The 288,358-nt window shown below is 42.6% G+C and overlaps 3 protein-coding genes across 6 annotated transcripts; 1 reads left to right on the forward strand and 2 right to left on the reverse strand.

Moving 5' to 3' along the window:
* Positions 1 to 9,869: 9,869 nt before the first annotated feature.
* On the reverse strand, positions 9,870 to 23,992 carry LOC132770171 (testican-2-like). The gene is made up of 2 exons (XM_067466258.1): positions 23,513 to 23,992; positions 9,870 to 10,013 (listed from the first exon to the last, which is right to left on the reverse strand). Exons 1-2 carry the CDS (start codon positions 23,705 to 23,707, stop codon positions 9,870 to 9,872), a joined length of 339 nt encoding a protein of 112 aa, XP_067322359.1. The 5' UTR covers positions 23,708 to 23,992.
* A 40,925-nt stretch (positions 23,993 to 64,917) lies between these two features.
* On the reverse strand, positions 64,918 to 186,857 carry ASCC1 (activating signal cointegrator 1 complex subunit 1). Of its 3 annotated transcripts, none has more exons than XM_060768827.2 (10): positions 186,707 to 186,857; positions 182,458 to 182,593; positions 175,936 to 176,035; positions 174,399 to 174,496; positions 171,759 to 171,937; positions 144,880 to 145,016; positions 141,851 to 141,970; positions 132,848 to 132,972; positions 130,985 to 131,061; positions 64,918 to 65,157 (listed from the first exon to the last, which is right to left on the reverse strand). In XM_060768827.2, the coding sequence occupies exons 2-10, from the start codon at positions 182,564 to 182,566 to the stop codon at positions 65,005 to 65,007; spliced, it is 1,098 nt and encodes a 365-aa protein (XP_060624810.2). In that variant the 5' UTR covers positions 182,567 to 182,593; positions 186,707 to 186,857; the 3' UTR covers positions 64,918 to 65,004. The 3 variants fall into 3 exon arrangements, with proteins under 3 accessions (XP_060624810.2, XP_060624809.2, XP_067321800.1); XM_060768826.2 differs by having other exon boundaries at positions 182,458 to 182,596; XM_067465699.1 differs by lacking the exon at positions 186,707 to 186,857 and adding an exon at positions 184,272 to 184,335 and having other exon boundaries at positions 182,458 to 182,596.
* ANAPC16 (anaphase promoting complex subunit 16) lies at positions 186,543 to 213,712 on the forward strand. 2 transcript variants are annotated; one of them, XM_060768828.2, is made up of 4 exons: positions 186,543 to 186,639; positions 197,424 to 197,581; positions 210,416 to 210,490; positions 212,928 to 213,712. In XM_060768828.2, the coding sequence occupies exons 2-4, from the start codon at positions 197,440 to 197,442 to the stop codon at positions 213,041 to 213,043; spliced, it is 333 nt and encodes a 110-aa protein (XP_060624811.1). In that variant the 5' UTR covers positions 186,543 to 186,639; positions 197,424 to 197,439; the 3' UTR covers positions 213,044 to 213,712. The 2 variants fall into 2 exon arrangements, with proteins under 2 accessions (XP_060624811.1, XP_060624812.1); XM_060768829.2 differs by lacking the exon at positions 186,543 to 186,639 and adding an exon at positions 186,667 to 186,762.
* The last annotated feature ends 74,646 nt before the right edge of the window (positions 213,713 to 288,358 follow it).

Here is a 288,358-nt window from a genome sequence, read left to right on the forward strand (position 1 = left end):
AAAATGCAATACAACTGTTTGGTTTGCTCCTGACACGATAAATAAATACGCAAGTCAGATGTTCCCATCTCAACATCTTTAAACTTAGTCGCCCAACAACGCATAATACTCACATCAACACAATCACCATAAACATCTTGCATTGTCTGATGAACCTCCTTTGAGCTGACACCTTCTGCTGTCAAGAATTCAATGATTTCACATTGCTTAAGTCACATTGGCCAAGCAAAAGGTTGACAAATTGATTTAGGACAATCGTCAAATCACTCAGAGAGAAATTTCAAGCATAATCGCCATTTCACAAGAATGTGTGGGTCACATTATTGCTTTGTTTGGCTATTGGAAGTTCTGTGCACGATGAGTGTCTGCACAGGGTTCCATACTTCACACTTTAACAACACAACCAATGCTAAGGCTTCCCTCCAAAATGGAACTGTAGAGGAGAGTCTACTGACTACTGACTTGTTAAACAAACAAACAAACAAAACACAAAGTTTGCAAGCTTGGTAGTTAATTAAATGTCCTTTGGCCAGTAGCTGGCCACTTGGAGTGCCTCTGGAGTTACTATAAGAAGGTCCTCCATTGTGCATGTAGCAGGCCTCAGGTTGCATTGCAGCAGGTGGTCTGTAGTTTGCTCTTCTCTACACTCGCATCTCGTGGATTCCACTTTGTACCCCATTTCTTAAGGTGACAACATCTGACTTGTGTGACAACAAAAAGTTGAATGTCCTGTGACAGCAACCACCAAGTTTCACAAGCAAAAGTTTGACAGATTGATTTAGGACAATTGTCATATCACTCAGAGAGAAATTCCAAGCATAATCGGCATTTCACAAGAACGTGTGGGTCACATTATTGCTTTGTTTGGCTATTGGAAGTTCTGTGCACGATGAGTGTCTGCATAGGGTTCCATACTTCACACTTTAACAACACAACCAATGCTAAGGCTTCCCTCCAAAATGGAACTGTAGAGGAGAGTCTACTGAACAAGCCAGTACCTGCCACATACCAGTACTGCCATCTGTTGACGAGTTACAAAGGTGGAGGCATTACTTTTCATTCAACCCTCGTACGTATGTGAGGCTTTTAATTTTGCCATTATTTGTTGTAATCTGCTTTGAGTTCCTCCAGGGTGAGAAAAGCGGTATATAATTACAGTAAATAAATAAATAAAATGATCAAAGGTCTGGAGACTATGCCCTATGAGGAGTGTCTTAAAGAACTGGGTAGTTTAGCCTGCAGAAGAGAAGGTTGAGCCATGTATACAGATGAGAACGGGTGTTACAAGAATAAGGGAGCAGGATTGTTTTCTGCTGCCCTGGAGACAAGGACTCGGAGCAATGGGTTCAAATCACAGGAAAGGAGATTCCATGTAAACATTAGGAAGAACTTCCTGACTATCAGAGCTATTCAGCAGTGAAACTCTCCAACTTGCAGTGTGGTGGAAGCTCCTTCCTTGGAAGCTTTTAAACCAGTGGTTCCCAACCTTTTTTCCCCTAAGGGACTACTTTAACTAGGGACCACTCTCCAACATTAGCTACGAATCGGTTTTTGGTCAACTTTAGATTTGGTTTGGTTACTTGGGGTGCTGATCCAGAAAATTGCAAAGTTTATGTTTTAAGCTACTTCAGCAGTGCTCAGTAGCTACAAATAGAAATGGCAACGAAGACCTGCATGATATGGACTCTGCTCTTTTCTGAGATTGGATTATTTGATTACAATCACAGAGGACAAATGCAGTGGTTCATAATGGCTTTGGAAGCCTTTCAAAAATCTGCTCAGGGGGGGTGTGGTAAGATTTCTTTAGAAATGTGGGCATTCTTTGGAGAACAAGGGTGGCCTTCAATGCAATGCCCCAAGGATGCCTCATAATATGGCTTGTCGGTACTCCATGGAAAGCACACTCATACACATTGAGATAAGCCTTGAAATTTGCGCCTTCACATGAAACTACTATGCCACCTTGAAGTGTTGTGAAGGATGATGCGATTCAATGAAAAATCAGCAAAAGAATGAAAACAGTCTGGAGTGTGAATTGCTGTAATGTAGATGCGACAATGCTCAATATGAATGGAAGCCCTGGAGTCCTTGAGCTATTTGAAAGCACTGGGAATTACCATTCTTCTAACTGGAACCAAGCTTATATATGAGACAAGTTTTAATCTTAGATATGTTTTCTTTGTGTATTATTCACAGGCACTTCTTTGTCTATTCTTGGAGGTGAGATAGTGGAAGGTGGAAGACTAGAGTGTTTTCATTTGTCCCAGTTTTGCAGGGTCCTGATTAATCCTGTGCCATTTCACTTTTTTTAAATGGCTAAGCTTCTCTCTCCCTCCTTCCCTTCCCCTTTTTCTCTTGATCTACTTCAGCTATTGCAAGTGGATGTCAAAATGGAAATGTACCATATATTCTAGTTTATAAGACTACTTTTTAACCCAAAAAATCTTCAGGGGTCATCTTATACACGGGAGTAGTCTTATACACGGGAGTGTTGTGGCTGAGATGTTCTCTGATGATGAGGATGATGAGATTCAGATTCCTGGCTCTTTTTCTGTGCCTCAGATCCCTGGGCCTGCTCCTAGGTCTTTTTCTGAGACTCCCACAGACAGTGCAGAGTCAACACAGCGGTTCTCAGAAGAAAGGAATGTTAACCAAGTAGATAGCGAACAGGTGGAGAGGCCTTTGCCTTCCCACGCTGATAGTGAAAGTGCAGAAAGCCTTGATAGTGACCTGACCCGGCAAGCCCGTCTTGATTTGTGGGTCAAGAGGAGTTCTCGCCTAGCCAGCAGACAAGAAGCCAGCTCGGGGAAAGGTCATCGCAATGCTTTCATGTTGGTGAGAACATAATGTTTTCATGTTCGAAAGGTATTTAGGCTTCTTGCAAATGAAGAGAAAGTGTCAGTGCAACGTAGCTTGTTAGCCTGAAAGCTTCATGGAATAACCTTAGCTGGAAAGCAGCACGCTTGGGGTTTATTGCATTGTGATTATTGGGGTAATTGTTTCACTGCTTGTACCATGGACTCTGTTTTGAACTTTGCCTATAGGATTGTGCCTCTTGTTTTTACCGGAAGATCTTTGGAACTATATTTTGCATTTAACCTAAATCTTTGGAACTTTGCAATGCTTATTCTTTATTTTGACTTGGACTTTTTTCTCAATAAACTATAAAACTACAGCTCTTGTGTGGGGGTGTTTGGAAGCAAGGCAAAGCTTACTCTGAGTTGCAACAGGGAGTTGTCTTATATGCTGGAGTAGCCTTATGCATGGGAGTCGTCTTATATGGCGGGAGTAGTCTTATACGCCAGGAGTCATCTTATACAGCAGGTACTGAAACTTCCAATCCGGATTGGAAAATCTGTAGTTGCTGCATATTGTGGGGGAGCTCAAAAATGGCAGTGGCCGTGTCCCTGCCGTATGCAGCGACTGTATGAAAGCATTAAGGACAACACTGTACAAGTATGGTAGAAGAAAATCCATTCATCAGGGTTCGTGGACTTAATGTGATTCTGATGGTGAGGTGAAGGGGCACCTCACTGGGAAGGTGTAAGTGAAGGGTGGAGTAAGCTGCAGGCGTTAGGGGTGCCTAGGGTATGGAAAAAAGAGATAGAGTGGCTCTGGGCCCAGAAAAACACATCTCTTTTACCTGTCTGGCCCGCCCTATTACCATACTCCCTCCTCTGCCTCTCAGATCTCGCTCCTGAAGACTGCAGTGAAATTGTGCAGGTGCGCATGTGCGAGATCTGAGAGGCAGAGAGGGAGGTACAGTAATAGAAAAATTACCATATTGAAAAATCTGATGCTTTAAAAAAAATATTTGGTGTGCGTTGGAAGAGGGGGTAGTCTTATACGGCGAGTATATCCCAAACTCTATATTTTAACTGGAAAAGTTGGGAGTCGTCTTATACGCCCAGTTGTCTTATATGCTGAAATATACAGTAGTTTGCATTCAATTAACTTGGCATGAGCAGAGACCAAGTGCAGGCGGAAACTTGCCCTTCCCTGCAGACTCAGGGAAAAGCAAACTGCTGAAGCCTGTCCTGTCTTCTGTGTTCTTCTCAATTCCGAGCTTTTTGCCATCTTAACTTTGGTTTTGCTTAGCTGCATCTTAGTTTCCACCACTGAAATGTCGGTTAAACAGCTTTCGAAATTAGAACTGCCGGGGAATAAATTAAGTTGCAGGAAGACTTTAAAGAGAGCCAATTTAAGTCACTGCAGAGACAAAAATGATCTGTAGAAATAACTTGGTAGGCTTTTCTGATTGCTCTCCTGGTACAAACATTAAAATGGATCAGCAGTCGGTTGTTTGAAAGAAGCTTTCGCCAATCCCAGATTTATCGACTCCATTTTTGTCTTCTTCCTTTTTTTCATATGTGGATTTATGCAATGGAATCTATATATGATGATAAATAATATGAGCCAAATAACTTCTCAGTAGTGTTGGTAAGACGAAGAAAGTCCTGCAAGCTTTTGGAGATCTGCCTCCTTTCATCTCCCCCTCTAGGTAAAATTTAGTGGAGATCCTAGCTCATTTTTTTAAAAAAAGAAAAGAGCAATTTGTTCACCCCTTTCAGATATTGCTGGATTATGCCATTCATCAGACCTAGCCAGCATGCCTGATGGGAGAACAATAGTTGGCTGAATTCTTATATTTAAAGTGGTTCATTTCCTCCGAGGGAGAGAGTGAAAAAGGGATTTGAAAGGTACCAACAATTATGGCAGAACGTGTTGTGGTTCAACCAGCTGATGATGAGACGGGATTGTTATTCCAGGATTAAACTCTTGTGCTGCTGAACTGTTGACCTGAAGGTTGGCAGTTCGAATCTGTGAGACGGGGTGAGCTCCTGCTGTTAGCCCTAGCTCCTGCCAACCTAGCTGTTTGAAAATATGCAAATAATAATAAATAATAAAACTTTATTTATACCCCGCTACCATCTCCGAAGGGACTCGGTGAGGCTTACATGAGGCCGAGCCCACAACACATCAATCACAAAACAGTAACAACAAATAATGCGAGTAGATCAATAGGTACCACCTTGGCAGGAAGATAACAGCGTTCCATGCAGTCATACCAGCCACATGAACAGGAGGTGTCTACAGACAATGCAGGATCCCTGGCTTCGAAATAGAAATAAGCACCTTTCCCAGAGCCAGAGAAGAAAATAATAATAATAATAATAATAATAATAATAATAATCCTTTATTTGTACCTCACTACCATCTCCCGGAGCCCCCGGTGGCGCAGTGGGTTGAAGCACTGAGCTGCTGAGCTTGTTGATCGAAAGGTCGCAGGTTCAATTCCGGGGAGTGGCGTGAGCTTCCGCTGTCAGCCCTAGCTTCTGCCAACCTAGCAGTTCGAAAACATGCAAATGTGAGTAGATCAATAGGTACCGCTCCGGTGGGAAGGTAACGGCGCTCCATGCAGTCATGCCGGCCACATGACCTTGGAGGTGTCTACGGACAACGCTGGCTCTTTGGCTTAGAAATGGAGATGAGCACCACACCCCAGAGTCAGACATGACTGGACTTAATGTCAGGGGACTACCTTTACCTTTTTACCATCTCCCGAAGGACTCGGTGCGGCTTACAAGAGGCTGAGCCCAAATACAATAGTAAAAACAACAACAACAGACAGCAAAATAACTCAGAATAGCTCAGATCACCGCCTCCAGAGCCAAAAATGAAAGGAGAAGCCTTTGCCTTTGTCTGTATTTGTGTGTTTCGTTGTATTTCACTATGGAACAAAATCTGGCTACCAATATTAAAAAAACTCTAAAATTACGACAGCAAAACAATGGAGAGTAAACAATCAGGCACATCTAATCACCTCTCAAAAAGATTCCCCCAGGCACTGCCAAACCATCAAATGCTAATTAAGGTGGTCAGTTGAAACATTCACACCTAGCTCCAGCAGACAAGAGTCCTTTGCCCCACCCTGGTCATTCCACAGACATATAAACCCATTTCCTAGTTCCAACAGACCTCACTACCTCTGAGGATGCTTGCCATAGATGCAGGCGAAACGTCAGGAGAAAATGCCTCTAGAACATGGCCATATAGCCCAGAAAAACCTACAACAACCCAGTGATTCTGGCCATGAAAACCTTCGACAATTATTATTATTATTATTATTATTATTATTGATATGCATTTGTTTGTTGCCAGATTAGTTTTTCATGTTTCATTTCAGATAATTGTATTGTTATTACATTTGCCTTGTTTTATAATATGACAAACAGCATCTTTGGCTTCTGTATGAAAAGTGGTCTATACAATTTAAAACAAAAATAAGTAAACAATGACAAAGATAATAAGAATGTTTCATTAAAACAAAACTGGATCCAGAAAAGGCTGGATTAAAGCATCAACTGCAAGGAGGAGCTGAGAGGTGAAATGGAGGAAGAGGCAAGGATGGAGAGAGAAAAGAAATGATCCACTGAACAGCAAAATATAATAAAAACTGCAGATTTAAGACAACCAACACTTAAATGTGGTAGCATGCACTCCAAGCAGGTGTCTTACATATTATGGTACCTTAAAATTGGCATTCAATCTAACAACAAGCATTTCTGGAATTGCAGTCCAATATATGGAAAGAGATTCTCAGCAACTCCAAAAATTTCTGCTGTTCTTAGACTGAATGTATAGCTCCTGAAGAAGGCTAATCTATAATGTATGGGCTGAAGCACTTCCGAGCTTTTTATAAAACATGAGAACAAAAAATCCCCCTGTTTATTTAATAAAATACTGTACAACCATCAATAAGCACATGACAACGATTTCTTCTTTTGTCTATATATGCAGGCACACAGAGACCCTGAACAGGAGACGTCAAGGATTTCGGACTTACGGCAACTCTAAAGCAACTCCATCACATTATTCTCTTGGCCAGATTTGTCCAGAGATTTGTTGTTATTGGGCACTGTTTTGAGCTTAATTTTGTTTTATATGCTATTGGTTTTGTCTTGTATTGTATTGTGTGTTTATTTTATGCATAGTTTTAGGCACATTGTGCCATATCTAAGCTGCCCTGAGTCCCTTCAGGGAGATGGAGGTGGGGTACAAAAATAAAGTTGTTGTTGTTGTTGTTGTTATTATTATTATTATTATTATTATTATTATTATTATTAGCCATCCCTCCCACGTGCTGCTGTGGCCCAGTCTGGTGATCTGGAAAATAAAGTAATGAGAAAGTGTTGGTTTCTAATATATGTAATGTCTTTATGCTTGTGGGTAAACAGCACTTCTTGCTGTTTCTTTGGCAGTGCTGATGTAAAGATTGTCAGGTTTGCCAACTCTGGAACATGCAACATATAATTGTCTTTCTTTAGGGGCCCCTTTCAAATCTATAATACTATATCTGTGTGTGTGTTAATCATATATTTCTTATCTATATCTATGGCTGGATGGCTCTTTGTCAGGAGGGCTTTGATTACGTTTTCTTGTCCGAACGTATCTCCTTCTACATCCCACCTCGGAGTTTAAGATCTGCTGAGGGGGCCCTGCTCTCGGCCCCACCTTTATCACAAGCGAGACTGGTGGGGTCGAGGGACAGGGCCTTCTGGGTGGTGGCCCCTCGCCTGTGGAATGCACTCCCGAGGGAGATTAGGTCATCAACATCCCTCCTCTCCTTCAGAAGGAAGCTAAAAAGCTGGATGTGGGACCAGGCCTTCAGGTAAGCTGGCAGATGGACAAAGACAACCAATGACGACCAGAGTAGGAAAGGACAATGACAATGCTAGATGGATTACGGATTATGAATTGGTGAACATTGACCACAAGATGATTTTATTGCTGCTAGTATACTGTTTGATTGTTTTAGTTAGTTATAACTGTTGACATTATATGGTAAATTTGTTTATTGTATATTGTATTGTATTTTGTGAATTGTTAGGCATCGAATTGTGCCTTTTGTAAGCCGCCCTGAGTCCCCCCTAGGGGGTTGAGAAGGGCGGGGTAGAAGCACCCCAAATAAAATAAATAAATAAATTGCTTTGGTGAAGGCAGTTGGCCTTAAGGTAGCATTTCTCAACCTGGAGGTCGGGACCCCTAGGAGTGGTCGTGGGGGGTGTCAGAAGGATCGCCAAAAACCACCAGAAAACACAGTATTTTCTGTTCTTTCTGGGGGTCCTGTGTGGGAAATCTGGCCCAATTCCATAGTTGGTGGGGTTCAGAATGCTCTTTGATTAGATTTGAACTATAAATCCCAGGAACTACAATTCCCAAATGTCAATGTATATTTTCCCCAAACTCCACCTGTGTTCGTATTTGTATTCGTATATAGATTATTCATGCCAAGTTTGGTCCAGATCCTTCATTGTTTGAGTCTACAGCACTCTCTGGATGTAGATGAACTACAACTCCAAAACTCAAGGCCAACTCCCACCAAGCCGTTCCAGTGTTTTCTGTTGTTCGTGTGAGTAATGTGCCAAGTATGGTTCAATTCCATTCTTGGTGGAGTTCAGAATGCTCTTTGATTGGAGGTGAACTATAAATCCCAGCAACTACAACTCCCAAATGACAAAATCAATTTTTGAGTGATGGTCGCTCCTTGGGTTAGTAGGTGTCTTGTGTCCAAATTTGGTGTCAATTAGTCCAGTGGTTTTTGAGTTCTGCTAATCCCACAAACAAACATGACATTTATATTTATATAGATTATTATTATTATTATTATTATTATTATTATTATTATTTATTGCCTTTTCTTGACTGAGGCTGAAAGAGTGTGACTTACCCAAGGCCACCCATTGGCTTTCCATAGCTAAGCAGAGATTCAAACCCTGGTCTCCAAAACACGGCACCATCCTGACTCTCTGGAAAGGTTGTGTTATTTATCCTATATACTAGCTCAGGAGACTAGCTCTGCATTATTTACTTAGGGGGAAAATGCGGACAGGAGGGGAATCAAAAGCCCACATTTTTAATCCTTTGCAAATGCATTGTTCCTAGCCTGAACCAATCTCCCCAGACTGCAGTACATGGGGCGGGCAGGGAACATTTCTCTTTTGCTTAATGCCTTTCAATAGTAAATCTTCCAAAAGGGGTGATGGAAAGAACTAAGTGCCTCTTCAGACGAAGTCAAGAGGGCAAAAGAGGGGGTTTATTGCTTAATCAAATTGCTTCTCTTATTAATGGATGAAGCAGCCATTAGATGAAACCATAGCTGATTCCAAATCTGCCTTCCCATCAGCTGACCAGACATCTTTCTGGCCTGCGCCTTTTCAGATGCACCAAACCAGATGTTGCGACTGGGTTTTTGCACGGGGACTTTTAAAATCAGCATACTGCTTTCTCCCCGTTCAGCACAAAATGGTCTAAATCTATTTGAAATAAACCCATTGAAATGAATTTATCTTGTTTATCACAATGTACCTGTGCTCCATAGATTATAGAAAATGAACTATTATTTATTTGTTCATTTGTTTATGACATTTATATGCCACCCTTCTCACCCCGAAGGGGACTCAGAGCAGCTTACTCTATATATATATATATATATATATATATATATATATATATATATGCTGTCACACCCTGGGCCTGTAGCAATTGTCTATTAACAGGACGTGCTCTCTATATGCCCAGCGGGATGCCCGGGGTGCCTCGGCTGAGAGGCCCTATGGATTTCCCTATACAAAGTCTTTAGAAGCTTAGAAAGTTTAATAAGGTTCTTTATTAATGCTTAAATCTTCAACAAATCAATCAAATACTTTAAAACTCTGGAAAACTGGTAGCTTTCTTAATCTGCCCACAAGGGACAGGCAACTTGCTTCAAGAACTGTTTCTTTCTTCTATAAAGGAAATCCTTGACCCTTCCCTGGGCAATCTGTTTTTAGGCTGGCATGGGGCCCTACTCTCAGTTCCAATTTGCTTTATGGGTAACCTGAGTAGACCTTACCAGCCAAGACTTTGTAGATTTTCCAGCTGGTGTCCTTTGCCTTCCCGCAAAGCTGGCTGTATTTCTTAGTAAAGCTGTGGAACTCCTTTCCCCCGAAGTTTGTGAGAAACAAAGCTTTCTACAGGTGGGAGAATCTCACACATCCTGTTGGAAAGGCTTCTCCGTGATAACTGAGCTAAAGGTCCCCCTTTTGCCTCCATAACCCAGAAAAAGGGGCGGAACTAAATAACACAATGATAATTGATAGGTCATTGGCCCTATTATTGCAAACCAAGGGAAGCCACCTTATTGCAAAATGCATGGAACTTTGGAATACATGCAAACATTCAATAGAAAGGAAAAGAAGTTGGAGCTCCTGGTACAGCCGTACCAGCACAATACACACACACACACAAACATACAATATATTATATTATTAGCATAGAACAATATCAGCACTACAAATCACTATACTGTACTACATCATCACATTGCAATATTATTAGTAATATTACAGGTAATATAAAACATATAATTATAATATAATATTATTATTAGTAGTATTATATTGTATTACATTATAATATTATAAATATTATATGTATATACAATATATTATATTATACTATTATATTATTAGCATAGCACAGGAGACAAGGTGGAACTGTCCCCTGGCTCCCTCTCTCTTCACTCTGGCCCTGAGTGGCAGTTGGTGCTGGGGGAGGGGTCCCCAACTGATGACATATGCAGGAGACAAGATGGAACCATCCCCTGGCCCCCTCTCTCTTCACTCTGGCCCTGAGTGGCAGTTGGTGCTGGTGGAGGGGTCCCCAACTGATGACATATGCAGGAGGCAAGATGGAACTGTCCCCTGGTGCCTCTCTCTTCACTCTGGCCCTGAGAAGCAGTTGGTGCTGGTGGAGGGGTCCCCAACTGATGACATATGCAGGAGACAAGATGGAACCATCCCCTGGCCCCCCCTCTCTTCACTCTGGCCCTGAGTGGCAGTTGGTGCTGGGGGAGGGGTCCCCAACTGATGACATATGCAGGAGACAAGATGGAACCATCCCCTGGCCCCCTCTCTCTTCACTCTGGCCCTGAGTGGCAGTTGGTGCTGGGGGAGGGGTCCCCAACTGATGACGTATGCAGGAGACAAGATGGAACCATCCCCTGGCCCCCTCTCTCTTCACTCTGGCCCTGAGTGGCAGTTGGTGCTGGTGGAGGGGTCCCCAACTGATGACATATGCAGGAGGCAAGATGGAACTGTCCCCTGGTGCCTCTCTCTTCACTCTGGCCCTGAGAAGCAGTTGGTGCTGGTGGAGGGGTCCCCAACTGATGACATATGCAGGAGACAAGATGGAACCATCCCCTGGCCCCCCCTCTCTTCACTCTGGCCCTGAGTGGCAGTTGGTGCTGGGGGAGGGGTCCCCAACTGATGACATATGCAGGAGACAAGATGGAACCATCCCCTGGCCCCCTCTCTCTTCACTCTGGACCTGAGTGGCAGTTGGTGCTGGGGGAGGGGTCCCCAACTGATGACATATGCAGGAGACAAGATGGAACCATCCCCTGGCCCCCTCTCTCTTCACTCTGGCCCTGAGTGGCAGTTGGTGCTGGGGGAGGGGCCCCCAACTGATGACATCTGCAGGAGACAAGATGGAACTGTCCCCTGGCCCCCTCTCTCTTCACTCTGGCCCAGAGTGGCTGTTGGTGCTGGGGGAGGAGTCCCCAACTGATGACATATGCAGGAGGCAAGATGGAACTGTCCCCTGGTGCCTCTCTCTTCACTCTGGCCCTGAGAAGCAGTTGGTGCTGGTGGAGGGGTCCCCAACTGATGACATATGCAGGAGACAAGATGGAACCATCCCCTGGCCCCCCCTCTCTTCACTCTGGCCCTGAGTGGCAGTTGGTGCTGGGGGAGGGGTCCCCAACTGATGACATATGCAGGAGACAAGATGGAACCATCCCCTGGCCCCCTCTCTCTTCACTCTGGCCCAGAACAGCAGTTGGTGCTGGGGGAGGGGTCCCCAACTGATGACATATGCAGGAGACAAGATGGAACCATCCCCTGGCCCCCTCTCTCTTCACTCTGGCCCTGAGTGGCAGTTGGTGCTGGGGGAGGGGCCCCCAACTGATGACATCTGCAGGAGACAAGATGGAACTGTCCCCTGGCCCCCTCTCTCTTCACTCTGGCCCAGAGTGGCTGTTGGTGCTGGGGGAGGAGTCCCCAACTGATGACATATGCAGGAGGCAAGATGGAACTGTCCTCTGGTGCCTCTCTCTTCACTCTGGCCCTGAGAAGCAGTTGGTGCTGGTGGAGGGGTCCCCAACTGATGACATATGCAGGAGACAAGATGGAACCATCCCCTGGCCCCCTTTCTCTTTACTCTGACCCTGAGTAGCAGTTGGTGCTGGGAGGAGGGGTCCCCAACTGATGACATATGCAGGAGACAAGATGGAACTGTCCTCTGGCCCCCTCTCTCTTCACTCTGGCCCAGAACAGCAGTTGGTGCTGGGGGAGGGGTCCCCAACTGATGATGTATGCAATAGACAAGATGGAACCATCCCCTGGCCCCCTTTCTCTTTACTCTGGCCCTGAGTGGCAGTTGGTGCTGGGTGAGGGGTCCCCAACTGATGACATATGCAGGAGACAAAATGGAACCGTCCTCTTGCCCCCTCTCTCTTCACTCTGGCCCAGAGAGGCAGTTGGTGCTGGGGGAGGGGTCCCCAACTGATGATGTATGCAAGAGACAAGATGGAACCATCCCCTGGCCCCCTTTCTCTTTACTCTGGCCCAGAGCAGCAGTTAGTGCTGAGGGGAGGGGTCTCCAACTGATAATATATGCAGGAGACAAGATGGAACTGTCCCCTGGCCCCGTTTCTTTTCACTCTGGCCCTGAGTGGCAGTTGGTGCTGGGGGAGGGGTTTAGGATACAGAGGACCCTTCCACACAGTCATATAATCGAGAATAGACTCACTAAACTATAAACCCTAGAATTCTGCAGGAGGCAGGAACCGGATTTTAAGTGTATTTTTCCCTAGTGTGATAAAGTAGCAACTCTGCTGGATAAAATCTCCATTAGACTCGGTGAAATTGACTTTCTGCATACAATTAAATAAACCCCCGGACCAGTGCATTTATTACAGCATATCTTCAGCTAGACTATGGCACGATCTACATTACCATACAGTGCAGTTTGAAACTGCACTACATAGCAGCATAGATGGTGCCTGTATGTCTGGGAACCTTCATTCCCTTGCTCAGAACAGAACATTATTTTCCTTTTGCACAACTGAATGTAACTCAGGTTTGTAAGGTCCAGTTCATAGCTGGCCTTAGGAGAAATGAAAAGGGCTTATAAAAAGTATTAAATGTTGGAGCAACAATTCCCCGAATGCCCCAAAGGACATGAGACAGGGCAGCTTTCCTGCTCAGACCAATGTAGTGTAATATAGTTGGCCCTTAATATTTTCTGGGGGGCCTTTCTGTAGATACCAAAATCGATGGATGCTTGAGTCCCATTATGTACAGTGATATAATAAAATGGAATCTCTTTTTTTTTTCCAAAATGGCAAAATCAAGCTTTAATTGTTGGATTAAAAAAACTGTCAAGTTGTATGTGGTTGAATCCATAGGTACAGAATTCATGGACTCAGAGGGGCAACTGTTGTTGCCCCAATGATGCACTTTCCCCCGTCCTATACTGAAAGCCTACCCCACTGTTTACTCTTTTCGGGCTCCCCTCAATTATATATTTTCTTTCCTATGTCATCAAGGGTTTTCTCATTTTACCTCGTCCATCTGGCCTGCCCATTTTGTTTGATTTTATAATGTGTTAATTTGCTTTATTTATTTTATTTTGCTATGTATTTTATTCTGATATAATTGTTTGTTGTCTGCATTCTGTATTTTATTTTGCTGTATTGTACTTTGGGCTTGGCCTCATGTTAGCCGCCCTGAGTCCCCTTTGGGGAGATAGTAGCGGGTTATAAATAAAGATTATTATTATTATTATTATTATTATTATTATTATTATTATTATCTGTACTGAAGAGCGGTAGGCTGTGACTTGCTTAATCCAAGTTTTAGTACCCACCTAGCCATGAAAACTCAGAGGTAGCTTTGGACTACTCACACAAGCAAGCAAAGTTTTTGGTTAGTTCACTATTAGATTACTGCAACGCACTCTACGTGGGGTTGCCTTTGAAGACTGTTCGGAAACTCCAACTAGTCCAGCGGGAGGCAACCAGAGTGCTTACAGGAGAGTCATACAGGGAGCATACCACCCCCCTGTTGTGTCAGCTCCACTGGCTGCCGATCCAATTCCGAGCACAATTCAAAGTGCTGGTTTTGACCTACAAAACCCTATACGGTTCCGGCCCAGTGTATCTGTCCGAACGGATCTCCCTCTACGTCCCACCACAGAGTCTAAGATCTTCTGGGGAGGCCCTGCTCTCGACCCCGCCTCTATCTCAAGTGAGATTAGCGGGGACAAGGAGCAGGGCCTTCTCGGTGGTGGCCCCTCACCTGTGGAATTCACTCCCCAGGGAAATTAGATCAGCGACATCCCTCTTTTCCTTTAGGAAAAAATTGAAAACATGGATTTGGGACCAGGCATTCAGACAATCTGGCAGATAAAGAAAGGACCTTGACGATGGACAGGAATTGACTAAGTGGAATGGAATTATGGAACTCTGAAAGACGAACGCTGAGCATGAGATTCGTTTTATTGATTGTGTTATATGCCGACTGTTTTAACTGTGATAATTGTTTTAACTGTTGTTTTGTACATATGTGTATTTTGTGTAGGCATCGAATTGTGCCTTTTTGTAAGCCGCCCTGAGTCCCCCCTTGGGGGTTGAGAAGGGCGGGGTAGAAGTACTCTAAATAAATAAATAAATAAAATTGACCGTATCAACATTAAAAGACTAGTCACACATTCTCTCTCTCTCTGGGCCCTTCCACACAGCCCTATATCCCAGAATATCAAAGCAGAAAATCCCACAATATCTGCTTTAAACTGGGTTATCTGAGTCCACACTCAGATAATGTTGGATTTTTTGCCTTGATATTCTGGGATATAGAGCTGCGTGGAAGAGCCATGAGACCACACTGACATATATTCCAGTTCAAAGCAGATAATGTAGGATTTTATTCAGCTGTGTAGAAGGAGCCTTTGGTTGACCTACCATACAGGGTTGCTGTGACTATAACAGGTTCACAGTTCCCTGAGCTCAGTAGAGGAATGTGGACTATATGGGCAAAATATATCCTTCACAGAGGTAAGAAAAGCTATCCCTGTCCACTGGGCTTTCTATATACAGTGTTCCCTTGCTGCTTTGCGGTTTGCTAACTGCGGACTCGCAGTTTCTCGGCTTTTCCAAAAACTTAATTTAAAATACAAGTAGCGAGGGAACACTGTATATAACAGACTTGAGAGCCCCATGCCAGTGGGGAAGCAGGGAGGAAGGGAGAAGGGTGGATCCAACAAGGGGTGGGAGGGAGGAAGGGAGGGGAAAGTAGAGAGGAAGAGAGAGAGAGAGGAGGCGAGAGAGGAGTAGGCAGAGCTATACTGTACATACAAGGGTTGAATGAAAAGTAATCCCTCCACCTTCATTACTTGGGTTTGGATTGGAATATTTTAATAAATCAAATGCAGGAATAATCCTTAGAATGTGCTCTTTAACTACCACCATTCACTTTCCCACATAATCACCAGGCAATTGGATACATTTCTGCCAACAATGAACAAGTTTTCTGAAGCCGTCACAGAAGAAGTCGACACTGTTTCCGCAACCAGCATCTCACAGTTCTCCCATTGTGCACAGACCTTCCAATAGCAAGGCAAAACAATAATGTGACCCACATGTTCTTGTGAAATGCCAATTATGTTTGAAATTTCTCTCTGAGTGATACGACGATTGTCCTGAATCAATCTGTAAACCTTTTGCTTGTGAAACTCGGTGGTTGCTGTCACAGGACGTCCAACCCTTTATTTGTTATGCAAGTCCCACCTTAACATCTCTAAACTTTCTCACCCAACGACGCACAGTACTCACATCAGCACAATCACCATAAACAGCTTGCATTCTCTGATGATTCTCCTTTGGGGGTGACCCCTTCTGCTGTCAAGAATTCAATGACTACACATTGCTTAAGTCGCATTGACCGACCGTCTGCACAGGGTTCCATACTTTGCACTTTAACAACACAACTGTTCAATGCTAAGGCTTCCCGCCAAAATGGAACTGTAGAGGGGAGTCTACTGAACAAGCCAGTACCTCCTGCATACCAGTACTGCCATCTGTTGAGGAGTTACGAAGGTGGAGGCATTACTTTTCATTCAACCTTCGTATACAATATAGTGGTTTTTCACTTATCGCGGGGGTTCCTGGAACAGAACCCCCGCGATAGGTGAGGGAACACTGTAACTGTGAAACATCATTACGCCTTGACTTCTACAACGAATGACTTGATGCATCAGAGTGACCCCCATTCATCCTTCAGCCAATAGGAGCCTCTGGTGGCACAGTGGGTTAAACCCCTGTGCTGGCAGGACTGAAGACCGACAGGTCGCAGGTTCGAATCCGGGAAGAGGCGGATGAGCTCCCTCTATCAGCTCCAGCTCTCATGCGGGGACATGAGAGAAGCCTCCCACAAGGATGATAAAAACATCAAATCATCCGGGCATCCCCTGGGCAACGTCCTTGCAGACAGCCAATTCTCTCACACCAGAAGCGACTTGCAGTTTCTCAAGTAGCTCCTGACATGACCAAATCCTTCAGCCAGCAAACAAAGACTCTTTGATTCAGGTGGACATTTTTAACAACCCATCCATTCCTAAAGGAGAGAGCTCTTAAGAGACGGGGGCTATCATTTCTTTCTCAATCCTGCTTCTCACCCACATTTCCATCTCTTTAGATGTGTTTGCATATTATAATTGGGCATTCCTTTCCATCTGTACCTTCCTTTTTTTAATCCCACCAGTTAATCTTGACAGGAGCAGTCTGGCATCTTAATTTTTTGGGGGGGAGAAAGACAGGATGTAAATCAAAACAAAATCAACTTGCAAATCTGAGCCCTGGAGTCTTTCGTTATACAGAAAGGAATTCGCTCCACCCACCATTTCCTTTCCAAACAGCCTTGTTTGCTTGTTTCTCATTTTTGGCTTGTCTGAATATCACCTTCAATACCTTCAGCAGCTTTTTCTAATCCCTGCTCGTCTGAGTCAGAAAGAGATACAGACTTACATTGGCCCATTTGGCTGCAAAGATGAAACCTCTCTCTGCTTAGGCTATCACTAGAGTCAAGGGCAGGGCTCCATTTATCTTCCCAAAATCCCATTTTAGTGATAGGCAGAATAAGATGGAAGTTGCTAATAAATGGCAATTTAGCTGTGAGCTAAAAGTACCAGATTTTTGTCTGATCTTGGAAGCTAAGCAGGGTCAGCCTGGGTTAGTACTCAGATTTTTTTTTTGTCTTGTCAGGAAAGACTTGAGAAACTGCAAGTCGCTTCTGGTGTGAGAGAATTGGCCGTCTGCAAGGACGTTGCCTAGGGGACGCCAAGATGTTTTGATGTTTTATCATGATTGTGGGAGGCTTTTCTCATGTCCTCACATGAGGAGCTGGAGCTGATAGAGGGAGCTCATCCGCACGCTCTCCGGATTCGAACCTGCGACCTGTCGATCTTCAGTCCTGCCAGCACAGGGGTTTAACCCACTATGCAAACGGGGCTCCATAATACTCAGATGGGACACTGCCATTGAACACCTGGTGGAGGAGGCTCAATTTCAGAAGGAACTGGCAAACCATCTCTGGGTATTCCTTGGATATTTAATAGGTATTTTATAGAAATATATTTTAATATGCATCTTTTGTAGAACTACATTTTAATATGTGTGTGTCTTTAAGATCAAGTCAGGAGGTGCTGTGGCTTTAAAATTATTATTATTATTATTATTATTATTATTATTATTATTATTGGGTTGTTGTAGGTTTTTTTGGGCTATATGGCCATGGTCTAGAGGCATTCTCTCCTGACGTTTCGCCTGCATCTATAGCAAGTATCCTCAGAGGTAGTGAGGTAAACCCAGTGATTTCGGCCATGAAAGCCTTCGACAATACATTATTATTATTATTATTATTATTATTATTATTATTATTATTGAAGAGAAACAACTGGAAAAGCTGACACGATATGAGGATTTAAAGATCAAACTGCAAAACTCTGGCACAAGCCAGTAAAGGTGGTCTCAGTGGTGATCGGCACACTGGGTGCAGTGCCTAAAGACCTTGGCCTGCACTTAAACAAAGTCGGCGCTGACAAAATTACCAGCTGCAGAAGGCCACCTTACAGGGATCTGCACACATTATTCGTCGATATATCACACAGTCCTAGACACTTGAGAAGTGTCCGATGTGTGATCCAATACAACATCCAGCAGAGTGTCTGCTGTAGACTCAACTTGTTGTGTTTCAAATAATAATAATAATAATAATAATAATAATAATAATAATAATAATAACAACAACAACAACAACAACAACAACAACATTTAAAGATCAAACTGCAAAGACTCTGGCACAAGCCAGTAAAGGTGATCCCAGTGGTGATAGGCACACTGGGTGCAGTGCCTAAAGACCTTAGCCTGCACTTAAACATAATCGGCACTGACAAAATTACCATCTGTAGGCTGCAAAAGGCCACCTTACTGGGATCTGCACACATTATTCGCCGATACATCACACAGTCCTAGACACTTGGGAAGTGTCCGATGTGTGATCCAATACAACAGCCAGCAGAGAGATCTTGTTTCCTGTGGACTCATCTTGTTGTGTTTCAAATAATAATAATAATAATAATAATAATAATAATAATAATAATAATAAGATCAAACTGCAAAGACTCTGGCACAAGCCAGTACAGGTGGTCCCAGTGGTGATCGCCACACTGGGTGCAGTGCCTAAAGACCTTGGACTGCACTTAAACACAATCGGCGCTAACAAAATTACCATCTGCCAGCTGCAAAAGGCTACCTCACTAAGATATGCACTCATTATTTGCTGATACATCACACAATCCTAGACACTTGGGAAGTGTCTGACGTGTGATCCAATACAACAGCCAGCAGAGTGTCTGCTGTGTACTCATCTTGTTGTGTTTAAATAACAATAATAATAATAATAATAATAATAATAATGATAATAATAATAGATCGAACTGCAAAGACTCTGGCACAAACCGGTAAAGGTGGTCCCAGTGGTGATCGGCACACTGGGTGCAGTGCCTAAAGACCTTGACCTGCACTTAAACACAATTGGTACTGACAAAATTACCATCTGCCAGCTGCAGAAGGCCACCTTACTGGGATCTGCAGGCATTATTCACCGATACATCACACAGTCCTAGACACTTGGGAAGTGTCTGATGTGTGATCCAATACAACAGCCAGCAGAGTGATCTTGTTTGCTGTGGACTCGTCTTGTTGTGTTTCAAATAATAACAACAATTTTTATATCCTGCCCCATCTCCCAAGAGGGAGCGGCAATACAAATAGCAGCAATACAACCAGGACAACATAAGATATAAACACAACAATAACCCATTTTTTGTTATCCTTTGGAAACAGCCCAAGCTTTTTGCGGAGAGAGGGTGGGTTATAAATAAAGTGTTGTTGTTGTTGTTGTTGTTGTTGTTGTATTTCTATTGGTGGAAGATGGTTGTTGTTGTTGTTGTATTTCTATTGGTCAAAGTTTGTTGTTGTTGTTGTTGTTGTTGTATTTCTATTGGTCGAACAGACAGATTACAGTGCCTGGTACAATTAGTCAGCGCCCTCCCACCCAAATACTAACCAAGGCAGTCCCTGCTTAGCCTCAGGTCTTTGAGGTAGGAACTCCCTGAGAAATTGCAGGTCTTTGCAATGAAAAAAAAGAGGATTTGGGGATGGGGTGGGTCAAAAAGTTTTGCCTCCTGTGTCATAAAAGCATTGTGAATGCACATATAACAGCAGAAGTTGCTACAGATCATAGCCTGAACTGTCCTCTACACAAAGGTACCATTCAACATAGTCACCATCAATTTGTATGCATTTGCATCATCGTTTAACCCAGGGACCAAAACCATTTTGGAAAAATGCAGGGTTTTGCTTTGTGGCCTATTAAAGCTGTTTTAATGCCATCGAATCTGAAACCAAGTAGGTTGTCTTTCAGTGGTCCAAACAGGTCAAAGTCAGAAGGGGCCAAATTGTAAACATTCTTCAAGCAATTATGGATTTCCTTAAGTGCACAACCTTCTTTGGCCAGAAATTACATGGCGACTCTTTCTTTTAGCTTCAGATTCATGGTTCCAATCAGTCAATTGGAAAAAGAAAACACTATATCAGTAGAGTAAGGCTACCTCTATTGTAGCCTTTCTCAACCTTGGAGTAAGGACCCCTGGGGGGGGGGGGGGGATCATCAGGGGGATCGCCAAAGACTATCGGAAAACACAGTATTTTCTGTTGGTCATGAGAGTTGTGTGTGTGAAGTTTGGCCCAATTCTATCATTGGTGGGGTTCACAGTGCTCTTTGATTGTAGGTGAACTATAAATCCCAGCAACTACAACTCCCAAACTCCACCAGTGTTCACATTTGGGCATATTGAGTATTTATGCCAAGTTTGGTCCAGATCCATCATTGTTTGAGTCCACACAGTGCTCTCTGGATGCAGGTGAACTACAACTCCAAAACTCAAGGTCAATGCCGACCAAAATCTTCCAGTATTTTCTGTTGGTCATAGGAGTTTTGTGTGCCGAGTTTGGTTCAATTCCATCGTTGGTGGAGTTCAGAATGCTCTTTGATTGGAGGTGAACTATAAATCCCAGGAACTACAACTCCCAAATGTCAATGTCTATTTTCCCCAAACTCCACCAGTGTTCACATTTGGGCATATTGAGTATTCATGCCAAGTTTGATCCAGATCCATCATTATTTGACTCCACACAGTGCTCTCTGGATGCAGATGAACTACAACTCCAAAACTCAAGGTCAAATGCCGACCAAAACCTTTCAGTATTTTCTGTTGGTCATGGAAATTCTGTATACCAAGTTTGGTTCAATTCCATCATCGGTGGAATTCAGAATGCTCTTTGATTGGAGGCAAACTACAAATCCCAGCAACTACAACTCCCAAATGACAAAATCAATCCCACCCTGAGCCCCACCAGCATTGAAATGTGGGCATATTGAGTATTTCTGCCAAATTTGACCCAGTGAATGAAAACACATCCTGCATATTAGATATTTACATGAAAATTCAGAACAGTTGCACAATTACTGTTACGAAGTAGCAACAAAAATAATGTTATGGTTGGGGGTCACTACAACATGAGGAACTGTATTAAGGGGTCGCGGCATTAGGAAGGTTGAGAAACACTGCTCTATCAGTAGAGTACAGTTACCTCTATCATATCATGCATAGATAGTCCTGTAGCTGTGAAAGAAATCAGAGTGGTGGAGGCATCACCCACTGTGGTGTGTGTGTGTGTGTGTATGCATATAGCTAGATAGATAGGAGGGGGGTTGGTGTAGATAGGTAGGCAGGTAGATGATAGATAGATAGATAGATAGATAGATAGATAGACAGACAGACAGACAGACAGATAGACAGATAGAGAGCTAGGTGGGTGGGTAGATAGATAGATAGAGAGATAGGTAGATAGGTAGGTAGATAAATAGAGAGAGAGAGCTAGGGAGCTAGAGAGATAGATATGTATGTATGTAGGTAGTTAGATAGATAGAGAGGTAGAAAGATAGGTAGGTAGATAGGCAGGTAGGTATGTAGATAGAGAGAGAGAGCTAGGGAGCTAGAGAGATAGATAGGTATATATGTAGGTAGGTAGGTAGGTAGATAGCTAGAGAGATAGAAAGATAGGTAGGTAGATAGGCAGGTAGGTATGTAGATAGATAGATAGAGAGAGAGAGAGAGAGAGAGAGATAGCTGGAGAGATAGGTAGGTAGGTAGGTAGAGAGCTAGGGAGCTAGAGAGATAGGTAGGTAGGTAGGTAGGTACGTAGGCAGGTAGATAGAGAGCTAGAGAGATAGGTAGGTAGATAAATAGATAGAGAGATAGGAAGGTAGGTAGAGAGAGAGCTAGAGAGATAGGTAGGTAGATAGAGAGAGAGGTAGAGAGATAGGTAGGTAGATATAGAGAGAGATAGGTAGGTAGGTTGGTAGATAGAGCTAGAGAAATAGGTAGATAGCTAGCTAGAGAGATAAAGAGCTAGCGGTAGGTAGGGAGGGAGGTAGAGAGATAGGTAGGTAGGTAGGTAGATAGATAGATAGAGAGATAGATAGATGGGTAGGTAGGTAGACAGAGAGAAATAGGTAGGTAGATAGATAGATAGCTAGAGAGATAAAGAGCTAGAGAGATAGGTAGGTAGGTAGAGAGATAGATAGAGAGATGGGTAGGTAGGTAGGTAGACAGATAGAGAGCTAGAGAGATAGGTAGCTAGCTAGCTAGCTAGAGAGATAGGTAGGTAGAGAGATGGGTAGGTAGGTAGCTAGCTAGAGAGATAGAGAGCTAGAGAGATGGGTAGGTAGGTAGCTAGAGAGATAGGTAGGTAGGTAGGTAGGTAGGCAGATAGATACATAGATAGATAGATAGATAGATAGATAGATAGAGAGATAGGTAGGCAGGTAGATAGCTAGCTAGAGAGGTAGGTAGCTAGCTAGCTAGCTAGAGAGATAGAGAGGTAGGTAGGTAGGTAAGTAGGTAGGTAGACAGAGAGATGGGTAGGTAGGTAGGTAGGTAGGTAGACAGACAGAGAGAGAGCTAGAGGGATAGGTAGGTAGGTAGGTAGGTAGCTAGCTAGAGAGATAGGTAGGTAGAGAGATGGGTAGGTAGGTAGCTAGCTAGAGAGATAGAGAGCTAGAGAGATGGGTAGGTAGGTAGCGAGATAGAGAGCAAGAGAGATAGGTAGGTAGGTAGACAGATAGAGAGAGAGCTAGAGAGATAGGTAGGTAGGTAGATAGATAGGTAGGTAGGTAGGTAGGCAGATAGATAGATAGATAGGTAGGCAGGTAGATAGCTAGCTAGAGAGGTAGGTAGGTAGGTAGCTAGAGAGCTAGAGAGGTAGGTAGGTAGGTAAGTAGGTAGGTAGGTAGAGAGATGGGTAGGTAGGTAGATAGAGAGAGCTAGAGGGATAGGTAGGTAGGTAGGAAGCTAGCTAGCTAGAGAGATAGAGAGATAGGTAGGTAGATAGATAGAGAGAGAGAGAGAGAGAGTCCTGTCCTTGACTCTTCTAGTGAAGCCGAGCACTGAGAGGCTTCATTGTAGCAGAGCCAGGTTTCTGACTCAGGATGGAGACGGGAATCCAACGGGATCGGGTGCCTTGAAGGGACCTGGCCTTGGCGACCCACTTTGGGAATCCAAAGGGCTCCAGATGGGCAGGTGAGAAGGGGAAACGGGGCGATCCTTCCGCAAAGAGACGTGACACCGGGGTTGCCAGCCTCCTCTTCCTCCTGCATTGCAACAAGGCGCCACCCGGCTCTCCCCGTCTCCACCCTTTTTCCTCCCCTGGAGATGCGTGTAGAGATCTGCATGTGTAAATTCTCACTCTCCCCCCCCTCCCTTGGAAGCCCTTGTTTGTGGGACTCACGTCTCGGAAGCGGTTCCAGTGCTTGATCTTGCCGCTGTACTGCGAGATGGAAGACAGCCATTGCTCGTCCTCCATGAAATTGCCGGGGCTCTCGCCTTCCTTGCCGGGTTTGCCTTCGCCGTCGGCCGAAGCCAGGCTGAGCAGGAGGAGCAGCGCCGGCACCAGGCAGGAGGAGCAGCAGCCCGGGGCTCGCATGGCTCTCACCGCGCCTTTGTCTCGGGTTAGAACCGCGGTTGGGGGGCCTCTCCGGCTTCTCTCTCTCTCTCTCTCTCTCTCTCGATCTGGATCTCTCCTTCGGTGTCTCCGGACTGGACCTGCCTCCGATGCGCTCCGTCTCTTGAAGCCCTGCCTTGGGAAGAGCCAGCCACGGAGCCTGCGCCAAAAGAGGCTTGGCTTACCGCGGCATCACGCTTGACATCATCATCATCATCATCGCCATCCTCCTCCTCCTCCTCCTCGACTCACCTGCGCGCAGTGGGCCCAGGAGGCAGCCTAGAACCATCCTGGAATCCTAGACTCATCCTAGAATCAGAGACCACAAGGGCCATCTAGTCCAACCCCTTGCCATACAGGAAAAGCACCATCCAAGTAATGTCTTGTCCAAGGCTTTCACAAATCACTGAGTTGCCATGAGTTTTCCAGAAGCATTCTCTCCTGACGTTTCACCCACATCTATGGCAGGCATCCTCAGGGGTTGAGAGGTCTGTTGGAAACTAAGAAAGTGGTGTTTATATATCTGTGGAATGTTCTGGATGGGGGAAAGAACTCTTACTTACTTAGGTGATCCCTCGTTGGACGAGTAAGATGGTCTTCCATGATGGGTTTCCTTGTGGATTCGTAGCTGGCTGTGGAGGCCTATTCTTGACCCGCATCTTCTCCCACAGTGAAGGCATTGGTTTCCAGGTGGAAGGTGGTCCACCTGATGCGCCTTCCTCCTGGCACGTTTCTTTCACCCTCCACTCGTGCCTCCTCGAATTCTGCAGCACTGCTGGTCACAGCTGACCTCCAGCTGGAGCGCTCAAGGCCAGGCAGGCATGTAGGGGGGGGCTCGGGGGGCTTCAGCCCCCCCCCCAAATTCTCATGGTGGTTCACGAAAAGGCCTTACTGGTGCATTACTTAAACTGTTATGTTTATTCATATCATGATCTGATCACCATACTCAATATATCCCACATGCATGGGGGTATTGGGGTAATGATACAAAAGGTTTGCTAGGCTAGACTCTATTTCACTCAGACTCAGCCCCCCCCCCCGAAACTCAGCCCCCCCTGAAACCCACCCTGAAAAAAATTCAGCCCCCCCCCCGAAATGAAATTCTGGCTACGGGCCTGATGGGTGGGGTTCAGAATGCTCTGTGGTTGAAGGTGAACTATAAATCCCAGCAACTACAACTCCCAAATGTCAAGATTCTATTTTCTCTAAACTCCACCAGTGTTCACTTTTGGGCATATTGAGCATTCGTGTAGAGTTTGGTCCAGATCCAACATTGTTTGAGTCCACAGTACTCTCTGGATGTAAGAGAACTACAACTCCCAAATTCAACGTCAATGCTCACCAAACTCTTGTAGTGTTTTCTGTTGATCATGGGAGTTCTGTGTCCCAAGATTGGTTGAATTCCATCATTGGTGGAGTTCAGAATGTTCTTTGATTGTAGATGAACTATAAATCCCAGCAACTACAACTCCCAAATGACAAAATCAATTTTTTGAGTGAAGGACATACATTGGCCTGATAGGTGTATTGTGTCCAAATTTTGTGTCTATTTGTCCAGTGCTTTTTGAGTTCTGTTAATCCCACAAACAAACATTACATTTTTATTTATATCAGGGGTCCTCAAACTAAGGCCCGGGGGCTGGATGCGGCCCTCCAAGGTCATTTGCCCGGCCCTCGCTCAGGGTCAACCTAAGTCTGAAACGACTTGAAAGTACACAACAACAACAACAACAACAACCCTATCTCTTCAGCCAAAAGCAGGCCCACTCTTCCCATTAAAATACTAATAAGTTTATATTTGTTCAAATTGTTCTTGATTTTAATTATTGTATTGTTTTAAGTGGGTTTTGCGCTACAAATAAGATATGTGCAGTGTGCATAGGAATTCATTCATTTTTTTTCAAATTATAATCCGGCCCTCCAACATTTTGAGGGACTGTGACCTGGCCCTCTGTTTAAAAAGTTTGAGGACAGCAAAGTAAAAAAGCACTTTATAGGAATAGGTAGATCCAATTAGGTAAGAAGATAAGCAGGAATGAATTAGTCCAAGGTAGAGTTCAGCAAAGTCCATAAAATAAAGTCATAGAATCATAGAGTTGGAAGAGACCTTATGGGCCATCCAGTCCAACCCCCTGCCAAGAAGCAGGAATATTGCATTCAAATCACCCCTGACAGATGGCCATCCAGCCTCTGTTTAAAAGCTTCCAAAGAAGGAGCCTCCACCACACTCTGGGGCAGAGAGTTCCACTGCTGAACGGCTCTCACAGTCAGGAAGCTCTTCCTCATGTTCAGATGAAATCTCCTCTCTTGTTCCGTGTCCTAGTCTCCAGGGAAGCAGAAAGCACACTTGCTCCCTCCTCCCTGTGACTTCCTCTCACATATTTATACATGGATATCATATCTCCTCTCAGCCTTCTCTTCTTCAGGCTAAACATGCCCAGGTCTTTAAGCTGCTCCTCATAGGGCTTGTTCTCCAGACCCTTGGTCATTTTAGTTGCCCTCCTCTGCACACATTCCAGCCTGTCAATATCTCCCTTCAATTGTGGTGCCCAGAATTGGACACAATATTCCAGGTGTGGTCTAACCAAGGCAGAATAGATGGGTAGCATGACTGCCCTAGATCTAGACACTATGGTCCTATTGATGCAGGCCAAAATCCCATTGGGGGGTTTTTTGCCATCATATCACATTGTTGGCTCATGTTTAACTTGTTGTCCACGAGGACTCCAAGATCTTTTTCACATGTACTGCTCTCGAGCCAAGCATTGTCCCCCATTCTGTATCTTTGCATTTCGTTTTTTCTGCCAAAGTGGAGTATCTTGCATTTGTCCCTATTGAACTTCATTTTGTTAGTTTTGGCCCATCTCTCTAATCTGTTAAGATCGTTCTGAATTCTGTTCCTGTCTTCTAGAGTATTGGCTATTTCTCCTAATTTGGTGTCATCTGCAAACTTGATGATCCTGCCTTCTAGCCCTTCATCTAAGTAATTAATAAAGATGTTGAACAGGACCGGGCCCAGGACGGAGCCCTGCGGCACTCCGCTCGTCACTTCTTTCCAGGATGAAGAGGAAGCATTGGTGAGCACCCCCTGGGTTCGTCCATTTAACCAATTACAGATCCACCTCACCGTAGTTTTGCCTAGCCCACATTGGACTAGTTTCCTTGCCAGAAGGTCATGGGGGACCTTGTCAAAAGCCTTACTGAAATCCAGGTAAGCTACATCCACGGCATTCCCCGCATCTACCCAGCTTGTAACTATCAAAAAAGAGATCAGATTAGTCTGGTATGACTTGTTTTTGATAAATCTGTGTTGACTATTAGCGATGACCCCATCCATTTCTAAGTGTTTGCAGACTACTTCCTTAACAATCTTTTCCAGAATCTTGCCTGGTATCGACATGAGGCTGACCGGACAGTAATTGTTTGGGTCATCCTTTTTTCCCTTCTTGAAGATTGGGACCACATTGGCCCTCCTCCAGTCTGCTGGAACTTCTCCCGTTCTCCAAGAACTCTCAAAGATGATTGCCAATGGTTCCGAAATTACTTCCGCTAGTTCCTCTTGGGTGTAATTGATCTGGCCCTGGGGACTTGAACTCGTTTAGAGCTGCCAGGTATTCCTGGACGACTTGTTTCCCAATTTCGGGTTGGATGTCCTCTAGTCCCTCATCCACTCCATCCTGCTGAGGTTGAAGTTTACTTTCTTTTTGTGAAAAAACTGAGACAAAGAAGGCATTAAGTAGTTCTGCCTTTTCCCTATCCCCTGTCAGCATTGCCCCATCTTCTCTTCGAGGAGGCCCTATCGCCTCCTTGTTCATCCTTTTTCTACTAACGTAAGAAAAGAAGCCCTTTTTATTGTTTTTAATGTCCCTGGCAAGCCTGAGCTCATTTTGTGCTTTAGCCTTGCAAAGGAGTTGGCTATTTGTTTGAATTCTTCTTTGGTGATTTCTCCCTTTTTCCACTTCTTGTCCATGTCTCTTTTGAGTCTCAGCACAGTGTTATCCAAAGCTTTCATGAATCACTGGGTTGCTCTGAGTTTTCCAGGCTGTATGTCCATGTTGGAACCCCGGTGGTGCAGCGAGTTAAAAGTGCTGAGCTACTGAATTTGCTGATTCCAGAATTTTACTTCTTGGCTCAGTATATAGTTAAAGGTAAAAGCTCTGGGGTGTGGTGCTCATCTCATTTTTTAAGCTGAAGAGCCAGTGTGGTCCATAGACACCTCCAAGGTCATGTGGCTGGCATGACTGCATGGAGCGCCATTACCTTCTCGCCTACCTATTGATCTACTCACATTTGCATGTTTTCAAACTGCTAGGTTGGCAGAAGCTGGGGCTGACAGCGGAAGCTCACGCTGCTCCCCGGATTCCAACCTGCAACCTTTCAGTCAACAAGCTCATATTTATATGTGAATGTGTACATCTGTACAGTCACACCATTTTCATTTATTTCTTGGGTGCATCCACACCAGTGATTCACAACCTTTTTTTGACCAGGGACCACTTGACCAGGGACCACTCTCCAACATTCATACCAAAAGGGTTATGAATCAGTTTTTGGTCAACTTTAGATTTAGATTGCTTTGGTTATTTGGAATGCTGATTCAGAAAATGGCATTGGATCGACCACATCAGCTCTAGATATAGAACATATGCCATCCAGTAGTCGCCATCTTCTTGCCCACAGAAAACCATTTTTAATAATCTAGAGCTGATGTGGTAGTAGTAATCTTTCGTGGGTAGTCAGCTTCTCCCTCCCAACATCTCCATTGCCTAGGCACTATAAGAGGGTTTCGCAAGACTAGTTGCTCTCGTTGCTGTATGGTTTTGAGGCAATGCTGTAGTTATGGTGAGGCTGTGGACCATGTTTTCATTCTTGCAGACCATTGTGGTCCACAGGTTGGGAACCACTGATCTACGCGGAAGCAATAATACAGTTCGACACCACTTTAGCTACCATGACTCAATGCTATGGAATTATTGGAGTTGTCATTTTACAAGAATCTTTAGGCTTCTTTGCCAGAGTGGAGGTGCCTCCCCAAACTCCACTGCGCTTAAAATTGTATCAAACTATTAATTCTACAGTGTAGATGCACCCTTGGTTACAAACTTCAACAGCCTTCCCTAGGGTACTTAGGTGTTACTGGGTGACACCTGTTCGGCCCCACAGCCGTTGTCATGTGGAGTCCCTCAGGGTTCAATTCTGTCCCCAATGTTGTTTAACATCTACAACCGCTGGGGGAGATCATTCGGAGTTTCGGACTGAGATGTTATCTCTACGCAGATGATGTCCAGATCTGTCACTCCTTCTCACCTGTCACCAAGGAGGCTGTCCAGACCTTGAATTGGTGTTTAGCTGCTGTGTCGGACTGGATGAGAGCTAACAAATTGAAACTGAATCCAGACAAGACAGAGGTCCTACTGGTCAGTCGCAAGGTCGAACAGGGTATAGGGTTACAGCCTGTGTTGGACGGGGTTACACTCCCCCTGAAGACTCAGGTTCACAGCTTGGGAGTGATCCTGAACTCATCGCTGAGCCTGGAACCCCAGGTCTCAGCGGTGGCCGGGAGAGCTTTTGCACAATTAAAACTTGTGCACCAGCTGCGCCCGTACCTTGGGAAGTCTGATCTGGCCACAGTGGTCCACGCTCTTGTTACATCCCGTATAGACTACTGCAACACACTCTACGTGGGGTTGCCCTTGAAGACTGTTCGGAAACTACCGGGGCAACATACAGGGAACACACCACCCCCCTGCTGTGTCAGCTCCACTGGCTGCCAGTTCAATTCCGAGCACAATTAAAGGTGCTAGTTTTGACCTACAAAACCCTTTACGGTTCCGGTCCAGTGTATCTGTCCGAACGTATCTCCCTCTACGTCTCACCCCGGAATTTGAGATCATCCGGGGAGGCCCTGCTCTCGACCCCACCGCTATCACAAGCGAGGCTGGTGGGGACGAGGAGCAGGGCCTTCTCGGTGGTGGTCCCTCACTTGTGGAACTCACTCCCGGGGGAAATCAGGACATCAACATCCCTCCTCACCTTCAGGAGGAAGGTAAAGATGTGGTTGTGGGACCAAGCCTTTGGGCAACCTGACAATTAGATATGGAAACCAGATGGATAGGACTGAAAGGACTGACAATTGCGGAATTGGAATTTAAACTATGAGATTGTGAAACGCTGACCATCAAGGAGGTTTGTATGGGTTTTTACTGCTTTTATTGGTTTTATGGTTGTTTTTGCCTGTAATAATTATTGTTTTTATGGTAATTGTTGTTATCGATAGAGTTGTTGTTTTGTTAAATGATGTTATTGTCTTTTGCTGTTATGTGATGCGGGCATCGAATTGTGCCTCGCTTTTGTAAGCTGCCCTGAGTCCCTCCCCCCCCCCCCCCCCAGGGTGAGAAGGGCGGGGTAGAAGCAACCGAAATAAATAAATAATATATAGGGTAGGAAACGTTTTGCACCCTGTTACAGAGCAAAGGCTAGAAATGCCAATTGGTATTTTGCACATTGTATGCCAATTGCTACAAATTTAGTCTCTCCGTGGGCCAGTCTTATTCTTTCCTCCTCATTATTTTTTAAAACTTACAAAGCTTCTGGAGGGATTTAAATGCAAATTAACTTGTCTGACGGTTCACAATGTTAAATGTCATATCTTAATCCCCTCTCCAAGACACGGCAAACCTCCTGTCTCACTTGTCTAGTTTGCATTTTCCCTTCTCACTTGGACCATGTGTGGGCAATTGCAGCAGGGTTGGTGGTCACATTCAGAAGCGTGGCATTATTTGGGAACACCATTTTCTTTTTAAAAATATATATTTTTAAATAAATTACTTGACTATTTGCAAGCATTTGGGAGCACCAACAAGTTTTTTGGTTGAAGAGTATTGAGTATAGAGGATTTCAGGCAGGTTTCTGTTGTAAAGCAAGGACAAAGAAGATTTAATGATTGCTTATGTATTGTTTTTAACTATGACTTATGTTCAATTGTGGTTTTATTATTGTAATTGCTATGTAGTGGCATCCTAACGATGCCCATTGTAAGCCAACCTGAGTTCCCCTTTGGGGGTTGAGAAGTGATGGGATAAAAATACAGTAAATAAATAAATAAAAGAGGTGTAAAATATGCAGCTGATATCATACTACCATGATATTTTACGGTGTTGTATTTGAAATGAAATACAACACCACCTGAGCTCTGCAAATGCAGCTTTTTTTTCCAAATGAAGCAGAGAGTGTTTGAAGACCGGGACATCCGCGCTGGAGGAAGATTGGGATGGGAGCTGAATCCATATCTTATCTGGGACCCACTGAACTGGCAAAACTCTATTTTTCTTAAAGTAGATCACAATGTGCAATCCTGTCCTGGTTTACAAGCTGTTCCGCTACCTTGGCAGCCACCTCTCCACAAAAGTCAACATTGACACTGAAATGAAACACCACCTGAGCTCTGTGAGTGCAGCTTTTTTCCGAATGAAGCTGAGAGTGTTTGAGGACTGGGACATCCATAGGGATACCAAGGTGCTTGTTTATAAAGTTATTGTCCCCCCAACCCTGCTATATGCCTGCAGAACGGGGACTGTCTACAGACGTCACATGCAACTCCTGGAATGATTCCTTCAGCGCTGCCTCCGGAAAATTCTGCAAATCTCTTGGGAAGACAAGCGGGCAAATAACAGCATGCTGGAAGAAGCAAAGACCGCCAGCATTGAAGCAATGGTCCTATGCCATCAACTCCGCTGGACCGGCCACATTGTCTGAATGTCCAGCCACCATCTCCCAAAGCAGTTGCTCTACTCCAAACTCAAGAATGGAAAACAGAATGTTGGTGGGGAGGAAAAGAGATTTAAAGATGGGCTCAAAGCCAACCTTCAAAACTCTGGCATAGACACCGAGAACTGGGAAGGCCTGGTCCTTGAGCGCTCCAGCTGGAGGTCAGCTGTGACCAGCAGTGCTGTGGAATTTGAAGAGGCACGAATGCAGGGCGAAAGAGAGAAATGTGCAAAGAGGAAGGCGCATCAAGCCAACCCTGACCGAGACCGCCTTCCACCTGGAAACCAATGCCCTCACTGTGGAAGAAGATGCAGATCAAGAATAGGGCTCCACAGTCATCTAGTGGAGCTCCTTGAACAAGAGGGTTCTCGGGTGCTGGACGAGTGCCTGGCCGCTGTGTCGATCTGGATGAGGAAGAACAAGCTGAAGATCAATCCCGACAAGACAGAGGTCCTCCTGGTCGATCGTAAACCGGATCGGGGTATAGGGTGGCAACCTGTGTTGGACGGGGTTACACTCCCCCTGAAGCCACAGGTCCGCAGTTTGGGTGTCCTCCTGGATTCTTCGCTTACACTTGAGGCTCAGGTGTCGGCGGTATCCGGGAGGGCCTTTGCACAACTGAGACTTGTGCGCCAGCTGCGACCGTACCTCGTGAAGGCAGATCTGACCAGGGTGGTCCACGCCTTGGTCACCTCTAGAATGGACTACTGCAATGCGCTCTACGTGGGGCTGCCCTTGAAGACGGCTCGGAAACTACAATTGGTCCAGCGGGCAGCAGCCAGGATGCTAACTGGAGCTCATTATCAAGAGAGGTCAACCCTCTTGTTCAAGGAGCTCCACTGGCTGCCATTTATTTTCCGAGCCCAATTCAAGGTGCAGGTGCTCACCTACAAAGCCCTGAACGGTTTGGGACCACCCTACCTGCGTGACCGCATTTCCATCTACGAACCCACACGCTCGCTCCGGTCATCTGGGGAGGCCCTGCTCGTGATCCCACCTACGTCGCAAGCGCGCTTGGTGGGGACGCGAGACAGGGCCTTCTCTGTGGCGGCCCCCCGACTTTGGAATGCCCTTCCAAAAGAGCTTCGTCAGGCCCCTACTCTGGCAGTTTTCAGAAGGAACCTAAAAACTTGGCTGTTCTGATGTGCCTTCGCAGATTAGGAATCCCCATCCCAAGTCCTAGATGCACTTTAGCACAACTAATGTTGCTGCACACCGCACTTAATCCCACGTTCCTCCTGCCATCTCAGCACTTTTAACCCTGTACCTCATTGCGCTGGCCGAACCAGTTTTAATAGTGTCTTGATGTATTGTCATTGTGGTTATTTTGCTTAATTGTTTGATTTGCTTGTTTATTGTTGTGTTATGTTTTCTATTGTATTGTGTTTTGTGGCTTCGGCCCGTGTAAGCCGCATCGAGTCCTGCGGGAGATGCTAGCGGGGTACAAATAAAGTTAATAATAATAAAGCAGAAAAACATAGATCTGATAGCCTTACAAGAGACTCATATAGCTGACAGACACACAAAACACATAGTACAAGACAAATTAGGGAAGACCTTCCACTCATCCTTCAGCGGAAAGAAGAGGGGAGTGGTAATATACGCCAAGGAGTGGTTAAACCCAGAACAAAAGTTTAAAGATTTGGAAGGAAGATACCTTGGAGTCACAATAGAACTAAAAAACCAAAAAATCTTATTATGCAATGCCTACTTTCCAAACGGCCCTAAAATCCAATTTATGAATGACTTATTTAAAAAAATAAAAAATGTGGAATTTGACGAATTAATCTTGTTGGGAGATTTTAATGGGGTGGTAGATGTAGCAATAGATAAGAGTCAGTCAAAAAGAAAGAAAAAAGGTAACAAAAACAAAAGTGGAGTACTACCCAAAAAAATTCTACACCTCCTAAAAGAACTAAATTTAAAAGATGCCTGGAGACATCACAATAATAACATAAGAGATTATACTTTTCACTCAGGGAGACACGATTCGTGGACACGAATCGACATGGCATGGATAACCAACGCCCTAAACACAAAAATTAAAAAAATCGAAATTGTGCCAAGGGTATTTTCCGACCATTGTGCACTGGAAATTGAAATCAAGGGGACCAATAGACAATATAGGTGGAGACTGAATGAGAACCTTCTAAGAAAGGAAGTGGATATAGAAAAGAATAAAGAACTACTGAAAGAATACTTGGAGATAAACAAAGGACCAGAGACCTCTATAGTTTCCCAATGGGAAGCTATGAAAGTAGTAATGAGAGGTTACCTTATTCAGCAAGAAGCCATAAAAAGGAGAGAAAGAAATAAACAACAGGAAGAGATAATGGAAAAGTTAAGTAAAATGGAAGACTCCCTTAAAAAAAAACCTAACAATAAGAAATTGATACAGGCCTCTAAAGTGCTTAGAAAACAATTGGACCTTTTGCAAACAGAGATCATAGAAAAACAAATGAAATTTGCCAAAGTCTACCACTTCCAAAACGCCAACAAGATTGGGAAATGGCTGGTAAGAAAAATTAAAAAGCGAAAACAAAGGCAGACAATAACCAAAATAATAGCGAAGGGGAAAACTTACACCACTGATACAACCATTACTGACCAATTCATCCAGTTCTACCAAAGCTTATATAAAAACACAAATATACCACCAGAAAATATTTCTAAACATCTGGGTAGATTAAAGTTAACGAAATTATCAGATACTCAAAGAGAAACGCTGAACGGGAAAGTCTCTACCTTTGAAATAGAAAATGCAATCCATAAACTTAAACTTAATAAATCACCTGGCCCAGACGGCTTTACAGCCTTATTTTACAAATTATTTAAAGACGAATTGGCCCCGTTACTAAAAGATCTTTTAAACAATATATTAGAAAACAAAACAATGCCCAAAACCTGGGAAAAAACAAATATTACGTTAATACCAAAAGAAGGAGCGGATCCTACAGAAGTCAAAAACTACAGGCCAATATCGCTCCTAAATACAGACTACAAGATTTTTGCAACAATCCTGGCGGAGAGATTGAAAACATTTCTAAAAAATTGGATTTCTAGAGATCAGGCCGGCTTTTTACCAAACAGGCAAATAAAGGATAATATTCGGATAATAATCGATACAATTGAATATTATGAATATCATAATGAAAAACAATTGGCCCTTATGTTTATCGACGCAGAGAAGGCGTTCGATAGGGTCAATTGGCAATATATTAAGTTACTTATAAAAGAATTAGATATGGGATTCCACTTTTCGAACGCCATTGATGCAATTTATTCTAATCAAGAAGCCACACTCATAGTAAACGGAATAGAATCCAACAGAACTATAAAGATAACGCAAGGTACACGTCAAGGTTGCCCGTTATCCCCGTTACTTTTCATATTAGTAATGGAAACGATGATTAGGGAAATAAATGAAGACGTATTGTTAAAAGGAATCAAAGTAGGGGGCCACCATTTTAAGTTAAAAGTCTATGCAGACGATGTAGTCTGTATTGTGGAGGACCCAGTTAATAATATTAAGAGATGGATTGATAAGATTGAGAATTTTGGAGAGGTGGCGGGTTTCAAATTGAATAAGCAAAAAACGAAATTATTAACAAAGAATATGAACCACAAAGAAAAAGAATTACTACAAAATCAGGCAGAACTGAAAATAGAAGACAAAATTAAATACTTAGGGATCATTATTACCAAAAGCAATATAAATTTGGTGAAAAATAATTACGAGGTAACATGGAATAAAATACAAAAGGACATGAATAGATGGAAACATCAAGATCTCTCGCTACTCGGAAGAATCGCATTACTAAAAATGTCGGTACTTCCTAAACTTCTATTTTTATTTCAAACCCTCCCGGTGTTGAGAACTGATTACCTATTTAAAAAATGGAAAAAAGAGATCACAAAATTCATTTGGAAAGATCGAAAACCGAGAGTAAGCTTTAAAATTCTGACGGATGACAAAAAGAGAGGAGGCTTAGGGCTACCGGATTTTAAACTTTACTATGAGGCGTGTAATCTGGTGGCGCTTAAGGATTGGGCCACCCTGGAAAATCGGCCATTGCTGGCATTAGAGGGCCACGAGCTCAGAACGGGATGGCACGGATATTTATGGCACAATAAGAGGAAGGTGGAAAAATCCTTCACCAATCACTATATCAGATCATCTCTTATAAAAACCTGGGAAAAATACAAGCCCAGAATGTATTCGAAGATTCCACTGTGGGTTTCACCCACTGAAGCAAAACATAAGAGAGAACTAGAAGAAAAGAAATGGTTAACTTACCAGCAATTACTAAAGAAAAATGGGGAGCCGGGAGGTGAGGAAATGATACTTAAATCATTAGAGGAAATTAAACAGGAGAATGAGAATATCACGTGGCTTAACTACCACCAAATTTACCAACAGTTCAAAGAGGATAAAAAAATAGGGTATAATAAAGAACAGGGAGTATGGGAGGTAGTCATGAAGAAAAAAACCAAACTAATAAGAATTATATATCAACAATTATTAAAGTGGAATACTGAAGAAGAGCAAATAAAAGAATGCCAAATTAAATGGGCCAGGGATTTGAAACACACAATATTAATAAAGCAATGGGAGGAGATATGGAAGGTAAAATTAAAATATACGGAAGCAAGTGACCTCCGCGAGAATTGGTACAAAATGTTTTTTAGGTGGTATTACACCCCCGTAAAAATTGCAAAATTTAATAAAAAAGGATCAGATTTATGCTGGAAATGCGGAAAAGAAAAAGGTACATTTTTTCACCAATGGTGGTCCTGTGATTTGGTCAAAAAATTTTGGAAAGAAGTTCATGAATTAACACAAAAAATATTAAAAATTAGATTTCCCCTATCCCCAGAAACATACCTCTTAGGTATCACAAACATAAAATTAGACAAAAATCAAGAAAAAATATGCTTCCTCCTCAGCACTGCAGCTAGGTTGTTACTCGCAAAGGTTTGGAAAAAAAAAGAGATTCCAACAACAGAAGAATGGACTATAAAAATATGGGATATCATCCAAATAGACAACCTCTCTCAAAGACTTAGAGGAAAACATAATGACATGATTTGGAATGGCTATACAGATTTTATTAAAGATATGGGCATCCCGCTCCAAACAAATCTGCCAAGCTGAAGAATTAGCCCAGGACAAAAAGCCGACGCTAGCAAGAAAGAAGAAAAATATAGCATAATAATGACAGACGAACCCAGAAGACTGGCGGGAAGTCAAAGAAGTAACCTCACCATATATTACATCTTTGGACCTTAACACATCCCCATACCTACACCGACCCTACCCCCCCCCCACCCCTTCTGACCCCTCCCTACTTTTCCTGCACTTTACCCTTTACCCTATCCTCCCCCTCCTCACAATACCAACCTCCACCCCTCTATCCCATCCCCTTTCCTTTAGTTATGAATTGATGTAATATGAAAACCCAATAAAGATTATTATTAAAAAAATAATAATAATAATAATAATAATAATAATAATCTACGCACCCACCGCCAGTACACTGATCCTGGAAGACTATCCTACTCGGACAACGTAGGATCGCCTAAGTAAGTTCGACCCATACAACTAGCCCTGCTTTCTTTATTACAATTTTGGGTTACCTGACAATTCTTCTAGAGTGATTAAAGTATATTCTGTGAGCCATACGTGGTTACCAAAGTTCTCCTTGGGGACCATTTTTCTTTGAGATCAGTCTGCTATGATTTTTGTCTCTCCCACCATGGACCAGTTTAAGCTCACGAGCAGATCCCCCCTCCCTGCCAACTAAGAAGTGGCCTGGAAGTTGGTTCTAAAGCATAGAATGGTTCTACACACACTAGCCTGGGGGATTGTAAGCTTCCCAAAAAGACAACATTTCCTGTCTGTATAGTAATCCACCTGGTATACCTGTCTTTTCTAATTCCCAACCTTGGTGATTTTAAACGCAAGTTTTCTCTGGGGAAAGTTTGCAGCGGACTCAAATTCAGAAAACAAGTACTCCATGCAGATGGAAACTTAGCCTTTCCCAACTCAGCATCCCCCAGGGTCCCCGGACAACAAGTCCTGTCATGCTGACTGAGGATGAAGTGGCTAATACTCTGTTTTCACCAGAGGGTGCAACGTTGGCAAACACTGCTATAGATTGTAACAGAATTAAAGAAACTAATGGAAAACGAAGGCCATCATAGGCTTAGTTTCTTATTTGGGATCTAAGCCTATGCTTAGCTTGTTTCACTTCAGACGGCAGATGAGAGTTCATGCACGATCAAATACTGCTCTGTTAGGGAAGAGATTATAGCAGAATGGTTTGAGTATATGCTCTGAATGCAAAAGTCCCTGATTTAATCCCTTGCATTGCCAAGTGGAGAAGTGGGAGATAGGGTAATATAAGTACAGGTTGAACTTTACTTATCTGGAATTCTGCATTCCAAAATACTCCAAAATCTGAAGTTGTCTGTGTGGGTGTCTGAGATAGTGACACTTTGGCTTTTTGATGGTTCAATGTACAAAAGTTTGGTTTCATGCACAAAATGATTAAAACATTGTATATAAAATTACCTTCAGGCAGAGGCGGCCCTAGGTAATTTTCAATGGTAAGCAAACAGTATTTTGGTGCCCCCTCCCCTCCCAACCAATCATTGATATATATTTTCTGTTCATCGTGGGAGTTCTGTGTGCCATATTTGGTTCAATTCCATCATTGGTGGAGTTCAGAATGCTCTTTGATTGTAAGTGAACTATACATCCCAGTAACTACACTTGCCGCACTTGCTCCCTTGCCTGACCCGCTTTGGGTCCGGAGGCGTGCCTGAAGACCCCAGCGTGTGCACCAAAAGTCACCTCTTCTCCTGACTTTCTCCTCAGCCATTGGGACCGAGAGAGAGAGAGAGAGAGACAGAGGTGGAGATGCCCACCTTTCCTGAAGGTAGGTGCAAAAACAAAGGAGGAAGCGGAGATGGGAGATACCTCCAGCCGGAGGGTCTCTCTCTCTCTCTCTCTCTCTCGGTCCCAATGGCTGAAGAGAAAGTCAGGAGAAGAGGCGACTTCTGGTGCGCACGCTGGGGTCTTCAGACATGCCTCCGGAACCGAAGCAGGCCAGGCGTGGCGGCTCCGCCCCTTGGCCCACCCACGGATTGGGGAGAGGAGAGGAGGCGGGTGGAGTGCCGGAGAATCGGGAAAGGGAGCCAGTCATGGGGAAGGGATCGAACGCGGAGAACGATTGAGTGCCAGTTCTGCTCGTGCACCCGGTGGCCAGGTGGAGCAGGAATGAGAGATGCTAGGTGAGGCTCAAGGGCCCGGCCCCTTTGGGAAGAGGATCGCCCGGCAGCGAGGCAAGAAAGCCGAGGCTCCCCCCGGACTGCTAGGGCTGTTGTGAGCTGAGGGGATGCTCCTCAAGTGGCAGTCTAGGGGCATTTACAGAGGCGCCTCTGCGCCCCTGGCAAAAAAAAAGTGTTCTGCGACCGCTTACTTCGCGTAATGGACGAGCCGCCCCTGCCTTCAGGTCATGTGTATATGAAATTAAACGAATTGTGGCTTTAGACTTGGGTTTTGTCTTCAATATATTTCATTATGTACGCATATGCAACAACAGATATACCAAAATGAAATAAAAAATAAAAATTCCAAAGCACTTCTGCTCCTGTGCATTTTGGATAAGGGATACTCAACATATACATTATGTGAATACTTTCTTTTATATCTTAGACCCCAGGCAGGCAGAGTAAAAATTGCTAGATTGTGTAGACACTACATGATGACTACGACGGTTTTAAATGGTGTATTTTAATATTTTGATAAATGTTTTTAATGTTTATGTATGTATATAAGAATTTGTGTCCTGGTATTTAATGGTTGTTCTGGTACGGCTGTACCAGGAGCTCCAACTTTATTTGCTTTGTATTAAATGTTTGTTTGCAGTCCTAGGTTTCAGGGACTCTGCAAATAGGTGGCTTTCTTTGGTTGCAGTCATAGGGCAAGTCTCCTGTCCATCATCATTAAGTTTTGGTTCCGCCCCTTGTTCAGGGCAATTGGGAAGGGAAGAGAGCCATAGTTAGTTAGTCTCAGCAAGGACAGCTAATGAACAGGACGTGTGCAAGCTTCCCCTGTACAAAAGCTTCAACCCTTAACACTTTCCGGGGGGAAACAGTCTTAAGAGCATCCAAAGATTCCCAGGGAAACAGCCCTAAAGCTCTGAGGAATTTCGGAGGGAAAAACAGCTTTGAATATCAAAGAACTCCAGCTGAAGAGACTACAGGCCTTGCTGGTAGGTCCACTCGGTGCTTTGAGACGCAATTCAACCCGGTAGTGGAGCCCACATCAGTTAGGTTTAGGTACACAGTCAGCCTGGGAGAAGTTAGAAAGGGATTTTCCTTTAAAGTAAAGTAACAGTTAGTAGCCACCAGTTGCACAAAAGCCTGGAAGCATTTGTTTAACCTTTTGAAGACAAGAGAAGTTTCTGTTTGATTGTTCCTCAATAAAAGACTTTGTTATATTTCACAAGCCCTCTAAAGACTGTTTGTGGTGGAAAATTCCTAAGAACTTCTCCTTGGGCCCCCTGGCTTCCCGCTGGGCAAAGCCCTGGACCTTGAGCGCTCCAGCTGGAGGTCAGCTGTGACCAGCAGTGCTGCAGAATTTGAAGAGGCACAAATGGAGGGTGAAAGAGAGAAACGTGCCAAGAGGAAGGTATGTCAAGCCAATCCCAACCGGGACTGCCTTCCACCTGGAAACCAATACCCTCACTGTGGGAGAAGATGCAGATCAAAAATAGGGCTCCACAGCCACCTACAGACCCACAAGAATTCTGATCCTGGAAGACTATCCTCCTCGGCCATCAAGGGATCGCATAAGTAAGTAAATAAGTATTATTATTATTTCAAAGATTGGATGGGCATCTGTTGGGGTGGTTTCACTGTGCTTTTCCTGTAGCAAGTTTCATCCCAATAGCTCTAAAATGAGGGAGAAAGGAGCTTTGGATGCTCCCCTCCTCTTGTGCAATTACTTAACAAAAAGTAACTAATAATTCATTATATCATATAATTACAACACAGACCCCAAACAATATTTTACTTAAGAAACGATTCTCCGTACCCCCCTCCCCACTAATTTAGCAATGAGCATTGAAACATTTTTTTCATCGATCGCACAGGCCTATTAAACACAAAAAATGTAAGATGCATTAATAAAATAAAATATTGAGACAGTGGAACATTACATGGAGGGGGGCAGAATTCATATTTGGGGAGCAATGTCTCCATTTTGCCCCCTCCCATGTTAAAAACAAGCTTGCTAGGTAGAACAGTCAGTGAGAAGTCCTTCCCCTGACATTGAGTTTTCTATGCCAAGAGGGATTTTAATATATGAAGGAGCAAGCTTCCATGAACTTCTGTCTGAAAGTGTAGGGACTAAACTGAAGTGTATCCTTTCAATGAGTAGTAGATCCATGCAATTAGTAAATGAAGCACAGAATTACTGCCTTAGCAAAGTCAGCCTTGGTTGCCTGATTTATGAATAAGCCACATGTGGCTATAAGTTTGCAGACAATGACGGTGTGGCACTATGTTCATTACAGAAATGCATCCGCCATCTGGCCCTTTGGCAAAGGAGGCATGATTAAGTGTCATGTGACACACTTCTAGCAGCGTAACTTGTGTGGTTTTAAGATGCTGCTATTTACATGGAGGAAATAGACAAGGACTTTCAAGTAGCCAAACCTTTGCATTATCATATGGTTAACATAACAGGATTTGTTACAGTGTAAATGACTTCATAGAATCATAGAATCAAAGAGTTGGAAGAGACCTCATGGGCCATCCAGTCTAACCCCCTGCCAAGAAGCAGGAATATTGCATTCAAACCACCCCTGACAGATGGCCATCCAGCCTCTGTTTAAAAGCTTCCAAAGAAGGAGCCTCCACCACACTCCGGGGCAGAGAGTTCCACTGCTGAACAGCTCTCACAGTCAGGAAGTTCTTCCTCGTGTTCAGACGGAATCTCCTCTCTTGTAGTTTGAAGCCATTGTTCCGCATCCTAGTCTCCAAGGAAGCAGAAAACAAGCTTGCTCCCTCCTCCCTGTAGCTTCCTCTCACATATTTATACATGGGTATCATATCTCCTCTCAGCCTTCTCTTCTTAAGCTCCTTAAGCCGCTCCTCATAGGGCTTGTTCTCCAGACCCTTGATCATTTTAGTCGCCCTCCTCTGGACACATTCCAGCTTGTCAATATCTCTCTTGAATTGTGGTGCCCAGAATTGGACACAATATTCCAGGTGTGGTCTAACCAAAGCGGAATAGAGGGGTAGCATGACTTCCCTAGATCTAGACACTATGCTCCTATTGATGCAGGCCAAAATCCCATTGGCTTTTTTTGCCGCCACATCACATTGTTGGCTCATGTTTAACTTGTTGTCCACGAGGACTCCAAGATCTTTTTCACACGTAGTGCTCTCGAGCCAGGCATTGTCCCCCATTCTGTATCTTTGCATTTCGTTTTTCCTGTCCCTGTTGAACTTCATTTTGTTAGTTTTGGCCCATCTCTCTAATCTGTCAGGATCGTTTTGAATTCTGCTCCTGTCCTCTGGAGTATTGGCTATCCCTCCCAATTTGGTGTCGTCTGCAAACTTGATGATCCTGCCTTTTAGCCCTTCATCTAAGTCATTAATAAAGATGTTGAACAGGACCGGGCCCAGGACGGAACCCTGCGGCACTCCACTCGTCACTTCTTTCCAAGATGATGAGGAAGCATTGGTGAGCACCCTCTGGGTTCGTCCATTTAACCAATTACTGATCCACCTCACTGTAGTTTTGCCTAGCCCACATTGGACTAGTTTGTTTGCCAGAAGGTCATGGGGGACCTTGTCGAAGGCTTTACTGAAATCCAGGTACGCCACATCCACGGCATTCCCTGCATCTATCCAGCTTCATCCTATCTGTTCATCAGAAGCAAAGCTAAAAGTTGTTTGCATGCAATATTTTCGTCACTCAGGGGAAGTGACAAAATGCATCTGTGCTCGATACACTTTCTGTGGCTGCTTTTTGGAAAAGCAATAAGACTGCAACTCTTTGGTGTAAACAGTATTTGACTCATTTTAATGCGTTGTCGAAGGCTTTCATGGCCAGAATCACTGGGTTGCTGTGAGTTTTCCGGGCTGTATGGCCATGTTCCAGAAGCATTCTCTCCTGACGTTTCACCCACATCTATGGCAGGCATCCTCAGAGGTGTGAGGTCAGTTGGGAACTAGGCAAGTGGGGTTTATATATCTGTGGAATGTCCGTGGTGGCAGAAAGAACGCTTGTCTGTTTGAGGCAAGTGTGAATGTTCCAGTTGGTCACTTTGATTAGCATTGAATGGCCTTGCAGCTTCTAAGCCTCACTGCTTCCTGCCTGAAAGAAGCCATTGAAATCCACAAGCATATGAACAATCTATATAAATAAAAATGTAATGTTGCCATAGATGCAGACTAAATGTCAGGAGAAATGCCTCTAGAACAGGGGTCCCCAAACTATGGCCCGCGGGCCATATGCGGCCCGCCAAGGGCATTTCTCCGGCCCGCGCGGCCTGGCCTGGCCACGCCCACCCGGCACTGCTCTGCCCATCACGGGAACCCTCTGCTCCGGCCCTTATGCTTGTGTGGGAGGGAGAAGCCTTTTTTAGTTTACCTGTCTCCTTGGAGACCAGAGCGGCCGGAGCAGAGGGTTCCTGCGAAGGCCAGAGTGGCGTCGGGTGGGCGTGGGCAGCGGCGCCGGGTGGGCGTGGCCAGGGACCGCTAGGAATGCCCACCAAACCCTTCCACTATTTTCAGTTGGTCATGGGAGAAATGTGTGCCAAGTTTGGTTCAATTCCATCGTTGGTGGGGTTCAGAATACTCTTTGATTGTAGGTGAACTATAAATCCCAGCAACTACAAGTCCCAAATGACAAAATCAATTTTTTTGAGTGAAGGACATACATTGGGTTGTTAGGTGTCTTGTGTCCAAATTTGGTGTCAATTCAAATTTGGTATTTAGGCACTGCACCCAGTGTACCGATCACCACTGGGACCACCTTTACTGGTTTGTGCCAGAGTCTTTGCAGTTCGATTTTTAAATCCTCATATTGTGTCAACTTTTCCAGTTGTTTCTCTGCAATCCTGTTGTCACCTGGGATTGCGACATCGATGATCTATACTTCTTCTTCTTCTTCTTCTTCTTCTTGTTTCCCCTAATCAGTGAGGAAATTGAGGTATAGGCAGTATAAGCATTTTATGTAGTATTATGGATATTCTGAAATACGAACGTGATAAAGAGGTAAAGGTTTCCCCTTGACATTAGGTCTAGTTGTGTCTGACTCTGGGGAGTGGTGCTTATTTGCATTTCAAAGCCAAAGAGCCTGTGTTGTCCATAGATGCCTCCAAGGTCATGTAGCCGGCTTGACTGCACGCTACTGTATCTATATTAGGTAGGTAAAGGTAAAGGTTTTCCCCTGACATTAAGTCCAGTCGTGTCTGACTCTGGGGTGTGGTGCTCATTTCCATTTCTAACCGGGATTGTGGCGCCGAGCACTGGGATTGTGGCGCAGCTGGCTGAGTGTCAGCTGCATTAAGATCACTCTAATCACTCTGACCAAAAGGTCATGAGTTCGAAGCCAGCCAGGGTTGGAGTGGGTTTCCAACCAATTGTGTGTAGCCTGTTGTCGACCTTTGCAACCCGAAAGACAGTTGCATATGTCAAGTAGGAAAATAAGATACCACCTTAAAGTGTGGGGAGGCTAAATTAACTGATTTATGAGGCCATAAAGAAGACTCCGGAGCCCCCGGTGGCGCAGTGGGTTAAAGCACTGAGCTGCTGAGCTTGTTGATCGAAAGGTCGCAGGTTCAATTCCGGGGAGCGGCGTGAGCTTCCGCTGTCAGCCCTAGCTTCTGCCAGCCTAACAATTCGAAAACATGCAAATGTGAGTAGATCAATAGGTACCGCTCCGGCGGGAAGGTAACGGCGCGCCATGCAGTCATGCCGGCCACATGACCTTGGAGGTGTCTATGGACAACGCTGGCTCTTTGGCTTAGAAATGGAGATGAGCACCACTCCCCAGAGTCAGACATGACTGGACTTAATGTCAGGGAACAAGCTTTACCTATATATATATATATGCATACAGATATATATATACACATGCCCCTATATATATATGGTTTGGGGGGGGGGGGGCAAAATACTGTTTGCTTACCATTGAAAATTACCTTAGAAATGGAGATGAGCACCACACCACCGAGTCAGACATGATTGGACTTAATGTCAGGGGACTACCTTTACCTTTAAAGAAGACTCCAGCAAAGCATTCCAGCGGGGAAGCATGCGGGGAATGCGGAAGTGCTTCATCAGCATCGCAGATGGACGATGAAAGCGACAGCTCCGCTGGCGGCTAGAAAAAAAAAGTTAAATAGCCTCTGTGTATGTCAGTATATGTTTGTATGTCAAAATTGGCGTTGAATGTTTGCCATATATGTGTAATTCACCCTGAGTCCCCTGCGGGGTGAGAAGGGCGGAATATCAAAGCTGTAAATAAATAAATAATAAATAAATAAGCCAAAGAGCCAGCGTTGTCCATAGACACCTCCAAGGTCATGTGGCTGGCTTGACTGCATGCTACTGTATCTATATTAGGTAGGTAAAGGTAAAGGTTTTCCCCTGACATTAAGTCCAGTCATGTCCATCTCTGGGGTGTGGTGCTCATTTCCATTTCTAAGCCGAAGAGCTGGTGTTGTCTGTAGACATCTCCAAGGTCATGTGGCTAGTATGACTGCATGGAGCGCCATTACCTTCCTGCCAGAACAGTGCCTATTGATCTACTCACATTTACATGTTTTCTGACTGCTAGGTTGGCAGAAGCTGGGGCTAACAGTGGAGCTCACCCCGCTCCCTGGATTCGAACCTATGATCTTTCAATCGACAAGTTCATCTGCTCAGTGGTTTAACCCACTGCGCCACCGAGGGGTCGTATCTATGTTACTTTTACTGAAATCTTAATAAAAATGTATTTTGAAATAAATTCCACTCAAACACGAAGCTTACTATGTCCTTCTTCAGCCACAAAGTGACCTTGGGCAGGTCAAATCAAATCGCTTTTCTTTAATAACTAGAAGAGACTCTTTCAAACACCCAAGACTAGTTTTTGTGCTTGAAAACTTGGCTGCCACAGGTCATGTTTTTAACATTTGCCAATCATATCTGTATTATACTGAGACACGCCGAAGCCTGATTTACTAAAAGCCACACATAATCTGATCAAACACAGCCCATCCTAAACGGCTTCATCCATCTTATTTATTGACTGTGTGCAGATGGCACATCACGTAACCTCCTTTTAAGCAACAGATATTATGGACAGGCACTCAGATGACAACTGGATTCAAATGGATCCTGGTCGGTGCAGCTTTTCTATTATCCCCCTCCCTTTTTGTTTGTTTGTTTGTTTCCCTGGTGCCAAAGCACTGAGAGATCAATCTAGAGAAAATCCAATACTTAAGGACTGTTTGATGTGGTCTTTATGCACGTAGCTGATTTCTGTGGAACTGAGCAAAAACTAAAAATCAACCAGGATCTATATCCAGCTCAAAGATTTAATGAGACTATCAATGTCAACGTGGGAAAGGAGAAGAAACAGAGAAGTAGACCACTTGTAGATATTACTCAAGCATGGGGCTGAATTCTGGGGGTCTCAGCTGCAGAAATCTGCAGTCTTCAGCACACACTATCATTTTCAAGTCAGGGAAGCAATTTCAGAGTGGCTATCAAGATGAAAGCCTTTACAGTAAGAATAACCCTGTAATTTCCAGCTTGAATCACAAGGGACGGATAACGCAGGGCAACACGAGCAGCAGAATCAATTCAGCTGTATTGCACTTTGCAAGATGGTGCTTTGTCAAATGGCGTGCCAAGCTGTCTATCGTGGAGAGAAAACAAAGGCTCCAGCCAAAATGCTACATTTGAAATTTGAAGCTGGAGTGAGTTGCAAGAAGAGGTAGATCTGCACTTGGTTGGCCTGTCTGGAGCAACTTGATAAATTCTGAGTATCTCAAGTGTTGAGCTTGCCTCTGAGCTAGTGCTCTCAACAGACTTACAAATCAATTCATTACAGACAGTGAATAAAACAGTAATCTATGTTCAGATTTAAAGATGGTTTATGAGCAATGAAACATTTTCAAAACTTCTTTCTTTCTTTCTTTCTTTTTGGTATCATCCATCCTATGGTACTTGTGTTGATTTACATGCTCCTTGAATAATATCTGTTCAGGGTCCTGTGCTATTGTTGTTCCTTTGTTCAGTCGTTTCCGACTCTTCATGACTCATGGACCAGCCCACACCAGAGCTCCCTGTCGGCCGTCACCACACCCAGCTCCTTCAAGGATCCTATATGCGAGGAGGTGATCAGAGTGGAGAGAAAGCACACGCTGCTGTCGTGTGACAGGAGAGTAGAGGGAGATTTATTGTTTATTTCTCTGAATTCTGCCACCAACTGGTATAGTGGAGGCCAATTGTTATATGTAATCTATGGTAACTGCCACCAACGCGAGATATGAGGTATTACTGTGAGATATGGCAATAGAGACGCAGAATGGATGGAGATGAGACTGTCTCCAACAAAAGATAACTGGTTTATTGAGTACAAAGCGTGTGGTTAGAAGTTGTAACTTAATTTATAGAACTTTGAGTAATACTTGGTTAGTTAAACATTTCACTCTTCCAGGTTACACAGTATCTTACTGAGGTGAAGCTCTTATTACTAAACAATGTTTCAGTACAGGAATATCTTCCCTATTTGATCTTTCCTTGATCAAATAAATTAACAAGCTTATCCTTTAGCCTTTCCCTTGACTAAAGAAAACTGGCTATGTTTCTCCTTTCAACCTCCTTAGACTGAGAAACCTCCAGTAGCTATTCAGGCTTCCCAAAGCCACAATTCTTTGCTTCACACTTCACTCTCCCACTCTACTCTTCACTTCCACTCTTTTACTCCTCTCAGATACAAAATCCACTCCTAACTGACTCTCAACTGTCTGTTTCTCAAAACTCTCTCCACTTGGCCCTTCCCACTTCTCCTTCTGCCAGCTTGCCTTGGTCTCCATGGTAATGCTGACTGAGGATCTCTGAAATAGGCTGCTCCAGTGTTACTGTAGCTAACCCAAACACACATATATACAGTTTAAAACATGCAAAGTATTAATAACTTCTGCACACTATAGAATACCCAATTTTCTGAAAGACTTCTATGTTCGTGTTCTTCTCTTCCTCCATATTTCTGTATCTACCCTGTATGCTTCAACTCATGCACTATGGTAATATTCATCACTCTGCTGGAATCATAGAATTATAGAGTTGGGAGAAACCTCATCCAGTCCAACCCCCTGCCAAGAAGCAGAAAAATCACATTCAAAGTACCCTGACAGATGGCCATTCAGCCTCTGCTTAAAAGCCTCCAAAGAAGGAGCCTCCACCATACTCTGGGGAAGAAAGTTCCACTGCTGAATAGTTCTCCCAGTTAGGAAGTTCTTCCTCATGTTCAGGTGGGATCAAACCAAAGGCCTAACATCTCCAGAATTAGGTTTTCACATCGGTCAACCAGTTGCCTATGGCAAAGGCACAAATGATTGAAACAGTAATAATAATAATAATAATGAAATAATAGACTTTATTTATACCCCGCCATCATCTCCCCAATGGGGACTTGGGGCGGCTTACATGGGGCCAAGCCCGGACAACATATTACAGTAAAATAAGACCAAAACAGAAACAACAAGCAACATCATCAAAATTACATTCAAAAAATATGAATACAGTAACAAAATAACAATACAATAAACACAATCACAGTAACAGTGGGCGGGCCACATGTACAGGATAAAATGCTAAAAAACTCGAATGAGATAAAAACAGGAGCAAGTTATTTGCAGGGAGCTCATAAAGACACACAGGGTTGTAAAACTAAACTTCCCATTTGGGAAGAGGGGGCATGTATTCCAGTAATAGAAGCATTGAGGGGAGCAATAGTGTCATGTTGTGCACCTACATACCAAAGGCACAGTGGAAGAGCCAGGTTTTAAGGTTCTTTTTAAATGTTTCTAGTGTAGGGGCTTTCATGATCTCTCCAAGTAATGAGTTCCAGGGAGCCATGGAGGAGAAGGCTCTCTCCCTTGTGCCCACAAGATGAGCTTGTGAGATTGGCAGGGGTGAAAGGAGGGCCTTCCCCAGAGATCAAAGGGCCCGGGTTGGTTCATGGAGAGAGATACAGTAGCACCTTGTTCCATCGCTATTGAGAAACACACTGTTTCTTGTATTTGACAGAATAGCATTATTATTAGCTATTGTCAACTTTTACAAGTCATCCCAGATTGGTGGTCATTAACACAGCTTCTAACATTTTGGTATAACCAACATGAATAGTACTGCACCAAATGTTGACATTTGGAGATCTAAGGACCGCGGATACTGAGTGTCTGTGCCCGGTGAGCCCAGCTAATCACCAAAGTTCCCGGATGAAGTATGACTCACCAGCATTAAAGACAAGGACAGAAGCTTTAATATTCAATCTGCAGAAGGGATGCAATGTACTGCAAAAAATGCCAAAATATACAAAGATAACCAATATGAGGCACACAGCTATTTTTATACAGTAGAAATCACATTCACTAACATTGTCGGTTTTTTAAAATCCCTTCCCTGTCTCTGATCGGTCAAGCACTAGGAACCCACTCGGACTGCCTCAGTTTCTAATTGGCCAGGAACCCCGTGGCCCGTGGGCTCAATCTGTGATATTATCTGGCCCCAATGACATGGCTGGGGATTCCCTCCTAGCCAAGCAGGAAAGACCTCAGATAGTGGAGGCATCTCTTGGGGCAGAGAGGGCTTCCAGGAAGCTGTACTCATGTCTGGAAGCTTAAAATGGAATTCAGGAGACAATGAACGTCTGGTTGCGAGAATGATGGAATTACGCAAATGTCAAGTCCAGGATAACAGGAATAATGGGTGATAATATCTCAGGTCCATTCCTAGACTGCACAAACAGAGTCTCCAGATGTCTATTGGAGTGACCGAGCAATCATATTTCCTTTCTCCATGGTTTTGTTTGACTGATGTATCAGGTTCAATCAGAGAAGAATAGAGTGAGGTTCTAGCTAAGGATAGAAAATGTCCAGGAAAGATACTTTTCCTAAGTTAAAAGATGCATTTCGTATGGGAGGTTTGATATTCAGTTGTAAGAGTATAGGGAAATGGTAAATATATTGCCTTGGAGAGCTATGCACTGATTCTAATCAGTGCATACCTCGGGGTATTGTATATAAATATTAAATAAACTTAATTTGTACCCCGCCTCAAGGAATTTGGGCCAGCTCACAACATGAATAAATCCAATAAGATACATACGTAAGAATAAAATAAACAAATAATCACACTTCAACTCAATATACAAACAAAATAAAAGAAAAATGAGTTATATGAGGGTTGAATGAAAAGTAATGCCTCCACCTTTGTTACTTGGGTTTGGATGGGAATATTTTAATAAATCAAATGCAGAAATAATCCTTAGAATGTGCTCTTTAACTACCATTATTCATTTTTCCACATAATCACCAGACAATTGGATACATTTCTGCCAATGATGAACAAGTTTTCTGAAACCGTCACGGAAGATGTGGACACTCTGTGTCTGCAACCAGCATCTCACAGTTCTCTCAGTATCTTCATCAGAAGCATAATTATGCCCCTGCTGAACTTCTTTCATTATCAGGAACAGATGGAAGTCAGATGGCACTAAATCTGGACTGTATGGAGGATGATCATCTTGAATCAATCTGTCAACCTTTTGCTTGTGAAACTCGGTGGTTGCTGTCACAGAGCGTCCAACTCTTTGTTTGTCACGTAAATCAGATATTCCCACCTCAACATCTTTAAACTTACTCAGACAACAATGCACAGTACTCACATCAACACAATCACCATAAACAGCTTGCATTCACTGATGAATCTCCTTTGGGGTGACACCTTCTGCTGTCAAGAATTCAATGACTGCACATTGCTTAAGTCGCATTGACCGACCGTCTGTGCAGCGTTCCATCGCACTTTAACAACACAACAATTCAATGCTAAGGCTCCCTGCCAAAATGGAACTGTAGAGGAGAGTCTACTGAACAAACCAGTACCTGCCACATACCCAGGCCCATAGCCAGGATTTTGATTCGGGGGGGGGGGGGGCTCAGTTTTGGGAGGGGCTGAATCTGAGTGAAAAAGGGTCTAGCCTAGCAAACCTTTTGTATCATTACCCCAATACCCCCATGCATATGGGATATATTGAGTATGGTGATCAGTTCATGATATGAATAAACATAACAGTGTAAATAATGCACCAGTAAGGCCTTTTCGCGAACCACCATGAGAATTTGCTGTTATTTTCAAAACCTGAGAGAGCACCTCTAAGAATTTCTAGCTGTTCCAGTATATTTCCATAGTAAACTTCTGCTGGAAGCTGAACACAGACTTGCACTGAAGGACCTAGACATTCCTAGAGAGGTTTTCTCTAGAAATATCTAGGATCTCCAGTATGACAGGAGCAAAATTAACCATAGATACTAGGGCTGGGCGGTTTCGTTTCGTTAATTCGTAATTCGTTAATAATTCGTTAATTTTTTTAATTACAAAACGATAACGAACCATTCTGGAGCAATTTTTTTAAAAAACGAATTTTTAAATACGTTTTGTAAATGCTTCGTATTTCGTTATTGTATTCATTTCGTTATTGTTTTGAGGTCATTTTGTTATTATTTCCGCATGTCTGGGGCAAGTTTTATGGTTGTTTTTTGTTTAATTAGTGAAAAAAATTATAATATCACACCAACAGTCAACAACAGAGGGAGAGGGAAGCTTCAGAAGTTTTTGGAGGTTTTTTAGCGTATTTCGCGGTCGCGTCCGCCATTAACGAATCGATTCGTTATTGTTTCGGAAATTGATTTGTTAATGTTTTGTAATTTTTTCACATTTACGAAATTTCGTAAATATCGAACTTTTTAAAAGGAAAATTTTGTAATTATTTTAAATAACGAAATGCAAAAACCCCCCCAAAAATGAATCGATTTTAGAAACAAATTTTTCCGTTGTTACCCAGGCCTAATAGATACCTCTAGAGGATCTAGAGCAGTGGTTCTCAACCTGGGGTCCCCAGATGTTTTTGGCCTTCGATTCCCAGAAATCCTAACAGCTGGTAAACTGGCTAGGATTTCTGGGAGTTTTAGGCCAAAAACTAGAGGATCTAGAGCAGTGGTTTTCAACCTGTGGCTCCCCAGATGTTTTGGCCTTCAACTCCCAGAAATCCTAACAGCTTGTTGCACTCCAGAACAGGAAAATCCTTCTGAATTTAAACACATTGAATAAGAAAATAACAATTTTATTAAAGTTAATTAAAAAGCAGCAAAGTAAAAAGCACTTTAAAGAAATAGGTAAATCCAATTAAGTAAGAAGATAAGCAGGAACAAAATAGTCCAGGGTAAAGTTCTGCAAAGTCCATGAAAACAAAGTCCACACTTCTCTAATATAATCCAGAAAAGCAAGAAACATTAATCCAAGGCATGAGTATGTAGTGATAAAATCCAAGAATCAAAACCATGAAACAAGAAATACTTAAGCATGAATCTTCCAAGCTAAGCTTCCATGAAACAAGGATGAGAACTTAACTTGATTCCAAACAATGCTTCATCTGGCTACATTTCCTGTAATTGGGACTTTTATCCCCTCATTAAGCTATCCCAAGCACTCAGAAATTGGTTTTGCTTTAATTGAGGTTCTCTTATATTTTTCTGTTGGAGCCTGGCAGAATGCCGAAGCCACTGTTCGGCTTGTCAATTTTGACTAATCTCCTGCCATTTATCTATTTGCTCATTAACTTCTGCAGGTGTTGAGTTGTTTTCAAGCCGCAAATCCTGGGAACTCTCTGGTAGCAATTCAGGGAGTACACCATCATCCCCAAACCCTTCCCATTCTCATGGAAATCTACACTTTGAACAGGGATCTCCTGTTCATTCTCTGCATCAATGTTGTTGTTCATTCGTTCAGTCGTTTCCGACTCTTCGTGACTTCATGGACCAGCCCAAGCCAGAGCTCCCTGTCAGCCATCACCACCCCCAGCTCCTTCAAGTTCAAACCAGTCACTTCAAGGATACCATCCATCCATCTTGCCCTTGGTCGGCCCCTCTTCCTTTTTCCTTCCATTTTCCCCAGCATAATTGTCTTCTCTAAGCTTTCCTGTCTTCTCATGATGTGACCAAAGTACTTCATCTTTGCCTCTAATATCCTTCTCTCCAATGAGCAGTCGGGCTTTATTTCTTGAAGTATGGACTGGTTGGATCTTTTCGTGGTCCAAGGCACTCTCAGCCCTTTCCTCCAACATCACAGTTTAAAAGCATCTATCTTCCTTCGCTCAGCCTTCCCTATGGTCCAGCTCTCACATCCGTAGGTTACTATGGGGAATACCATTGCTTTAACTATGCAGATCTTTGTTGCCAGTGTGATGTCTTTACTCTTCACTATTTCATTGAGATTAGTCATTGCTCTCCTCCCAAGAAGTAAGCGTCTTCTGATTTCCTGGCTACAGTCTGCGTTTGCAGTAATCTTTGCACCTAGAAATACAAAGTCTGTCACTGCCTCCACTTTTTCTCCCTCTATTTCCCAGTTGTCAATCATTCCTGTTGCCATAATCTTGGGGTTTTTTTTATGTTTAACTGCAACCCAGATTTTGTGCTTTCTTCTTTCACCTTGATTAGAAGGCTCCTCAGCTCCTCCTCGCTTTTGGCCATCAAAGTGGTGTCATCTGCATATCTAAAGTTGTTAATGTTTCTTCCAGCAATTTTCACCCTGGCCTTGCATTCCTCAAGCCCTGCACATCGCATGATGTGTTCTGCATACAAGTTGAATAGGTTGGGGGAGAGTATACAACCCTGCCGTACGCCTTTCCCAATCTTGAACCAGTCTGTTGTTCCGTGGTCAGTTCTTACTGTTGCTACTTGGTCCTTATACAGATTCCTCAGGAGAGAGACAAGGTGATTTGGTATGTCCATACCACCAAGAACTTGCCACAATTTATTATGATCCACACAGTCAAAGACTTTGGAATAGTCAATAAAACAGAAATAGATGTTTTTCTGAAACTCCCTGCCTTTCTCCATTATCCAGCGGATATTGGCAATCTGGTCTCTCGTTCCTCTGCCTTTTCTAAACCCAGCTTGAACATCTGGCAACTCTCACTCCATGTATTGCTGGAGTCTTCCTTGCAGGATCTTGAGCATAACCTTACTGGCATGAGAAATAAGGGCCACTGTATGGAAGTTTCAATATCATTGACCAAGCCGTTGCCGTCTTGAAACTCATTGACATCACTCCCCACATCCAAAGCACCCTGGTCCTGAAATACAATCACAGGATGAGCTCCCACAGAGCTGGCAAACTGCCTGGGATTTATGGTAGAGAGAACATTTTAAATCAAACCTCTGAATGATTTCAGAGATTTCAAAAATGCAAATATGGTGGGGCAGTTGTAGAAATCCTCCAACCTCTTGTTGTAGAGAAGCAGCAAGGTCACTTGGCCACATCAAAAATACCACTTTGGAAAGATTATGTTATGACCGACAACTCTCAGAATCCCCAGCCAGCGTAACTACTAACCGCCCTGACATGGAGTTAAGGGAATTGCTCTCATAAAGTAACTTTTTAAAGATCTCTGATGTGAACCAAACAAGACAGATGTGCCAGTACATTGCTCCTGACATGTTTTAAGACAGTGCTCTTCTCCAAGGGAATGTTTTCACTTGATTCTAGTGCTTCTTAAAAAGCTGCTGGAGACTCCTTCACTTCTGGAACATTTAAAAGCCAGAGTGAAAGCAATCCTCAGTAGGACTTTAGGAAGCATTAGAGCCAACTGAAATATTTCACTTCATCAAGAGACATATCTTCAAATCAGTCGTGTATTGCTGCAAAGACCTTTTGGTTGTCCTCTTTTTGCAGCTTTTATGAAATCCTCCTTTTTGCAAATATTTCCCAGTTGCTGAATCCACGGGCTTCTTTCTCCCATTTCCTTTGCAATACCTTTCCAGACCAAGTGCAACTACCGATGGAAGGTGAACAAGTTCAGATCCCATATTTCCAAGGAATTTAAATATAAGAAGCTGTTAATTTTTTTTGCATTGCCTCAGTTACATTCAGAGATCAATATTAACTAAAACAAGAGCCAGGAATATATTTGGAGACAGTGAATCTGAATGAGCCTTCATGTCACAGTTATGTTTTTTTTTCAAGGCTGCTTCACACATTAGATTATTGGAGACAGATCTTCACGTTTTGAAGGTCATCCACAACATCCGATGGTCATTCACATCGAAAAATATATTATCCCTCTGTTGTGATTGACAAAGAGTACTATAAATATATTTACAGTAGGTTTGAAAAATGTGAATATCCTTCGCTATTATAAAAAAGGAAGCCAGCCCAGGAATTTTGTGCACTATTTAGTCTAAATCAGTTCTCTTTTCATGACAATATGTTTATATACTATACTCACAGACAGATGTGTGCGTGCAAATCCTGATCAAATCTTGACAGATCTGTGTCAAATTAAACTGATTTTCTATAGTCAGCATGAGAAAATTGCCACCAATGCTAATCATCACAGTTTTATTTTTATCCACAGGATAGATTCTATGTTATTTATATATGGGAATAATAATAATAATAATAATAATAATAATAATAATAATAATAGTAATGCACTTTATTTATATTAAGGGAGAGGGCCAGGGGATGGTTCCACCTTGTCTACTGCATATGTCATCAGTTCGGGACCCCTTCCCCGCAGCACCAACTGCTGCTCTGGACCAGAGCTAGAGATGATAGCTGAGAGCTGTCCCTGACTTGCAGCTTCGAACTGCTAACCCTCTGGTCAGCAAATTTCCTGCAGCTAGCGGTTTAACCCACTGCACCACAAATGAAATTCATCAATCCTTTTCTATCACTTTCAGCAGGATGTAACCAAAGGATGCAGGTATTTGCTCATTAACGTTTTAATGTGCCAAATTCCAATATAGGTACTAGCACAATAGGTCCTACAAAAAGCTGCCATGAAAGTGGAAAACTGCAAATCTTTTGTTACTAGCTGTACCCAGCCACGCGTTGCTGTGGCCCATTGTGGAGAAATGGGAAAGAAAGAAAAGAGGAAGAGCTGGTTTCTAAGCTATCAATGCACAACTGAAGTAGCAAAGTATCAACCTAAGAGAGGCCCCTTTTCAGTCTCCCCGAGGCCAAAGAGTGATAGTGTGGAAGGCCCATGGGTTACCTGAGTCCACACTGCCATATAACCCAGTTCAAAGATATTATATAGGTATTATTATTGTTGTTGTTGTTATAGACATATAGATATTATTATAGGCATATAGATATTATTATTATATACACAAATATTATTATTAAAGGTATATAAGTATTAGTATTATAGATGTTATTTTTATTTCATATCAAATTATTATTATTATTATTATTATTATTATTATTATTATTATTTATAGTATTTATATACCGCCTTTCTCACCCTGGGAGGGGGGGGTACTCAAAGCATTGCATGAATTAGTATAAAATTAGGTTCTTGTGGGTTTTTTCGGGCTATAGGGCCATGTTCTAGAGGCATTTCTCCTGACGTTTCGCCTGCATCAGGTACCTCTGAGGATGCTTGCCACAGATGCAGGCGAAACGTCTGGAGAAATGCCTCTAGAACATGGCCCTATAGCCCAAAAAACCCCACAAGAACCTAGTGATTCCAGCCATGAAAGCCTTCGACATTAGTATAAAACTGATAAAAAAAAAATAGGAGCACAGGGCTAAACATCTTTTGAGCAAAAACGGGCAACAGATGTATGGATATTATATTGTTGTTATAGACATATAGATATTATTATAGGCATATAGATATTATTATTATAGATATATACCGTATATACTCGACTATAAGCCGGGTTTTTTGCCCTTTTTTCAGGCTGAAAAACCTCCCCAGTTTATATTCGGGTCAGGGAGGAGGAGGGAAAGGCAAGCCTTCTTCGGCAGCCTCGGCAGTGGCAGAGGAGAAGGAAGCCCTTGCGGCAGGCTTTCTCTCCTTCTTCCTTGTCCCATGCGCGGCCGCGGTGGCGGAGGCAGCGGCAGAAGGAAGCAGAAAAGCCGTGCATGGGGTGAGAGGGGAGGGGAGAGGGGAAAGTGCATGCTGCTCCCCTTCCTCTCTTGCCGCGTGAGCACCTTCTTTGGCGGTGGAGGCAGGAAAGACATGCGAGGGAGAAGGGAAAGGTGCGTGCCTTTCTCTCCTCCCATGCCCTGTGTGCACCTTCCTCAGCAGTGGTGATAAAGGCACGCACAGGGCATGGGAGAGAAAGGCACGCACCTTTCCCTTCTCCCTCGCACGTCTTTCCTGCCTCTGCTGCCAAAGAAGGAGAGCGTGCGGCAAGAGAGGAAGGGGAGCGGTGCGCACTTTCCCCTCCCCCCTCACCCCATGCGCGGCTTTTCTGCTTCCTCCAGCTGCTGCCACCGCCACCGTGGCCGCGCATGGGACAAGGAAGAAGGAGAGCGCGCGGCAAGAGAGGAAGGGGAGCGGTGCGCACTTTCCCCTCCCCCCTCACCCCATGCGCGGCTTTTCTGCTTCCTCCAGCTGCTGCCACCGCCACCGTGGCCGCGCATGGGACAAGGAAGAAGGAGAGCGCGCGGCAAGAGAGGAAGGGGAGCGGTGCGCACTTTCCCCTCCCCCCTCACCCCATGCGCGGCTTTTCTGCTTCCTCCAGCTGCTGCCACCGCCACCGTGGCCGCGCATGGGACAAGGAAGAAGGAGAGCGCGCGGCAAGAGAGGAAGGGGAGCGGTGCGCACTTTCCCCTCCCCCCTCACCCCATGCGCGGCTTTTCTGCTTCCTCCAGCTGCTGCCACCGCCACCGTGGCCGCGCATGGGACAAGGAAGAAGGAGAGCGCGCGGCAAGAGAGGAAGGGGAGCGGTGCGCACTTTCCCCTCCCCCCTCACCCCATGCGCGGCTTTTCTGCTTCCTCCAGCTGCTGCCACCGCCACCGTGGCCGCGCATGGGACAAGGAAGAAGGAGAGCGCGCGGCAAGAGAGGAAGGGGAGCGGTGCGCACTTTCCCCTCCCCCCTCACAAGCCTACGGAAAAGCCTGCCGCAGGGGCTCCCCCCTCCTCTGCCACCGGTGAGAAAAGCTCGTGCTCCACGAGGTGGGGGGGGGGAGGAATGACAAAAAGACTGGGTGGCCATCTGTCAAATTCACCAGTAGCGGCTGCATTTCTCACCCTCGGCTTATACTTGAGTCAATAAGATTTCCCAGTTTTTTGTGGCAAAATTAGGTGCCTTGGCTTATATTCGGGTTGCTTATACTCGAGTATATACTGTAGATATTATTGACAGACAGATATTATAATTATAGGCATATGGATATTATTATAGACCTATAGATATTATTATAATCATATAGACATTATTTTTACAGACATACAGATATTATTATAGACATGTAGATATGATTGTTATAGACATATAGATATCATAGACATAGACATATTTTATATATATATATATATATATATATGAGACTTATAGATATTATTATGATAGATATATAGATATTATTGTAGATATATTATAGCTCAGGGCTGCTATAAAGAAAAAATGGATGGCCATCTTTTGGGAGTGTTTTGATTGTGCCTTCCTGGACAGCCTTTTCTAACTCACAGAGCGTGCCTTTTTGTCCTTTCTTTGAATATTGGATTTCATTTCCCAGAATTCCTTCCCATAACTCAGTATCGGTGAGCTTTCTGGGCAGAGAGAGAGAGAGAATCCCTCCTGTGTGAGTTTGCAGCGGAGGCACCTCCATGCTGCCCATAGTGGGAAAGGAAAGGAAAGGGATCTGGAGGAGGATGTCCCCCCCCCTCTCTCTCTCCTTCCCTTCCTCTCTCTGAATCCTTTGGGAAGAGAGAGGCAGGGGGTAGCAAGAGGGATATACCGGCCACCTTTCCCTCCCTCTCTCAAGCTACCTCTCTCTCAGCTATTGGGTATTTTCCCCTCGTGCAGGAGGGAAAGGCCTGGAAGGATGTTCTTTTAATGCATGGTCTGTATAGTCATTTAGCTTTGTGGGGGGTTTAAGTTCTTTCGGTTAATTTTTTTTGAATGAAGGACATAGATTACTTTAGTTGGTGTCTTGTTCAAATCGAGTGTCAATTCATCCAGTGGTTTCTGAGTTCTGTTAATTCCACAAATGAACATTACACTTTTATTTATATAGATACCTGAGAGGACATATCTCTAGGAATCTCTAGGTCCTCGAGTATGAGTCTTTTTTTTACTGGCACAGCATTATTTGCCATAATATGTAATGATATACCTCAAATATCTATCACTCTGTGTGTTGATGAATGGTATGCTGCATTTGCAAGCTTCAACGCTCCATTCAGGATACCCTGTGAAAAAGAATATATCTAAAACAAGTTACTACAAAAGTAAATATCCATTTATTACACAGCTTGCCCTCAAAAATGTCCACATGAGAACACTGCTCAGCTTGATAGTAATTAATTTCAGATCTGTTTATCTCTGCTGTGAATTTTATTTAGCAACTTAATCCAGCAATGCTGAATTAATTATAGGACATACATTATAGACGACTGAACTTATGAAATATATATATATATTCAAAAAAAAAAAAGAGAGAGAGAGGAAAGCACATCCAATTAGAAGAAACCCTTTCCAACTTCATTAAAATAAATTCCACTCTGATGGTTGAGGCCACAACCTCATATAACACGACTGCGCGCCATTAGGCCTTCTAAAGACTTCAATACTGTACGGTCCTTTATTATGAAATCAGATAATAAATTGATAACAAAAATCTACAAAAAATATTAGAATGGGCTACAGAAACAGAACAGATAAAAGTGTTGCAACCCAGAGCAGGAAACTGGTCCCTAAGACAACAATCCACCACACTTGACTTCAGGAAAAACAATCCTTTTTATTGATGAAAGATGAGTACAAAAATAGAGGAAAATATGCAAGGTAAAAAGCCACAGTAAAAATCAGCAACAAGAAATGTCCATGAACAAGATCAAAAAACCCACAGTAACACTGCTAAATCCTGGAACCTGTTAGCAATCCACTAACCGTACTTGAAGCACTAGAAAAACTCCTTGGAACAAAGCCACTGGAAGCAGGAGAACTGCAGGAGTCTGCACATGAATCTGAAATGATGCCTAGTCTGAAGATGCATCCATGTGGGAGGCACTTAAAGCCGAGAAATCTATTCCATGACACGCCTGAAGGCTTTGAAGGCCTTGTTTGCATTTCTCTCAATCTAGCTGACCTTCGTAAACCTTGAGATTCTCCCCTGCTCTGCCAAATCTGCCCTCTCCTATCCTCATTAGAGAGCCCAGGTGTCAGATTCTCTGAAGAGCCAAAAAGGAATGAAAGTTCACCGCTTGGCTCTGAAATATTCTCATGGGAATTTGGACTTTCGCTTTCCAAGGCTGCAGGAGTTTCTTCTACATTGACCTCAGAATTAACATCCTCATTAGCATCAGGAAATACATTAGCATCAGGAAATACAATCAGAGAATCAGGTTCAGGTTCACACACAGGCTGAACCCCAACAAAAAGAATCAATGATCAAATGGGCACAAAACATAGAACACCAAATAGAACTAAATCAAGGGGAGAAAATCTGGAATAAAAAAAATCAAATATACCTATTCTTATGACCTTAAAGAGAACTTACTGAAAATGATACATAGGTGGTATATAACACCTCAGAAAATTTTAAAATGTTACAAAAATGCATCAAAGAAATGAGAAAAAATGTAACCAGCAAAAAGGCACATTTTTCCACATTTGGTGGACTTGTCCAAAAGCTAAAGACTTTTGGAATATTATTCAAAAAGACATACAAAAGATCCTGAAAATACAAATTTAAAAAGAGCCAGAATATTTTTTGGTAGGAATGCTCGACTTTGAAGGAGAGAAAAACAAAGAAGTACTATTTACCTACCTAACTATTGCAGCCAGAATTGTATTAGCGAAGAATTGGTGACTGAAAGAAACACCTCAAAGAGAAGAATGGCAAAATAAAATTTTGGAGATAATGAATATGGACGAACTAACCTATTGGTTATCATCAAATCGAGAAATCCCAAAGAAATGTACAAAGTAGGACCCGGTAAAAGACTACTTTAGACAATGGAAAATAGACATTATTGTCTAAAAAGAGTAAATTATGATTAAAGAAGATACAGAGGGGAAGCAAAGAACATTCATTGTAAGGGAAAAGAAATACCAACGACCACCAAAGACTAGATTGAAGTCAACATTGTTTCTTTTCTTTTTTTTCTTCAATTTTTTTCAATTTTTCAATTCAATTTTTCCTTTGCTCTTTTTTCTCCTTTTCCTCCTTATCTATAACAAATATGTTCTTCCACTTTCAATGTAAAAACTATTTTTCTTTTGAATATTTGTAAAACCTTTCAATAAAAAAAATCTTCAAAAAAATACTGTACAGTCCTGAAAAATTGGTAGGTCCTGAAAAAGATCCAGTGCTGATGTCAGGTTACAAATGAATCTCTTTGTTTTTTTGGCAGTCATATCCAGAAAGTAGGTAACTGCCTTCAAAAAGAAAGAAAGAAAGAGAGAGAGAGAGAGAGAGAGAGAGAGAAAGAACAGAAAGAAAAACAAATCACAGGATCTGGCTCCATGTAATGAAATCCACCCATATTAATGTCATCTTCAATGATGAACAAGCAGCTGGAGAAAAATCAATGCAAGGCGATAAAGGACAAAACTGGTCAGGAAGGAAAATTTATTGAAAATGCTTCTTTGAGGGAGTGGTAGATAAAGAATAAAAATAGCACTCATGTCCTTTTAGGGGATTCAATATTCAGCATGAAGTATATTGCTAAGCGCATAAGCAGCATCGTGGTTGCGGTAGTTAAAATATGTCAAGCAGCTTTTAGTTGGACTTCTCCGGTCTACTTTGAGAGAAGTCCGTGGGATGACAACAAAATCCTTTTACTCCTTGCTTGGGATAGAGGAAGAACCAAAAGAGCCAGTGTTTGGGAAGGCTGAGCAGTATTAAAAGGTCCTGAAAGCTACTATGGGAACAGAGCAATTCCTAGATCAGTGTTTCTCAACCTGGGGGTCAGGACCCCTGGGGGGAGGTCACAAGGGAGTGTCAGAGGAGTTGCCAAAGACCACCAGAAAACACAGTATTTTCTGCTGGTGATGGAGGTTCTGTGTGGGAAGTTTGGCCCAATTCTATCGTTGGTGGGGTTCAGAATGCTCTTTGATTGAAGGTGAACTATAAATCCCAGCAACTACAACTCCCAATTGTCAAGTCTATTTTCCCCAAACTCCACCAGTGTTCACATTTGGGCATATTGAGTATTCGTACCAAGTTTGGCTCAGATCCATAACTGTTTGAGTGCTCTCTGGATGTAGGTGAACTACAACTCCAAAACCCAAGGTCAATGCCCACCAAACTCTTCCAGTATTTTCTGTTAGTCAAGGGAGGTCTGCCAAATTTGGTTCGATTCCATCATTGGTGGTGTTCAGAATGTTCTTTGATTGAAGGTTAACTATAAATCCAAACAACTACAAGCTTGGGGAAATGGAAGGTAAAAGGAAGAGGGGCCAACCAAGGGCAAGATGGATGGATGGCATCCTTGAAGTGACTGCCTTGACTCTGAAGGAGCTGGAGGAGGTGACGGCAGACAGGGAGCTCTGGCGTGGGTGGTCCATGATGTCACAAAGAGTCGGAAATGACTGAACGAATGAACAACAACAACTCTCAAATGACAAAATCAACCCTTCCTCCCCTCCGCAATGCTACCAGTATTCAAATGTGGGTGTATCGGATATTTGTGCCATATTCGGTCCAGGGAATGAAAATAGGTCCTGCATATTAGATATTTACACGACGATTCATAACAGTAGAAAATTGCAGTTATGAAGTAGCAACACAAATAATTTTATGTTTAGGGGTCACCACAACATGAGGAACTGTAATAAGGGGTCAAGGCATTGGATTTCACAGGTGACCACTGGAGGAAACATGGTTACAAGTAAGCAACCCATACTTCCTCCGCGTGGTCCCTGTGAAATGCACACATTTAAGTGATTAGCATATTTGGGTGATTACCACAGAAAATACAGTAGTTCACATTGCCTACCAAGAGCAGAGGCTGAACATCCTCGTGTCTAACCCAAGAAGACAGGACTTGTTTGAGCAAATAAGGAAACCTTTCTGAAATATTAAGCTGCCAGCATAATTGTACAGACAATAAGGGCGCAGCTCCTGTCTTTTAACATTTGTAGATTTGTATATGCTGTCTTTACTAGAATTCCTAGCAATAAAACATACTAGTAACATTCACGGAATTAAGGGGAGATTAATGTGACCTATGGGCTGGGCTTTAGCACAGCAGGCTAACCACTAGCTACAGTACCACTACAGTAAATCTTGCCAACCAAAAGATTGACCGGGACATGGCACCGAGACGGTCTTGGTCGCCTTAGTGGATGATCTGCGCCGGGAGCTAGACAGGGGGAGTGTGTCCCTGTTGGTGCTCCTGGACCTCTCAGCGGCCTTCGATACCGTCGACCACGGTATTCTTCTGGGGCGCCTTGCGGAAATGGGTCTTGGGGGCACTGCTTTGCAGTGGCTCCAGTCATTTCTGGAGGGCCGTACCCAGAAGGTGTTATTGGGGGACTCCTGTTCAACCCCACAGCCTTTGACCTGTGGGGTTCCACAGGGCTCTATATTGTCCCCCATGCTGTTTAACATCTACATGAAGCCGCTGGGTGAGATCATCCGGAGTTTCGGGGTGCGGTGTCATCTGTACGCAGATGATGTCCAACTCTGTCACTCCTTCCCACTTGCTACTAAGGAGGCTGTTGAGGTCCTGAACCGGTGTCTGGCCGCTGTAATGGTCTGGATGAGGGCGAACAAACTGAAACTAAATCCTGACAAGACAGAGGTACTCCTGGTCAGTCGCAAGGCCGAGCAGGGTATAGGGTTACAGCCTGTGCTGGATGGGGTCGCACTCCCCTTGAAGGCGCAGGTTCGCAGCTTGGGTGTGATCCTGGATTCATCGTTGAGCCTGGATCCCCAGGTTTCAGCGGTGACCAGGGGAGCATTTGCACAGCTTAGGCTCGTGCGCCAGCTGCGCCCGTACCTTGGGAAGTCTGACTTGGCCACGGTGGTACACGCTCTGGTCACATCCCGCCTCGACTACTGCAACGCTCTCTACGTGGGGCTGCCCTTGAAGATGGCCCGGAAGCTTCAGCTAGTCCAGCGCGCGGCAGCCATGTTACTAACAGGAGCAGGACGCAGGGAGCATACAACGCCCTTGTTGTTCCAGCTCCACTGGCTGCCGATTTGCTACCGGGCCCAATTTAAGGTGCTGGTGTTATCCTACAAAGCCCTAAACGGTTCCGGCCCAAAATACCTTTCAGACCGCATCTCGGCCTATGAGCCCACGAGGACCTTGAGATCGTCTGGGGAGGCCCTTCTCTCGATCCTGCCTGCCTCACAGGCACGCCTGGCGGGGATGAGGGAGAGGGCCTTCTCAGTGGTGGCCCCCCGGCTGTGGAACACCCTCCCTGTTGACATCAGACAGGCGCCCTCCCTTATGTCCTTCCGGAAGAGCCTGAAGACGTGGCTATTCGAGAAGGCCTTTAACTAAATGCTATAGTAACTGGAAATGACAACTGGAACGGAATGTAGACTACGAGATTGGTTATGATTCTATGACGAGACGAAGCGGATTATTTTAGTGTAATTAGATGATAGTGTACTAGTGATAGGTTGTTTTTGTTGTTGTAGTTTATTGTGAAATGTGTTTTTTACATGTTGTACACCGCCGCGAGTCGCCCTAGGGCTGAGAGCGGCGGTTAACAAATGCAGCAAATAAATAAATAAATAAATAATTGACAGTTCAAAGCCCGGGTCAGGATGAGTGCCAAGAGGAATGCACGTCAACCCAACCCCGACCGGGACCGCCTTCCACCTGGAAACCAATGCCTTCACTGCAGGAGAACATGCAGATCAAGAATAGGGTTCCACAGTCACCTACGGACCCACCACCAGTACACCAATTTTGGAAGACAATCCTACTCGGACAATGAGGGATCGCCTAAGTAAGTAAGTAAGTAACTTTGGTACCATTTGGCAAATTTACACATGGTAATAACTGGTATGTGATGTGGAAATCTGCTTTTAAGAATTGTGTTTTCTGCAATTTTTTAAGATATAAGAATTGCAGAAAATATACTCATATACTCATAGGCCACCAGTCCCAAGTGAGAGTAAGAATCACTTCTATAGCAAATGAGGGAGGAATGCTTTAATGAATGTCATAGTAATAGGATCATTTAGATCATTATCATCTTGTGTGCATCATGCAGTCCTGATGTCATCATGCAAAATCTGTTGGGGCAGATGAATCTGCACTGCAGGAGAAAGTGATTTGCCCAGATGTTGCATAGTAACCGGAGCTGTCTGTGGAGAATCGCTGAGAGAGGAAGACTGAATTCAGCTGCACTTCACCAAAACAGAAGTTCTCAAAGAGCTGAAAGAAAGAAGACAGAAGTCAGGAGGAGGCCAAATATAGTCAACATCTATATGCTTGTGGTGCTTCTCTAGAGGTTGGATTTGTTGAGTAGTAAGTGATCAGACTCTTTTTAAACATAGCTCACAATTTTTCAACCTTCCTTAAAAAAACCTTTTCAAAATACAGGCTTTTCAAAATACAGTAGTAAAGGATGGAATTGGAAGTAAAAAATATCTTTAAGGTCAATGTTTCCCATTGCTTACACCAGGGTTTCTCAAGATGGGGGTCTGGGCCCCTAAGGGGGTCACGAGGGGGTGTCAGAGGGGTTGCCAAAGAACACCAGAAAACACAGTATTTTTTGTTGGTCACGAAGGGTTATGTGTGGAAAGTTTGGCCCAATTCTATCGTCGGTGGGGTTCAGAATGCTATTTGATTGTAGATTATATTTTTCTTTTTCATATCAGTGAGACTTCAGGCGCCATTTCTGAAATATTTTGATTTTGTAAAGGCCAGATTTAGTAATTTTGCAGATTATATCGGGGCTAGGGATTTTTTTCTCTCTCTCTCTACAAACCTGTTAGAAATCTACGATCATCTGGGGATGGTCTTCTCTCTGTCCCACCACCCCCTCAAGCACGTTTGGTGGGGAGAGAGCCTTTTCGGTGGCTGCTCTCGGACTTTGGAACTCCCTCCCAAGAGAAACCAGGATGGCCCCATCCCTGCTTGCCTTTCGCAGGCAGATCAAGACATATTTCTGCTGCCAGGCATTTGGGGATAAGGGGCAAGCTGCTGTGGATGTTGTGGATGGGATTTTGGGGGATGTAATTTTAATTGTATTTTATTGTATTTTAACTGGATTTTAAATTTTGTATAAATGTTGGAAATTACAATTTTTTTAAAAAAAAAATGTATTTGCCTTGTTCTAAATTTTTATTGGGTTTTGTCATGTTATAGTGAGCTGCCCTCAGTCCCTATGGGGAGAAAGGCGGGATAAATAATAATCATCATCATCATCATCATCATCATCTATATAAATAAAAATGTCATGTTCGTTTGTGGGATTCACAGAACTCAAAAACCACTGGTTGAATTGACACCAAATTTGGACACAAGATGCCTAACAACCCAATGTATGTCCTTCACTCATAAAAACACTGAAAAACACAGCAGAAGAGACTTAAAAAGCCCCCAAAACTAAATGATGAAAAGCTAAATGACAATACAGAAAAAAGGAAAGAAAGAAGGAGGGAAGGGGAGAAAAAAACAAAGAAAGAAAGAAAAGAAAGAGGGAAAGAAAGAAGGGATAAGGAAGCATGGAAGCAAAGAGAGAAGGAAGGAAGGAAAGAAGTAGAGAAGGAAGAAAGGAGAGAAAGAGGGAGGGAAAGAAAAAGGGAAGGAAGGAAAGTTAGAGAAGGAAGAAAGGAGAGAAAGGGGGAGGAAAAGAAAAAGGGAAGGAAGGAAAGTTAGAGAAGGAAGGAAGGAGAGAAGGAAAGAAAAAAAGGAAAGAAGGAAGGAAAGAAGGAAAGAGAGAAGGGAGAAAAGAGCAGAAGAGAAAGAAAAAGGGGGAAGGAAGGAAAGAGAGAAGGAAGGAAGAAGAGAAGGAAAGACAGGAAGGAAGGAAGGAAGGAAGGAAGGAAGGAAGGAAGGAAGGAAGGAAGGAAGGAAGGAAGGAAGGAAGGAGGGAGTGAAGGAAGGAAGGAGGGAAAGAAGGAGAGAAAGAGGGAAGGTTGGCTACAGCAACGCGTGGCGGGCACAGCTAGTAATCTATATAAATCTAAGTGCAATGTTCGTTTGTTGGATTAACATAACTCAACCACTGGACGAATGGACACCAAATTTGTACACAAGACACCGAACAGGCCAACGAGTGACCATCACTCATAAAAACACTGAAAAACACAGCATAAGCCAAAAAACAAAAATTACATTACAATGCATGCACAAAACCACATATATACACAAACACACATATATATACACATATACACAAACATACACACACTCATATATACACACACAAAACACATATACACAGACTGGGCCACAGAAACGCATGGCAGGGAACAGCTAGTAATAATAATAAAAACTTTATTTGTATACTGCCCTATCTCCCCTAGAGAACTCAGAGCAGTTTCCACATATGCAAAATAATACAAAAACATACAATATAAAACGAAAATATAGGCATAAACTGTTAACACAACATATACATTAAAATCAATTTAAAACTAGTTCTGCTCTCTTTTTCATACAAGGTAAGCTGCCAGCAGCAAAGATTTCAATAAGGGGCCTGGACTAGTTGGAACGGTCTGGGCCAAGGAGAAGGGAAAAATGGGGCTGGCTGAATACGGTAGTACAAGTATCGGTCTCAGCAATAGAAACAAAACATTAATTATAATAATGATAAGGCCCCCCAGTTGGCCATTTATGGGTCTCCCTTTTTACACTTCTTGTCTAGACATGCCACTAGAAAGTAGAAAGGAAAAATAGTAATAGTGGAATCAGCTGGAAGACTAGTGTTTGCCTCCTTCCCTGGGTCCCCACAGATTGGAATATGACTACAATCTCTCTTTCATCACACAACAGAAACTCAGAAGCTGTGATCCCAATAGATTTTAGGAACTAGGTCAGAGCCTCTCATTGTTGATATGTGGTGATATCAAAGAAGATATGGATTGTGGCATCGAGAAAAACAATGCTAAGTTTAACCCTGTGACTTCAAATCCATATAAATAAAAATGTAATGTTCGTTTGTGAGATTAACATAACTCAGAAACCACTGGATGAATTGACACCAAATTTTGATACAATACACCTAACAGTCCAACAAGTGTTCATCAACCCTAAAACACAACACCCCCCCCACCAGCAGAACGGACTTAAAACCCCAAAAATACACCATACACACACATACACACACACACACACACATATACACATACACTCATATACATATATACATGCACACATACATACACACACACACACATATATATCCAAGCACACACAAATATACACACACATACATATACAAACACACACAAGTTGCCTCCAGGCTGAGAGGAGCGATATACAAGTATAGTAAATAAATAAATATATACATCTACATATGCAAACAGAAATATATGTAAGCACACATACATGCACACAAATATGCATATTGACAAGCATACACATATAAACACAGATATATACACACATATAAACACATCGACATACACACACACATATACACCCATATATATGTGTGTGTGTGCACAAACACACATATATACACAGATACACAAATATATACACACATATCTATATAAATAAAAATGTAATGTTTGTTTGTGGTATTAACAGAACTCAAAAACCATTGGACGAATTGGCACCAAATTGGACACAAGACACCTAACAACCCAATGTATGTCCTTCGCTCAAAAAAATTGATTTTGTCATTTGGGAGTTGTAGTTGCTGGGATTTATAGTTCACCTACAATCAAAGAGCATTCTGAACCCCACCAACGATAGAATTGAACCAAACTTGGCACACAGTTCTCCCATGACCAACAGAAAATACTGGAAGGGTTTGGTGGGCAGTGTCCTTTGGTTTTGGAGTTGTAGTTCACCTACATCCAGAGATCACTGTGGAATCAAACAATGATGGATCTGGACCAAACTCTACACGAATACTCAATATGCCCAAATGTGAACACTGGTGGAGTTTGGGGAAAATAGCATCTTGACATTTGGGAGTTGTAGTTGCTGGGATTTATAGTTCACCTACAATCACAGAGCATTCTGAACCCCACCAATGATTGAATTGGGCCAAACCTCCCACACAGAATCCCCATGTGGGCCACAGCAATGCGTGGCAGGGGACGGCTAGTAAACACACATATATACACACAAAACACATACATACAGACTGGGCCACAGCAAAGCGTGGCAGGAGATGGCTAGTCTATATATAACAAATCTTTAACTTGGGGCAGCAGGGTTTTCTTTGGTGATAGGTACCGTACTTTGTGATTTCCATGAAAAATTAAAATGACTTCAGTTTATCTATGAACTGTACTCTTATATTATCCATGTTTGGCAGTTTTGTCCAAAATAACAGCAGGGAAATCAGACATGTTAAGTCTCTTGTCCCAGTTCCTTCAGTAAAGCCTTTCAAGGGCACTTACATGTGCGTACAAACACACACACACAGTTCAGGAGAAAGCAGCTCTAGTCATTAAAACTACACAAGAGACAGATGAAAGTATGACATCAGAATTCATTATACAAAGAGCTCAGGAGTATTGCTTAGGAGAAACTTCACATTCAATTGCTTTTCTTCCTTCCATTAAGAAGCAGGAAATTGCTTGGCCTTAAAATGCAAGTTATGTTTTTGGAAAACCTTTCAGCAAATATACTAATTTTAAACTCAGTTTAATGCTGTTGTGCCAAAGGTCAACAGTGCTGAGTAGTTTAGTTTCCCCAATACGGAGGCCTTAAAAACCACGCTCCTCCTGACTTGTTCGGCATTTTATGTCTGTCCCTACAGACCTCATCTCAAGATGGACGTGCTCAACTCTTCCTGCCATTAAGGACTCCCAATGGCTTTGAAAAATCTACAGCTTCATTAAGCTCTGCTCATCCATAGCTGATGACCCATTGATTCTTGTGTGCATAACCACTGACATTCAAATATCAAGTTGGCAGGCATAATGCTGTATCTCATTCTTTCCAGAAACGTATTGAAGAATCCCTGGCACAGATTATTCTCAACCACTTCTTCCTTGGCGTTGGCCATTTGTCTGATGTTCTGTGACCCTCTAATGTAAATCACAATTTTCCAAAGTGAGGCACCTGACGCCAGAAGGGTTGTTGAAGGGAAGCTGAGGAAGAGACTGAGATTACACAGAGATAGGGATGTTTTAAGGGAAATTTCAGCTGCCTGGTATAAAAAAAAAATACCACGCCGCTGCCACCAATATAACGTAAATATCGGGGCATGCTGAGGGACTTTCAACACAGTCAGGGGGTAAAACACCTAATCCCTCCTGCTGGTCACCCCTGTAAAGGCTGAAGAGGATCCTGAACTACTATTTCATTAAAAGATCCCCTCAGACACACACACACTCACACATGTTCCTTCAGCTGTTAAACCTCTCCCAGCTGAACACCACTTTGAAAGATCAGGGTACAGGATTTTACTTCATTAGGTTCTGGCTGAACACTAACACAATCCTGTCACAAAGCACTTCATTGTGTGTTGTGGAAACGTGAGTGTGTAATGGTAGGGTTGCTGCCACCACTCAAACTTTGGTTTGAGAAATTGTCTAGATGTTAAACTTGAGGTAAATCTTCTTATACACCAGCTCCTTCTTTTGTCTCCCTTCAAGTGACTTCTTATACACCAGCTCGTTATATTTGGCTCTCTTCAAGTGACTGAATATTAAAGATGTTGAGAATTACTGGAACTTATATAATGAATCAAGGCTGAGGCAGTTCAAACAGTGAACTAGAGAACAAGTTTATTAAGGTCTTTGAAACATACAACTGACTTCTAGGAGGTACACAAGCGTATTTTGTTACTGAAGCACAATCTTCTTACGAAATGGTTTCTTTAAACTGAGTGTCCTTTCTTTAACATGAGCTATTTCCCTCACTCTACTCTATACCTTGTAGCAGTGAGTCTCCTTGACAAGACTCTCTTGGCTGTCTCCCAGAGTATCTAAGTTTCCCCTAGACTGCTCTGTCCCTAAGAGAATATAACCACTTGTGTCCTAACTTAACACAAGAACACAGGTCTTCACTTTGACTCTCCTAGCCAAACTCTGTAGAAGCACCTGCCTTAAACTATTCTCTAACAGGCAAACTCTTAGCTCATTAAGAAAATCTACCCTCTTCTCCCTGTCAGAAATTCTTCTTCTTCTCTATTAGAAGCCCTTCTCCCTCTGTGTCAAAACTGTTTCTCCTCTTCTGTCAGAACTGACAGCCTTTTTACACTCTCTGCCTCCAACTCCTCCCCTTGGTCTTAACCAATCAGGAGATAACTGGGCTCCTCCCCTCTTCTTAGCTGTCTCTCCTAAGATGTCTGCTACACTGAGCTGCCTTACCAACATGGAGGCCGGCTCACTGACTTCTAGGCTGCGCCTACTAAAGGTATGAATCACCACACCTGGGCTCCCTGCTGTACCATCAATCCTACTACAGACATACAGAGGACACAGGGAGTGGCACCCGAGATATGGAAGATGCATTTCAGCTCAATGAACAAGATATGTTGCAAAATATGATGTGATTTATTTACTATTTGTTTATTTACTATACTTGTTGTAGTGAAATCTACCTTTAAGGCATCCAGGCCGAAGCCTGAGTGTCAGTAGCTGTCATCTTGAAAGACAGGCAGAAGCAGGAGGAGGAGTCAAGCCGACTCCTGATTTGGTAGAGCAATTAGGGGAGGAGTCGGTTGAGAGAGGGAAAGAGGCTGTCAGCTTTTGACAGAGAGAAGTGTCTTGACATCAGACACAGAAGGAAGGGATTTTTAGTAGAGGAAGCTAAATAGAGTTCTGACAGGGAAAGAAAGCTTTAAAGTGAGCCTTAAGGATAGGGAATAAGATTGAGACAAGAGCTAGGGTTTTACTGTGTTGAGAGGGCCAGTAAAAGAAAGACTTGTCTTCTTATACTTAGGGAAAGTATCAGAGAGCTTATTGCCCGGTGTGTGAGACAGACCGGAGTCTGTTCTCTAAGTGATACTGTTTCTAAGAATAGAGCAGTGTGTTTAAGGAAACTCACAGTTTTAAAACTTTATTGTCAGTAGCACTACTTGTTTAAATAACTAAGTCTCTACAACTAAATTACGTTTCTGTACCGCTCATTCTATGAGTCGATATTTGTTTAAAGTTCAATAAACCTTTCATAGTTCACTTTTAATTGGAGTCAGCTTCAGTCTGTCAAGTCCTTTTAAAGTCCAGTCAGCCAGTGAAGAAGCAATAGAAGAACCAAGGGCAAACACACCTTACCTACAACACATTCACACCTTTGGTTCCTCACACCAATAAAACTGAGGTGGTGGCAGTCATATCTACCAAAAACATCGGTCATTGATATATTTAAACTATGGTCAGCTGCTAATTATTTTACACGGGTGTCAGAGGTGGGATTCCTTGTTCCCCCCTGCCCCAGGTATCTTTGATCTTTCGTTATACTGGTGGCAGCGGTGGGATTGAAAAGTCTTCCCCCCTGCCAAAGTCAGAAAGGTCAACGCACACGCTTGATGATTTTTGTTATACTTGTATATCGCTTTTCTCAGCCTATCGGCGACTCACGGTAGTTCACAACAAGTCAGTACTCATAACATCAAAAACAAATTAAACATTAAAAACAATATAAAACCATCAGAGTAATTAATACAATAATTGGTAAAAGAGTGACTTGTATCTAAAGAAGAACCAAAACTCTGAGAAGGGAGTAGATAACTATTTTAGAATAAATAAAATCTTACCACCACATTTAAGCAACACTTTTTTACTTGTACTTGGTTCTTTTAAATCTAGCAATACTTAATTCTATTGGATGTTCCACTGTGATTTTGACTAGGCAGTTCACTAGAGAATTGGCCCGACCTTATCTAAGCTTCTGCACTTTAGTTTGGCCCTCTTTCCAGTAACCTCAACACTTTACAGCTAAGGGTATGACCCTTCTAGCCCAGCTCTTTTGAATTGTTGCACTTTCCCTAGGCTCTATTTAGGAATAGGTGCACTTACTTTGGGTCCGAACCCTGCCTCGATTTTGTCTCTGCCATGGTACTGTTTTTATTTATTTATTTTATTATTTATTTATTTCTTGCATTTATTAACCGCCGCTCTCAGCCCTAGGGCGACTCGTGGCGGTGTACAATACAAAAAAGACACTTTACAAAGCAATCAGGACAACAAACTAACATCACTAATACACAACATTTAAATTACACTAAAAATCCGCTGCGTCATATTATGGAATCATAATCAATCTCGTAGTCGTAGATTCATTCCGGTTGTCATTTCCAGTAACATAGCACTCAGTTGAAAGCCTGCTCGAAGAGCCACGTCTTCAGGCCCTTACGAAAGGCCATGAGGGAGGGCGCCTGTCTGATGTCAGCAGGGAGGGAGTTCCACAGCCGGGGGGCCACCACCGAGAAGGCCCTCTCTCTCGTCCCCGCCAGACGTGCCTGTGAGGCAGGCGGGATCGAGAGAAGGGCCTCCCCAGATGATCTCAAGGTCCTCGTGGGCTCGTAGGCCGAGATGCGGTCCGTAAGGTATTTTGGGCCGGAACCGTTTAGGGCTTTGTAGGATAACACCAGCACCTTAAATTGGGCCCGGTAGCAAATCGGCAGCCAGTGGAGCTGGAACAACAAGGGCGTTGTGTGCTCCCTGCGTCCTGCTCCTGTTAACAACATGGCTGCCGCGCGCTGGACGAGCTGAAGCTTCCGGGCCGTCTTTAAGGGCAGCCCCACGTAGAGAGCGTTGCAGTAGTCAAGGCGGGATGTGACCAGAGCGTGTACCACCGTGGCCAAGTCAGACTTCCCAAGGTACGGGCGCAGCTGGCGCACAAGCCGAAGCTGTGCAAATGCTCCCCTGGTCACCGCTGAAACCTGGGGATCCAGGCTCAACGATGAATCCAGGATCACACCCAAGCTGCGAACCTGCGCCTTCAAGGGGAGTGCGACCCCATCCAGCACAGGCTGTAACCCTATACCCTGCTCGGCCTTGCGACTGACCAGGAGTACCTCTGTCTTGTCTGGATTTAATTTCAGTTTGTTCGCCCTCATCCAGACCATTACAGCGGCCAGGCACCGGTTCAGGACTTCGACAGCCTCCTTAGTAGCAGGTGGAAAGGAGTGACAGAGCTGGACATCATCTGCGTACAGATGACACCGCACCCCGAAACTCCGGATGATCTCACCCAGCGGCTTCATGTAGATATTAAACAGCATGGGGGACAATATAGAGCCCTGTGGAACCCCACAGGTCAAAGGCTGTGGGGTTGAACAGGAGTCCCCCAATAACACCTTCTGGGTACGACCCTCCAGAAATGACTGGAGCCACCGCAAAGCAGTGCCCCCAAGACCCATTTCCGCAAGGCGCCCCAGAAGGATACCGTGGTCGACGGTATCGAAGGCCGCTGAGAGGTCCAGGAGCACCAACAGGGACACACTCCCCCTGTCTAGCTCCCGGCGCAGATCATCCACTAAGGCGACCAAGACCGTCTTGGTACCATGTCCCGGTCTGAAACCAGACTGTGCCGGATCCAGATAATCCGTGTCTCTCAAGAATACCTGGAGTTGTGAGGCCACCACGCTTTCCATGACTTTGCCCAAGAAGGGAAGATTGGAAACAGGCCGAAAGTTGTCAAATTTAGTGGGGTCCAGTGATGGTTTTTTCAACAGCGGCTTTATAATAGCCTGTTTTAGGCTCGCTGGAATCTTGCCTTCCCGAAGGGAGGCATTAACTACCACCGTTACCCACTCAGCCAATCCCCCTCTGGCCTCCTTCAGAAGCCAGGATGGGCAGGGGTCTAGGATGGACGTGGTGGGCCTCATTCCTCCAAGTATCTTGTCCACATCCTCGGGCTTCACAAGCTGAAAAGAATCCATCAAAACAGGACAAGCAGGTGCTCGTGTCACATCCACAGAGACTGCATTTAATATGGTGTCCAGCCCAGAACGGATCAAAGCGACTTTGTCTGCAAAGAACCGAGCAAATGCTTCACAGCGCGTGGCCGAATTGTCAGGGCTCCCGCCTGAGGTGGCGGGAGTCAAAAGACCTCTGACAATCCGAAACAACTCCGCCGGACGGTTTTTTGCAGATGCAATAGTGGCCGCAAAGAAAGTTTTCTTTGCGGCTTTTATTGCCGCGGCATATGCCCTTAGAAAGGACACAAACCGTGCTCGGTTTGGCTCGCTTGGGTCCGAGCGCCACACGCTCTCTAGTTCCCTCTTCCTTCGCTTCATCGCTGCCAGCTCCTCAGTGAACCAAGGAGCTGGTTTAGCTCGGTTACTTGAGAGGGGACGTTCCGGAGCGATCATGTCAATTGCCCTGGTCATCTCCCCATTCCAGAGAGCGACCAAGGCCTCGACATGATCACCTGCCGAGGTAGCGGGAAAGTCCCCAAGAGCCATCAGGAATCCATTCGGATCCATAAGCCTCCTTGGGCGGACCATCTTAATGGGTCCTCCACCTTTGCGGAGGTTAGGGGGCGCAGTGAGCCTAAATCTGATCAGGAAGTGGTCGGTCCATGGCAACGGAGAGATGAACAACTCCTCCACCCCGCCACCCTGCTCCCATCCCTGGCAGAAAACCAAGTCCAATGTATGTCCAGCACAGTGGGTGGGGCCAGTTATTCGTTGGGACAGCCCCATGGTTGCCATGGCGGACATGAAGTCCTGAGCCGCTCCTGTGAGGGTCGCCTCGGCATGGATGTTGAAGTCCCCCAGCACAAGAAGCCGTTGAGACTCCAACGCCAGGCTCGAGACCACCCCCGCTAGCTCAGGTAGGGAGACTGTAGTGCAGCGAGGTGGACGGTACACTAACAGAATCCCTATTCTGTCCCGGTCACCCACCCTCAGGTGGACGCATTCAAAATTTGTGGTCTGCGGGATGGGGCTCCTGGTCAGACGGATGGAATCTCTATAGACCACTGCGACCCCGCCTCCCCGTCCTCCGGATCTCGGTTGGTGCTGTACGGAGAAGCCTGGAGGACAAAGCTGGGTCAGATTTACGCCTCCAGCTTCATCCAACCAGGTCTCCGTAATGCACGCCAGATCTGCCCGCTCCTCCAGGATTAGGTCCTGGATCCAGGTCGTTTTTCCGTTGACAGATCTGGCGTTCAGCAGCACCACCTTCAATCCCGAGGGCCCGCTCACCTGGTTACACCAATTTACCTTAGGAGACCGGTTGGGAATTGTTAATGTAGATAAACGGTCCGAATTAGGCCAAATTCAAGGTCTCCTTTTTCCGCATCTCCTCCTCCCCACCACGACCTCTATGGGGGCCCCTCGGCTAGTGGAACACCTCCCCCCCTCCATGCCGCGATCTAATATCAAGGTCTTATTTCCTGCTTCATCAGTTGTTTGATTTGTTGGTCCCTGCCAACACCCTTGCTCCCCTTCCTCCCCCTTCCCCGCCCCATTTTTGTCCACAGGCTCCAGCCCGCCTCCTCCCCTGACCCTTCCGCTAGTCAGTAGCAACAGGGATAGTACCAACAGGGGTACTATCTGATGTTGCTTTGAGATTGTGATATGTTTTTATTTGATTGCTGTTGTTGATTTTATTTTAATGTGTTTGTTTTATTTGTAATACTTGGGCTTGTCCCTTTGTAAGCTGCCCCGAGTCCTCTTGGGGAGATGGTGGTCGGGTATAAAAATAAAGTTATTATTATTATTATTATTATTATTATTATTATTTGAAACACAACAAGATGAGTCCACAGCAGACAGTCTGCTGGCTGTTGTATTGCATCACACGTCGGAAACTTCCCAAGTGTCTAGGACTGTGTGATGTATCGCCGAATAATGCGTACAGATTCCAGTAAGGTGGCCTTCTGCAGCTGGCAGATGGTAAGTCTGTCAGCGTTGATTGTGTTTAAGTGCAGGCCAAGGACTTTAGGCACTGCACCCAGTGTGCCGATCACCACTGGGACCACCTTGACTGGCTTGTTGCAGAGTCCTTGCAGTTCGATCTTTAAATCCTCATATCGTGTCAGCTTTTCCAGTTGTTTCTCTTCAATTGTTACTGTTATCGTTATCATTATTGTTGTTGTTGTTGTTGTTATTATTATTATTACTATTACTATTATTATTATTTGAAACACAACAAGATGAGTCCACAGCAGACACTCTGCTGGCTGTTGTAGTGGATCACACATGTGATGTATCGGCGAATAATGCGTGCAAATCCCAGTAAGGTGGCTTTCTGCAGCTGGCAGATGGCAGTTTTGTCAACAGTGATTGTGTTTAAGTGCAGGCCAAGGTTTTTAGGCACTGCACTCAGTGTACCAATGACCAGTGGGACCACCTTTACTGGCTTGTTGCAGAGTCTTTGCAGTTCGATCTTTAAATCCTCATATTGTGTCGGCTTTTCCAGTTGTTTCTCTGCAATCCTGCTGTCACCTGGGATTGCAACATCAACGATCCATACTTTGTTTTTTAACATGATTGTGAGGTCAGGAGTATTATGCTCCAAAACTCTGTCTATCTGAATCTGGAAGTCCCAGAGGAATTTGGCGTGTTCATTCTCTGTAACTTTTTCCGGCTTGTGATCCCACCAGTTTTTTGTCGCAGAAAGATGGTATTTGTGGCACAAGTTCCAACGAATCATCTGAGCAACGGTGTTATGCCTCTCCTCGTATGTCTGCGCGACCTTATTGCAGCAGCTGAGGATGTGATCTATTATTTCATCTGCTTCCTTGCAGTCTACATTTGGGATCTGTTATTATTATTATTATTATTATTATTATTATTATTATTATTATTATTGTGTCAGGAGTACCCTGTTGTGAGAGAATTGGCCGTCTGCAAGGACGTTGCCCAGGGGACGCCCGGATGATTTTTGATGTTTTATCATCCTTGTGGGAGGCTTTTCTCATGTCCCCGCATGAGGAGTTGGAGCTGATAGAGGGAGCTCATCCACCTCTCCCTGGATTCGAACCTGTGACCTGTCGATCTTCAGTCCTGCCAGCGCAGGGCTTTAACCCACTGCGCCACCGGGGGCTCCTATTATTATTATTATTATTATTATTATTATTATTATTATTATTATTAAGGCTTTAAAAACACAATTGCTTATAATAGGAAGAAATAGTAGACAAAAGAATAAAAATTATGAAGATAGATATTTTTTACACAATTGCATAAATAGAAAATCAATCTGGAATGCAAAAGCTCACACAACCCACTTTCAAGATAAACATATCTCCTAGATAAACAACATATCTGTGTTTGTATGTGGATTTGTGCAGGTGCGTATATGTATACCAGGTTGCTTTTCAATGCAAAACCCACTTGGATGGAATGTAATATTTAGAATAATTTTCTGTAGACCACAGCAGTTTCATCAGGGCATTGCTTTGTATTCAGTGGCCAGAAATGAGATTTTAAGACAACTGTTTTTATTTTCCATATATTTTAAATAAGTAGCTCTCAGAGGTCCTCATAATCCTGCAGTTCTGCTTTCTCAGCAAACAGGATGTTCCCTGCATTGCCAACACAACAGGAAATTGTCACTGTCAGGTTGTTTGTGAGCCTAAAGATGTTTTTAAAGTAAGGCATATTGAAGCATTTATTTGCTGGGGAGGGGGCACACATTGCACTTTTAACTTCTAAAGGGATTATCTGCCTCCAGGCAAACTAGCACAGGAAGCAAAATGCACAGATAGGATATTGCAAATATATATTTGAGAAAACAAAAGCAAGCAATCTTTTCCAATAATGGCTGTTCCTCTTTGAAAAACCGATTCGGGCACACATATAAAATGCTTACGATATAACTTCTTTAAGCAAAACAAAACAACAGAAGGCAAAACTAGCTGCATTGTGTAGCTGTGTCTGCAAAGATGAGAGGGAAGTTGACAGCATGCCTACGAGGCCAAATGCCAGCAGGCACTTGTTTTTTTTGGGCAGCATTGAATGTGGCACACACTAGGGACAAGTCTAACCCTTGATGAACTGCTGGTAGAGATCTGAAGATGGCCATCTTTTATAGAATCACTAGCAGTCCCCTATCACACATTGTTGTGGCCCAGTCTGCTGATCTGGAAAATAAAGTAACGAGAAAGTGTTGGTTTCTAATATATGTAATGTCTTGATGCTTGTGGGTAAACAATATTTCTTGTTCACCCAAATCCACCAAGAGGAAAGGTGTTCCTGCCATACATCAAGGGAACCACTGGCCGCATATGGAAGCTGATGAGGAAACACAACATACAAACTATCTACAGACCCACCAAGAAAATCCAACAAATGCTACGTTCAGCAAAGGACAAGAGGGATCCTCTCACTTCTGCAGGAGTCTACCATATCCCATGTAGCTGTGGACAAGTCTACAAACACAGCATTGCCCAAACACAAATCAAGGAACATAAAAGGCACTGCAAACTACTTCAACCAAAGAAGTCAGCCATAGCAGAGCACCTGTTGAACCAACCTGGACACAGCATTTTATTTGAGAACACAGAAATGCTGGACCACTCTAACAACCACCATGTCAGACTACACAGAGAAGCCATTGAAATTCACAAGCATGTGGACAATCTCAACAGAAATGAGGAAACCATGAAGATGAACAAAATCTGGCTACCAGTATTAAAAAACTCTAAAATTAAAACAGCAAAACAGCAGAAGGAAAACAATCAGGGACATCTAATCACTTCTCAACAAAAGATTGCTCCAGGCAATGCTAATCAAGGTGGTCAGTTGAAACATTCACACCTAGTTCCAGCAGACAAGAGTTCTTTGCCCCACCCTGGTCTTTCCACAGATATATAAACCCATTTTCCTAGTTCCAGCAGACCTCTCTACCTCTGAGGATGCTTACCATAGATGCAGGCGAAACGTCAGGAGAGAATGCCTCTAGAACATGGCCAAATAGCCCGAAAAACCCACAACAACCCAGTGATTCTGGCCATGAAAGCCTTCGACAATATTTCTTGTTGTTTCTTTGTCAGTGTTGATATGGAGATTGTCTGATTTGCCTACTTGGAACATGCAACATATAATTGTCCTTCTTTAGGGGTGCCTTTCAGATCTATGATACTATATCTGTGTGTGTGAATCATATATATCTATCTATATCTATGGCTGGATGGCTCTTTGCCAGGAGGGCTTTGATTACGTTTTCTTGCCCTGGTGAAGGGTGTTGGACAGGATGGCCTTAAGTATTTTCTGTGGGTCTTGGTGGGTTCTGTGTGGGAAGTCTGCCCCAATTCTATCGTTGGGGTTCAGAATATTCTTTGATTGTACATGACCTATAAATCCCAGCAACTACAACTCCCAAATGTCAGGGTCTATTTTCCCCAAACTCTATCTGTGTTCATATTTGGGCATATGGAATATTCGTGCCAGGTTTGTTCCAGATCCATAATTGTTGGAGTCCACAGTGCTCTCTGGATGTAGGTGAACTTCAACTCCCAAACTTAAGGTCAGTGCCCACCAAACCCTTCTAGTGTTTTCTATTGGCCATGGGAGTCCTGTGTGCCAAGTTCGGTCCAATTCTATCATTGGTGGAGTTCAGAATGCTCTTTGATTGTAAGTTAACTATAAATCCCAATAACTACAACTCCCAAATGACAAAATAATTTTTTGAGTGATGGTCACTCCTTGGGTTAGTAGGTGTCATGTGGCCAAATTTGATGGCAATTCATCCAGTGATTTTTGAGTTATGTTAATCCCACAGCTGCCAAGCACTGATTCAGAACCTGAACAGTCTCCTTAGCAGCAGGTGGGAAAGTGATAGAGTTAGACATTATCCACGTACAGATGGCATCGAACTCTAAAACTCCAGATCATCTCTCCCAGTGTTGATGTTGAACAACATGGGGGATAGTATTGAGCCCTGCGGGACCCCACAGAACAATGGCTGTGGGTCCAAGCAGGTGTCCCTGAACATCACCTTCTGGGAACAGCCCTCCAGGAAGAATGGGAGCCACTGTGGAACAGTACCTCCAAGACCCATTTCCGTGAGGCGTCCCAGAAGGATACCATGATCTACGGTATCAAAGGCCTCTGAGAGGTCCAGCAGAACCAACAAAGACACACCCCCCCCTGTCTAGTTCCCAGCATAGATAATCTACTAAGGCAATCATGGTTGTTTTAGTTCTATGACCCAGCCTAAAGCTGGACTAGCTGAAGGAACCTTATTTCCCCATGGAATGAAATGAGATAGTTTTCTCCACCAGCTTAGAACTAGAATACACTTTGCCAATGTAAGTCGGCTCCGTGCAATAGGATAAACCATATACCTCCCCCTCATTACTCCAGTAGATAACAAAACCAGCAGATGGTACATCATGTATGGGAAAGAACCAGCACAGTATCAAGTAGGAGGTCCTCACTGTCTGTAGAGATATTGTTACAACCCCCCCCCCCCCAAAAAAAACCCAAAACAAAACAAAACAAAAAACGGTCCTTTGTTGGTGGAGAAATCCATATCTGAATGTTTTGTTACTGGGGTAAAAATGTAACTGATGATACAATTAATTCTAAGATTTTTTGCAAATAAATATAGGACTCCTCCAGAGGGGGCAAATGGCTCAGGAAGTTTTGGTATTGGCTGCTAAAATTGTCTCCTTTTTTCTTTTTCTTTTTTGAAAAATCAAATGACATTTTATTATTCTGTACTATTTTACATGATGGCAACAAGAATGATTGACAACTGGAAAATAGAGGGGAAAATTGTGGAGGCCGTGACAGACTTTGTATTTCTAGGTGCAAAGATTACTGCAGATGCAGACTGTGGCCAGGAAATCAGAAGACGCTTACTTCTTGGGAGGAGAGCAATGTCCAATCTCAATAAAATAGTAAAGAGTAGAGACATCAGACTGGCAACAAAGATCCGCCTAGTCAAAGCCATGGTATTCCCTGTAGTAACCTGCGGATGTGAGAGCTGGACCTTAGGGAAGGCTGAGCGAAGAAAGATAGATGCTTTTGAGCTGTGGTGTTGGAGGAAAGTTCTGAGAGTGCCTTGGACTGCGAGAAGATCCAACCAGTCCATCCTCCAGGAAATAAAGCCTGACTGCTCATTGGAGGGAAGGATACTAGAGACAAAGTTGAAGTACTTTGGCTACATCATGAGGAGACAGGAAAGCCTAGAGAAGACAATTATGCTGGGGAAAGTGGAAGGAAAAAGGAAGAGGGGCCGACCAAGGGCAAGATGGATGGATGGCATCCTTGAAGTGACTGGAGTGACCTTGAAGGAGCTGGGGGTGGTGACGGCCGACAGGGAGCTCTGGCGTGGGCTGGTCCATGAGGTCACGAAGAGTCGGAGACGACTGAACGAATGAACAACAACAACTATTTTACAACAAATCTCAGCACCATAGCAACATATTATTACCACTCCAAGTGAGTTTCCTTTTCATTCCAAGACATATAGTAACAAAAAGTGTTTCTTGGTTTTTTGTTTGTTTGTTTCGAAAACACTGATAGTACATCAGTGAAATGCACTATTGTATTATTACTCTAAAAACATTAAATAAAAATATTTGTCTTGGAAATTATGGGATCAGCTCAGTAAACCATGGCTTTTAAAAATGAACACACACACATTGTAGTGAAGATTCTAGAAATTGCTACAAACACTTTCAAAAGAACCAGAGTCAATAAGAACTTGAGAAATCCAAGGAACATTACTGCATGAAGACTAATATGGAAGAGTCTACAAACAGTTATTGTCTTCCTGGACTTAGGTGAGAGGTGTGTTTCATAACAAGGTTCCTTTTGTTTTCACTTATAAATGACAGTGGAATCAATTTTAGGATACAGAAATGATGGCGGTAACATTGTTTGAAGAAAAGAGGGCCTGCCATCTATTCAAAACAGATGTTCACCTTTCTGATAACAGTTTTTTGCTGAACTGTGGATGTTAGATGTTGTGAAATACACTTCATTCTCTAGAGTACAAACATTCCCTGTACTAAAAACAGGCCTTTTCCTACATCTCAAAATTCCCACAGGGACAGAAAATATCCCAAAAGGACTCAGTGAAAGGTTTTTATCAAATCCATCTTGATGTGGGCTAAAAATAAAAGAAAATGAAGTCACTCAAATATCTTTCCTACATACTAGATCTTTGGTAGAACAATTGATTTTTCCGAAAAGGTATCTAGCTATACATTAATCACAACCACACCACAAAGTTTAAGGGACAGCCACAGCCATTTTATTCGTGTCTTCTATTTTTACTACCTCATCTCCTCCTAGCCTCAAGCTGTAAGTAATACGAGCCACCAAGTACGACAAACTAGCAGATGAAGAGGGCAAGAGTATACTCAAAAGGAAAGGAGAACTCTCTCAAATGCAGATGTCCTTAGGAGTGCAAAGGCAGCAAATGGTCCCTGATATCCCAAAGTTAATGTCTTATTTAAAAAAATAGCTTCTGTCATCCTATCCTGTGTGCGTTTAACAGGATCACACTTCACTGTATATATTTGTTGTGACTCAGATGGAATCACAGACTATCTCTGATGAGGATGATGGGACTCCGGTTCACAGTTTGGTTCAAGATGTCCCTGTTATAGACGTGCAGTTTCCCACAGCAAGACATGAGAGTGTTGATACTGAAATTAGCCACATACAGATGGATTCAGAGAAGGAAGATAATTCTCAGCCTGATAATGAGCAAACAGGAAAACAGGCTGACACTAATGAACAGACTGACCTTGATGAAATGGGAACCTTAGATAGAGCTGATTGTTTGGAATTCCGAGTCCGAAGAAGTGAAAGGATAGCTATCAAGAGGGAGGTCAGGGGCCAAAGAAATGCCTTCACGTTTTGCAAAGGATATTAAGGCATGTGTGTGAGACCAAATCTTTGTCAAAGCAACTTTGCGTTCTACTAAGAAGTTTGCCTATGTTTGTCTGGATTTCAGGGCCTTGTCATGTTCTCTTGGGTTGATGCCTTTTTGATGCCTTTTTGGATTAAGCTTCAAGTGCTTTAAGATATTGATCTGTTGGAACATTAAGCTTTGCTGTTACGAACTTTTTACCTTTTATTTTTAATAAACTATAAAGACTTCTGGCTGTGTGTGGTTTGGTGTCTTCAGCAAGGTGAATCTACTCTGAGGTGCAACAATACTAGATTTGGGAAGAAATTGTTCGGCTTTCTTACTAGCCAGAAAAAGAAGGAAGTAGGAGGGTGATAAAGCTGCCAGATAGATACCTCTGTATATGAACCAATGGAAGCATCTGTTGAACCTATCAATGCATTTTCTTCCCTCTAATCCATCCCTCCTATAAAACAGGATGGAATTGATGAAGAATCTTTCCATATTAGCACCCTTTAGATGTTCTATGGGACTTTAGGTGCTGCTTGTGCCACAAGGAAGAAAAAGGAGACAGTAGGGCCTCTGCATGGAGAAGATGGTGACACAGGAGAGGGGAAAGAAAGGCAGAGCTGCTCAACACCTTCTTTGCCTCAGTCTTCTCCCAAAAAGAGATTGGTGTTCAACCTGAACAATATGGAGCAGATAAATGCACCCCAAAATAGGTAAAGAAGGAACTAGCAGAAGTCACTTCAGAAAATTCTTGAAGAACAGAAGTCCCAGCAGACTGGAGGAGGGCAAATGTTGTCCCTATCTTCAAGAAGGGGGGAAAAAAGAGGAGCCAAACAATTACCTTCCAGTCAGCCTGACATCAATACCAGGAAAGATTCTGGAGCAGATCATTAAGGAAGCTGTCTGCAATCACTTAGAAAAGAATGCTGTGATTGCTAAATGTCAGAATGGGTTTCTCAAAACAAGTCATATCAGACTAATCTTATCTCTTTTTTTGAAAGAGTTACAAGCATGGTAGATACAGGAAATGCTGTGGGTGTAGCATATCTTGATTTTACAAAGGCTTTCGACAAAGTCCCCCATGACCTTCTTGAAAATTTGGGCTAAGGAATGTTACTATTAAGGGGATCTGTAATTGGTGAAGCAACCGAACCCAAAGAATACTCACTAATGGATCCTCTTAATCCTGGAAGGAAGTGGCTAGTGGAATGTCGTAGGGTTCTGCCCTGGGCCCAATACTGCTCAACATCTTTATTAATGACTTGGATGAAGGTTTAGAGGGCATGATTATCAAGTTTGTGATGACACCAAATTAGGAGGGATAGCTGATACTCCAGAAGACAGTATCAGAATTTAAAATGACCTTAACAAATTAGAGAGCTGGGTCAAAACTAACAAAACGAGTTTCAACAAACACAAATGTAAGATACCACACTTAAGCAGAAAAAATTAAATGCAAAGATACAGGGCAGGTGATACCTGGTTCAACAACAGTCCATGTGAGAAATATCTTGGAGTCTTCATAGACAACAAGTTTGATGTGAGCCAACAGTGTGATGCAACAGCTAAAAAAGGCAATGGGATTTTGGGCTGCATCAAATGGAGTCTAGTGTCTAGATTGAGGGAAGTCCTGGTGCCTCTCTATTCTGCTTTGGTTAGACCTCCCCTGGAATACAGTGTCCAATTCTGGGCACCACAGTTTCTATTATTCTATTTTTTTCCGCAGTGAACTGGAAGCTGGGCTCTCACTGGTTTCACAAAGCATGGCAGTGTAGCATCCAATTCCTCATTACTGTCTTGGAATGCACATTGCCACAGCCCAAGAAAGCCACAAGTGACACATTACAAGGCCAGTCACAGCAATCACAAGCAAAAATGAATTTCACATCAGGTTACTAGTTTTCTTGTTATTGCACATGTACAAATATGAAACGAGTGGAAACAAATTAACAAAAAGACACATATTGGTGTGATTACTAAACATCAGAATGGGTTTCTCAAAAACAAGTCATGTCAGACAAATCTTATCTCTTTTTCTGATAGAGTTACAAGCTTGGTAGATACAAGGAATGCTGTGGGTGTAGCATATCTTGATTTTACGAAGGCTTTCGGCAAAGTCCCCCATGACCTTCTTGCAAATTTGGGCTACGCAATGCTAGATAAAGAGGGAAATAAACGATCTTGCTGGATATGGTACTAAGCTAATATAGTTTATGGTTTATGGTGACTCTGTTGTGGGATTTTTCTGCATCTGAAATTATGTGAATTGCCCAATGTCACCAAACAAGCAGCTAATTTACTCTATTATGTTTACATGGCTATCAGGAAAATTTTACATACTTACAGACATGGTGGCTATATGATGTTGACAGTCTTCTGGTTGCAGTAAAACTCTGTAAGTGCTCATCATTATCATGGAATTTAACCTTGTACTCAGGACAAATTGGAAACATGGTAATAAATGTGTATTTGTGGGGAATTCACTGTGCATCTCTTAGTTGATGGGCACATAGAGCACAGTGTCAGAAGGGACCTGATCTACATCAGTTATAACAGTAATACACTCAAAGGGTGCTGACTTATAATGAGTCAGAAGACAGGTACATTTACCTCAGTATTGTCAAATCTAAATAGCAGCAGCTTCCCCGGGTTTCTTTTCTATATCTTACTGGAGAAGTTCAAGATTGAATCAGGCAATTTCTGAATGTGAATCACATGTTTGATCAGTAATCTACATGTCGTGTCCAGTAATTGTGTGCTACAAGACCTACAAGCCACTCTAAACACCTTCGCAGAAGCATACGAGAAGCTCGGCCTGACATTGAACATCGAGAAAACCAAAGTGCTCTTCCAGCAGTCACCAGCCAATCCCTCTCCAATGCCAGAAATACAGCTTAATGGTGTAACATTAGAAAATGTTGACCATTTCTGCAGTCACCTCTCCACAAAAGTCAAAATTGACACTTAAATACAACATTGCCTGAGCTCTGCGAGTGCAGCATTTTTCCAAATGAAGTACAAAGTGTTTGAGGACCGGGACATCCGTAGGGATACCAAGTTGCTTGTTTATAAAGCTATTGTCCTCCCAACCCTGCTATACCCCTGCGAAATGTGGATTATCTACAGACGTCACATGCAACTCCTAGAACGATTCCATCAGCGCCGCCTCCATAAAATCCTGCAAATTTCTTAGGAAGACGAGCAGAAAAATGTCAGAGTGCTGGAAGAAGCAAAGACCACCAGCATTGAAGCGATAGTCCTCTGCCATCAATTCCGCCAGACTGGCCACATTGTCCGGATGCCCGACCACCGTCTCCCAAAGCAGTTGCTCTACTCCGAACTCAAGAACGGAAAACGGAATGTTGGTGGGCAGGAAAAGAGATTTAAAGATGGGCTCAAAACCAACTTTAAAAACTCTAGCATAGACACTGAGAACTGGGAAGCCCTGGCCCTTGAGCACTCCAGCTGGAGGTCAGCTGTGACCTGCAGTGCTGTGGAATTTGAAGAGGCACGAATGGAGGGTGAAAGAGAGAAACGTGCCAAGAGGAAGGCGTGTAAAGCTAACCCCAACCGATACCGCCTTCTACCTGGAAACCAATGCCCTCACTGCGGGAGAAGATGCAGATCAAGAATAGGATTCCACAGTCACTTACGGACCCTCCAGTCCACTGATCTTGGAAGACTATCCTATTCAGACAGTGAGGGATTGCCTAAGTAAACGTCTAGCAGAGAATAGCAAGAACTCAGAAGGATTTTTGAAGAAAGTCAAGGAAGGAAGTACAAAGAAAGGTTTCCAGTTATACATGAAAACAAACAAAAATAACCACACATCTACACTGTAGAATGAATGCAGTTTGACACTACTCAATACAATGGAATCATGGGAGTTGTAGCTCTTCAAGGTCTTTAGTCTTCTCTGCAAGAGTGCAGGTGCTTCACCATACCACAAATCCCTGGATTTGTAGTTTTCCAAGAGTAAGGAGCATCAAGCCAACCCCGACGAGGACAGCCTTCCACCTGGAAACGGATGCCCTCACTGCGGGAGAAGATGCAGATCAAGAATAGGGCTCCACAGTCACCTACAGACCCACCCTCAGGACACTGATCTTGGAAGACAATCCTACTCGGACAATGAGGGATCGCCTAAGTAAGTCAGAAGGGACATGATCTACATCAGTTATAACAGTGACACACTCAAAGGAAGCTGACTTAAAATGAGTCTTAGAAGACAGGTACATTTAGCTCAGTATTGTCAAATCTAAATAGCAGCAGCTTCCCTGGGTTTCTTTTCTATATCTTACTGGAGAAGTTCCAGATTAAATCAGGCAATTTCTGAATGCGAAGCACATGTTTGACCAGTAAGCTAGATGTCCTGCCCAGTAATCGTGTGCTTGACATCTCGATCTCACAAAGAAACCAGACCATTAGACTTTGCTGCAGCTTTTATATTAGTAAGTTTGCAGTATTAAGCCCCAGTCAAACACACATTTGCTAAAACATTTATGCACTTATGAATTCACAATAGTACATCACATTGCCCCTTGTTCCTTTTGTCATCTTGCAATTCTTTTATCTGAAAACTGGATACAATTGTTGGTAATTAATGCAGATTAATTCTTCTCTTTGGTATAAAATTTACTATTGTACAGGGTGCAGCAGCATAACTTTCTTTTTTAAAAAACTTAATAAGACCCATTGTATGAATCAGATTTTTTTAATAATGTAGGCACATACCTAAAGTTTTGTTTTACATAGTTTTGAAGATCAAATTAGGTAGGTGACGTCCCCCATTCTTCATACACTGAGTAAACTGATTTCTGGCGTTTGTCATGACTCTTTTCAGCATAGCAGGCGTTATGTTGGCAATTTCTTTCTGGATGTTGGTCTTCAAATCTTGTAGGGTCCTTGGACAGTTCACACAAACACGGGATTTAAAAAACCCCCATAGAAAAAAATCACAAGGGGCCAAATCTGGAGAGTGGGCCGGCCTCTCCAAATCCCCCCTAATTGAGATGAGGCGCTCTGGGAAGTGTTCCCTCAAAACAGCCATCGATGCTCTTGAAGTGTGTGCAGTTGCACTGTCTTGTTGGAACCAAATGTCCCCTAAGTCTAACCCATCTAGCCGTGAGAAAAAAAATTCCTGTAACATGTTTACATACCGGTCCGAATTCACTGTCGCTGCGACTTCATTTTCCTCAAAGAACCAGGGACCAATAATTCCAGCTGAGGAAATTGCACACCACGCTATGATTTTAGGTGAATACAAAGGCTTTTGATGCAATTCTCAAGGACTGTTGTCAGCCCAGTAGCGCATGTTTTGTTTGTTGACGGATCCACACAAATGAAAATGGGTTTCAACACTAAAAAAAAAAAATAGCGTCCTCAGGAACAACTTCAAGAAGAACCTCACACACGTTCCTCCAAGAACTGAAGTCATGTTCAGAAAATTCCTGCACAATCGCCATCTTGTAAGGATGGAAATGAAGATCATCATGAAGAATTCTCCTCACAGAACGAGCGGAAAGTCCAAGGGCAGACGCATGTTTGCGCGCAGAACGCCATGGTGATCGCAACATTGAAGTTCTCACTGCCTCAATGTTCTCAGGTGATTTAATGGGCAGTTCTTTGTCTTGCCGCACTTGCAGTTTGTCTGAATGTAGTTACCCACATCACAATTGATTTCCAGTCTGGGACAGGGGCCAATGGGGCTAAATTAAAGCGATTCCGAAAGGATTGCGATCACAGAACATCCGCTCGAAAAGTAGGCCTTAATGGAGTATCCATTAAAGCCTTGGCAGACCGTGCAAAAAGAATCTGCGAACCCCACCGCCTTCAAGATGAACTGAACCTCTCAACTGGGCTCTACAGGCCAATGGATACTCCAGCTCAGACATCAGAAGAGCTGCAAGACCGAGAACAAGCCACGAGAATAAAGACGAAGATCCACCCAGAGAAAAAGTGTTCTTGCCATACATCAAGGGAACCACTGACCACATAGGGAAGCTGATGAGGAAACACAACATACAAACTATCTACAGAGCCACCAAGAAAATCCAACAAATGCTACGTTCAGCAAAGGACAAAAGGGATCCTCTCACCTCTGCAGGAGTCTACCGTATACCATGCAGCTGTGGACAAGTCTACATAGGGACCACCAAACGCAGCATTGCCCAAACACGAATCAAGGAACATGAAAGGCACTGCAAATTACTTCAACCAGAGAAATCAGCCATAGCAGAGCACCTGATGAACCAACCTGGACACAGCATTTTATTTGAGAACACAGAAATGCTGGACCACTCTCATAACCACCATGTCAGACTACACTGAGAAGCCATTGAAATACACAAGCATGTGGACAATTTCAACAGAAAGGAGGAAACCATGAAAATGAACAAAATCTGGCTACCAGTATTAAAAAACTCTAAAATTGCAACAGCACAACAACAGAGAGGAAGCAGCAGGGACATCTAATTACCTCTCAACAAAAGTTTGTTCCAGGCACAGTCAGCCCATTGTATGCTAATCAAGGTGGTCAGTTGAAACATTCACACCTAGCTCCAGCAGACAAGAGTCCTTTGTCTCACCCTGGTCATTCCACAGATATATAAACCCCTTTTCCTAGTTCCAACAGACCTCACTACCTCTGAGGATGCTTGCCATAGATGCAGGCGAAATGTCAGGAGAGAATGCCTCTAGACCATGGCCATACAGCTCGAAAAAATCTACAACAACCAGTGATTCCGGCCATGAAAGCCTTCGACAATACAGTTGATAATAATCTGAAACCATAGTTCTATTTCCAGTCCCATTAAACAGAATGGGAACTTGCTCTGGAGTAGAAATATTTGTATTATAAATAAATAATGTCGGTTCCAAATAACTAATATGTAAGCATCCGAAGAAATACTCAGATCTCAATGCATTAGTCAAAGTACAATCAAAGAAATGAACCAATGAATTAGTCAGCTAGGAAAGCTCAAAAAACCCAACAACCAAACAATAGGCACTTCATACAGCAAAAGGTCCTGGAGCTGTTTAGATAATAAATAAAGCTTTGGAAAAAAATACTATAAATAAAAAGAGTTCAGTGGGAGTAAAGATCAATTCACAAACATTGATCTCCACTTTGGTTTTTGTTTGTTCATATGCATTCCCTGGATTTACAGAACCAAAATCATGCCATAATTTAAAAATATGCACACAAGACAAGAAATGCCCTTTAGCCTCCCTTAAGCTTCACAAAAATAATCTGAATTAGAGGTGAAGAATAAAGAATGTTCCAGGTTTAACAAATGTGTATACAATCCTTAGAGGCGTAGATACGTTTCTATATTTAATAATCAGCAGCTGCAGTCACAACATAAATTATACTAAATATGGCAACATGGGAATCAGAGCTATGATCTTCTTGAGGAAAGATGTGAAGACCTTCCAGTTTTATCTAGGTAACTTGGTAGCTATGAATATAAAGGCTCATGGGAAAGAGAAGTTTGAGAAAAACTCATTCTTCAACTCCATCGAGGATGTGATTCTAAGTTCAAGGAGAAAGAAAAATCCGTACAGCATCAAAAGAAGGAGGAAAACCAGACACTGTTCTGACTAATCGTAGTTTCTAAAGGAGTTCAGCAGTTAAGAAACAAAAAGCATTCCACATAGTACGTGGAGTGCATTATCTTCAGTGTAAGGAGAGAGAAGATATATACTTATGTTTAGTATACGAAGGGCAGAATGGGGGAAATTATCCCATCAAAAGGGATGCTGGCAGTAGGCAGGATGTCATGGAAATGGATGTTTACCACTGTCCATTCACCGGAGTCTGGAAAGGATAAATATAAATTTGGAGGAAGCTTGCTTTATATTTTGTCAAGTGTGATTTAACTAACCCACAAAACAGGATGGGGGTATACATTTATTTATTTATTGTGTCAGGGACGAACCAAACAGTTGTACTGCATTAAAAACAAACAAACAAAACACAAAGTTTGCAGACTTGGTATTCTATTAAATATCCTTTGACCAGTACCTGTCCACTTGGAGTGCCTCTGGTGTTGCTGCAAGGAGGTCCTCCATTGTGCATGTGGCAGGGCTCAGGTTGCATTGCAGCAGGTGGTCAGTGGTTTGCTCCTCTCCACACTCGCATGTCGTGGATTCCACTTTGTAGCCCCATTTCTTAAGGTTGGCTCTGCATCTTGTGGTGCCAGAGTGCAGTCTGTTCAGTGCCTTCCAAGTTGCCCAGTTTTCTGCATGCCCAGGAGGGAGTCTCTCATTTGGTATCAGCCATGGATTGAGGTTCTGGGTTTTAGCCTGCCACTTTTGGACTCTCGCTTGCTGAGGTGTTCCAACGAGTGTCTCTGTAGATCATCGAATCATAGAATCAAAGAGTTGGAAGAGACCTCATGGGCCATTCAGTCCAACCCCCTGGCAAGAAGCAGGAATACTGCATTCAAATCACCCCTGACAGATGGCCATCCAGCCTCTGTTTAAAAGCTTCCAAAGAAGGAGCCTCCACCACATTCCGGGGCAGAGATTTCCACTGCTGAACTCAGGAAGTTCTTCCTCATGTTCAGAGGGAATCTCCTTTCTTGTAGTTTGAAACCATTGTTCCACATCCTAGTCTCCAGGGAAGCAGAAAACAAGCTTGCTCCCTCCTCCCTGTGGCTTCCTCTCATGTAATTATACAGGGTTAGTCAAAATGCATAGGCCAAACATACATACAATTGTATGTATGTTTGGCCTATGCATTTTGACTAACCCTGTACATTGCTATCATATCTCCTCTCAGCCTTCTCTTCTTCAGGCTAAACATGCCCAGATCTTAGAAAACTATTTCTTGATTTAAGTCGTTGACGTGCTAGCTGATACCCATACAGGGGATGAGCTGGAGATGTTACTGCCTTGGTCCTTTCACTATTGGCTGCTACTTCCCGGCGGATGTCAGGTGGTACAATACCGGCTAAACAGTGTAATTTCTCCAGTGGTGTAGGGCGCAGACACCCCGTGATAATGAGGCTTTGTCTCATTAAGAGCCGCATCCACTGTTTTAGCATGGTGAGATGTGTTCCACACTGGGCAGGCATACTCAGTAACAGAGTAGCGTAGCGCAGGGCGGATGTCTTCACTGTATCTGGTTGTGATCCCCAGGTTGTGCCAGTCAGCTTTCGTATGATATTGTTTCTAGTGCCCACTTTTTGCTTGATATTTAGGCAGGGCTTCTTGTAGGTCAGAGCACAGTCCAGAGTGACTCCCAGATATCTGGGTGTGCTACAATGCTCCAGTGGGATTCCTTCCCAGATATTCCTCAGAGTTTGGGATGCTTGTCTGTTCTTAAGATGAAAAGCACATGTCTGTGTTTTAGATGGATTAGGAATCAGCTGGTTTTCCCTATAATAGGCAGTAAGAGTACCTAGAGCTTCTGTTCAACCATCTCAAAGCTCCCTGCTTGAGCGGTAATGGCATGATCATCAGCATAGATGAAACTCTTATGCAGAAGATTCCTCAGTCCATAATATTAAATGAAAATAAAAGATTCAACAATGGTTTCAATAATACTTTCAATGTTTATAAATTTTTCTTGGTGATGTTCTATTTTGACCTTCGAGAAACACGCGCTTCATTTTGCTTGGCTCCCACAGCTTCCTCTTCCCAAACTGCGAAGCACCACTTCTATTTTCAAACCTTGAAACAGCTACAATAAATCACAGGGCTCATATACACCAGGCTGCTGGCAGATCAGCACTGCACTTCATTTATGAAAGGCTGGACATGCCAGCAAAACGACTGCTTTCAAATCACCTGTCATGAGCGCAACAAGCATGACAAACTTAATAGATTTGCCTCGAAAGATGCTGGGCAGCAAGCAGTAGGGCAAACGCATCCAAAAAAAGGGGAAGGAGAAAAAGAGGTATTTAAAACTTCCTTCACGTAATCTTTCTGCTCTGCACTTTGAGCAGTCTGGCCTGGATTTCACAGCTACTGTCAGAGTATTGATCAAGCCTTGACTTTTGCCTAAAGTGGCAAGCCACCCCCCCCCCTCCCCGCCATATAAAGAGAAGCAGAAAGAAAGAAAGAAAAAGAAAGAAAGAAAGAAAGAAAGAAAGAAAGAAAGAAAGAAAGAAAGGGCAAACCCAGTAGTTCTGCTAAGAATCTCAATACTCCAGTATCAGAAAATAAGAATTCATTGCCATGCTTGGTAGTTATAATTTACTACTAAAGAGCAGCATTATCATAAGATCAAATGCAGACAATCACCTGCGCATAAACACACACACACGTTAATGGTCTGGAGGGAGGTATGTCTGCTGAAAGCACTGCCTTAGAATAAGAGTATGGAAGATTAATGGTACAAAACTCTCCCCTGCGAATTAGCACTGGAGGCTGGCAGAGATAGAAAGCATTGTTAGGCCACATCAGATTAGCTACTCTCAGTGCAGCAATGTGGGCTAAAGCCTGCAGATAATAATAGTTCAGACATTGGAAGATTAAAAAAAAAAAGAATATCGTGTCTTGTAGGTGATGGAAAGTGAAAACCCTGTTTTGCTCTGTCAACTCCAGATATAAATACATTCTTGTTAGATTTGGCAAGATGGGCAGACAAAACAGATTACAGTTGGCACTCTACTTTTGCAGGTTTTGATCATTTGTGAGCTTGAAACCCATCCCCTCCCCATATGAACATTCATCTATCTCCAGAATGTGAGCAATGGAACTGTTCAGAAGGGGTGCATGACATAAGTCTGGAATCCCAGGTCTCGGCGGTGGTCAGGGGAGCTTTTGCACAATTAAAACTTGTGCACCAGCTGCGCCCGTACCTTGGGAAGTCTGACTTGGCCACGGTGGTCCATGCTCTGGTTACATCCCGTATAGACTACTGCAACGCTCTCTACGTGGGGTTGCCTCTGAAGACTGACTGCAAGCTGCAATTAGTCCAACAAGCGGCAGCCAGATTACTAACAGGGAGCATACTACTCCTCTGCTGCGCCAGCTCCACTGGCTGCCAATTAGCTTCCGAACACAATTCAAAGTGCTGGTGTTGACCTATAAATCCCTAAACGACTCCAGCCCAGTTAACCTGTCCAAACGGATTCTCCTCTATGAACCATCAAGGTTGTTAAGATCTTCTGGAGGGGCCCTGCTCTTGGTCCCACCACCCTCGCAATCGCGTCTGGTGGGGACAAAGGACAGGGCCTTCTCGGTGGTGGCCCCTCGGCTCTGGAACTCTCTCCCATTGGAGATTAGAACTGCCCCTTCCCTCCTGACCTTTAAAAAGTTGGTGAAAACCTGGCTCTGGAACCTGGCATTTGATGAGTGAGTCAATAACCCTTCACCACATGGACGGATGGTGATGAATTATGATTTTATTCTGACAGCTTGGTCTTATGTAATTATATGATTGTATTTTGTGTTTTTATAGAGTTTTATAGGATGCAATGTTTTAACTATTGTGTATGAACTTCTCTGTTGTAAACCGGCCTGAGTCCCTCGTCGGAGGTGAGAAGACCGGTATATAAAAGTTCTAAAAAAAAAAGTCTCTGTTCTGACCACTATTTCCCTTCCTTTCCACCGTGAAACAGCAATTCACGTGTAAAGGTTTCCTCATCAAAATGTTGCAGGCCATCTGTCAGGGATGCTTTGAATGCAATATTCCTGCTTCTTGGCAGGGGGTTGGATTGGATGGCCCATGAGGTCTCTTCCAACTCTATGATTCTATGATTCTATGAAATAGAAAAGGCCACATCAAGCTGAATTTCTCATATTATGCAGCTTATTACCAGCACATGACTTTTTTTTCATGAAAGGTAATATGGAATAGTGTTTTGAGCACTGAACTTGGGAGTGTAGGGTTGCAATTTCCACTTATCCATGGAAACCCATTGGGTAACTTTGAGCAACTCACAATTTATCAGCCTCATAGGAAGGCAAAGACAAACCTTTCTTAGCAAATATTGCCAAGGAAAGCCTTATAGTCATCTTAGGCGCGCCAACAACTTGGAAACAGACAACAGCAGCAGCATCATGAACAACAACGCTTTCCTGGGACTTTATCACATTGACCTATGGATTTGCCATGCATCATGGCGAATCCATGGGGGGGGCAGCAGGGGGTGTGGAGAACCCATTGCCTCACATTTCGCATCACCCGACTTAACCTTGGCCCCATCCCATGGGGGGAAGCATCTGTTGCCCTGTTTCCCCTCATTGTTGCAAATGCAACACGGGAAGTCTCCCATTCAGCCGCTGTCTCCTCTTCCCTTATGACACAAAGCCACAAAGTAGATGTATGCCATGGGGTGGGCTCCATGGCAAAAGGGAAGAGGAATCGGCATATAGGAATCTTACCTCTAGTGTCATCAGTTAGGAGCCCCCCCCCCCCCCAGCACCAACTGCTGCTCTGAGATCAGAGTGAAGAGAGGGGCCAGGAAGGCAGTTCCATCTTGTCTCCTGCACTGTGTTTATAATATAATATAATATGTATACATATAATATTGATAATATTATAAAGTAATACAATATACTAATAATAATCATAATAATAAAATGATATTATAATTATATATTTCATATTAAATGTAATATTAGTAATAATATTACAGTACAATGTAATATATAATATTAATATCGTGCTATGATAATAATATAATATGTTGTATTTACTTTTTACTTGTAAGCCGCTCTTTCGGGGTGAGAAGGGCGGCATATAAATGTCATAAATAAATAATAAATAAATAATATGACAGGCAAATTAGCCCGTATGATGAGGTCATTAGTGTTTGGATTCAGCAAACCTAAAAGAGAAATGTGCAAAGTGGGTGTCGCACACAAGGGCTGGGAAGGCACCTTTAAACCAATCCCACACTCCATAACTCAGTTTATAAGCAAAGCAGTTTATTAAGGAATAAATGTACCTTCAGCAAAAAATGGTTAACATATCAAAAGTCAATGCAAAATATAATCCATGTAAAAAAGGCACTTGGAAAAACATGAAAGCAATAATCCATATGACCAGGATACAGGCAATATCTTCAAACTGGAGTCTTGACAAAACACAGCAATCCAGAAGATCAAAAGTACATGGCAGCTATAACAGAGATCCAAAAATACACAAGACCATGAAACCTCTTGATTCTTGGAGCAATACAGGAGACCAGGAAAAACACTTGATACTTAGAACATGAGTCCATGAATAAACACATAGGAAAACCTAAGACATGAGTCCATGAATCCAATAACATGAGAAAACAAGAGAGAGGGACATAATGCATGTTACTTCAATCCAGATGTTGACTCTTCTAAAGGATAGCCCAAATCAAACCTGCTTTATACCTAAAAAAAAACTATGCCTCTTCCCTTGAGAACTATCAACAGGGCCCCTTCTCATTAAGAGGCGCTGTGAAAGGCACCTCCCTTCAGCTGCTTGTCTTTGTTGACAAATTGCTCTTCTTCTATCTAACTCAGGAGAAACAGGGGAGTCAGGAGGCTCCACATCTGCAATTAATGCATTCCGGTCAGAGTCCGACCTTGGTTTGCTTGAGAAATCTAACTCAGCCTGTCAGCCTCTGAAGCTGTCTACAACTGGAAATCCACTGCTGGTCTAACGTTCTCAGAATCCCCAGCACCATCAGGTACAGAACCAGACTCTGTGAGTCTTCAGATGCTGGCTCAATGTCCTCTGAAACCTCAAGCAGTGAAACAATCACAGGCTGAACCACAACAGTGGGTTTGAAATGAGGTAATATGACTCAAGGAGCTAAATATACAGCAAACAGGGTGCAAAGGAGAAACTAGCCCTTCCCAAGTCATCACTTAACCAATAGATCCAGTTCCTCTTCCTCTCTTTCTGTTCCCTCTGTTCTATCTAAGGAAAGGAAGAGGTGTACCAGGGGGAAATGGGAACATGTAATACACATGAAGTGAAGAAGGAACTGTTAAGTTGATGGTTTGATGGGACTGGTTCCTCTTTTCATGCTGTTGCCATGAGTTTTTGTTCTACCCAGTATCTCCCTTTCTTTCTTGGACTCATGACACACAGGTAGAGGAAGAGCTGGCCCTGCACTTCTTCACCTATATCACAGATTGACTTCCTCTTCCTGGTTCCATGAAATCTCTGTTCTGCCTGGGCAAAGGACATGAGTACAGAGTGAACAGAATCAGACAGCATACAGGATGAGGAAGAGCCTGTTCTGTCAAGCGCTGGGCCTGTAAAGAATTTCCTTTAGAACAGGACGTGCAACCTTTGCCCAGCGGGAAGCCAGGGACCCCAAAGAGAAGTTCTCTGAGGTTTTCCACCACAAATGATCTTTAGATGGCTTATGAAGTATAACAAAGTCTTTTATTAATGAACAATCAAACAGAAACTTCTCTTGTCTTCAATAAAGAGAAACAAATTCTTCCAAGCTTTATGCAACTGGTGACTTCCTAATCTTGCCCACGAAGGACAGGCAACTGTCTTCAATATCTTCTTTACTTTTAAATGAAAACCCCCTTTTTAACTTCTCCCAGGCTGACTGTAATCTAACCCTTACTGATGTGGGCTCTGCTACCGGGTCGAACTGCGTCTCGAACGCCGCGTGGACCTACCAGTAAGGCTAGTAGATTTTTCAGCTGGAGTTCTTTGGTCTTTAGGGCTGTTTTCCTGGAAATCTTTGGGTGCTCTTAAGACTGTTCTCCCCCGGAAAGTCTTAAAGGTTGAAGCTTTTGTACAGGGGAAGCTTGCACACGTCTTGTACATTAGCTTTCCTTGCTGAGACTAACTAAAAATGGCTCCCTTCCCTTCCCAATTGCCCTGAGCAAGGGGCAGAACCAAAACTTAACGATGATGCAACCTATGACTGCAACCAAAGGATGCAACCACCTATCTGCAGAACCCTGAAACCTAGGACTGCAAGCAAACATTTAATACAAAGCAAATAAAGTTGGAGCCCCTGGTACAGCCGTACCAGCACAGAGGTCTGGCTCCTCTTCCTCTTCTGATCTGCCATGTGTAACCTCAACCCATATTGCCAATATAAGATTGGCAGCAATTCTCCAGTCCTTCCAAAAGTCATTCTGGGATAGTCTACATGCAAGTTACGTAATCTCCCATTGAGCTCCGAGCCTGGATGTGTTGCTTTTTGGATGACACTGTCTAAGATTCCCTAGCCATCATGGCATGTTGGTCATGTTGACCGGGGGATTTTGAGATTATTATCCAAAACAATAATTTCTCAGGTATAGTCTGTCCCTACTATGAAGCCTGAATGGTAGACGATCTCATTGTCCTTGCTAAGCAAACAAAGAAACAGAAAGTACAGCATTTCAAGTCTGACAACCCTGATTCTACTATAAGACATGACAGGTCCAAGAAGCTGAACCTATTTTGTGGGCAGGGCTTATCACCCCGGAAAGTTACATTGATGTTCTGATCAAAACCCAAAGCAGAAACCTCCAGCTGCTACCTCTTGCAATCCCTTCTTCTTTCCTTTGCCAAAAGAGAGGCTCATGTCATCAAGAAAGAGGAAAAAGAGTTGGGGTCTTCAGGCAAGTGGTGTGCAGGAGTGCAAGTCCTACTCCCGGAGTGCTTCTCCTACCCCAAGAGACCACAGTGGTGGTGTCCCACTCCTCCCCCAATTGAGATATTCTCTTTTTTTTTTCATTTTCATGGGGGAGCTGCACTCCTAACCCTGGAAAAGTAGAGGGATTTTGTAACCAAAGCTGGGGACATAGTAAGAAATCAGCTCTCTGATACTACTGGGGCAAAGAGATGGGCCCCATGCATATAAGCACACATATACACACAGAGCTTCTATCCACATCAAATAAATTCTGGTTTGTTTCCTCAAGAAAACCCTGAACAGTCCCCTAGAAAATTCCCTGCAGACCCAATCATCTCAGTTTCACTCCAAGGAGTGAAATTTCTTAGGTGCTCCGTCAAGAGAAAAGACTAATAGCAACATTCCTTCTCTCCCATCACATCTACAGTCCCTGGTTTCCCCACAAAAGAGATGTATCATTGGGAGCGTGCTCATCTCCACTCTCCTCCCTGAGGGCCAAATGTGCACATTTATTTCTTAGCAATGAAGTTCTCACATGACAACTCCACTACACCAATTTGACAGATTGCCAACAGTTTCTCTTCCCTCAGGCAGAGCTAGAATATGGAAGGCTAGTTTTAAAGCACCCTCCCTGTGCCGCTTCCATAATTTTCACCTAAATGGTTTTCATATGGAAGTAGATTGGCAGTATAATGTGAAATAAAGGGAAGGAAATAGGACTTGTATTCAGGGGGGGAATTGGACAGGTTTAGGGTTAATATTATACTCAAGATTATGTATTTGCACTATAGTGCACAGTCATAAAGAATAATAAGTACTCTGTAAAAGAATGCATCTAACAGGTGGATAATTATGAAGTAGCTTTACTCAACCTAGGAGGGACTGGGGTCGGGCCAGGCCATGGAGTAGGTGGTGTAGGGGACAGGGCCAGATCACCCACAGACTTTCCTCCCAGAATAAGGATGGCTTCTCTTTGTCCTAGCGCCAAGAGATGGGAGAGGCAAGAGGCAGGTATTTTTGTATTTATTTATTTTTATTTATTTATCGTGTCAGGCAACCGAATAGTTGTATTACATTTCTGACAGAACAAACAAACAAACATACAAAAGACAGAGTTTGCAAGCTTGGTAGTTGATTAAATGTCCTTTGACCAGTATCTGGCCACTTGGAGTGCTTCTGGTGTTGCTGCAAAAAGGTCCTCCATTGTGCATGTAGCAGGGCTCAGGGTGCATTGCAGCAGGTGGTCAGTGGTTTGCTCCTCTCCACACCCGCATGTCGAGGATTCCACTTTGTAGCCCCATTTCTGAAGGTTGGCTCTGCATCTCGTGGTGCCAGAGCGCAGTCTGTTCAGCGCCTTCCAAGTCGCCCAGTTTTCTGTGTGCCCAGGGGGGAATCTCTCTTTGGGTATCAGCCATTGATTGAAGCTCTGGATTTGAGCCTGCCACTTTTGGACTCTCACTTGCTGAGGTGTTCCAGCGAGTGTCTCTGTAGATCTTAGAAAACTATTTCTTGATTTAAGTCATTGACGTGCTTGCTGATGCCCAAACAAGGGATGAGCTGGAGATGTCTCTGCCTTGGTCCTTTCACTATTGGCTGCTACTTCCCGGCAGATGTCAGGTCGTACAATTCCAGCTAAGCAGTGTAATTTCTCCAGTGGTGTAGGGCGCAGACACCCTGTGATAATGAAGCATGTCTCATTAAGAGCCACATCCATTGTTTTAGTGCGGTGAGATGTGTTCCACACTGGGCATGCATACTCAGCAGCAGAGTAGCATAGCGCAAGGGCGGATGTCTTCACTGTGTCTGGTTGTGATCCCCAGGTTGTGCCAGTAAGTTTTCGTATGATATTGTTTCTAGCACCCACTTTTTGCTTGATATTCAGGCAGTGCTTCTTGTAGGTCAGGGCATGGTCCAGAGTGACTCCCAGGTATTTGGGTGTGCTGCAATGCTCCAGTGGGATTCCTTCCCAGGTGATCCTCAGAGCTCGGGATGCTTGTCTGTTCTTGAGATGAAAAGCACATGTCTGTGTTTTAGATGGATTAGGGATCAGCTGGTTTTCCCTGTAGTAGGCGGTAAGAGCACCTAGAGGTCTGGGGAGCTTCTGTTCAACCATCTCAATGCTCCTTGCTTGAGCAGTAATGGCACGATCATCAGCACAGATGAAGCTCTCTGTCCCTTCTGGCAGTGTCTGGTCATTTGTGTAGATGCTGAACATGGATGGGGCAAGCACGCTTCCCTGAGGCAGGCCGTTCTTCTGTTTCCGCCATCTGCTTCTCTGGCCCTGGAACTCAACAAAAAAGCTCCTGTTTTGTAGCAGGTTTCCTATGAGGCGGGTGAGGTGGTAGTCCTTTGTGATATTATACATTTTTCTCAGGAGGAGGCGGTGGTTCACAGTATCATAAGCTGTGGACAGGTCTATGAAGACAGCTCTTGTGATCTCCTGCCTTTCAAAGCCACCTTCTATGTGCTGGGTCAGGTTCAGCACTTGCGATGTGCAGCTTTTGCCGATGAGGTGAGGTGGCTTTGGAGGCAGGTGAGGTGGCTTTGGAGCCGCTTTGCCTGTCGCTTGCCTCTTTGCTTGGGCTGGGCTTCTCCTGGCATTGAGACAGGAGCACTCACCCTGTCCTTATGCCGGAAGGAGAGCCCAAGGAAGGCACATGGCAACTGAGAGTACTCTAGAGGGCTCCCAGCCGTTGCGTGCCTTCCTCCCTCAACCTTTCGGCATAAGGACGCGTGTCCACCCCGTGAGCCTTAGTTTGCCCATACCTGGAGTCATTGATGATCAATGACTCCTGTCACTCACACCACTAGTACTTATGAAAACTAGAAATCCAACAATACCTGAAGGATTGCAGATTCCAAGTGTTATTGTCTGTCTTCAGGTTGTTTCCCTAAAGCCACTCATGGTTTTCTTGACAAGATTTCATAGAGTTGGAAGAGACCTCATGGGCCATCCAGTCCAAGCCCCCACCAAGAAGCAGGAAAACTGCATTCAAAGCACCCCCGACAGATGGCCATCCAGCCTCTGTTTAAAAGTTTCCAAAGAAGGAACCTCCACCACACTCTGGGGCAGAGAGTTCCACTGCTGAATGGCTCTCACAGTCAGGAAGTTTTTCCAAATGTTCAGATGGAATCTCCTTTCTTGCAGTTTGAAGCCATTGTTCCGTGTCCTAGTCTCCAGGGCAGAAGAAAACAAGCTTGCTCCCTCCTCCCCATGACTTCCTCTCACATTCTGTGTCCAGGTTGGTTCATCAGGTGCTCTGCTATGGCTGATTTCTCTGGTTGGAGTAGTCTGCAGAATCATGTTCCTTGATTCTGAAGTAGGCACTGCAGACTACTTAAACCAGAGAAGTCAACTATAGCAGAGCACCTGACGAACCAACCTGGACACAGCATATTATTTGAGAACACAGAAATGCTGGACCACTCTAACAACCACCATGTCAGACTACACAGAGAAGCCACTGAAATCCACAAGAATGTGGACAATTTCAACAGAAAGGAAGAAACCATGAAAATGAACAAAATCTGGCTACCAGTATTAAAAATCTCTAAAATTACAACAGCAAAACAACAGAGAGGAAACAATCTGGGACATCTAATCACTTCTCAACAAAAGATTGCCCCAGGCACTGCCAGGCCATCAAATGCTAATCAAGGTGGTCAGTTGAAACATTCACACCTAGCTCCAACAGACAAGAGTCCTTTGTCTCACCCTGGTCATTCCAGAGATATATAAACCCTTTTCCCTAGTTTCAACAGACCTCACTACCTCTGAGGATGCTTGCCATAGATGCAGGCGAAATGTCAAGAGAGAATGCCTCTAGAATATGGCCATATAGCCCAAAAAAACCTACAACAACCCAGTGATTCCGGCCATGAAAGCCTTCAACAATACAATGTTTGTTGTATTGGCTAGGAACACTTCTTCAAGCTATTGCAGAATATATACTAGAGCAGCATTTCTCAACCTGGGGGTCGGGACCCCTGGGGGGGGGGTCATGAGAGGGTGTCAGAGGGGTCACCAAAGACCATCAGAAAACATAGTATTTTCTGTTGGTCATCTGGGTTCTGTGTAGAAAGTTAGGTCCAATTCTATTGTTGGTGGGGTTCAGAATGCTCTTTGATTGTAGGTGAACTATAAATCCCAGCAACTACAACTCCCAAATATCAAGGTCTATTTTCCCCAAACTCTACCAGTGTTCACATTTGGGCATATTGAGTATTTGTTCCAAGTTTGGTACAGATCCATCATTGTTTGAGTCCACAGTGCTCTCTGGATATAGGTGAACTAAAACTACAAAACTCAAGGTCAATGCCCACCAAACCCCTCCAGTATTTTCTGTTGGTCACTGGAGTTCTGTGTGCCAAGATTGGTTCACTCCCATCATTGGTGGAGTTCAGAACTTTGATTGTAGATGTACTATAAATCCCAGCTACTACAACTCTCAAATGACAAAAACAATCCCTCCCCCAACCCCACCAGTATTCAGATTTGGGTGCATCAGGTATTTGTGCCAAATTTGGTCCAGTGAATGAAAATACATCTAGCAAATCAGATATTTGCATTACGATTTGTAAGAGTAGCAAAATTACAGTTCTGAAGTGGCAACAAAAATAATGTTATGGTTAGGGGTCACCACAACATGAGAACTGTATTAAGGGGTCGGGGCATGAGGAAGTTTGAGAACCACTGCTCTAGAACATGGCCATATAGCCCGAAAAAACCTACAACAACCCAGTGATTCCTGCCATGAAAGCCTTCGACAATACAATGTTTGTTGTATTGGCAGAGGTGGCCCTAGGTAATTTTCAATGGTAAGCAAACAGTATTTTGCCCCCCCCCCCCCCGCCTCTACAACCAATCACTGATATATATTTTCTGTTCGTCATGGAAGTTCTGTGTGCCATATTTGATTCAATTCCATCATTGGTGGAGTTCAGAATGCTCTTTGATTGTAGGTGAACTCTACATCCCAGTAACTACAACTCGCATATGTCAAGGTCTATTTTCCTCCAAGAGCGCCTCAAGAGCGCCCCTGGCCAAAATGAACTATACTGCGATCACTTACTTTGCGTAATGGTTGAGCCGCCCCTGTGTATTGGCTAGGAACACTTCTTCAAGCTATTGCAGAATATATACTAAAGTCAACAGCATGGACAAGATTGTTTTAAAACAAAAAATGGTCAAGTAAGATTTAAAAAAAACCCTACTTCCTGCAATCTTTTGGGAACTGTATGGATTTGGAGACCCATTGTATTCTGAACAGCAGGTATTGATATTGTGTGAGAGGGAGAGAGAGGGAAAGGTAGAGAAAATAAATCAAAGTGATTGATAGGACAAAGAAGATTGATTGATACAAATGAGGTGAATTTCACAGTGCATGAATATGTGGAATTAATCTTGTTGTAGCAAGCAGATGGGAATGATGGACGAAGTATGCTTTCGCCATCTGTCCCACACAGTTCTGCTAATGAACCTCGATGGCTATGTGGAATAAGCTTCATATTTTAGTTCATAAGATCAGAAAGTTGGAAGGCATCTGAAAACCACCCACATTCAAATAAAGATCCTCTTTACACATTCATTCATGCACCTACGCACACACACACACACACACACCTTCCTGGAGACTGACTCACGCGAACCATGTTGAAATTCTTAACAAAGCAGAAAGAAGAGGGAATATGACACCCACGTATAATTAATGAATATTTAATAAAATGGTATTAAATTGGTGGAATGATTTTTTTGTTAAAGTTTTTATAATACTACATTTGGAGCTGAGCTAAAGAAAGTCTGAAAGGGCATGTTCTGACAACATGCAAAATGTGAAATCAATTGATCCAAAGGCCAGATACACATGCCAGGTAAAGGTTTGACCAATTTGCCATTACAACAGTTGTATGTCTAAGAATGCACATGTTGTGGAAATGAAATACTAAATAGCATTCGGTGTCTGAGGTAACAAAACCAGCAGAGCCCTGAAGCATTTGAAGGGGTAAGAAATTTATTACAACGTGAACTGTCATGGGCTCCAGCCTACCTTGTTATGTGGGTGAAATGTTATCCTGCAGCAGAAACAACAGCGAGAGCTTTGTGGTGCTTGGAAGACTAATGCATTTATTATGACATCAGCCCTCCACAGAAAACCACGCTATTGTAGAGTTGTTAGTCTTGTCAGGTGCCACACGACTCCTTGTTGTTTCTGTTGCGAGAGATTAGGACGGCTAACTCTGTGGAAAATTTTAGATAAAAATAATCAATAATTTCAAGTTCCAAGATCACCCAACTACACTTCCAAGCCATTAAATGCTCATCAAGGTGGTCAGTTGAAACATTCACACCTAGCACCAGCAGACAAAAGTCCTTTGTCCCACCCTGGTCTTTCCACAGATATTAGGGCTGGGCAGTTTCGTTTCGTTAATTCGTAATTCGTTAATAATTCGTTAATTTTTTAATTACAAAACGATAACGAACCATTCTGGAGCAATTTTTTAAAAAAACGATTTTTTAAATAGTTTTGTAAATGCTTCGTATTTCGTTATTGTATTCGTTTCATTATTGTTTTGAGGTCGTTTTGTTATTATTTCCGCATGTCTGGGGCAAGTTTTATGGTTGTTTTTTGTTTAATTAGTGGAAAAAAATTATAATATCACACCAACAGTCAACAACAGAGGGAGAGGGAAGCTTCAGAAGTTTTTGGAGGTTTTTTAGCGTATTTCGCGGTCGCGTCCGCCATTAACGACTCGATTCGTTATTGTTTCGGAAATCAATTCGTTAATGCTTTGTAATTTTTTTCACATTTACGAAATTTCGTAAATATCGAACTTTTTAAAAGGAAAATTTTGTAATTATTTTAAATAACGAAACGCAAAAACCCCCAAAAAACGAATCGATTTTAGAAACAAATTTTTCCGTTGTTACCCAGGCCTAACAGATATATAAACCCATTTTCCTACTTTCAACAGACCTAACTACCTCTGAGGATGCTTGCCATAGATGCAGGCGAAACGTCAGGAGAAAATGCCTCTAGAACATGGCCATATAGCCCGGAAAACCTATAACAACCCAGTGATTCCGGCCATGAAAGCCTTCGACAATACATCACCCAACTACAGAAAATGGAATAGCCCCTTGTGATTCTCAGCCATGTATCCAAAGCAAAGCACGCTTCAAGTGGCAGATTGTGATAGCTTTAAGCTAAAAGTCAGAATTATTAATTTTATTTGTCCTAAGATGAAATTCATATGTATCTTTCATCAAGTCAAATTCTCGTTCTGGCTAATAGAAGAGAAGGCCTATTTACTTCTTACTTAGGCAATCCCTCGTTGTCCGAGTAGGATCCCTAGGTAACTGTGGAACCCTATTCTTGATCTGCATGTTCTCCTGCAGTGAGGGCATTGGTTTCCATGTGGAAGGTGGTCCCAGTTGGCTTGATGCGCCTTCCTCTTGGCACGTTTCTCTCTTTTGCCCTCCATTCGTGCCTCTTCAAATTCTGCAGCACTGCTGGTCACAGCTGACCTCCAAGAGCCAGGGCTTCCCATTTCTCAGTGTCTATGCCATAGTTTTTAAGGTTGCTTTGAGCCTATCTTTAAATCTCTTTTTCTGCCCTCCGACATTCCGTTTTCCATTCTTGAGTTCGGCATAGAGCAACTGCTTTGGGAGACAGTGGTCGGGCATCCGGACAACGTAGCTGGTCCAGCAGAGTTGATGGTGGAGGACCATCGCTTCAGTGCTAGTGGTCTTTGCTTCTTTCAGCACGCTGACATTTGTCCGCTTGTCTTCCCAAGAGATTTGCAGGATTTTTTGGAGGCAACACTGATGGAATCGTTCTACGAGTTGCATGTGACGTCTGTAGATAGTCCACGTTTCGCAGGCATATAGAATCTCTTCCTACAAACCCACTAGGAATTTGAGATCATCAGAGGAGGCCCTGCTCTCGATCCCGCCTGCTTCGCAAGCACATTTGGCAGGGACGAGAGACAAGGCCTTCTCTGTGGTGGCCCCTTGCCTAGGGACATTAGATCAGCCCCCTCCCTCCTGACCTTTCAAAAAAGAGTAAAAACTTGGCTCTTCAAGCAAGCATTCGGAACCTCAGGATAAATAGACAATACTTGAATCGGAAATTGACCGAGGAACGGCAAAGACGATGGAATGGATGAGGATTTGAACGAGAGGACATCGTTTTTAACTTTTTATTATTCATTGTCTTTATGCTTAAATGTATTGTAATATTTCCTTTTGCTTTATCAATGTATGTATTTATAGCATCGAATTGTGCCGACTGCGTATGCCGCCCTGAGTCGCCTTCGGGCTGATATGGGCAGGATAGAAATAATGCAAATAATTGATTAAATTAATAAATAGCTGGGTTGGTAGGACACTTTATAAAAAAGCACCTACGGATGTCCCGGTCCTCAAACACTCTCTGCTTCATTCAGAAAAATGCTGCACTCGCAGAGCTCAGGCGGATAAAAATAATCAATAATTTCAAATTCCAAGATCACCCAACTACAGATGATGGAACGGCTCCTTATGATTCTCAGCCACATATCCAAAGCAAAGCATACTTCAAGTGGCAGATTGTGATAACATTAAGCTAAAAGTCCTAAGATGAAATTCATGTATATCTTTCATCAAGTCAAATTCTCCTTCTGGCTAATAGAACAGAAGGCCTAACTTTAGATGTGAACAACTTTATGGCAATGGAACACACACAAAGGCATTTGCTTCATTAACTGACTCTGATTTCTTGCTCCGTTTTGCAAATATGTTTTCAAGACCACTTCAATGCAACAAAAAAAGTGTATTCCTGACTCTGCAGGACTTCTGGCTTTACTGCTTTAATAGTTACCTGACATAATTTAATGGCATTTGGAAACTTTCCAAGAAAAACCATAAAAAGAACAAGGTAGGATGGTGTTGACATAGACTGTACGACCTTCAAAATGCACACTACCTTCTGTCAAAATGAGCATGCTGCTCCTTTCTAATGGCTTTTTAAAGGCACACTAGCCACATAACGAACAAAATCTTTAATTATAACGCAGGTATTTTGTGATTAAGATGTGCCGCAGAGTTCTACAAAAGCGCAAAGCACAAAATGAAAAGAACAAAAGTAAGGCATAGCATTCCATACTACGCACACCAGGGCTTCCAAAGCTGCAAAGTAAAACTAAACATTATCCAAAGCCTGTCCCTGCTCCCCCAGTATATAGTATCATTCCTATAATTTTGATAATGCTGCTGAAGTGGAGAATAATTCTGGTAATTTCGCCCTCAAATAGCCAAAAAATGACATCAAATCAGGCTGCAACTTTTTTTTTTTTTGCAAAATAATTTTATAGATTTGAATTTGATGTTTCACATAGAATTGAGTTCAGCTGCAAGTGTCATGTTAACTCATCCCAAAACCACTTTTTGTACTTTTCATACGTTTGCTGGAACCAAACACTAAGAAAGAGTTGTTGCTGTGTGTCTTCAAATTGTTTCCCACTGATGGCAACCCTAAGGATTTTCTTGGCAAGATTTGTTCAGTGGGGTTTGCCTTTCCTCTCCTTTGAGGCCGAGAGTGTATGACCTGCCCAATGACAGCCAGCGGTTTTCCATGGCTGAACAGGGATTTGAATTCTGTTCTCCAGAGTCATAGTCCAACATTTAAATCACTAATCCACGTTGACCCCCCATAAGAAAGCTCATGTGAAAGTACAGTATTGGAAATGCTGCTAGGTTGGCTTCTTTGCAACATTTTAATGGGAAAACTGTACATAGAATCCAACAACTGCTACGTTCAGCAAAGGACAAGAGGAATCCTCTCACTTCTGCAGGAGTTTACCGTATACCATGCAGCTGTGGACAAGTCGACATAGGGACCACGAAATGCAGCATTGCCCAAACACGAATCAAGGAACATGAAAGGCACTGCAGACTACTTCAACCAGAGATGTCAGCCATATAAGAGCACCTGATGAACCAACCTGGACACAGCATATTATTTGAGAACACAGAAATGCTGGACCACTCTCACAACCACCATGTCAGACTACACAGAAGCCATTGAAATACACAATCATGTGGACAATTTCAACAGAAAGGAGGAAACAATGAAAATGAAAAAAATCTGGCTACCAGTATTTAAAAAACTCTAAAATTACAACAGCAAAACAACGGAGAGTAAACAATCAGGCACATCAAATCACTCTCAACAAAAGATTCCCCCCAGGTACTTCCAAGCCATCAAATGCTAATCAAGGTGGTCAGTTGAAACATTCACACCTGGCTCCAACAGATAAAAGTCTTTTGTCCCACCCTGGTCATTCCACAGATATATAAACCCATTTTCCTAATTCCAACAGACCTCACTACCTCTGAGGATGCTTGCCATAGATGCAGGCGAAATGTCAGGAGAAAATGCCTCTAGAACATAGCCATATAGCCTGGAAAAACCTACAACAACCCAGTGATTCCGGCCATGAAAGCCTTCGACAATACATAATTCAGATTTATTGACTATTTTATTGACTGTTTTATTGACTATTCTAAAACCTTTGACTGTGTGGATCATAAAACATTGGTGGTATGGGCATACCAAATCACCTTGTCTTTCTCCTGAGGAATTTATGTAAGGACCAAGTAGCAACAGTAAGAACTGACCATGGAAGAACAGACTGGTTCAAGATTGGGAAAGGCGTATGGCAAGGTTGTATCCTCTCACCCAACGTATTCAACTTGTATGCAAAACACATCATGCGATGTGCGGGGATTGACGAATGCAAAGCTGGGGTTAAAATTGCTGGAAGAAACATTAACAACCTTAGGTATGCACATGATACCACTTTGATGACCAAAAGTGAGGAGGAGCTGAGGAGCCTTCTAATCATGCTGAGAGAAGAAAGTGCAAAAGCTGGGTTATAATTAAACATAAAAAACCAAGATTATGGCAACAAGACTGATTGATAACTGGCAAATAGAGGGAGAAAACTTGGATGCCATGACAGACTGTATTTCTAGGTGCCAAGATTACTGCAGATGCAGACTGCAGCCAGGAAATCAGAAGATGCTTACTTCTTGGGAGGAGAGCAATGTCCAATCTCGATAAAATAGTTAAGAGTAGAGACGAAGATCCGCATAGTTAAAGCAATTGTATCCTCTGTAGTAACCTACGGATGTGAGAGCTGGACCACAGAGAAGGCTGAGCAAAGGAAGATAGATGTTTTTGAACTGTGGTGTAGGAGAAAAATTCTGGGAGTGCCCTGGACCACGAGAAGATCCAACCAGTCCATACTTCAGGAAATAAAGCCCGACTGCTCAATCGAGGGAAGGATAGTAGAAGCAAAGATGAAGTATTTTGGCCACATCATGAGAAGACAGGAAAGCTTAGAGAAGACAATGATGCTGGGGAAAATGGAAGGAAAAGGAAGAGGGGCCAACCAAGGGCAAGATGGATGGTTGGTATCCTTGAAGTGACTGGCTTGTCCTTGAAGGAGCTGGGGATGGTGACGGCTGACAGGGAGCTCTGACGTGAGCTGGTCCATACGGTCACGAAGTGTCGGAAGCGACTGAATGAATGAACAATAATTCAGATTGCTTAGTGTGCTGTATATGTATGTATTGGTATGCAGTTTTCCTTAACTTTATGTTGTGGAAGTGACTGCAAACCATGTGATCAGATCTGAGATTGTTCAGACTCAGACTTCATTTTAGAAGTCATTTTAGAAAAGAGATTCTATTAGATTCTCAGACTGGAGAGATGCTTTAGACTTTGGACTGTTAAGATAATAAGAATGATGCCCTGTGTTATCTGCACAGAGAAACTACTGTAACTGGATTGATATGCAATGTACCTGTATGCTGAATACATGAAGCCGTCTCAATTGGAACAACCTATCTCTGGTTACAAAGGCTGTTTTCTCTACGTCCGCTGGATGCATTTCTACCTGCCAGTACCCTTTCGTTCGGTCTAAGGTTGAGATATATTGAGGTGCGCTTATTGTTTCGATTAGCTCGTCGATCCTAGGCATGGGATATACATCAGATGTTGTCAATTGATTTAATTTTCTATAATCCACACAAAACCTCACAGTATTGTCACAGGTTTGGGTACTAACACCACTGGTGATGACCATGGACTGTTGGATGGTTCTATCAAGCCTAATCTAAGCATCTCCTGGATCTCCTGGGTTATCAATTGCGCCTGCTCTCCTGTTACTCGATAAGGGGATGCTGAAACAGGGTTAGTGGTACCAGTATCAATCCTATGGCATGTCAAATTTGTCCTACCCGGTACATTAGAAAACACTCCCTTGAATCTACATAACACCTCCCCAAGGAGATAAGGCTGGCCCCATCCCTCACCTCCTTTTGTAAGAACTTGAAGACTTGGTGGTTTCATCAGGCCTTCGATAATGACTAGTCTCAAGCCCTTGTCCAACAGGTAGGACTTGGCCTTGTACCCCGTCCATTCCCCAGTTCCCTGTCATCTGAGGCCACCATTTCTTCTGTCCCACACCTTTTTTATAGTCCTTTAATTGGCCATGGAATTGAGTGGCCCCGGTCCCCTAGTAGGGCCATTGTAGAGACCGATCCTTGCTCTGTAGCCAGCCCCATTTTCCCCTTCTCCTTGCACTAGCCTTGGCCCAGTCCGTTCCAAATAGTCCAGCCCCCTTATTGAAATCTTTGCCCCTGGCAGCTTACTTTGCATGAAGAAGAGAGTGGTACTGGTTTTAAATTGTATTGTCGAAGGCCTGTGGACAAGCATGTGGACAATTTCAACAGAAAGGAGGAAACCATGAAAATGAACAAAATCTGGCTACCAATATTTAAAAAACTCTAAAATTATAACAGCAAAACAACAGAGAGTAAACAATCAGGCACATCTAATCACCTCTCAACAAAAGATTCCCCCAGGCACTGCCAAGCCATCAAATGCTAATTAAGGTGGTCAGTTGAAACATTCACACCTAGCTCCAGCAGACAAGAGTCCTTTGTCTCACCCTGGTCATTCCACAGATACATAAACCCATTTTCCTACTTCCAACATACCTCACTACCTCTGAGGATGCTTGCCATAGATGCAGGCGAAACGTCAGGAGAAAATGCCTCTAGAACATGGCCATATAACCTGGAAAAACCTACACAACCCACTGGTTTTAAATTGATTTTAATATATATGTTGTGTTAACTGTTTATGCCTATGTTTTTTTTATATTGTATGTTTTTGTATTATTTTGCATATGTGAAAATCACTCTGAGTCCCCTAGGGGAGATAAGGCAGTATATAAATAAAGTTTTATTATTAATTTATTATTATTATTATTATTATTATTATTATTATTATTATTATTATATCCCAGCGTACTCTGTGATGCATAGGGATTCCAGGAGGGACCTGTAAGGTTTCTTCTGTTGGTGAACTAATACAGAAATTGTTCTATGAAAGTTTGGAAACTATCCATTTGAATAAGCTCTTAGCTTCCGAGGGCTCAAACTATGAAGTAGTATTTATCTGATATTGATGTTATCTACATTGCCGTAGCCTTTTAAAGAACTATGCCTTAGAGCTACTAGATCTACATATTTTATTATAAGGGGTTTTTTTTCTTGTAAGTGATAATGGAATTTTACTGATGATTGCCAAATAAAGCTATCAAAAGATCCTAAACACTTTGACTTATGATATTAACTTTGTTTGGAATTATCAAGCAAAAGTTTCTTGTCAATTTTTATTTTTATGAACCGGTTTGTAATTAATGTTAATATAATCCAGATCAATTTTATTAAACCAACTCAAAATCAGAACATATTTTAAGAATAAAACCATTAATTCAACAATGATTACATCATCTTTGTCTCAGACTGCAAGGGAATAAATATGCAATCCAATATAATTACAAACTTATATTGACTTAATATGAATGGGTTATGTTGAGATTTGCTGAATGCAGAAATGGTGGGATCAAGTCTGTCCAACATAGTCTTTGTTCAAGAGTTAGCTGACCTGGAAATATCCTCTTGGATGCATTATGTTCTCCCTGCTCTATTATTTTCAGTGCTCACTGTTGCCATGCTCATTGCCATAACTATTGGGCAGCTAGGCCCTTCCCCTTCCTTTAATCCATGTTACAGATGAGTTAAGCAAGCATTAATGGCACCTGCTGAAAAAGACAAATTAAAGAAATATCTGCACAGAGCTCCCCAGCACATTTTAGTGATGCTCCATTAACTTTAATGCATTTTGAATGGAACCACTGAAGTCCCTCAATGGAAAGTAGTCTCATTGGTAGCTACTACTGTAACAGGCAGCATTATAAAGTACAATCAAACCAGCCACAAGAAGGCTACTTCAGAGAGGAAAAAAACATAATGCTATGCCTCCCTATATAACAAAGAATAGGTGCGTCATCATATCCTGCTTTCCCCTTCAAGCAGATACTGTGTTATCTTTGCCGGACTGATGTCTTGCTATTCTGGGGCTTCTGTCTGTCAGTTTGAATGTTTTTATTGCTATAGCTCTGTGTGTGTGTGTTTCCCTTGCACTTTTCTAGAAAATTTACTCCAGTTGATCAGAATAATCAAAGGTAGTAGGTGACATCAAAACATTACAGATATAATGTGAGAAACATATGTAGTTGTAGTTACCAAAGCAATCCCCAATAGAAGTAAAAGACACAGAAGTATGCAACTGGCTATGTTTGCCTGAACTGCCCATAGGGCAAATATCGTGTCTGTGCCAAAATTACAATCTGTGCATGTTTTCTTGGATATCAGTCCAACTGTTTTGAATAATACAGGGTGCGGCAGTATAACTTTCTTTTTAAAAATGTGCACCATTCGGTCGGTTGAAGATGTAGCGGAGAGCTAGTGGTCTCGTTCGAGAGGCGGGAGTGTAAAGTTTTGTCCTGACACAGTTTAGTCGCCATCATGCGTTGGAACAGTGAGGAGTGTGCTTTTGCTGTTGAGGTCTACTTTTCGAGCTGATGTTCTGTGACTGCAACCCTTTCGGAATCGCTTTAATTTAGCCCCATTGGCCCCTGTCCCGGACCGGAAATCAATTGTGACGTGGGTCACTACATTCAGACAAACTGCAAGTGCGATAAGACGAAGAACTGGAGTCCCTTGGCCCATGAGATCACCTGAGAACATTGAGGCAGTGAGAACTTCAATGTTGCGATCACCATGGCGTTCTGCGTGCAAACATGCATCTGCCCTTGGACTTTCCAATCGTTCTGTAAGGAGAATTCTTCATGATGATCTTCATTTCCATCCTTACAAGATAGCGATTGTGCAGGAACTTTCTGAACGTGACTTCAATTTTCGGAGGAACGCGTGTGAGGTTCTTCTCGATGTTGTTCCTGAGGACGCTATTGGTTTTTTCTTAAGTGATGAGGCCCATTTTCTTTTGTGTGGATCCGTCAACAAACAAAACATGCGCTCCTGGGCTGACAGCAATCCTTGAGAATTGCATCAAAGGCCTTTGCATTCACCTCAAATCACAGTGTGGTGTGCAATTTCCTCAGCTGGAATTATTGGTCCCTGGTTCTTTGAGGAAAATGAAGTCGCAGTGACAGTGAATTCGGACCGGTATGTAAACATGTTACAGGATTTTTTTTCCCCACGGCTAGATGGGTTGGACTTAGGGGACATTTGGTTCCAACAAGACGGTGCAACTGCACACACTTCAAGAGCAAGAACACTTCCCAGAGCGCCTCATCTCAATTAGGAGGGATTTGCCGTGGTTAGCCCACTCTCCAGATTTGGCCCCTTGTGATTTTTTTTCTATGGGGTTTTTTGAAATCCTGTGTTTATGTGAACCGTCCAAGGACCCTACAAGATTTGAAGACCAACATCCAGGAAGAAATTGCCAACATAACGCCTGTTATGCTGACAAGAGTCATGACAAACGCCAGAAATCGGTTGACTCAGTGTATGGAGAATGGGGGACGTCACCTACGTAATTTGATCTTCAAAACTACATAAAACAAAACTTTAGGTATGCGCCTACATTATTAAAAAAAATCTGATTCATACACCTATCTGTATGACCTACTTTGCACTCTGTAGGCCACACTCTGTAGGTAGAGCAAAGAGAGATGATCTTGGTTTTGAAAGTATATGAACACAGATATTCAAATCATTGCGACCAGAATCCACAAACTTGACATTTAATTCAGTGTAATCCCTCCTTAGCACTTATGTCTTTGTGGCTGTTATGTACCTTCAAGCCAGCTCTGACTCAGGGCAACCCTATCACAGAGTTTTAGGGACAAGACTGATTGAGAGGAGATTTGCCATTCTCCTCCTCTGAGGCAGAGAAAGTGTGGCCAGCAGGTTTTCCTAGCACTGGCATAAACTTCTTGAAAACTGAAGAAGGCACTGTCGCCTGCAAGGCTTATTACCATTAAGAGAGCTCAGCTGTCAGTTTTTTAATACGAATTGTTGTGGAACACCATAAAAACTCTAATCTGTCATGATGTGGTGCAATTAGTAATTAACTCTGCTCAGCATTATGGAGGCAGCTGGTACTGGAGGCTATTGTATTTTGATCCAGGCACTTTCCCCTCTATTTCACTTTAAATATACTGTTACATAGATAAATGTCCCACTAAAACCTGTGTCCTGCAACTAGGTTGTTTCTGTTTACCAAAGTGGAAATTACAGCCTGTAGGCTATTATAATCACAAGCCATGTCTCATTAGATCTTGTTAATCTTTTCCAGAAATAACCTTTGCCTTCCCCAAATAGAGATACAGCAGGCAGACCAAATGTCTTTTAAATTTTCTTCACCTGTTTGATTACAAGTGTTATTACTTCCAAGTGGTAGGCCTGAAACCTTTAGTGGATTGGAAGTGAGTTCCAGAGGTGTGAAATTTCAGGTGCATCTACACTATCGAATGAAGTTTGAAATCACTTTAACTGTCATGACTCAATGCTATGGAATCATAGGAGTTCTTCTTAGGCAATCCCTCATTGTCCAAGTAGGATTGTCTTCCAAGATCAGTGTATTGGTGGTGGGTCCGTAAGTGACTGTGGAGCCCTATTCTTGATCTGCATCTTCTTCCGCAGTGAGGGCATTAGTTTCCAGGTGGAAGGCGGTCCAGGTTGGCTTGACACACCTTCCTCTTGGCACGTTTCTCTCTTTCGCCCTCCATTAATGCCTCTTCAAATTCTACAGCAATGTTGGTCACAGCTGACCTCCAGCTGGAGCACTCAAGGGCCAGGGCTTCCCAGTTCTCAAAGTCTATGCCAGAGTTTTAAAGGTTGGCTTTGAGCCCATCTTGAAATCTCTTTTCCTGCCCACCACCATTCTGTTTTGTGTTCTTAAGTTCAGAGTAGAGCAACTGCTTTGGGACAGGACAACGTGGCCGGTCTAGTGGAGTTGATGGCAGAGGACCATCGCTTCAGTGTTGGTGGTCTTTGCTTCTTCTAGCACGCTAACATTTGTCCGCTTGTCTTCCCAAGAGATTTGCCGGATATTCCGGAGGCAATGGAATTGTTCCAGGAGTTGCATGTGACATCTGTAGACCACGTCTTGCAGGCGTATAGCAGGGTTGGGAGGACAATAGTTTTATAAACAAGCACCTTGGTATCCCTACGGATGTCTTGGTCCTCAAATACTCTCTGCTTCATTCGGAAAAATGCTGCACTCGCAGAGTTCAGGCGGTGTTGTATTTCAGTGTCAATGTTGACTTTTGTGGAGAGATGGCTGCCAAGATAGAGGAAGTGGTCAACATTTTCTAATATTACTCCATTAAGCTGTATTTCTGGCATTGGAGAAGGATTGGCTGGGGGAAATGGTGGTGGGGTATAAATAAATTTATTTATTTATTTCAAACATTTATTTATTTATTTATTTAGAAATTAAATAAATATATACAGATTATTATTATTATTATTATTATTATTATTATTACTGCATTATGCTCTAGTGATAATGGCACAAATAAAACTAGTATGTGGAGTTATCAAAATATGGAGAATGCTTTCTCCATAGGATTTTTAAAATTCAAATATTTTGGAAGAACAATTTCCTCCTTCGATTCAGTTAAAAGCAAGCAAAAATTCTCAGCTTCTAAATATATGTTTGTGCTAAGTCCTTTATGGGACTTAAATTGTCTTCTATGAAGACGTATTTATTTATCCATTTTGCTTTTCTCCCAGAATGTGCTGCAAAAAAATAACACAACAACATCTGTAGATGTTTTGAGACATCAATGTATATACACAAGCTGAGACAAATATGTTTAAGTGCCTTTAATATTTTTAACATTTAGCAGTTTAGGCAGAATTGCTCAAGTTCTGGAATAGTTGTGATTAATGATGATTTTTCCACTACTTTCTGGCTATACTTTTCCAGGTGAATATAAGCCAATTTTTCAGGGAAACTTCTGCTTGCTTTGATCAAAAACACAGTCAGCTACTTACAGTTAACAATGTTTGGATAGATTAAGAAGCATAATGTTCCTTAGTATCAAAATCCCTAAATAACCTAAGGTCAAGCTCTCAGTAAAGTGGCAAACTTGTGTTTGGGTCAGACCATTTCAGAAAATAGATGAGTATGTCACATCAATCAATCAATCAGTCACCACTGATATAGAAAACTAGATGTCAGAAAGGAGGATAAGCTTGAGTTCTTCCTGACATCTAGTTTTCTCTAGTTTTTTAAGTAGAAGGATTGGCTATCTTCTCTGTGTTATCTTAGTCCCTTTGGCGAGAGAGGGTGGGTTATAAATAATAATAATAATAATAATTATTATTATTATTATTATTATTATTTTACTGACACAAAAACACAGTCACAGCACCCTGTACTGGATTTCATATCACAAAATCACAAGTTGAACACTTCCCAAGCGTCTAGGACCGTGTGATGTATTTTCCAATGATGCATGTAGATCCAAATAAGGTGGCCTTTTGCAGTTGATAGATCGTGATTTTGTCAATGTTTATTGTTTCCAAATGCCAGGTGACATCTTTTGGCACAGCAACCAATGTGCCAATGACCACTGGGACCACCAGTACTGGTTTGTGCCAGAGTCATTATTATTATTATTATTATTATTATTATTATTATTATTAGTTGAAATACAACAAGAGTCCACAGAAGACAAGATCACTCTGCTGGCTGTTGTATTGGATCACACGTTGGACACTTCCCAACTGTGATGTATCGGCGAATGATGCGTGCAGATCCCAGTAAGGTGGCCTTCTGCAGCTGGCAGATGGTAACTTTGTCAGCGCTGATTGTACTTAAGTGCAGGCCAAGGTCTTTAGGCACTGCACCCAGTCTGCCAATCACCACTGGGACCACCTTGACTAGTTTGTGCCAGAGTCTTTGCAGTTCGATCTGTAAATCCTCATATCGTGTCAGCTTTTCCAGCTGTTTCTCTTCAATCCTGCTGTCACCTGGGATTGCGACATCGACAATTCATACTTTGTTTTTTAACATGATTGTGAGGTCAGGAGTATTGTCTCCAGAACTCTGTCTGTCTGAATTCAGAAGTCCCTGAGGAGTTTGAAGTTTTCTGTAACTTTTTCCGGCTTGTGATCCCACCAGTTCTTTGTTGCAGGCAGATGGTATTTGTGGCACAAGTTCCAATGAATCATCTGGGCAACGGTGTTATGCCTCTGCTTGTAGTCTGTTTGCGTGATCTTCTTGCAGCAGCTGAGGATGTGATTTATTGTTTCATCTGCTTCCTTACAGAGTCTACACTTGGGATCTGTTGTCGACTTTTCAATTCTGGCTTTGATGCATTGGTTCGAATGGCTATATTATTATTATTATTATTATTATTATTATTATTATTATTATTATCTGTCCCCTGCCATGCATTGCTGTGGCCCAGTCTGTGTATATGTGTTTTGTGTGTGTAATGTGTGTTTGTGTTTATATATGTGGTTTTGCGCCTGCGTTATAATGTAATTTTTGGTCTCTTCTCCTGTGTTTTCAAGTGTTTTTATGAGTGATGGTCACTTGTTGGCCTGCTAGGTGTATTGTGTCCAAATTTGGTATCAATTCGTCCAATGGTTTTTGAGTTATGCTAATCCCACAAACGAACATTACATTTTATTTATATAGATTATTATCTGCCACATACTATTTTTTCAACATATGAGGAAATCACATTTTCTGCCTTTTTGTTCCCAATATTACTAGAAATGGTTCCAGGGCAAGCCTGAAATCAGGTCAGTAGAGCTTCATTCAAACACCTGCAGATCTTTTATTCCAATTCAAGATCAAGCAGACATATAAAGAGACTTCTAACACCATGATTTTAAGAATTATGCTCACCCGCTAGAATTTGAAAGAAGGACGTGTCCTATTTTTAACTGAATTTTCTAATCATATGGTGACTTCATTCTAAACCAGAAAGACATTATGTATGACTTCTCTGTAGCACTGGGCCTTTCACACTTCATATGCCTGCTTATGCTCCAGAGAAAAGGAAGGGAGTGTATCAAAGTCAAGAAAGCATGAATCAAACCAGGCTCCTGAAATAGTGCAGCCCTCAGCTCAATTATACAACCCATCTGAGAGCCTGGGCTATATGTACACCTTAATTCTTTTGGCAACCATCCTTAGGTACAACGTCCTTCAATAGACATGGACAGACAAAGCCTTGGTTGCTCATTACATAACTGCTACAAAGTCATTGCCTGACAACAGGAAAGTAGCTGCCAAATAGTGCAATGGTTCTACTAGCTGCAAGATTTATTGCACTCCAAATTAAAGTTGAGTATATAGTACATCCGAATACATACACACACACGCACACACTTCTTAGATCAATGTCACAGGAGCACTGCAAAGTCTCTGCCAAAAAATATGAGACCACCTTCACTAGATTAACCAGTGAAGACTGTTTTTAATGTGCAGGAAGGCCAAGACCAAATAGGCTGTATTTTTATGTTATGGATAGTGAAGGTCTTTTAAATGGCCCCTTCTAATAATAAAGGCTTTTCACAAGTTATTACAGTTTCTCCAGTACAACAACACACCTAAGTTCCTTAACAATAAGTAAATATTATTTACCTTTGATAGATCAGAAGCCAAAGTAATAATAAAATAAGCTAAATAGTAAACCAATTCATACTTGGAATAAACCTATCTAGGGTTTACTTTTGAGTAAACATGTACAAGATTTCTTGTAATGACTCTTAGTTTAGAAAATATTTCAATGCAAAGAAGTCCAGAGTCTCATTTTCATGTTGCGCACTGATAAGAAATCAAATGCTCACTACCTCTGAGGATGCTTGCCATAGATGCAGGCGAAACGTCAGGAGAGAATGCCTCTAGAACATGACCATATAGCCCAAAAAAACCTATAACAACCCAGTGATTCCGGCCATGAAAGCCTTCGACAATACATCAAATGCTTACTCTTCACAACACAAATTTGCTACTGTACATTGTAATCACTGCAATATATATGTCTGCAATTTTTTAACTGTCGCAATTTAAACAACCCCCACACTCACACACACAGATGTTGGTAGGGACTATTTGTTGTAATGCAGTGATTTTTTGAGTTAAGAGTTTAATTCGTTTTGTGACTGAGCTCTTAACTCAATTCACTCCTATCTCAAAGCAAATTTCCCATTGAAGTGCTATTAATCTGTTCCAGTCCCCGAACCCCCCCCCCAATTTGTTTTGTTACATGTTTTTAAATAAGAAAATTTACTTTATAAATAACAAATAATGTATGACTGCACATTTGCATGGAACGATAAAAAAAAGAAATATCAGCTTTAAAATAGTAGTAGCACAAAGTTATGGCAAGGAAAAACATCTGATGCAACAAAATGTGTGTTGGCCAGTGTAACAGCAAGGCAAAACCTGCAAATTCACATGGAACAATAAAAAAATAAAATATTAACTTTAAACTGGTAGATACACAAAGCACAAAGCAAAGAGGAAGAAGCATCATTTTCTTAATATTGTACTCATTCCAGCCTCCTTCCCTCTCTTGCTCTCTCTCCTTCCCTGTCTTCATGAAGTCAAACATACCAGGAATAAAAATCACACAAAATCAACTAACCCAAAGTTCCTCGAAGTGGAGAAGAGAAAAGCGGACAGCAATCTCCCAAATCAGACAAGTGCACAAGGCATGAAGCATGGATGCACAAAGACTCCCTTGAAGCCCTAAAGCCTTGTACTCTCACGCTAGCACTCCCTCTCCTGCTAGCACGCCCTCTGGTACTTAACTCAAAACACTGCTCCTATGTCAAATCAAACCCCAGGCCGAACAACAGCTCTTAAGTTGGAATGCTCTTAAGTTGAGGTTTAACTATACATGTATATATTAGAATAACACCCTACTGATGTACTTGTACTTCAACTTGTCATTGGTTGAAGATGTTGTAGAATACCAGTACCATGATAGAATTAAAAACAAGAAGGAACATAAGCTTTTGTTGTTGTTGTTCATTTGTTCGGTCATTTCCGACTTTTCGTGACTTCATGGACCAGCCCACGCCAGAGCTCCCTGTCAGCTGTAACCACCCCCAGCTCCTTCAAGGTCAATCCAGTCACTTCAAGGATACCATCCATCCATCTTGCCCTTGGTTGGCCCCTCTTCCTTTTCCTTCCATTCCCCCCAGCATCATTGTCTTCTCTAAGCTTTCCTTTCTTCTCATGATGTGGCCAAAGTACTTCATCTTTGCCTCTACTATTCTTCCTTCCAATGAGCAGTTGGGCTTTATTTCCTGAAGTATGGACTGGTTGGATCTTCTCAATGTCCAGGGCTCTCTCAGAACTTTCCTCCAGCACCACAGTTCAAAAGCATCTCTCTTCCTTCGCTCAGCCTTCCCTATGGTCCAGCTCTCACATCCATAGGTGACTATGGGGAATACCATTGCTTTAACTATGCGGATCTTTGTTGCCAGTGTGATGTCTCTACTTTTCACTATTTTATCAAGATTTATTGTCGAAGGCTTTCATGGCCGGAATCAGTGGGTTGTTGTAGGTTTTTTCGGGCTATATGGCCATGTTCTAAAGGCATTTTCTCCTGACGTTTCGCCTGCATCTATGGCAAGCATTCTCAGAGGTATTGAGGTCTGTTGGAACTAGGAAGAAGGGAAAAGCCATTGAAATCCACAAGCATGTGGACAATTTCAACAGAAAGGAGGAAACCATGAAAATGAACAAAATCTGGCTACCAGTATTAAAAAACTCTAAAATTACAACAGCACAACAACAGAGAGGAAACAAACAAGGACATCTAATTACCTCTCAACAAAAGATTGCTTCAGGCACTCCCAGGCAATCAAATGCTAATCGAGATGATCATTTGAAACATTCACACCTAGCCCCAGTAGACAAGACTCCTTTGTCTCACCCTGGTCATTCCACAGATATATAAACCCTTTTTTCCTAGTTCCAACAGACTTCACTACCTCCGAGGATGCTTGCCATAGATGCAGGCGAAACGTCAGGAGAAAATGCCTTTAGAACATGGCCATATAGCCCGAAAAAACCTACAACAACCCAGTTTATCAAGATTGGTCATTGAACGTAGGTTATCGCTAACTTATGGCAAAAAAAAGTCCACCTGCTTGCATCCGAGATATGCATTTTTCTTTGCTTGTTTCCATTTGGAGTTTGCAAGTGTTCTTTAATTACTACATCCATATGGAATTTCTTTATTAGCAGGGCTGCTGCTTGACCTCTTTTGCTCATGCGGCTCCATAAGAGAGGCTTGTTCTTATTTGGAATGTCCTTCTTCTCAGTTATCAAACAGGACAGAAAGTGAGCCAACTGGGAGAATAAACCCAAGAACTAATAGGGTTGCGTAAGCCTACTCCAAGTAAATAACTAATCAACAAAATGTAATCTGCTCTGATTGCCAAAAATAAAAAAGCTATACCAGTAATTTAAGGGACAAGAGTGGGTGCATTTGTGCAGCACATTGTGCTGGGATGGAAGGATGCAGCTGACATACCCCTGACAGTAACCGTAGCTGTATTCATTACCAACCTGACTTTTTTTTTTCTCCAGGCCCATAGCACTGATTTTGCAAATGAGAGAAACATTTTCAGCAGAATGAACATACCCAACATGTACAATGTGAGCAGTGAGGGAGAGGCCATGGCTGTAAGCTTTGGCAGGAATGCCTCGCTGAGCAGTGGTCAAGCCTGAGCGGACTCCAGTGCCAGCGATGAGTCAGAATTAATGAGTGCCGGTGGGTGTTGCTCTGGGTGCCTGGCAAGCAGGAGGGAAATATCAAGTAGCTGGGGAATGAACGTGGGGGAGTTGGAGAACGATGGCATTTCTTACAGGAAGGCTGGCTTAGAGGCAATTATCAGCATTCTTTCATGCATCAAACAGCCAAAGGTTCTTTTGGCTGGAACCGCAGAAAATCAATTAAGGCTTCTAAAAACACACACACACATACACACAATACACAAAGTGCTCTGTCTCAGATTTCCCAGAGCAAAGGTATGCATAACAGACATGGGTGATAAGGTTTAATGCATTTCTCCACTTAGAAATACCATATATCAGAGTGCCAACTCAATCACCGAGGTACCACATTTTTCCAACAAAGAGAAAAATAGAAACTAGGTGCGATGAAGAGGTTTATATGTACTGTTTGAACGTACGCCTATTCTTGGGAATCTAAGAATGTCCAAAATACTCATAGAACGTAGGAAAAACAAGTAGCTTATACAAGCCTAATGAAATGCTGATGGAAACAACTATAGTGAAGAGAGGGGGGGACAGGGGACAGTTCCATCTTGTCTCCTGCATATGTCATCAGTTGGGGACCCCTTCCCTCAGCACCAACTGCTGCTCTGGGCCAGAGTGAAGAGAGAGGTGGCCAGAAGACAGTTCCACCTTGTCTCCTGTGTTATGTTTATTTATTTATTATTATTTATTTATTTCGAGCTTTTATAACCTGGTCTTCTTGACATCCGAAGCGGGACTCAGGCCGGCTAACAGCCGAGGGTTAAAATACAATAAGATAAACCACAGTAAACATCATAATACAATAGTATAAAAATACATTAAAATACAATTATACACTTACAAAAGGTCAGTTCGTCAGAATAAATCATAAATTCATCGCCATCCGCCCGTGTGGTCAGCAGTTATTGACTCAATCATCATTCTGCGAATGCAGTATTCCAAAGCCATGTTTTTAAGAGCTTTCTAAAAGTCAGGAGGGAAGGGGCAGATCTAATCTCCATCGGGAGGGAGTTCCAGAGCAGAGGGGCCACCACCGAGAAGGCCCTGTCCCTCGTTACCACCAATCGCGATTGCGAAGGAGGTGGGACCAAGAGCAGGGCCCCTCCAGAAGATCTCAATAACCTTGATGGTTCATAGGGGAGAATCCGTTCGGACAAGTAAATTGGGCCGGAGTCGTTTAGGGCTTTATAGGTCAACACCAGCACTTTGAATTGTGCTCGGAAGCTGATTGGCAGCCAGTGGAGATGACGCAACAGAGGAATAGTATGCTCCTGTTAGTAGTCTGGCTGCCGCTCATTGGACTAGTTGTAGCTTCTGGGCAGTCTTCAAAGGCAACTCCACGTAGAGAGCGTTGCAATAGTATATATGGGGTGTAACCAGAGCGTGGACCACCGTGGCCAGATCAGACTTCCCAGGTATGGGCGCAGCTGGTGCACAAGTTTTAATTGTGCAAATGCTACCCTGATCACTGCCGAGACCTGAAGTTCCAGGCTCAGCAATGAGTCCAGGATCACTCCCAAACTGCGAACCTGCACCTTCAGGGGGAGTGTAACCCCGTCAAGCACAGGCTGTATCCCTATGCCCTGTTCGGCCTTTTGACCGACCAGGAGGACCTCTGTCTTGTCTGGATTTAGTTTCAATCTGTTAGTCCTCATCCAGTCCGTTACAGCAGCCAAGCACCGATTCAGGACTTGAACGGCCTCCTTAGTAGTAGGTGGAAAGGAGTAACAGAGTTGGACATCATCTGTGTACAGATGACACCACACCCTGAAACTCCGGATGATCTCTCCCAACGGCTTCATGTATATGTTGAACAACATAGGGGACAGTACTGAGCCCTGCGGGACCCCACAGTACAATGGCCGCGAGGTCGAGCAGGAGTCCCCTAATAACACCTTCTGGGAGCGACCCTCGAGGAAGGACTGGAGCCACTGCAAAGCAGTCCCCCCAAGGCCCATTCCCGCGAGGCATCCCAGGAGGATACTGTGGTCGACGGTATTGAAGGCCAAGAGAGATCCAGCAGAACCAACAGGGACACACTCCCCCTGTCCAGTTCCCGGCGAAGATCATCCACTAAGGCGACCAAGTCAGACTGTGCCAGATCCAGATAATCAGTGTCTACCAGGAAATCCTGGAGTTGCGAGGCTACCACATGTTCCAGGACTTTGCCCAAGTAGGGGAGATTGGAAACTGGCCGATAGTTGACAAATTGAGTGGGGTCCAGTGATGGTTTTTTCAACAGAGGTTTTATAACAGCTTGTTTTAAGCTGGCTGGAATGTTGCCTTCTCGAAGGGAGGCAATAACCACCACCTTTAGCCACTCTGCCAAACCCTCTCTGGCTTCCTTTATAATATAATATATTGTACATACATGTAATATTTATAATATTATAATATAATAATAAATAATCATCATCATCATCATCTTTATTTATACCCCACCACCATCTTCCCAATGGGGACTCGGAGCAGCTTACATGAGGCCAAGCCCAAACAACAAATTACAACAGAGTAAAACCGAAAAAATTCAATCCAAAAACGCGAACAATAAATAACATCATAATTACATATTTACAGAAAGCAGGAAACCATGCAAATGAACAAAATCTGGCTACTAGTATTAAAAAACTCTAAAATTGCAACAGCACAACAACAGAGAGGAAACAAACAAGGACATCTAATCACCTCTCAACAAAAGTTTGCCCCAGGCGCAGTCAGGCCACTGTATGCTAATCAAGGTGGTCAGTTGAAACATTCACATCTAGCTCCAGCAGACAAGAGTCCTTTGCCTCACCCTGGTCATTCCACAGATATATAAAGCCTTTTTCTTAGTTCTAACAGACCTCACTACCTCTGAGGATGCTTGCCATAGATGCAGGCGAAACGTCAGGAGAGAATGCCTCTAGACCATGGCCATATGGTCCGAAAAAACCTACAACAACCCTATTATTATTATTATTATTATTATTATTATTATTATTAAGTACATTTATTATTATCATACACACATGGACTTCTAAATATTTTGTGGTTGTTTGTCAGGTCCCATGTAAACCGCTTAAACTGTTAAGTGATGTGCAAATATCAAAAAATAACAAGATACCACATTTCTAGAATCATCCTTGAACCCCACCCATTCTGAAACAGTACTTTACGTATTTTTCATGTCTTTTATGCTAACTTCCTTTTGTCAAACCACATCCTCTACTCTATATGTGAAATGGAACAGTATCAACAATAGAAAGAAAAGTATTAATCTCTTAACTTATACCGTCTTTATCCTCCAAGAGATGGTTCCAGTGCTTTAGAAGAACAGAAGAAAAGCTAGCTGAGTGGCCATAAAATGTTTTAGAATGAAACATTCGGCCCCTGCAGAGAAGGCTTTCTTCTCATGCTCATTTGTGATCCTAGTACTCACATTCAATATCTGTTGAGACCAGAATTTTCTAAGATATTTTTAGCAGATTTCAATCCAGAATCAAAGGACTTCTAATCTTCAGGGCCTAGCTTTTTCATCAGCCACAAATGATTTATCTATTTAGATTTGTTTCACGCAAAGCGTAATCAAAATTGGTTTTATTCCAGAAATTCAATGACTAAAGCAAAATGATGACTAAAGCAAAAATGGAGCAATTCATTCACTTTAGAACTGAGATGCTCAGCAGAAATGATACCACAACATGTTATGATAGTTTAAAAAGATGATAGACCTTTGTGAATTGAACTTAAATTATCCAGGTCTCCTGATTACATTAATTCAGTTGGTATAATCTCAAACAATGTAGATACCTAAGAGACTCACTGAAACCAAAAGAGCTGAGCCTTTCATACAGTTTATATTGGTTGTAATAAGACTCTCTGATGGACGTGGACAACAAATTGAAACAATTATGGAATATTTTGTGGAGTTTTGTTCATTGCACTTCTGATTACTGTCCTCTATGAAAAACAATTTAGTGTCACCAAAGGTAAAGGAGCTAAGGAGCTACTCCTTAAGTGATCAAGTGGCTAGAGTACCATATTTTCCAGCATATAAGACGAATGGGCGTATAGACCCCTAACCTTTCCAGTTAAAATATAGAGTTTGGGATATACTCGCCGTATAAGACTACCCCCTTCCAACGCACACCAAATAAAAAATTTAAAAGCATCAGATTTGATTTCAATATGGTAATTTTCCTATTACTGTACCTCCTTCTCTGCCTCTCAGATCTCGCACCTGCACATCTGCACCGTGTCACTGCAGTCTTCAGGAGTGAGATCTGAGGGGCAGAGGAGGGGGTACGGTAATAGGACAAAAGGGCGGGCCAGACAGGTAAAAGAGATGTGTCTTTCTGGGCCCAGAGCCACTCTATCTCTTTTTTCCATACCCCGGGCGCCCCAGACACCTGCAGCTTGCACCTTCCCAGTGAGGCGCCCCTTCACATCATCAGGACTGCATTGTCCACAAATCCTGATGAATGGATTTTCTTCTACCATACTTGTACAGCGTCGCCCTTAATGCTTTCATACAGTCCCTGCATATGGCAGGGACGTGGCCACTGCCATATTTGAGCTCCTCCCACCATATGTGGCAACCACACATTCTCCAATCTGGATTGGAAGTTTCAGCACACACTCCATAAGACAACTCCTGGCATATGAGACTACTCCCATGTATAAGACGACCCCTGACTTTTGAGAAGATTTTCTTGGGTTAAAAAGTAGTCTTATATGCCATAAAATACGGTAATCTCTTTATAAGGTAAGGTTACAGTGCTTCTGGGGTTTTTTCAAGCTTACAAAAAAAAGCAAGCAAGGGCAGAGATGCATAAAATTATATATGGTGTGGAAAAAGCGAAAGGAGCATGTTTCCCTCTCTCTCTTCTTCTTATAACATGAGAAGCTGGAGTCATCAGAGGATGCTAAGTAATGGGTGATTCAAGTAAGTGCTTTATCACATTATGGCATTTTCCTGGTGGCATCAATTTGAATAGATTTTAAAGGGAGTTCAGCAAATCTATGAAGCATGAAGCTCTCGTTGGGTAGTAGCCATGATGACCTTACACTTTTATAAGAGGCAGTATGACTTTCGTTACCAGTTGCTGAAGAATATGGCAGAAGAATGCTTTGGCACTTGTACTAAGTGTAGAATTCTTGCCAACTAATGCAAGAGCAGAATCAGGAGTAGAGATGTCTTTGTCTAATCCAGCAGGGCTGTTCTTATTATCTCCGTGTGTCACTGGATCTTCCAATCTGAAGCATAGATAGATCTGTGGAAGGGAGACTCATCTATTCCTATCACAGGCTTCCTCTTATTCCTACCCCCAGCCCCAGATCTCAGCCTTAGTAGATGTACTAATAATACACTTTGATGTACTAATGTATTATTAGTAGATGTTCTAATAATACATTTTGGACTCATTTCATCTCTGTCAGGATTGGGATGGTTACAAGGAAAATTTATTTATTTACCGACTTACTGTATTTGTATAACGCCTTTCTCAGCCCGTAGGCGACTCAAGGCAGTTAACAGCGTAAAATTCAATGATTACAATATCATAAATACAATTAAAACATAACATTTAATAAAAACTAAACATATCAATAAAATATAAAATCATAGTGTCTCCTTGTTAAAAATGTTGTCCGGTCTCATTGTCGTCGTTCCACTTACCTATGTGAGTTACACCGCATTTGGAAACGCTTGTTCAAAAAACCGTGTCTTGATTTTTTTTCCGGAATGTTAAAAGGGAGGTGGCTGATCTAATATCTATAGGGAGGGCGTTCCACAGCCGAGGGGCCACTGCCGAGAAGGCTCTGTCTCTCGTCTCCACCAAACTTACTTGTGGCAAAGTCGGTAACAAGAGCACGGCCTCCCCAGATGATCTTATGGTCCTAGATGGTTCATAAGGGGAGATGTGTTCAGATATGTAAGTAGGGCCAGACCCGTTTAGGGCTTTATAGGCTAAAGCCAGCACTTTGAATTGTGCCCGGTAGCAAACTGGCAGCCAATGGAGCTGGCGCAACAGAGGAGTTGTACGCTCCCTGAGTGCCGCTCCTGTTAGCAATCTGGCTGCCGTTCGTTGGACCATTTGAAGCTTCCGGACAGTCTTCAAAGGCAACCCCACGTAGAGCACATTGCAGTAGTCTATTCGGGATGTAATCAGAGTGTGGACTACCGTGGTCAAGTTAGACTTCCCAAGGTATGGGCGCAGCTAGCGCACAAGTATTAACTGTGCAAATGCTCCCCTGGTCACCGCTGAAACCTGGGGTTCCAGGCTCAGTGATGAATCCAGGATCACATCCAAGCTGTGAACCTGCGTCTTCAGGGGGAGTGTAACTCCATCTCACACAGGCTGTAACCCTATGCCCTGTTTGGCCTTATTACTGAGCAGAAGTACCTCTGCCTTGTCTGGATTCAGTTTCAATTTGTTTGCCCTCATCCAGATCGTCACCGAGAATGAGACATTGCTCTCCATCTTTCCAGGTGTCTGTCCCAATGAGACATCAGAGAATGTCCAAAAGATTCCTGCAATTATTTTCTTTTCTCGGACAACTGGGAACAAAGGCTAGAATCTAATTGACTGCCCTAACAAAAACAGACTCATTAAATTGTTAAATGTAGAGCCAAAACTTATGTACTACCAATAGGATGGTAGGTCCAAAATCAGGCTTTGAGGGTCAATTATTATTATTATTTATTTATTTATTTAAAACATTTATATTCTGCCCTTCTCACCCCTAATACAGGAGCGGCCGGTGGCGCAGTGGGTTAAACCCCTGTGCCGGCAGGACTGAAGACCGACAGGTCGCAGGTTCGAATCCGGGGAGAAGCGGATGAGCTCCCTCTGTCAGCTCCAGCTCCTCATGCGGGGACATGAGAGAAGCCTCCCACAAGGATGATAAACCATCAAAATCGTCTGGGCATCCTCTGGGCAACGTCCTTGCAGACGGCCAATTCTCTCACAACAGGAGCGACTTGCAGTTTCTCAGGTCGCTCCTAACACGACCAAAAAAACAAAAAAAACCCAAAACCCTAACACTTAATTAGAGCTATGTTTTAATCAAGTTACTACTGCTTATTAGATTGAAGCCCTATTCATAACTATAACTACTGATAGGAATGTCTGATTATGTGATTTATGAGAAAAATGAGCTGTATGTTCAAAATCTCAAACCATTTAAATATATTTATGCAAGAGCTATCCAAATGGCTTAGTCTTTCTTCTTCACCTGACTCCCTGTTTGGTTTCCTTCTGCTGTGATAGGAAATAGCTTGCAAAAAAGCCATGTTTTACTGAGTTCCCAAATGGGATGGAGGTTCAGCTTCTATCTCTTTGCCTCACCATTTTCACTGAACCTATGTTCATTTGTTCCCAGCACCCTTCTTCTCAATATTGGCATGTGAATGACATACAGAAAATTGTAAAGCCCACAGTAGTACTCATTTATTTTGGGGGCACAGGGACAGTTAGAAACTATAAAGGCAGTCCAGTTTGAATTTTTATTTTTAGCATGCACAATCATGTTCCCTATCAAGATGCCACATTCTGCACAGAGGTGGAGATCCAATTTTATAGTTTATTTTTAACTTGACTGTGAACTGTCGTCTAGCATAAGATAGGCTGGCCTGCTATTTCATACTGACCTTCAATATCTTTCGACCATCAAATGACTCCCTTTCCTTAGAAGCTCTGCCTGCAGTTCTGTTATTTTGCTCTTCAGCTGCAAAACAAATAAATGAGATCATAGTTCATATTGTATCAGTGCCCCTAATGTATATTTCAAGCAGGGAATGCAATTCTGTGTTCACTTTTTATGCAAGAAGTGGGGAGGAAGCCCAGCAAATTATTTTCAAAAGTACATTGTCAAAACTCCTAGAGTCATCAATATTGTTTCAAGGATTATTCAGGGCTGACAGCTCAGTGTAATAGAATCATCCAGGGGAAACCAGAATCTAATATTCAGTGTCCTCTCAAAGTACGGTTCAGCACTAAAGTCTTCTCTTAAATTCTTTTGAATTACCAGGTCCATTATCAAATACTTTTATCGGTCTGCAGAATATCTTTTAAAAATCATTGAGAAAAATCAAGTATCCATAAAATGCAATCTTATTCTCAAGATATCTTTAATTTCTTAATGTAGGAACAAAAAAAGGAGATGCTTATGTATCAGAATCACCTGCAGAAAAGGTAATAAAAGTAAAGGTAAAGGTTTCTGTAAATGGATTTAAGGAACGCGGGGTCCCTTAACGCATGGGTGACAGGGGGAAAACCTTTCTATCCCACCACTGCCACCAATGTAAACAAGAACGCGAGACGAGGTGTCTCTTAACGTATGTGTGACAGGGGGGAAACCGTTCTATCCCACCGCTGCCACCAATGCAACAAAAATGAAAGGCGAGGTGGTCTAGAACGGTTTCCCCCCTGTCACACATGCGTTAAGAGACACCTCGTCTCGCATTCTTGTTTACATTGGTGGCAGCGGTGGGATAGAAAGGTTTCCCCCTGTCACAGTTTCATCTGACATTAAATCTAGTTGCGCCCGACTCTGGGGGGTGGTGCTCATCTCCATTTCTAAGCTGGAGAGCCGGCGTTGTCCGTAGACAGCTCCTAGGACATGTGGCCAGCATGACTGTAGAGAGCGCCATTACCTTCCCAACAAAGCGGTACCTATTGATCTACTCAGATTTGCATGTTTTTGAACTGCTAGGTTGGCAGAAGCTGGGGCTAACACTGGGAGCTCACCGCATCCCACGGATTCAAACTGCCAACCTTCTGATCCGCAATTTCTGCAGCTTAACGGCTTAACCTGTTGTGCCACTTTTTTTTTGTCGTGTCAGGAGCGACTTGAGAAACTGCAAGTCGCTTCTTGTGTGAGAGAATTAGCCGTCTGCAAGGACGTTGCCCAGGGGACGCCCAGATGAATTGATGTTTTTATCATCCTTGTGGGAGGCTTCTTTCATGTCACCGCATGAGGAGGTGGAGCTGATAGAGGGAGCTCATCTGCCTCTCCCCGGATTTGAACCTGCGATCTGTCAGTCTTCAGTCCTGTTGGCACAGGGGTTTAACCCACTGCGCCACCCGGGGCTCCGTTGTGCCACTACAACCCCTATTTCCATGGTGAACTGAATACTGGTCTTTCATTGTCCTCCAAAACGTAAGTAAAATCTCAGAATACAGAGTATATTTTTGCATAAATGTAAAATTAAGGTTAAAAAAATATAGAGATGTTGAAGTAAGAAGTAACAGTTTTATTTAGCAAGCAATACAACATTCTTACTTTCTGCAGAAAGAGGAATAAGAAGGAATCAAAGAAGGAAATTGAACACAAAGGGTGCCTTCAACGTTTCAGCTAAAGCGTTCCATCAGTTGCCGTGAACCCATTATCTTTCACATAGAGGTCACACAACAATAATAAATGAGCAACAGCAAACCCAAGGATCATATAGCAATTGCAGGGATCAAAACAACCGCTATATTTTCTCAAGGAAACCTTAACAAATGCTCACCGCTAGGATCTTTCCGAAAGAGCGTATTCATGACCGTGGCATGGAGTTTCACCCTATCCCACTCTTTCATCATCAGCCCAGAGGTCACAAACTGCTCCATCAGTCTGTCTGCTATCAGCTGAAGCCTGAGGAAAAGAAAAGGAAGTACGAGAAAAATCAATTATGACACTGGCTTTCCATGTTTATCTATATAAATAAAAATGTAATGTTCGTTTGTGGGATTAACATAACTAAAAAACCACTGGACAAATTGCTGCCAATTTTGGCCACAAGACACCTACTAACCCAAGGAGTGACCATCACTCAAAAAAATGATTTTGTCATTTGGGAGTTGTAGTTGCTGGGATTTATAGTTCACCTACAATCAAAGAGCATTCTGAAATCCACCAATGATGGAATTGAACCAAACTTGGCACACAGGACTCCCATGACCAACATGGGCATTGGTGGGCATTGACCTTGAGTTTGGGAGTTGTAGTTCACCTACATCCAGAGAGCACTGTGGACTCAAACAATGACAGATCCGGACCAAACTTGGCACAAATATTCTATATGCTCAAATATGAACACATATGGACTTTGGGGTAAAATAGACCTTGACATTTGAGGGTTCACAATGTTCTTTGATTGTAGGTGAACTATACATCCCAGCAACTACAACTCCCAAATGACGAAATCAATTTTTTTGAGTGAAGGGCATACATTGGGATGTTAAGTGTATGCTGTCCAAATTTGGTGTCAAATCGTTCAGTGGTTTTTGAGTTCTGTTAACCCCACAAAGGAACATTACATTTTTATTTATATAGATTGAATCTATTTTGGCATTAAACCATAGAAATGCTCAAACATATACTCAACCTTAGCATGGAGCTTTACTTGGACAGATTTCTTTTCTGAGCACCCCTCCCCCCCCCCCCCCCCCCCACACACACACATACGCACACACACAAAAAGTATACGAATACGTAATTAGAGGCACTTCCTGCCTCAGGGAATGCATGACTTGTTTAATTTATATTTGACATAATGGAATCTCTTTGGCTAAATCTACAGCATACCTTGGATCTTTTTCATAGTTTGAAAAAAAAATGTTAGTGCTGTGGATAAATTATTCTGCCTTGCTCTTTTCAAAGTAGTATACTTTAGTAAGACTTCAAAAAGACTTCACAACATGAGGTCACTATATATATCATATCTCACCACCATTTCCGCTCGTCCTTGACATAATGGTTCTCTACTGAAGGAATGAAATGACCAAACATACTGAAATGTAGCAAAACAGCACTTCCAGCTTTCAGTGACTGATCAAAAATGGGCAACTGACGAAAGTAGAAAGGACGATACAGAGCTGCAGATAGCTGCCTCAAACAAGAATAAGCCATCAATCATAATGAACAATAGCAAGTTATTTATCCCAGACGTGAACCCATGAAGGATATTAACTTTTTCAGTCTAAGAGCTGCCACCAATGTATTTTCATACATATAAAGAGCCTGTAGAAAATATACAGTTTTTGCATCTTATAAAGGCATCAATAGGATTGCAGTTGTGACTATAGTTGACGTTATTAAATTAGGAGGTTTGTGATGTATATGGAATATACTGCTGGAATGTATAAGTAATTTTCCTCTCCCTCCAAAGTCAAAGACATGAGTGCAAACTATAAGTAAAATGTGAATACTAGAAGATGAACACACTTTCAAAACCCTGTAACTCTTTAATATTGTTTATTTTTTCAAAGTATGAAGCATAACCCTTAGCACCATGGACAGAGTTTTAGAAAAGCATGACCTTTTACATATCACAACCTTTTAGAAAACATAACCTTTTAGAGAACAGTCGAAAACTCATTTGAGTAGAATCTTCTCAACTGGTATACAACCAAATGTAATTATGCAAGGCAAATGGTTCATTTAATAGACTGAATAATCTATTGTCTCTGATCTGTTAGGAAACAGAGACTATGCCAGTGCATAAAAACAGCAGTTCTTCGGAGAGTGACCACCCAACCCTTTTTGTTAGTTTCCATCTACAGTTTGTTTACACAAGGCACTTTCCCCACCCCAAAGAAACCCAAAACCTCACTGCTCCCCCGTCTCGGGTTCCTCCTTTACAAATACACTTCCTCTACTTCCTACCATACCTAGGGTTTTAACACTTTTTAACATTTTATCTTACACATTTGGCCTGCCCTCTGTGATTGAATTTATTATGTTATTTTGCATTCTTTATTTAATTTTGTTGCATTATGTATTTTGTTGTGTTTAATTCTCTATTATTTCGTATATTATTCTGTCATATTATTTTTGGGCTCAGCCTCATGTAAGCTACCTCGAGTCCCCATTGGGGAGATGGTGGTGGGGTATAATTATTATTATTATTATTATTATTATTATTATTATTATTTTACTGACACAAAGCCACAGTATGTCACAGCAAACGAGATCTATATGCTGGATTTCGTATCACAAAATCACAGTCGAACACTTCCCAAGCGTCTAGGACTGTGTGATGTATTTTTGAATGATGAGCGTAGATTCAAGTAGGGTGGCCTTTTGCAGTTGACAGATCGTGGTTTTGTCGATGTTTATTGTTTCCAAATGCCGCCTGAGATCTTTTGGCATGGCACCCAGTACACCAATGACTGGGACCACCTGTACTGGTTTATGCCAGAGCCTTTGCAGTTCGATTTTGAGATCTTGATAGCGGCTGAGTTTTTCCTGTTGTTTTTCTTCAATGCGACTGTCACCCGGTATAGCAACATCAATAATCCAGACTTTTTTTCCCCACAATCATGATGTCTGGTATATCATGTTCCAAAACTTTTTCAGTCCAGATTCGAAAGTCCCACAGTATTTTTGCATGTTCATTTTCCACGATCTTTTGCAGGTTTATGATCCCACCAATTCTTTACTGCTGGTAGGTGGTACTTGTGAAATAAGTTCCAGTGAATCATCTGGGCCACAGAGTTGTGTCTTTCTTTGTAATCCATCTGTGCAATTTTCTTGCAACAGCTGAGGAGATGATCCATGGTTTCATCAGCTTCCTTGCACAGTCTGCATTTTGGGTCATCCCCTGATTTTTCAATCCTGGCCTTAATTGCATTGGTTCTGATGGCTTGCCACCTTGGCGTGGTGGGGGGCTTAACTGCTCCAAGGATGCTGAGAGCTGTGCTGGCGGTAGTGTAACTACAAGCAGGTCTAACCAAGCCAGAGAGGCCTCAGCTGATGAGTGGAACCAAGAGCTCCTAACCCATTAGCACTATGGAGAAGCAAACCAAAACAAAGTCTATACTGGCTCGGTCGACAGCCAGGATAAAAAGGACTGCGGTGCAGGGCTGTAGCCAGAAAAAAAATTCGGGGGGGGGGGGGGTGTTAGGGTCAAACTGAAGCAAAGAGCACAGCAGGGGGCAGACCAGCCTTCAATAACCTGCAGCTCCGCCCCTGTCAACCACCTCCACCAAGTTTGGCCTCCTTAATGAGAGCATTCAACACCCCCCCCCCCCCAACTTGATTGCTTCGCTACATCTGCCATTGGTGCAAGTAATGACAGTGTGAATAAATTGTCAATATTGGTTTGAGATAGTGCTTGCAGTTTTGGAGGGACTCTTAATTTTTTTTGTGTCTCATAGATTTAGCATGGGGATTAGGTTAACCAGTTAAAATTCATGAATAAACCAGGTTTTTTTTAACCTGAAAAATTTCCGGGGGGGGGGGGTTGAACCCCTAAACCCACCCCCCCTCCCGGGCTACAGGCCTGCCACGGTGGATGCTGCTGATTCTGGACATCCATCGACAAGTGTACTACAGAATCAAAATACAAATGAACCATCACAGAAGTGGCAGAAATATACAATGCCAGACAACAGCACAATTATTATTGTTGTTGATGTTGTTATTATTGTTATTTCAGTGCCCAAAAATATATCTACTCTCCAGTAAAACAACTTGTTTATATTATGCACTCAAGAGAGAAAATAAAGTAGAATTTGGTAAAAATAACGTATTTGGTTTAACTCACAACCTTCATGTGTTCAGCACACACAGGTACACAACTTATCAGTTAGTTACAGATATGTTTGTGAGAGTTTCTGTGCCATCCATTCAGAACATCTCTCTTATAATAAAGAGCAGCCAAATGTTTGCAAGTCTGCAATCTGAGGAGTCCCAAAGTCTAAAGAAGTCTGTGTTCTCAGATTGGATCATGTGTTTTGCAACCTGGGGATCACAGCCAGACACAGTGAAGACATCTGCCCTTGCACTTTGCTACTCTGCCGCTGAGTATGCATGCCCAGGGTGGAACACATCTCACCACACTAAAACAGTGGACGTGGCTCTTAATGAGACATGCCATATTATCATGGGGTGTCTGCGCCCTACACCACTGGAGAAATTACACTGTCTAGCCGGTATTGCACCACCTGACATCTGCTGGGAAATAGCAGCCAATAGTGAAAGGACCGAGGCAGTGACATCTCCAGCTCATCCCTTGTTTGGGAATCAGCCAGCATGTCAACGATTTAAATCAAGAAATACTTTCTGAGATCTATAGAGACACTCGCTGTAACACCCCAGCAAGCAAGAGTCCAAAAGTGGCAGGCTCAAACCCAGAACCTCAATCAATGGCTGATACCAAATGAGAGACTCCCCCCTGGGCACACAAAAAACTGGGAGACTTGGAAGGTGCTGAACAGACTGCGCTCTGGGACCACGAGATGCAGAGCCAATCTTAAGAAATGGGGCTACAAAGTGAAATCCATGACATGCGAGTGTGGAGAAGAGCAAACCACTGACCACATGCTGCAATGCAACCTGAGCCCTGCTACATGCGCAATGGAGGACCTCCTTGCGACAACACCAGAGGCACTCCAAGTGGCCAGATACAGGTCAAAGGACATTTAATCAACTACCAAGCTTGCAAACTTTGTGTTTTGTCTGTTTGTTTGTTTTGTTAAAAATGTAATACCACTGTCTGGTTGCTCCTGACACGATAAATAAATAAGGTTTGCAGCCCCTCCCACAACTTCTCAGGAAAAACATAGAGCAAGGAAAGGAAGCTGCATATCCAGAACACACAAACAATAGGTAAACAACAGGAATATAGATAAACAAGTTATAGAGGAGGCTTGGAGAAGGTTGTAATTTCCAACATAGAGAACCCTAATTAAAACCATATATTCTTGTCCATGAAGATTTATTTATTTGTCGTGTCAGGGCAACCAGTCAATTGTATTACATTTCTAACAGAACAAAACAAGCAAACAAACAGACAAAGAACAAAATTTGCAAGTTTGGTAGTTGATTAAATGTCCTTTGACCAGTATCTGGCCACTTGGAGTGCTTCTGGTGTTGCTGCAAGAAGGTCCTCCATTGTGCATGTGGCAGGGCTCAGGTTGCATTGCAGCAGGTGGTCAGTGGTTTGCTCCTCTCCACACTCGCATGTCGAGGATTCCACTTTGTGGCCTCATTTCTTGAGGTTGGCTCTGCATCTTGTGGTGCCAGTGCGCAGTCTGTTCAGCGCCTTCCAAGTCGCCCAGTCCTCTGTGTGCCAAGGGGGAAGTCTCTCATTTGGTATCAGCCATTGGTTGAGGTTCTGGGTTTGAGCCTGCCATTTTTGGACTCTCGCTTGCTGAGGTGTTCCAGCAAGTGTCTCTGTAGATCTTAGAAAACTATTTCTTGATTTAAGTCGTTGACGTGCTGGCTGATACCCAAACGGGATGAGCTGGAGATGTCTCTGCCTTGGTCCTTTCACTATTGGCTGCTACTTCCCAGCAGATGTCAGGTGGTGCAATACCGGCTAAGCAGTGTAATTTCTCCCGTGGTGTAGGGCGCAGACACCCCGTGATAATGTGGCATGTCTCATTAAGAGCAACATCCACTGTTTTAGTGTGGTGAGATATGTTCCACACTGGGCATGCATACTCAGCAGCAGAGTAGCATAGCGCAAGGGCAGATGTCTTCACTGTGTCTGGTTGTGATCCCAGGTTGTGCCAGTCAGCTTGCGTATGATATTGTTTCTAGCGCCCACGTTTTGCTTGATGTTCAGGCAGTGCTTCTTGTAGGTCAGAGCACAGTCCAGAGTGACTCCCAGGTATTTGGGTCTCATCCATTAAGATGAGATGTAATTATACACATGTGTTATTTTATGCAGTTTTTACATTAAGTCTGTTACAAACGTAATTTGCAGAACAGTTCATTCCTGCCAGCTATAAGAGGTGGAACAGTAGTATGGCTCTTTCTGCTCTGCTTTGGGTACCCATTTGCCTGACACTCCTTGATAAGCTAATACTATAGCCTATTGGCTTTCAATTGCTTCTCCGAGGCAGTTATTGACCAATTTCTAGTCTTACTGGGTGAACCTTATGCTTCTTCTCCCTCCCTCATAATTTGCTTTCTGGTGATACATCAGTGATTTTTAAAATTAGCACTGACAAATGAAAGAAAGAATATTATGGATGATACTAAAACAAATTAATAGAATGACTTCAAGTCAAAATGCTGCTCTATTATATTGTAAAATTAATCATAGAAATGAGGCAAATTAAAATGAATTATAATGAGAATCTGCTACACAGAATCCACCAGAGCATAACCTTATCTTGCTCTTTCTTTCCTTCCTCCCAGCCTCAATCATAAACAGAGAGGATCTCCAACATCACCAAGGCAATAAAAGGAAATGGGACACTTCTTCTTTATAGAGTCAGCAATTTAATAGCAAACAAAAATAACAGAGGACATTTGCCTCTCATCATTGTCCATGTACACAATGGATCAGTTAGCAGGAGATTTTCTTAAAAGGATAGAAAGAGAAAGTGTTGCTCTTTCATAATAAGTCATATTAGTTACGGTTGTGGTTTCAGCTATGTACATTAGCAGAGGCAAGGCTGTCCCAAGACATTTTTGCTGCCTGGGGCAAAGGGCATAGATACAAGCTGAACAAATTGTTGAGATTAAAAAGCAAGTTCAGAAGCCCAAAAGATTTTTGCCATATATAGCTTTGTCCCAAAATGGAAGGAAGCCGCCCAAATTCATAGGTATGTAAACAAAACACTTGCAGGATTGGTCTGTAGTAGTAGTAACTAACCCAAGTTCCAGATCTGTTATTGATCTTAAGAATAATTTGAAATGATTTCTTTAACCTGTATTAGAATCATAGAATCATAGAGTTGGAAGAGACCTCATGGGCCATCCAGTCCAACCCCATTCTGCCAAGAAGCAGGAATACTGCATTCAAAGCACCCCTGACAGATGGCCATCCAGCCTCTGTTTAAAAGCTTCCAAAGAAGGAGCCTCCACCACACTCCGGGGCAGAGAGTTCCACTGCTGAATGGCTCTCACAGTCAGGAAGTTCTTCCTAATGTTCAGATGGAATCTCCTCTGCGACCATACCTCGTGAAGTCTGACTTGACCATGGTGGTCCATACCTTAGGTACCACTAGACTGGACTATTGCAATGCTCTCTACGTGGGGCTACCCTTGAAGACGGCCCGGAAATTACAATTTGTCCAACGGTCGGCAGCCAGATTAATAACTGGGGCAGTGCTGTCGCACGCTGGGCCTGTGCATAAGACTGCCTCAGATTAAAGGCCTTTGGATTTCCTTAAAACAGAGTCTTTATGTTGCTTAAAGGTTCAACAATGTTCTTTATTAATGAAAACAAACAGGTGCTTTAAAGCTTTCTTAACAGTCTATAGGCTCTTTCAATCTTGTCCACAAGGAACAGGCACTATCTTCATGACTGGTTTTTTAACTAATGGGGAAATCCTTAACTTCTAATCTGGGCAGTCTTTCTTTGCCTCTGTTGGCGTGGAGCCCCTACACCTGGTACCAATTGCGTCTGGCTTCTGCGAGTGACCCTTACCAAGCAGAGCTTTGTAGACTTCCAGGGAAAAAGGAGGCCAGGTTTCAGTGATGGCTGACTGAAGTCCCTCAGCAAAGGAACTGTAAGGCTGTATGATCCTCGGCCAAGCTGTGGGCTGTATAACCCCGGCCAAGCTGTAGGGTGTATATCTCCCCGGCCAAGTCGTAGAAGACGAAGCTTTCTACAGGAGCTCTTGGTATTATGTCCTGCATGGAAAACTTAAGATCGTTTGGAATTCTGCTCCTGTCCTCTGGAGTATTGGCTATCCCTTCCAATTTGGTGTCATCTGCAAACTTGATGATCACGCCTTCTAACCCTTCGTCTAAGTCAGTGGTTCTCAACCTGGTATCCCCAGATGTTTTTGGCCTTCAACTCCCAGAAATCCTAACAGCTGGTAAACTGGCTGGGATTTCTGGGAGTTGTACGGCAAAAACATCTGGGGACCCTAGGTTGAGAACCACTGGTCTAAGTCATGAATAAAGATGTTGAACAGGACCGGGCCCAAGACGAAACCCTGCAGCACTCCACTCACCACTTCTTTCCAGGATGAGATAACAGTTAACAATTTGTTTTTTGATTTCTTAAAGGAAACAAAGGAGGAAAATAAAAAAATGAGATTGAAATACTCATTGTACACATGGAACAAATAAAACCCCAGTCTGTCTATGCTTAGTTTTTCGTTTTATGTGGAATACAATGTCAGAGTAATACATTAAGTTAACAAAGAAAACACCATTAGAGAATTGTGGTGTTTCTGTAAATTGAGTAGTCAATTGTAAAGACATTAAATAGCAGAGAATTTTCTTTTCCAATACAGCCTTGAAAACAAAGCTCTTGAGAGTAGAAATAGTTTCTGGTTCTTAGAAGCACTACAATTACGCAAAAGCTGCACAAGTGGATACTCTTGCATTACTTTTTACGTTAATACTACTCATTATCAACCTAAGGGCAAACTCATTACATCCCTCTATTTACAGAGAAATATTTCATCTCCTGACTGTCTGGTGTATGTTCTAAAGCAGAAACAATCAAACTCAGAGGTTGGGATGCTTCTCGAGAATCATAGATTGCTTTGCTAATTCAAGTGTGATTTGAAAGTTTTGGAGAATGGAAATGAACATAGGAAACAAAGAGGAAACTTACTTATTAGATCCATCCTTTGTGCGGACTTTTGCATAGAGGACATCGATCATAGCTGGATCATCATTCATGTACTCTATTCCTGTTACTTCTATAGTTATTGGTTTGCCTCCTGTAACTGAGCTTTATAAAGGGAAAAAAAGAAACTCTGTTTATGTTCAATGCTACATGCAACAAAACATTTCACTATTTCAAATGCACCAGACTAGGCAACATCACAAACTTCCTGTTGTTAAATAGAACTGTTTTAGTATTGTTGCAGTATTTTATGTATTGTTCTATATTTATGTAAATAATCTTGATTGCTTTAGTTCTTTGTAAGCCGATTTGGGTGGCATTGGCGCAGTGGGTTAAAGCGCCACTGCTCTAGATGCATCATTGGTGGGGTTCAGTGTGCTCTCTGGCTGTAGGGTAAACTACAACTTCCACTATGGTGAGTCAATCCCCTCAAACTTAACCAAGTGTGATCCAGGTCCATCATCAGTGGAGGTCACAGTTTCTCTGGTTACGGATGAACTATGACTCCCAGAAAGCAAGGTCAGTTTCCCACAAACCCCTCCAGTAATCAAATTTTGGCATATCATGTACGTTTGCCAAGTTTAGCCCAGATCCATCGGTGGTTGGGTTCACAGTGCTCTCTTGAAGTAGATGAACTACAACTCCTCCAACTCATTGTGACTTCTGTCGACTCTGGGGGGGGGGGGGCTCATCTCCATTTCTAAGTCGAAGAGCCGGCATTGTCCATAGACGCCTCCAAGGTCATGTGTCTGGCATGACTGCATGGAGCACTGTTACCTTCCTGCCGAAGTGGTATCTATTGATCTACTCACATTTGCATGTTTTCGAACTGCTAGGTTGGCAGAAGCTGGGGCTAACAACGGGAGCTCACCCCGCTCCCCAGATTCAAACCACCGACCTTTTGATCAGCAAGTTTAGCAGCTCAGTGGTTTAACTCGCTGCACCATCAGGGGCTCTAATCTTCTAATCAGACTACTAAAGACTGAACAAAAAAAATCTGGCTAATGTGTGAGTTTATCTATTACAGTAGCATTGCTCATACAGGGTCAATACAAGGATCCACATACAGAGAAGAAAATAAGAGTCTCACTGTCACTAATATAGATTGTAAGCCTTCTAGCTGGGTTACTTCTGCATAATCCACAGCACAGAGCTAGCACAAAAAAGATGTGAAATAATAAAAAGCAACTCTATTTTTCCTTTCACACAAAATGAAAAGCCAATACCTTCAAATACGGAAACAGAGACTGGAAATTGTATCCATTTGGAAACATGGATAAAGTAATGGCTCAATCCTTCCCGTTTATCTCCTAATAATGCAGATAGAACTGACCAGAGAATGAGTGGGAGTTTATAATAACTTTTTTTTTTTGCAAAAATATATAGGAAGACACCATTCTTAGTGCCCAGAATTGTAATTTCTTCCGTGCAAAAGAGAACATGAGGTCAAGGTCTTTGTAGAACAGAAAGAGAATGGATTTTACAGAATCAACAGAAGAAAATTGTGAAAGAAAATAAAGAGAGTAATGCGGAAGCATCCTGGAGGAGAATCATTGTCAGGATCAAACCATTCACATGGTATTCAGAAGCACTCCAAATAAGCAATCACTTCCTATATCTTCCTAAACCTAATGGTGGTGAAGATGCCCAACCAGGAGACCAGCAGTAAATGATACTACAGGCCAAGGAAGGAATCAATTTACTAGAAATGCAAATAATGCTGCTAAGAGGTTTGGCTGTTGGAACCATCATCTTCACTTCTTAGAGAAAGAACTACTGACTACCAATGGATTGCACCTCATGAAGACCAGGAAGAACATCTTTGACAGAAGAATGATGAATCTGATAAAGAAGTGGTAGAGTAGTTTAAGATCATAGCTCAAGGATTTGTAAAAAAAAAAAACCTCAAAACACAAAGATGTGAATGAAAGAGGTGAACCTGAGGTAGCAAAAGAATCTACAGAAAAACTCTTAGTAAAATAAAGGGTATAAATAGTCACCTCCAGGCTGAGAGGGATGGTATACAAGTATAGTAAATAAATAAATAAATAAATACAAATAGATGTCTATATGCCAATGCAGAGTGTTTGGGAAACAAGTCCTACTGCAATAAGGTAAACAGGCAGTCCCCAAGTTACAAACATCCGACTTACAAATGACTCATAGTTAAAAACAAGGGTGAGGCAGCAGGAAGTGAGAGAAAACTATTCCTCATGAGGGAAATTCACTCCTGAAAGAGATATCATGGGAAACAGGTGTTTCCACTGAAGCTTTATCACCAATCCTTGTTTCCGTAACAAGCCAAATTTTTCAAAATCCAAATGATCAAGGGACAGAAAGTGAGGCGAAATCTTCTGAACAGATAGCAAAACAAACACCACTGGAGTGTAAACCCTTCCCAATGTTATCCAAAGCCTATATATATATATATATATATATATATATATATATACACACACACACACACACACACACACACACATATATAGGCTTTGGATATGTATGTGTTTGTGTGTGCAGATTGTACGGGAGAAGGTGATCCTGAAGATAACCTGGACCCAAATCATGTAGGGCTTTAAATCATGTGGGGCTTTAAAGTCAAAACCAACACCTTGTACTTTGCCTGGAAATTAATTGGCAGCCAGTGGAGTGACATTATGATAGATGTAATGTGCTCACTCCTAGATGTTCTGGTTGCCATATTTTGAACCAACTGGAGTTTCTGAACTGGGTACAAAGCTAGCCCAATGTAACGCATATTGCAAAAGTACAACCGTGAGGTTACCAGCGCATGCACTACCATCTACAGGTCCTCCAACTCTAGGAAGGGGTGCAGCTGATGTATCAGCCAAAGCTGGTAGTAAGCACTTACTCTTAACAGTGTCACGTTTGTTGCAAAGTGGTACAGTTCTCTTCCCTCTGTGCTATCCAAGTTCTAGAGCCAGCTTTTTAAAAAATCGCTAGACGTAGCTATTTCACTTTATTCCATCTTATTATGGTGGTGTTTTACTCACTCAATAAAATCTTCTTTACATTTCTTCAGAAGTTCCTGGGCTTTTTGGATTTCTTGTTCATTCAAAAGTACCAGTGTCCCAATAGTTAGATGTAGCTTTGCTGGGTTCTGGAACAAAGTGCTGCTGATACCACAGTCCTGTAGAAAAATTTAGAAACTTTTCAGGTGACAAAAGCACATGAAAGCACTCCCCCTGAAGACGCAGGTTCGCAGCTTGGGAGTGATCCTGGACTCATCGCTGAGCCTGGAACCCCAGGTCTCAGCGGTGGCCAGGAGAGCTTTCGCACAATTAAAACTTGTGCGCCAGCTGCGCCCGTACCTTGGGAAGTCGGATCTGGCCACAGTGGTCCACGCTCTTGTCACATCCCGGTTGGATTACTGCAACGCACTCTACGTGGGGTTGCCTTTGAAGACTGCTCGGAAACTTCAACTAGTCCAGCGAGAAGCAGCCAGATTGCTCACCGGAGCGGCGTACAGGGAGCACACCACCCCCCTGTTGCGTCAGCTCCACTGGCTGCCAATCCAATTCTGAGCACAATTCAAAGTGCTGGTTTTGACCTACAAAACCTATACGGTTCTGGCCCAGTGTATTTGTCCGAACGGATCTCCCTCTACATCCCACCTCGAAGTTTAAGATCTTCTGGGGAGGCCCTGCTCTCGACCCCGCCAGTGGCACAAGTGAGGCTGGCGGGGACGAGGAGCAGGGCCTTCTCAGTGGTGGCCCCTCACCTGTGGAACTCACTTCCCGGGGAGATCAGATTGACGACTTCCCTTCTAGCGTTTAGGAAAAAACTAAAGACCTGGATGTGGGACCAAGCTTTTGGCCATGCTGACAACTAACTAAAGGACCTGTCGATAGACAAGGACAATGGAATGGAATGGATATATGGACTCTGATATATGGACTCTGACATGAGATAGTTTTTATGATTTTATTAGGTATTGATGTTTTATTTTAATTGTTGAATTGTTATATTTTGTATTGTTTGTTGTGTGTTTTGGGCATCTAATTGTGCCTTTCCTGTAAGCCGCCCTGAGTCCCCCTCGGGGTGAGAAGGGCGGGGTATAAGTAGATGAAATAAATAATAAATAAATAAAGAACACTAGGAACAATAAGGAGGAGATAATTAAAACATAATCTAACCAGAAGTCTAGATCAGGGGTCCTCAAACTGAGGCCCGAGGGCCAGATACGGCCCTCCAAGGTCATTTACCAGGCCCTTGCTCAGGATCAACCTAAGTCTGAAACGACTTGAAAGCACACAACAACAACAACAACAACAACAATCCTTTCTCATCAGCCAAAAGCAGGCCCAAACTTCCCATTGAAATACTAATAAGTTTATATTTGTTAAAAACGTTCTTCATTTTAATTATTGTATTGTTTTTAAGTGGGTTTTTTTGCACTACAAATAAGGTATGTGCAGTATGCATAGGAATTCATGTAATCCGGCCCTACAACAGTTTGAGGGAATGTGACCTGGCCCTCTGTTTAAAAGGTTTGAGGACTCCTGGTCTAGATAAACAGACTGAAATCAAATTACCATATATTCTGGTGTACAAGACTACTTTTTAACCCAAGAAAATCTTCTCAAAAGTCAGAAGCCGTCTTATACGCGGGAGTAGTCTTATGCACGGGGGTAGTCTTATATGCGGGATTAGTCTTAAACACAGGAGTCGTCTTATACGCAGGAGTAGTCTTATACACGGGAGGCATCTTATAGAGCGGGTGCTGAAACTTCCAATCAAATTGAAAAATCTGTGGTTGCCACGTATGGTGGGGAAGCTCAAAAATGGCAATGGCCGCGTCCCTGCCATATACAGCAACTGTATGAAAGCATTAAGGGCGAAGCTGTATAAGTACGGAAGAAGAAAATCCATTCATCAGGATTCGTGAATTTAATACGGACCCAATGGTGAGGTGAAAGAGCACCATACCGGGAAGGTGTAAGTGAAGGGCGGAGTAAGCTGCAGGCTTCCAGGGTGCCCAGGGTATGGAAAAAAGAGATAGAGTGACCCTGGGCCCAAAAAAACACACCTCTTTTACCTGTCTGGCCCGCCCTTGTATCCTATTACCATACCTCCTCCTCTGCCTCTCAGTTCTCGCTCCTGAAGACTGCAGTGAAGCGGTGCAGGTGCGCATGTGCGAGATCTGAGAGGCAGAGAAGGAGGTACAGTAATAGGAAAATTACCATATTGAAATCAAATCTGATGCTTTTTAAATTTTTATTTGGTGTGCGTTGAAAGAGGAGTAGTCAAATATATCCCAAACTCTATATTTTAACTAGAAAAGTTGAGGGGTCGTCTTATACGCCCAGTCGTCTTGTATATGGTACATTATCTCCCCCTTTTTGATGGCGAATGCACTCAAAATATATTTACTCTTATCTGTGAAGTTCTTTTCAAAGGGCAAATATTGCACAGAAAATTTAGCCACAGTGTAAAATGTTTGTACTCTAGAACAGTGAAAAATCATACGTAACTCATTTGAAGGAAAACTCTCACAGACCTTTTGTTATTCCTTTTTCACATCTAATCCTGAATCGAAAAAAGATTGGCTGATATTATTTGTTTCCCAGCCAGAAAGAAAAACACAGAAGTGAAACTGTTGTGCAGTTTTTGTGCCTTTCGCATCCTTATGGGCAAATGACATCAACTTTATTTATGCAGTGAATATAAATCCCATCTTTCAGCTGGCACACTCAAAGCAGTTAAGAACAAAGCTGGATAGGTCCCTGGGATTTCTTTATTTCTCATTCTTTAGATTCTGCCAACTGCTACTGAAACAAACCTGACAAACCAAAATAAACTCCTTCTGTGTGAAAGCATCCTTAGGATTCTGCATTTTTTCTTACACGCTTTCCTGGGACTAGCACCAGGAAGCATACAATCCATAAATACCAGTCATTTACATGATGACATGATGGCAACAGTTTTGGACAGCAATGGCTTCCAAAGTGACTCATTTAAGGTGGAATCAGGTGTCAAACAGGAATGTGTTATTGCCCCAACTTTATTCTCCATCCTTCATTGCTATGATACTTCATCTTGTTGATGGGAAGCTTCCCACCGGAGTGGAAATCATCGGACAGATGGCAAGCTGTTTAACCTCAGCAGACTGAAAGCCAAAACCAAGGTTACAACAACATCTGTTATAGAACTCCAGTATGCTGATGACAATGTCATCTGTGCACATTCAGAAAAAGACCTACAAGCCACTCTAAACACCTTCGCAGAAGCATATGAGAAGCTCGGCTTGTCATTGAACATCAAGAAAACCAAAGTGCTCTTCCAGCAGTCACCAGCTAATCCCTTTCCAATGCCAGAAATACAGCTTGATGGTGTAACATTAGAAAATGTTGACCATTACTGCTACCTTGGCAGCCACCAATCCACCAAAGTCAACATCGACACCCAAATACAACGCCGCCTAGGCTCTGCGAGTGCAGCATTTTTACAAATGAAGCAGAGAGTGTTTGAGGACCGGGACGTCCATAGGGAAACCAAGGTGCTTGTTTACAAAACCATTGTCCTCCCAACCCTGCTATATGCCTGCAAAAAGTGGATTGTCTACAGACGTCACATGCAACTCCTGGAACGATTCCATCAGCGTTGCCTCCGGAAAATCCTGCAAATCTCTTGGGAAGACAGGCAGACAAATGTCAGTGTTGTAACTCAGCTTGATTCTGAGTCTGAAGCTGAGCCCTGTGGGTTTTGTGAGCCAGAGTTCCTACAAGATGATGAGGAGGAGGATGGGTAACAGATTTCTGTACATGTTTCAGACAGGGTTGACGGTGAGACTGCAGAAGGGGAAACAGCAAGTAAGTTCTCAGGGGAAAAGAATGTTAGTGAGACTGATAACGAGAGTGAATTCCCACACGGTCAGGTGGAGATGACTTTGCCTCCTTTGCCTTCCCACGGTGATCTGGTCCAACTGCAGGACCAAGATAAGGGGTTAGAGAGTCTTGAAGATAATGAATTAATGAGCAGGCAAGATCGTCTGCAATTAAGGGTCTGAAGAAGCTCTCGCTAGGCTAGCAAACAAGAAGCCAAGTCTGCCAAAGGTCATCGCAATGCGTTCATGTCTGCAAAGGGTATTTAGCCTTCTCACTGACACACAGGGGTTGTCAGTTCAACGTAGCTCTTTCCATGCAAACTTCTATGGATTAACCTTGGCTTTAAGCAACACACTTCTGGCTTCCTGAGTCTAGGATTTTGGGTCTTGTGTTCAACTGTTTTTTCATGGACTATTGTTTGACCATTGCTTAAAGGATTATGCTTCATGTTTTTGCCTTTGGATCTTGGGAACTGTGTCTTTGATTTAAGCCTTATGGAACTTTTGTATTCTTCATGCTATGTTTTGATTTTGCCTTTTTCTCAATAAACTACAAATCTACAGATTTGGTGTGGTGGTGTTTGGGAACAAGGTGAAAACTACCCTGAGTTGCAACTGTCAACATGCTGGAAGAAGCAAAGAACACCAGAATTGAAATGATGGTCCTCCACCATCAACTCCGCTGGACTGGCCACGTTGTCTGGATACCCGACCACCATCTCCCAAAGAGAGTTTGAAGCAGTTACTTACTTCGAACTCAAGAACGGAAAACGGAATGTTGGTGGGCAGGAAAAGAGATTTAAAGATGGGCTCAAAGCCAACCTTAAAAACTATGGCATAGACCAGGGGTCCCCAAACTTTTTGAACAGAGGGCCGGGTCACAGTCTCTCAAACTGTTGGAGGGCCGGATTATAATTTGAAAAAAACATGAATGAATTCCTATGCACACCACACATATCTTATTTGCAGTGCAAAAAACCCACAACCCCCCCCCCCCCAAACCCACACTTCTATATAAATAAAAATGTAATGTGGGATAACAGAACTCAAAAACCACTGGACGAATTGACACCAATTTTGGACACAAGACACCTAACAATCCAATGTATGTTCTTCACTCAAAAAATTGATTTTGTCATTTGGGAGTTGTAGTTGCTGGGATTTATAGTTCACCTACAAACAAAGAGTATTCTGAACCCCACCAGCGATGGAATTGAACAAAACTTGGCACACAAAACTCCCATGACCAACTGAAAATACTGGAAGGGTTTGGTGGGCAGTGTCCTTTGGTTTGGGAGTTGTAGTTCACCTACATCCAGAGATCATTGTGGACTCAAACAATGATGGATCTGGATCAAACTTGGCACAAATACTCAATATACCCAAATGTGAACACTGGTGGCGTTTAGGGAAAATAGAATCTTGACATTTGGGAATTGTAGTTGCTGGGATTTATAGTTCACCTACAATCAGAGAATCCTGAACCCCACCAATGATAGAATTGAGCCAAACCTCCCACACAGAACCCCCATGTGGGCGTTGCAAGGACTTCTCTTTCTCCCTCGCCATGCTCGCGATGCTCTTCTTTCTGCTGCTCCCCCTCCCCGTGGCCTCGACCCCCACGCAGATAGAGAATGGGGTCTTGCTACTGGTGCTCCTCCTGGCTGCTGCTCCTTCTCAGCAGAGGCCCCGTCTGTGGAGCAAGGCGTGGAGCAGAGTCCTCTCTCCCCACCGCAGCACGCAGCGCAATCCAGGGTGCATCCTAGAGTGTAGACGCCGCAGGGCTCCCCCGGCGTGCGCGCCAGCTGCACACAGCCCTTGGCCTCCACGCACAAGGACAATGCCTTGCAAGCAGAGCTCCGGGCAGCAGCAGTAGCAAGAAGCGGGCAAGCAGCTGTCGAGGCCACGGGGAGCAGCAGCAGCAGGATGAAGAGCAGCGCGAGCATAGAGGGAGAAAGAGAAGTCCTTGCGGCGTGCGGCGGCTGCAACAGCAGCAGCCGCAACAGCGAGGCCCTTAAATGCCTGGCCCGGCCCCCATCAGCCAGCCTCCTTCCAGGTGCAGCCTGCCGCTTTGCCCCCAGCCTCCCCCGTTCTCCAGCCTTTGGGATAAGGCCAGACTTTTTCCCGGAGGCAGGAGAAGCGAAGCCTGAGGCGGGGGGCCGCTTCGCACCCTGCCTCTCAACCTTCTCCACACCCCGCGGGCCAGATAAATGCCCTCGGGGGGCCACGTCCGGCCCGCGAGCCTTAGTTTGGGGACCCCTGGCATAGACACTGAGAACTGGGAAGACCTGGCCCTTGAGTGCTTCAGCTGGAGGTCAGCTGTGACCAGCAGTGCTGCAGAACTTGAAGAGGCACAAATGGAGGGTGAAAGAGAGAAACTGTTGCAACTCAGAGTAGGCTTCACCTTGCTCCCAAACACCACCACACAAGAGCTGTAGATTTTGTAGTTTATTGAGGAAAGAGCCAAGTCAAAACATAGAGTAAGCAATGCAAAGTTCCAAAGACAAAGGTTAAATGCAAAACACAGTTCCAAAGGTCCTCAGGTAAGAACATAAAACATAATCCTTTAAGGAATGGTCAAACAAGAGTCCATGGTAAAAGCAGTAAAACACAAGCCCCAAGAATCCCGATTCTGGAAGCCCAAAGCGTGCTGCTTTAAAGTCAAGGTTATTCCATAGAAGCTTTCATGCTAAAAGCCACGTTGAACTGACACCTTCCCTTTGTTAACCAGAAGCCTAAATACCTTTTGCCAACATGAAAGCATTACGGTGACCTTTCACTGACCTGGCTTCTTTCTTGCGGGCTAACTGCGAACTCCTCCTGACCCGCCAATCTAAACGTTCCTGCCTGCTCTTTAAATCACTATCAAGGCTCTCTTCTCTATCAGTATCAGCGTGAGAAGGTTGAGCAAGTGAAGGCCTCTGCACCTGGTCGTTCTCTAAGTCGCTGGCATTCTTTTCCCACGAGAACTGACTTGTTGACTCCTCTGGTGCACTGTCTGAAAGAGGCACAGAAAAAGGCATAGGAAAAGGCCCAGAAATCTGAATCCCATCATCCTCTTCATCAGGAAACACTTCAGGCTCACAAGAGGGTTCAGTTTCAGGCTCAGAATCAAGCTGAACCACAACAAAAACATGCCAAGAGGAAGGCGCGTCAAGCCAACCCCGACCGAGACCGCCTTCCACCTTGAAAGCAATGCCTTCACTGCGGGAGATGCAGATCAAGAATAGGGCTCCACAGTCACCTAGGGACCCACCAGAATACTGATCCTGGAAGACTATCCTACTCGGCCAACGAGGGATCGCCTAAGCATGTAAGTAAGTAAGTAAGTAAGTAAGTAAATGCCAGTCATATCATATACTAGGGAGGAGACAGGGGGCAGGTTTGATATCTTACAGTTGTTAGAAGAATTTCATTTTAATTTTCATAATGCCCCTAAATGTGATGAACACAATAAATAAGCTTTCAGGGAAAGGGAGGCTTAATCCACCTAATCCTACAGAGTAGGGATGGTGGTAGGTAAAGCAAAAGTCATGTTATAATTGTTGTCAGGCAAAGCTGCTAATTTTCTCCTCTGCAGCATTCCAGGAATCAAAAGCATCTTGCACGTCCTGATAGCTTTCCACTCTGAAAAGAAATCCCACTCTCTTTGAAGAAGAGGCAAACTGAATAGCATATCAAAGCCTCACTAACAGTAAGGGAGGTTCATGGTACCTTCTTTAAATTATCAATGAGGACCAGATATCTTTCTACAAATCTTTTACAAGCCTTTTAAATCTCTAGTAGTCTTAACAGCACAATTCTATATGTCGTTTTTATTATGTCTAACTGAGTTCAAGAGGTCTCACGCTTCACTATCTGTGTTTTTTTTATTGCAACCTTAAGTTGAAAGCAATTTAACCCAGATGCCTGATCTGATCTGACCTGACCTTTTCCAATGGAAAGCCCAAAGCAAAGCCACAACAGGTTGTCTGCTCTACCTTTTACAGGTTTTGACATCCTCCTCAGAAGCCCGCCTGCTCTACAAGAGCAAATGGACCTTAAGTCTTTTGTTCAAGCCATAGATCACTGCTTTCTATTCAACAATGACTGAATGTCATTGAAATGCATTGTGTTTTCCTTTAAAATGTAGTTCAGCAATGGCTTTGAACCCTGTTATAGATGGGCATCCAACAAGTAGCTGGAAAACAATTAACTCACACACACAAAGATTCAGTAATGTATGGAGTGCCTCTCTATGTAAAACAAATTTAGTGCAAGAGAAGAAAACCAGAAAGACATCTGGATTTATTGTAAGAAAGAGCATGTCCTACGTATTGTGGAAGGCTTTCATGGCCGGAATCACTGGGTTGTTGTAGGTTTTTTCGGGCTATATGGCTATGTTCTAGAGGCATTTTCTCCTGACGTTTTGCCTGCATCTATGGCAAGCATCTCAGAGGTAGTGAGATCTATTGGAACTAGGAAAGTGGGTTTATATATCTGTGGAATGACCAGGGTGGGGCAAAGAACTCTTGTCTGTTGGAGCTAGGTGTGAATGTTTCAACTGACCACCTTGATTAGCATTTGATGGCCTGCGAGTGCAAGATCCCACAGCCAAATCTTGAGTTTCCTTCTAAAGGACAGGAGGGAGGTGGCCAGTCTGATGTCTTTGGGGTGGGAATTCCACAGACAGGGAGCCACTGTTAAGAAGGCCCCGTCCCTCGTCTTCACCAATTGCGTTTGCGACGCGATCGACAGCAGGGCCTCTCCAGATGATCTTAAACTTTGTGATGATTCATAGTAGGAGATACGTTCAGACATGTAGTCTGGGCCAATACGTGGAGGACTCTTTGCCCCTGACCAGAAAAGGCCATTAATCCAGAGATGGGTTGTTTGGACTGAAACTCCAATGGTCTACAAACACAACCAATAGAGTATTGATGGGACTTGCAATCAAACATTATCTACAGTAATGCCAGACTGAATATATATATAGAGGGGGGGGGCAACAATAAATGAATCTATTACATTTTGATATAGCAGGAAAGGGATTTAAAAAACCATTGGAATTGTAGAAGCCAGAAAGCGAGTTCCCACTGTAATCTATTATTTTGGATCACCTTGTTATGCATCTGGCTCTGAATTTTATGAATGTCTAAACTTCAGAAAAAGGTAGATTGCCAAAAAAGCTAAAGTTAACTTACTGTAGTATACCAAGTGATATGCACACCGAAGGTGAAATATAAATAATAGTAATAAGCCTCATATTGGGAATATTGGTACAAACACATTTTCCCTGACGTTACAGAATTAGATGCTACCATCTAGCAAATGGTTCCCAGAGTACATCTGATGAACAACTGTATGCAATAAGTCTGCATGCGTGGCAGAAACAGAATTCATTGTAGACACAACTACAATTATGTATCTACAGCAAATGTGGGCAAACCGTGACCCCTGATCAATCTACCTTCCGAATTTTAAAAAATCCGAAATCTCCCTCCCCTCTGGGGGTTCTGGGGTGATTTCACCTTATACCTCCCTACCTTCCCAAAGGTCCAAGAGATAATAATAATAACAACAATAATAACTTTATTTATATACCGCTCCATCTCTCTGAGGGGACTCAGAAAGGTTCCCAAGTAACATCACAAAATATACAGAGTAAAAACAACAGAACCATAAGATTAACAAACAAAATATAAGCATAAAAATTGTCGCCATAACACATATATTAAAAGTAATCCTGCCTGTTCAAGGCAATTAAAAAATTAAAAGGCCGGGCCAAAATTTGTGCAAGTCCAAAAATTCTAGGGGGCCCGGGAATTAAGTGCAATGCTATGGCAGGCAACAACAATATTAGGTATGGGTCTGTGGCTGTTCATTCCAGGGCCGATTAGAGGAAAGAATCTGGGTAATTGGTAGGAAGAATAAGGCCATATTAGACAATGTGTGGGGCTGAGTTAGAACTGGTCATTTTCAAAGGCTTGTTGAAACCACCAGATCTTCAAGCTCTTACGAAAGGAGGGGAGGGATGGGGCCTGTCTTATTTCCCTTGGAAGGGTGTTCCAGAGACGGGGGGCTACCACTGAGAAGGCCCTCTCTCTCATCTCCACAAACCGCACTTGAGACAGTAGTGGGACCGAGAGGAGGGCCTCCCCAGAAGATCATAGAGCTCGTGCCAGTTCATAGAAAGAGATGTGATTGAGGAGATAGGCGGGGCCCGAACTGTTTAGGGCTTTATTGGTCATGACCTGCACCTTGAATTTGGCTCAGCAACTTATCAGCAGCCAATGAAGCTGTTTTAATAGGGGTGTTGTATTATTTATTATTTATTATTATTAACTTTATTTGTACCCCACTAACATCTCCCGAAGGACTCGATGCGGCTTACAAAGGCCAAGGCCTCAATAAAACAACAATATAACAATACACATAAACCAAAAGCAAATCAAAACATTAAAGCAATAACAGTAAGCAGTAAAAACAATACACCATGACACAATAAAAACTAGGCCGGGCCAAATGTAATGGGTACAGATTAAAAAGTGCTGAGTATGCTGAGTGAGATGTCAGGATTTTTGGATAAGTGCAATGTGCGGACAATCTTAATCTCTAATAAAGTGCTTCTGGGACGTGTTGCTGGAGTTTCCTATTCTGGAAAGGCACACCGGAATAGCCAGGTCTTCAAGCTCTTCCTAAAGACTGCCAACGTAGGGGCTTGTCTGATGTCCTTGGGGAGGGTGTTCCAGAGTCGAGGGGCTACCACAGAGAAGGCCCTGTCCCTCGTTCCCACCAACCGAGCTTGCGACGGTTGTATGCTCCCTATTTTTTTAAGAGTTGCAAGGGACCAGTAACTTACTGTTTAGACTAAAACGCCTCTATAGGTCTTAAACAGAGATAAATTATTTTAATGTTTATGTATGCGTATAGTCGATTTATGTCTCGGCATTGAATGTTTGCTGTTTCTATGTTGTACTCAGCCCTGAGGAGGGCAGAATATAAATGCTTTAAATACATAATAATAAATTAAAACATGCCAGAATTAATAGGTGAAACTGCCTCCAGCCAAGGACTTTAGAAGAATTCTCAGAAATCCAAACTTTGTTTATAGGTATGGGATTTATGGTATGAGAATTGGTGTAGCCCAAGTCAGGCTCAGTAGAATAACATGCAGTCGCTTGAGATGGAGAAATTGTTTAATCAGATTTATAGCATCATGTAGGCTGACTGAAAAGGGGCAGATCATCTTAATGATGAACACCCAACAATGAAAATTAGCCTTCAACATGAATATACACTTTTCTGCCTGAGATAGGCTATTCTACATGATAGGATATTTGCCTAAACTGAACAATTAAGCTTCTTAATACTTGATGCTGTACAATACTTAATTCTCAGCTGGCAGTACCTGAATTTGCTGTGAAATATATATCTAGAATTATTGCAAGTCTTCCCTGTAATCAAGAAGCTGTGCTAAGCACAAGTAACCATATGGAATACAGTATCTTGTGGAGTATCCTTTTTCTTATCTCCACTTAATATATTTCTGAGAAGCATACATCTGTAAGATGTGTCTAGTATACACTATCAATAAGTGATCCCCAGCTGGAGGAAAGAATAGGACTGCTTTTAAATTAATTTATTCCAAGAAAGTGTGTTTATGATTTCAGTACAAAGCTCTTTGGTTGAAGATTTCAATATAGATGCCTTCCAAACATTGCCCTCTGCTGGACATAAAGTCATGGTACAATTTTCTGTTTATTTGTCTCATAAATATCTATCACCATCACCTGAGGTTTGAAATCCTAGAATCAGTCAAATTAAAAAAAGGTGTAGTGGAAAAAAATTGATGGTAAGGCTGTAGAGATTTTGTCTTCAAATGGACCAAATCCAATTGTTTGTCCTTATCAGAGTAGGCCCACTGAATAAATGGAACCAGTTCCAATTACTACTTTAACTGGAACAAATAACTGGTTGTTGTTCATTTGTTCAGTCGTTTCCGACTCTTCGCGACCTCATGGACCAGCCCACACCAACTCCCTGTCGGCCGTCACCACGCCCAGCTCCTTCAAGGTCAATCCAGCCGCTTCACTTTATAAAACTTTGTGTTTTTAAATGCATTGTAACTGTACCCTCAATTTGCTTCTGACAAGATAAATAAAAAATAAAAATAAACAACAATCAATCCCTGTCCTTGCTGTCTCCTATTGCTGTAGTTGTTTGAAATATCGTATTTTGAGCCATTTCACCATAGCTAACTTATTATTTAATTAATTAGGTCAACACAGAACTTTAAAAAGAAAAGAACGAAAATAGAACATTATTGCGTTTCTTTTTTACTTAATTACGTTTGTTTTGACAAATTGCATTCTCAGTTACTATACAATAACATCAAATCTTTACAGCTCCATATGTAGCTAACACATTTGAACAGATCTTTTTAAACTAATGAAACCACCTGAACTGGTGAAATCCAAATGATTTCTCAATTAGTTTTTTCTAAAGCTGGCACCATGGTTGAGACAGAGTACATAATAATAAACATTAACCTTTGGCAAAAAAGGTAAAAAAAATTGAATAAACACAAAAAATGTCCTTTTTAAAAACACCCTCGCCCAAATGCATGCTCAACCACACCTCTCTAGTGAAATTAGTAAAATAAAAAAGGACTATAAGGAAAATATTAACTAAGAAAATTTAATCATATAATGCAGAAGAAAAATATTGGAATTCTCAAAGAGCAATCCTGAGCAGCGACGGCACTGAGGATAGCACACAGAGCTAGCTAGCACCCAACTCTCTCAACTGCCAGGATACCACAAAAAATGGAAAAGCTTGCCCTGATATATATATAGACCAGCTTTGCAAAAAGACACGTGATCCGCTTTCTTCTTTTAGTTGGCTCTGGCAAGGCTAACGGGGGAAATACCTACATCACAGAGCAATCAGATCTCCCTAATGTAGCCACATGGTCTGTTCCAGCTGAGCCTTCAGCTGTCCCCCGCCTGGTCCGTTTTCGGGGATCCGGTTGCCAGATCTCCGAATTCCCCCAAATCTTGAAACAGAATTGTGCACACCACTATTGTTGTAGTTGAGTCTCCTAGTAACATTAGTACTGATGATAGGAGTAGTAGAGGAGGAAAGAGAGGTGCTCAGAGTTTGGATGAGGAGCAACAAAGAAAGAGAGTTAGGGAGATATTCATGTTTCCTACAGACAATGACTCAGAAGGAGAAATGGAGGAGGAAGGAAATGAAAGCAGGAGTGTAAAACTGACTTGGGCTGCCCCATCCCGCAGACCACAAATTTTGAATGCGTCCACCTGAGGGTGGGAGACCGGGACAGAATAGGGATTCTGCTAGTGTACCGTCCACCTCGCTGCACTACAGTCTCCCTACCTGAGCTAGCGGGGGTGGTCTCGAGCCTGGCGGTGGAGTCCCAACGGCTTCTTGTGCTGGGGGACTTCAACATCCACGCCGAGGCAACCCTCACAGGTGCGGCTCAGGACTTCATGTCCGCCATGGCAACCATGGGGCTGTCCCAACAAATAACTGGCCCCACCCACTGTGCTGGACACACATTGGACTTGGTTTTCTGCCAGGGATGGGAGCAGGGTGGCGGTGTGGAGGAGTTATCCATCTCTCCGTTGCCGTGGACCGACCACTCCCTGATTAGATTTAGGCTCACTGCGCCCCCTAACCTCCGCAAGGGTGGAGGACCCATTAAGATGGTCCGCCCCAGGAGGCTAATGGATCCGAACGGATTCCTGACGGCTCTTGGGGAGTTTCCCGCCACCGCGGTAGGCGACAATGTTGAGGCCTTGGTCGCTCTCTGGAATGGGGAGATGACCAGGGCTATTAACATGATCGCTCCGGAACGTCCCCTCTCGAGTAACCGAGCTAAACCAGCCCCTTGGTTCACCGAGGAGCTGGCAGCGATGAAGCGAAGGAAGAGGGTTCTAGAGAGCGTGTGGCGATCGGACCCAAGCGAGTCAAACCGAGCACGGTTTGTGTCCTTTTTGAGGGCATATGCCGTGGCAATAAAAGCCGCCAAGAAAACTTTCTTTGCGGCCACTATTGCGTCTGCAAAGAACCGTCCGGCGGAGTTGTTCCGGGTTGTCAGAGGCCTTTTAACTCCCCCCGCCGGCGGGAGCCCTGACAACTCGGCAACGCGCTGTGAAGCATTTGCTCGGTTCTTTGCAGACAAAGTCGCTTTGATCCGTTCCGGGCTGGACGCCACATTAGATGCAGTCTCCGTGGATGTGACACAAGCACCTGCTTGTCAGATTTTGTTGGATTCTTTTCAGTTTGTGAAACCCGAGGATGTGGACAAGATACTTGGAGGAATGAGACCCACCACGTCCATCCTAGACCCCTGCCCATCCTGGCTTCTGAAGGAGGCCAGAGGGGGATTGGCCGAGTGGGTAACGGTGGTGGTTAATGCCTCCCTTCGGGAAGGCAAGATTCCAGCGAGCCTCAAACAGGCTGTTGTAAAGCCGCTGTTGAAGAAACCATCACTCGACCCCACTAAATTGGACAACTTTCGGCCTGTTTCCAATCTTCCCTTCTTGGGCAAAGTCATGGAAAGCGTGGTGGCCTCACAACTCCAGGTATTCTTGAGAGACACGGATAATCTGGATCCGGCACAGTCTGGTTTCAGACCGGGACATGGTACCGAGACGGTCTTGGTCGCCTTAGTCGATGATCTGCGCCGGGAGCTAGACAGGGGGAGTGTGTCCCTGTTGGTGCTCCTGGACCTCTCAGCGGCCTTCGATACCGTCGACCATGGTATTCTTCTGGGGCGCCTTGCAGAGATGGGTCTTGGGGGCACTGCTTTGCAGTGGCTCCGGTCATTTCTGGAGGGCCGTACTCAGAAGGTGTTGCTGGGGGACTCCTGTTCAGCGCCACAGCCGTTGATCTGTGGCGTTCCTCAGGGCTCCATCTTGTCCCCCTTGCTGTTTAACATCTACATGAAGCCGCTGGGTGAGATCATCCGGAGTTTCGGGGTGCGGTGTCACCTGTACGCAGATGACGTCCAACTCTGTCACTCCTTCCCACCTGCTACTAAGGAGGCCGTCGAAGTCCTGAACCGGTGCCTGGCCGCTGTAATGGTCTGGATGAGGGCGAACAAACTGAAACTAAATCCAGACAAGACAGAGGTACTCCTGGTCAGTCGCAAGGCCGAACAGGGTATAGGGTTACAGCCTGTGCTGGACGGGGTCGCACTCCCCTTGAAGGCACAGGTTCGCAGCTTGGGTGTGACCCTGGACTCATCGCTGAGCCTGGAGCCTCAGGTTTCAGCGGTGACCAGGGGAGCATTTGCACAGCTTAGGCTCGTGCGCCAGCTGCGCCCGTATCTTGGGAAGTCTGACTTGGCCACGGTGGTACACGCTTTGGTCACATCCCGCCTCGACTACTGCAACGCTCTCTACGTGGGGCTGCCCTTGAAGACGGCCCGGAAGCTTCAGCTAGTCCAACGCGCGGCAGCCATGTTGTTAACGGGAGCAGGACGCAGAGAGCATACAACGCCCCTGCTGTCCCAGCTCCACTGGCTGCCGATTTGCTACCGGGCCCAATTTAAGGTGCTGGTGTTATCCTACAAAGCCCTAAACGGTTCCGGCCCAAAATACCTTGCAGACCGCATCTCGGCCTATGAGCCCACGAGGGCCTTGAGATCATCCGGGGAGGCCCTTCTCTCGGTCCCGCCTGCCTCACAGGCACGTCTGGCGGGGACGAGAGAGCGGGCCTTCTCGGTGGTGGCCCCCCGGCTGTGGAACACCCTCCCTGTTGAAGTTAGACAGGCGCCCTCCTTGATGGCCTTTCGTAGGGGCCTGAAAACATGGCTCTTCGAGCAGGCCTTCAACTGAGTATCCTGAAACGACACTGGAATGGACTAGGACTATGAATTTTGGCTATGACCCCAGGACTTGACGAAGCGGATTTTAGTATAAGTATATGTTATGTTTGTATTGTCTGGTCTGTATTGTCGGAATTTATTGTACACTGGTCTTTTATGTTGCTGTTCACCGCCCCGAGTCGCCCTCGGGCTGAGAGGGGCGGTCAATAAATGCAAAAAATAAATAAATAAATAATAAAATAAATAAAACGGATTACTCGGGAGCAGGAGTCTGACGAAGAGCGTCAAAGGAAACGGATCCGTGATATACTTACTGCTCCAACTGAAGAAGAAGATTTTATGGGCTTTACTGGGAGTGATGAGTCTGGGAGTAGTGATGAGGAGGATGAGTTGGATTGGACTCGTGTGCAAGAAGTTAGAGATGTGTGTACACAACCTATGTCCAGCGACACTTTTGAAGGGCTTTCTGGGGATTGGCAATACATGGGGAGACCTAAGTCTTGATAAGAGATGGAAAAGCTGGCGAGAGGGGTGTTGGCGATCAGCTGTGAAGGCTAGAGCAGCTGATAGTGATGAGGAAAGGGTGGAGGACAGCTCATCAACAGATAATGAGTTGTAAAATAAATTTAGGCACTGGAGTAATGTGACTTTGCAGGAGGCAAAGTGTTGGATTCGTGCCTGGGTCTTTGTCGCTGCCATTTCTCTTGTTGGGTCCTGGAACTACAGGTTGCTGCTTTCTCCGTGTATCGACTGGCTTTGGATTCCTGTAAGTGCTGACTTCCCCTTTTCTTGACGTTGGACTGCCTGGACAACAACGCTGCTTTTTGGACTCTAATAACTTTGACTTCAGACTGTTTTTGGACTACGGCTTTGTGTTCTTCCACCTTGTTTACTTACATACCTTGAACTCTGTGACTTTGGAGTGTTTTGCTCAACTTTTTGTTTATCCCAGATTATATGCCGGTTTAATTTGGATTATTTGCCAAGTTAAGTTTTTGTCTTTCAAACTGCTTGAAACCTTTTGTTTTGGCCAGGGACACTGAAGTAAGTGTCCCTGAGTCCTTTTTGTTGCCTTAATAAACTTTGTTTGAACTTTATCTCTGTGTCTGGCTCTTTAAAGGCGTCTGGATACTGACAATCAGTCACCAACATTTACTGTTTGGAAAGCTCTGCTCTAAACTATAGTTTATCTCTAAGAGCCGCCGCACACTAGCGTCTTGGGAGACGTCATCGGTTGTGCTGGCACAGTTTGCTCTCCCAAGACGCTAGTTTTCAGCGGCTCTTAGAGATAAACTATGGTTTCTGTCAACAGCGAGAGTACGCTCGCATCACTGCCCTAGCAAAGGGAAAACCATGCGGGCGCGGAGAAAGAGGCGGAGAGAGAGGTGGAGTCTTCGACGTCATCGGTCATGCTGGCACAGTTTGCTCTCCCAAAACGCTAGTTTGCGGCGGCTCTTAAAGAGTGAGCCACAGGTACATAGGCTTCCCCACATTTTGTCATCTGGTTCTCTACTCGGTTCATATAGGTTTGCGGGTGCATCTAGTTCTTTTAAGCCTTAGCATGGGAGACCAAGAGTATACTAGAGAAAATATTCATTATTACCGATCAGCGATAGTAGGGAGACAGTTCCTGATTTTGCTCTATCCTCCACCCCAAATTTTGCACTGGGACTCAGTGACACCTGGAGCATGTCCATGCCTCATGATGTAATCCAGAAGGTTTGCTGAGGTAGAATCTGAAACTAACCAGACTCAATGAAAGATGATGGATTCCAATGCATTTTATACAAAATAGTTGATGTCTTGCATCTTCTTGCAACCACTCCAGCTAGACTGAGGCTTGCAGCTGATCATTCACATAATGCAGGGGTGGAGATCATGTGGCCTTATACAGGTTATTGGTCTTCAGCTTCTACCAGCCCTAGCCAGTGTACCCAATAGGAATAAATGTTTGAAGAAGCAGTCTAACATTTAGAGGGCCACACTGATTCCTATTCTGGACATAATCCTAACCAATGATTTAGGAATGCAATTAATCACGTTTTGAAGCAATTCTCCATGGTTTGTGTGTGTGTGTGTTTGATACCAAATGCTTGCATTTTACGTTTGCAATGGAATGTATACTTATTTCTAGATTTAGTATTTTCTCCCTGGGGGAATATTTTCCCAGAAATGTATTTCTGTTCATTTTATAGTTTGCAGTAATACATAAAATGACATAATAGACTTTTAAGAGGCATAAATTGTGGCTTTGTTCCAATGCTGGTGCTATCAGTGCACCAGGAGAATATGAAGTAGAAATCTTTTAGAACCATTTCAACCTATTTCTACTTGTCTGGCAAGGTGTCACTTTACTTTTCACAAGAAAGAAAAACTTGTGAGGCTCTCAGGGCTTTCTGAAAACTTGAGGTGATTTATAAATACTCTACAAAATGTTCAAATAGCCTGACTTGGATCCTGCTTCTTCATATCTCTTCTTGCCCTTGCCATAAAAATTATTTCCATAATAACAGGAAAGCGGGAGGGGGGGTCTCACTATCTGCAGGTGAGCATCATGGACACTCATAAATAATGTGAGTCCAGCCACAAATGACCAACAACAGCAGGATGGAGCTTCTGCTAACCCGCAATATGGAGCTTCTGCTAGCCCACAATTTCTGAACGCATAGAAATAGAAGTCTCAATTTTGATCCAAAAGAATTCCAATTTTGACCAAAGAGGAGAAGAGCGAGTGTTTTCAGCTTTTATTGCATTGGCACAAGGGTCAGAATATCATACATTGCCTATTCCTACCCTGTATGAACATCTATGCTCTAAGACAGCAATCCTCAACTCTTAGAGTTGAGATCCTCCAAGAGTTGAGATCCTCCAGATGTTTTGGATCTCAGCTCTTAGAAGCCTTAGCTTCCTTGGCCAATGATCAGGGATTCTGAGAGCCAAAATCCAAAACACCTAAGAGACTAGAGTTTGGGAAACATTCCTCCAGGAGCCATTTATTTATCTTTATAGTAGTCATCCATGGTATTCTGAGAATCATAGCAGTATTGAGCTCGTATGCGCTTGAAGACCAAAGAATCAGCTACCCAAGAAATGAAACTTGAACATCACCATTTAGATCAAAGGACCATTTGAACCAGCATCTGATTTTCCACAACAGTAGGCTAGATGCCTACAAGAAGGGCGTCAACACCATCCGACTCCTGTTCTCTAGGAAACAGCATTCAGAGGCATGGTGCCTTAGATCCAGAAGGCAATATACAGTCCTCTGTGACCAAAGCCATTGAGACGAACAGATCTATCTTCCATGCAGTCAGTAAAGGCATGTCCTTTCCCTAATGTGCAGTATTAGTGACATAACTCAGACCCAAGGAAAAACTAGAACAGATCAAATTTGTATTATTTGGAAAGATAAGTTGAAAGCTTACAATTTCAGCAGGCATGATGCTTTCAGAAGGCCTCTAGCGACTGTTGTGGGAAATCAGATGCTGGTTCAAATGGTCCTTTGATCTGAATAGTGGTGTTCATGTTTTATTTCTTGGGTAGCTGGTTCTTTGGTCTTCAAGCGCATACAAACTCAACATTTCTATGATTTTCAGAATACCATGGACTGCTAAAAAGATAAATAAATGACTCCTGGAGGAATCTTTCCCAAACTCTAGTCTCTTAGGTGTTTTGGATTTTGGCTCTCAGAATCCCTGAGAGTTGACTTTTAACTGATCCTATTGGGATAAAACGCATTTTTGTCGGAATTATTTGTCCCAATGTTATTTTGAAGACTTTTGACTGCAATTACTATTATGTGAATATCATTAACTGCAGTGTCAGTTTCCAATGAGAAACTAAGGTAATATCTATCTATCTATCTATCTATCTATCTATCTATCTCTATATCTATATCTATATCTATATAAACAAACTAGCTGTCCCCTGCCACGTGTTGCTGTGGCCCAGTCTGTCGATCTAGAAAATAATGAGCAAGTGTTGCTTTCTAATATATGTAATGTCTTTATGCTTGTGGGTAAACAGTATTTCTTGCTGTTTCCTTGTCACTGTTGATGTGGAGAGTGTCTGGTTTGCCCACCCTGGAACATGCAAGATATCATTGTCCTTTTTTAAGGGTCCCTTTCAAATCTAGGATACTATATCTGTATGTGTGTGAATCATATCTATCTCTATCTATCTATCTATCTATCTATCTATCTATCTATGGCTGGATGACTCTTTGTCAGGAGGGCTTTGATTATGTTTTCTTGCCCTGATGAAGGGAGTTAGATTGGATGGCCTTAAGTATTTTCTGTTGGTCGTGGGTGTTCTGTATGGGAAGTTTGCCCCGACTCTATAGTTCATGGGGTTCAGAATGCTCGATTGTAGGTGAACTGTGAATCCCAGTGACTACAACTCCCAAATGTCAAGGTCTACTTCCCCCAAACTCCATCTGTGTTCATATTTGGGCGTACTGAGTGCTTGTGCCAAGTTTGGTCCAGATCCATCATTGTTTGAGTCCATAATGTTCTCTAGATGTAGATGAACTACAACTCCAAAACTCAAGGTCAATGCCAACCAAACCCTTCCAGTATTTTCTGTTGGACATGGGAGTTCTGTGTGCCAAGTTTGGCTCGATTCCATAATTAGTGGAGTTCAGAATTCTCTTTAATTGTAGGTGAACTATAAATCCCAGCAACTACATCACCCAAATGACAAAATCAACCCTTTCCCAACCCCACCAGCATTCAAATGTTGGTGTATCAGATATTTGTGCCAAATTTGGCCCAGTGAATGAAAATACATCCTGTATATCATATATTTACATTACGATTCAAAACAGGAGCAAAATTACAGTTATGAAGTAGCAACAAATATAATGTTGTGGTTGGGGGTCACCACGACATGAAGAACTGTACGCAGATGATCTCCAACTCTGTCACTCCTTCCCACCTGCTACTAAGGAGGCTGTCGAGGTCCTGAACCGGTGCCTGGCCGCTGTAATGGTCTGGATGAGGGCGAACAAATTGAAATTAAATCCAGACAAGACAGAGGTACTCCTGGTCTGTCGCAAGGCCGAACAGGGTATAGGGTTACAGCCTGTGCTGGACGGGGTTGCACTCCCCTTGAAGGCACAGGTTCGCAGCTTGGGTGTGATCCTGGATTCATCGTTGAGCCTGGATCCCCAGGTTTCAGCGGTGACCGGGGGAGCATTTGCACAGCTCAGGCTCGTGCGCCAGCTGCGCCCGTACCTCGGGAAGTCTGACTTGGCCACGGTAGTCCACGCTCTGGTCACATCCCGCCTTGACTACTGCAACGCTCTCTACGTGGGGCTGCCCTTGAAAACGGCCCGGAAGCTTCAGCTAGTCCAGCGCGCGGCAGCCATGTTACTAACAGGAGCGGGACGCAGGGAGCACACAACGCCCTTGTTGTTCCAGCTTCACTGGCTGCCGATCTGCTACCGGGCCCAATTTAAGGTGCTGGTGTTATCCTACAAAGCCCTAAACGGTTCCGGCCCAAAATACCTTTCTGACCGCATCTCGGCCTATGAGCCCACGAGGACCTTGAGATCGTCTGGGGAGGCCCTTCTCTCGATCCCGCCTGCCTCACAGGCACGTCTGGCGGGGACGAGAGATAGGGCCTTCTCGGTGGTGGCCCCCCGGCTGTGGAACGCCCTCCCTGTAGACATCAGACAGGCGCCCTCCCTTATGGCATTCCGCAAGAGCCTAAAGACATGGTTATTTGAGAAGGCGTTTGACTAAGTGCTACAACAATTGGCAATGATGATCGGAACGGAATATGATAACGAGTTTGGTTTATGATTCTACGATGAGACGGCGCGGATGATTTAGTGTAATTGTATTATTGATAGTTATGTTGATTTTGTTATGATATTGCCTATTGTAAACTGTTTTTATATGTTGTACACCGCCGTGAGTCGCCCTAGGGCTGAGAACGGCGGTCAACAAATGCAGTAAATAATAATAATAATAATAATAAATAACTGTATTAAAGGGTCGTGGCATCAGGAAGTTTGAGAAGCACTGATCTATATCTATACATATAAACAAATGTGAGTATAATTTAATATTTTACTTTCCTACTGTTTAGGCAGGCTGCCTGCTCCTGTAAAAGCTTGAATGGACCCTAACTATTAATTTTTTTGCACATTTGAATACAACTGTCATCCTTCTTGTGAAACAAAAAGAAAGAGACTCAACTGCAGTATACACTGACATTAGATTGGAGCAGTACAAAGGGTGGATGGGTGGTTGTCATGGTAACAATTTTAGCAAGAGGAAAAGATTCTGCACCGCTGCTCAACAACCAGCAGAAATGCTAATCTCAGAACCTGATATTATTCCTTTTTATATAAATACTCTGGCTGTTAATCAACTGCATTTGAATAGCGGCATCATTAACTGACTGCTCTGTTTTGAAGCTGAAAACAGCAGCAGGAAGAGACACACAGCTTCGGTGACTGGCACATATTCAGATTCCTCAAAACACACTAAGAACTCTCCCACTGCTTTGCACAGCACTATACACTTTCTTATTGTACTGCAAAGCATGGGTTTTCAAACATAATTTTTTTCCCCCGTGCTCATGTGCTTTCTGACAGATCCTGCTGCGAGATAAAGTGGTTTTGGAGTGGCATTACAGGCCATTTAATGAGTGAGAGGTGTATGCAGGAGCAATAGGATCCTTTAACTAACTCGCAAGTATGCATCTTCAAGTCTAAATACGATGAGGTACATTGCAGCCTTGGGACTCAATTTCACGAAAAGCCATCTCTTGCAGTCACTTAATTCTATGTTTTTAAATTTGTAGGGTTATGAGTCAAGGGAGAGTGATAAAAACAGATATTTAGATCTCCTGACAGAAATCAAGAAATCCGGTTAAGACTCTTTTGAATTACAGGAACCATACATTCTGCAAATGTGAATGCCGACAAATGTTCTGAAGCTATGTCATTTCATAATATAGGATTCTCATCTATATAAATAAAAATGTAATGTTTGTTTGTTGGATTAACATAACTCAAAAACTACTGGACAAATTGCCGCCAAATTTGGACACAAGACACCTACTAACCCAAGGAGTGACCATCACTCAAAAAAATTGATTTTGTCATTTGGGAGTTGTAGTTGTTGGGATTTATAGTTCACCTGTAATCTGTCCGAACATCCCACCTCGGAGTTTAAGATCTTCTGGGGAGGCCCTGCTCTTGGCCCCACCTCTATCACAAGTGAGGTTGGTGGGGACGAGGAGCAGGGCCTTCTCGGTGGTGGCCCCTCACCTGTGGAATTCACTCCCCAGGGAAATTAGGTCATCGACATCCCTCCTCTCTTTAAGAAGGAAATTAAAAACATGGATTTGGGACCAGGCTTTTGGGTAATCTGGCAGATCGACAAAGGACAAGCGACAACTAGAATTGATGGATTTGACAATGTGGAATTGAATTTACAGACTCTGAACTGGCAAACGTTGAGCACTAGATTGGTTTTATGGATTATGATGTATAATGGATTGTTTTAATTGTTTTAATTACTGTTTATATATGTTTTATTTTTATTTTATGGTTGTGCTGGCATCGAATTGCGCCTTTTGTAAGCCGCCCTGAGTCCCCCCTCGGGGGTTGAGGAGGGCGGGGTAGAAATGCGAGAAATAAATAAATGAATAAAGAGCATTTTTAACTCCACCAATGAGGGAATTGAACCAATCTTGGCACACAGGACTCCCATGACCAAGGACTAGAAGGGTTTGGTAGGCATTGATCTTGAGTGCGCTGTGGATGGATCTGGACTGAACTTGGCATGAATATCCCATATGCCCAAATACGAACACAGATGGAGTTTGAGGGAAATAGACATTGACATTTGGGAGTTGTAGTTACTGGGATTTATAGTTCACCTACAATCAAAGAGCATTCTGAACCTCACACAGAATCCCATGACTAACAGAAAATACTTAAGGCCATCCAGTCCAAATCCCTTCACCAGGGCAAGAAAACAAAATCAAAGCCCTCCTGACAAAGAGCCATCCAGTCATAGATATAGATAGATATATATGATTCACACAGAGAGAGATATAGTATCATAGATTTGAAAGGGACCCCTAAAGAAGGTCATTATATGTTGTATGTTTCAGAGTAGGCAAACCAGACAATCCTCACATCAACACTGACAAAGAAGCAGCAAGAAATACTGTTTACCCACAAGCATCAAGAAATTACATAGATTAGAAACCAACACTTTCTCATTACTTTATTTTCCAGATCACCAGACTGGGCCACAGCAATGCATGGCAGGGGACAGCTAGAGTAATAATAGTACTTTATAGAGTTCCCTTCAACATCTTTCTGCAATATATTCTTTCAAAATACAAACAACTTTCTCCTATGAGGTTTTTTCACAGCAGATATCCAAAGCCTCTCTCTGGGACTGATCCCAAGAGTTTCTCACTCCTTACTTTTCTGCCAGCTTTACTGCTGCACAAATAGGCACACCAAAGGGATTTGGCTGATCTCCATTGCATTCACTCTGAATCCTGTATTACCTGCATTCCAGTTTTTCTCAATCTGTTTCATTGCCTGACAAGTCTTTTGTAAACCAAGGGGAATTACAGCAGCTCAACATCAGAACATGCACTTGGGATTAATTGTACTGGTGGCCTTTTTGTCTCTCCACAGAAAGACCGAGACCTCAATCAAATTGTCAGTCCTATCTACCAGAAAATCTCCCAGAGCATACAGGAATCTCTCAGATTCTATAAAACTTTGGGGGAAGGCTATTTTAATAGGCCCCCCAAAGGCCTGCTACTTCTAAACGAAACGTCATAAGGAAATATAGGGCTATTGAAATCTCCCCTCACTTAGATCACCCTCAGCTTTCCCAATAGCAAAATCTATTATATGTCCTACTTCATAGCTTTGGCGGCTCGTCCATTACGCGAAGTAAGCGGTCGCAGAACACTTTTTTTGCAAGGGGCGCAGAGGCGCCTCTGTAAATGCCCCTCGACCGCCACTTGAGGAGCGCCCCCTCAGCTCACAACAGCCCTAGCAGTCTGGGGGGAGCCTCGGCTTTCTTGCCTCACTGCCGGGCGGTCCCCTTCCCAAAGGGGCCGGGCCCTTGAGCCTCACCTAGCCTCTCTCATTCCTGCTCCACCCGGTCACCGGGTACACGAGCAGAGCCGGCGCACAATCGTTCTCCGCGTTCTATCCCTTCCCCATGACTGGCTCCCTTTCCCGATCCCCCAGCGCTCCTCTCCCCAATCCGCGGGTGGGCCAAGGGGCCAAGTCGCCGCGCCTGGCCCACTTCGGGTCCGGAGGCGTGTCTGAAGACCCCAGCGTGCGCACCAAAAGTCGTCTCTTCTCCTGACTTTCTCTTCAGCCATTGGAACCAAGAGAGAGAGAGATAGCCCCTCTGGCTGGAGGTATTTCCCACCTCCGCTCACTCCTTTGTTTTTGCGCCTACCTTCAGGAAAGGTGGGCATCTCCACCTCTGTCTCTCTCTCTCTCTTGGTCCCAATGGCTGAGGAGAAAGTCAGGAGAAGAAGTGACTTTTGGTGCACACACTGGGGCCTTCAGGCACACCTCCGGACCCAAAGTGGTCCAGGCAAGGGAGCAAGTGCGGCAAGTGTAGTTACTGAGATGTATAGTTCACCTACAATCAAAGAGCATTCTGAACTCCACCAATGACGGAATTGAACCAAATATGGCACACAGAACTCCCACAACGAACAGAAAATATATATCAATGATTGGTTGGGGGGGGGGGGCAAAATACTGTTTGCTTACCGTTGAAAATTACCTAGGGCCGCCTCTGTGTGCAGCTTCCTTTACTCTATGGTTTCTGTGCAGTTATAAAAGGGGCTGCAGACCACATGCTCTCTCTCTATCCTTTTGACTATGTGACCTGTTGATAGCTGCTTTCTTATAAGAGAGATGCCCTGGCCGGATGGCACAGAGAATTGTCTCAAACATATCTGAAACTGCACTGATAAGTTTTGTACCTGTGTATGAACACACGAAGAAGTAAACCAAATACTTACATTGCCCTCTCACCCAGTGTTTTACGTTTTAATCTTTGCAATTGGCCCTGCCCACTGTGATCAATTTTCTGTGTTTTAATATTCTGATTTTATATTGTTGCTCTGTTTATTTATATTGGTTTTTGTATCTTATGTTATTTTTTATTATTTTTATTTTCTGTTGTGTTCTTGTGTTATATTGTTTTACTGTATTGCTGGGCGTGGCCTCGTGTAAGCTGCCCTGAGTCCCCTTGGGGAGATGGTGGTGGGGTATAAATAAAGTTTTATTATTTATTAAATACGTTACTTTTTTCATTTTTGCCTCTTGAGTGCATGATATAAAACAAGTTGTTTTATGGGAGTGTGTGTGTATGCCACTGAAAAACACTTCTAAAGCTCTGACATTTTAAAGCAATGGCAAATCTGTTAGAGATAACAGGTTATTCAGTCCAACAACTGAAACCACTACCTTGCATATTTATATCACAAGAGAAGGTTCTACTCTAAAGGGTTTTTGGCTCTTCTCTAAAAGGTTATCATTTTCTAAAAAGTTTATGATTTCCAAAAGGTGTTTTTCCAAAAGGTTATAAATTCCATTTTTAAAAAGGGCAGCTATGCCGTCTCAAGTTGGTCCCATCAGTATACATTTGTGTGGGCTTTATTACATCCTCCTCATATTTATCATTCTAGTGAATTTCTAATGACAATGCTATTGTCTCAGGTAAAAGCAGTGCTACTAACATCATACATTTTGTCAAAGGCTTTCATGGCCGGAATCACTGGGTTGTTGTAGGTTTTTTCAGGCTGTATGGCCATGGTCTAGAGGCATTCTCTCCTGACATTTCGCCTACATCTATGGCAAGCATCCTCAGAGGTAGTGAGGTCTGTTGGAACTAGGAAAAAGTTGAAACATTCGCACCTAGCCCCAGCAGACAAGAGTCCTTTGTCTCATCCTGGTCATTCCACAGATATATAAACCCTTTTTCCTAGTTCCAACAGACCTCACTACCTCTGAGGATGCTTGCCATAGATGCAGGCGAAACATCAGGAGAGAATGCCTCTAGACCATGGCCATACAGCCCAAAAAAACCTACAACAACCCATCATACATTTTATGCCTATCAGTCTTGATAAGCTCACACGGCAATGAAAAAAAAAACTCCCAATGATTTTTGAGTATCATTATGTCAACTTACATTTGAACACTTCTCTAAGACTTCTTCCTTGAATTGTAGAAACTTTTCCTGGATTACAGCTTGGTTGAGTGCAATTGACAGAAAGTGTGTGAAGGGCTGTTTTTTGCGAAAGCTCTCAGCAAGAACATCAATTCGTGTTCGAGCTGAAATAACACCATTCCGTTGCTGTCCTGTGATCACTGGAAAGAAGCAAAATACAAGACAGGTTTCACGACAATATGCAATGTACACTTGTGAAAGTAAAGAATTAATGGCAGGTTTTGTCACTATTTCGATAAGACAGTTTGTAACAAGGTGGAAACTACCTGTACAAATTTTAAAGGTCAACATTACAATAAATCAGCAGTTTTAAATATATGAGATCAACTTCTCTAAAGAGAAATTCATTGTTTCCAAAGTAGGCAGATGCTGCTCTTTCACTTCCCACATCAAGTTACATTTTTGTGTATATCTTCATTGGGGACACAATCCCAACATAACATGAACAACTTATATTGTCTCTTGATGATGTGAAAGAATGAACCAGTCTCATTCTTTCTGCAGGAATTGATGTTCTGGGATTTTAAAAGCTTGCTATGAACTCATTTGTACATCAAAACAAACCATGATTTGCATTAGCCATGGTTTGTTATTTAAACCATGAAATGCATTACATACATCTTCTGATACTATTGGGAATGTGGAAACTTTGTTCTCTTCAGCCTGAAGCAATTCAGAATGGCTTTCTTCACATGTCACACAAAGCCATAGTTTAGCACAGTGGTTCTCAACCTGTGGATCCCCAGATGTTTTGGCCTTCAAATCCCAGAAATCCTTACAGCTGGTAAACTGGTTGGGATTTCTGGGAGTTGTAGGCCAAAACACCTGGGGACCCACAGATTGAGAACCACTGTTTTAGCATAAAGCAGATGAGCTGGAAAGAGTTACAGGTGGCCTTTGATCTACTGATTACTATGTCAAAGCCAGAACCATAATTATAATTATTTTAAACCTGGGACAGAATATAAAGGGATAACCATATTAACCTAGGAGATCGGATTATGATTTTACTGTTGAGACGTGATGGATTAGTTATATAGATGTTTAGATGTTATATTGATGCTCTGTTGTATTGTTATATTGACGTAGTTGATTTAGTTACTGTTTTAAATGCTAATGTTGTGCACCTGTATATTGTCCTGGTTGTAAACCGCACTGAGTCGCCTACGGGCTGAGAGAGTGCGGTATACAAGTAAAGTAAATAAATAAATAATAAAAAAACCTAGAGCACTGCTTCTTAAACTGTGGGTTCTGACCCCAAATGGGGTCCCCTTAGCTCAATATTGGTAAAGGTTTCCCCTGACATAAAGTCTAGTAATGTCCTACTCTGGGTGGTAGTGCTCATCTCCATTTCTAAGCCGAAGAGGCGATGTCGTCTGTAGATGCCTCCAAGTTCATGTAGTCAGCATGACTGTATGGAGTGCCGTTACCTTCCCGTCAAAGCGGTACCTATTGATCTACTCACATTTGCAACCCAGCTTCAGCAAGGTTGGCAGAAGCTGGGGTGAACAGCAGGAGGGATTTGAACTGCCAACCTTTCAGTCAACAAGTTCAGCAGCTCAGCAGTTTAACCCACTGCACCACCGGGGGCTCCTGGCTCAATATTAGGGTCCCAAAAAATTTGGCAAGTCTCTCTACAGATGTACCTGTGAGGGTGGTGGACAGAAACAAGAGTCTCTGAGAGTCTGGGTAATGATTCATTACCCAATGAATGATTACCCAAACAAGTAACTAATGCTGTGTTTTTATTGAGTATTTTATTTAAATTGAGTTGGGGTTTCTGTTAATTCTGTTAGTGTTGTTTTATGTCAAGCCAGATATGGCAACCAGATTACTAACTGGGGTGGCATACAGGGAGCATACCACCCCCCCTGCTATGCCAGCTCCACTGGCTGCCGGTCCATCTCCGAGCCCAATTCAAAGTGCTGGTTTTAACCTATGAAGCTCTATACGGTTCAGGCCCAGCTTACTTGTCCGAACGCATCTGCCCCTACGTCCCACCTCACAATTTAAGATCATCTGGGGAGGCCCTGCTCTCACTCCCGTCAACAGTGCAAATGCGGCTGGTGGGGACGAGGAGCAGGGCCTTCTTGGCTGTGGCCCCCCGCCTACGGAACACACTCCCAAAGGAGGTAAGATCTGCTCCCTCACTCCTGACCTTTAGAAAAAAAAATTAAATCATGGTTCTGGGAGCAGGCTTTCGGACAACAGATGTATGCAGCTTTTAGTGGGACAAGGACTGGAACGGTGACTCAACTGATGAGATTGTTTTATGGTTTTAATAACTGTTTTGATATTTGATGATGTACTGTTTTTAATATGATTTATGTTTAAAGTATAGTTTTAATATTGTAGTTGTAAGGCATTGAATTTTTGCCATTATCTATGTGAAAACTGCTTTGAGTCCCCCTAGGGGTGAGAAAAGCGGTATATAAATGCTGTAAATAAATAAATAAATAAAATATGTTGATTTTTTTATATGTTTTGTGTGGCAGTCATGTGCTGCTCTGTAAGCCACCCAAGTCCTTTTTGGGAGATGGTAGTGGGATGTAAATAAAGTTATTATTATTTATTATTATTTTTACAAACACTAAAACTCACCAATTTCTCCTTCAACACCAGGACCGGGTATACTGATAGAGGTCCGGGTTTCTGTTTCTAGTTTCTTCTTTGTTTCTCCTTTCTTTCCTATTATATACCTATAGAAATACATATCATAGGAAAAAGGAATAAGAAAGAATCGGGGATAGACAGCATTAAAGAAATTGCTAAGAATGGCAAACATCAAAATATTAAACATTCTATCTTAGAAGGCAAGACCCTAACAAAAGCACTAAAAACCAAAACAAATACTAAACAATTTACCAGTGATTGTAGAATAGGATACTATCTAGAACAGCACATAAGATCTCAAAATCCATTTTGAGAAACTAATTATTACTATGCAACATTGGCAATTGTTTATCACCACACCTACCTCTATGAGGAAAGGACACACCTTATGAATATTTACCATGGGGACAGTGCGTGAATGTGTTTTCTCTCTCTTCCTTTGGTAACTCTGAATTATGAATAGTAACTCTTTACTAAAACATACCCTTGAAATTGGGCCAAACTTAGCACAAAGGACTCCCATGACTAGAAGGGTTTGGTGGGCATGGATCTTGAGTTTGGGAGTTGTAGTTCACCTACATCCAGAGAGCACTGTGGACTCAAACAATGATGGATCTGGACCAAACTTGGCACAAATATTCCATATGCCCAACTAAGAACACAGATGGAGCTTGGGGGAAGTAGACTTTAACATTTGGGATTTGTAGTTACTGGGATTTATAGTTCACCTACAATCAAAGAGCATTCTGAATCCACAAACTACAGAATTGGGCAAATTTCCCACACATAACCCCCATGAACAACAGAAAATACTTAAGACCGTCCAGTCCAACTCTCTTCACCAGGGCAAGGAAATGTAATCAGAGCCCTCTTGACAAAGAGCCATCCAGTCATAAATATAGATAGATATGATTCACACACTGAGAGAGATATAGTATCATAGATTTGAAAGGGACCCCTTAAAAAGGACACTGATATGTTGCATATTCCAGAGTAGGCAAACCAGACACTCTCCACATCAACACTGACAAAGAAACAGCAAGAAATACTGTTTACCCACGAGCATAAAGAAATTACATATATTAGAAACCAAAACTTTCTCATTACTTTATTTTCCAGATCACCAGACTGGGCCACAGCAACGCGTGGCAGGGGATGGCCAGTCACCAATATATCTCATTATGCTCATATATGCAAATACAGATTTCTCAAAAGTATCTAATCCCAGTGAGTGGAACTAAATTAGCCCCCCCCCCCCAATTTTCTAGTCTGCTAGAAGTTATGAAAAAAAAATGAGATGGTGACATTGACAGAAAACTTGGAATAAGCCTGATGAAACGACAAACCACTGGTAAGCCTACTCCACAGAGTAAATTCCACTGAACTCTATATGACCTTATTTTGAGTAGACATGCATATTCTTTATCATCTTACTGAATTCATGAATATAATCAATACATTTACCTACTGCAGAAAATATGCATTTTTGTCTTAAATGATTTTGAATGCATGCTTAGAGACTCACTTGTAAAGTGGACTGGGAATATCCATAGCACATCGGTAACCTCTTTCTGTTTCTTCTATCATAAAGGCATCACAAGGTTCATCTGCAGCATCACCAGGGGCTATAAAGTAGGACACAGTTAGAATATTGTATTGTCGAAGGCTTTCATGGCCAGAATCACTGGGTTGCTGTAGGTTTTTTCGGGCTATATGGCCATGTTCTAGAGGCATTGTCTCCTGACATTTCGCCTGCATCTATTGCAAGCATCCTCAGAGGTAGTGAGGTCTGTTGGAACTAGGAAAAAGGGTTTATATATCTGTGGAATGACCATGGTGCGAGAAAGGACTCTTGTCTGTTGGAGCTAGGTGTGAATGTTTCAACTGACCACCTTGATTAGCATTTGATGGCCTGGCAGTGCCTGGAGCAATCTTTTGTTGAGAGCTGATTAGATGTGCCTGATTTTTTTCCCCCCTCTCTGCTGTTTTGTCCTTTGCTGAATGTAGCATCTGTTGGATTTTCTTGGTGGGTAGAGGTTCCTCATCAGCTTTCCTATGTGGTCAGTACATCAAGGGAACCACTGACCGCATAGGAAAGCTGAGGAGAAAACACAACATACAAACTATCTACAGACCCACCAAGAAAATCCAACGTTCAGCAATGGACAAGAAGGATCCTCTCACTTCTGCAGGAGTCTACCGTATACCATGCAGTCTACATAGGGACCACCAAACGCAGCACCCAAACACGAATCAAGGAACATGAAAGGCACTGCAGACTACTTCAACCAGAGAAATCAGCCATAGCAAAGCACCTGATGAACCAACCTGGACAGAGCATATTATTTGAGAACACAGAAATGCTGGACCACTTTAACAACCACCATGTCAGACTACACAGAGAAGTCACTGAAATCCACAAGCATGTGGACAATTTCAACAGAAAGGAGGACACCATGAAAGTGAACAAAATCTGGCTACCAATATTAAAAAAACTCTAAAATTACAACAGCAAAACAGCAGAGAGAAAACAATCAGGCACATCTAATCACCTCTCAACAAAAGATTGCCCCAGGCACTGCCAGGCCATCAAATGCTAATCAAGGTGGTCAGTTGAAACATTCACACCTAGCTCCAACAGACAAGAGTCCTTTGTCCCACCCTGGTCATTCCACAGATATATAAACCCATTTTCCTAGTTCCAACAGACCTCACTACTTCTGAGGATGCTTGTCATAGATGCAGGCGAAACGTCAGGAGAAAATGCCTCTAGAACATGGTCATATACCCCGAAAAAACCTACTGCAACCCAGTTAGAATATTACTTCAAGACAGTCCAACCAGCTTATTTCTCAAGGCTAAATAAAGAAAATACACCATGTTTGCAATTACTAACAACTTCTCTGTATTAACAGGGGTTTTTTGAATGAGTATGCTGACTTTGAACATTGTATATAATGGGACTAGAAATATCCCTAGATTTTTGTATCAATTGGGTGTTTTGTTGAGTTTTTTTACCACATGAACCCAGTTTCAAGAAAGTACAGTTACATATATCATTTAATATATGTAGGATATTAAAGTAGATAACTTACAACTGGTGAGCCCTATGTGATACTGCATAATATTTTTGTATAAACTCTACAGGAACTATCCAAGGTGCTGAACCTAAAATTCACAACATATTCATTTTCTATGTGATTTGAAAAGCACCAACCATCACTGGATTAAAAGTAATAACATAAACCTCACATAGACTAAATACTCAAAGAAACCACTTCATTTTCTCAACAATATATTGAGATTTGTGCATCTTGAAGATACAGTATATCTCCAAGATAGAAGTCCCTGACTAAGAGAAAATGTTTAGATCCAATTCAACAAATGCACAGCAACTGTACATATGTTGTTGAATGACAAACCAGTTATTCATATATGACCTAAGCCAAACAACTTGGAATATCTGTGAACAGTGATATATAACAGTACAGAGATACAGACAGGTATAGATACCCATCTGCTGGGGCATAAATCAGCACACAAAATTGGAAATGTGTGTGCAGTCTTATGTTACACGCATATGGTGACATTTGCAACAGGAAATGCAAGCCATGCATTTACAGCTGTGCATGAGTAACAGTAAAGTTTTCCACTGACATTCAGTCTAGTTATGTCCGACTCTGGGGGATGGTGCTCATCTCCATTTCTAAGCCAAAGAGCCAGAGTTGTCTGTAGACACCTTCAAGGTCATGTGGCCAGCATGAATGCATGGAGCGTCATTACCTTCCCGCAAAAGCGGTACCTATTGATTTACTCATATTTGCATGTCTTGAACTGCTAGGTTGGCAGAAGCTGGGCCTAACAGTTGAAGCTCACCCTGCTCCCCAGATTTGAACCTCCAACCTTTCAGTTAGCAAGTTCAGCAGCTCAGCAGTTTAACCCGCTGCAGCACCAGAAGGCATGAACACAAATGCAAAAATCTTCCTGGGCATGTAAGGTAGGTAAAGGTAAAGGTTTTCCCCTGACATTAAGTCCAGTCGTGCTCAACTCTGGGGTGTGGTGCTCATCTCCATTTCTAAGCCGAAGAGCCGGCGTTGTCCATAGACACCTCCGAGGACATGTGGCCACCATGACTGCATGGAGTGCTGTTACCTTCCCATCGGAGCAGTACGTATTGATCTACTCACATTCGCATGTTTTCAAACTGCTAGGTTGGCAGAAGCTGGGGCTAACAGTGGAAGCTCATGCCACTCCCCGGATTTGAACCTGCAACCTTTCGGTCAACAAGCTCAACAGCTCAGTGGTTTAACCCACTGTGCCACTGGGGGCTCCCTCCTGGGCATGTATCACCTAGAAAACCTAATTGTGATCCCTTTGAGATTCGGAGATAGATGCTAAAGTTATTCAACACCCATTACTGCCATGAGCAGGCCAAAACGTTGAAAGTTTATTACCAATGCATTTTTATAAATATTTCTATTTATTAATTCATGGAATTCTGCTTTATATGCCTTTCTATGGTCAAATGAAACCCTGCTTGGCCATGGAAACCCATTGGATGACTTTGGGTAAGTCACATATTTTCGGCCTCAGAGGAAATCAAAGGCAAATCTTTCTGAACAAACTTGCCAAGAAAACTATGAGGTTACCATAAATCAGAAAAGGCTTGAAGACCCATAACAACTTGCTATGACTTCATGATGCATGGCATTTGCTTGCACTAATTGTTCCGTCAAATGATCCTAACTTTCTTGGCAAGAGAGATCATCTGGATTGCTGCACACCATGTGATACCCAATCCTCCTTGCTCTCATCAAACGAGAAGAGGCTTACAACTCTTTCTAATACTAAGGACTGCCTCCTTTAAAGTCGCTGAAGCAACAATTTTGAATGCCAGCTAATTCCCGCATGCAAGCAAACTCTGCCTACTGAGTTTTAACTCCCACATAGTTAACAGAATGCCTAGTTTTTGACTATTCATTACAGCTGAGTCAGGTTGGCATTTGTCAGCTACCTGTTAAATTTCTCAGTAAACAGTGAGTGAAGGCAGTGAGGTTAATGTTGTCGAATGCCTTTTGGAAGAAGACTAATAAACTAAACACAGTTCAAGGTAAAGGCAACCTGTTGCTTTAGCTGCAAAAGCTAATAAGCATGGTCACCATATCCAAATAACACAAAAAACTCTATACTCCCTATGTACAACACTGAGTAGAGATTAATGTACTGTATATACTCAAGTATAAATAAATTATTAATAATAATAATAATAATAATAATGCTGGTCGCTAATAGAAATGTAATATAATTGACTGGTTGCCCTGACATGACATAAAATAAAATAATAATACTTTATTTATATACCGCTCCATCTCCCTGAGGGGACTCAGAGGGGTTCCCAAGTAACATCACAAAATATACAGAGTAAAAACAACATAACCATAAGATTAACAAACAAAATATAAGCATAAAAATTGCCGCCATAACACACATATATTAAAAGTAATCCTGCCTGTTCAAGGTAATTCAAAATTAAAAAGACTGGGCCAAGATTTGCGCAAGCCCAAAAATTCTAGGGGGCCCGGGAATTAAGTGCAATGCTATGGCAGGCAACAATAATATTAGGTATGGGTCTGTGGCTGTTCATTCCAGGGCCGATTAGAAGAAAGAATCTGGGTAACTGGTAGGAAGAATAAGGCCGTATTAGACAATGTGTAGGGCTGAGTTAGAACTGGTCATTTTCAAAGGCTTGTTGAAACCACGAGGTCTGTATTATTTCCCTTGGAAGGGCGTTCCAGAGATGGGGGACCACCACTGAGAAGGCCCTCTCTCTCGTCCCCACCAACCACGCTTGAGACAGTAGTGGGATCGAGAGGAGGGCCTCCCCAGAAGATTTTAGAGCTCGTGCCGGTTCATAGAAGGAGATGGGATCGTGGAGATAGGCGGGGGCCGAACTGTTTAGGGCTTTATAGGTCATGACCTGCACCTTGAATTTGGCTCGGCAACTTATCGGCAGCCAATGAAGCTGTTTTAATAGGGGTGTTATATGCTCCCTATAGTTTGCTCCAGTAAGGAGCCTGGCTGCCGCCCGCTATACCAGTTCAAACTTCCGGGCTGTCTTCAAGGGCAGCCCCACATAGAGCGCATTGCAATAGTCCACTTATAAGCCAAGGCACCTAATTTTACCACACAAAACTGGAAAGCAGGGGTCCTCAAACTAAGGCCCAAGGGCCGCATACGACCCTCCAAGGTCATGTACCCAGCCCTCGCTCAGGGTCAACCTAAGTCTGAAATGACTTGAAAGCACACAACAACAACCCTATCTCATCAGCCAAAAGCAGGCCCACACTTCCCATTGAAATACTAATAAGTTTATATTTGTTAAAATTGTTCTTCATTTTAATTATTGTATTGTTTTTAAGCATTTTTGCACTACAAATAAGATATGTGCAGTATGCATAAGAATTCATTCATATATATTTTTCAAATTATAATCCGGCCCTCCAACAGTTTGAGAGACTGTGACCTGGCCCTCTGTTTAAAAAGTGTGAGGACCCCTGGACTAGAGGCAAGGGTGGGAAATTCAGCAGTTACTGGTAAATTTCAAAATAAAAATAGATACCAATAAAATTACATTAACTGAGGCATCAGTAGGTTAAATATTTTTGAGTATTTACATAAAGCTGTAATTTAAAATAAGACTGTCCAACTCTGATTAAACCATTATTCTAACCTTCTCCAATGTAAATGTGCTTATATATCCTTCCAATAATAATAGAGAGTAAAATAATAAGCGTAATAATAATAATAATAATAATAAAGAAAGGAAAATAATAAATGTAATAATGATAAAGAGTAAAATAATAGAGTAAAATAATAAATGTAATAAAAATAAGAATAGAGTAAAATAATGTAAATGTAATAAAATAATAACAACATAGTAAAATGATAAATAACTTTGAATCGAGTATAAGCCGAGAGGGGCTTTTTCGGCCTAAAAAATGGGCTGAAAAACTTGGCTTATACTCGATTATATAGAGTATTCTTTTTGTACGAACACAGTGTACTGTCTACTCTAGGTGTGGGCAACTCTCGTTCTCCATATGTTTTTGGATTATAACTTCCACAGTATCTCACCCTTGGTTATGTTGCATAGGACTGGTAGAGTTGAACTAAAAAAACTACATCCAGTCTACATTTACTGGCAGAGTTTACCCAAGCAGTGAACTGAACCATACAATTTTCATCCATTTTTTATTATTAGAGATAGCAGGAAATGAAAATGTAAATTTATGATGGCTGTTTTATTCATTGTCACATCAGTATTTACAACATGAGATGAGCAAACCAGGGATGTATTCATCCATCTTTGGGCCTTTCCACTCAGCCCTATATCCCAGAATATCAAGGCAGAAAATGCCACAATATCTGCTTTGAACTGGATTATCTGAAGGCCTTTCCACACAGCCTTATATCCCAAAATATCAAGGCAGAAAATCCTACACTATCTGCTTTGAACTGGGCTATCTGAGTCCACACTCATATAATGTGGGATTTCCTGCTTTGATATTCTGGAATATAGGGCTGTACGGAAGGGCCCTAAAATGTCTTCCTTAGGGCTCTTCCACACAGCCCTATATCTGAGAATATCAAGGCAGAAAATCTCAAAATATCAGCTTTGAACTGATAATGTGGGATTTTCTGCCTTGATATTCTGGGATATAGGGCTGTATAGAAGGGCCCTTAATCTGAAGTTTCTCCAGGTATTTTGGATTGCAATACTACCATTCAAAGGCCCCTTCTACACTGCAATATAAAATCCAGATAATCTGCAGTGTAGATTCAGATAATCCAGTTCAGAGCAGATGATGTGGATTATCTGCTTTGATAATCTGGATTATATGGCAGTATAGAAGGGACCTTAATCAGGGTCTTAATCATGCTCTTGAGGATCATGCCATCTATACCCTTTTCAGTCCTGATATCATTTGTATATCTTGACTTGGCATCAGTGTCCTAGTAGATGAAGCTCAATTGAGTAATACCATACCTGCGTAGAAGTCTTGCTCCTCTTCCTGCTGGTGGGCTTGTTCTCTAACATGGTTTTTCCTGTAAACACGCCCTCCAATCCTTATGAGTGTTGGTCGCAGGACTTCCATTATGCTTTTCCTTCCAACAACTGTACTCTGCTGAGGGAAATAAAGATAATTTTTCACAGAAAATGTATTTCTTGAATACAAATATGTTTGCAAGACACTATCATATTATCAGTATATTTTTGCTGCATTAGAAACATTATGCAGACAGAGTTAAAGCATCTGGTCAGCCATTATGACAAACAATATACTAGAATAGATAGGCTTTGGTCTAATCCAGCAGGTACTTCTAAAGATTCTTTGCAATCATATACTTCTCACAATGCAAAAAGTCCTTATGCTGCACTAGACCTTAAATTTATTCCACTCACAATCACATTCCACTCAAGCCATTTTTATGCAACCCCAGGTATATAAAATAGGTATGACAATTAAATTAAACATTTGCTGATAATAAATCAGCATTTGAAAGGCTTCCTAAACAAGCTGAATTTTTCTTTGTGTGGAGTACAGCTGAAGGATTTTCTGCAGAGTCCACTGCACGTTGTTCCTAGCAGATTTGTGTAAATGTGTGGCATTCAGAAACTTTTTAATGTTACCAAATTTTGTGATCTCAACCTTGAGATAAGGGGACTCCACTTGGGTTCAGGACCCACAGTTTAAGAATCAGTGCTAGACTAGTGACAAAGTGCTATCGCCAAGAGAGGAAAACCTCAGAAAATGAGCAAAACAGAGACAGCCATCATTCAATAGCTTGTCCACAGCTAAAAAACTGAAAAACTAGGGCCCCTTCTACACTGCCATATAAAATCCAGATTATCTGCTTTGAACTGCATTATATGGCAGTGTAGACTCAGATAATCCAGTTTAAAGCAGATAATCCAGTTCAAATCAGACTCCTTAGTGGAGTTTGCAGTGTAACTACTTGAGGTTGTGGACAGGTGTCTTTTATACTGATACTAAGTTCAAATATGTGCCATTACTACAAGTAATGAGTGGAGGATAGAAGGTCTGTCTGTGAGAGCCAGAAATCTTGCTTGTTAATAGGTAGGTAAAGGTAGTCCCCTGACACTAAGTCCAGTCATGTCTGACTCTGGGGTGTGGTGCTCATCTCCATTTCTAAGCCGAAGAGCCAGCGTTGTCCGTAGACACCTCCAAGGTCATGTGGCCGGCATGACTGCATGGAGCGCCGTTACCTTCCTGCCGGAGCGGTACCTATTGATCTATTCACATTTGTTTTCGAACTGCTAGGTTGGCAGAAGCTAGGGCTGACAGCGGAAGCTCACGCCGCTCCCCGGAATCGAACCTGCGACCTTTCGATCAACAAGCTCAGCAGCTCAGTGCTTTAATCCACTGCGCCACAGGGGGCTCCTTTTTTATACGTGACCAAATACTTATTATTAAGCTTGTTTATACGTGACCAAATACTTATTTTCCACCATAATTTGCAAATAAATTTGATACAAAACAGACAATGTGATTTTCTGGATGTGTTTTCTCATGTCGTCTGTCACAGTTGAGGTCTATCTATGATGTCAATTACAGGCCTCTCTCATGTAATTAAATGGGAGAACTTATACAATTTGTATCTGACTAAATACTTTTCCCCCTACTGTATATGGCAGTGTAGACTCATATAATTCAGCGCAAAGCAGATAATGTGGATTATCTGCTTTGATAATCTAAATTATATGGCAGTATAATGGGGACTTCTGTTTATTTATCTTTATTATGTTTATTTATTTTGTTTATTTTTTATGTTTATTACTTTCAGTTCAAATTTGACAGAGATGTCTAGGGCCTTTCCAGACTCGCAGGATCTGATTTCAGGTTTTGTTTATCCCAGACTAGCTGTCCCCTGCCACGCGTTGCTGTGGCCCAGTCTGGTGATCTGGAAAATAAAGTAATGAGAAAGTGTTGGTTTCTAATATATGTAATTTCTTTATGTTTGTGAGTAAACAGTATTTCTTGTTGTTTCTTTGTCAGTGTTGATGTGGAGAGTGTCTGGTTTGCCTACTCTGGAATATGCAACATATCACAGTCATTCTTTAAGGGTCTCTTTCAAATCTATGATACTGTATCTGCGTGTGAGAGAGAGAATTTATTTATTTACTGCATTTGTTAACCGCTGTTCTCAGCCCTAGGGCGACTCGCGGTAAGTACAGAATCATATCTATCTATATTTATGACTGGATGGCTCTTTGTCAGGAGGGCTCTGATTACATTTTCTTGCCCTGGTGAAGAGAGTTGGACTGGATGGCCTTAAGTATTTTCTGTTGGTCATGTGGGTTAGGTGTGGGAAGTGTGCCCCATTTCTGTTGTTTGTGGGTTTCAGAATGCTCTTTAATTGTAGCGAACTATAAATCCCAGTAACTACAAATCCCAAATGTCAAGGTCTATTTCCTCCAAACTCCATCTGTGTTCATATTTAGGCATATGGAATTTTTGTGTCAAGTTTGGTCCAGATCCATCGTTGTTTGAGTCCACAGTGCTCTTTGGATGTAGGTGAACTACAACTCCCAAACTCAAGGTCGATGCCCACCAAACCATTCCAGTGTGTTCTCTTGGTCATGGAAGTTCCGTATGCCACTTTTGGTTCAATTTCATCATTGGTGGAGTTCAGAATGCTCTTTCATTGTAGCGAACTATAAATCCCAGTAACTACAAATCCCAAATGTCAAGGTCTATTTCCTCCAAACTCCATCTGTGTTCATATTTAGGCATATGGAATTTTTGTGTCAAGTTTGGTCCAGATCCATCGTTGTTTGAGTCCACAGTGCTCTTTGGATGTAGGTGAACTACAACTCCCAAACTCAAGGTCAATGCCCACCAAACCATTCCAGTGTGTTCTCTTGGTCATGGAAGTTCTGTATGCCACTTTTGGTTCAATTCCATCATTGGTGGAGTTCAGAATGCTCTTTAATTGTAGTGAACTATAAATCCCAGTAAGTACAAATCCCTAATGTCAAGGTCTATTTCCTCCAAACTCCATCTGTGTTCATATTTAGGCATATGGAATTTTTGTGTCAAGTTTGGTCGAGATCCATCGTTGTTTGAGTCCACAGTGCTCTTTGGATGTAGGTGAACTACAACTCCCAAACTCAAGGTCAATGCCCACCAAACCATTCCAGTGTGTTCTCTTGGTCATGGAAGTTCCGTATGCCACTTCTGGTTCAATTCCATCATTGGTGGAGTTCAGAATGCTCTTTAATTGTAGTGAACTATAAATCCCAGTAAGTACAAATCCCAAATGTCAAGGTCTATTTCCTCCAAACTCTATCTGTGTTCATATTTGGGCATATGGAATATCCGTGCCAAGTTTGGTCCAGATCCATCATTGTTTTGAGTCCACAGTGCTCTCTGGATGTGGGTGAACTATAATTCCCAAACTCAAGGTCAATGTCCACCAAACCCTTCCAGTTTTTTCTGTTGGTCATGGGAGCCCTGTGTGCTAAGTTTGGCCCAATTCCATCATTGGTGGAGTTCAGATGCTCTTTGATTGTAGGTAAACTATAAATCCCAGCAACGACAATTCCCAAATGACAAAATCAATGTCATTGGACTGTTAGGTGTCTTGTGTCCAAATTTGGTGTCAATTCCCCCAGTGGCTTTTGAGTTCTGATGGTAGCACGAACTAACACTACATTTTTATTTATATAATCTGGCAATGTGGACTCATAAAATCCAGATTAAAGCAGACAACCTGGGATCAGTTCCTGGGCCCCTTCCAAACAGCAGAATAAAATCCCACAGTATCTGTTTTGAACTGGAATATATGGCAGTGTGGACTCAAATAAACCAGTTCAAAGCGCATATTGTGGGATGTTCCTCCTTGATATTCTGGGTTATATGGCTGCATGGAAGGACCTTAATTTAATCTAACTGGTGTTTAAATGATTCAAACCATGTCAATTTCTCTTTTATTTCCTTCCATTATGGCCCTCTCCCCTTATCCAGGCCTCCAGGCCTTTCCGTTGCCATGGTTTCCAAGAGCCACTGTCCCTTCGCTCGCGCACTTCCTGCTCTGGCGGCAGCGCCTCTACGTCTTTACGGCGTGCTCGCGCCCGAACTCCTCGCTGACTCGCGCACGTCTCCTGGCGCCACCGCCCTTCGCAGATTGTGGAGAGAGGCCTGAGGTAAATATGAGGCGGGAACAGCGGCAGGGTCGACGGGAGGAGAGGAGAGCCTTGTTATTTTACTTACTCTGTTGCCGTAAAACCGGCCAGTTGCGTCTGCAGCCGGTAATCCCTGCCCGAGGGGTGAGTTCTTGCACTAGGCCTCTGTCGCTCAGAGTTGTGCCCGCCTCCCATTGGCAGTAAATTGATGCGCAGGCGTCTTTCGGCCCGGCTTTCCTGCCACCACGCATGCGCAGTAGGGACGTGGAAAGTTGGCTGGATTTCGAGAACTCAACGTTAAGGATTTTACATTTGACGGGATTGTGATTTCCACAATCCCCCAGCCAGAAGCTGGCCAGAGCAGACCAGCTGTATGAAAATAGCAGCTGCATCTTTTATCACTATCCTGGGTGAGGAACTGTTTTGGAGTCAGCCCCAGTAGCTTGTATTTTTTTCTCAAAGGTTATGAAAACTGGCTGTGACCTACTAAATTCTGTCTAGAATCATAGAGTTGGAAGAGATCTCATGGGCCGTCCAGTCCAACCCTCTGCCAAGAAGCAGGAAAATAGCATTCAAAGCACCCCTGACAGATGGCCATCCAGCCTCTGTTTATTTTTAAAGCTTCCAAAGAAGGAGCCTCCACCACACTCCGGGGCAGAGAGTTCCATTGCTGAATAGCTCTCATAGTCAGGAAGTTCTTCCCAATGTTCAGATGGAATCTCCTTTCGTGTAGTTTGAAGCCATTGTTCTGCGTCCTAGTCTCCAGGGCAGCAGAAAACAAGCTTACTCCCTCCTCCCTATGACTTCCTCTCACATACTTATACATGGCTTTCATGTCTCCTGGTGGCCCAACGGGTTAAACCCCTGTGCCGGCAGGACTGAAGACCGACAGGTCGCAGGTTTGAATCCGGGGAGAGGCGGATGAGCTTCCTCTATCAGCTCCAGCTCCTCATGCGGGGACATGAGAGAAGCCTCCCACTAGGATGATAAAAACATCAAATCATCCAGGCATCCCCTGGGCAACGTCCTTGCAGACGGCCAATTCTCTCACACCAGAAACGACTTGCAGTTTCTCAAGTCGCTCCTGACACGACAAAAAAAAAAATCATGTCTCCTCTCAGCCTTCTCTTCTTCAGGCTAAACATACCCAGCTCTTTACGACGCTCCTCGTAGGGCTTGTTCTCCAGACCTTTGATAGTTTTAGTTGCCCTCCTCTGGACACATTCCAGCTTGTCAATATCTCTCTTCAATTGTGTGTCCAGAATTGGACACAATATTCCAGGTGTGGTCTAACCAAGGCAGAATAGAGGGGTAGCATGACTTCCCTGGATCTAGATCATCCGGGGAGGCCCTTCTCTCGGTCCCGCCTGCCTCACAGGCCCGTCTGGCGGGGACGAGGGAGCGGGCCTTCTCGGTGGTGGCCCCCCGGCTGTGGAACGCCCTCCCTGCTGAAGTTAGACAGGCGCCCTCCTTGATGGCCTTTCGTAGGGGCCTGAAGACATGGCTCTTCGAGCAGGCCTTCAGCTGAGTGTATTGAATGAAAATGGAATGAACTATGACTACGAATTCTGCCTATGACCCCAGGATTTGACGAAGCGGATTTTTTAGTATAAGTATATGTTATGTTGTATTGTCTGTTAGTATCGTCTCGATTCATTGTACACCGTTTTTCCTTGTTGCTGTTCACCGCCCCGAGTCGCCTTCGGGCTGAGAGGGGCGGTCAATAAATGCAAGAAATAAATAAATAAATAAATAAATAGATACTATACTCCTATTGATACAGTCCAAAATCCCATTGGCTTTTTTTGCCCCTGCATCACATTGTTGGATCATGTTTAACTTGTCCATGAGGACCCCAAGTTTGAGCTGTTAAGATACGACCTACACTTTTCCTACAAGCCAGGAAAAGTTTCACCACTTCAATTTCTGCATTACAGCATGTTCCTAAAGTGTGATTGAGAATAAATACTTCTATTAAAACAAAACCCATGGGATTCATTGGGACTTACTCCTGAGAAAGTGGATATAGGTTTGAAGCTTAAAGCTGAACAACTTTCCAAATATAACTAGTAATCATGGGTAATCTTATTGAACTTGTGTACCATTTCCCTGTAAGGATTTAAATGCATGTGCTTGTTTAAACCGTGTTTATTTCATTTTGCATTTCATGGCACTGGCCAAAAACATTTTGCTGCCTCAGGCAAAGAACAATATGGTATCTATGAGAGATATCCGGAAAATAAGGTTACAGTATTTTTTTTTTAAAGAATACAGAGAATGAATATATTTTAATAAAAACTTACATGGATTAGCGCATAGATATTACATTATTTTTCCACATAATCATCATTCAATTCAATACATTTTGTCATCCATGCGATGAGTATTTTTATGTCTGTGTCATAGAAGCCAGTTTGTCACTTTGGTTTTCACCTCCTCCTCGTCAAAAATGTGTTTTCCACACAGGTGTTTCTTCAATTTAGTCAACAGATGATAGACACTGGGTGCGAGATTGGGGCTATGAGAGGGGTGGCATAAAGCATCCCAACCAAATAAAGTCAACAACTTTTGTGTTGCATGAGTGGTGTGCAGATGCGCATTGTCATGAAGGAGACAGACAGAAGGGAAATGGAATGAGGTTCATCTCTTAACCTTCACCACAACATTAGTCGATGAGCTACTGATGACTGGCACTGCTCGTTTGCTTCCGCTGGCTTCCCACTACATTGCAGTGATACCAACTTCCCCTGTGAAAATTCCCTGCGAGAGCTATGTGCCTTGTAACCTTACTTTCCAGATAACCCTCATACATACATACATAGCATTTTCAGAAGTCAATTGTATTGGCAGTTGAATCTTACTTAAACTCTGTCAAAGGGATAGAAACCACTAGTAGGTGTGAAGGTAACGAATTGGAGGAGTGAAAGATAGGGATTGTCCTACACAAAGTTTTGTCCTCCAAGAAGTACTGCTATTGTGTTTCAGTATGAGTCAGTTGGCTCACTTTGCCTAATGGTTATTGCTTGAAAAACTTTCTGTCTGTTGCTTAGATGCACAGTATTATGGATTAGATTCACCTATATACACATACAACATCATGTTTGGCGTGCATGAAGTCAGTGACTGCCCTTAAATACAAGTGCTTCTGTCCATGTACAGAATGCCCTTTTTTCAGTCATTGCAGAACTGCTCACACTCACAATGCACCGCATATTATGAGAGGGAATTACTTTTCTGAATATGGGCATTTGTCTTCAATCCCCTCCTGCATAGTTTTTTTTTTCATTGTCTCTTGAAAACTAACACAGTCTTAGTTGTACATTTTAGAATAAGCTTTATTGAGCAGACTGGGAAACTTCTCAGTAAACACATATAGGATCTAGTCACTCTATTTATTTGCAGATATCATGAGATGGAATGTGTTTGAGGTGCTATACTTGATCCTGATTGATATACAGAGAACTTACCTTATACCTCCTCTGAGACGTTGCTTATTGTATCTTAGTAATTCTTTCATTTTCTTTGTTGTATGCTTTTAGTTTGACAGGTATAGCTACTGCCTGTCTTTCAGTTCTCCCCAGTTTTTGAAACAGATGTTTTTTTTTCATTTTAGGTTTTGCATTTGAAGTCAAAACTTGTATTGATGTATTGTGGGCTTGGCCTCATGTAAGCTGCACGGAGTCTCTTGGGGAGTTGGTAGCGGGGTATAAATAAAGTTTAATAATAAATACATAAATAAACAAACACATAATGAGAATCTAAATGTAGTTCAGTCCTATACAATGTTGTGTCCACATTAGAACTAGGAAGCATAAAATGTTTGCATAACACAGCTCTGGGTTATGCTTGTTAAACTTTAGTAAATTAAAAAATGGCCTGGTTAAATCATGATGAAAATATTTACTGTACTGTTAATAGTAATGTTCTTTACCCTCATTTGCATTGGCTTGTTCCCTTTCATTTCTCTTTCCTATAGCCCCTAAACTCTTTTCAGAAGGTAAGAAGGACCTATAGGATACTGTGTGTGGCAGTAGTTCTCAATCTGTGGGTCCCCAGGTGTTTTGGCCTACAACTCCCAGAAGTCCTAGCCAGTTTACCAGCTTTTAGGATTTCTGGGAGTTGAAGGCCAAAACATCTTGGGACCCACAGGTTGAGAGCCACTGTGTGGTATATTGCATTGCCATAAGAGAAGGGAATAACTGAAATTAGGGACCTTGCATAACAGCAGAGGAGTAATTCAACTCATGGGTTATTCCTCATGTGTCATCTGATGATGTAGAAAAATAAGTGACCTAAGTGAATGGGTTTCTCTTCCTGCCATCTAAGAGGGAACTTCACGATAAGTACGAGTCTCATTTTTCTAAATCTTGCCCCCACACAAAGCCCATTCATAGTGATATTTTGGCAGGAAAGATGTATCTAACATTTCATGCTTATTGCCTCTCTCCTTGCTAGTTACTTCATTACATTTAGCCTTAAACCCAAGATGACAAAGATTACAGAGAAGAAAAATACAATTTTCAATTATTAGCAGGATGCAGAAATGTTGATCTACTTTTGAGTGCATCCTAAAAAAGTCCTAGAAATTCTGTAGAGAAAAGCTTAGAATAAAGCACTCCTTCTCAAAATCTTCTCCAGGTGTTTTGGACTTCAGCTCCCAGAAATCTCAGCCAACTTACCAGCTGTTAGGAATTGTGAGAGCTGAAGTCCAAAACATCTGGAGGAGCACAGTTTGAGAAACTCCGGAATAAAGTATTACTCCTTGCTGTCTTTAGCAAAAGACCTTCCAGAGAATGGAACAGGCCAACAGAATGATGGCCCTGGCCCAATGACTTATGTCTATGTAACAGAAACAATGGTGTTCTCCTTGTTGTGACCTCACAAAGGCACCAGGTTTTAAACGTGCTATACTGACTAGTCAATATTGAAGACCCTGCTGAGACGATGAGGAATTTTGTACAAAGACTGAAGAGGTGATATGTAGAGATCTGACACACTGAATAAGAAGTTAATAATACAATACATCCCTTGCTGTTTTTGTCCTTGTTTTGGTTGCTAGGCTATACCATATTATTTTTTTTTCAATCTAAACATCATTACCTAATATTCTATCGGTTGGATATCCTTTATCCAAATGCCTGGGACCAGAAGTGTTTTGGAGGAAATATTTGCATGTACATCGTGACGTATCTTGTAGAGGGGAACCAAGTTTAAACACAAAATGCATTTAAGTTTCATATGCACTTTTATACATGTACCGTGAAAGTAGTTTTATACACAATATTTTAAATAGTTTTGTGCATGAATCAAAGTTAATGTATTGTGAACCACCAGCAAGCAATTGTGTCTTTATCGCAACTACTCACATGGACAAATTTGGAGTTTGGTGCATTTTGGATTTCCAGATCAGGAGAGCCCAAGCTGCACTAGTATGCATAATGTGTAGTGTGGCCTTAATACTCTTCCATGTGCTTCATCTGTTGTATTCAGTATGGCTTACTAATAGATTTCCCTGTAGTTCCTCCCTTTATCCAGACTGTGGCAATGCTGTGCATCTAGAATGAAAACTCTTGACCTTATGCTTCAATATGAGCATGGCTAAACTTTTATGTTACAGTTTTTCTTTTTTTTTAATCTCTATGACTGTTCGTGCCATGAAGCAGCAATATTAGAAATGCAATATGAAGCTTGTTCATTTGGAACCAAGTCCTATTGATTTCCAGGAAACTTGCTTTCTAGTAAATGTGGAGTAGAGTGTAGAGATTTATAATGTTTGTGACACATGGACTTCATTATTGTTTAAGGGTCCACAGAATGCTATGGCAGGTTATTATTACAAGTCTATCTCTGGAACTACCGTTTATAAAGTCCCCATTAGTATTTGGCCCAACATCTGCAGTGTGGCCCTGATTCTAGTTGAAAATTCATTGATAAGCACACTTTAGTTACCAGCAAGTTGGTGGAAGGAATTTGTGAGTGGAGCAGAAGATGGCTAATTGAACCAACCTTGTTCAGAGAGAGAGAGAGAGCCCCCAAAAGATAAGCTTTCTTATCCATTTTCTTGATGAGATCATAGATCTGTTTATTTCATTGTGCATTTCAGAATTAGAGAACAGGCTTTACTGGTAGCATCCTGTTGACATGTTAATACTAAATCTTTTGGAAAAAAGAAATATGCAGTATGTTCACCTTGCCTATAAGCACCCAGTGGCTATTGATAACTTTTTTAGCTGTGATAGAACAATACAAAGTACAAGACACAAAATGTTTTTCTAGATTGAATAAATGTATAATTCATACTGTGGCAAGTTCTTTAAAGATGTGTTTTTTCTAATACTAGGATGCCATTCTGTCCCATTGGTCAGCGTCTGCATGTGAAATAAGCAACATGGTTCATAATTGCATGTTTGTGTGTATAATGCAGTACAATAACTGCTTAAAATGTTGTGGGAACACAATAGGATTCTGAACAGCTTGAAGTTTTTAATTTATTTTTATAGTTTGACATAAGCACCAAACACTTGCATTTTGATTAGAGAGATTCACAACAGTTCTAAGATCCCTAGAGTATTTTTAGTGCAAAAAATGTGAGGGTGGCAGGCTGATAGCTTTGTTGATCAATATTGGGTTTTAAAGGAGGAATTACAACCCATTTTCACAAATTTCTTAAATTTATTTTTAAATTTCCTGCATCTGAAATAAGAATCAAATGTGATGTTGACTAGAGTTGTAAATTGGAATTTAAAATGGCTCTCCTCTGTATCCAATCTTGTATTTTAATCCTAATAACTGAGCAGCTCCCTCGAGAGATGGAATCTTATTCTTCTTGCCTCAGTGGGTGGATGGCAGAAAAGAAAATAAACAGTTGGAGGAGGCCACTGCAATGAATTTATTTCCATTCCCTTGCTTCACTCTCTGATTTCACAAGATATTTATGGTACCCTGAGCAGAAAAACATCCATGTTAGCCAGTCAGTATAGCAAGAAGACAATAAGTTGTGTTGCATTCTAGAGCCATTTCATGCCCCCCTCATTTTCAAATTGATTTCTGTAATACAAAATATTATTTGATCAGATACCTCCTTGTGTACTATGTGAGATTTTTTTTTTCCCTGAAGAAGACATTTAAACACCAACTATGGACCCTTCCACACAGCTGAATAAAATCCCACATTATCTGCTTTGAACTGGAATATATGGTGGTATGGACTCAGAAAACCCAATTCAAAGCAGATCCAGGGCCCTTCCACACAGCCCTATACACCAGAATATCAAGGCAGAAAATCCCACATTATTTGAGTGTGGACTCAGTTAACCCAGTTATTGTGGGATTTTCTGCCTTGATATTTTGGGATATAGGGCTGTGTGGAAGGATCCTGTGTCCACACTCAGATAATTGGGATTTTCTGCCTTGATATTCTGTGTGGAAGGGTACTAAGACCCCTTTCTATACTGCCATATAATCCAGGTTATCAAAACAGAAAACCCACACTATCTGATTTGAATTACCTTATCATCATCTACATTGCCATATAATCCAGTTCAAAGTAAATAATGTGGATTTTATACAGCTGCGTAGAAGGGGCCTAAGGGCCCTTCTACACAGCCATATAACCCAGGATATCAAGACAGAATAACTCACAATATCTGTTTTGAACTGGAATATCTGAGTCCACACCACCATATATCCCAGTTCAAAGCAGATAATGTGGGGTTTTATTCAGCTGTGTGAAAGGGGCCTAAGAAAGCTCAAGCTCGTATCTCAAATATACTTTGGAGATTAAAGGTAATGAGGCATCATGAAGTGGTTTGGCTGTTGGGCTAGAACTTTGTGGGACCAGGTTTCAGATCACTACTCACAAAGTCCCATTCTCTCAATTTTAGAGGAAGGCAATGACAAACCCATTTGAATAACTTTTTCCAAGAAACCATCATGAAAAGTTGGAAATAATCTAAAAGGCATATAACAACAGCAACATTTATAAATGTTGCTGCACTGGAAAAAAAAAAAACCCTAAAACAAAGTTCATGATCTGGGTGCACATAACTGTACAGTATCCACTATCCTAAGGAGATATAGACTTAATGAATGCCTCGGTGAGAGGCAATATAGAAATATTTATGTTATGTTTGAAATAAAGTGAAAAGTTTACAAAAACAGGATACAAAAACACATCACAACCATTAAAACAGCAAGGATATACAAATAGAGTAACGTAACCTGAGGAGAAGTCGACTGCTTAATAGGAGGATCGGTTGTTATGTTCTAGTTAGATGAATGTGTAATGAGAAATTTTAATTTTTTAAATTGGCCTTGGCCTTTGTGGTGCCAGTGGTTTATGGATTAAGATTTCTGAATCCTTAGTGCCACCAGGTGGATCAATTCAGTATTACATTTTGTTTATGGGTATTAGCATATTACCTACAAATAGAGCAAGGTCCAGATATTAACACTACCTGAAATAAAGGACAAAGACGAGTAGGAACTGAAAGCTGGGAACAGTAGATATATCTATGTTACATATGAGAACTAAATCATGCGTAGCTTTGTTTGTCCCGTTGAACCAGGTGCAGTTGTATATTCATCTGTTAGGTAAAGGTAAAGGTAGTCCCCTGACGTTAAGTCCAGTCATGTCTGACTCTGGGGTGTGGTGCTCATCTCCATTTCTAAGCCGAAGAGCCAGCGTTGTCTGTAGACACCTCCAAGGTCATGTGGCCAGCATGACTGCATGGAGTGCTGTTACATTCCCGCTGGAGTGGTACCTATTGATCTACTCACATTTGCATGTTTTTGAACTGCTAGGTTGGCAGAAGCTAGGGCTGACAGCGGAAGCTCACGCCGCTCCCCAGAATCGAACCTGCGACCTTTCGATCAACAAGCTCAGCAGCTCAGTGCTTTAACCCACTGCGCCACTGGGGAGCCCTGTTACCTTTTGTCTATTGGTTTAAAGAAACTTGTACCCCCAGTTTTCTTAACCTTTTTATTAAAAGTAGCATGCTACCCTGCGTGTTTCTTAGCTTGACAGTGTCTGAAATCAAGTATATATTAATTTTCAATAATTTTACAATACTGTCTGTTTTCATTCATCCCATCTATTCCATAGTTTTTTGAGACTTTTCCTCTCCCGTACCAGATCTTGTTTACATTTCCATACTTAATACAATATCCTTGATGGCATTCCCTCATGAGCCACAAGTTCGGCAATCCAACTCCTCCTCAGAACTACACCATACTGGTTGCTGATTCTCAGGTTTGCTGGGTGTAGGTGGATGTGGATCACACCACCCTGCGAATGCCTGACTTGATGAGAACTGTCTGGCTTCTAATATTTACAACACCACAATAAAATGATTGGCTGTTATAATGACATTTAATTTATTCTTATGTTTGTTATCCTTGCAGTGTTAGACCTGAGTCTATTGCAGAAGAATTCATTTCCATTCCTGCTGTGTTCATTCAGATTAGAGTGTTTCACATCACTGCCAGAGGTCTATAAAATCTAGTTTTTAGGAATATAATCTTGGTTGATAAACTGAAACATTTCCTAGCATGAAGATGTCTGTTATGATTAACATATGTTCATTTGATGTATTAGAAAAGAGGCCATGTCTCCCTGGCATCTCATGTCTTTAATAACTCACACCTACTTTTGAATCTTATTATAACATAGAGTTTCAAGCATATCAGTCTTACCCAAACTTCTTGCTGTTTCACAATGTACATTGCAGCATACAACTTAGTTCTGGTACCTAATGAATAATGCAAGATAATGGAATTCTGTTTTCATGTATATAATACTTGATTTTGATTTCAAAAATAGAGTCATGTTTTGGTCATGCTGGCAGGGGTAGACAGGCACTATAGGGACCAACACACCCAAAACCCACTGTTCTAAATATTTGAGATTCTTCCCCCTCAGAAAATGTAATTCTGGTCAATGATATATTTTAATCATAGGATCTGTGTTCTCTCAGTCACACAGATGATGAAAGATCTAAGATGTTTGTATTTTTAGTATTTGTGTGTCTGTCTAACTCTCTGAGGGGGGAAGAGCTATTAATCAGCAGTTTTTCCCTCTCTAAAAGTAAACCACATAACATTGTTATAACATTTTTAACTCATCTTTTTAAAGAAATTGTGAGAATATAGAATACTTTTTCTAAGTAGTCAGTGCCTATGATGTCAACCTTCTCTCTTACATCCCGGTTTTAAATGCAGAGATAAGTATAAACTACTGTACATGCAAGATCGAAACAGAGAGGATTAAATGTGATTGAATATTTGTGTTTAAGAGAGATGACATCAATAGTAAGAATTTCACTAAAATTGATATCTAAGGGGTTTTTTTTAGGGGGGGGGGTGTTCAAAAGAGTACAAATGTGTCTTATTATTAATTGCATATAGAGAAATCTCCAGAACATAAATCTGATCCCAGATTATCTGCTTTGAACTGGACTGTGAGTCTACTAACAGATAATCTGGTATAAGCAGATAATCTGGGATCAGATCATGGGATATAGGGCAGTATGGATCCAGCCTAAGTTTGAGTCTGCATGTGTTTAAAAAGAGTTAATTTCTAGCTCACATAAAGATATTATTGAGGAGACATTGAAGATGGATTGGCTCAAGATCTCAGTATTTCTTTTGGAAGCATAATGGGCCAAAATATGGATCACATCACCCTTCAAAGTGTTATCATCCTCATTCAGAGGATGTATCTTGGTGACTGTGTTAGGGATGCAAGGACAACAGGGAGCCTGCTGCTTTAACTTGGTTTTGTGTCTCTTTTTTGTCTTTGTGTTTAGAATCAGACAGGGTAAAATGGCTGCCTCTTCCTCCTCATCTTCAGCTGGTGGAGTTAGCGGAAGCTCTGTAACTGGATCTGGATTCAGCGTCTCAGACCTTGCCACACCACGGAAAGCTCTCTTCACATACCCTAAAGGGGCTGGTGAAATGTTAGAAGGTAATTACTGTGTTTTCTGAGTCAAGGTGTAAACTTTACATACATGCTAATCCCTCTGCCCGTCTTGCATTGTGGCCCCTTGCAACAAGTGGCTTCTTTTTTGTACCATTGAAAGTTGTAAAGAATTGACAGAACTAGTATGGCATTCTGTGCTTAGGCTATCCATTTACATTTTTTACTAAGGGATACATCTCACCGAACTTGGATCATTATATTTCAGAGTAAATTGGCATGCGATTGTTCTATGCAGAGTGTTTTCTGGTGGAAAGTACACTACTTTTGCAACCCTTTTGCCTAAATTCAGTTGGTACTGCAGTTGGGAGTTTATTACAATGACCCATATTGATTTGAGACACCACTTTGCTGATGTTGCATCAGAGAGGAATCTAGTCTATTGGTTTTGGCATGTTCATGATGAGTGTTTGAAGCCTTGTCCCAAGAATCACTTCTCTTAATTATAGAGGACATTGACAAATACTTAAGAGTTGCCAGCCATTAACCAGGAGACTTGCTGTCTCAAACTTCTGAGGCCTTAAAAAAAACAGCCATAGTGTCTTCACATCAAATAGTCTCTCACTGCATCTCTCCCTCCGTCTACTGTATCAAAACAGGACTAATAATTCACAGTCTGCCAGAGGAAAAGCTGAGTAATAAAAAGAGTATTGGAGATCGTACACAAGCTCTTAAAAACAATAGTTAGCATCTAACAATACTGACATATTTGATTCCACAAAAAAAGTTACCCTAGATTTTGCCTGGATTCCTCCTTACTTCCCTTTCTTGTCTGTAATTTCCATCTTCTCTCTGCTTAAATAATGAGTTTATAACTGAAATGGCACGCATGTCTTCTTTTTTTGTCCTCTGTGGGAACTCCCAAGGTACTATGAAAAAGTGAACTTGATCAGATTTCCTTTTATTGTCTTATTATTCTGGCTAGTATAGTGTGTGGTTGTTACATTTATGACACAAAGCCATAAGTGTAAATGTAAGCTAAAGATGGCTTGTCTTTTATCAGTGTAGCTTGTTGGGTCTTTTGCTTATTACTAGTGAGCCCATCGCTCCATAGAAATGTAGATGCATTATAATATGGTGAAATTGCCCTAGTTCTTAATGCCAAAGGAAGGAGCAAAATTTCAGGTAGTTTTATACTGCTCCCAGAAAGTTATGTGGTTGGATTCAGTGTATCATTTTCCTTATGGTTTGGGACAGCAGTATATGGCACAAAAGATTGGGTCCGTTCTTGCATATGTTTAGGTAGTGGGAATGGGTTTGAATGGCACAATTCATCCCACATATTTTTTTGCTAAATCATTGTGTGGTTATGTACAGAGCTGCCATAACATTTAGGAGTTAATTCCTTTGCTTTATGGTACCAGCTGAATGCTCTCTACAATGCACAGGCATATTAGAGAGCATTGAGTTGTCTTCATTATAGTGAATGATTCAGAAGTAACAACAACAACAGGCATTAGAAATACCACCCGATTGTGAAACATGCCCTTATTGTTTTGTGCTTGACAGGTTTCTAGACTGGGAAGGACAAGCTAATCAGACTGGGGTGGTATTTATTTTCATTTACAGCACCTGTGGGGACTAATACACATACCCTAAATATTTTGGCAGCAGGTTTCATATGGCCTGCATTTAGACAATCTTTGTTTGAGACTAACCTGTTCTAGATTGAGCTGAAGAAGTTTGGGCCCTCCATAGATTTGGTGTGCAACTCCCATCCATCCAATTCAGAATGCCCTGTGGTAAGGGATTGTGGAAACTGTGCTCCAGTTTGAAGAACCAAACGTTTCCCCACCATTGATTCTAGGAATACTGCAATAATAATAATAATAATAATAATAATAATAATAATAATAATCTTTATTTATACCCCGCTACCATCTCCCAAGGAACTCGCTGTGGCTCACATAAGGCCGAGCCCACAATACATCAATACAAGCAATAACAACCACAATACGAAACAAAATACAACTACTAATACAAAGCAATTAAAATAAATCTCATACACAAATAGCATAAACATTGAACAATAGCACAAAACACATTTAAAACTATGGCTGGGCCAAATGTAATTAAGTTAAAAAAAATAATGCTGGGCATGAACAAGATAGAGGAGGTGGGGCATTGGTGGAAATGAACAAGCAGTCCTAAATCAGTATAAAATGCTTTTAGAGGACATAATGCTAAGGGTTCACTATTCTGGGAAGGCACACTGGAACAACCACGTTTTCAAGCTCCTCCTGAAGACTACCAGAGTTGGAGCGTGCCTGATGTCCTTAGGAAGTGAGTTCCAGAGTCAGGGGGCCACCACCGAGAAGGCCCTCTCTCTCGTCCCCACCAATCGCATTTGCGATGCAGGTGGGAGCGCATCATACATGTACATGTGCATCATAGAAGTGAAAGGTTAATATGTCTCAAAACACCATAAGGCATAAACATGTGGATTTTTAAGTATTTTTGGAACATTTGTCGCCATAGAATTAAATTTACTTTTTAATGATAAAAATGGGATGGAAATACTTCTGTGTATATCAAACACCATAGCAAATGAGTGGATGCAATCAAAGCTTCTGTTTCTTCTCCTATCTTCATGGGTGTGGTTACTAACTTCATGTGTACAATTCATGAAAAATAGTTCTCTGTATGTGTAGTTCATTCCAATATATTGCATGAATATTTGCTGTCTTGCACTATGCTGTGTCAAGGTTGCTAATTAATATATACATGTGTTGAATGTATTAAAATTAATGTTTGCTTTTAAGTGAATGAGCCCCTAGAACCAATTAAAATATTGAATTGCTTTTCAGTTACTGCATGAAGGGATTTTTAATTTTTTTAAAACCCTAGACAAATGGTTTCTTTTAAGACTTCTTAAAACAATTTTATTGATTTAAAACTTCTTTTTAGCCCATGCTTCATCCCAGAAGTCTGCCAAAACGACATTCTCAAGATCAATTTTTTTAAAAAAGACAGCGTCTGTTAAAAAAGTAGAATCTAAAAGATGAAGCAGAAATGGGGAAAAGAAAGGGAAAAACAGATTTTAGTTATCAGTTATTTAAGACAAAGCATTGTCATTATTAATTTGTGTGCTCAGTGAAAGCTTAGCAGGGCACAAATGCCTACCTTCTTCATTCTAACCTAGCGTAATTCTTATAGTCAGAATATGTGTGTGTGTGACAGATTGCTACTGTCTTAATTAATGGGAAAGTGTGCCAGTTTAATATGGAATCCTGCTAATTTATAATTAGCAGAATCATTGTCTCATTTAGCATTGCTGGCAGAACTTTCTTATTGAAGTGACCCTATTTTTCCATTTTTCAACTCTGGCAGCTTTTAGGACATTGAAAGGTTGTAGTCTTGTGCCACTCCAGATTTATTTAATTTTTTCACTTTTCCAGAACAGAAACTTAATTTTAATTCACCAGAGTGCACACAGTAATAAAAATAATTGAAGATTGGCTGGAAATTGTTGCCAAAAGAACTATACACTTTAATCATATTTCATATGTTTTGTTTTAAAGTTATAACTATCCACTTGGAATTGACTTGTTTTTGTTGTGTGTGTTTTTTCTTAGGCTCATATATTCCATCTGAGCATTTGATAGCATTTTCTAGTTTCTCTCTATTATGTGTTAATCAGAATATGCAATCTGCAACACAGGAGAGAGAGAAAAAATGGATGATAGCTACTCAGAAGGTTAAATTAAGTTATTTAATTCTAAAAATGCATTCATCTCAATTTTTAGCTACAATATTTTCCTTTGTTGTTCATTCATTCAGTCGTCTCCGACTCTTCGTGACCTCATGGACCAGCCCACGCCAGAGTTCCCTGTCGGCCGTTACCACCCTCAGCTCCCTCAAGGTCAGTCCAGTCACTTCAAGGATGCCATCCATCCATCTTGCCCTTGGTCGGCCCCTCTTCCTTTTGCCTTCCACTTTCCCCAGCATAACTGTCTTCTCTAGGTTTTCCTGTCTCCTCATGATGTGGCCAAAGTACTTCAACTTTGTCTCTAGTATCTTTCCCTCCAGTGAGCAGCCGGGCTTTATTTCCTGGAGGATGGACTGGTTGGATCTTCTCGCAGTCCAAGGCACTCTCAGCACTTTCCTCCAACACCACAGCTCAAAAGCATCGATCTTCCTTCGCTCAACCTTCCCTAAGGTCCAGCTCTCACATCCGTAGGTTACTACAGGGAATACCATGGCTTTGACTAGGCGGATCTTTGTTGCCAGTCTGATGTCTCTACTCTTTACTATTTTATCGAGACTGGACATTGCTCTCCTCCCAAGAAGTAAGCGTCTTCTGATTTCCTGGCTACAGTCTGCATCTGCCGTAATCTTTGCACCTAGAAATACAAAGTCTGTCATGGCCTCCATGGTTTCTCCCTCTATTTTCCAGTTGTCTATCATTCTTGTTGCCATAATCTTGGTTTTTTTGACATTTAGCTGCAACCCGGCTTTTGCGCTTTCTTCTTTCACCTTGATTAGAAGACTCCTCAGCTCCTCCTCGCTTTCGGCCATCAGAGTGGTGTCATCTGCATATCTGAGGTTGTTAATGTTTCTTCCAGCAATTTTCACCCCAGCTTTGCATTCATCCAGCCCCGCACATCGCATGATGTGTTCTGCATACAAGTTAAAAAGGTTGGGTGAGAGGATGCAGCCTTGCCGTACGCCTTTCCCAATCTTGAACCAGTCTGTTGTTCCGTGGTCAGTTCTGACTGTTGCTACTTGGTCCTTATACAGATTCCTCAGGAGAGAGACAAGGTGGCTTGGGATGCCCATCTCACCAAGAACTTGCCACAATTTATTATGATCCACACAGTCAAAGGCTTTAGAATAGTCAATGAAGCAGAAGTAGATGTTTTTCTGAAACTCCCTGCATTTCTCCATTATCCGGCGGATGTTGGCAATCTGGTCTCTCGTTCCTCTGCCTTTTCTAAACCCAGCTTGAACATCTGGCAACTCTCGCTCCATGTATTGCTGGAGTCTTCCTTGCAGGATCTTGAGCATTACCTTACTGGCATGAGAAATAAGGGCCACTGTACGGAAGTTTGAGCAGTCTTTCGCATTTCCCTTTTTTGGTATGGGGATATAAGTTGATTTTTTCCAGTCTGATGGCCATTCCTGTGTTTTCCATATTTGCTGGCAAATGGCATGCATCACCTTGACAGCATCATCTTTTAAGATTTTAAACAGTTCAGCTGGGATCCCGTCGTCTCCTGCTGCCTTGTTGTTAGCAATGCTTCTTAAGGCCCATTCAACCTCACTCCTCAGGATGTCTGGTTCTAATTCATTCACCACACCGTCAAAACTATCCTTAGTTGGGTATTTTTCCAATTGAAGCTAACTACAAACATAGCTCCCCCCCCCCCCCCGTGCAAGTATCAACACAATCCTATCTATATTTACTTTGTGTCAAAATATTAATGATACAATAAGTTTTGAACACAACACAGAAAGGTGTGGTTTCTAATCTTACAACTTTGTTCTGGATCCCTATGTTCTTGAAAATGATGTGGGCTGTGGCAGAGTAACAGATATGCCATTCTCCATCCCTGTTCCCCAAACAGAATAGTGCTGCATTTATTACATTCCTCTTGTAGCATGCAGTATAGGAAGAGTCACAGGAACATTAGAAGGGGAAAGTTTGCAACCCAATGCAGGAACAGTCTTCTGTGATTGTGGAATGCCTGTTTGAGAGGAAACATTGGGAGTAAGAGTGTACAGGCATAAGTCTGCTCATCTGCAGTATTCAGTATGTTCTCGATAGGATTTTCAGTCTGTTCTAGATAGGACTGGCATTTGTCTGAAGGATGAAAGACACAATACCACTAGATCCAAATTTGTACTTATTTCATTCGCTTTTCACCAGATTTAGCAACTGTACCAGCTGTGCGGCCCTTTCTGAAACAAGAATTGCTAGCCTCAGTTATCTATGGTCTGATACCCTCTCAGGTTAAAACTGCTATAATGTATTGTAGACCAAGTTCCCTTGAAAAGATGGTTCAGCAGTTAGAAAATAAACTTGTGTTCTGAACTAAGGGCCACACCATGTTAGTGCTAAAATGTTTAATTGACTCCTAGTCTGTCTATTTAGAGTTTCTGTACTTACACTTCTTTTGGACTTAGGACCAGGTTTATTTATATTTATTATTTACCTATTTACAGTATTTATATACCGCCTTTATCACCCCTGGGGGGACTCAAAGCGGTTTACACATAAATAATGGCAAGATGAGCACCAACTGGGCACCAATACTGTTGGGCACTGATACAATGTCAATACAAACTATTACAATAGTAATTAAACATACATCACAATCAAAACAATACATCAACAATAAAACAATCTCGAATTGTTGTTCCAGTCAATGTCCCTCTAAAATGCTACATACATCTACTGTCTGAAGGCCAGGTCCCAGAACCATGATTTTTTTCCCTAAAAGCCAGGAGGGAGGGAACGGATCTTATCTCATTTGAGAGTGTGTTCCATAGGTTACTGATAAGTTGCTTATCTTCACATAAGGCTATCTATTGTCTTGAGTCAACTTTACATGTACTCTCCTGGATGTAGCTGCTATACAGCAGGCAGCAGCTAGAGAAATGCCTGAGGCCTTACGACAGTGATTCTCAACCTTCCTAATGTCACAGCCCCTTGAAACAGTTCTCATGTTCTGGTGACCCTCAACCATAAAATTATTTTTGTTGCTACTTCATAACTGTAATTTTGCTGCTGTTATGACTAATAATGTATGTATCAGATATGGAGGATGTATTTTCATTCACTGGACCAAATTTGGCACAAATACCCAATATACTCAAATTTGAATACTGGTGAGGGGGAGGGGGTTGATTTTGTCATTTGGAAGTTGTAGCTGCTGAGATTTATAGCTAACCTACAGTCAAAGGGCACTTTTTCCCCTGCCTTGAAGGAACACAAGCCTCCCTCCAGCCTCACCCTCACCCGCGCACCACACTGCCATGCGCCAAACACGCCTGCTCTCCCCTCCCTGCTTGGAGTCTCAGAAACAGCCCTCCCCTTAGAGAGGGTTTTGGTGGGAGGATTCACTGTCTGTTTCGAAAAAGGAAGAGAAGGACAGGTGGAGAGATCATCAGCCTTCTCTGCCAAAAGAGTTCCTAAGACCATCAGGGTTGTGTGTTTTCTGATGGACTTTGGTGACCCCTCTGAAGCGCCTTTGTGACCCCCCCCCCCCCGGGGTCCCAACCCCCAGGTTGAGAAACTCTGCTTTAAGACCATCCTAAGTAGTGTGTTTATATCCACGTGTTTTCCCTACCATTTTTTTCTTCCTCTTTTTAGGCAGCTAAAGAGATGTCATTTTTGAATATGGTGCCCCCATTGTAGAATATTCTCCCCAGGAACAGTTTGTCCAATACTTGGTGTGATGTCATGTAGGTGCCAGAAAATACCTTTTTAATTCTCTCAGATCTTTAAATATATATTATGCTTTCATTCTGACTGCATCATCAGCATCATTATTGTTGTTTTACAAACTGCTCTGGGAAAGTTTCTTTATGGGGTAGAATATAAATAACTTTAATTTATAGGTGGTACACTTTCAGACTAGGTGTTCATTAAGAGTTGCTGAGTCTTGATAGGTGTTGCCATCTAGTGCTCTTCCAGGTTTCTATTCTTGTTTTGTCATTCAGTCTTCTGCTATGACCAAGTTGACTGGAGGTAATAGAACATGTAGTCCTGGCCTGCCACAACCTGTGGTCATGTAGGTGCTTTAGACCTCAGCTGATCATTGGACAAGCTGGCTAGGGCTTATGGGAGTTGGAGTCCCAAACACCTGGAAGGTCACAAATTGTGCAGCCTGCTGTAGTCTAACACAATGGTTCCAACCTTTGGTTCTCCAGGTGTTTGGAATGCCAACTCCCAGATGCCCAGACAGCTTGGCCAACTATTAGGAATTCTGGGAGCTAAAGTCCAAAATATCTGGAAAATTGGGAACAACTGCTCTAACATCACTAGAGACACCAGTTTAGAGAAAGGTGCTATTATTTGTTGACTTTCTGAAGCAATTCACCTTTAAGGGCCAGCTTTAGCTCAGCAGATTGAATACGAGCTGTGATCAGTCTTGTCAGTCGAAAGGCTGCAAATTCAAAGCCAGATCAGGGTGAGCTCCTGACCTTAGCCCAGCTTCCGCCTACCTAGTGGTTCGAAACAAAAATGTGATTAGATAAATAGGAACTGCTCATAAAAAGCAGGGGAGGTATTCTGAGGTACCCAGAAGAAAAGCTGGCGATTCAATCCAAAAGAAGGAAGCAAGTTATGAACTAGCTCTTTGCCAGGGAGATGGAGCGATACCACCACCCCCATTGACCGAAACCAAGCACAACACCTTCGAAGATGCCAAAAGATGGAGAAAGCTGATATATATTCCTCTTATCCAGGGGTCCTCAAACTTTTTAAACAGAGGGCCAGGTCACAGTCCCTCAAACTGTTGGAGGGCCGGATTATAATTTGAAAAAAGCATGAATGAATTCCTATGCACACTGCACATATCTTATTTATAGTGCAAAAAACACTTTAAAACAATACAGTAATTAAAATGACGAACAATTTTAACAAATATAAACTTACTAGTATTTCAGTGGGACACGTGGGCCTGATTTAGGCTGATGAGATAGGATTGTTGTTGTGTGCTTTCAAGTCGTTTTAGACTTAGGTTGACCCTGAGCGGGTAAATGACCTTGGAGGGCCATATCCGGCCCCCGGGCCTTAGTTTGTGGACCCCTGCTCTTATCTATGTATAATTGTATGTCTAGTTGTATTTAAAATGGCATTGAATGTTTACTGCATATGTATGTTCTCTGATCGGCCCTGAGTGCCCTTTGGGGTGAGAAGAGCAAAATATAAATACTGTAAGTAAATAAATAAATAAATGTGGATATAATATTGTTACCGAGATTATACTTATTAAAGCATACATTTGTATTGAAATTGTATTTGTGATTACCGATTTTTTGTTCCCTAGTTGTCATCCTTCAAGGAAAAATGAGTTGTGAGGGTTTGGGCAGATGTGAAGACTGGGAACCTCTTTGTTTATTGACAGTGATGGCTATGGGTTCCCAATGCTCTTCCTTGGCATGTAGTGAGACTTTGTGGCCAAATTACTTCTGAAACCCTTCTGCTTGAAAAACCTCTCACTGTATGGAAAGAAGGAATGTTGTTTGAGAAGCAGAAATTCAGGGCACCTCTTAGAAAAACAGAACAAACTGCACAGTTCTTAAGATCTTGTCTAAGTTATTGGCTCCAAGCTATCTTTGTATGTCTTCTCTGAGTGATGGATGTACAGATTTTGAATCAGGATTAAACTGAAGCTCACATTCCTTCCACATTAGTTGGATATATTTATTCTGTGTTTCACTTATTGAAAAACTTAATCTGGCAATTTATTGCTCACTATGGGCTAGCAAATTGTTGCTGCTAGATGTACTGTGGAAAATTCCAAGTTATTTCCTATGTAGAGAAAGGTAATGTCAAGAAAATTTCTTTACAGGTTGTTTCTGTATGGACATAAAAATCATTAATTGCAAGATATCTTGTGTACAACACTTAGGAAGAGCTATTTTCAATGAACAAGGGAGTACTTCATTAGGTTCAAAGAAGAAAGTTAGTAGATTGATCCAAGCTGAGTCAAGTAGTGCTCTTAGCTTGGTTGTTGGCAGCATTTCTTGGCATAGGAATGTGCACTTCTTTTGTCGATTGGACTTTGCAGAGACCTTAATCATGCCAAGAAATTAAGTCACTGTAATCCACCAGCACTGAAGCACGCTGGGTCTCACTAAAATGAGTACGGCTTTTGTGCGCTTGCATCTAGTGATGGTCCTAGATGGTTAATACTATATTACTTAACTTTTAATGCTTGTGCAGCTTTTCTCATCTGAGAGATTAAGGTACAGACTGGCAAAAACAGGATGCTTATCTTTCAGAGGATCTTTTCTTTGTACCTCTTGCATCCGTCCTCTGTCTCAGCTGTGACTCTGTGGTATTGCTGGTTCCTTTTGTCTGTGTTTTGAAAGTCAGCTATATGTGAGAGCATCTAGTTCAAGAGTGGGAGGCTTTTGAATCATGCTGAATAGAAGCTGGGGCTTCTCTCGGCACAACAGTTAGTTTTGGAAACTAACTAGGCAAGACAGGTGAACAAGGAAGAGTTGGACTTTCTTAATCTTTCACCTATCTCCCATGGAATTATTAGAGTAAATATCCCCATGTGCTATGAGGGAGCATGATAGCTCCTTTGCATACCAGTTAGACTACGGAAAATCTTCTATTGTGAGCTATAAGTGTGTAAATTATGATGTTATTGTTTATTGTTCGCATTTTCGGTTGTGTCTTGGTTTTTCTTTATTGTAATTGTTGTTTCGGGCTTGGCCTCATGTAAGCTGCTCCGAGTCCCCATCGGGGATGGTGGTGGGGTATAAATAAAGATTGTTGTTGTTGTTGTTATTATTATAAAGTGTGTGAGAGAGAAAGTAGGGCGGAGCTATCCACTTAAACCCTGATTCTGCTCATTCATTCCCTTGCCCCCAACCTTTTCTTTTTTTAAAAAAAAAACATTTTTATTAATTAAAATCAAAAATTTACAATATTATAAAATAGCAAGGTGGGATAAAAAGAGGGATCATGAAGGAAAAATTATCAAAAAGAAGAAAGGAAAAAAGAGGAAAGGAGGGGGAAGGGAATAGAGAAATGGGGGCAGGGGGGTTGACTTCCAATCTTCTTCATTGTGGTCAATTATTATCCTTGGTTCACTCTTTTATTTGCCGCTTCCCCTTTCACTTTAAATTCCTCTCATATTACCATTCTCATCTTTTCTCGTCTCATGTATTATCTCAGAGGTAGCCACTCCATGGCCTTCTTAGGTGAGCCTTGAGCTTCTCTAATAGCTGAGTTAATCTCTCCATATTCATGATTTCCATAATTTTTGTCATCCACTGATCAGTTACTTTTATTTCTCCAATTCCTTGCATAGACTATTTAGTAGCCATTACAAAATAGCTGAATAATTTTATCTTTATTTTTGTCCATTTCCATATCAGTTATTCCTAACAAAAAGTATTCTGGTTTCATCTGTATTTTTATATCCAATTTTTTTAAAATTTTCTCTTGAATCTCCCTCCAATATTCCTTTGCTTCTCCACAAGTCCACCACATGTGGTAAAAACTGCCCACATGTGATTCACAATTCCAACATCTATTTTGTGTATTTTTATAGTATTTGGCCAATTGGGGGGGGGGGGGGATGATGATATACTATTGGTACATCATTTTGTACCTATTCTCCTTCAAATCATAAGGGAATGTGTATTTTAATTTATAATTTCATATTCTTTCCCAACCTTCCAATTTTATTGTGTGGCCCATTCATGCTGCCCATTTGACAATACAGTCTTTCACTTGTTCTGCCTCTGTGCTCAATTCTAACAGTTTCTTGTAAATTTTCCTTATTACTTTATTTTCTGATACCATGATTTTATCCCAAAGAAGTCCTTTCCAGCAAATCCTGTAGGTTTGTCTTCGTTGTAGTATTTTTTTAACTGGCTATATTGAAAACAAGAAATATTCTTATATATTTGATTAATTTATTCTTGGGTTTTTAGACTATAATTTCCTTTCTCTTCCTTCAATATTTTTTTTTCTGTGCAGCTTCTAAAAGGTTAACCACAAGGGATGTAATCTATGAGACTTGGATTTTCCACCCTGATCCATTGCATTAAAACAAATTTCAGACCTCTCATTGTATTTTGCATTTCTGCCAAATGGGTGGAAGCCATAAGAGCATGCGTACAAAAAAAGAGAATGTGGTGCAATTTCATGCTTCTCCCTTGTATAGAGAGGAAAATCAGTTTTGGATGAAACATATCTTTCCTACCTGCATGTTAAGTTGTTCTCGGTTACAGCTAAATTGGTCTGTTAGTTTATTCTTACCATAAGGCAGAGCTTTCCAAACGTTTCATGTTGGTGACACACTTTTTAGAAACACATGATTTTGTGACACAGTAATTCAGTTTTACTGGCAAACCGGAGGTTAAACCAATCCCTTCTAAGAGATATGGACACATACATAAATTGTAGTAACAAAATGTATGGGGACACAACATACCTCATGAAAATATTTCATTTATATTTTTAAAAATATATGATTAGTAATATAGTAACATAAATTTCCAAGATTTTTATTCTTTCAAGCATGACACCCCTACACACTGCAGCCGACACACTAACATGTCACAACACAGAGTTTGGAAAGCTCTTCCATAAGGGTTTGTAATTCATCTTACAGATCAACTAATCGCTGTTTAGCCATAGTGTACTAACCAGTCGAAGCAAGGTGTAAGTTGTATGTTTAGACCTACATTTATGAACCATAGCAGCTCCCAAGTGATTTATAGATTGAAGAAATAGATATTTGCTTGTTGCATACGCATATTTGTCCCATAGATTGAGTTCAGACTCTACGAAGCTTTTTTATATTGAGTTTGACTGCTGATCCATTTCATTCAGTTTGTCTAAAATGCTAGAAGTGATATTTCAGATTTTACAGTCTAGCTGAAAGATGCTGAAGATGAATTGGTACCTTTTGTATATGAAAAGTGGGTCTGCACTTGAACTACCAACTGTTTTTGCAGGTTTGATCTTTTGGTTCAGGAACAGTTGGCTTTCTTGGTCTTATATCTATGTGAGTTCAAGCCTCAGGTTGAATCTTGATACAAAAACAGAACTGATGTTCTCTCGGAGCCTTTGGAAATTATAGTAATCTTAAAACCAGCGAAATTGCCTTCTTTTTCTGTTTACAGATGGCTCAGAGCGATTTCTTTGTGAATCAGTTTTCAGCTACCAAGTTGCATCCACACTAAAGCAAGTGAAACATGGTAAGTATTTGAACAGAATATAGAATGCCAATGAATACTTTCATAGCTGAGGTTGCATAATATTCTAATGAATGCCTTGCTGTGAACAACCAAAAAATAGAGTAGTAATCTAGTTGATCTCTAATTAGTCTGTTGGCATAATGCTATCTTGTGTAACAGCATTACAAGAACAATGTTTTATCTATGCAGTGTACTTATTAAGGAGATAAGTTTTGTAACCATACTTTATAATGCGTACATAAGAAGAGCTTATGAATACTATTTTCACACTAGGATCCCTTGTGAGTCGTAAATGTACTGTGAATATGTCTGACCTGAGGTCAGTTATTTCATATCAGATCTTGCTGTCTTTTCTCCTTCTCCCTCCTGACTGTATGATAAACGGAGATCAGTTAGTGTTTCAAAAGTGCCATCAAGATGGAAAAGATCTGTGTCAGATGTCTTCATAGCTTTGTGGAAAATGTGCTATCTGGTTAAATTGACCTTTTTTGTTTTGTGAAGTAAGATAATTTATTGTGGTAATATTCTGTGGTCTAGAGATTAGAGAAGAGCCCTCTAGAAGCAATCACGAACCAAGCAGATTGTACTGTATTAGATAACTTTTCAGAAGTTAAGCATCCCTTTAAATCATCATCTTTACAACACAAAAGGGGTTTTGTTGATGTGTGCTTCCTGGGACTAAAGGGTGGATTTCGATTACGTAAACCGACCTTTGCTTTCATTTGGGAAGGCATCCAGAGTGCAGTAGAATATAAGGACTTTGCTTTTGAAAGCCTTTTGGGCTTTCCCTGGGCAATTGACTGCTCCACACATCGAAGCAGGATGTTCACAATCATGTGCTCTTAAGGTCAAGTTGCCCAGTTATTTCTCTGGCATGTTAAAATATTGTTATAATGTTTGTTCGTTTACTTAATGCACTGGATCTGCATTCTGTTAAACATCTTGGTGTGGCATGTGACTTCTTTATTTTGCTTCTGAGGTCTTTTTTCTGAAGGCATGTGATCTTCATGATTATATGGGCTATATAATAATGAATTTGAGAGGTGAATCTACATCAATACTTTTTTCTCTATAGAAGATAAAAATAGATGTAGAAAACATCTATGTGTGTTAAACAATTTAGATAGCATCATGAGGATATAGGCATAAATATAGTGCAGCTAAGAGAGGCATTAACTTTTGTTGCAGAGGCCTACAAGAACATTATAAAGAACATTTCTTAGACCTGAACATGTCATTAATCAGCTTAAAAATACTTCTCTTACTTTGAACAAGTGAAGTTTGGCTTCATCTTTCCGATGAAGCCAATATTGTTGTTCATTCGTTCAGTTGTTTCCGATTCTTTGTGACCTCATGGACCAGCCCACGCCAGAGCTCCCTGTTTGACCCCTAGCTCCTTCAAGGTCAATCCAGTCACTTCAAGGATGCCATCCATCCATCTTGCCCTTGGTCAGCCCCTCTTCCTTTTTCCTTCCATTTTCCCCAGCATCATTGTCTTCTCTAAGCTTTCCTTTCTTCTCATGATGTGGCCAAAGTACTTCATCTTGGCCTCTACTATTCTTCCCTCCAATGAGCAGTCGGGCTTTATTTCCTGAAGTATGGATTGGTTGGATCTTCTCGCTGTCCAGGGCACTCTCAGAACTTTCCTCCAGCACCACAGTTCGAAAGCATCTGTCTTCCTTTGCTCAGTCTTCCCTATGGTCCAGCTCTCACATCCCTAGGTGACTATGGGGAATACCATTGCTTTAACTATGCGGCTCTTCGTTGCCAGTGTGATGTCTCTACCCTTCACTATTTCATCGAGATTGGACATTGCTCTCCTCCCAAGACGTAAGCGTCTCCTGATTTCCTGGGTGCAGTCTGCAACTGCAGTAATCTTTGCACCTCAAAATACAAAGTCTGTCACTGCCTCTGCATTTTCTCCTTCTATTTCCCAGTTGTCAATCATGTTTGTTGCCATAATCTTGGTTTTTTAATGTTTAACTGCAACTCAGCTTTTGCGCTTACTTCTTTCACCTTGATTAGAAGGCTCCTCAGCACCTAATGAATGCAACAGTTAGGTTTTAAAAGAATTGTCAGTATAGAGAAGTGAAATGGAATCTATAAAAGTATTTAGAGCAAGAACATGATACATTGGTTTTCAAGAAGATGGGCATGAGGGAAGTGGGAATTGGGGAAAATATAAACACACTGCCTTGCTTTCTAAAATATTGTTATATTGTATGTACCAATAACTATAAAGTATACAGTTTGAATAAAAATAAATATATTAGAAACAATTCAACTGTGTGTGGCTTCAAACCAGCCTACTGAGATATGGAATAAAATGAACTTGTAACCCATTAAATAATTGCCTGCTATAAAAACCATTCGTGGCTATTAATGCAAAGGCTTAATGGAAAGTTGATTGCAAGTGATTATTAATTTTCTTTTGCAGATCAGCAGGTTGCTCGGATGGAAAAACTTGCTGGTTTGGTTGAAGAACTGGAGGCAGATGAATGGCGGTACAAGCCCATAGAACAACTGCTTGGTTTCACACCTTCATTGGGTTGAAAGTTCAGCATTTGTAGGTTTGGAAAGAGAAAGTACATGCAGAACTCTGCTTTAAAACATTTGGTTGTTCTACATTGCATTCGTCTATGTAATAAAAGAACAATCAATTTCTGATGTCTAAGATCTAGTAAAAGGTGGCCACAGAACAGTTTTTAAAAATTCTTCCCAATTTTCCAGCAACTCGTTTTAGGAGGGTGTGATTTCTGTAAGTAAGGAAATGTCAGTATTCACAGAAGAGGCTGTTTGCTTAAAAGGGAAGGGATGGCTATAAAAACTTACAGCCCTTTACACTGACCTTTCAGCATGTATGCTGACAGCTAGCTGTGTAATAGGACCCTTGTTACTGTTCATGTTAAAATCCTGGAGGGAAGAGTGAAAGAAAGGTAATAAGGCTTTGGCCGTGAGCAGTTCCTTTGAATATGAATAGGGCAAGACAATAGGATAGGCAGGAGAATGTTAACTGTTTCCTGTATTTAGATACTCTGTTTTTTGCTGAATCTGTATTTTCTCAACTGTTCCTTTTTCAAATGTATGTGGAACTATTAGCAGCAGAAGGTGACTGCTATTAAAGACAGCATGAATCTCTGTTAAAGAGGCATTGGCTGTCATTTCTGTTTGTTCCAATGAATTTGGACTGTTTGTTTGCCAAATAAATTATTACAACTATTACTATGATGTCTGTTCCAAGTGTTTTTTTCAAGCAGTTGGGGGAAGGAAGAATAAAAATCAATTAATGCCAGCCTGAGTTTCTATAATGCAGTTCTCTGCATTTAAATGTTTTCAAAAAGATTCATTTCAGAAGGATGATTATAAGCAGTGATTACACGGAAATCAGCACAATAGTTTCTTTTTGGATATTTAATTGGCTGCATTAAAAAATGAACTATTGCATCTAAAACAGATGCATAATGTGTATTCTATGAAGGAGGTGGCCAATCTGATGTCCCTGGGGAGAATTATTATTATTTATTATTATTATTATTATTATAACTATTTGTACCCCGCTAGCATCTCCCAAGGGATTCGATGCGGCTTACAACAGGCTGGAACCCAACACAATACAACAATACCATGTATAGCAAATAAAACAGTTAAAGCAGAAAACAATAACAAAGTAGTACAACAGGACATTATTAAAAACTGAGCCGGCCGGAGTAGGGTACAGGATTAAAAAGTGCTGAAGTGTCGGAGGGATATGGGATTAAAATATAAGTGCAGTGTGCGGTGAAGGTGATCTTGACTCTACTAAAGTGCTTCTGGGCTTTGGTAGTGGGGTTGCTAATCTGAGAAGGCACGTTGGAACAGCCAGGTTTTCAGGTTCTTTCTGAAAACCGCCAAAGTAGGGGCCTGTCTGAGATCTTTCGGGAGGGCATTCCAGAGGCGGGGGGCCACCACAGAGAAGGCCCTGTCCCGCGTCCCCACCAAACGCGCCTGCGACGTGGGCGGGATCACGAGCAGGGCCTCTCCTGATGACCGGAGTGAGCGTGTGGGTTCGTAGACTGTGATGCGTTCATGCAGGTAGGGTGGTCCCAAACCATTAAGGGCTTTGTAGGTAAGCACCTGCACCTTAAATTGGGCTCGGAAAATAAACGGCAGCCAGTGGAGCTCCTTAAACAGAAGGGTTGACCTCTCTCTGTAATGGGCCCCCGTTAACATCCTGGCTGCTGCCCGTTGGACCAATTGAAATTTCCGAGCCGTTTTCAAGGGCAGCCCCACGTAGAGCGCATTGCAGTAATCCAGTCTAGAGGTGACTAAGGCATGGACCACCCCGGCCAGATCAGCCTTAGTACACATCTTATAGTACTGCTGAATTCTAATCTGAATGTGCTTGAATTGAAAAACAAGGTTCATGCTTCCGCATGCCTTGTTTCACAGGAGGGGTTTGGTGGTACCAAGGTAAATTAGATATAGGTCCCAAGTTGGGCAAAGAGCAATGCAGTATCTTTAGAGTTAACCATCACTCCTTAGGGGCAGCAATCTTTGAACTTCTTGATGTGTTTTTCCCTTTCTCTCTGTCGATAACGTATTAGCACATAATGTAACAACCTGCCTGGCAGTATGCCTAGTCTGATGTTTGCTACTGTAAACACCGAGAGATTGAACTGCAGGATGGCACAGGAGAACCTCCTACAGTGTAAGAGCATGGAGTGCAAGCTGTTTGTTTATGTTTTATTTTATTTACTGTATTTATACCTCAACGTTCTTATTCCATTCTTAGCCTTACAATTGGGCAACAATTCAATTTATTATTTATTTACTACATTTGTACCCCACTCTTCTCTCCCTCGAGATGGGGGCTCAGGGCAGCTTCACAACAAGCATCATTCGATACCATCACCATCATAAAAACATTCAACAAATATATTAAAAGACATTTTAAAAGTTAAAAAACTATTAATTAAATACGCCAATTGAAATTTGAATCCCAGTCCGGGTCAATTCATTGTCGTGAGTTGCTTAAGTCTTCTTCTCACTTGCTGCTATCCAAAGGTCAAACGCTTGGTCCCATAGCCAAGTCTTGAGTTTCCTTCTAAAAGACAGGAGGAACTCTCTGCCCTGGAGTGTGGTGGAAGCTCCCTCTTTGAAAGCTTTAAAACAGAGCTGGATGGCCATCTGTTGGGGGTGCTTGAATGCAATTTTCCTGCTTCTTGGCAGGGGGTTGGACTGGATGGCCCATGAGGTCTCTTCCAACTCTATGATTCTATGAGGGAGGTAACCAATCTGATGTCCCTGGGGAGAGAGTTCCACAAACGGGGGCCCACTGTTGAGAAGGCCCTGTCCTTGCAATGGCGGTGGGATCTCCAGTTGATCTTAAACTTCGTGATGGTTCATAACAGGAGATACATTCAAACAGGTAGTCTGGGCCAGAACCATTTAGGGCTTTAAAGGTTAAAACCAGCACTTCAATGCTGCATAAACAGACCTACAACTAATATATATATGTACACTAGCCTTCCCCTGCCACGTGTTGCTGTGGCCCAGTCTGTGTATATGTGCTTTGTGTGTGTATATGTGTGGTTTTGTGCATGCGTTGTAATGTATGTTTTACTTTTTGGTTTTTTAAGTCCTTTCCGTTGTGTTTTTCAGTGTTTTTATAAGTGAAGGACACCCGTTGGCCTAATATGTGTATTGTGTCCTAATTTGGTGTCAATTCATCCAGTGGTTTGTGAGTTATTTGAATCCCACAAACGAACATTACATTTTTATTTATATAGACTAGCCATCCCCTGCCACACATTGCTGTGGCTCAGTCTGTTGATCTGGAAAATAAAGTAATGGTTTCTAATCTATGTAATTTCGTTATGCTTGTGGGTAAACAGTATTTCTTGTTGTCTCTTTGTCAGTGTTAATGTGGAGATTGTCTGGTTTGCCTACTCTGGAATATGCAATATATCATTGTCCTTCTTTAGGGTTCCCTTTCAAATCTATGATATTATATCTGTGTGTGTGTGAATCATATATATCTATCTATATCTAGGGCTGGATGGCTCTTTGTCAGGAGGGCTTTGATTAGATTTTCTTGCCCTGGTAAAGAGAGTTGGACTGGGTGGCCTTAAGTATTTTCTGTTGGCGATGGGGTTCAGCATGGGAAATTTGCCCCAATTCTGTCATTTGTGGGGTTCAGAATGCTCTTTGATTGTAGGTGAACTATTAATCCCAGTAACTACAACTCCCAAATGTCAAGGTCTATTTCCCCAAACTTCATTTGTGTTGATATTTGGGCATATGGAATACTTGTGCCAAGTTTGGTCCAGATCCATCATTGTTTGAGTCCACAGTGGTCTCTGGATGTAGGTAAACTACAACTCCCAAACTCAAAGTCAATGCCCACCAAACCCTTCTAGCCTTTTCTGTTGGTCATGGGAGTCCTATGTGTCACCTTTGGTTCAATTCTATCACTGGTGGAGTTCAGAATGCTCTTTGTAGATGAACTATAAATCCCAAGAACTACAATTCCCATTCCCAGATTAAAACAGCATAGGTTGTGTTTGGCTCACATTTGTATTTGTGAGTCTTTCATGATTTTTAATTCCAAAACTATAACAATCTTTCTATAAGGGTCTTCTTGTGCTGTTTGTTTTCTTCATTAGGATTTTCCAAAAGGGAAATGGAACATCTTCTTTCATCCATGACTATCAACCCCTTTTCAAAGAGGTTATGCATTTGAGGAATTGTTTCATTTTGAGAAAGGGAGAAACTAGCAGAAACCATTACCTGATATTTCTGATCAACTACGCTTCAATTAACATTCAGCTCCTCGACTGATTCAGAGCAGGGAGAAATGGAAGGTATTGTCCTGAGTATGTTCTCTGTTCTTAGAAATGGGAGGGTTGTGGTACATGAGAAATGCAGTAAAAATTGTTTACAAGCGGGGAGGGAAGGCTACAACAAAAGGCCTCATTGCAGTGATGTTCTTGGCGTTTCCAGGAGATGCCAAGAGGAACATTTTGTACCGAGGAAAGGCTCCTCTGCCGCTCTTCCCTCCCAAGTGCTACAATTTGTACATGAACTCTAATTATGTACAAACAAATCTCCAGCCAGTCATTCCAGATTCAGACAGCAGAAGGGAAGCTTCTTAAATAACTTGGAGCAAATCGCATAGCAAATACAACTACTCTGAGCCAAAAGGGAGCCATGCCGCATGCCAGCACTTCGACTTGGCGTACTTCACAATTGTGTGTGCTCATAAAGCTGAAACTAGCACATTCTGGGACATACTATCTGCAGTGTGGCTGAAACCAGACTGATAAACCCCTTGTGTGATTGATTTGGAATGGTTCCATGGCTCTGTTTGCTGTGCTAAAGAAGGAGGAGAAGCAACAGTCGGGCTTTGGGTGGATTGTTTTCCATTTGTGTTTCCCTGAAAGGCTTCTAAGCATTTAAGACTTGCGTGACAACTGACGGCTCAACTCTTGAAGCTTTCATAGAATCAAAGAGTTGGAAGAGACCTCATGGGCCATTCAGTCCAACCCCCTGCCAAGAAGCAGGAATATTGCATTCAAATCACCCCTGACAGATGGCCATCCAGCCTCTGTTTAAAAGCTTCCAAAGAAGGCGCCTCCACCACACTCTGGGGCAGAGAGTTCCTCTGCTGAACGGCTCTAACAGTCAGGAAGTTCTTCCTAATGTTCAGATGGAATCTCTTTTCTTGTAGTTGGAAGCCATTGTTCCGTGTCCTAGTTTCCAGGGAAGCAGAAAACAAGCTTGCTCCCTCCTCTCTGTGACTTCCTCTCACATATTTATACATGGCTATTATATCCAGAGGCGGTCCTAGGTAATTTTCAATGGTAAGCAAACAGTATTTGCCCCCCCCCCCCCCCCAACCAATCATTGATATATATTTTCATCATGGGAGTTCTACAAGAAGCACTGCCCGAACATCAAGCAAAAAGTGGGTGCTAGAAACAATATCATACGAAAGCTGACTGGCACAACCTGGGGATCACAACCAGACACAGTGAAGACATCTGCCCTTGCGCTATGCTACTCTGCTGCTGAGTACGCATGCCCAGTGTGGAACACATCTCACCACACTAAAACAGTAGATGTGGCTCTTAATGAGACATGCCGCATTATCACGGGGTGTCTGCGTCCTACACCACTGTCTAGCCGGTATTGCACCACCTGACATCCGCCGGGAAGTAACAGCCAGTAGTGAAAGAACCAAGGCAGAGACATCTCCAGCTCATCCCCTGTTTGGGTATCAGCCAGGACGTCAACGACTTAAATCTAGAAATAGTTTTCTAAGATCTACAGAGACACTCTCTGGAACATCTCGGCAAGCAAGAGTCCAAAAGTGGTAGGCTCAAACCCAAAACCTCAATCAATGGCTGATACCCAATGAGAGACTCCCCGCTGGGCACACAGAGGACTGGGTGACTTGGAAGGTACTGAATAGACTGCGCTCTGGCACCACGAGATGCAGAGCCAACCTTCAGAAATGGGGATACAAAGTGGAATCCTCGACATGCAAGTGTGGAGAGGAGCAAACCACTGACCACTGCTGCAATGCAACCTGAGCCCTGCCACATGCACAGTGGAGGACCTTCTTGCAGCAATACCAGAAGCACTCCAAGTGGCCAGATACTGGTCAAAGGACATTTAATCAACTACCAAACTCACAAATTTTGTATTTTGTCTGTTTGTTTGCTTTGTTCTGTTAGAAATGTGATATAATTGACTGATTGCCCTGACACGACAAATAAATAAAATAAATCTGGTATCAGCCACTGAATGAAGTTCCAGGTTTTCGCCTGCCAGTTTTGGACTCTCGCTTGCTGAGGTATTCCTACGAGCATCTCTGTAGATCAGAGTGATTCCAAGGTATTTGGGTGTACTTGAATGTCCAGTAGGATTCCTTCCTACATAATCCTCAGAGCTGAAGATGCATATAGAATCATAGAATCAAAGAGTTGGAAGAGACCTCATGGGCCATCCAGGAAATAACTTGAAGGCACTCAAAAGCAACAACCCTTTGGCCAACAAGCCGGGGAGGTGGCTAGATTTGCTTCTTTGGGCCCTTCTACACAGCCATATAGAATAATAGAATCATAGATTTGGAAGAGACCTCATGGGCCATCCAATCCAACCCCCTGCCAAGAAGCAGGAAAATTGCATTCAAAGCACCCCTGACAGATGGCCATCCAGCCTCTGTTTAAAAGCTTCCAAAGAAGAAGCCTCCACCACACTCCGGGGCAGAGAGTTCCACTGCTGAACGGCTCTCACAGTCAGGAAGTTCTTCCTAATGTCCAGATGGAATCCCCTTTCTTGTAGTTAGAAGCCATTGTTCCACGTCCTAGTCTCCAGGGAAGCAGAAAACAAGCTTGCTCCCTCCTCCCTATGACTTCCTCTCATGTATTTATACACATATTCTGTTCTCAAGAAAAGCACACATATGTGTTTTAGATGGATTAGGAATCAGCTGGTTTTCCCTGTAATAGGCAGTAAGAGCACCTAAAGCTTCAGAGAGATTCTGTTCAACCATTTCAAAGATCTTTGCTTGAGTAGTGCTGGCATGATCATCAGCATAGATGAAACTCTTTGTCCCTTCTGGCAGTGGGTACAAAGGTAAAAAAAACAAAAACATGTAAAAGTTATTTTATAAATGCCATTGTATTTTCCATAGAAATTTATTTATTTATTTACTGTATTTGTATACCGCCTTTCTCAGCCAATTGGTGACTCAAGTCGGTTTCCAACAAATCTGTCAAGGTCAGACGCCAGCCAATTAAAGGAGTATAGTTTATTGTTCAAACAAACACGTAATTAGTCCAAAACAAAATCACAGGGCAAAAAACACTTAGTTTACAGTGTGAAAAAGCCCAAACAGGCAAAAAGACCCAAAAAAAACTGCCAACAGAATATAATCTGGATTCACCAGAGATAAAACTTGAAGTAAACTCAAAAATGCTTAAATGCAGCCTTTCAAGGGATGTAAAAAGAAACTCAAGCTTCAAACACAGCAGGAACTGAAATGCAGGAATGTGGTCGACGCCAGCTCCAGACGCTCAGCCGTAGATGTGGAGGAGAGAGAGTAACGATAAGGAACGAAGTCCAGTCCAGTCCGATCCAAAGAGAGATGAAACAGCTGCCAGGTCAGATACCAATACAATGAGTAAACACAGGGAGCCAAAGCAGCGGGGCAATGCGGCAGCTAATGCAAACATCAAAACAGTGAAGTCCAGCAAAAAAACCACACAGTTCCAGCCCCCTTTGCTGCTAAAGCCCAGAGCATAACTTACATCCCAAAGTCTTCTTTCAAACCCGTCTTCTGTAGCAAAGATCCATAAAGCACCCATAAAGCTGATTGCAAGGTTACAATAGCAAACACTCCCCTTTTTATTACAAGTCCTCATCAGAGCTTGATTCAACCAAAACCCATATCTTGTTGCAGCTCCTCATCCGAACTGGAGTCGCCCCTAGTTCGGCCCAATCCATTCCCAGCTGTGCCTCTTCCACCACTCTTCCAAGTAGTCCATCTCTGGTCTAATCCTGAAGGTCCCCAAGTCCCATCCAAGTCTTCACTATTCCAACCCTCAAATGTGTCACTGCTTGTGGGTTCAGCACAAATATCTTGAATCTCTCGAACCCTTGTCCAATCCATCCCATCAGACTCAGAATCTGACATCCCATCATCCGGTTCATTTGCCTCAAAACCCTCAAAGGAATCCTCATCTGTTGGCTCACTAAGTATCTCCCGGATTCTTTTCCTTTGTTGCTCTTCATCATAGTCTTGCTCGCGAATAGTTTTCCTGCCTCTCCTACTACAACTAGTGTTACTATCACTGCCAGCAGACTCTATCACAACAAAATCAGTATACATAAAACATAATAGATAAAAAACATTAATACCAATTAAAATAAATCTGTGAAAAACCTTTTAACTACTCCTGAGAAAAATGTATGCCTTATTAGGGATGTAAGTCATCACCTTTCAAAATCTTACATACAAGTAAGGATAATCGACGTTGTTTTTGCCGAACTGGAGAAGTTTTTAAGAGTTTTAATCCATTTAGGTGGATTTTTTAAAAAAGAATATTTGCAAAAGCCTTAATAGGGGAATGTGTGAGGTGTGGGGGTTGCACAAAAAATATGATGCCAAGTACAAGATTTTCCGTGCTGTTTTCCCTGCCATATAAAAAGACCCAGTATTTTTTTTTCTCTGAAAAAGTCCCAATATTGAGCAGAGACAATTCATAGTTTCCTATTTTACCAACCCTAGTTTGACTTATCCCCTGCATTTTTACATTTTGGTAATTGGTTTCTGTAATGTTTTGTATATGTTTTTACAAAACTTCACCAATTATTTTCTCTAAAATAAGCATTTTTATGGTTTGTTCTCTCAATGCACATTGTTTGGAGAACCTTGCTGCAAAATTTGGAGCAGTGCACATTTTAAAGCATGAATATGACAGCTTTTGTACTGGTGTCCAAAAATAAAGTTGGGTAAAGTTTGAATCCTATTTTTTCCCCATACTTAATCTTAAAAACACCGAAGTGGAGAGTGCTGCCAAAAGTGAATCCCAAAATCCTCTCTGAGCTTTCAGAAAATGTCTTGTATAGTTGTTAATTTCCAGAAGGTGATGTGACTTGAATATTAAATATAACCTGTAATTAACGCTCTCTGGTGTAAGCAGGAAATTTCCACAGTGGAAAGAAAATTCCATCCTTAACCTTGGTGTGTCTTTTTTCTCTTTAGGTATCTGCACAGAAAGTACTGAACCCAGAAATTATGTATCTAGGAAAATAACTGGTTCTGTGCCATTTATGAATTTTGTCACACTCTTGCTTGCATCCTAAAGACAAGATCCTGATTCCACTTTTCATTGTTTTTTCAATGCCTATTTATTTTTTGTTAGGACTTGAAAAATTTATTGGGCCTCTTCTATACAGCTGTATAAAATTCAGATTATCTGATTTGAACTGGATTATATGGCAATGTGGACTCAGATAATCCAGTTCAAAATGGATAATGTGGATTATCTGCTTTGATAATCTGGATTATATGGCAGTGTAGAAGGGGCCTAGCTTTATCATTAATGTAGATTTTTTTGGGCCAAGGTTTTGCACAATTCTATCTCACTTTAGTTTCCAAAAGGTAGTTAACAGCAAGGTCCATCTATGTCAGTGTTTCTCAATCTGGGGGTCGGGACCCCTGGAGGGGTCGCGAGGGGATGTCAGAGGGGTCGCTGAAGACCATCAGAAAACGCAGTATTTTCTGTTGGTCATGGAGTTTCTGTGTGGGAAGTTGTACAGTGTTCCCTCACTTATTGAAGGGGTTCCGTTCCAGGACCACCCGCAATAAGTGAAAATCCGCAAAGTAGGGATGCCATATTAATTTTAATATTTATACATTACTAGCTGTGCCCTGTCATGCATTGCTGTGGCCCACATGGGGGTTCTGTGTGGGAGGTTTGCTCAATTCTATCGTTGGTGGGGTTCAGAATGCTCTGTGATTGTAGGTGAACTATAAATCCCAGCAACTACAACTCCCAAATGCCAAGATCTATTTCCCCCAAACTCCATCAGTATTCACATTTGGGCATATTGAACATTTGTGCCAAGTTAGGTCCAGATCCATCATTGTTTGAGTCCACAATGCTCTCTGGATGTAGGTGAGCTACAACTCCAGAACTCAAGGTCAATGCCCACCAAACCCTTCCAATTTTTTCTGTTGGTAATTGAAATTCTGAGTGCTACGTTTGGTTCGGTTCCATTGTTGGTGGAGTTCAGAATGTTCTTTGATTGTAGGTGATTATAAATCCCAGCAACTACAACTCCCACAGGACAAAATCAACCCCCCCAACCCCACTAGTATTCAAACTCGGGTGTATTGTGTATTTGTGCCAAATTTGGTTCAGTCAATGAAAATAAACCTGATATTTATATTACAATTGATAACAGTAGCAAAACATACAGTTATGAAGTAGCAGTAAAAATAATTTTATGTTTGGGGAGGGGGGTCACCACAACAAAAAAACTGTATTAAGGGGTTGTGGCACTAGGAAGGTTGAGAAACACTGATCTATGTATTTTTATCTGAGAACCAACACTAATGGGCCGAAGTGACTCAGGGGGTTAAACCACTAAACAGCAGAACTTGCTGATTGGAAGGTTGGTGGTTCGAATCCACGGGATGTAGTGAGCTCAAGTTTGCAGACAACACCAAATTGGGAGGGATAGCCAATACTCCAGAGGACAGGAGCAGGATTCAAAACGATCTTGACCGATTAGAGAGATGGGCCAAAACTAACACAATGAAGTTCAACAGTGACAAATGCAAGATACTCCACTTAGGCAGGAAAAACGAAATGCAAAGATACAGAATGGGGGGTACCTGGCTTGAGAGCAGTACGTGTGAAAAAGATTTTGGAGTCCTCATGGACAACAAGTTAAACATGAGCTAACAATGTGATATGGCGGCAAAAAAAGCCAATGGGATTTTGGCCTGTGTCAATAGGAGCATAGTGTCTAGGTCCAGGGAAGTAATGCTACCCCTCTATTCTGCTTTGGTTAGACCACACCTGGAATATTATGTCCAATTCTGGGCACCACAATTGAAGAGAGATATTGACAAGCTGGAATGTGTCCAGAGGAGAGCGACTAAAATGATAAAGGGTCTGGAGAACAAGCCCTATGAGGAGCAGCTTAAGAAGCTGGGCATGTTTAGCCTGAAGAAGAGAAGGCTGAGAGGGGATATGATAGCCATGTATAAATATGTGAGAAGAAGCCACAGGGAGGAGGGAGCAAGCTTGTTTTCTGCTTCCCTGGAGACTAGGACGCGGAACAATGGCTTCAAACTACAAGAGAGAAGATTCCATCTGAACATGAGGAAGAACTTCCTGACTGTGAGAGCCATTCAGCAGTGGAACTCTCTGCCCCAGAGTGTGGTGGAGGCTCCTTCTTTGGAAGCTTTTAAACAGAGGCTGGATGGCCATCTGTCAGAGGTGATTTGAATGCAATATTCCAGCTTCTTGGCAGGGGGTTGGACTGGATGGCCCATGAGGTCTCTTCCAACTCTTTGATTCTATGATTCTATCCTGTTTTTAGCCCTAGCTTCCTCCAACCTAGCAGTTCAAAAGCATGCAGAAGTGAATATTTATTTATTTATTTCGTATCAAAAGCATTGCATAAATTAGTATAAAAATGATAAAAATAGAAGAAGCGCAGGTAGCTAAATATCTTTTGACCAAAAACGGGCAACAGCAATGACATTGTCTGTAGCCTCCAACAATTCTTCCTCTTTACATGAGGCAGGGCATTGTGGACAAGCATACAGATGCATATCAAGGCAGAAAATCTCACAATACCTGCTTTGAACTGGGATATTTGGGTCCACACTGCCATATATTCCAGCTCAAAGCAGATAATGTGGGGCTTTATTCAGCAGCGTGGAAGGGGCCTCCAAGGAAATGTATCTATCTACTTGCAAAAGGGTAATTTCCTACAGATGCAGCAAAACACCCAAATTTGTCATAAAGTTTGCAGCTCAGTAGCCCAATACCATTTCTTGTTATGTGTTTTCAAGCAGCCGCCTGTCTCCTCCTCACTTGACATATTTAAATGTGCAACTCCCCCCCTCCCCACTCCATCCAAAAATTGCTTTTGCTTCTCTAAGGCTGAATGGCTTTTCTGACAGCAAAGGCTGAAAGGGAAACTGCCTTCGCAGCTTTGTGGGTTTCCTTTTCAACCGCTCTCTTAAATAAGGACATAAGGACGGAAGGTTCTTGAGAGTTTTCTGTCTCAGCTGAACTCCCACACAAGCCACCAGTGGGAGTGTTTTGATTGCCTTGAACAAGAGCAAAACCAAAAACCCTTTGTTAGTGCAGCTGCCTTGGAACTGGTTGTACTAGAAGCAAAGGGAGCACCACAGTAGCCCTTGTTGTAAATAGTGAGCAACCGCAGGGTCCTAACTCTGCCACTGACTCCTGATTGCCCCCAACCGCTTTGTCCAAGCATTATCTGTACTACGAGTCAATGTGGACTGAAAAAATATGGTTTTTGTTTGGTTTAATCCAACCATTCTGTTGATGTAAATGAAAAATCACAGCCCCATGCATGTAACAATGTGAGAATATTGCTGATTTAGACCAAAGATGTTAATAGTCTAGCTAACCCAAAAGAGGGGAAAACATGGCCATCTTGAAACCAGGCAAAGATCGTAATGATCCAAAAAGCTACAGACCAATCTCCCTGTTGTGCCATCTTTACAAAGTTCTGGAGAGACTTATTTTGCATAGAATTATGGAAAAAAATAGACCCCTATCTGATTCCACAGCAATCTGGCTTCAGGAAAGGCACATCACAAGTGTTGAACCTGACTCAGCACATAGAAGATGGTTTCAAAAGGCAGCTGATCACAGGAGCTGTCTTCATAGACCTGTCAACGGCTTATGATACTATAAACCACTGCCTCCTCCTGAGAAAAATGTATAGTATCACAAAGGACTACCACCTCACCCGCCCCATAAGACACCTGCTACAAAACAGGAGCTTTTTTGTTGAGTTCCAGGACCAAAGAAGCAGATGGCGAAAAAAGAAGAATGGCCAGCCTCAGGGGAGTGTGCTTGCCCCATCAATGTTCAACATGTAGCATGGAGGTGGACATCTCTGTTTTCCCCGAAGAAACAAAAGGACAGTAATAGTTTGCAATACACACAGCAGAGGATTCATGATCTTTCCTCCTGAGAAAAATGTATAATATCACAAAGGACTACCGTCTCAACTGCCTCATAGGAAACCTGCTACAAAACAGGAGCTTCTTTGTTGAGTTCCAGGGCCAGAGAAGCAGATGGTGGAAACAGAAGAACGGCCTGCCTCAGGGAAGCATGCTTGCCCCATCCATGTTCAACATCTACACAAATGACCAGCCACTGCCAGAAGGGACAGAGAGTTTCATCTATGCTGATGATCGTGCCATTACCGCTCAAGCAGGCAGCTTTGAGATGGTTGAACAGAAGCTCTCCGAAGCTCTAAGTGCTCTTACTGCCTATTACAGGGAAAACCAGCTGATTCCTAATCCATCTAAAACACAGACATGTGCTTTTCATCTCAAGAACAGACAAGCATCCCGAGCTCTGAGGATTACCTGGGAAGGAATCCCACTGGAGCATTGCAGCGCACCCAAATATCTGGGAGTCACTCTGGACCATGCCCTGACCTATAAGAAGCACTGCCTGAATATCAAGCAAAAAGTGAGCGCTAGAAACAATATCATACGAAAGCTGATTGGCATGACCTGGGGATTACAACCAGATACAGTTGTGCTATGCTACTCTGCTATTCTGCCCTTGTGCTATGCCCTTGTGCATAGCTACTCTGCTGCTGAGTATGCATGCTGAGTGTGGAACACATCTCACCACGCTAAAAGAGTAGATGTTGCTCTTAATGAGGCATGCCGCATTATCATGGGGTGTCTGCACCCTACATCACTGGAGAAATTACACTGTCTAGCCAGTATTGCACCACCTGACATCTGCCGGGAAGTAGCAGCCAATAGTGAAAGGACCAAGGCAATGACATCTCCAGCTCATCCCCTGTTTGGGTATCAGCCAGTACGTCAACGACTTAATTCAATAAATCATTTTCTGAGATCTACAGGGACACTCGCTGGAACACCTCAGCAAGCGAGAGTCCAAAAGTGGCAGGCTCAAACCCAGACCATCAATCAATGGCTGACACCAAATGAGAGACTCCCCCTTGGGCACACAGAAAACTGGGTAACTTGGAAGGCGCTGAACAGACTGTGTCTGGCACCACGAGATGCAGGCCAATCTTAAGAAATGGGGCTACAAAGTGGAATCCACAACATGCGAGTGTGGAGAAAAGCAAACTACAGACCACCTGCTGCAATGCAACCTTAGCCCTGCCACATGCACGATGGAGGACTTTCTTGCGGCAACACCAGAGGCACTCCAAGTGGCCAGCTACTGGTCAAAGGACATTTAATCAACTACCTGACTTGCAAACTTTGAGTTTTGTTTGTTTGTTAAAAATGCAATACAACTCTTTGGTTTGCTCCTGACATGATAGATAAATAAATAAATCGGAGTCCACATTGCCATATATCCCAGTTTAAAGCAGATAATGTGAGATTTTATTTAGCTGTGTGGGAGGGACCTCAGAAGACCTTACAAAGGAGACCTAACGCTCACCACAGTCTAATGAAAAGGAACCAGTATACCAGTGGCAGTGAATGGATTCCACGTGAAGCAGTGAATCAACTCCAGGTTTTTAGTCTAACCCAGGTGTAGCGAGGGAGAGAGAGACTATTTCTTTATTTAAGAAAAACCTTTTTATTCTTATAATGATTCAGTTTCTTCTTTTATATTAGCTGGGACTTTCTTGTGTGCTGTTTATTCTTTGTACAGGCACTGAGACACACTTCTGTATAACCAAGTAACACAGTTTATTTATAACTTCTGGCTCCAACGCTTGTGGTTATATTTGTGTTTTGTTGCAATCTTGAGGCTTACAGTCAGTATAATATACTTGGTTTACTTTTCTGAAATAGACTTTCAATGTTTCACATTCACAAACATGTTACTTGCTTTACACACTCTTGACTGAAATTATATTCTGACTAAAGCACCACTGGCTTTCCTTATGTTCCTAAAACTTGAGCTCTATTTAACTAACTGCTTCTATATATCAGAAGTCTTTAACACATCTTCATAACTGCTTATTTCTAACAGGAGTACCTAATTCTTTTCTCTCACAGAAGTTCCTAACTGTCTCTTCACAAACAGGAATCCCTAACTCTTCTCACAAACAGCAATTCCTAACTCCCTCTTTTAACTCTCTAACTGCTTATTTTTAAACTTTGGCTCCGCCCCTTTGGAATGTTTAGCTCTGCTCTTTCCAACTGTCATTTTGGCCTAGCAACCTTTTCAAATCCTGTGCCTACGCTAATCTGCATATAACCAATCGGCTTCCATATGCAAATGAATCCTATCTCTGCTGTTGCTACCCTGTCTGTGCCTATTCTTCCCTATCTACAATATGTAAACATAGAGCTATACACCAAAAATTTAACATAGAGTAGCAATTTCGCTACACCAGGCATCCTCAAACTGCAGCCCTCCAGCTGTTTTGGCCTCCAACTCCCAGAATTCCTGAGCATTGAGCAAGCTGACTAGGGCTTCTGGGAGTTGGAGGTCCAAACATCTGGGGGGCCACAGTTTGAAGATGCCTGGTCTACCCCTTGAAAGTGTTGGAGATAGCTTCTTTGAAATTTGGCCAACACTTTCTCCACGGAAGCCACTACTGAAGCTGATAGTGGGGAAAGAAGTGAGAAGAAAAGTGAGACATGTTGCTTATTCTGACCGGTCCTTGATGGTTTTCGAAGATGCAGTAATGAGAAATGGCATCTCCATCTGTGACATGGGGCTAGAGACCAGAATCCTACCCACACTGTGTGTGTAAGTAGGATAAAGCATACAAGATACTGGAGTATTATAGACCCACAGGATGTGCCTTACGAAATCTTAAGGACCCGGTGGTCTGTAAGATCAGTGTCTTACAAATCCAGAGGATCAGGAAGATGCCCTCTTTTACATCCTCCTTCACAAATGTCTTGTGCTCAGCTGAACTGAAAATAATCCTGGGTAGCCATAGCAGCGCGTAAAAGCTAATGGGCTAATATAGTGGAAGCACGCACTGCTTAAAACAGCTTTCCCCAGCATTCGCACAGGCATCTGACCATTCAACTGGGGTCAGAGCAGTGCAGGGCCTGACTGTATTCATTCTAAGAAAATACACACTGATCCCAGTCTTCATCTCATGAGAAAAGTTTATGGTTTTGGATCGGAACGGCGTTGGCTTGTTTATTATCCCAGTTGGCCTACAATTCTCATCATCCTTAACATAGTCAATGGTAACAGATTGTGGATTAATGGCCTAATGCAGTGGTTCTCAACCTTCCTAATGCTGTGACCTCTTAATACAGTTCCTCATGTTGTGGTGACCCCCAACCATAAAATTATTTTCGTTGTTACTTCAGAACTGTCATTTTGCTACTGTTATGAATCGTAATGTAAATATCTGATGTGCAGGATGTATTTTCATTCACTGGACCAAATTTGACACAAATACCCGATACACCCAATTTTGAATACTGGTGGGATTGGGGGGGGGGGGGGTGATTTTGTCATTTGGGAGTTGTAGTTGCTGGGATTTATAGTTCACCTACAACCAAAGAGCATTCTGAACTCCACCAACGATGGAATTGAACCAAACTTGGCACACAGAACTCCCATGACCAACAGAAAATACTGGAAGGGTTTGGTAGGCATTGACCTTGAGTTTTGGAGTTGTAGTTCACCTACATCCAGAGAGCACTGTGGACTCAAACAATGATGGATCTGGACCAAACTTGACAGAAATACTCAATGTGCCCAAATGTGAACACAGATGGAGTTTGGGGGAAATAGCCCTTGACATTTGGGAGTTGTAGTTACTAGGATGTATAGTTCACCTACAATCAAAGAGCATTCCAAACCCCATCAATGATGGAATTGGGCCAAACATCCCACACAGAACCCCCATGACCAACAGAAAATACTGTGTTTTCCGGTGGTCTTTGGTGACCCTTTTGACCCCTGGTGACCCCCCCCCCGGGTCTTGACTTCCCAGGTTGAGAAATGCTGCCTTAAGGCCATCCAGTCCAACTCCCTTCACCAGGGTAAGAAAACATAATCAAAGCCCTCCTGACAAAGGGCCACCCAGCCATTCACACACACACACACATAAATGTATATGACAGATGCAGTATCAAAGATTTTGTCATTTGGGAGTTGTAGTTGCTGGGATTTATAGTTTACTTACAATCAAAGCACATTCTGAACTCCACCACGATGAAATTGAACCAAACTTGGCCCACAGAACTCCCACGACCAACAGAAAATGCTGGAAGGGTTTGGTGAGCATTGACCTTGAGTTTTGGAGTTGTAGCTCGCCTACATCCAGCGAGCACTGTGGACTCAAACAATGATGGATCTGGACCAAACTTTGCACAAATGCTCAATACGCCCAAATGTCAACACTGGTGGAGTTTAGGGAAAAACAGACCTTGACATTTGGAAGTTGTAGTTAGTGGGATTTATAGTTCACCTCTAATCAAAGAGCATTCTGAACCCCGCCAATGATAGAATTGGACCAAACTTTCCATGCAGAACCCCCATGACCAACAGAAAATATTGTGTCTTCTGATGGTCTTTGGCGACAGTATCTGACACTGCCCGGGGGTCCCGACCCCCTGGTTGAGAATGAACAACACAGCTACTGAGGGTGTTGCTTGTATGGAGAGCCTATGTGAATTAAAAAAAAACCCACAGATAAGTTAGATCAGTGGTTCTCAACCTGGGGTCCCCAGATGTTTTTGGCCTTCAACTCCCAGAAATCCTAACAGCTGGTAAACTGGCTGGGATTTCTGGGAGTTGTAGGCCAAAACACCCGGGGCCCCACAGGTTGAGAACCACTGAGTTAGATTGTACATGTCAGTTCTGTGAATTTAAGAATCATACTGTTTTGCACTATAGCTTCCAGTATTTCTCAACCAATGCCTAGGGGATTCTGGGAGTTATAGTAGGGTTTGCCCAAATATGAACACAGATGGGGTTTGAGGGAAATAGACCTTGACATTTGGGAGTTGTTGTTGCTCATTCGTTCAGTTGTTTCTGACTCTTCATGACTTCATGGACCAGCCCACATCAGAGCTCCCTGTCGGTCGTCACCACCCCAGCTCCTTCAAGGTCAATCCAGTCACTTCAAAGATACCATCCATCCATCTTGCTTGGGAGTTGTAGTTACTGGGATTTATAGTTCACCTACAATCACAGAGCATTCTGAACCCCATCAAAGATAGAATTGGACCAAACTTCCCACACAGAACCCCCATGACCAACAAAAAATACTGTGTTTTCTGATGGTCTTTGGCGACCCCTCTGACACCCCCTTGCGACCCCCTCAGGGGTCCTGACCCCCAGGCTGAGAAACACTGGCCTAATGTTCAGGAGGGTCACATTTCCCCACCCTTGGTCTATTACAATCAAAACAAAAGTCATAACAGAAATTTAAAAGAATAACGGATGGATCATAGTATACATCTTGATACACTAAAGAGTATCAGATGTTCAGTCATCTGCTCTTTTCCCAGTGTGATATATGCTATCACTTGTCAACAATGCCCTTGTGCTATCTCTAAGGGAGGAACCAATTAAGCCTCTACCAAAAAAAGTGAAAATTGCAATATCGACAAATCGGTGGAAGAATATTTTGGTCTCCGAAGACATGCTGTTGCTGAGCTGAAAACTGCTGTTATGTAAAGATGTAATAAATTCAAAGGGAGCCTTCTGTGTGACATTGGTAAACTAAAATTGATCCACAACGTTGATTGTATTGGTTTATGCTACAATCAAAAGAATTGTCTCATTTTCTACTACCAGCATTAAATTAGGATTCCAAAGCTAGGATGTTTGTCCTACCTTTAATCACTGTTATTGACACTGAATGGCTACTATGTCTGTTTGCTGTACAGTATGTTTCATATTGAATCTTTGGAATATTGTCATGGAAATGTAAAGAAATGCTGCGTATTGCTTGTTTCTGTTAAGTTTTAAAATGTTTTTCAAAAAAATTGCAAAAGGTGGGCTGAAGAGAATGATCACATATTGTAACTATGCCTTTATTTATTTTGTGTCAGGCAAGCAAACAGTTGTATTACATTTTTGACAGAACAAACAAACATACATACATACAAAAGACACAGAGTTTGCAAGCTTCGTAGTTGATTAAATGTCCTTTGACCAGTATCTGGCCACTTGGAGTGCTTCTGGTGTTGCCACAAGAAGGTCCTCCATTGTGCATGTGGCAGGGCTCAGGGTGCATTGCAGCAGGTGGTCTGTGGTTTGCTCTTCTCCACACTCGCATGTTGTGGATTCCACTTTGTTGCCCCATTTCTTGAGGTTGGCTCTGCATCTCGTGGTGCCAGAGCGCAGTCTATTCAGCGCCTTCCAAGTCGCCCAGTTTTATGTGTGCCCAGGGGGGAGTCTCTCATCTGGTATCACCCATGGATTGAGGTTCTGGGTTTGAGCCTGCCACTTTTGGACTCTCGCTTGCTGAGGTGTTCCAGCGAGTGTCTCTGTAGATCTTAGAAAACTGTTTCTTGATTTAAGTCGTTGCTGTGCTGGCTGATGCCCAAACAAGGCATGAGCTGGAGATGTCTCTGCCTTGGTCCTTTCACTATTGGCTGCTACTTTCCAGCGGATGTCAGGTGGTTCAATACCAGCTAGACAGTATAATTTCTCCAGTGGTGTAGGGCGCAGACACCCCGTGATAATGCAGCATGTCTCATTAAGAGCCACATTCACTGTTTTAGCGTGGTGAGATGTGTTCCACACTGGGCATGCATACTCAGCAGCAGAGTAGCATAGCGCAAGGGCAGATGTCTTCACTGTGTCTGGTTGTGATCCCCAGGTTGTGCCAGTCAGCTTTCGTATGATATTGTTTCTAGCATCCACTTTTTGCTTGATATCCAGGCAGTGCTTCTTGTAGGTCAGAGCACTGTCCAGAGTGACTCCCAGGTATTTGGGTGTGCTGCAATGCTCCAGTGGGATTCCTTCCCAGGTGATCCTCAGAGCTCGGGATGCTTGTCTGTTCTTGAAATGAAAAGCACATGTATGTGTTTTAGATGGATTAGGGATCAGCTGGTTTTCCCTGTAGTGGGCAGTAAGAGCACTTAGAGCTTCGGAGAGCTTCTGTTCTACCATCTCAAAGCTCCCTGCTTAAGCAGTAATGGCACGATCATCAGCATAGATGAAGCTGTCTGTCCCTTCTGGCAGTGTCTGGTCATTCGTGTAGATGTTGAACATGGATGGAGCAAGCACGCTCCCCTGAGGCAAGCCGTTCTTCTGTCTCTGCCATCTGCTTCTCTGACCTTGGAACTCAACAAAAAAGCTCCTATGCCTAAGAATTATTTTACACCTGAACTTTGCGACATAAAGATGGAAATTGGGTTATACTTAATAGTTCAATGTTGTGCATATCTACTTAGAACAGTAGGTCCCAACATTTTTTGACAAGGGACACTTTGACCAGGGACTATTCTCCAACATTAGTACTGAAAGGGTTATGAATCAGTTTTTGGCCAGTATTTGGGGTCCGATTCAGAAAATTGCATTGGATAGACCACATCAGCTCTAGTTTCTGATACAGAACATATGTCATCCAGTAGTCACCATCTGTGGCCCACAGGAAACCATATTCCGGTAGGAATTGTGGGAGTTGAAGTCCAAAACACCTGGAAGGCCCAAGTTGGCCATGCCTGGGCTGGTCCTTGAACTCTCTTCTAACTCCACGATTCAGTGACATGTTCCCTGGGTACAATTGTTGGATGGATTGTACCTGTGTGACCTAAGAGTTAGTTAATTGGAAGGTGTTGCTTTTTCCCTAGAGCAGCGGTTCTCCACCTGTGGGTGTTTTGGCCTTCAACTCCCAGAATAATCTAGAGCTGATGTGGTCTATCCAATGTAATTTTATGAATCAGCACACCAAACAACCCCATGAACAGGCCTAAAAACAAAGACATCAAGAAAAAAAATTTGGTTAAGCAGTGTTATCCATAGTAGTAATGATGAGGCCGCGGAACATATTTTTGTTCTTGCAGACCACTGGTGGTCCACAGACCACAGGCTGGGAATCACTGACATAGAAAAAGGCACACTGGCTTTACTTACTCCTAAACAGTTTTCATATAATTACATAGAATTATCATACATATGTGGGAAACTGATCCTTGCAAAAGGTTTTGACCCATTAGACCAGTGGTTTTCAACCCGTGGGTCCCCAGGTGTTTTGGTCTACAACTCCCAGAAATCCCAGCCAGTTTACCAGCTGTTTGGATTTCTGGGAGTTGAAAGCCAAAACTTCAGGGAACCCACAAGTTGAGAACCACTGCATTAGACAGTTTTTCAACTCTGACCATAAGTAACATAAAGCGATATTGTTTTAAACATCACAAGAAATACCAATGAATTATTTTTAAAATAATATTGTGATGAGTTCAGTGATTCTTTGGTATCTTCATGGAGGTTGGTTCTGGATACCAAAATCTGTGGCTGTTCAAGTCCCATTATATACAACAGCATAGTAAAGTGGTGTCCCTTAAATAAAATGGCAAAATCAAGGTTTGCTTTTTGGATTTAAAAAATTAAGCCATGGACAGTTCAATCCAGGAATACAAAATGTGTAAATATGGAGGGCAGGCTGTAATGGCAGCTAATTATCTATATAAATAAAAATGTAATGTTCGTCTGTAGGATTAATATAACTCAAAAACCACTGGACAAATTGACACCAAACTTGGTCACGATACACGTATCAGGCCAATGAGTGACCATTACTTATAGACACTGAGATTTAAAAAGGCTATATATATATATATATATTACAACGCATGCGCAAAACCACATATATATATATAAGCAAACACATGTATATACACAAAGCACATATACACAGACTGGGCCACGGCAACGTATGGCAGAGGACAGCTAGTTATTTAATAATCGCTTTCACTGCCGTTGTCCCCGCATGGAGAAAAACAAGTGGGGCATCTACCTGCATCAACACTTACTTAAGACCATCTTAAATGCCACCTTAAGTAAACATCTCAAGATACAGAATTTCCCTTTCCTTCCTTTTCACCCTCACTTTTTTTTCCTTCTGCAATGCTTTTTAACATTAAGGAACATCTCCTGATGGTAAGAGCTGTTTGACAGTTGAATATGCTGCCTTGAAGTCTGGTATATAGAATCATAGAATCAAAGAGTTGGAAGAAACCTCATGGGCCATCCAGTCCAACCCCCTGCCAAGAAGCAGGAATATTGCATTCAAATCACCCCTGACAAATGGCCATCCAGCCTCTGCTTAAAAGCTTCCAAAGAAGGAGCCTCCACCACACTCCGGGGCAGAGAGTTCCACTGCTGAACGGCTCTCACAGTCAGGAAATTCTTCCTAATGTTCAGATGGAATCTCCTCTCTTGTAGTTTGAAGCCATTGTTCCGTGTCCTAGTCTCCAAGGAAGCAGAAAACAAGCTTGCTCCCTCCTCCCTGTGGCTTCCTCTCACATATTTATACATGGCTATCATATCCCTTCTCAGCCTTCTCTTCTTCAGGCTAAACATGCCCAGCTCCTTAAGCCGCTCCTCATAGGGCTTGTTCTCCAGACCCTTGATCATTTTAGTCGCCCTCCTCTGGACACATTCCAGCTTGTCAATATCTCTCTTGAATCGTGGTGCCCAGAATTGGACACAATATTCCAGATGTGGTCTAACCAAAGCAGAATAGAGGGATAGCATTACTTCCTTAGATCTAGACACTATGCTCCTATTGATGCAGGCCAAAATCCCATTGGCTTTTTTTGCCGCCACATCACATTGTTGGCTCATGTTTAACTTGTTGTCCACGAGGACTCCAAGATCTTTTTCACACGTACTGCTCTCGAGCCAGGCATTGCCTCCCATTCTGTATCTTTGCATTTCGTTTTTTCTGCCAAAGTGGAGTATCTTGCATTTGTCACTGTTGAACTTCATATAGTTTCCTTCCTGGAGGTTTCTTAACAGTGGTTGGATGACCTTCTGTCAGGAGGGCTTTCATAGTGTGTTCTTGCATGGCAGAATGGGGTTGGACTGGATGGCCCTTCCTTGGCGTCTCTTTCAGCCAGCGAGCTTCAAAAGCTTGCTACTGGATTGCACTCATTTTGGTTTGCCCATAAAGGTACCACCACAATGTATATTTTGGAATTTGTTGTATTCTGCTGCATGACAACCATGTTTACACCTAAATATGCAGTGTCTACTAAACATAGTCAGAAGCCTCTGCTCTGAATCAGAGCAGGCCTGTTTTAATCTAGTGGTATCGCCTAGTTTTGCAAGTGGAGTAGGAAGAGAATACTTCCTTCAGCTTATCTCTAGGCCAGTGTTTCTCAACCTGTGGGTCAGGACCCCTGGGGGGGTCACAAGGAGGTGTTAGAGGGGTCACCAAAGACCATTAGAAAACAGTATTTTCTGTTGGTCATGGGGTCCTGTGTGGGAAGTTTGGCCCAATTCTATCGTTGGTTGGGTTCAGAGTGCTCTTTGATTGATTCCACCAGTGTTCACATTTGGGCACATTGAGTATCAGTGCCAAGTTTGGTCCAGATCCATCATTGTTTGTGTCCACAGTGCTCTCTGGATGTAGGTGAACTACAACTCCAAAACTCAAGGTCAATGCTCACCAAACCCAGAATGCTCTTTGATTGTAGGTGAACTATAAATCCCAGCAACTACAATTCCCAAATGTCAAAGTCTATTTTCCCCAAACTTCACCAGTATTCACATTTGGGCATTTCGAGTATTCATGCCAAGTTTGGTTCAGATCCATCATTCTCCGAGTCCACAGTGCTCTCTGGATGTAGGTGAACCACAACTCCAAAACTCAAGGTCAATGCCCACCAAACCCTTCCAGTCTTTTCTGTTCATCATGGGAATTCTGTGTGTCAAGATTGGTTGAATTCCATCATTGATGGAGTTCAGAATACACTCTGATTATATGTGAACTACAAATCCCAACAACAACAACTCCCAAATGACAATATCAATCCCCCCCAACATCGCCAGTATTCAAATTTGGGTGTATTGGGTATTGGTGTCAAATTTGGTCCAGTGAATGAAAATACTTCCTGCCTATCAAATATTTACATGACGATTCATAACTGTAGCAAAATTACAGTTATGAAGTAGCAATGAAATTAATTTTAGAGCTGGGGGTCACCACAACATGAGGAACTGTATTAAGGGGCATTAGAAAGATTGAGAACCACTGCTCTAGCCTCTCTTTACCAGTGTTGCTGTATGTCTTGTAGAGAGGATAATGATCCAATACTCAAATGCTTCAGCTCTATGGCAGCCAAATGATGAGAGGGAACATATGATAAAGTGCAGTGCTCAATCCAAAAGACACTCCCTCAATTTTAGACAGGATCAGGAATAGCACAGAAACAAATCTATTCAAGAAATCCCCTCTGGCCTTACCGTTGACTGTCTGGGTGCTGTCTTAATGTAGCTATCTGACTAGGGGTGAAGAATTAGTATTCATGAAGACTGGTTTGTCAGCTAGGAGTCGGGGGCCGCGGGGAATGGGAGATGCTCTCTGTCTAGACCAGCTAATTCTGGCAGGCAGCCCAGCATTGAATTTCCTCTCAAACCCTTGAGTTATTAAAGATTTCTCTTGAGGCCCAAAGCACAATCTTGTTCTGATTTGCATCAATGATGACTTCATGGAACAGCCATACATACGCGCATACATACATATCTTCCAGTTTGAGGCCTACTCAAACTGAAGTTGAGGCTGATGGCGCATCTGCACTGTATAATTACTGCAGTTTGTTTACTTACTTAGGCGATCCCTCATTGTCCAAGTAGGATAGTCTTCTAGGATCAGTGTACTGGCAGTGGGTCCGTAGGTGACTGTGGAGCCCTATTCTTGATCTTCATCTTCGCCCGCAGTGAGGGCATTGGTTTCCAGGTGGAAGGCGGTCCTGGTAGGGGTTGGCTTGATGCACTTTCCTCTTGGAACGTTTCCCTCATTCACCCTCCATTCGTACCTCTTCAAATTCTACAGCACTGCTGGTCACAGCTGACCTCCAGCTGGATCGCTCAAGGACCAGAGCTTCCCAGTTCTCAGTGTCTATGCCACAGTTTTTAAGGTTGGCTTTGAGCCCATCTTTAAATCTCTTTTCCTGCCCACCAACATTTTATTTTCGTTCTTGAGTTCAGAGTAGAGCAACTGCTTTGGGAGTCGGTGGGCAGCCACTCAAGGACAATAATAAGGCTGGCTCGTAGGCCTTCAGGACTCGTCAGTCACTTGGACATTTCTTAGTTTCCATAATTCTTTTCAGCTGAATCGCAATAAATCATCTCAGTGGCGCTTCCTTCAACTTTGGTGAGATTTCTTTTGGGAATTTAGGAAAAACCTTTTAAAATTGGGCTTCTCTTTGCTCACCATTGTAGTGAGCCCTCTTTGGTGGGTCCACAGGGTCTCTCCTACAGACCCTTTTAAAATCCTCCATGATTTCATGCATACACAACACGCACATACACACATATCTTCCAATTGTGCCCAGAGGCCTACTCAAACTGGAGTTGAGGCTAATGGTGCATTTTCACTGTATAATGGTTCAGTACTATGAAATCCTAGGGTTTGGAGCTTTACAAGGTCTTTAGTCTTTTCTGTCAAGGAGATGCATCACCAAACTACAAATTCTAGGATTCCACAGCATTGGCCCATAGCTGTTAAAATAGGGTCAAGCTGCATTCATTCTATTATGTAGATGCACCTTAGGAGGAGGATTTAAGTGCCTTGTTCCCATGTATGCTACTGCTGTGGCTTCCTTAATTTTGACTGTAGTCAGCTCTTCATTATACTAAGGGTTTAACTTTGGGAATCTATTGAGCACAGCATGCAACAGGATCTCTTATCTCACGTAACTGCTCAGGTCTCCATCTCTCCCTGCTTTCCTAATGGGTTTTTGGTAGAGATGGCTCCAAAATATTTTAGAGAATTAATTAATTAATTAATTAAGTAATTGCTACATTTATATACCACCCCTCTCAGCCCACAGGTGACTCAGGGCGGTTTACAGTCAACATCAAAACATAAGAATACAATAAAAATAATTAAGATAATATAAAATCATGATTGTAGTGATTCGCTAAGATGCCACAAATTTGTGACAAGGCCACTAATTTGTGAAGAGTTTGTAAAGGCACCACCATTCTGTAAGGACTTATTAAATTGATAGCATAGCTTATAGCTAATAATATTGATTTGGTCTTTCTTCTGTGTAGCGTGACTTAACTTGGAAAGGAATTGTATCAGAGACAAGGCTTTAGGAAAAACAGTTTATTGAAATGTAGAAGCAGCTTGATGGTTTCAATATTTCTTGCTCTTCGAGGCACATATCTTCAAAGGTTACATTTATAGCATTTCTTAAACAACTTTGGAAAGGACTGATCCACTAAACAGGTTTCAAATTTATTCTTCTTCAAACTGTGTTCCTTTCCTTAATAGATTATTTCACTTACAAGCTTATTCTTTCTTTGTGATGTTTCTGTTGCAATAGAGATTCTCACTGGGTTTCTCTCACCCTTTCTCTCCTTCACTAACTATTAATATAATTTAAGTCAACTCGACTTATTTACTACTCAGGCCAAGAGCCAAAACCTTCCTGATTCTCACTACTATAGAATCAGCCTTTACCTGTAGTTTTTTTTAACTACAGATTACCTTCCTGGTTCTCACTACTCTACAGAACTAGCCACTCCTACAGTTCACAGACTGTAGACTAACTTACTGGTTCTCAACACACACTAAAACCAACCTCTCCTGTAGTTCGCTGACTACAGACTAACTGTTTTAAAATGGCTGCCCTGCCAAGTGGCAGTTGGCTCCGCCCCTGTTTCCATGGTAACCCAACCCAACAGGAGCTGAGCTGGCTACCATCCTTCCTAGTTATGCAACCCTAAGTATTTACCCTTTAACACATCCATCTATAACTATACACAACTGCAAGTTAAAAATTTACACTTCACCACAATGATAAAATCAATAAAACGTATTTTTGCAATTCCATCATAGTAGTGTCAGAGATAGGTAAGAGAGAACAGGCAAGATGAGTATCAAGACCACCTCTGACACAAGGCACGGTGAGCCAACTGTCTCAAACAACAGGTACTGTAGTGCCAAAGACCCCCCAAAGCAATCCCTTGTCTGTTCCTCTAAACTCCTTACCTGTCCATTCATACACACATTAAAGGACTTCTCCTAAACTGGCCTGCTTCCTTCATATCTAGTGGATGACCCTATCTCACCATTATCTTCAAAATTACATTTAGTCAACAGTCCATCCAACTTTTGTATGTGCAATGGGAGAATACTTTCCCTTGTCCTTCATCTTAAACAGCCCGAGTGAACACTAAGCAAATTGTGCCCCAGAAAGGAATGATCTTGGCACCTTCTCTAATGTTCAGGTCTTCAGTAAAAACATAGTTGTGTTTATATTATAGATACGAAAGCAATGCATTGTTAGGCGCCTTATTATAGTAACTGTATTGTTTATTTATATAGCACCATTAATGGTTGTTATAACAACCAAAAACATTGGTCCTACCAAAAGCGTAGGATCCAGGATACATGCGTATAAACATACGCACACAGAGGAAAGGAATCATAAACTATAAAACTATACAATTAAAAAACAAATTATCCAGGAAAATACAAAAAAGCAATATAAAGCAAACTGACTAGTACATATAATTCAAACATGCAAGATTCTAAAACAATATTAAAAGAAAATCCAAAAACTTTAGAAAACAAGAAAGTTTTAAATTAAGATGTAAAAATAACTAAGGAAGGTGAAGCCTGCTAACATTCAAGGAGATAATTACAAGAGTGTAAAGCAGTGAACGAAAAAGGACCAAGCTGAGTCAAGGAGGAGAATTGAGTTATTTATAAGATGAGGAACTTCCTGAGTGTAAGTAGAGCTGTTCAGCAGTGGAACTCTCTGCCTCAGAGTGTGGTGGAAGCTCCTTCCTTGGAAACTTTTTAACAAAGGCTGGATGGCCAACTGTCAGGGGTACTTTGATGGTGCTTTTCTTGAAAGTAGAGATTTCAGAGCAAGAGTGCTTCCTTGAAAATATTTTTGACAAAAGGCCTGCATTCTGCTCTAGACTGCTTTACAGTAAACATGGCTACTGTATGGACAGCCTGGAAAGCTAGAGAGGTAGCCTATGGCAATAAAGGTCACTAATATAGAGATTGCTGGGTTTTTTAAAAAAAAAATCAAAACAGCATTTCATCCTAGCCATGGAAAGGAAGTTCTCCAAAAGCTAACTGAATAGATAGCTCAGTTCAAGCCCCCATTTATTTTATTTATTTATTTATTTATTTATTTGCTTTATTTCTAAACCGCATTTTTCAGCCCTTAACAGGCGACTCAATGCGGTTTACATGGTACAATTATCAAACAGTGTCAGTGCAATTAAAACATAACAATGCAACAAACAGGATCAACAGCATCAATCCACCACAGTTAACAATCAACAAAACAGACATAACATAACGCCTCAGTTGAAATCAGATCCGTTCTCATAATCCTTGTGCCATTCCTATGTTCCATTTACCGTCTTCCTTTGATTGGTTGCACTGCTTAACCAAACGCTTGTTCATAAAGCCAGGTCTTAACCATTCTCCGAAACGTCAGCAGCGAAGGTGCCTGTCTGATGTCTGCCGGTAGGGCATTCCATAGCCGAGGGGCCACCACTGAGAAGGCCCTGTCTCTCGTCCCCGCCAAGCGCGCCTGTGACGCAGGCGGGATCGAGAGCAGGGCCTCCCCAGACGATCTTAATGTTCTGGTCGGTTCATAGGTGGAGATGCGTTCGGAGAGGTAAGCAGGGCCAGAACTGTTTAGGGATTTATAGGCTAAAGCCAGCACCTTGAATTGTGCCCGGTAGCGGATTGGCAGCCAGTGGAGCTGGTTCAGCAGAGGAGTGGTATGCTCCCTGAGTGCCGCTCCCGTTAGCAACCTGGCCGCCGAGCGCTGGACCATCTGAAGCTTCCGGGTAGTCTTCAAGGGCAACCCCACGTAGAGCGCTTGGCCCAGGCCCGTAGCCAGGATTTCGTTTCGGGGGGGGGCTGATTTTTTTCAGGGGGGGTTTCGGGGGGGCTGAGTTTCGGGGGGGGGGGGGGCTGAGTCTGAGTGAAAGAGGGTCTAGCCTAGCAAACCTTTTGTATCATTACCCCAATACCCCCATGCATATGGGATATATTGAGTATGGTGATCAGATCATGATATGAATAAACATAACAGTTTAAGTAATGCACCAGTAAGGCCTTTTCGCGAACCACCATGAGAATTTCGGGGGGGGGGGCTGAAGCCCCCCGAGCCCCCCCCCCCCCCCGGCTACATGCCTGACTTGGCCCCTCCAAGCCTAGCACCTTGAGCCATTGTCTGGATTGCCTGGCTCGATGTCCTTCTTGGAAAAATAGGTATTTGTACCTTTTGAGTAAAATCATAAAATCATCAAGTTGGAAGAGATCAAAAGACCCATTCAGTCCAACCCCTTGCTATGCTGGAATACACAATCAAAGCACCCTCAACAGATGGCCATCCAGCCTCTAAAAGCCCCCAAAGAAGGAGACTCCACCATCATCATTATTATTGTCGAAGGCTTTCATGCCTGGAATCACTCAGTTCTTGTGGGTTTTTTCGGGCTATATGGCCATGTTCTAGAGGCATTTTTCCTGACGTTTCGCCTGCATCTATGGCAAGCATCCTCAGAGGTAGTGAGGGAGTGAGGCCTCAATACCTCTGAGGATGCTCGCCATAGATGCAGGCGAAACGTCAGGAGAAATGCCTCTAGAACATGGCCATATAGCCCGAAAAAACCCACAAGAACTGAATCATCATTATTTATTTATTTATTTATTTGCTATACTTGTATACCGCCGTTTCTCAGCCTAGCCGGCGACTCAACGCGGTTTACAACATATAACAAACAACAATATACAGTTTAAAAGCATAAAAACATAATCCACAATACATATATCAATAAACAATCCAATTCATCTCTTGACTAAAATCGTGATCCAGTTTCGTCGTCCAGATTGCCAGTCCTTCAATCATTACACTTATTGCACTGAGTTAACCAAACGCCTGCTCGAACATCCACGTTTTTAGTCTTTTCCTGAATACCATCAATGAGGGAGCTGATCTTACCTCCATGGGAAGGGCGTTCCATAGCCGCGGGGCCAGCCGCAGCTGTGAAGCAGGCGGGATAGAGAGTAGGGCCCCCCCAGAAGATCTTAGGGTCCTGGTGGGCTGATAGGCCGAGATACGTTCGGATAGGTAAGTTGGGCATTATTATTATTATTATTATTATTATTATTAAACTTTATTTGTACCCCGCTAGCATCTCCCAAAGGGCTCGATGCGGCTTACGAAGGCCAAGGCCTCAACACGACAACAGCATAACAAAACAACTCAAAGCAAAATCAAAAACATAAAGCAATAACAACAAAACATTACACCGTAACACAGTAGGGCCGGGCCAAGTAATGGGTACAGAATTAAAAAGTGCTAGGTGTGACAGGTGGTATGTTGGATTTCAGGGCAAGTGCAATGTGCAGAGAATCTTAAAATTCTAATAAAGTGCTTCTGGGACATAATGCTGGAGTTTTCCTATTCCAGAAAGGCATATCGGAATAGCCAGGTCTTCAAGCTCTTCCTAAAGACTGCCAACGTGGATGCTAGTCTGATATCTTTGGGAAGGGTGTTCCAAAGTCGGGGGGCAACCACAGAAAAGGCCCTTTCCCTTGTCCCCACCAAACGCGCCTGCAACACAGGTGGGATCGCGAGCAGGGCCTCTCCGGATGAACGAAGGGAATGCGTGGGTTCGTAGACAGAGATGCGGTCACGCAGGTAGGCAGGTCCCAAACCGTTTAGGGCTTTGTAGGTAAGCACCTGCACCTTGAATTGGGATCGGAAGGTAAACAGCAGCCAATGGAGCTCCTTAAACAGGGGGGTTGACCTCTCTCTGTAAGGAGCACCATTTAACATCCTGGCCGCCGCCCATTGGACCAGTTGGAATTTCCGAGCCGTTTTCAAGGGCAGCCCCACGTAGAGCGCATTACAGTAATCCAATCTAGAGGTGACCAAGGCATGGACCACCCCGGCCAGATCAACCTTTGCTCCGAGATAGCATATTCCCCTGCCGAACAGCTCATTTATCAGGAAATTCTGCCTAATGCTTAAGTAGAATCTTTTTTCTTGCCATTTGAATCCATTGCTCCATGTCCTGGTCTTTCGAGCAGGAGAAAACGAACTCATATTTGTGTTTACGAGGGTTGAATGAAAAGTAATACCTCCACCTTCGTTACTTGGGTTTGGGTGGGAATATTTTAATAAATCAAATGCAGAAATAATCCTTAGAGTGTGCTCTTTAACTACCAATATTCACTTTTCCACATAATCACCAGACAATTGGATACTTTTCTGCCAATGATGAACTAGTTTTCTGGAGCCATCATGGAAGAAGTCAACACTGTTTCCCTAACCAGCATCTCACAGATCTTTCAATGTATCCATCGTGCACAGATCTTCCGATAGCCAAGCAAAGCAATAATGGGACCCACATATTCCTGTGAAAGGCCGATTATGCTTGAAATTTCTCTCTGAGTGATACGACAATCGTCCTGAATCAATCTATCAAACTCATTGGTGGAGTTCAGAATGCTCTTTGATTGTAGGTGAACTAAAATCCCAGCAACTACAACTCCCAAATGACAAAATCATTTTTTTAGAGATGGTCACTCGTTGGCCTGATAGGTGTATTGTGTCTAAATTTGGTGTCAATTCATCCAGTGGTTTTTGAGTTATGTTAATCCCACAAACGAACATTACATTTTTATTTATATAAATGGAAGATGCCATAAACATGCATGTCGGCTGACATGGCAATCACTCCTTATGAATGGAGGGATCTACTAAACTAAGGGTCCTTCCACACAGCCATATAACCCAGAATCTCAAGGCAGATAATCACAATATCCGCTTTGAATTCGGTTATCTGAGTCCGCATTGCCACATAACCCAGTTCAAAGCCCATAATGTGGGATTTTATACAGCTGCCTGGAAGTGGCCTTAGATATATTCTGGAAAGAAGTGCTGCATGCAGGAAACAAAGAAAAAGGAAATCTTTTGGAAGCTGCACTCTGCTATCCTTCCCCCCCCCCCCCCAAAAAGAGAGCTCCTAAATCTCTTTATTTTATTGCTTCTTATTCTCCATCTCATTGGATGCTAGGAGTTCCTGATGTGTAATTTGATTATTATTTATTTACAGCTTTTATATTCCGCCCTTCTCACCCCGCAGGGGACTCAGGGCGGATTACAGTGTACACATATATGGCAAACATTCAATGCCAATTTTTGACATACAAACATATACAGACATACACAGAGGCTATTAACTTTTTTCTGGCCGCCAGGGGAGCTGTCGCTTTCATCGTCCATCAGCAACGCTGATGAAGCACTTCCGCATTCCCGCATGCTTCACCGCTGGAATGCTTTTTGCTGGAGTCTTCTTTATGGACTCATAAATCAGTTAATTTAGCCTTCCCACACTTTTAAGGTGGTACCTAATTTTCCTACTTGACAGATGCAACTGTCTTTCGGGTTGCAAAGGTTGACAACAGGCTACACACAATTGGTTGGAAACCCACTCCAACCCTGGCTGGCTTCGAACTCATGACCTTTTGGTCAGAGTGATCTTAATGCAGCTGACACTCAGCCAGCTGCGCCACAATCCCGGTACCACCCCTCTTCTCATCCATCCTGCTTTTCCATTTCCTCCCTTCTTTTTCCTCGGGTTTGCAGGTTTGCAAAACCACCATACACAACAGTTTTGCTTGCCTGCCTTGGAAAGACCTCAGGGCCTTTCCACATAGCCATATAATCTAGAATAACAAGGCAGAAAATTCACAGTATCTGCTTTGAACTGGATTATTTGAGTCCGTACTGCCATATAATCCAGTTCAATGTGGATTTTATACAGCTGAGTGGAAGGGGTCTCAGTCTCTCCCTGAAAAAGGTATCTTGCCTTGAGCAGCCCAAGTGAGTTGGTCTTTTTCCTCTCTCTCACTCTCTCTCTCTCTATTTTCCCCCCCAGCCATTTGCACAGAGGCATCCACAGAATGTGCTACTTTGCTTTGAAGTTTGATCTCTTTCATTCACTAGCCTGTGCAGGCATCCAGACAAAGCGGACAGGAATAACACAACTGCCCAAGGGCAAAGCAGTGGGAATCGCACCCACACCCTGTCTCCGCAATATTAAGCACAGTACTGACATTACAGGGTTTTCATTCTAACCTGCAGGCAAAAGGCTGTAATCTTCCCAGAATTTCCACCACTTCATCAGCCTCGTTTTCAATCTGCTGAAATTGGTTGCTTTCTTATTTTATGTATTTAGTATACTTTTAAAATGGTTATTAATCAGAGTTCTATAGGTTGGGTACATTTTGTTAATTTTATAGTGTATAAAAAGGTAAAGGTAGTCCCCTGACATTAAGTCCAGTCATGTCTGACTCTGGGGTGTGCTGCTCATTTTCGAAGAGCCAGCATTGTTCGTAGACACCTCCAAGGTCATGTGGCCGGCATGACTGCATAGAGCGCCGTTACCTTCCCGCCGGAGCTCACATTTGCATGTTTTCGAACTGCTAGGTTGGCAGAAGCTAGGGCTGACAGCGGAAGCTCACGCTGCTCCCTGGAATCGAACCTGCGACCTTTCGATCAACAAGCTCAGCAGCTCAGTGCTTTAACCCACTGCGCCACCGGGGGCTCCTTTATAGTGTATATGGGCACTTAATTCTATGTTACTCATTCTTATTTTAACCATGTAAATACAAGGGTTGAATGAAAAGTAATGCATCCACCTTCATAACTCTCAACAGATGGCAGTACTGGTATGCGGCAGGTACTGGCTTTTTCAGTAGATTCTCCTCTACAGTTCCATTTTGGCAGGAAGCCTTAGCATCGAACAGTTGTGTTGTTAAAGTGCAAAGTATGAAACCCTGCGCAGACGATCGGTCAATGAGACTTAAGCAACGTGCAGTCATTGAATTCTTGACAACAGAAGGTGTCACTCCAAAGGGGATTCATCAGAGATTGCAAGCTGATTATGGTGATTGTGTTGATGTGAGTACTGTGCGTCACTGCTGAGTAAGTTTAAAGATGTTGAGGTGGAAACATCTGACTTGTGTAACAAACAAAGAGTTGGATGTCCTGTGACAGCAACCACCGAGTTTCACAAGCAAAAGGTTGACAAATTGATTCAGGACAATCATTGTATCACTCAGAGAGAAATTTCAAGCAAGTTAAAGAGCACATTCTAAGGATTATTTCTGCGTTTGATTTATTAAAATATTCCCATCCAAACCCAAGTAACGAAGGTGGAAGCATTACTTTTCACTCAACCCTCGCAAAACACTTCCAGACAGGTGGAGAATAACAAAAAGGCAAAGTCTCATTGACTAGCATCTGGGAGACAGCTGGTTCCATAGATGTGCTAAGACTCAAAGGACCAACCTTTCCCTGCTTTCTTTACTCAATATCTCACTGTACACCTTGCTAACTCTATCACTGTTGCCATCTTACCCTGATCTTATCTATCCTTAACTCGGTGTCTGTTTTTAACTAAACCTATCTAGCAGTTCAATAGTCAAACCGCACCTTTTCTACTCCTCCCTCCGGCTTCCCTTTCTCAGCATTTCCAGCGCAGTGGTTGGCTGGCTTCGCTCAGGCCATGGAAGCTAACGATAATAATTTAACCCTTGGCCACAACAACCAGACAACAATAATACAATAAAGCAATGACTAAAGAAGACAGTGGCATAAAACCAAGATAAGCAGTTGTCCACAAAACACCACCGAATATGAAAAAGTAAATTAAAACCAGCCCCGGGATAAGAATGCAAAAATGAAGAAACCTAAAACACACTTTAAGGGAGAAGTATTAAAATTCTTGGTAGAATTAAAAAGGGCTTTCCCTGCTAGGAAAAGTGCACAATGTAGGCACCAGGCCAGTGTCTTTCTCAAACGGAAAAGGCTCTTTATGTTGTGACTTTGTAGTGTCAAAGGGGGCACTGGATCTTATGAGGGTTGAATGAAAATTTATGCCTCCAGCTTCGTCACTTGGGTTTGGATGAGAATATTTTAATAAATCAAACACAGAAATAATCCTTAGAATGTGCTCTTTAACTACCACTATTCACTTTTCCACATAATCACCAGACAATTGGATACATTTCTGCCAATGATGAACAAGTTTTCTGAAGCCGTCACAGAAGAAGTTGACACTCTGTTTCTGCAACCAGCGTCTGCAACCTCTTGGGAGTATGTTGTCATAAGCTTTCCCTCCATTTAACTAGATTACTGTTCTGTGTTGAGTTCTCTCATCCTAAATACTCATTGTGCACAGATCTTCCGATAGCCAAGCAAAGCAATAATGTGACCCACACGTTCTTGTGAAATGCCGATTATGCTTGAAATTTCTCTCTGAGTGATACGACGATTGTCCTGAATCAATCTGTCAACATTTTGCTAGTGAAACTGGGTGGTTGCTGTCACAGGACGTCCAACTCTTCGTTTGTCACGCAAGTCAGATTTTCCCACCTCAACATCTTTAAACTTACTCGCCCAACAATGCACAGTACTCACATCAACACAATCACCATAAACAGCTTGCATTCTCTGATGAATCTCCTTTGGGGTGACACCTTCTGCTGTCGAGAATTCACGTTGCTTAAGTCGCATTGACCAACTGTCTGCACAAGGTTCCATACTTCAAACTTTAACAACACAACCGTTCAATGCTAAGCCTTCCCGCCGAAATGGAACTGTAGCGGAGAGTCTACTGAACAAGCCAGTACCTGAATACTGTTGAGGAGTTACGAAGTATATCCAGGTAGGTTTGGTTGGCTGTGTTTGGTTGCTCTTCTGCATTCACTTCTGTTTGATCACACACATAGTATTATCATGTTTATTAGATAACAAAGCCTTCCACACAGCTGAATAAAATTCCACATTATCTGTTTTGAACTGGGATATCCAGCAGTGTAGACACAAATATTCCAGTTATAGTGGTTTATACTGTCTTGATTTTCTGGATTATATGGCTGTGCGGACAGGCCCAAAGAAGCAAGTCTAGCCACCTCCCCAGCTTGTTGACCAAAGGGTTGTTGCTTTTAGGTGCCTTAAAGTTATTTCCTGTGGTGGTTATATCACAGTTTTCTTGACAGGATTTCTGCAGAGAGAGAGCTTTTCATTACTTTCGTCCAAGGCTGAGAGTGTGTAACTTGCGAAAGGCCAACCAATGGTTTTAATGGCTGAATTGGGATTTGAACCCTAGGGCGCTCCCGGACAGCACTAATTCTTGGGTTTTAAACGGGGGAAAAAAATCCTGGGACTTAAGAAGAGGTCCACATACAGCCCTGTTGGTTCTGGGATTTCTGCCCCTCGTCTGGACTTGGTTTTGTTGTGAAATTTAGAGCCTCCCGAGATGGCTACCATGGGACTTCCGCTGGAAACTTTTGTGTTTTTTTAAAACCTCAAGATGTGGAGATGCAGAGATGTGGATATGCGAATCACTACAAAAGTTCAGTTCCTTGTCCTGGCCAGAGAAACTGTGCCCTACAGACATTTCATGAATTATCTGCCACACAAACAAAGTTTACAGGGTAGGACCAATTCCACCCAAGTCAGCACTGTATAATAAAACAGGAACACACACTTTCAATCCAGGAGCAGAACTTGGTCATTATTGACACTTTTTAGAGCCTGGCTGCCCGGCCATCTGTCCAGACAGATTTGGTTGTGTACCTGTGCTGTTCCTGGGTTATACATGGCTGTTCCTGATTGCTCTTCTTGTGAAAAGATGTACAACATTGACTAGGGGGGCACAACTTTGTCCCAGCCAGAGAAAATGTGCCCTCCGCATGTTTCATGAAGTTTCTGGCACACAAACAAAGTTTTTGCCTTCTACTTAAGTGTCAACTTCTTTTTAGGAACTGACTAATCAGGAACAAACATCTAAAACCTGAGAACAAGCCCAGATTTAAAAAGTCCCGTGATTCCCATTCCCAGGGATGTACAAACATGCGAAGATTTATTTATTTATTTATTTATTTACAGTATTTATATTCCGCCCTTCTCACCCCGCAGGGGACTCAGGTCAGATCACAATGCACATATACATGGCAAACATTCAATGCCATAGACACATAACATATATAGACAAACACACAGAGGCTATTTAACTTTCCAGCTTTTTTATCAGGGTATGCTTGAATTCTGGCCACCAGGGGAGCTGTTGCTTCACCGTCCACTTGTGACACTGATGGAGTACTTCCTCATTCTTTTGCACACTGCTGGAGATTTTATGGTGTCGTAAATTAGTTAAATTCGTCTCCCTGCATAAGCGGTACCTAAATTTCCTACTTGACAGATGCAACTGTCTTACGGGCTGCAAAGGTCGACAACAAGCTAGACAAATGGTCAGGAGCTTAATCATAGAATCATAGAATCAAAGAGTTGGAAGAGACCTCATGGGCCATCCAGTCCAACACCCTGCCAAGAAGCAGTAATATTGCATTCAAATCACCCCTGACAGATGGCCATCCAGGCTCCGACCCAGGCTGGCTTCGAACTCATGACCTTCCGGTCAGTAGTGATTTTGATGCAGCTGACTCCTAACAACCCGGTCTGCATATTCGGCTCAAAACCGCAATATTCCTGCACCTGGAAATCTCGCATTTTTTGCCTTTTGAAGGGATTGCTTCCGCATTTACAAGGAATGGCATCTGTCCACCCTCCTGTGTGCTGTGGAAGCTCCTGGAATAAAGATACTGTTTGGACGGGCCCCTAGTCTCCAGAGTGCAACATTCAAATAACTATATCATAATAGCTTGCTTGAAGGGTTGCATAAAAATATTTTAATAAGTCAATCAAATATATGAATCTTGGTGCATCTGGGAAAGATCTAACGAAGTCTGGCTCAACCTTAGGAAAGCTGACATGGACTTTATCTGATGCATTTATTTCCAGACACTCTGGGACTCAAGTCAAGGGTTTTGCTAGCTTGATTGTTTACACCTTTAGGAGTATGCAACTGAGGAGCCCCCAGGGCGCAGTGGGTTATGGTCGACTCCCCTGTTTAAAGAGCTCCACTGGCTGCTGTTTATTTTCCGGGCCCAATTCAAGGTGCAGGTCCTCACCTATAAAGCCCTAAACGGTTTGGGACCCGTCTACCTTCGTGACCGTATCTCCCTCCATGAACCAGCCTGAGCCCTCCGATCTTCGGGGGAAGCCCTCCTTTTGCCCCTGCCAGTTTCACAAGCTCACCTTGTGGGCACTAGGGAGAGAGCCTTCTCCTCTGTGGCCCCCTGACTCTGGAACTCATTACCTGGAGAGATTAGGAAAACCCCTACTCTAGAAAACCTTTAAAAAGAACCTTAAAACCTGGCTCTTCCGCTGCATCTTTGGTGAGTAGACACATAACCTCACACTATCACACAGCCTCGACATTTCTGTCATTGGAGTACATGTACCCCCCCCCCCTTCGTGGGAAAGCTTCGTTCCAAAACCCTGTTTTTTAATTGAACTCCCCTTGCAAATAACCTGCTCCTCCTTTTATCTCACCCGAGTTTTTAATCTTTTTAAAATCGTTTTATTCTGCACATGCGGCCCACCCATTGTCACTGTGATTGTAATTTTATATTGCTAATGTATTTATATATTTTTCTTTTATTATTAGTAATTATGATATTGTTGCTTGTTGCTTGTGTTCTTGATTTTACTTTGTTGTAATTGGTTGTTTGGGCTTGGCCTCATGTAAGCTGAACCGAGTTCCCATTGGGGGAGATGGTGGCGGAGTATAAATAAAGTTTATAATTGTCGAAGGCTTTCATGGCCGGAATCACTGGGTTGTTGTAGGTTTTTCCGGACTATATGGCCATGTTCTAGAGGCATTTTCTCCTGACGTTTCGCCTGCATCTATGGCAAGCATCCTCAGAGGATGCTTGCCATAGATGCAGGCGAAACGTCAGGAGAAAATGCCTCTAGAACATGGCCATATAGCCCGGAAAAACCTACAACAACCCAAAGTTTTTTATTATTATTATTAAGACCGACAGGTCAGAGGTTCGAATCTTGGGACGTCCTGGATGAGCTCCCTCTGTCAGCTCCAGCTCCCCATAAAAGGACATGAGAGAAGCCTCCCACAAGGATGGTAAAATGTCAAAACATCCAGGCGTCCCTTGGTCAATGTCCTTGTAGATAGCCAATTCTCTCATACCAGAAGCAACTTGGAGTTTCTCAAGCCGCTCCTGACACGAAAAATTAAAAAGCTAGTCAAAATGTTCCAATTAGTTGACACCTTTCCCTAGCAAAGTATCATTGCTGGAGAAGGTAAAATGAACTTTCATCATCTGCTCAACATTCCGTTTTTAGCGTTGTTGTATGGCCATGGTCTAGAGGCATTCTCTCCTGACGTTTCGCCTGCATCTATGGCAAGCATCCTCAGAGGTAGTGAGGTCTGTTGGAACTAGGAAAAAAGGTTTATATATCTGTGGAATGACCAGGGTGGGACAAAGGACTCTTGTCTGCTGGAGCTAGGTGTAAATGCTTCAACTGACCACCTTGATTAGCATTTTTTTTGTCGTGTCAGGAGCGACTTGAGAAACTGCAAGTCGCTTCTGGTGTGAGAGAATTGGCCGTCTGCAAGGACGTTGCCCAGGGGACGCCCGGATGATTTGATGTTTTTATCATCCTTGTGGGAGGCTTCTCTCATGTCCCCGCATGAAGAGCTGGAGCTGATAGAGGGAGCTCATCCGCCTCTCCCCGGATTCGAACCTGCGACCTGTCGGTCTTCAGTCCTGCCGGCACAGGGGTTTAACCCACTGCGCCACCGGGGGCTCCCTTGATTAGCATATAATGGCCTGACAGTGCCTGGGGCAATCGTTTGTTGAGTGGTGGTTAGATGTCCTTGTTTGTTTGTTTCCTCTCTGTTGTTGTGCTGTTGTAATTTTAGAGTTTTTTTAATACTGGTATCCAGATTTTGTTCATTTTCATGGTTTCCTCCTTTCTGTTGAAATTGTCCACATGCTTGTGTATTTCAGTGGCTTCTCTGTGTAGTCTGACATGGTGGTTGTGAGAGTGGTCTGGCATTTCTGTTTTTAGTTTCAACCATGAGTTCAAAGGGACTTGTATAAGTGTTGACTTATCAGGTTCCCTTTGATTCAGTGGAATCTATTAATTGGATTTAGCTACTGGTGGAATAACTGCAAGATCACTGTTTGGTGATCCAAAAGAAACAACACTCCCTCAAAGGGGTGTATATTTCCTTTTTTTAAAATGCCAGAGTAATAAAATTTCATACACAGGAAGGAGCCAGATTCTGCTTCACTGCAGTAGGTACATGTTCTAACTTGTCCGAAAGAGAAACAGGAGCCGATCAATTCATTCGGTGCTTCCGACTGGTTTATTTTACACGGTGGAGCTGCCAAGGATCTCCTATTCATGAGATTTGCGCAGAAGGCTGTTTTGTGTTCCAATATGTAACAGCAATTACAGATAATATTTTTTCAAGTAATGTATTTTTCCTGGATGTGTAAACATTACTTTGATCTTCATCTTTGCTTTCGATCTTAATGGGGCTAGTGTTGCTCTTACCAATGTTTCCAGCAGCCACAACGGCTCTGCCTGTAAAAACAGCCAGATGTGTTTGGCAAGTGATAGCAGGGAGAGTAAATCCTCCTATTTCTGGCTGATTTCTCCAGATCAAACCCGTGGCGAAGGCCCAAGAGGTAGTCGTGCCGGTTTGTTCCTCACATCCTGGCCCTTTTCGGGCAACTGGAAATCACAGATGAAACATGCATCATGGACAACCAGATCTAAAGACTTAGACCAGACTTCTGTTCTCACCGGAGCCAACTAAATGTTTCACTAATAAAACAAAAGACTTTATTGCACGAAGCAGCCAAACCAGCATTATAGCTACACAATGATGCTGTGTACATCCTGCTGCTGCTCTCTCTGTGATTCTCCCATCACTAGCTATTAATGTGGAGCCCTTGTGCTGACAGAACCGAAGGCCGACAGGTCGGAGGTTCGAATCTGGGGAGAGCATGGATGAGCTCCCTCTGTCAGCTCCAGCTCTCCATGCAGAAACATGTGAGAAGTCTCCTACAAGGATGGTAAAACATCAAAAGCGACTTGCAGTTTCTCACACAAAAAAGCTGTTAATGTGTAAAATTCCAAGGAGGCCTCCCGGGTCCTGGACGAGTGCCTGGCCGCTGTGTCTATTTGGATGAGGAGGAACAAGCTGAAGATCAATCCCAACAAGACAGAGGTCCTCCTGGTCGATCGTAAACCTGACCGGGGTATAGGGTGGCAACCTGTGTTGGACAGGATTACACTCCCCCTGAAACCACAGGTCCGCAGTTTGAGAGTCCTCTTGGATTCATCGCTTACGCTTGAGGCTCAGGCGTCGGCGGTGTCTGGGAGGGCTTTCGCACAATTAAGACTCGTGCGCCAACTGTGACCGTACCTCGCGAAGGCTGATCTGGCCGGGGTGGTCCATGCCTTGGTCACCTCTAGATAGGATTACTGCAATGCGCTCTACGTGGGGCTGCCCTTGAAAACGGCTCAGAAATTTCAATTGGTCCAACGGGCAGCAGCCAGGATGTTAACTGGCGCTCCTTACAGAGAGAGGTCAACCCTCCTGTTCAAGGAGCTCCACTGGCTGCCGTTTATTTTCCGAGCCCAATTTAAGGTGCAGGTGCTTACCTACAAAGCCCTGAACGGTTTGGGACCAGCCTACCTGCGTGACCGCATCTCCGTCTACGAATCCACACGTTCACTTCGTTCATCTGGAGAGGCCCTGCTCGTGATCCTGCCTGCATCGCAAGCACGTTTGGCGGGGACACGAGACAGGGCCTTTTCTGTGGTGGCCCCCCACTCTAGAACACCCTCCCCAAAGATCTTAGACAGGCCCCTACATTGGCAGTCTTCAGAAAGAACTTAAAGACCTGGCTGTTCCGATGTGCCTTCCCAGAATAGGAAATCTCCAATACCAAGTCCCAGAAGCACTTTAGTAGAACTAAGATTGCTGCACACTGCACATTGCACTTGCCATAATCCTTGTTTTGTTGTTTTAATATTGCTTTAATTGTTTTTAATTTGCTTTAGGTTTGTATTGTTATGTTGTGTTTGGGGCCTTGGCCTTTGTAAGCCACATCGCGACCTTCGGGAGATGCTAGCGGGGTACAAATAAAGTTAATAATAATAAATAATAATAATAAATAAAACCTAGCAATATCTCACAATCCGACAACATTCTTGTTACTCACTTTGGTGCAGTGATCCCTTCCACGTCTGCACTGCCATATTGACAATGTCGTCGGTGCACATTCAGAAGAAGACCTACAAGCCACTCTAAACACCTTCGCAGAAGCATACAAGCCGCTCGGCCTGTCATTAAATATCGAGAAAACCAAAGTGCTCTTCCAGCAGTCACCAGGCAATCCCTCTCCAATGCCAGAAATACAGCTTAATGGTGTAACATTAGTAAATGTTGACCATTCCGCTACCTTGGCAGCCACCTCTCCACAAAAGTCAACATTGACACTGAAATTCAACACCGCCTGAGCTCTGCAAGTGCAGACTTTTTTCAAATGAAGCAGAGTGTTTGAGGACTGGGACATCCGTAGGGATACCAAGGTGCTTGTTTATAAAGCTATTATCCTCCCAACCCTGCTATACAATTGCGAGATGTGGACTGTCTACAGACATCACATGCAACTCCTGGAACGATTCCATCAGTGCTGCCTTCGGAAAATGCTGCTGGAAGAAGCAAAGACCATCAGCACTGAAGCAATGGTCCTCCGCCATCAACTCCGCTGAACCAGCCATGTTGTCCAGATGCCCGACCACCATGTGATAATGCGGCATGTCTCATTAAGAGCCACATCTACTGTTTGTGTAATGAGATGTGTTCCACACTGGGCATGCATACTCAGCAGCAGAGTAGCATAGCGCAAGGGCAGATGTCTTCACTGTGTCTGGTTGTGATCCCCAGGTTGTGCCAGTCAGCTTTCGTATGATGTTGTTTCTAGCACCCACTTTTTGTTTGATGTTCAAACAGTGCTTCTTGTAGGTCAGAGCACGGTCCAAAGTGACTCCCAGGTATTTGGGTGTGTTGCAATGCTCCAGTGGGATTCCTTCCCAGGTAATCCTCAGAGCTCGGGATGCTTGTCTGTTCTTAAGGTGAAAGGTGCATGTATGTGTTTTAGATGGATTAGGGATCAGTTGGTTTTCTCTGTAATAGGCAGTAAGAGCACCTAGAGCTTCAGAGAGCTTCTGTTCAACCATCTCAAAGCTCCCTGCTTGAGCAGTAATGGCACGATCATCAGCATAGATGAAACTCTCTGTCCCTTCTGGCAGTGGCTGGTCATTTGTGTAGATGTTGAACATGGATGGAGCAAGCACGCTCCCCTGCTTCCGCCATCTGCTTCTCTGGCCCTGGAACTCAACAAAAAAGCTCCTGTTTTGTAGCAGGTTTCCTATGAGGCGGGTGAGGTGGTAGTCCTTTGTGATATTATACATTTTTCTCAGGAGGAGGCGGTGGTTCACAGTATCATAGGCTGCTGACAAGTCTATGAAGACAGCTCCTGTGATCTGCTGCCTTTCAAAGCCATCTTCTATGTGCTGAGTCAGGTTCAGCACTTGCAATGTGCAGCTTTTGCCTTTTCTGAAGCCAGCTTGCTGTGGGATCAGACAGGGGTCTATATTTTCCATAATTCTATGCAAAATAAGTCTCTCCAGAACTTTGTAGAGGTGGCACAACAGGTTGGTCTGTAGCTTTTTGGGTCATTACGGTCTTATTTATCTGACATGATAAATAAGAATTAAAAGGCATACTGCCTTTGAAGCACAGTAGTAATTATTACCATTTAGAACCAAAAAGTCACCTCCAGAAGTTCAAAGGCCCCTTGACCCCGTGGCAGCCTAATCCTACACAATGGTAAAGTGTGCTTAAGCCTACTGAAATCAACGGATTTCAGCATGCTTACTTTAGCATAAGATCAAGCTCCAAGGCTATGCTCCTAAGTATACTTTTCTCAAAGCAAAGCGCTGTGCAATCTAATCCTAGGTATATTTACCCAGGCTGGAGACAGACAGTAATTTCTGAGAGTTCAAGGTGCTATCGTACATGCAGCCTTTCCCATGGGGTACTCTTTATTCTTTCTGGCCTCATTATCGTCTCTCCTCAAGCAGGCTTTGCAGGTTTGGAAGAATCACAAAGAACTATGGGCAGAGGCAATTGTGAGGTCCCTTTGCACTCTATACATACAAAGCCTTGGCTTTACTGCCCTCCGCTTTCTGAAAATGTCAAATATCTTCTATTTCCAGTATTTTGGAAGTAGATTCACAGAACTTATTCCCTACTGAGAACAAAGAGTCGCAAAATCTTTAAAACATTTCCCCCCCCCCCCCATCATTGAATATAGCTCACTTTATCGGGGGCGTGTTGTTCAGCGATACCAGTACAATCACAGTATACTTAGTTGTGGGGTGGAATAATTAATAATAAGGCCAGAAAGGAATTAACCTATATACACAGCTCTAGAAATGTTGATTAAAAAATCAACCCCCCAAAACTGGGTTGACTTACTAGCTTAGGCGAACCCTCGTTGTCCGAATAGGATAGTCTTCCAAGGTCAGTGTATTGGTGGGTCTGTAGGTGACTATGGAGCCCTATTCTTGATCTGCATTTTCTCCCGCAGTGAGGGCATTGGTTTCCAGGTGGAAGGTGGCCCCAGTTGGGGTTGGCTTGACACACCTTCCTCTTGGCACGTTTCCCTCTTTCACCCTCCATTCATGCCTCTTCAAATTCTACAGCACTGCTGGTCACAGCTGACCTCCATCTGGAGCGCTCAAGGGCCAGGGCTTCCCAGTTCTCAGTGTCTATGCCAGAGTTTTTAAGGCTGGCTTTGAGCCCATCTTTAAATCTCTTTTCCTGTCCACCAACATTCTGTTTTCCATTCTTGAGTTCGGAGTAGAGCAACTGCTTTAGGAGATGGTGGTCAGGCATCCGGACAACGTGGCTGTCTGCATCTGTGGCTGGCATCTTCATGCCAGCCACAGATGCAAGAGAAACATCAGGAGAGAATGCTACTGGAACATGCCCATACAGCCTGAAAATCTCACAGCAATCCAGTGATTCCGGCCATGAGAGCCTTCGACAATACAGTGATAGAAGATACGAGGTTTATTGTTTAAGTAAGGTCCGTTTTGTTGTAGACACGTTTTATTTTAGTAGTTCGCGCGCATACCGCAACGAGCACGTGCGTCGTGTACCGGCATGCCTCGGCAACAACTGTGCTCAGTTTCCGCTCTGTAGCTAACCTGTACAGTTCTGTTCTGTGCTTTAAAAATGTTTAAGACTATCAATTCACCCGCCGCATGTGAGGTTCGCTCAGTGATACGGTTTTTGTCAGCAAGGAACCTGCCTGCTGCAGAAATTCATCGATAGATTTGTGAAGTGTACGGTGATACTGTTATGAGTGAAAGCAAAGTGCGTAAGTGGGTACGACAATTCAAAGATGGCCGTGACAACGTCCATGATGAGGACCGCTCCAGTCGCCCTTCTTTGATTACAGACGATTTGGTGGCTTCAGCTGAAGCGAGGATTTATGAAGAGGGTATTTTAAAATTGGTTCAGAGGTATGATAAGTGTTTGAACAAACTTGGCAACTACGTCGAAAAATAGAATGAAGTATGTACTTTCTGAAAATAAATTTACTTTTTTGAAATAAACTTTCGTTGTGTACTTATGTTCCAACGGACCTTACTTTAAAAATACCCTAGTATTCCTCAATTTAAAAGAAGTCTTTTCTGTGATATATTGCCATATCCAAGGTCATTTTATAGATCATGTTATAGACCTCAAAATCCCTGTCCACGTTTGGGTGCCATGCATCAAGCTAAATTTGTGGCAGGTCCATCCACTTCTGAGCACTGGTTGGATTTCATCCCGAAGATACTGAATCTCATGTAATTTCATGGCTGGGAGATCAACAAATTCTATTAATAACACACTTTATTTATATTCCACTCTATCTCCTCGAGAGGACTCAGAGCAGATTACAACATACACAGATAGACAAACATTCAATGCTTTCAATACATTGAAATAACAATGACACACAAATACACAGAACAAAGATAAAGGCTTCCCCTTTCATCTCTGGTTTCTGGAAGCAGTGCTCAACTCTGGTTATGGGGAGGTGCTCTTTTTCCAATTCCAAGCCGAGGAGCGTGTTGTCCATAGACACCTCCTGGTCACATTGCCAACATGGCTGCATGGGCACCTTTATTACCTTCCCGCTGAAGCAGTACTTATTGATCTACTCACATTTGCATGTTTTCGAACTGCTAGGTTGGCAGGAGCTAGGACTAACAGCGGGAGCTCACTCCAACCCGTGGCTTCAAACTGCCAACCTTCAGGTCAGCAGTTCAGCAGCACAAGGGTTTAACCTATTGTGCCAACCACGGCCTCATACGAGGTAATGCAAGCTATATTTCAGAAGAAACTGGCAATTTCTGAATATTCCTTGCTAAGAAAACTCAAGGGATCACCATAAATCAATAGATAACTTGAGGCCTTGATTTATGATTTTTAGTATTCTGAAATATTTTCTTCTTACTACCCAAGTCTGTTCCACTCCCTCCAGTGAAGCATGCTGTTACTACCTCCATCAATAGAAAACATGCAGAAAATAGCAACAGTTTTATGCTGCCAGTGATAGTTCTGAGAAAAGGCTTTTCTAGGAACTCATGATATGAAGGCCTGTTCATTCCAGCGAATTAACAGGAAAACACAATTGATTTGTTATTTTTAAGAGAAGACATGTTTTAGATGCAACCATCAACTCTGTAGTGGTAAGAGTAACAAAATTAAGAAAAATAAGAGACCATACTGTAAACAACAACAACAACAAAACTTTATTTATATACCGCTCTATCTCCCCGAGGGGACTCAGAGCTGTTTCCAAGTAACATCATCAATACATACAGAGTAAACAACCCAAACATAAAATTAACAAAACAATCTATCTATATCAATAAAAATGTAATGTTCGTTTGTAGGATTAACATAACGCAAAAACCACTGGACGAATTGACACCAAATTCCTTTTTCTCTCTCTCTCTCTCTCTCTCTCTCTCTCTTTTTTTTTTTTTTTTTTTTTTTTGATAAATGGTTAAAATGAGCCAGTCTCTATCAAGGAAAAAAATCCTTTTAAAAATACTCTACAAAAAAGAAGTATAATATTCAGAGTTCCTGGTTCCTGATAGGAAGAGATATACATTTTAATAATTGTGCGATGAGAAACTGCAAAGTACACATTGGAAATCAAAATACTTGGAGTTGAAAAAAATGTTAAAACACTGCAAAACACAGCAGAAGAGACTTAAAAAGCAAAAAATAAAAATAAAAAACATTACAACACATGGCAAAACCACCTATATACACAGACACACATATATACACATATACACAAATATATACACACATATAAGCATATACACACACAAAACACATATACACAGGAAGGAAGGAAGGAAGGAAGGAAGGAAGGAAGGAAGGAAGGAAGGAGAGAAGGAGGGAGAGAAAGAGGGAAAGAAGGAGGAAAGGGGAGAAGGAAGGAAAGAAAGAAAGGTAGAGAAGGAAGGAAAGAAAGAACGAAATAAAAAAGTGAAAGAACGAAGGAGAGAAGGAACAAGAGAGGGAGGGAAGGAAGGAAGGAAAGAGACAAGGAAGGTTGGAACCAAAGAGCAAAGGAAGGCAGGAAAGAAACAGGCAGAGAAGGAAGAAAGAAGAAGGGAAAGAAAAAGAGGGAAGGAAAGAGGGAGGGAAAGTTGGTCACAGCAACGCGTGGCAGGTACAGCTAGTATATGTATAAAATTGTCACAGTAACACACATATATACATGTATTAACCATACTTGTGACGGTGGTGGGAGCAAAAGGGCTTCCCCAGAAGATCTTAGAGTTTGCACCGGTTCATAGAAGGAGATGCGATCGACAGCCAATAAAGCTATTTCAATAGGGCGTTGTATGCTCCCTATAGTCCCTACAGATGATCCAAGAATGGACCATGATCTCATCTGTTGTTTATAGGTTTAAACAAAGGTCTTCTCGATATATCCATGCAGTCATCCTGCAAATCTCCTGGGAAGACAAGCAGACAAATGTCAGCGTGCTGGAAGAAGCAAAGACCACCAGCATTGAAGCAATGGTCCTCCGCCATCAACTCCACTGGACCGGCCACATTGTCCAAGATGCCTGACCACCATCTCCCAAAGCAGTTGCTCTACTCCAAACTCAAGAATGAAAAATGGAATGTTGGTGGGCAGGAAAAGAGATTTAAGGATAGGCTCAAAGCCAAACTTAAAAACTCTGGCATAGACACTGAGAACTGGGAAGCCCTGGCCCTTGAACGCTCAAATTGGAGGTCTGCTATGACCAGCAGTGCTGTAGAATTTGAAGAGGCACGAATGGAGGGTGAAAGGGAGAAACGTGCCAAGAGGAAGGTGCGTCAAGGCAACCCTGACCGGGACCACTTTCCACCTGGAAACCAATACCCACACTGCAGGAGATGATGTAGATCAAGAATAGGGCTCCACAGTCACCTACGGACCCACCACCAGAACACCGATGTTGGAGGACCATCATCCTCGGACTACGAGGGATCGCCTAAGTAAGTAAATAAAGAGTCATGCCGGCCACATAACCTTGGAGGTGTCTACGGACAATGCCGGCCCTTCGGCTTAGAAATGGAGATGAGCAACAACCCCCAGAGTCAGAAACGACTGGACTTCATGTCTGGGGGAAACATTTACCTTTACCTTTTATCTGTTCGATACACATTGGTCCAGAACTATGCCTTATTATTTTCAATGGAGTTCTTTCCAAGTAGAATTGTCATCAAAATTGGCCAAGAAGGATCAGTTGAACCCAAACTCTGCCTATTTTAAGGATGTTGAAAATGGCCTTAGAGTCAACATTCCTACGGCATAATGTTTTGCTAGTATTGTGGCTCTCTCCTGGGCTGAATGGGAGTATACCTTGCCTCCTTCTTAGCATCCATTCTCTGTGCCTATCTGAATTCTTCTTCTGGAAAATCATAACCAGCAGAGTTCTGCTGCAGGGTTGCTCCGTCATCATATTTGTAGGATCAGAGAGCAAAAGGAGGTTCTTTTTGGAAGCATTTCTGCTTACAGAACAACATTTGCCCTAATCCTAAACCATTATAGGCTTAGTGAGTTAGAATTGCACTTTGTGTGTGTGTAAAACTGCAAATACTCAGTCTTTCTTTATCAGGATTTACTTTAAATTTTCTAATCTTAATCCCAAAGGACACTTGGATGGAATTTGCTATTCTTCCTTATTTATTGCTCTTATTTAATGGCACGCCATTTGCAGGAATTGTACAATGGGAAAGTTGTCTTTGAATCTAATTACATAGATAAATTAATGCATCACACACTTCTCTCTCCCTTCTCTCCTCCTGCTCTCAAATTTAACTGTTGATTTGCTTTTCCAGCAGGCTTTTCCGGTTGCCTCATGGCAAAATTTCAGATATTTTTTTGTCATGAGTCCATACTTTCCAACATTTCACGAATGATAACATGTTTATTTCCAAGCAACAGTCGAGTGTAGTCAAGATTTTAAAAAAGTTATTAATAAGGAAGAATACCAAAGTAGGAAAGACTGGCAGTTTGTAGAGTTGTGCGCAGAACCATTTTCTTTTGGATCATCCATTCTTTCTTTACCTTTGAAAGCATGCAACAGGAAAGCCCCTCTTAGATTCAGCTTGACACGAAAGCAAGAAGGAGCCGATCCCAGCTCCTCATCTGATTTTTTTGAACATGTGGCACTCCATGCCTCCTTGCCTTGAAAAGACTGTGTGTGTGGCGTGCAGGCTCAGAAAGCCTGCAGCCGAGGACCTCCTCCAGTGTAAAAATGAGAACTTTTCTCCTTGCCTTGTAAAGACAGTGCGTGCGTGGCATGCAGACCCAGAAAGCGCACATGCCTACCCGCAACCAAGTAACTCCTCTGGAGTAAGAGAACGTGCTTCCTTGCCTTGAAAAGTGCATGTGGCATGCAGGCCCAGAAAGCACACAGACCTGTCTGCAGCTGAACACCTCCTTTGGAGTAAGAACTTGCCTCCTCACCTTGAAGCGTGCACGTGGCATGTAGGCCCAGAAAGCGCACGTACCTGTCTGCAGCCGAATGCCTCCTCTGGAGTAAGGGAACTTGCCTCCTCGCCTTCAAAAGTGCATGTGACATGCAGGCCCAAAAAGCGCACACGCCTACCTGCAACCAAGTACCTCCTCTGGAGTAAGAGAATGTGCTTCCTTGCCTTGAAAAGTGCATGTGGCATGCAGGCCCAGAAAGCACACAGACCTGTCTGCAGCCGAGCACCTCCTTTGGAGTAAGAACTTGCCTCCTCACCTTGAAGCGTGCACATGGCATGTAGGCCCAGAAAGCGCACGTACCTGTCTGCAGCTGAGCGCCTCCTCTGGAGTAAGAGAACTTGCCTCCTTGGCTTGAAAAGTGCACGTGGCGTGCAGGCCCAGAAAGCGCACGCACCTGTCTGCAGCCGAATGCCTCCTCTAGAGTAAGGGAACTTGCCTCCTCGCCTTCAAAAGTGCATGTGATGTGCAGGCCCAGAAAGCGCACATACTTGTCTGCAGCTGAGTGCGTCCCCTGGAGTAAGAAAGCTTGCCTCCTCACCTTGAAGCGTGCATGTGGCATGCAGGCCCTGAAAGCGCACACACCTGTCTGCAGCCGAGCACTTCCTCTGGAGTAAAGGAACTTGTCTCCTCACCTTGAAAAGTGTACATGGCGTGCAGGCCCAGAAAGCGCACGCACCTGCCTGCAGCCGAGTGCCTCCTCTGGAGGAAGAGAACTTGCCTCCTTGCCTTGAAAAGTACATGTGGTGTGCAGGCCCAGAAAGTGCACGCACCTGTCTGCAGCCGAGCGTCTCCTCTAGAGTAAGAGAGCTTGTCTCCTTGCCTTGGAAAGTGTGTGTGACTTGCAGGGCAGGCCGAGAAAGCACGCATGCCTGCTTGCAGCTGGGAACATCCTCTGGAGTAAAAGAAATTGCTGCCTCCTTGCCTTGGAAAGGGTGTGTGGCATGCAGGCACAGAAAGTGCACACATCTGTGTGCAGCCAAGCACCTCCTCTAGAGTAAGAAACAGATAAGAAGCCTCCTTAAAGGATGCGCCTGCCTGCAGCTGACTGCCTCTCCTCTAGAATAAAATCAGTTAAATGCTTAAAATGATGGGAAGGGAGGCTGGGAAGGCCCATTCCCCATAATGGACCAATAGAAAACGGATCTTTCGGCACCCCAAAGTGAAAACAGATATCTGCCCTCCTGATTTCAGGATGCTCGCTAAAAATTGATCGGAGCCCACCAAAAGCTAGGACACGAAACGTGTCAAGGATTACCCTGAGTGCACAACCCTAGCAGTTTGCTTTTGCCTAAAACCTACTGGGAATTCTGCTTCTTTCTATCTTGTTAATTCATTTCTGTCTCTCCGTTTGCTGCAATTTAGGTAAGTTGAGGACAATGAGGGGAGAAAAGATGGGGAGAGAGAAAAAACTGGGACATTTTAAGAGCTTCTAAAAAAGTGGGGTGACAGAGGATTAACTGGGATTGTCCTGCCAAACTGGAATAGCGTGATGCTATATGTAGACAAAGCTTTATTGCAGCTAGGCCTCAGAAGACTGAAGCCTCAGGGCTTTTTTGGTTCATTGGAATTATAACATAATCTGTCACCCTCCTTTGACTCCTGGTCCCACACTAACCAGAGGGAAATGGATTTTCCCAGCAATATTGCATTGTTCTGAGAAGAAAAGTAATCCTTTGTGTGTGTACATGGATGGTCACTTAAAAAATACATTTAAAAAATCCAGGAATAGGGAAGAAAACCAAAAAAAAAATCAAAATTAAGGTATTTTTGACTTCCAGTGTTTTATGGATAGGATACACATATTTTGAGGCCACAAAGGCTGATAGGACAATTTTTGGAATGATGTCTTTCTATCTTTAATGATATGTTGAGGTGCTGTAGGGAGTTGAAAACAAGAGTGCCTAAGGCTGGCATGTCCACAGTACGGCCAGGGGGCCAATTGCAGCCCCTGTTCAAATTTCCACTGGCCCTCTCTCTCCAGGCCTCCCTCCCTTGCTTCTTTCCTCCCTTTCTCGACTTCTTTCCTCTTTTCATTTGTTCCTTCTTAGGGATCAGGGCCCCAGAAAAGGTGGGCTCCTTCGGAGGAGAGAGAGAGAGGTGGTGGCTTCTTGCGTACCTTCATCCCCATTGAGTGTTGCCTTCTCAAGTGGCTCCAGTCTCTCGGGCATCTTGTCCCAGTGGCCCCTTGTCTCCCTCCCTTTTCCCCCACAACTATTTCTTTATTGTATTGTCGAAGGCTTTCGTGGCTGGAATCACTAAGTTCTTGTGGGTTTTTTCGGGCTATATGGCCATGTTCTAGAGGCATTTCTCCTGACATTTCACCTGCATCTATGGCAAGCATCCTCACCTCTGAGGATGCTTGCCATAGATGCAGGCAAAACGTCAGGAGAAATGCCTCTAGAACATGGCCATATAGTCCGAAAAAAACCCACAAGAACTTATTTCTTTATTTCTTTGCAAAGGAAGCGCCCCCCCCTAAATTGCTGTATTTGCCCCAGGCGCTCACTACTGCCACTGTTGCTGCATGGCCAAGAAGGTCAGGTCCTGGAGGCCAAGAGTCTGCCTGGCTTCCCTCCCTCCGTATCTTCTCTGCCCCACTTTCCTCTCGTGTAGCTGCCCAACATTTTCCAAAAAATGCTGCTCTTTACTGAACTTCTTCCCTCAGGAAGAAAAGGGTAGAGCCAGGTGGCAGCTATAAGCACCCCACCCAGCAACACAATCAAAGCCCTCCTGACAGATGGCCATGCTGCCTCTGCAGAAAAAAACCTCCAGAGAAGGAGACTCCATCAGACTCTGGGGCAGCATATACCATCCTCTAAAATGACAACAATCCTAATTAACTAATGATAGATAAATTCTAATAAATATTTACATGCATATTAATAACCCTTTTAATTATATATATATAGAGAGAGAGAGAAAGAGAGAGAGTTGATTGCCATTAAGAATAGAAAAAAACCCCTAGAGTTTGAATTTGTTAACTAATAAAATAAGGAGAAGGAGTATTACGCAGAAAGAGAAGAGAAGGGACAATAAAAGAAGATAAAAGAAATGAATGCAGATCTGGAGGTTGGTTGGTTTTCCCCTGACATGAAGTCCATTCGTTGACTGAATGGTCGCAGGTTCGAATCCGGGGAGTGGCGTAAGCTTCCACTGTCAGCCCCAGCTTATGCCAACCTAGCAGTTTGAAAACATGCAAATTTGAGTAGATTAATAGGTACTGCTCCAGCGAGAAGATAAGAGCGCTCCATGCAGTCATGGTGGCCACATGACCTTGGAGGTGTCTACGGACAACGCCGGCTCTTCGGCTTAGAAATGGAGATGAGCACCACACCCCAGAGTCGGGCACGAATTGACTTAATGTCAGGGAACAACCTTTACCTTTTACGTATCCTTTTATGGTTCTAATTTTCCCCTTCTTTTTGTATTGTTTATTTGAGTTTTTGTTGTTGTTGTTTTGAAAACATGTTTTTAATTGTGTCAGAAGCGAATTGAGAATATACAGCAAGTCACTTCTGGTGTGAGAGTATTGGCTGTCTACAAGGACGTTACCCAGGGGACGCCCGGATGTGTTACCATCCTGTGGGAGGCTTCTCTCATGTCCCCGCAGGGCAAGCTGGGGCTGACAGACAGGAGCTCACCCCGTCTTGTGGATTCGAACTGCCGACCTTCAGGTCAGCAGTTCAGCCAGTACAAGGGTTTAACCCACTGCGCCACCGTGGCTCCCCTTGAAAACAAAACAAAACTTAGTTACGGGAAAACCTTAATACAGTTCTGTTGGTTCCAAAGATAAACTGCTCTCACTGTCGAGATGCTTCTTTAGATGTTCAATCAAAATCTATTCAGTTTTGGGTCATCTCCAAACCTGGGAAGGTTTCCCTCCACTCTTATCATCTACGTTGTTGATAAAAAAAACGCTGGAAGAGCCGACTTGTAGCATGTGATAATCACAGACAGCCTTTGCAAATGTCATATATCCTACCTCAGCCTGTTCTCAGTGTTCTTCTTTACTAACGTGCATGTCTTCTGTACTTCACAGATCAGCTTTGTTGTCAGCAACGCAGATCAACTTGAGCCAAGTCCATCCTGAATCATTGCCAGCTTGTCTTTAGTCAACATGGGTGACATCAATGGATGGAATTGAGGTCAGCTGCTGCTGTGGACCAAGTGTGCTGTGAAAATGGAGGTCAAACTGCGTGCCACCCTCCCCCGCCACTCTCAAATACGCACATAATCTGCAACAGACACAAGGATCATTTGCAAGATAAGAGTCTGAACTGAAATCTGCACCATAAAATTCAAACCGTAAGGTATCTTGGCCCAGAAAGAGCATATTTATTTATTGTGTCATCAGCAACCAGACATTTGTATTACATTTTTTTTTTACAAAAACAAACAAACAGACAAAACACAGAATTTGCAAGCTTGGTAGTTGATTAAATGTCCTTTGACCAGTATCTGGCCACTTGGAGTGCCTCTGGTGTTGCCACAAGAAGGTCCTCCATGGTGCATGTAGCAGGGCTCAGGTTGCATTGCAGCAGGTGGTCTGTAGTTTGCTCTTCTCCACACTCACATGTCATGGATTCCACTTTGTAGCCCCATTTCTTAAGGTTGGCTCTGCATCTCGTGGTGCCAGGGCGCAGTCTGTTCAGCGCCTTCCAAGTCACCCAGTTTTCTGTGTGCCCAGGGGAAGACTCTCATTTGGTACCAGCAATTGATTGAGGTTCTGGGCTTGTGCCTGCCACTTTTGGACTCTCGCTTTCTGGGGTGTTCCAGCGAGTGTCTCTGTAGATCTTAGAAAACTATTTCTTGATTTAAGTGCTGGCTGATACCCAAACAAGGGATGGGCTGGAGATGTCTCTGCCTTGGTCCTTTCACTATTGGCTGCTACTACCCAGTGGTGTAGGGTGCAGACACCCCGTGATAATGCGGCATGTCTCATTAAGAGCCACACCCACTGTTTTAGCATGGTGAGATGTGTTCCACACTCGGCATGCATACTCAGCAGCAGAGTAGCATAGCGCAAGGGCAGATGTCTTCACTGTGTCTGGTTGTGATCCCCAGGTTGTGCCAGTCAGCTTTCGTATGATATTGTTTCTAGCACCCACTTTTTGCTTGATGTTCAAGCAGTGCTTCTTGTAGGTCAGAGCACAGTCCAGGTATTTGGGTGTTCTGCAATGCTCCAGTGGGATTCCTTCCCAGGTGATCCTCAGAGCTCGGGATGCTTGTCTGTTCTTAAGGTGAAAGACACATGTCTGTGTTTTAGATGGATTAGGGATCAGCTGGTTTTCCCTGTAATAGGCAGTAAGAGCACCTAGAGCTCCAGAGAGCTTCTGTTCAACCATCTCAAAGCTCCCTGCTTGAGCAGTAATGGCACGATCATCAGCATAGATGAAGCTCTCTGTCCCTTCTGGCAGTGGCTGGTCATTTGTATAGATGTTGAACATGGATGGGGCAAGCACGCTCCCCTGAGGTAGGCCGTTCTTCTGTTTCCGCCATCTGCTTCTCTGGCCCTGGAACTCAACAAAGAAGCTCTTGTTTTGTACCAGGTTTCCTATGAGGCAGGTGAGACGGTAGTCCTTTGTGATATTATACATTTTTCTCAGGAGGAAAGAGCATGAATCCTCTGCTCTGTGTATTGCAAACTATTACTGTCTCTTTGCTTCCTCGGGGAAAACAGAGATGTCCACCTCCATGCTACAGCCATCCTTATCACAATTTGGAAAAGTTACCTTTTGGGACAACTTCTCAATATTTTCCAGCTTTCCTAAGACAAAGGGAGGGTAAATTATTGAACAGGGACACTCCCTTTGACATAACCAAGTTCATTGGTTGTGTCACATCCAGATTTTGTGCAAGTCCTATATAGGTACTGATGCCATTGTGACATGTTTTAGATTGATTCGCCAGGACAAAAACAAGCTCATTGTTGGCACCAAAGTGGCATGGTGAGTCATTAAGCAGGGTACACAAATAGAATTCACTGTCCTAATTCCTTAACACTTGCTGTAAACAGAGCTTGGGAAAGTTTCTATTTTGCACTATAACTCCCAGAATCCCCTAGACCAGGGGCCCTCAAACTTTTTAAACAGAGGGCCAGGTCACAGTCCCTCAAACTGTTGGAGGGCGGGATTATAATTTGGGGAAAAAAACGTGAATGAATTCCTATGCATACTGCACATATCTTATTTGTAGTGCAAAAAACACTGGAAAACAATACAAAAATCAAAATGAAGAACAATTTTAACAAATATAAACTTATTAATATTTCAGTGGGAAGTGTGGGCCTGCTTTTGGTTGATGAGATAGGATTGTTGTTGTTGTGTGCTTTCAAGTCATTTCAGACTTAGGCTGACCCTGAGTGAGGGCCGGGTAAATGACCTTGGAGGGCCGTATCCTGCTCCCGGGCCTTAGCTTGAGGACCCCTGACCTAGGCATTGGTTGAGGGATGCTGGAAGCTATAGGACAAAATAGTATGATTCCTATAGTCACAGAACTGACATAAACGATTTAACTTATCTGCGTTTTTTTACTATTATTATCAGCTCTCCCATACAAGTACACCCTCAGTACCTGTGTCGTTCATTCTACTGCAGTGTTTCTCAACCTGGGGGTCGGGAACCCTGGGGGTTCATGAGATGGCGTCAGAGGGGTCGCCATAGACTATGAGAAAACACAGTATTTTCTGTTCATTATGGGGGTTCTGGAGCCCCTAGTGGCACAGTGGGTTAAACCCTTGTGCTGGCAGAACTGAAGACCAACAGGTCGCAGGTTCGAATCCGGGGAGAGCGCGGTTGAGCTCCCTCTATCAGCTCCAGTTCCTCATGCAGGGACATGGGAGAGCCTCCCACAAGGATGGTAAAAACATCAAAATATCTGGGCATCCCCTGGGCAACATCCTTGCAGACAAGCAATTCTCTCACACCAAGAGCGACTTGCAGTTTCTCAAGTGGCCCCTGACACGACAACAAATAAATGGAGGTTCTGTGTGGAAAGTTTGGCCCAATTCTATCGTTGGTGGGGTTCAGAATGCTCTTTGATTGGAAGTGAACTATAAATCCCAGTAACTACAACTTCCAAATGTCAAAATCAGTTTTTCCCAAACTCCAACACTGTTCACATTTGGGCATATTTAATATTCGTGCCAAGTTTGGTCCAGATCCATCATTGTTTGAATCCACAGTGCTCTCTGGATGTAGGTGAATTACAACTCCAAAACTCAAGGTTAATGTCCACCAAACCCTTCCAGTATTTTCCGTTGGTCAAACTACCAAGTTTGATTAAATTCCATCATTGGTAGAGTTTATAATGCTCTTTGATTGTAGATGAACTATAAAACCCAGCAACTACAACTCCCAAATGACAAAATCAATCCCTCCCAAAAGGTAAAGATAAAGGTTTCCCCTTGACGGTTCTGGCCCAGTTTACCTGTCCAAACACATCTCTCCCTATGAATCATCTAGGTGCTTAAGATCATTTGGAGAGGCCCTGCTCTCGATCCCGCCACCTTCACAGATGCAATTGGTGGGAACGAGAGACAGGGCCTTCTCAGCGGTGGCCCCTCAGCTATGGAACTCCCTCCCTAGAAATATTAAATCAGCCCCCTCCTTCCTAACATTTTGAAAAAGAGTTAAAACTTGGCTATTTGAGCTGTTTGAGCCGGCATTTGCAGACTCAGTGTAACAGACTAATTGAGACCCACGGAACGAGTGGACGATGCGACGGAAAATGATTTTAGTGATGAGACACTGAGGACTTGTGCTTTATGGTTTTTATTGTTTTATTGCTTTTATATGGTTTATATTATATGTAATGCTTTAAACTGTATTTCATGTTGTTTGGGGGGCATTGCCGACTGTAAACTGCCTTGAGTTGCCTCCGGGTTGAGGGGGCGGTATAAAAATATAGTAAATCAATAAATAAATAGTCATGTCCAACTCTGGGGGGTGATGTACATCTTCTTTCTAAGTCAAAGAGCTAGTGTTGTCTGGAGATGCCTCCTATGTCATGTGGCTGGAATGACTGCATGGAGCGTTACCCTCCCGTCAGAGCGATATCTATTGATTATCCATGTGTCAATGCATATTATCCCCTGCAAACACAGACATGTGCTTTTCACCTCAAGAACAGAAAAGCATTCCGAGCTCTGAGGATTACCTGGGAAGGAATCCCACTGGAGCATTGCAGCGCATCCAAATACCTGGGAGACACTCTGGACCGTTCTCTGGCCTACAAGAAGCACTGCCTGGATTTCAAGCAAAAAGTGGGTGCTAGAAACAATATCATATGAAACCTGACTGCACAACCTGGGGATCACAACCAGACATAGTGAAGACATCTGCCCTTGCGCTATACTATTCTGCTGCTGAGTATGCATGCCCAGTGTAGAACGCATCTCACCACACTAAAACGGTAGATGTGGCTCTTAATGAGACATGCCGCATTATCACGGGATGTCTGCACCCTACACCACTGGAGAAACTACACTGTTTAGCCAGCATTGCACCACCTGACATCCGCCGAGAAGTAGCAGCCAATAGTGAAAGGACCAAAGCAGTGAAATCTCCAGCCCATCCCTTGTCAACGACTTAAATCAAGAAATAGTTTTCTAAGATCTACAGAGACACTCGCTGGAACAACTCAGCAAGCGAGAGTCCAAAAGTGGCAGGCTCAAACCCAGAACCTCAACCAATGGCTGATACCAAATGAGAGACTCCCCCCTGGGCACACAGAGGACTGGCGACTTGGAAGGCGCTGAATAGACTGCACTATGGCACCACGAGATGCAGAGCCAACCTTAAGAAATGGGGCTACAAAGTGGAATCCACGATATGCGAGTGTGAAGAGCAAACGACTGACCATCTGCTGCAATGCAACCTGAGCCCTGCTACATGCACAATGGAGGACCTCTTTGCGGCAACACCAGAGGCACTCAAAGTGGCCAGATACTGGTCAAAGGACATTTAATCAACTACCAAGCTTGCCAATTCTGTGTTTTGTCTGTTTGTTTGTTTGTTTTGTTAAAAATGTAATACAAATGTCTGGTTGCTCCTGACTCGATAAATAAATAAATCCCCTGAAAATATACGTAGGGGTCAAACTGTAGTTTCCATGCTCTGTCCTGCACAGAAGAGGTGTTTCAGCTCAATCATACCATTAAGGGGCAGTAAAGTAATTTCTGAAACAGTGTTATCAGGGGGCAGGCATTTCAAAAGACATGGTAGGATACTCTCTGAAAGTATAGCAAACAGCTCATCTGTGTTAAAGGGCCTCTCTGCTCATTTTGCTGAGCTGGGGCTCTGTACATCTAATCCAAAGCCCTTCCTCTGAAAGCACCATGGTATATCTATTCCTATGGTTACCCTTTTCTGTCAACCAGGCTGTGGCTATTTGGAGTAGACATGCTCAAAGGCACACCTTGTTTTGATTACTTAAATCCATTCCAGTGCTTATAGTCCCAAAATTAAAAGCAGATTCCAAGACTGAGACAATGCTCAGAATTTAATTTAAAAGATCTGTTTGCAAGTTAGAAGAAATCAGCCTCTAAACATTAAACAGTCCAGTTCATTCTCTTTAACTCTGAGTCTACTTTTACACCAAGCAAGGTTGTCAAATACATACTTTTAGAGCACACTGAGATTCTAAAACAGGGGGTCCTCAAACTTTTTAAACAGAGGGCCAGGTCACAGTCCCTCAAACTGTTGGAGGGCCAGATTATAATTTGAAAAAAAAAAAAACAACCCCATGAATGAATTCCTATGCAAACTGCACTTATTATTATTATTATTATTATTATTATTATTATTATCTTTATTTATACCTCGCTAACATCTCCCGAAGGACTCGGTGCCGCTTACAAAGGCCAAGGCCCTCAATAAAACAACAGCATAACAAATACAACAATAAAACTCATAAAGCAAACCAATAAACATTAAAGCAACATATCTTATTTGTAGTGCAAAAAAATCTTTAAAACAATACAATAATTAAAATGAAGAACAATTTTAACAAATATAAACTTACTAGCGGTCCCCTGCCACGTGTTGCTGTGGCCCAGTCTGGTGATCTGGAAAATAAAGTAATAAGAAAGTGTTGGTTTCTAATATATGTAATGTCTTTATGCTGGTGGGTAAAAAGTATTTCTTGCTGTGTCTTTGCCAGTGTCAATGTGGTGATTGTCTGGTTTGCCTACTCTGGAATATCACAAGTGAGGTTGGTGGGGACGAGGAGCAGGGCCTTCTCAGTGGTGGCCCCTCACCTGTGGAATTCGCTCCCTGGGGAAATTAGGTCATCATCATCCCTCCTCTCATTTAGAAGGAAATTAAAGACATGGATCTGGGACCAGGCCTTTGGGTAATCTGGCAGATAGACAAAGAACTAGTGACGACAACTGATGGACTTGACTGTGTGGAACTGAATTTATGAACTCTGAGTTGGCAAACGCTGTGCATTAGATTAGTTTTATAGATTTTGATGATGTGATGATTTCAATGTGTGATGTATAATGGATTATTTTAATTGTTTTAATTACTGTTTACATATGTTTATTCTTACCTTGTTGTGTGCCGGCATCGAATTGTGCCTTTTGTAAGCCGCCTTGAGTCCCCCCTCGGGGGTTGAGAAGGGCGGGGTAGAAGTGCGAGAAATAAATATGCAACGTATCATTGTCCTTCTTTAGGGGTCCCTTTCAAATCTTTGATACTGCATCTGTCATATCCATATATGTGTGTGTGTGTGAATGGCTGGATGGCCCCTTGTCAGGAGAGCTTTGATTATGTTTTTTTGCCCTGGTGAAGGGAGTTGGACTGGATGGCCTTAAGACAGCATTTCTCAACCTGGGAAGTCAAACCCCGGAGGGGGGGGTCACCAGGGGGGTGTCTGAAGGGTCACCAAAGACCACCAGAAAACACCGTATTTTCTGTTGGTCATGGGGGTTCTGTGTGGGATGTTTGGCTCAATTCCATCGTTGGTGGGGTTTGGAATGCTCCTTGATTGTAGATGAACTATAAATCCCAGTAACTGCAACTCCCAATGTCAAGGTCTATTTCCCCCAAACAGCATCTGTGTTTATATCCATCATTGTTTGAGTCCACAGCGCTCTCTAGATGTAGGTGAACTACAACTCGAAACTCAAGGTCAATGCCAACCAAACCCTTCTAGTGTTTTCTGTTGGTTAGGGGAGTCCTGTGTTCCAAGTTTGGTTCAGTTCTATCATGCTATTTGATTGTAGGTGAACTATAAATCCCAGCAAATACAACTATCTATCTATCTATCTATCTATATCTATGGCTGGATGACTCTTTGTCAGGAGGACTTTGATTACGTTTTCTTGCCCTGATGAAAGGAATTGGATTGGATGGCCTTGAGTATTTTCTGTTGGTCATGGGGGTCCTGTGTGGGAAGTTTGCCCCGATTCTATCGTTTTTGAGGTTCAGAATGCTCTTTGATTGTAGGTGAACTGTGAATCCCAGTGACTACAACTCCCAAATGTCACGGTCTATTTCCCCCAAACTCCATCTGTGTTGATATTTGGGCGTATTGAGTGCTTGTGCTAAGTTTGGTCCAGATCCATCATTGTTTGAGTCCACAGTGCTCTCTGGATGTAGGTGAACTACAACTCTAAAACTTAAGGTCAATGCCCACCAAACCCTTCTAGTGTTTCCTGTTGGTCATGGGAGTCCTATGTGCCACGTTTGGTTCAATGCCATAATTGGTGGAGTTCAGAATGCTCTTTGATTGTAGGTGAACTATAAATCCCAGCAACTACAACTCCCAAATGACAAAATCAAAAAATTTTGAGTGAAGGGCATACATTGGGATGTTAGGTGTCTTGTGTCCAAATTTGGTGTCAATTCGTCCTGTGGTTTTTGAGTTCTGTTAATCCCACAAACGAACATTACATTTTTATTTATATAGATTAAGCACCAAATCAAAAGAAAAATCAGTTCAATACATGGTAACGTTATGTAGTAATCACAAATTTAGCACCAAAACATTGCAATGTATTGAAACAGCTGTCGATCTGGGTCAACTTGATAGCAAAAATGGCAATTACAGCAAAACCCCACAGGACAAACCAAAACCATAGGACCCCAGTTTTAAGCGAATTTGGACCAAATCCACTATAACATAAATCCCACTCTAAAACTGTTGCTTTGTTTCTCTACCCCACAACTCCCTATAAAATAAAATAGGCTTAAAATAGGCTTGAACCAACACTAGACCCAATGTCTTGCTGCCTGTCGATCAGCATGCGAGTTACAATGGATCAGCAAGGATTTAAGCATGCCATTGTTTAAAAGTGACAGCAGCAAAATGATTCACATCCTTCCTCTTCCCAAAACCAGGCTGCTGCAATGAAGAAAGTTAAGGGTAACTAGGACTAGGTATGTGTGTTAGTGCACGTACACGTATACAAGGACTGTGAACTCTGGTAGCTGAAATAAATGCCTGACTTCTCAGAATACAGACCATCCTTATTTTGGAGTTAAATTCTAAATAGACTCACTTGGAATAGGGCCTATTCCATTGATAAGCATCATATTGTGTTGCCAGTCCCTTCTAAAAGTATATCTGATGCCCCTTCCACAAGCTGCATAAAATCCACATTGAAGAACTGGATTATATGGCAGTGTGGACTTAGATAATCCAGTTCAAAGCAGATATTATGGATTATCTAACTTGATATTTTAGTTTATATAGTTGTGTGGAAAGGCCCTCAGGTTTTCGTTATTTTATTTATTTATTAACCATATTTATATACCACCTTTCTCAGGCGACTCAGGGCAGTTTCCAAACTGCACAATTCAATGCCTACAATAACAAAGAACAATTAAAACATTAAATAAAATCTGATAAAATAAAACTGATAAAAGGATAAATCCACAGCGTCTCATTACTAAAATCAGTACCCAATCGCATTGTCCAGTCATTCCGAAGATCAGAGTTTGTCTGTTACACTGCATTTGGGAAAGATTGCTCAAAAAACCAGGTTTTAACTTTTTTTTCGAAATGTTAGGAGGGTGCGGGCCTATCTGATATCCCTAGGGAGGGTGTTCCATAGCCAAGGGGCCACCGCTGAGTAGGCCCTGTCCCTCGTTCCCGCCAACCGAATCTGTGAAGAAAGTGGGACCGAGAGCAGGGCCTCCCCAGAAGATCTTAGGGTCCTAGATGGTCCATAAGGAGAGATATGTTCAGACAGGTAAGCAGAGATACTTGTAGTAAAGTCTGATCTTACACCTGGGTGGAGGAAAGACTTTGAATACAGTGTTCCTTCACAACTTCGCAGTTCGCTTTTAGAGGACTCGCTGTTTTGCGGATTTTTGAAAATATTAATAAAAATATAAAATATAAAATATTTACATCCAATGGAGGCCAGGGATCCCGGAAGTGTGGTGGCCTGAGGCGCGGTGGGGAAGGCCTGCCTCCCTGGCCTCACAGACCCCGGAAGTCCGGCAGTCTGAAGTGCTGTGGGGAAGGCCTACCTCCCTGGCCTTATGTTGCCTGCGTGGCACCGGAGGCTCTGCAGGGGTCTGTGGAGGCCAGGGAGGCAGGTGCCCTCGGGATGGGCCGGGAGGTGGGTAAGGAAGTGCAAGTAAGAAAATAATATATAAAATCTATATAAATAAAAATGTAATGTTCGTTTGTGGGTTTAACAGAACTCAAAAACCACTGGATGAATTGACACCAAATTTGGACACAAGACACCTAACAACCCAATGTATGTCCTTCACTCAAAAAAATTGATTTTGTCATTTGGGAGTTGTAGTTGCTGGGATTTATAGTTCACCTACAATCAAAGAGCATTCTGAACCCTACCAATGATGGAATTGAACCAAACTTGGCACACAGTTCTCCCATGACCAATAGAAAATACTGGAAGGGTTTGGTGGGCAGTGTCCTTTGGTTTTGGAGTTGTAGTTCACCTACATCCAGAGATCACTGTGGACTCAAACAATGTTGGATCTGGACCAAACTCTACACGAATATTCAATATGCCCAAATGTGAACACCGGTGGAGTTTGGGGGAAATAGAATCTTGACATTTGGGAGTTGTAGTTGCTGGGATTTTTACTTCACCTACAATCACAGAGCATTCTGAACCCCACCGATAGAATTGGGCCAAACCTCCCACATAGAACCCCCATGTGGGCCACAGCAATGTGTGGCAGGGGACAGCTAGTAATGTATAAATATTAAAATTAATATGGCATCCCTACTTCGCGGATTTTCACTTATTGCGGATGGTCCTGGAACGGAACCCCTTCAATAAGTGAGGGAACACTGTACATTGTTTTCACCTGGCTGAAATATAGTTTCTTTCTCATCCTTTCACTGTGAAGAATGCTTCAGACTATAAGTATCCTGGGTTTTGGATTTTTTTTCCACATTTTTGAATACCTGTATTTGCATAACGACATTTCTTGGAGATGGGACCCAAGTCTAAACACGGTGTTTCACATATAGCTTAAAGTCATAGCTTGTAAGAAACTTTATACAATATTTTAAATTTTTTATCTGCGAAAGTAAGCTTGTGTCTTTTGAATGATCAGAAAGTTAAGGTGTCCCTATCTTATCCAGCCATGTGAACAGTTTCAGATTTTTGAGTATTTTGGATTTCTGAATAAGGGATTCCCAGCCTCTTATCATCTGGAATTGGTTATATGTAGCTCTATTATTATGCAGAATGGGGAAGAAGCCTCAGTCATCCATCTTTAGATTACGGTTGGAACCAATTTATTGACTCATCTTATATAAATAAAAATGTAATGTTCGTTTGTGGGATTAACATAACTCAAAAATCACTGGACGAATTGACATGAAATTTGGACACAACACACCTAACTGTCCAACGAGTGTCCATCACCCATAAATATACACACACACACACACAAAACCCCAGCGGAACAGACTTAAAAACCCAAAAAATACATATATACATACACATATACACTCATATACATATGCACATGCACACATTCATACACACACATGCATATATATATATATATATATGCAGAAACACACACAAATACATACATACATACACATACATATATACATATACACATGCACACACATACATATCCACATACATATATATATGCATATAGACAAACACACATATATACAATATGCATGTACACATATAAACACACAAATACTCAAATATATATACACACACAAATATATATACACACAAATATGCATATAGACAAACACACATATACACACACATATACACAATATGCATGTACACATATAAACACACAAATACACGAATATATATACACGCATATACACACTCATATATATATATATATATATATATGTAAACACACATATATACACAAGTATGTACACAATATGTATGTACACAATATGCATGTACACATAAAAACACACAAATACACACACACACATATATATGCAAACACACATATATACAGACACATACACACATATATACACACACAAAACACATATACACAGACTGGGTCACAGCAACGTGTGGCAGGGGACGGCTAGTTTATAATATTATGTTTAACTGACAGATTGGGAATTTTCATGAAAGCTTGATACAACAATATACTCCTTGTTGGGATTTGCTGTGTGCTATCATATACTAACGCAATTTGCTCTAATATTAGCTGAAGGAAAGGCAAATGATATTACTCCCCCAGTATATTTATTGCTAATCAGATACTATAGCTATTCATAAAATATAGATAAACAAGCAAATTGGATTTGATTGAAAGAAACTTCAAAATGCCTTGTTCATTTGTCTGATGGGCATGATGCAGCGGAGCAATGGTTATACATTATTTCCCAAGAGGGTGAGAGAAAACATTCACAGGAAGAGTGTGCATTTGTGTGTGAGAGAGAGAAAGAGAGAACGTGCAATCATCTCTGTTGCTGGAGAGCTGGTATGTTTCGCCTTATGACAGCTCACAAACATGCCAGTAAATTTCCATTTGGAGAGTTGTTCACATTTTTCTTTCATAGCTTTCTAGAAAAGAAGACCGATTCATGATTTTACCTCTTTCCCCATTTGCTGCTCCACGGATCCACCTCCACTGGGGTCTGTTCTCGCTTAAATTCTGCAGGCTACTTGTACAGAAAAATATTGGGGAAACATCTGATAGTTGCTTATAGTCTCTGTTAGAAGAAGAGGCAGGGAAGAACCAAGGAAAAAGAGAATTATTTGTACGCAATTATGTGCTTTGTTGGCCTACAGTACACAGTGACCAATACACATTTACTGGTAGTAAAAAAAAAGTTCTTAGTTAATACTAATGCAGAATTTTGCTTGGTATTTTCCAGCAGATTCCGGGACACTTCCACTGATTCTGGGGCATGCATTCTTAGAACAGGGTCAATTTAAGAATGTAGATAATATTTGCAGGCCACATATAATTTAACTAGGTGTACTTTGTTGCCGTTTAGTTCTAATTTCAAAGGTAATAATAATAATTGTTGTTCATTCGTTCAGTCGTCTCCGACTCTTCATGACCTCATGGACCAGCCCACGTCAGAGCTCCCTGTCGGCTGTCACCACCCCCAGCTCCTTCAAGGTCAGTCCAGTCACTTCAAGGATGCCATCCATCCATCTTGCCCTTGGTCGGCCCCTCTTCCTTTTGCCTTCCACTTTCCCCAGCATAATTGTCTTTTCTAGGCTTTGCTGTCTCCTCATGATGTGGCCAAAGTACAGTACTTCAACTTTGTTTCTAGTATTCTTCCCTCCAATGATGATGATAATAATAATAATAATAATAATAATAATAATAATAATAATAATACACTTTATTTATAATCTGCCACCATCTCTCCAAAGGGGACTTGGGGCGGCTAACATGAGGCCAAGCCCAAAATAATACAGCAAAACATAATAAACACACAATAAAAATCATAACAAAATATGAAATAACAAAATCAACAATATAAAGCAGCATAGTAGAACCAGACACAGAGGGCGGGCCAAATGTAAGAGGTAAAATGTTAAAAAGTTAAAACCCTGAGTGAGATAGGGATAAAAGGGCATTTGTAGGAGAGGAGCCCAACATGGAGGAACCATGGGATTTAGCCATTTTAGGGGGGGGGGGGTGTAAACTGGTGCAAGGCAAATATCAAATACAATAACACCCCTGTGTCTATGGAGAATACAGTTCAAGACCCTTCCCCTGAATATATGAAACAGTGGATATTGTCAAACTCATTAATAGAATACCAAGCCTGCAGACTTTATGTTTTGTTTGTTTGTTTTTAATGCAATACAACTGTTTGGTTCGCTCATGACACGATAAATAAATCAAACTCTGTATTTTGATTTGTGTGTGTGTGTGTGTGTCAGGAGCTACTTTAGAAATTGCAAATCGCTTCTGGTGTGAGAGAATTGGCCAACTGCAAGGACGTTGTCCAGGGGACTCCCAGATGTTTTACCATCCTGTGGGAGGCTTCTCTCGTGTCCCTGCATGAGAAGCTGGAGCTGACAGACAGGAGCTCACCCCGCTCCCGGATTTAAACCACCAACCTTTTGGTCAACAGTCCTGCCAGCACAAGGGTTTAACTCATTGCACCCTGTGGCGGAAGGACTGAAGACAGATAGGTCGCAGGTTCGAATCCGGGGAGAGTGTGGATGAGCTCCCTCTATCAGCTCCAGCTCCACATTGTGGGGACGAGAAGCCTCCCACAAGGATGGTAAAACATCAAAACATCCGGGCATCCCTTGGGCAAAGTTCTTGCAGACGGCCAATTCTCTCACACCAGAAGTGACTTGCAGTTTCTCAAGTTTCTTCTGACACAATAAAAAAACAAAAAACAAAACTAGGGGCTCCAATATTTTGATTATACTTGGGTCAGAAGCATGCCATAGAACCACACGAGAGGTGTAACTGTGAATCTACACTGTATGATTAATGCAGTTTAACATCACTTAACATCACTTTAACTGCCATTTGTAGTTTGGTGAGGCACCAGCATTCCTTGCCAGAGAAAGATAAAGACATTGGAAAACAACAGCTTCTGTGATTCCATACTATTGAGTCATAATGACTAAAGTAGCATCAAAACTGCTTTAATTCTACAGTCCCAAGAGAGAGGAATTTTTTTTTGAGTTTGGGCCAGTGAAATAGTGGATACTGAATCAATGGATAGGGTGATACTGTGTATACAAAGCTGTACTGTGGCTGATTGGAGAAGTTAAACCTAAACAATTATTTTATATATATACATTCATTAATAATGCAAAGATAATACAAAATCTTCCCAATTTCTAAAAATCACTTTAAATTTATTATTATTTATTTATTCACTGCATTTCTGTGCCGCCTTTCTCAGCCCGAAGGCAACTCAAGGCGGCTTACACTGACACAATTTGATGCCAAAATAAACATAAACAAAATTAAAAACAATTAATACACATTATAAAAACCCTGCAAAAACATTAAAAGCATAAAACACCAGTAGCTTCCTATTAGCTTATTTTCCAAAGACAATACTGGAGGAAAAGGGGGGTGTCGGATAGGAATGTCAGATAAGATGGAATGCTGGATAAGATGGAATATCAGATAAGTAAAGGTCAGATAAGTGAGTCTCTACTGTATGTTGTTCTAGATCAGTGTTTCTCAACCTGGGGGTCAGGACCCCTGGAGGGGTCACGAGACGGTGTAAGAGGGGTCACCAAAGACCATCACAAAACACAGTATTTTCTATTGATCATGGGGCTCCTGTGTGGGAAGTCTGGCCCAATTCTATCCTTGGTGAGGTTCAGAGTACTCTTTGTATGTGAACTATAAATCCCAGCAACTATAGTTTCCAAATGTCAAGGTCTATTTTCCCGAAACACCACTAGTGTTTACATTTGGGCATATTGAGGATTTGTGCCAAGTGTGGTCCAGATCCATCATTATTTGAGTTCACAGTGCTCTGTGGATGTAGGTGAACTACAACTCCCAAACTCAAGGTCAATGCCCACCAAACCCTTCCGGTATTTTCTGTTGGTCATGGGAGTTATGTGTGCCAAGATTGGTTCAATTCCATTGTTGGTGGAGTTCAGATGCTCTTTCATTGTAGGTAAACTATAAATTCCAACAACTACAATTCCCAAATGACAAAATCAATCCTCCCCGCAACCCCATCAGTATTCAAATTTGGGTGTATCGAATATTTGTGTCAAATTTGGTCCAGTGTATGAAAATACATCCTGCATATCAGATATTTATGTGACAATTCATAACAGTAGAAAAATTAGTAATGCAGAAGCAACAAAAATAATTTTATGGTTGGGGGTCACCACAACATCAGGAACTGTATTAAGGGGTCGCGGTATTAGGAAGGTTGAGAAACACTGTTCTAGATAATGCAGTTTAACTGCGCTGAACTGCTTTTAAAAGCTTGCTGCACTTTGAAACCAGGAAAATCAATGCCTTGTTGTTTTTTGGTATAGTTGTAAACTGCTTTGAGCATCTCTGAAAAGCAATATCTAAGTAGTTAAATTATATGCCTTTATAAAGATGTAACCCTGCCTTTGATGGGAAATCTGGTCACCTTGGATTTGCCCGGACATATTTAAGAGCGAGTACACTATAATGACTCAACAGGTGTGAGCGTGGAAATCCCCATGGCAATCTCACTTTATCTGCAAACTCAGGAGGTGGCCTTCAGGACAGCTGGTATCTCAGCCTGTTCTTCCTCTGCCTCCGCCAGCTTTCCCTCCTGGAGGTACCGGGAATAATAATAATATACCTGAGCAGGTTCTTGTAAGCATAGATAAAGTAATAAGGTAAGTCAAGACCTCTGAGCACTCACTAAACACAATTAAAAATCTCGAGTAGCATTAGGATTATTATGCTATGCGCTTTAATTAGGAAGTAGCATATCGCAGTGGTTTGGATGTTGGGTTATGATTTTAGAGATCAGTTTTTGAATTCCTGCTCAGCCATGGAATGACTTTGGACAAGTCACACTCTCTCAGCCTCAAAGGAAAGCAAAGGCAAGCCCCCTCTGAACAAATCTTGCAGAGAAAACCCAGCAATCGGTTCATGGCTTGAAGATATATGATGAGGTGGATTTCTCCTTAAACTTGATCCCTAGTGGCAGAGAACAATTTGCCAAATATACGAGGGTTGAATAAAAGTAATGCCTCCACCTTCGTAACTCCTCAACAGATGGCAGTACTAGTATGCGGCAGGTGTTGGCTTGTTCAGTAGACTCTCCTCTACAGTTCCATTTGGGCAGGAAGCCTTAGCATTGAACGATTGTGTTGTTAAAGTGCAAAGTATGGAACCCTGCCCAGACGGTCGGTCAGTGCAACTTAAGCAGTCATTGAATTCTTGACAGCAGAAGGTGTCACCCCAAAGGAAATTCATCAGAGAATGCAAGCTGTTTATGGTGATTGTGTTGATTTATTTTATTTATTTATTTACTTTATTTGTATACCGCACTATCTCAGCCCGTAGGCGACTCAGTGCGGTTTGATCTGAGTATTGTTCATCGTTGGGTGAGTAAGTTTAAAGATGTTGAGGTGGGAACATCTGACTTGCATGACAAGCAAAGAGTTGGTCGTCCTGTGACAGCAACCACCGAGTTTCACAAGCAAAAGGCTGACAGACTGATTCAGGACGATCGTCGTATCACTCAAGAGAGAAATTTCAAGCAAGTAAAAGAGCACATTCTAAGAATTATTTCTGCGTTTGATTTATTAAAATATTCCCATCCAAACCCAAGTAATGAAGGTGGAGGCATTACTTTTCATTAAACCCTCGTAAGCTAGAGCTTGGGTTGTTACCTTTTAATAGTTATGTCTTACTAGCTTGTTGGGGAAGGAAGTAACTTATGTTTAATGCTACATAAAGTAACATACTGATCTTGTTTTGTTGACTTTTTTTAAAGTTTGGGCTGACAACAGAATAGTATAAAAACTGGAGAGGAAAATCACTCCCAAGACCTCTTGGCTGGATCTACACTGCCATATAATGCAATTTGAACTACATTATATGGTCAGTGTCATCCATATTGTGTAGTGCAATGCAGTTAAACTGCATAATATAGAACAGTTGGTCAACAGTTGTCATGTTTTTAGGATGCAACCAATCAGGAACTGACACGTATAACTCAGGAACAAACCAACATTAAACATCCTGTATTTTCTGAGTGTAGAGACATACAGAGATTTGAATATCTACATTTTCTAGCCAGAACCGGGATATTCCCACACCTGAAAATCTCACCTTTTTTGCCTTTGCAGCGATTGCGCCCACATTTTCAGGGGACATCATTTAGCCACCCTCCATTTAGAAGTAGGAGCTCCTGGGATAAAGGTACTGTCTGGATGGACCCTTAGTCTCGGGACCAGGAAATCATTACCATTTTTATTCCGTTATGTTCCAGGTTATACTCTAAAATATATTTGTATAACCTGAACATCAATCCTTTGTTTACTTTCCCCAAAATATTTCTTTTTGGCATACCCAATTGTATTGTCTTTCCTAAATATATCCTATAATTGATGATAACGAAACCAGTCATTTATAATAATAATCATCATCATCATCTTTATTTATACCCCGCCACCATCTCCCCGATGGGGACGCGGAGTGGCTTACATGGGGCCAAGCCCGAACAACATATTACATCAAGATAAAACCAAAACATAAACAACAAGCAACATCATCAAAAGTACATTAAAAATTCAATAACAAAAGAGCATTACAATAAACAAAAAACACAGACATAGTAAACAGTGGGTGGGCCACATCTACAGGATAAAATGTTAAAAACTATAATGAGATAAAAATAGGAGCAAGTTATTTGCCAGGAGCTCATAAAGATACACAGGGTTGTGCAACTAAACTTCTCATTTGGGGGGGGGGGGTGTGTTTCAGTGATAAAAGCATTGAGGGAAGCAATAGTGTCATGTTGTGCACCTACTCGCCAAAGGCACAGCGGAAGAGCCAGGTTTTAAGGTTCTTTTTAAACATTTCTAGTGTAGGGGCTTTCCTGCTCTCTCCAGCTAATGAGTTCCAGAGTCGGGGAGCCACAGAAGAGAAGGCTCTTTCCCTTGTGCCCACAAGACAAGCCTGTGAGACTGGCAGGGGCAAAAGGAGGGCCTCCCCAGAAGATCATACGGCCCAGGTTGGTTCATAGAATCATAGAATCAAAGAGTTGGAAGAGACCTCATGGGCCATCCAGTCCAACCCCCTGCCAAGAAGCAGGAATATTGCATTCAAATCACCCCTGACAAATGGCCATCCAGCCTCTCCTTAAAAGCTTTCAAAGAAGGAGCCTCCACCACACTCCGGGGCAGAGAGTTCCACTGCTGAACGGCTCTCACAGTCAGGAAGTTCTTCCTAATGTTCAGATGGAATCTCCTCTCTTGTAGTTTGAAGCCATTGTTCCGCGTCCTAGTCTCCAAGGAAGCAGAAAACAAGCTTGCTCCCTCCTCCCTGTGGCTTCCTCTCACATATTTATACATGGCTATCATATCTCCTCTCAGCTTTCTCTTCTTCAGGCTAAATATGCCCAGTTCCCTAAGCCGCTCCTCATAGGGCTTGTTCTCCAGACCCTTGATCATTTTAGTCGCCCTCCTCTGGACACATTCCAGCTTGTCAATATCTCTCTTGAATTGTGGTGCCCAGAATTGGACACAATATTCCAGATGTGGTCTAACCAAAGCAGAATAGAGGGGTAGCATTACTTCCTTAGATCTAGACACTATGCTCCTATTGATGCAGGCCAAAATCCCATTGGCTTTTTTTGCCGCCACATCACATTGTTGGCTCATGTTTAACTTGTTGTCCACGAGGACTCCAAGATCATGGAGAGAGATACGTTAGAGATACCTGACTCTTCTCTCCCTTTGCCTTAAATTAGTTATTCTCAGTTCCTCCTTGTATGTTGGTTTTAACACTGCTTCCAAAGGATGTAGCCATAAAGGGATTTTCTGCTCCATCCCTTCCTTGTATCTTTTCCACAATGCTAGAAGGCTAGCTCATATGGGATGGCCATAAAACCTTTGTTAGTCTTCTCTTTTCCATACCATAGGTAGGCATGCCTGAGTTACAAACATCTGACTTCCAAACAACTCATACTTAAGAAAGGGGTGGGACAACAGGAAGTGAGAGAAATCTGCCTCTTAGAAGGGAAATTCACTCCTGAAAGAGTTATCATGGAGAAAAGGTGTCGCCACTGAAGCTTTATTACCAATCCTTGTTTCCACAACAAGCCATTTTTTTCAAAATCCAATGATCGCAGGGACAGATAGTGAGATGAAATCTTCTAAACAGGGGCACAGACAGTAAAACAAACACTAAAGGGGTATTAACTTTTCCCTATGCTGTTCAAAGCTATACACACACACATCTTGATTAAATGTGCGTAAATATGCAGGCGTTCTCAAACCTGTTCCCTATGCTGTGACTCAGGTCTAACAGTCCTGACCTCCTGTTACACCAATATCGATGTCTCTAATGTTTGCTTTAGGCTCATCAACGCAAACCAAATCAAGGTGAGTCCAGCATCATCCAATTAAAGCCAGGGTCTGCCTTCCAGGAAAACCCCAGGCCGTGACTCAGGTTTTTTTTAAAAAGTCATTTCCAGCCTTTAGTGATCCTATCATAGGGTTGCTTGGCAAGATTTTTTACCCAGATTTCTCTTTGTCTTTCCCTGAGAATATGTCAAAAACATATGTAGATATACATAAAAAGGGGGGCAGGGGAGATGAAAAAACCAGCCAAAAACAAAAAGAACAAAAATTAGCATGACTTCTGACTTTTTAAAACAATTATTACAAATCTTAATATATAATTAAAGCATTACTCTCCCCCTATTTTTGTAGCGTAGTTCAGTCACTTGTTATTGCTACTGTGTTATGTAATTTCTCCTTATATTATATTTTTTATATTATAAAAAACCTTTTTAATAAGGATATTATTTTTTTAAAAATCATTTTCATCTCAAGCAATATTCTTTCCTGTTTTGCTTTTTTATGTTAATCTGTATTTTGCTGTTTGTGAAATTTCATCTCATATGTTGTTTTATATTACTGGTATACCATACTTTTTGTTGTTTACTATATTATGTAAAAAATCTGCAAAAACTGCAATAAAAAAGCAAAACAGGGAACAGAATAGTACTTTAGATGGTGAACTAAAGTACTATTCTGTTCTCTGTTTTGCTTTTTTTGTATTGCAGTTTAATTATTGTACTTATAGCAATTTGGTTAGTCATTCTGTATTTTGTTCTTTGAGTAATTCTGCCTTATATTGTACTCTATATAATAATTATTAAAAACTGTTGTTTAATAAAGATGTAAAGGCATTACTTTTTAAAAATATTAGCTCAAAGCATTATTCTTTCTTTTGAGGCACTCTAATTTAGTTATTTGTAGCTAATGACATTTTGTTGTTTATGCAATTTCTCCTTATATGTTGATTAACATTACACTTTTTTGCTGTTTAATAAAGATACTTTTTTAAAAAAATCTTCTCTATCTAAACATTATTATTTTCCCCATTTTGGTTTTCCTACTTTTTGGATTGCGGTTTTGTAGTGTTTTAGTTACTTGTAGTTTATTCTGCATTTTGTTGTCTAGGTAGATAATTTCTTTATCTGTATGAAATCCACATTGAACTGGATTATATGGTACTATGGACTCAAATAATCCAATTCGAATCAGGTATTGTGTATTTTCTGCCTTGATATTCTGGCTTAAATGGCTATCTGGAGGGGCCCTTAGTTACTTGTCCTTTACTTAGTTGTCTAGGTAATTTCTTCATCCAAGACAGGCCCTATATCCCAGGTTTTCTATTTATCTCAGATTATCTGACAGTGCAGACTCATATAATCCGGTTTAAAGCAGAAAACCTGGGATCAGATCCTGGGATATAGGGCCTGTCTTGAAGGTCCCCT

This window comes from Anolis sagrei, chromosome 3, assembly GCF_037176765.1.
Source record: "Anolis sagrei isolate rAnoSag1 chromosome 3, rAnoSag1.mat, whole genome shotgun sequence".
Taxonomy (NCBI): Eukaryota; Metazoa; Chordata; class Lepidosauria; order Squamata; family Dactyloidae; genus Anolis; species Anolis sagrei.

Bases quoted from the DNA above. Each gene is read 5' to 3' on its own strand.
- ANAPC16 (XM_060768828.2), top strand. From the start codon at position 197,440: ATGGCTGCCTCTTCCTCCTCATCTTCAGCTGGTGGAGTTAGCGGAAGC. The intron at 197,582-210,415 runs GTAATTACTGTG...TTCTGTTTACAG, and splicing joins GGCTGGTGAAATGTTAGAAG to ATGGCTCAGAGCGATTTCTT. The intron at 210,491-212,927 runs GTAAGTATTTGA...TTTCTTTTGCAG, and splicing joins ACTAAAGCAAGTGAAACATG to ATCAGCAGGTTGCTCGGATG.
- ASCC1 (XM_060768827.2), bottom strand. From the start codon at position 182,566: ATGGAAGTCCTGCGACCAACACTCATAAGGATTGGAGGGCGTGTTTAC. The intron at 132,973-141,850 runs GTAAGTTTCCTC...TCTTTTCCTCAG, and splicing joins ACAAAGGATGGATCTAATAA to GCTTCAGCTGATAGCAGACA. The intron at 65,158-130,984 runs GTCAGTATGAAA...TCTTTCTTTCAG, and splicing joins ATGGTCGAAAGATATTGAAG to CTCTTTGAGAACTTCTGTTT.
- LOC132770171 (XM_067466258.1), bottom strand. From the start codon at position 23,707: ATGCGAGCCCCGGGCTGCTGCTCCTCCTGCCTGGTGCCGGCGCTGCTC. The intron at 10,014-23,512 runs GTGAGTCCCACA...TCCCACCTGTAG, and splicing joins ACTGGAACCGCTTCCGAGAC to AAAGCTTTGTTTCTCACAAA.